At 41.8% G+C, this 288358-nt stretch overlaps 2 protein-coding genes and 1 pseudogene across 2 annotated transcripts; 1 reads left to right on the forward strand and 2 right to left on the reverse strand.

Moving 5' to 3' along the window:
* Positions 1 to 44553: 44553 nt before the first annotated feature.
* On the reverse strand, positions 44554 to 231048 carry COLEC12 (collectin subfamily member 12). The gene is made up of 10 exons (XM_088019331.1): positions 231010 to 231048; positions 214341 to 214391; positions 83870 to 83992; positions 75504 to 75602; positions 73729 to 74775; positions 62188 to 62676; positions 61037 to 61173; positions 59709 to 59818; positions 52451 to 52596; positions 44554 to 45071 (listed from the first exon to the last, which is right to left on the reverse strand). The coding sequence occupies exons 1-10, from the start codon at positions 231014 to 231016 to the stop codon at positions 45052 to 45054; spliced, it is 2229 nt and encodes a 742-aa protein (XP_087875457.1). The 5' UTR covers positions 231017 to 231048; the 3' UTR covers positions 44554 to 45051.
* Positions 161943 to 165371, reverse strand: LOC114201684 (RNA-binding protein PNO1-like; annotated as a pseudogene).
* Positions 231049 to 283650: 52602 nt separating the features above from the next.
* Positions 283651 to 284181, forward strand: CETN1 (centrin 1). Its single transcript, XM_028094505.2, has one exon. The coding sequence runs from the start codon at positions 283663 to 283665 to the stop codon at positions 284179 to 284181; it is 519 nt and encodes a 172-aa protein (XP_027950306.1). The 5' UTR covers positions 283651 to 283662.
* Positions 284182 to 288358: the final 4177 nt, after the last annotated feature.

The following is a 288358-nucleotide window of genomic DNA, read 5'->3' on the forward strand; positions in this document are numbered from 1 at the left end:
AAGGGACTTGACCAAAAAAGCTGCTAACACTAATAAATGATTTTAGTAAAGTTGCAGGATATAAAATCAATATACAAAAATCAGTGGTATTTCTATGCAGTAACACTGAACTGTCTGAAAGAGAAACGAAGAAAACAATCTCATTTATGAAAACAGAAAAAGGAATAATACTTCAGAATAAACTTAACCAAGGAGATGAAAGACTTATACATTGAAATTATGAAACATTGATGAAAGAAAATTAAAAAGATACACATAAACGAAAAGATGCCCTATGTTCATGGATTCAAAAATTAATATAATATGTGTACTACCCAAAGTGACCCACAGATTCAATATAATACCAATCAAAATTCCAATGCCTTTTTTCATGGAAATAGAAAAAAATCCTAAAATTCACATGGAGCCATAAAAGACCTGAAATAGCCAAAGCAATCTTGAGCAAGAATGAAACTGAAGGCATCACATAATGTATGTTTTCAAAATATATGGCAAAGTTACAGCAATCAAAATAATATGGCATTGGCATTATAACAGTCATATAGGCCAATTGAACAGAATAGAGAGCCCCCAAATGAATCTATGCATATATGGTCAACTGATCTTTACCACGGATGCCCAATATTTACCCTAAAGATACAAATGTAGGGATCCGAAGGGGCATAAACACCCCAATGTTTATAGCTGCAATGTCCACAATAGCCAAACTATGGAAAGAGCCTAAATGTCCATCGACAGATGAATGGATAAAGAAGATGTGATATATATATATATATATATATGCATACACACACACACACACACACACACACACACACACACACACACACAGGAATATTATGCAACCATCAAAAAACCGAAGTCTTGCCATTTGCAACAACGTGGATGGGACTAGAAGGTATTATGCTAAGCGAAGTAAGTCAATCAGAGAAAGACATGTATCATATGATCTCACTGATATGAGGAATTTGAGAAACAGGGCAGAGGAGAGAGGGAAAAATGAAATGGGATGAAGCCAGAGAGGGAGACAAACCATAAGAGACTCTTAATCTCAGGAAACAAGCTGAGGGTTGCTGGAGGGGAGGGAGGTGGGAGGGATGGGGTGACTGGGTGATAGACATTGGGGAGGGTGTATGCTATGGTGAGCACTGTGAATTGTGTAAGACTGATGAATCACAGACCTGTACCCCTGAAACAAATAATATATTATATGTTAATTAAAAAAAAACTAGAGATGCCCAAGATACACAATGGGGAAAGGATGGTCTCTTCAATAAATAACATTGGGAAAACTGGATGTCCATATGTAGAAGAATGAAATTAGACCCTTATCTCACACCATATACAAAAACTAACTCAAAATGGATTAAAGACTTAAATGCAAGACCTAAAACTAAAAAAAAAGCTAGAAGGAAGCATAAGGAAAAAGCTTCTCTTTTTTAAAAAAATATTTATATATTATTTATTTTAGAGAGAGAGAAAGAGAGCATGGGGGAGGGAAGAGCATCAGGAAGGGAGCTTCTTGATATTTGTGTGGGCAATGATTTTTTGAATATGACTCCAAATCACAGACAACGAAAGCAAAAATAGACAAGTAGGAGTGCATCAAACAAAAAAGCTTCTGGGCAGCAAAGGAAACAAAAGAGTAAAGAGACAACTTATGGAACAGTAGAAAATATTTGCAAGCCATACATCTGATAAGGTGTTAATATTCAAGGTATATAAGGAACTCAACTCATCAGCAAAAACACAAATAATCCAGTTAAAAAATGAGCAAAGAACCTAAACAGACATTTCTCCAAAGGAGACATAAACATGGTCAATAGGTATATGGAAAGGTGTTTAACGTCACTATTCATCAGGGAAGTGCTAATCAAAACCTCAATGGTGGGGTGCCTGGGAGGCTCAGTCAGTTAAGCATCCAACTCTTGATTTCAGCTCAGGTCATGACCTCAGGGTCATGAGATAGAGACTCCTATCTGGCTCCAGGCTCAGTGCAGAGTCTGCTTGAGATTCTCTCTCTCCCTTTGCCCCTCCCCCTGCTTGTGCTCTCTCTCTAACATACATACATACATACATACATACATAAAACCTTAAAAAAAAACCTCAGTGGGATATCCCCTCATACTTGTTAGAATGGCTATTATCAAAAAATCAAAAGATAACAAGTCTTGGTGAGCGAGCATGTGGAGAAACAGGAACCTTTGTACACTGTTGGGGGAATGCAAAATGGTGCAGCCACTATGGGTAATGGTATGGAAGTTCCTCAAAAAAATGAAAAATAGAACTACCATAAAATCTAGCAGTGGGTGTTATATGCAAGCAATGAATCGTTGAACACTACATCAAAAACTAATGATGTATTATATGTTGGCTAATTGAACATAATAAAAAAAAGAAAAAAATTCATCAATCCCACTTTTGGGTATATATCTAAAGAAAATGAAATCAGTATCTCAAAGAGATATCTGCACTCCCATTTTTATTACTGCAGTGTTCACAGTAGCCAGGATATGGAAACAACCTAAGTTGTCAGTGGATAAATGGATAAAGTAAATGTGTACACACATACATAATGGAATATATTTCAGCCTTAAAAAAGAAGTAAATTCTGCTATTTGTGATAGCATGGATGAACCTTAAGGGAGGATATTATGCTAAATGAAATAAGCTAGACACAGAAAAACAAATACTGTATGATCTTGTGTGTATGTGGACCCTAAAAAAGCCAAACTCATAAAAGCAGAGAGTAGAATGGTGGTTGCCAGGGGCTGGAGCACGGGGGAAAGAAAGATACTGGGCAAAGGGTGCAGACTTTCAGTTCTAAGGTGAGTAAGTCCTGGGGATCTAATGAACAGCCTGGTGACTATAGTTAATAATACTATATTATATATGGATGGTCCCCTGACTTACAGTGGTTTGACTTAAGGTTTTTTGACTTTATGATGGTGTAAAAGTGATATGCATTCAATAGAACTTCAAATATTTCAATCTTTCCCAGGCTAGTGATATGTCCTATGAGTCTTGTGATGCTGGGCGGCCGCAAGCTGAGCTTCCAGTCAGCCACATGATCGGGAGGGTAAATAACCCCCCACACTTAAAACCGTTCTGGACCCAAAGAACCATTACATTTTTCACTTTCAGTATAGTATTCAATAAATTACATGAGATATTCAATACTTTATTATAAAATAAGCTTTGTGTTAAATGATTTTGCCCAAGTGTAAGCTAACGTAAGTGTTCTGAGCACATTTAAGGTAGGCTAGGCTAAGCTGTGATGTTTGGTAAATACAGGTGTATTTTTTTTTTTTTTTGAGATTTTATTTATTTGAGAGAGAGCACAAGCAGGGAGGAGAGGGAGAAGCAGGCTCTCTGCTGAGCAGGGAGCCCGATGAGGGGCTCTGATCTCAGGACCCTGGAATCATGACCTGAGCCGAAGGCAGATGCTTAACCTACTGAGCCACCCAGGCTCCTTGGTAGTTAAGTGTATTAAATGCATTTTTGACTTACGATATTTCAAGTTATGGGTTTATCAGGATGTAACCTCATTGTAGGTTGAGGAAGATCTGTACTTAAAATGTGCTAAGAAAGTAGATCTTAAGTATTCTCATCACACACAAAAAGGGTAACTATAAGAGGTAGTAGATATGTTAATTAACTTGACTGCGGTAATCATTTCAAAATGTATATGTATATCGAAACATCATATTGTACTCAATATAAAAAAAACCCAGACAATCCAATTAAAAATTGGACAGAGGAACTGCATAGACATTTCTCTAAAGGAGACATACAGATGTTTAATGTCACTAATCATCAGGAAAATGCAAATCAAAACCACAATGAGATATAACCTCACTTGTCAGAATGGCCATTATGAATAAAACAAGAAATAACAAGTGTTGGCGAGGATGTGGAGAAAAGGGAACCTTGTGGCACTCTTGGTGGGAATGCAAAATGGTGCAGCCACTGTGGACAACAGTATGGAGATTCCCCCAAAAATTAAAAATAGAACTACCACATGATCCAACAATTCTACTTCTGGGTATTTATCTGAAGAAAACAAACATTAATTCAAAAAGATATGCACCTCTGTATTCATTGCAACATTATTTACAATAGTCAAGATATATGTTCAACAATAGATAAGTGTTCATCAATAGATGAATTATAAAAGAAGGTGTGCGTGTGAATACATACACACATACATTCAATGGAATATTACTCAGCCATTAAAAAGATTGAAATCTTTCCATTTATGACAACATGGATAGACCTAGAGGGTATTAAGCTAAGTGAAGTAAGTTAGAGAAAACAAATACCCTATGATTTCACTTATATGTGGAATCTAAAAAAAAAAAAAAAACAGTTAAGCAAAACAAAACAGAAACAGACTCATAGGTATAGAGAACAGTCTGATGGTTGCCGGAGGGGAATGGCATGGGGGGGTTGGACAAAATATGGGAAAGGATTAAAAGGTACTAACTTCCAGTTATAAAATAGAGACATGGGGATTCAATGTACAGCATCCGGAATATAGTTAATAATATGTAACAACTTTGTATGGTGACAGATGGCAACTAGATTTATCATGATGATCATTTCATAATGTATCTAAATGTTGAATCACCATGTGGTACACCTGAAAGGAATATCATATTGTATGTCAACTACACAAAAACAAAAAGTCATGTTACGTACCTTTAGTATATACAACTTTTGTCAATTATTCTCAGTAACACTGGAAAAAATTAAAAGTTGCCCTACAAGATATCGGTTTATTATAACATTAGAAATTAGATGCCATAGTAATGGTGTTGGAAAAGATAAATAGGCTAATGAAAGACTATAAGGAGCCTCCAAACAGACCCACATATATGGAGAAACTATCTGCATTTCATTGTATCACATTATAAGACACTGACTAACAGTGTGTAGGGAAATGGAAGGAGAAATCATTCTGTGAGCATTGGTTATCCACATGTAAAAAAAATGAAAATGGATCCCTTGTATTATACAAAAAAATTCCAGATGGATTAAAGACATATTATGAAATGCAAAATTAAATTATTTAGAAAATATTCTAATTATCTTGGAGTAGGGAGAGATTTTTCAAAATACAAAAAACATAAACCATACAGGAAAAGATTGATAATTTTGGCTACTTTAAAATTAATTTCAGCTCATCAAAAGACATCATAATAAAAATGGAAAGATGGAACTTAGAGTGGTAGAAGATATTTACAACTCATATGACCAGTGATTAATGGCTAGAATATATTGAAAACCTTAAAATATATTTAAAAAAAAATAACCAAGTTAAAAATGGCAAAAGATGTAAACAGGGAATTCATACAGAAGGGGAAACATGAAAAACTGCTAACCTCAGAAGGAATCAGGGAAATGCATAAAATAATGCTGAGCTATTGTTTTCTCATCTGTCAGATTGGCATGAGTTAAAAAGTCTGATGAATGTTGGTGAGGAAGTGGGGCTTGTGTTTTCAACTGATGGAAATGTAATCGGGTCCAACCATTTTGGAAAAGAATTGGACATTCTAGTAAGATTGAAGATGTAATACCCTTCCACTCTAGGTATAAATTTCACTTTATAATTCCACTCTAGGTATAAACACAAGAGAATTTCCTACGCATGTATACAGAGAGATGTGTACAAGAATGTTTCAGAGCTGTTGGTAATGCTGCAGGACTAGAAACACCAAGTGTTGATCAGTGAATTGGCCAACAAAATTTTAAATATTCTATGAGTGTGTAAGGCAGGGAAAATGAAGGAACTAGATGTACTTTTTTCGTGGGAATAAATCTCTTTCCGTAGTGGGAGTGATCATGTTTTATAATTTTCAATAGGAATATAGTAGGCAAAATGAGAAATCCTATGGAGGAGAGAAAATCCTGTGGATTGCCAAGGCAAAAGCATTTTTGCGGATGAAGGGTTTTTTTTTTTTTTTTTTTGCCATTAAAATACGATCATTTAACTTGCTTTGCCTCTTCCTGTCCATAATAACCCATTATCTTAAATTCCATTCTTTGAAGTAACTGGTTCTTACCACAAGAGGTCAGCATTTGCATGGAAATATTTCCCCCAAAGTGGTGTAGTGAAAAAACTGAGACCAAAAGAAGTAAACTTTTTATATTTAGATGTATTCCTCTCCAAAGTGGATTCTGGTCCTGATCTTCAACTGCCTTAGTCAATGCAAATTTTAAGTAAGTTATTAGAGAAAACGATGGATCTAGTGGTGCATTAGAGTACTTGATTCTTGTTTGTTCAGAGCATCTAGCAGTTCCAGGCTCATCTTCATTTTGATGGTGTTTTTTCTTTCAAGTAGTTCCTCTAGTGTCAGTTTAAAAAATAAGGATACAAACCTGTATCAGTGGCAGTTACAAAGTTATGATTATTTCATGAAGTTTTGTGACCTTCTTGCTAGCATGTATTGTATTTATGAGTACCTCTTAGAGGAAAATGAAGCACATTGCCTTCAGGGCAGGAGGAGGTCTCTGCCGCTTGGTTCTGGTTAGACTTTCCACTACAGTGTGTCTTCACCCAACTCCAGCTTCCTTCCACCCACTTTGTAAATGGAAAATAGTGACGAGTTTCCTGTTTTGAAGTTAGACCTCCACTAAATTGTCAGTGTCAATGGCAATGAATCATAGGGAATCTACGTAGCATTTTTGTTGGAACACTTTCCCCACAGTGCTTAGCACACTGCCTTGTACTTGAATGTCTGCCCTAATGAAAACAGAAACCCGATCAATCCATTCCCAGCTAAAAATCCGTCAGTGACTCCAAAGAGCTTTCAAGAACTAGTTGAATTAGCTCCACATTCAAAACTATTAATAATATGGCCCTGACTAATCTGTCAGCCTTATGCCAAGGGTACGATATTCATATATATTATAAAGAAATATATATGAATATTAATACTTAGTTATGATATGCTGAGCACATATGTCATTGTCTTTCATACTTTATATACATGACCTCATTTATTCCTTTTTGAAATATTATATGCAAATGAGGAAACCAAGACTCCAAGAACTTAAATCTTTACACAGCTAGAATTTGAACTTGAGTGTTTTTGACTCCAAAGTCATTATTATATATTACACTTCTCTTATCTTGCCTCTCCTCATAACCACATACTCTGCAGTCAGACTGAGGTATCTCAGTTCCTTTTATGTCTAATAACTTCTGCATAATCTTCTGGAATACCTTTCTTGTCTGCTCTAACTAGTCAAATCCTTCTTGGGTTTAAAACTTAGTTTTATCACCTGCTATGGGTGACCCTCCCTGATCTATTCAACTGTGTTCGTTGCACCTGCTCTGAGTTCCAGTCCTGAGTAGTTTTTCTAGAATGTGTGTGAGGGAGTGTGGCAGAGGATTGGGGATATGATTGCTGATGCTCTACTGGAAGAACCAGTGCTCTATGCAGTGCGGAACTGCATTTCTGACTTGAACTTCTGCAAGGAAGTGATTCTTCCTTCCAAAGGGAGCAAAATACGTCCAACTCCTTTGACCCCAGAATATGGTTACTAGGAGAGAGAAAGAGAGAGAGAACTGAGGGAAGCAGTAACTAAAGTTTCAACACCAAGGTCCCAAGTTAGAGGGAATAGAAGAATACAGGGCTGAGAGAATAGAAAAAGCTATTATCTGAGTTAACAAATCAAATGAGCAGCTGTATTTAAAGGCTAGACTTGAAATGAACTTTGAGCTTTTGCAAATGTAAAGACCAAAAGGGCCTTGAAAGTAAGAAACAACAACCCCTACCCAAACTACTACAGGGAGGATTTGGGTACTCAGAATGGGCAATTCCAGGGAAACAACGTTCCTTTCTTAAATTCTTCTCTTAAGGTAGCTTATTGCTGTTTGACTGACTGATTTCACTTACCATTATACTATCTAGTTCCATCCATGTTGTTGCAAATGGCAAGATTTCATTCTTTTTTATGGCTGAATAATATTCCATTGTGTATATAGGCTACCTCTTTATGCATTCATCAATTGATAGACACTTGGGCTGCTTCCATAATTTGGCTGTTGTAAATAATGCTACAATAAACAGGGGTGCATGTATCCCTTTGAATTAGTGTTTTTATATTTTTTTGGTAAATACCCAGTAGTGCAATTCCTGGGTCATAGAGTAATTCTATTTTTAATTTTTTGAGGAACCTTCATATTGTTTTCCACAGTGGCTGCACCAGTTTGCATTCCCACTTACCATGTAAGAAGGTTCCTTTTTCTCCACATCCTTGCCAACCCTTATTGTTTCTTGAGAATAAACTTTTTTTTAAGAAAAATATTTCCACAGATACTTCATGGTGGCTAAAATTATTTTATGTTTCTTGAGTGAATAAGCCTAAAACTAGAAGTAAATATTTCATGCTTATGGCATTTATATAACTACAGACCTAAAAGCAAATGTACACATTAAATAGAATAAAAAATTTAGATAATACTAATAATGAACAATTAATATAATTTTGTTGCACTAAAATTGAGGCTTGCAATATAAATGTAATATTGATTTTTACCATGCAGGTTCTTTTCAGTTTGGTATTTCTATACGCTGTGTGATGATTCTATTTTAACATTATTGTTTTCTCTTTGAACTACTGTTAAAACCCAAGATTTTTGCAGGACATTGTGATATGATTTAGCCTTTATTTGCCCTAAGTGATTATTTTGTTATGAAATTCACTTCTGTTCTTGTTTCCTTAGCTCATGACAATATAAAATAGAACTATGTTTCTGGAATGTTCACTCTTTGAGGGTAGGTCCTCTGTCTGTTTTCCCTGTTGTATTCTTGGTGTCTAGAATAGTGTCTGGCACATAGTAGGTGCTCAAGAAATGTTTATCCAATAGAGGAGTTAATAAAAAATACTTGAAGCTAATACATTATTAATTATAATGCAGGCCCTGAAATCTCATGGTAGTAATAGATAGATGGGCATCCAGATGATTCAAATGTGCTTATATTGCTGAGATAATATTTTGAGTTATTTCTTTATTGATTTCTGTGTTGTTTCCAGGCCTTCTCTTTCTTCTTACTTCAGCCACTCAAGCAGGTATACTTGGGGTTCTATTCCTGTGACCTCATGGAGAGATCTGGTGGGTCAGAGAAGCAGAGATTATTTACAAGCTTTCCTGATTTTTGTCCCTTAAGCCTTCAAATGAAAGAGCCAGTTTTGAGTATACCCTTCCAAAATGTGATGCTTACCTTTCATTCATACCTCCAGATCTACTCTCCATTTTCCTCCATCCTCATCTGTGCCCTTGGAGGCTGATCTTTACGAACTACATAACTGGGCCTTCTTGCCTTTTGGCTTCTTTGATTTGGTCATTGGGAGGCAGTGGTATGAGATTGGAGGGCACACCTCAGTGGCTCCTTATTTGGACAGATGCCCTTCCTCCCACACAGTCCCCGATGTGTTGGTGTTTGGGTTCTATGAAAGATTGCAGAGTTGGGACAAAACCCCAGAGATGTGAGGTGAGGGGAGCAAGAAGACTTGAGGTTTTCTGGCTTCCTGGTAGAATGGTGGACTCAAGTTAGAAACTAAGTTTAATTATAGAGAATTAAGTAGGAGGGGGTGCAAGATGGCAGAGTATGAGGACCCAAGCTCACCCCGGCCATGTTTACAACTAGATATCACTCACATCTGAGTCAATAAACCGGAGAGCAATTTGAAGACTGGCAGAACAAACTCCACAACTAAATGTAGAGAAGAAGCTGCATCAGAGAGGTTAGGAAGGACAGAAATGGTGATTGGGAGCTGCCCACAGGAGGGAGGGAGCTGCAGGTGCAGGCAGGGGAAAGCACCCGGAAGCCCACACAGGGAAAACGAATCTCCATAACATCTGGCCTTGAAAACCAGAAGAACTGAATTTCATGAGTTTGTATAACCAGCGGGACTTGGAGCCTGGAGCTTAAAAAGTCAGGTGAGAATAAAAGAACACTACTTCAAAGCGATTCATGCACCCTGTGTTTATTGCAGCATTATTTACAATGGCCAAGATATGGAAGCAGCCCAAGTATCCATTGATTGATGAATGGATAAGGAAGTGGTATGTGTGTATTGCACATATATATGCACACACACGGTGGAGTATAACTCAGCCATAAAAAAGAAAGAACTCTTGCCATTTGCAATGACATGGATGGAACTAGAGGGTATTATGCTAAGTGAAATAAGTCAGTGTACCATGTGATTTCACTCATATGTGGAATTTAAGAAACAAAACAAATGAGCAAAGGAAATAAAAATTAAGAGAGACAAAGCAAGAAACAGACTCTTTATTATAGAGAACAAAATCATGGTTACCAGAGGGGAGGTCAGTAGGGGGATACATAGAACTACTGAATTACTGTATTGTACATCTTCAACTAATATAACACTGAATGTTAACTAACTGGAATTAAAATAAAAACTTAAAAAAAAAGTCAGCTGACTTAACACTGGGAATGCCAGGAGGGTGATTGATAGCTGGGCCCCCACCCTTAATAGACCAAAAAAAAAAAAAAAAAAAAAAGGGAGAGAGAGGATTAAGTAATATATTTTTCCATACATAATTTGCAGACCAAGATTCGTACCCCACCATGACATGTTTCTAAAAGGTTATCATTACAATGGAAACTCAAAAATTTTACATTGTCATAGTGAACTCAGTGGACCCCGTCTAAGAATCCACTTTGAGATACACTACGTTATGTCATGCTAAACTTTGAGTTATAAAATCCTAAAAGCTGGTTTCTGTGTGTATGAATGAAAGTTGTGATTAAAAGTTATACTCGGGGAGGCAACAAAATATAGTGGATAAGAATGAGGAACCTGGATTCAGAATCCAGCTTTGCCACTTACCAGCATCTGACTTTTGGAAGGTTGCTTAATCTCTCTGTGCCTCAGTTTCCTCATCTGTAAAAGAACGCAAAACTTTGAGGATTAAATAAAATACTATGTGTAAGTAACTTAGAAACGTACACACAACACGGCTCCCAATAAATTATTATTATTATTATTATTGTTCCTAGGATTTCAGTATCACTCAAGCCTTCATTGTCTCACAGACGTTTAGTTACCACTAACCCTGTAATGCATAGCAGCAGGTACTCATGCAAAAAGGAATAAGGCATTTATCTGCTTCCAAGCAGAGGCTCACCATTAACCAAAAAATCCATTTCTTCTTTTTGTTGGATGTGTACCTAGACCTCTCTTGTGCCCTTGCAGGTTGGCATAGAATGCAACTAAGTTCTAGCCAATGGTTTGTGAGTGGAAGTTTTGCATGTCACTTTTGAGCTAGGGTTTTTAAGAGGCAGGTGTGCCCTCTTCATTCTTGTCCCCCTTAGGGTCTCGATGCCAAAGGTGACAAGGCTGTGGAGATGACACAGCCACAATACGATGACGGAGTTCCTGAGTCGCCATGTGGAAGAGAGTTGCCAAACAACTAGGAATCTCTCCCACATTGAATTATGTACAAGAAATAAACTTCTGTGTTCTTTAAGCCATTGTACCCTTTTTTGAGGGGCTGTTTGTTATAGCAGCTAGTGTTATCCAAATTAATACGCTCTTTTCATAACTATAACCACGATGGAACACACGGAAAGAGTGGATTTCTGCCATCAAATAGGTTGTCTAGTTGGATTCAGATTTTCAGAAGGGGGAAGAAGCTAGAAAAATGGAAAGCCTTTCACATCTTGTTTTCTTTCCTGAAGCAGACCCTTTCCAGGTCCTCCTGGCCTCCCCATTGTGTCTCACCCTGGGCAGTGTTTTCCCCCCACCTCTTCTCCATCGTTTTCTTTGTTCATTTTGCTCCCAGGCAGCAGCCTCCTCAGCTCAACCATGAATAGCATCCGCTGGACGTGCTGACCCCTTTTTAGATCTGGGTCATGCTTTGTGTGTCTTTCCACATTAGTGTGATAAAGAGCTCTTCCTGACCCTCTGGTTCTTTCCCCAAATGATCCATTGGCAATTTGTACATTGAAAAGTTGGTTTTCCAACAGTCCATAAGTAATCTGACTTACTAATCAAAGGAATTTCATAATACACAGGGCACTGAAATTGTTTCATTTAAATAAGTTGTAGTGTTATTTTTTTAAAACATTTTTTAAATTCCAGGTTAAATTCCACCTGTATATGTACCTCTTGAGACAGAATACTTTACTTTCAATCAACACTTTTTGCAGTGAAAGGCCGACACCTTCACTAAATGGCAAAAACAGGTGGTGTCCCATAGTATTTTATCACCATCCTCCAACCTAAATTATGGATTTGACAGGACACAAACACCCATTTAACAAATCTGTATATACCCTTAGACCAGGCCATCCAGAATGGGTGCAAGTGAAGATTGGTCCTGAGATCTAAATCTAAATCAGATCTGATTTAGGGCAGCACAGGGAGGCCTGGTTTGGGTCAATTCCAGCACGGCCCTGCTCCAGGCTCTGTCTGGAGGACTCCCCAGAGGGGAGGTGTGGGTGGTGTCCGGTTCTCTCCTTTCTCCAGGGCACTGCCAATCTGCATCTTTGGCTTGAAAGGTGTAATAACACAACTAAAAACAAATCGTAGGCACATTTTTACCTGGAGTTGCCAACTGTCCTGGATTGACCGTTCTCATCCAAAAAGTAACCTGGATCTTAGAGAAAAATAAGCACTTCAGAAGCATTTGGAATTCTCTGTCTCTCTCTTTTAAAACTCCCAAAGCCTGAAACCAAAAGAAGTTTGTACTTCTTAAGTTGCTATATGTAGATTTAAGTGCCTGCATTGATAATATTTGCTATCAGGACTTCATTTTACATTTTAAAATAATATTCCAACTCTGCAAAAAAATTACTCTTTTGGCAGGTTTTCAGGAAATAAATGTTTACCACGTGAGATTTTAGGAAAAAAAAAAAAGAAGGGAAATTAGCCACTCAATACTTTGAAGCATCCAGCAACTTCAGAATCCCTGGAAAAATCAACACAAAGTAGACCTCTTACAGATTTCTTAACTTTTCTATTCTCTTAGGAATGCCAGCCTCTCAGCTGGCTGGAACACAATTTTTGAGCCAGGATTGGCCCAAACCAAATTGTGGTTTTTCATTCTCCTATAGCAATGGCACCTGAACTGGTAATCACAGCTGCAACTTCAAGTGTGTTCCCCAAAACTGGACAGAGTGGGGTTTGGCACACACGTATTTTTGTGACCTGCTCTGTAGAGGGTGTCACGTTCTGGCCAGTGGCTGGAGGAGGAGTGACCACCCACTGGGCAGAGCACAGGCTGGGGAACACATGGTTTCTCCCATAAGTGCTCTCTGGGTTGGCAGGGTGGGTCGCCAAGGAAAAGTACAGACTTAAGTGCCAAAGAACCTCACTCATATCACGTCTCTGCCTGGAACCCACCACAGCAGAAAAGTTAACCAGCCACCTACCATCTTTTTACCAGCACAGTGGAATAGAGGGATCACAGGATCTCCGTGCTCCCGGGGAATGGACTGCTGCCCTGTGAGAACCCCTCTCAGGGTGGCCTTAACAGAAAGTGGTGATGGCAGTTGTTCCAGTGGGCAGAGATACAAGCCACATACTTGGAGGTTCACTTTATAAAGAGGGAGAAGCAGCTTGAGATACAGATGGCTGTGAGCTGGGGGACAAGGGTGAATGGCTTGACTTCTTGGTCAGGGCCCCGAAGGAACCAGATTGGGAGGTCTATGATAAGGTAATCTGGGGAAGAGGGATGAGGTTGTGGGTTCAAAGTGTGTGTTTCTTCCTATCCTACCTTAATGCCCATCAGAGAACTTCCACTGCAGAGGACGCTCTCAACAATGAGGTAGACAAGAGGTCTTATTTTGTGGCTGTGGACAACTCACGATGAGCCTGAGGACACCAGACCACCCACTGGGTGGCAGAGTGATTTCAGTTTCAATTAGTCCGTACCAGAATTGACACCTGCCTTGCCCATGTGTCTCTGTTAGAACCACCATCCAAGGGCTCACAGAATTCCTGACCTATAGACGTGGTATCCTGCATAACACTGTCACAATGGGTACATGACCAGAGATCCACTGGTCTTATCAGGTATTCGCTTAACCAGGAGTGCCTAATCCAATGGGACAGTGAAGAGATTATTGAAGGCCCAGCTAGGGTGCCATCATTAGGGCAATAACCTGTAGGGTTGGGGTGCGGCTGTCCTCAGTATGTAGTATATGCACTAAATGAGTGGCTCTGGTGCTATGTTCCCAATACCTAGAATTCACAGATACGGGAACCAAGGGGAAGAAGTAGGTGTGAAGCCTCTCATAGTCACTGCTTCTCAAGCTTGCAACTTCAGGTTCTGCCATATGAAAGTTCCCGGTTCCCACAAGGGAAACACTAGGCAGTGTGTGAACTTGGCTGGGTCATTTTAGTCTCCTCATGTCAATGGAAGAACTGACAAAGAAGAGAATTACTGCATTGGTGGGCAAATTTGACCCCAATTACCGTGAGGAGTGGGTTGCTTCTACATAATAAAAGCCTGGAGGAATTGACTAGAACCCAGAGGACTCATTTGAGTGTCTCTTGGTGCTTCCATGCCGGGGATAACAGTAAATGGGCAACTTCAATAGCTAGCTATAGCTTACTGAGGGCAAGGTAGCTCAGGGCTCAGGCTGAGGTCCTGGATCATCAGCCCATTAGGCAGGCAGCCTTGGCTGTCTGGAGCACTGGCCAAGAGTGACTGAAATTAGAATGGGTGGTAGAGGAGGGAAATGAAGCCTTTATCTTGAGATCTGCTTTCCAGGGAACTCAAGAAAGATCCCTAGCACCTGACAGAAGATCTGGAACAAAGCTGGGAGGCCCTCTGTGGTAGACTACATGAATCTTTGGTGAATATAGGATTGCACGACTGCCTTGCGCTCTGTAGTAAAGGTGGTCACGTTAATTCACATTGAGATGTGCTTAGGGAACTCAGGGCATAGTCTGTATATTAGCACGTGGCACTCCCAGCCAGTTTCAGCAAGGTTCACTGACTGTCCCTCCCGCAGAACCAGGATCTCGTGGTGAAGGCTCACCCACAGCTTTGGAAATGCCCCCAAACCACCTCTCTGCTTGCCTCCCCAAGCCACTGTGTCACCAGCAGGAACTCATTATTCCTTCAGAGTCGGAGTGACAGAGAGAAATACAATCCTTCAGGCTTAACCATTTTCCTTCCCCTAAGTAAAAAAGCCAAGTCACACATGGCTACAATTTGGATGCTATGTCACTTTCCCACTTCATTGCTGCACACATAAACCAGTTGAATGTTTTTGTAAGTGACTGAATGAATTTAGTTTTTCAATTATCCCATGTACCTTACCCTGATTATTACCAATATAAACAGCAAGCATAATATAATTACAGTGTTGACAGTGGTCTGAGGCTTAGCTAGATGAAAAATTGCTCTCCCTCCATCCCTTCATTTCTGTCTCCTGGGATCGGCTGGTGGGAGATGAATTCTCCAACATGTGAGCTATCTTCTTGAAATGCAGTCATAGGCGTGGGTGGACCCGGAAGTGTTTTGCCTAACCGTGAAAAACTCTGATTAAGTCGTCAGCCTCTTATGCTCTTCCCATCGTTTTTGCTTTCTCTTAGTTTTTGACATTTTGACAGTCTGGTTCAATGACTCTCAACTCTTTTGTTTCTAGCCCATTCTCCTATTATAGAATTTTGGTGGCATGCCTGAAGAGATTGAAATACTCAGAACAACAGGAAATAAGCCATACATTGCCACGTGATCACTGCTAGATGGAGTGCTTGCTCGTAGGGTCTATGAAAGCATCCACAACTACTACTTCATTCACCTGGCAGTTTTTCAGACCCACGTGGTTGTTTGAGATGACCTTTTCACTGTCCTGGCCTTTTGCTCACATGTTTACGTTATAAAATTTGCCTTTAGTACTGGATTGAAAAAATCTGTATTTTACTGCCTGTGTGTTTCACATAGCAACCATCTCACCTCTGTGTTTCCTCTTTTGAACAGCTCTGTGACAGGAAATATTCTAGTTGTGCCAAAATATGAAATTTACACCTTGTTCAATATTTGACTTCATATTAGCAATGGGTTTGTGAGATGTCACAGTCCTATATATGACCTATCAGTTAGAACCATGGATCTAGCTAGTAGTGGTGATTTCTGGGAAGAAAACCATATACATTACCTTTGTTAAGAGAAAATGATGCAAAACTTGGAAATAAAGTAGAAAGATGAATGTCTATGCATGTGAATGTCATCGGTCAAATTGACCAACAAACCCATGGAAGAGCCATCAGAACCTCTAGGGGAATGACACTTGGACAACCTGTGTTGAGTATGGGTCAGACCCTGGAGAGCTAGATGGTAATGAAGATGATTGACATGCTGCCAGTCTTTTTGTCAAGCAGATGGTTTCTGTCTGGCTGAAGAGGTAACTCCAAAGATTGTGGCCCTATTGCTCTGTAGTGTAGTTTTGTATCTATTTTAGCAACATTAATTTTTAAAAAATAGACTATTTTTTTAAGATTTTACTGATTGAGCCACCCAGGTGCCCTAGACTGTATTTTTTATAACAGTTTTAGACTTACAGAAAAATTGGGAAGCTAGTATGGAGGGTTCCTTTATACCCTGTACCTACTTTTCCTTGTTTTTAACATCTTATGTTAATAGGGTACATGTGTTATAAATAGTGAACCAATACTGTTACATTATTATTAGCCAAACTCCATACTTGACTTTGATTCCCTTAGTGTTGACCCAATGTCCCTTTCTGTCCCACGATCCCACCAGGATTCCACATTACATGTAGTGGTCAGGTCTCCATAGGTGCTCCGTAGGCTCCGTAGGCACTTCTTGTGGCAGTTGCTAGGTCTTTCATTCTTTTTGATGACCCTGACAATTTTGAGGAGTCTTGGTCACATATTTTACAGGATATGCCTCTATGGGAATGTGTCCAGTGTTTTCTCATGATCAGACTAGTTTTATGGGCTTTTGGGAAAAAGACCACAGCGATAAAGTGCCATTTTCATTACATCCTATCAAGGGTACATCCTACCAACATGATAGCCACATGATAGACGACTACTGATGTTGCCTCAGAGCACCAGCAGACATAGTGTTTGTCAGGTTTCTCCACTGTACACATCTCTTTTTTCCCCCTTTTCAACTCTGTCCTCCCCGGAAGGAAGCCACTGCATGTAGTTCATGCCTAAAAGGTCCAGAGTTTTGCTCTGCCTCTTTGAGGGTAGAGGATCTACATAAATTGTTTGGAATTCTTCTTCATGGGGGGTTTGTTTCTTCTCCCTCACTTACTAATTTATTGAACCATTTATTTATATCCTCTTTATATGGACTCATGGCTCCCAGGTGCCCCGTTTATTTGTTGCTAACAGGGCCTCTCAGCTGACAGCAGGGAAATATATGTATGTATGTTAACCTGTGTGTATACACATGTCTGTGGATATTTCTGTATGTAACCATATGTAGCTACATGAAACTACACATGAGTTCTTACTGATGTCTCCAACTCCAACCACATGAGTCATTCTAGCCTCCTCCCCTGGATTTCCTGTAAATTCTCACTTCAAGAGTGAAAAGCCTGATTCCCACCACCCACCATCCATTCACTTACTCGTTCAATTCTAGGGCTCACATAGTACAGTATCAGAATTGTTAATCCATGCCCCCATGGGAAACCACTTTATCTGCTGGGGTACAGTGCTTATACCCATCTCCTTCTGCCTTTAGTCTTACAGATTCTACTCATCTCCAGAGTTACTTAGGTCAGCAACCGCCCCCACCCCCACCAAGTGAGGTTGTCTCACATGTTTGTCATATGGCCAGATTCTCATATCATAGTCAGTGTTCCATCCTGGGATCCCCCAAGCCCCTAAATTATTTCTAAAAATTTTCCACATGTTAGGATGCTCTCTTTGTGCTGGGAAGCTCTATGGGCTTTGATAAATGTGTAACATCAAGTATCATACGGTTTTACTGTCCTAAAAAATCCTCTGTACTCTACCTATCCATCCTTCTCTCTCCCCTCCCTCCTGGCAGCTGCTGATCTTTTTACTGTTTCCGTAGTTCTGCCTTTTCCAGAATGCCCAGTAATTGGAAGCATACAGTATTTGGCCTTTTACTTAGCAATATGCATTTACGTTTCCTTCATTTTTTTTTTTTTTGTGGCTTGATAGCTCATTTCTTTTTGTCACTGACTAATATTCCATTGCACAATGTACCACAGTTTGTTTATCCATTCACTTACTGAAGGACATCTTGGTTGCTTCGCATATTTGGCACTATGAGTAAAGCTGCTATATTTCTGCTAGCAAACCTTTTTTTCACTGCCGAAATGTATTCATTTCTTGTGTACACCTTTGAACCAGTTTTTCTCTCTTGCCAGTTCCCTCATTAACACATGTGCCACTTTATTATTTGTATGAGAATTATGTTTTTAATCTTTTGACAATCATATGTTTACATGCTATTTTTATAAAATGTCTTTGGGATGATGTATTCCTTCTGTGGCTTGGGGCACATGCTGTATGACCTCAAGACTGGCCACCCACCTCATTTTCATAAGCATGGCCCTTGATGTGGCCTTGGGTCGGGTGAGCACTTCTAAGGCTGAGCCAAGGTGAGCATTTCTGATGAGTGGTGCTGTCGTGGTTACACAAGAGAGTTTGTTGAAGTACTACTTTGCTAACGCTCCTTAAGATGATTCTGTGTCCCTTGAGAATTTCATCAGGTCACTAGGGGCACTTGACTGGGTCAGTCAGTTGAGTGTCCAACTTGTGATTTCATGATTTCAGCTCAGGTCATAATCTCATGGGTCATGGGATCTAGCCGCTTGTTGGGCTCCTTGCTCAGCAGAATCTGCTTGTCCCTTTCTCTCTGCCTGCCCCACCCTCTCAAACAAACAAATAAATAAATAAATCTTAAAAAAAAAAAAAGACTTTTGGGTGCCTGGGTGGCTCAGTTGGTTAAGAGACTGCCTTCAGCTCAGGTCATGATCCTGGAGTCCCGGGATCGAGTCCCGCATCGGGCTCCCTGTTCAGCGGGGAGCCTGCTTCTCCCTCTAACCCTCCCCCCTTTCCTGTACTCTCTCTCTCTCTCATTCTCGCTCTCTCAAATAAATAAATAAATCTTAAAAAAAAAAGACTTTCATCAGGTCACACTAAGGATGCTTTTAGTGTAAGGAACATGGCAGGAGAGTGGGATGGAAACAGCACTGGGTTTGAGGACTCCTCTGTTACTCAGCACCAAGTCCATTAACACCTGGAGCCTCAGCTTTCTAATTTTTATAGGAAACATATAGCAACACAATGATACTATGGTGGATAAAATATCCTAATCCATTGAGATGTTTGTTTAAAATAAATGAAATTATGTGTGTGAAATACATTCTAAGCTCTATAAAAGCATGAATTGTTACTGTCTAGTACAGGGGTTGGCAAACTTCTTCTGTAAAGGAACAGATAGGAACTATTTTCAGCTTTGCAGCCTAAATGGTCTCTGGGCAACTACTCAGCTCTACTGTTACAGTTCAAAAGCAGCCGTAGACGGACAGCACATAAACCAACGAGCATAGCTGTGTTCCAATAAAACTTTGTTTATAAAAACAGACAGTGATCTGTGTTTCGCCCATGGGCTGTCTCCTTGTCTAGAATAAGTGTGGAAAGACAATAACCACTGTCTCCCCTTTTTCTTCTGAAATCTCTTCCAAATACAGTGCTGAGGAGGACATCCAATCATTTCCTGAGGGTCTTGACTCACAGACTACAAAGTCCCTAAGTGGGTTGAGTTACTTGTCAGCCCAGCTATTTAAAAAACATGGCTGCTTCCCTGCTTTCTATCCAGGGTCCCGTCTTCTCTGTGGGTGGAGCGAACCCTGCTTCTGTAGGAACCGCCACACTCATCTATCCATAAAACTGCTCACCGGCTCTCTGGGCCATAATATTAAGTGTCTGGGAGGACTGAAACCCTGTTATTTCTTGAGCTGAACCAGAGAACTGAAAGAGAGTGCCACAGGAGGGGAAGACCAAGATCTTGGCCTGTGTCTTATGAGCCAGACATTGTGTGAGGTGCTTTTTGTACTTGAACTCATTTAAAACTTGCAATAATTCTGTGAGGTAGGTTTTGGCACACTTATTTTGCATTTGACAAGTTCAGATTTTAGAGTTAGTTCATTTGACTTTTCATATATAAGCATTTCTTCTGAAGTCGTGACATCTCAGTTTCCACAGAGAGCAGAAAATTTCATGTTGTCAACTCAAGGTAATTTAGTCACTTCTGGACTTAAATGCAGTTGTACAGTTTTAAATTCAATTAGTGCAAGACTCCCCCCTCCCCTCCTTCACCCCTTGTGTGTGGGTGGGCTGAGCTAAATTTCTGGGGTGTTCGTTTATATAATATCCTGGTGGGGAGGGGTCGACACCAGCCTCTGTCTCCTGTGTTCTCCTGAGAAGTTTGTCTTTTCTGGTCCACGTGGTCCTCATGGTTTCCTATCATGTCTGTGGGGATCACACATTCCTCCCTCATCTTGTCCCAAACCCTGGCTCCTTTGGGACTGTGGCTTGTGCTCAGTCACTTTCCGGTTTGTGCAGGGGCTCACAGGAACCTTTTGCTCATGGTTCTATGAGGCTGCCCTGCAGTTCACCTGACCTGGAAATTTCCTTAGTCATTGTCAGGCTGCCCTTCTGGGGCCATTTTGGACGTGAGGCTTTTCTTCAAGACTTGAATTCTGAGCTACTCCCTGGGAAGCCAGACAATGGGCTCTTTGGCTCTGGACACCCTTTAAGGTTATCTGGGGTTTTTCTCTCCCTTCTATCCAAGGTTTTTGGTCCATGGAAGGGGCCACTGTTCTTCTTAGGGACCTAAATGTTGGCTCGTAGCCTTGCTTACTCTTCATTCCACAGTCATTGACTCTATCTTTGTTTTTTTTCAAGTAGAGACAAATGTTTTAATGTCAACCTACATTTTTTTCCTGTTCTTTAGTTCATAGTATACACTCTGCAGAATCCTCAAGGATCCTAGTTCCTTAGTTTAACATTTTCTGTCACAAACATTTTTCTTTTTCAAGCCCCCCGTCTGCTGCAGCAAAAAAGTTTTGTTTTCAAGATATTGTCTCTGCTCAAGACTCTAACAAGTCTCTTTCAGAACTCACAGTTGAGCAATTATTTCTTTGAGTTTAGCACATTTGCCTTCCCCCTAAGAACGGTATGTATGGAGAACTGCTCTCATTTTGTTTGTTCGGTTTTTCCTAGAAACAAATATTATGGTTAGCTTAAGATCAGATTTAATACAGATCAGTATAGGATTCTGTTTCTTTGTCTAAATGATGAAGGGAAGGGCACAAGGAAGGAGGAGGAGGAGAAACCTTGGGTAGCATCTCAAAATATCATCTATGCATCCTCACAAAGGAGGGAACAGAGGCCCCAAGAGGCTGGGCCACTGGCCCAGGGCACACCAGAGAGATTGGAAGATGTGGAGCTCTGAACTAGGTCAGTGGCCAGGCCTGCCTGATTCCAAAACAAACCCGAGGTAGGGAGAGAGTTATAAAAGGAAGGAGTTCTCCATTTCAGCAGGTCCAGATGCTTCAGAGAGGCCCAGAAAGGTAAGAATGAAGATGGAGGTTTTTCAAATGAGGGGCGCCTGGGTGGCTCAGTTGTTAAGCGTCTGCCTTCGGCTCAGGTCATGATCCCAGGGTCCTGGGATCGAGCCCCGCATCGGGCTCCCTGCTCTGCGGGAAGCCTGCTTCTCCCTCTCCCACTCCCGCTGCTTGTGTTCCCTCTCTCGCTGTGCCTCTGTCAAATAAATGAATAAAAAAATCTTAAAAAAAAAAAAAACAAAAGAGACAGAGGTTCAGATAACCACGGACAGGTTTGCTCTACGCTAGACTTTGTCCCCCATCACAGAACTGCAGACCCAGAAGTCTTGATCCACTTACTCCACTGAGGTATTGCTGACTGTGAAGAGCTCGCAAAGAGTGTGTGTCCTTAAAACATTTTATTCTGGGTATCCAGGAGGAGAAGATTCTAAAGACTAGAACGTCAGCAAGGATATACCATACTTGAACATTATATAAGATACATGGGTAGAGGAAGGTGCCGATTTGAAGAACACAGGAAAAAGAAGGTGTTGAAGTGAGTGGATAAAATGGTTTGAGTGAGGATGTGAGGGTGCCTCCAAATTCTGGTCGTGCCCCAGAATTCCTGTGGAAGAGAAGAGCCAAAAGGACTGCCCCTCTGCAGACAGGCTAACAATGGCCATCCATGAAGGAATTCTTTTTTAAACTTTTTGTAAACTTTTCTAAATAAGTAGTGTCAGTTTGAAAGCACTCCCTAGCTGTGTGCTAAGCAGGTGGAGTCTTTGTTATCTTACCCTGGGAGGGCTGGCTGCTACCTCTATCTTGGAGGACAGACTTTAATTCTTGTTTTCTTCCCTGCACCTGCTTCCTAAATGCCTTGTGACAGCCAAGTTTCCAAGGCAAATGGCCTCACAGAGATCTGTCCCTTCTAGGACCTCAGTGAGGTGCCTCATTCCACCTGTGCAGTTTCAATGGGCTCTTTGGTCTTGTGCTATCTAAGGAGGGGGGACGGGCTGGGGGGGAAGTGATGGTGTGTGCCTGGCAGGGAGAGACAGCCTGGGGGTGAAGGCTGGCCCCTGCGGCTGTGACAAACCACTGGCTGCTTGTTTCATTTCTCCTCGAAACAAACATTATGAAAAGCTGAGGTTCAGATTACATAAAGATCAGTTAAGAGTCTGTTCATTCTTTTTTTCTTTTTAAACCTTTCCTTTTTAAAATCTTTCTTTGTGGGAAGAACACTTAACAGATCTACCCTCTTAACATTTTTTATTGAGATGGAAAGGACACATAACATTGTGTTCGTTTTAGGTGGACAACGTGATGATTTAAGATTGTAAAATGATTACCACAGTAAGTGTAGTTAATTTCCATCCCCCCTTTTAACGCTTAAGCACACAGTATTGCTGTGCTTACAGTATTGTTGACTTTTGGCTTAAAGTTGGCCAGCAGATCTCTAGAACTTACTCCTCTTGCTTGAGTGAAACTTTATGCCTGCTTATTGGTAACTCCTCATTTCCCCTCCTCCCGTGTTCTTGTCTTAATTCAATTTGACTCCTGTGTATCGAGTGCCACCGATGTACAAGGCACTGTGGCAGGTGGCTGTAGAAATGTGAAATAGGGAAGTCCCAGCTCCTGCCTCAAGAGGTGCCTATCATCTGTGGGGTAGGGAGGTAGATAAATATTCAGGTAACTGGCAGAAAGTCAGTACCTTAAGAGAGGAAGAAAGGGGCTTGAGAGAGTTAAATTATTTCTGGTTGGGGTCTTTGTGGAGGACATAGCCTGTGAGGCAGAATTTGTACGGAGAGCCCAATTTCATTGGGTGGGTGGATATGTGGCTAAAAAGTATTCTACCTAGGGAAGTTCAGCATGGATATAGAAATTCTGGACTTTTGCTCCTCTATGGACCTCAGGCCCTCTGAAATTAGAAGCAGATCCCAGGGGTGCCTGGGTGGCTCCTGACTAAGCATCTGACTCTTGATTTTGGCTCAGGTCATGATCTCAGGGTCCTGGTATGGAGCCCCTCATTGGGCTCCCCTTTTAGCAGGGAGTCTGCTTGAGGATTTTCTCTCTCTCTCTCTCCCTTTGCCCTGCTCATGAAAGTGCTCTTTCTCTCTCTCTCTAAATAAATCTTAAAAAGAAAAAAAAGAAGCAGATCCTGGTTTTTTCCTCTGCCTTTTTTCCCAGGACTGCCTGAGATTTCAAGTATTGTATAAAGTTCCCAGCTACCTTGAATATGGAAATAAACCAAAAATGCTTTCCTGGAAAGGTGGAGAAATGGCCTTAAGAAAAGGATTAGAAATAGGTCTTGGAAGAGAAGAGAAGAGGGGGCAGAACAGATTTTGTATGTACAAGAAAGAGGTGTCTACGTAAGTGGCTAAGGACCTCTTACTGCCACAGTGGACCATAAAGAAGGCACAGACAGAGTTAGAAAAAAGAGGCTCGTGTGCTACAGATGTGCGTCAGGGGAGAGCAGATTTGAGGGACCAAAGCTGAGCTCTATCTGCAGCTATGTCCCTCTGCCTCTTGGCGTAACAACTGTCCCATCGATCAGTGGGCTTGTATGGAAAGCGCCAGTTGACACATACATTGAATCCTGAGGAGCTCAGGCTTGGATATTTGGGCTCTTTCTACAATTAGAGGTGACCCTGTCCCTGGGACCATCTGTGCCATGGAGGGAGGCACAAAGGAGAGGTCAGTATGGCAGAGGGAAGAAAGCCAGGGAGGATGGTGGATAAGTAATAACAGCCAGGAGCACTCACATGGGCCAGATTCTGGGCTCTAAAGGCCTTACCTGTATTTTCTCACTTAATCCCCACAAAAACTGAGGCAGTCACTGGTGACCTTGGAGAGCACTTTTTCCAGAGGGCAGGGGGAGTGGGAACCAGGTCTCTAAGGGGTAAAGGAGTAGGAAGGTAGAGGGGAAATGGAGGCTGCAGATCTAGGCCAGTCTAAGAAGTGTGTCTTTAACAGGAGGTGAGGGTAGCAGTTTAAGAAAGAGAGTCACTTTTTATATTTTTCCTTTCCTTAAAAAAATCGGGTGGGTGGGGGGATATGAAATAGACGGAGGGAAGGGGAAGGAACAAGTACCAGAGGAGAAGCTGAAGATACAAGAGAAGGGTTTCTTGAGTGGTGTATTCCCAGGGCAGGTGATGTGATGTGCCTCCCAGGGGTGCAGTGAGTTGGTTCTGGGAACAGGTGTGGAGGGGGACTTCTTCCTCAACAAAGAAGGAATGAAAAGGGGAAGGTACAGAGAAATATTAAAATGGGCAGGAGGAAATTGCCTGAAACCATAAAATTCCTAAAAGAAAACATAGACAATAATGTTTGACATTGGCTGTAGAAACATTTTTCTAGATATATCTCCTCAGGCAAGGGAAACAAAAGAAAAAAATAAACTATGGGGACTGCACCAAAGTAAAAAGTTTTTGCACAGCAAAGGAAACAAGCAACAAAACAAAAAGTCAACCTAGTGAATGGGAGAAAATATTTGCAAATGATATATCTGATAAGGGGTTAATATCTAAAATATGTAAGGAATTTATATACCTCAACACCCCAAAAAACCCAAATAATTTGATTAAAAATGGGCAGAGAACCTGAATAGACATTTTTCCAAAGAAGACCCACAGATAGCCAACAGACACAGGAAAAGATACTCAACATCACTAATCATCAGGGAAATGCAAGTGAAAACCACAAGATAGGGCGCCTGGGTGGCTCAGTTGGTTAAGCGACTGCCTTCGGCTCAGGTCATGATCCTGGAGTCCCGGGATCGAGTCCCACATCGGGCTCCCTGCTCAGCAGGAAGTCTGCTTCTCCCTCTGACCATTTCCCCTCTCATGCTCTCTCTCTACCTCATTCTCTCTCTCAAATAAATAAATAAAATCTTTAAAAAAAAAAAAACACAAGATATTACCTCACACCAGTCAGAATGGCTAGAATCAAAGACACAAGAAATAACAAGTGTTGGCAAGGATGTAGAGAAAAAGGAACGCTCACAATACACTGTTGATGGGAATATAAGTTGGTACAGACACTGTGGAAGACAGTATGGAGGTTCCTCAAAAAATTAAACATAGAATTACCATATGATCCATGTAATTCTACTACTGGGTGTTTACCCAAAGAAATGAAGACACTAATTCAAAAAGATACATGCAAACTTATGTTTATTGCAGCACTATTTGCAATGGTCAAATTATGGAAGCAACCCAAGTGTCCATCAATAGATGAATGGATAAAGAAGATGTGGTGCATACATACATACATACCTAGAGTGGAATATTGCTCAGTCATAAAAAAGAATGAGATCTTGCTATTTGCAACAACATGGATGGGCATAGAGGGTATAATTCTAAGTGAAATAAGTCAGAGAAAGACAAATACCATGTAACTTCACTCATATGTGGAATTTAAGAAACAAAAAAAAAGAAAAAAAGAGACAAAAAGACACTTAACTACAGAGAACAAACTCATGGTTGCCAGAGGGGTGGTGGGCAGGCGGATGGATGGGTGAAATCTATAAAGGCAATTTAAAAAATGGGGAGTGTTACAGGCTGGATTGTGTCCCCCAGAATTCATATACTGAACTCCTAACCCCTAATACCTCAGAGGGTGACTGTAATAGGAGAGGTAATTAAGGTACAATGAGGTCATTAAGGTGGACCCTAATATGACAACTGTCCTTCTAAGAAAAGGAGGTGAGGACGCAGACACACACAGGAAAGATCACATGAGCTCACCACAGGAGGATGGCCATCCACAAGCCAAGGAGAGAGGCCTCGGGAGAAACCTGTCAGCAGCTCCATCCAGCCTCGAGAATTGTGAGAAACTTCAATTTCTGCTGTTCACGCCACCCAGTGGTACTTTGTCATGGCTGCCCTAGCGGATGAGTACAGGGAGGAACTGAAGGCTGAGACACACAGGAGACATTTCTAACAGCCAATGCAGGGAGTACCATAGTGAGTGAAGACGAGTGTGGAAGGAGTGCTTGCTGAGGGGTGATTGGTGTGCAAGCGAGTTCAGACGTCACTGTGGTTAGGGATGGGATTGCTCAGCTGGGCTGTGTGTGTGTGTGTGTGTGTGTGTGTGTGTGTGTGTGTGTGTGTGTGTGTTGTATTTATAAACACACTAGTGTGTATCAGGTTTCCATTTATCCTCCATTTGCAAAGGTGTGATATGAACATGTCTGATTTAAGAAATTGTCAGGTGATCTACATACACGTAGAATAAGAGAATGATCTGAAAGCTTTGGAAAGTATTACAGCAGGGCTTGATTTTGTAGCTCAAACGCAAAAAAAAAAAAAAAAAAAAGAGGGGGCACTTACTATCTCTTCCCTCCCCAGCTTTCAACCACTCCTTCTACTCTGTTCTATTTCCACCAGCTTGGCTTCATATTCAGCCTTCCCTTGGTAAGGCAGATCCTCAAAGAAAACCACCACGTGATGATACATACTGTGAAAAATCTTTGCTTCCTGGTGATCTTTTGGCAGGTTGTCTGACCTTGGGAGAGGAGAAGTAAGCTGGTGGCTTCCTTTGCTTCTCTGCTCCCAAGAACTGTCTTGGGGCCTCTTCTCTTCCCTGCCAGCCCCTCTGAGACACACGGGATACGCTAGCTGGACCCTCCCGGGGGGTCTTTAAGTGTAAGGAGGGACCATGGAGGAACTGTGTGGGCCTGAGCTTCCCTTGAGAGTTCAGGGTTTGCGTGATGTCAGTCTCCCCAGTGAAAAGGGAATTCAAATTATCAAATGTGATTTTTGGGGGGCAGTGGGGGAATCTTTTAATGTTCTTTTTTTTTTTTCAGTATACATTCACAGATTTTAGCAAAAGTCTTTGTCAGATCTCCTGATATTTTGCTCATCAAGCTTGGTTCACTTATAGGTAAAGCACAGATTTTTAGGTCAGTGAAACTTCTGTATGATTCAGTGATGATGGACACCTGTCATTGCACATTCTATGGATTTTGACAAGTGTATAACACAAAGAATGAACCTTAATATAAACTATGGCCCTTAGTTAATAATATTGTATCCATATTGGTTCATCATCTGTAACAGAGGCACCACACCAATGCAAGATGTGGGGGGGGACAGGGAGGGAGAGGGGGCACTTGCTGTACTTTCTGATCCATTTCTCTGTAAATCTGTAACTGCTCCAAGATAGAGAAAGAAAAATCAAGGTCCATGAATAATTGTTACCCCCCACCTTTTTATTCCCTATCCCTAGATTCTTCCCCACAATAACTGAGTCCACCTTTGGAGACATGCTTCTTTAGGTGAAGTGTCCCTTTCCCAGCCTTTTTACCAAAGTTTGCCTTTTCCCTCCTTACCCCTTCCTCCCTCTCTTGTATTAATGGCTCGTGGGGGTTTACTGGGGCTTGGTTATTCTGGTGCAGACCCCTGTAGAGAGAGGTCTGCCTTTGTGTTAACAACCTGAGAGAAGTGTCCCTCAGGGTGGATGATGGGTCTGTGTAAGTAGGGGAGGGGCACTTCAGGGGGGCTGGATGCGTTCGAGGTACTCTTGGATGGGAGGTTTTAAAGGTGATGCCTGGAGGCAAGCTGGAGCTAGAAAGGGAGGAGTCCAGGGGAGATCTCTTTGCTCTGGACTCTTCTGTGGACAGTGAGCTCTGGTTGTCTAGCAACTGGCTGCTCTTTGTGGCTATTTGCCTCTTATTGTGCTCTAGCCTTTAGTGCATAGGCTTCCTCAGAGCTTCTAACCTAGAAAATGAGGGGAAGGGATTTGGTCCATACTTGGGTATGCGTGTCAAAGGGCAACACTCCCCTTCCTGCTGTGGTGATAGCAGGGACCAGTGTGGGCCCTAGGAGAACGTGAAGCTTACAGACATATCAGGCTATGGGGTTTGGGACATTATCCTACTAATCTCGAGGGACTGATTTATTTTCTTATGAGAAGTGGTCTTTTCTTACATAATCTCTAGTGCTAAATGTAAGATTATTTTTCAGAAATCGCAAAGGTGCTGGACCAGAAAGGATGAGACTCGAGAGTTCATTCATACACAGTAGAGGTGACAGCAGAAGGTCAGTCTTGCCTGCTTTTCATTGGTGCCAAGTGTCTTCCCGTGGGTCTTTTATGTGGCTGGGACCAGCCGGCCCCCACACATCTTCTCCTGGGGAGGTTCATTTTCTACCTGTATTTGGATAACATGCTGGGTTGCTGGCTTCTCCTGCTCTGGTCTCATTATGGACCTGTCATTTGAGAGTACAAGTCAGTGAGCTGAATTACAGAGGGAGGACAATTGTCCCCATAGGAGGAGGAAAGCAGCAATCCCAAATGCCAGGGCCAGTTGACCAAGGCACCAATTCTTACTGTAGACTGGAAAATGCAATGCATGTGATCTTGTTGCCTGTGAGAAAAACAGAAAAAGGCAATTTCTGGGGGGTCTGTAACTTCCAAACAATACAACTATGGAGTTGAAAAGTAAGCAAAAATGATTTGAGGCAGATGATTTTTTCATGCCCTCAGCAAGGTATGTGCAGTAGAGCCAGCTTCTCCTTATCTGTCATAATCTAAAACTCAGGCATAGGGAGCGAGTGTAGGACCTCAGTGGACTTGGAGGGCAGTGCTTTTTCCACTGAAAGGACTCTTTCAAATGGACTCAGTTAAAAACTAACAGCTTTCTCCTAGCCAACCCTCAATCTCTTCTTTTTCTCTCTCCCTTCCATTCTATGTATGTATGTATGTATGTTTGTATGTATGTACGTATGTACGTACATATGTATGATGTATGTATATATGTACGTACGCATGTATGTATGTATGTACGTATGTATGTATGTATGTAGCTAGCCATCTTCCTATCCATCAATCCATCCATCATCTAATTTTTCTAGGCTTTTTGTTTTTCCTTTTTGAGAAATGTCAGGGTCTGTATGAAGGTGCTGGTCATTATTCCTTGTGCCTGTTGATTCAGGACTCTTGTTACATTTCAACTCTGTGAAGCTGTAGATATAAGGTTGAAATAGGTGAAGTTCCAGTAGAAAATGATTATTGCTTTGCAGAGTGTCTATTAAGGGGCATCTTATAGGACCTGAAATCCAGACTATTATATGAAATGGGTCTCAAACTATACCTTTGGAGAAAAAAAACCAGCTTCTTTTCACATGGTATTGCTCAAATGGAGGCATAGCAAATAGTTCTTTAGAAATAAGTAATTGTCACCATCAAAAACAAGGTAATATGAGTGTTACAACACATATGACCATTGTATATGTTGATTAAGCAAGAGAAAAATGATTACTTTATTCATTTTACTATCTATGAACATCATGATAGAGCTGGGAAACATGGTTGGAGCTGGGAAATATTTGGGGGGCAGAGTTACAGATTTTTTTTTTTTTAAGAAAGAGAGTGAATAGCAGGGAGGGGCAGAAGGAGAGCATGAGGAGCCCAGTGTGGGGCTCAATCCCACAACCCTGAGATCATGACCTGCACTGAAATCAAGAGTTGGATGCTTAACCAACCAAGCCACCCAGGCGCCCCCAGAATTATAGATTTTTAAGGACATGTTTGCTAGTCCACTGGGGACTCTTGCTTTTCATAAGGTTGAGCAGGAGTTCCCATAGCTTCACGCTTCTGTGCCATTCCTCTTGTATCACTTTCCCCTCAGATCTCAGTCCATGCAATCTGGGGCTGCTTAGTGCCCACATCCCTTGTGACCTTCAGCTCCCCTTTAGTTGACTTTTTGGAGTTTGAAGTTTCAGGAGAGATACTTCCAGGGGGATTTGTGTAGGAGCAAAAAGACATGTTCCTATAGATCATGAGCAAGTGGGTAGAGCCTGTGAAGAAACTGCTTATGATGGGACCAGAGCCTTCTCATACATACCTCTACCCATCTATCTCTATGTCCATGGATGCATGTATCCATTCATCCATTCATCTATGTCGTTCATCTACCCATCTATGTATCTGCCTATCTATGCATCTGTCCATCCATGCATCCATCTATGCTTCCATCCTTCCATCTGTCCATCATCCATCTGCCCCTATAGCAAAGGGAGAACACAAATTCCTTGATTTTAGAGGTATTTAAATTGATTTTATTCCTTTTGGGCAGATATGACTTAATGCATAAAATATTAAAGATTAATGTTCTGCATCAAAGTTTTCAAACTTTTTTCTTAAACAATGAACCTCAGATGAAATCTCATATATGAGATAAATACATAGCCCTCTGAAAAGTGATCTGGAGCACCATTTGCTGTGCAAATACCCTCCTCCCAACTACTGTGGCACCTTCACAAGATCCCTTGGCTCCCCAGAGCACAGCTTACAGATTGCTGTGCTTTGGTATAAAGCAAAGTATTCACGATGTAGTTTGGGCAGTTGATCGTGGAGAAATAAGGGAAGGGAGAGGTCACTGGGAGCTGGAGATTTTGGAAGAAGTGTTTTGAAAGAGGGGGGTGTGCCTTGAAAGGGGAGTCATGTTTGGACCCATGAAGAGGAGGTGGGGGACACACTAGTTGGCAGGGTAGAGGCATAGAGGTGGAGATGGGGTAGAGGCAGAAAGGTTATCAGTCGGGGTCCAACAAGGAAAAGATGGCGCAGTCCAGCTGGGTAATTGAGGAGAGTGTAATAAATGGGTAATTGATAAAGCTGCAGTAGGTTTAGGGAAAACAATAAAGGATAGTGTGGAATCTTGAAGCTAGTGCATCTGCGAACCATTATGGGGGGCGAGAGGAAGTTACCACACCTGAACCCACCTAACAGGAGATGTGGCCTTCAGGAGAGAGATGCAGAAAGAAGGTCAGCGAGGAGGTCAGGGAAATAAATGGCCCACTTCGCTCTTTCTCTTCTCCCATTTCCTTGGCCAAACCAATTGGAAACCAGAAACCAAGGAAACCCGTAAAGATTTACCTCCCAGAGTCCAGAGAATGATGGAGAAGGGATCTGGAGGGACAAAGAGAAAATAGCCATATATAGAGTAACTGGGTTAGAACCTAAGGACCCGTTAACAGTTAGCTCTTGGTCCAGAAATGCTGTGTAATAAACAACCCCCAAATCTTAATGGCATATACATTTCAAGGGTCTATGTGTCGGCCGGGTGGCTTTGCTGCAGGCTCTGAAGGTTGAGGAGGCTTTGCTTCTTGCTGCAGGTATGTCTTAGTTGGGGCCGTTTTGCTCCATGTGTGTTCCTTCTACAGCTCAGGCTGCAGGGGCAGTAGCTACCCCTCACCCAGGGGAGGCCCTCCTCAAGGTGATGGCAAACAGTCACCTTAGCACTTCTCAAGCCTTTGGTCATGTCATACCCACCAGTAATGGCCAAAGCAAGTCATATGGCTGAGCCCAAAGTCAAGGGCCCCTCCTCTCAGAGAGATGGGGAAATTGCCAGGTTGCATGGCAAAGGGGTAGATACAGGGAGGTAGAAGAATTGGAGCCAGTAATTCAGCTCACCCAAGTCTCCCTAAGAGGGCAAGGTGAAAACAGATTGCATAGGAGGGGAATTAGTGGGAGCAGCTTTGGGTGGTACAACTACTATTTATAGCACCCCCCATCCTTTTTTTTTTTAACACTTTAAATTCTTTATTGTTATGTTAATCACCATACATCACATCCTTAGTTTTTGATGTAGTGTTCCATGATTCATTGTGGAATCATTCAATTCATCACACATTCATATCAATTCATAACACCCAGTGCTCCACGCAGAACGTGCCCTCTTTAATACCCATCACCAGGCTAACCCATCCCCCCAGCCCCCTCCCCTCTAGAACCCTCAGTTTGTTTTTCAGAGTCCATCGTCTCTCATGGTTCGTCTCCCCCTCTGATTTACTCCCCTTCATTCTTCCCCTCCTGCTATCTTCTTCTTCTTTTTTTTTTCTTAACATATATTGCATTATTTGTTTCAGAGGTACAGATCTGTGATTCAACAGTCTTGCACAATTCACAGCACTCACCATAGCACATACCCTCCCCAATGTCTATCACCCAGCCACCCCATCCCTCCCACCCCACACCACTCCAGCAACCCTCACTTTGTTTCCTGAGATTAAGAATTCCTTGTATCAGTGAGGTCATATGATACATGTCTTTCTCTGATTGACTTATTTCGCTCAGCATAATACCCTCCAGTTCCATCCACGTCATTGCAAATGGCAAGATCTCATTCCTTTTGATGGCTGCATAATATTCCATAGTGTGTGTGTGTGTGTGTATACCACATCTTCTTTATCCATTCATCTGTTGATGGACATCTTGGCTCTTTCCACAGTTTGGCTATTGTGGACATTGCTGCTATAAACATTGGGGTGCACGTACCCCTTCGGATCCCTACCTTTGTATCTTTGGGGTAAATACCCAGTAGTGCAATTGCTGGATCGTATGGTAGCTCTATTTTCAACTGTTTGAGGAACCTCCAGACTGTTTTCCAGAGTGGTTGCACCAGCTTGCATTCCCACCAACAGTGTAAGAGGGTTCCCCTTTCTCCGCATCTCCGCCAACATCTGTCGTTTCCTGACTTGTTAATTTTAGCCATTCTGACTGGTGTGAGGTGGTATCTCATTGAGGTTTTGATTTGGATTTCCCTGATGCCGAGCGATGTTGAGCACTTTTTCATGTGTCTGTTGGCCATTTGGATGTCTTCTTTGGAAAAATGTCTGTTCATGTCTTCTGCCCATGTCTTGATTGGATTATTAGTTCTTTGGGTGTTGAGTTTGATAAGTTCTTTATAGATTTTGGATACTAGCCCTTTATCTGATATGTCATTTGCAAATATTTTCTCCCATTCTGTCGGTTGTCTTTTGGTTTTGTGGACTATTTCTTTTGCTGTGCAAAAACTTTTTATCTTGATGAAATCCCAATAGTTCATTTTTGCCCTTGCTTCTCTTGCCTTTGGCGATGTTTCTAGGAAGAAGTTGCTGCGGCTGAGGTGGAAGAGGTTGCTGCCTGTGTTCTCCTTTAGGATTTCGATGGACTCCTGTCTCACATTGAGGTTTTTCAACCATTTGGAGTCTATTTTTGTGTGTGGTGTAAGGAAATGGTCCAGTTTCATTCTTCTGCATGTGGCTGTCCAATTTTCCCAACACCATTTGTTGAAGAGACTGTCTTTTTTCCATTGGACATTCTTTCCTGCTTTGTCGAAGATTAGTTGACCATAGAGTTGAGGGTCCATTTCTGGACTCTCTATTCTGTTCCATTGATCTATGTGTCTGTTTTTGTGCCAGTACCATACTGTCTTGATGATGACAGCTTTGTAATAGAGCTTGAAGTCCAGAATTGTGATGCCGCCAGCTTTGCTTTTCTTTTTCAACATTCCTCTGGCTATTTGGGGTCTCTTCTGGTTCCATACAAATTTTAGGATTCTTTGTTCCATTTCTTTGAAAAAAGTGGATGGTATTTTGATGGGGATTGCATTGAATGTGTAGATTGCTCTAGGTAGCATTGACATCTTCACAATGTTTGTTCTTCAATCCCATGAGCATGGAATGTTTTTCCATTTGTTTGTGTCTTCCTCAATTTCTTTCATGAGTATTTTATAGTTTTCTGAGTACAGATCCTTTGCTTCTTTGGTTAGATTTATTCCTAGGTATCTTATGGTTTTGGGTGCAATTGTAAATGGGATTGACTCCTTAATTTCTCTTTCTTCTGTCTTGTTGTTGGTGTATAGGAATGCCACTGATTTCTGTGCATTGATTTTATATCCTGCTACTTGACTGAATTCTTGTATGAGTTCTAGCAGTTTTGGGGTGGAGTCTTTTGGGTTTTCCACATACAGTATCATATCATCTGCAAAGAGTGAGAGTTTAACTTCCTCCTTGCTGATTTGGATGCCTTTGATTTCTTTTTGTTGTCTGATTGCTGTGGCTAGGACTTCTAATACTATGTTGAATAGCAGTGGTGAGAGTGGACATCCCTGCCGCGTTCCTGACCTTAGGGGGAAAGCTCTCAGGTTTTCCCCATTGAGAATGATATTCGCTGTAGGTTTTTCATAGATGGCTTTTATGATACTGAAGTATGTACCCTCTATCCCTATACTCTGAAGAGTTTTGATCAAGAAAGGATGCTGTGCTTTGTCAAATGCTTTTTCTGCATCTATTGAGAGGATCATATGGCTCTTGTTCTTTCTTTTGTTAATATATTGTATCACGTTGATTCATTTGCGGATGTTGAACAAACCTTGCAGCCCAGGGATAAATCCCACTTGGTCGTGGTGAATAATCCTTCTAATGTACTGTTGGATCCTATTGGCTAGTACTTTGGTGAGGATTTTTGCATCCATGTTCATCAAGGATATTGGTCTGTAATTCTCCTTTTTGATGGGGTCTTTGTCTGGTTTGGGGATCAAGGTAATGGTGGCCTCATAAAATGAGTTTGGAAGTTTCCCTTCCATTTCTATTTTTTAGAACAGTTTCAGGAGAATAGGTATTAATTCTTCTTTAAATGTTTGGTAGACTTTCCCTGGGAAGCCATCTGGCCTTGGGCTTTTCTTTGTTGGGAGATTTTTGATGACTGCTTCAATTTCCTTAGTGGTTATAGGTCTGTTCAGGTTTTCTATTTCTTCCCGGTTCACTTTTGGTAGTTGATACATCTCTAGGAATGCATCCATTTCTTCCAGGTTATCTAATTTGCTGGCATATAGTTGCTCATAATATATTCTTATAATTGTTTGTATTTCTTTGGTGTTGGTTGTGATCTCTCCTCTTTCATTCATGATTTTGTTGATTTGGGTCATTTCTCTTTTCTTTTTGATAAGTCTGGCCAGGGGTTTATCAATCTTGTTAACTGTTTCAAAGAACCAGCTCCTAGTTTTGTTGATCTGTTCTACTGTTCTTTTGGTTTCTATTTCATTGATTTCTGCTCTGATCTTTCTTATTTCTCTTCTCCTGCTGGGTTTAGGCTTTATTTGCTGTTTTTTCTCTAGCTCCTTTAGGTGTAGGGTTAGGTTGTGTATTTGAGACCTTCTTGTTTCTTGAGAAAGGCTTTTATTGCTATATACTTTCCTCTCAGGCCTGCCTTTGCTGCATCCCAAAGATTTTGAATAGTTGCGTTTTAATTTTCATTGGTTTCCATGAATTTTTTTAATTCTTCTTTAATTTCCCGGTTGACCCATTCATTCTTTAGTAGGATGCTCTCTAGCCTCCATGTATTTGAGTTCTTTCCGACTTTCCTCTTGTGATTGAGTTACAGTTTCAAAGCATTGTGGTCTGAAAATATGCCGGGAATAATCCCAGTCTTTTGGTACCGGTTGAGACCTGATTTGTGACCTAGGATGTGATCAATTCTGGAGAATGTTCCATGGGCACTAGAGAAGAATGTGTATTCCGTTGCTTTGGGATGGAATGTTCTGTATATGTCTGTGAAGTCCATTTGGTCCAGTGTGTCATTTAAAGTCTTTATTTCCTTGTTGATCTTTTGCTTAGATGATCTGTCCATTTCAGTGAGGGGGTGTTAAAGTCCCCCACTATTGTTGTATTGTTGTCAATGTGTTTCTTTGCTTTTGTTATTAATTGCTTATATAATTGGCTGCTCCCATGTTAGGGGCATAGATATTTACAATTGTAAGATCTTCTTGTTGGATAGACCCTTTAAGTAGGATATAGTGTCCTTCCTCATCTCTTATTACAGTCTTTGGTTTAAAATCTAATTTGTCTGATATAAGGATTGCCACCCCAGCTTTCTTTTGGTGTCCATCAGCATGGTAAATGGTTTTCCACCCTCTCACTTTCAATCTGGGGGTGTCTTTGGGTCTAAAATGAATCTCTTGCAGACAGTATATCGATGGGTCTTGTTTTTTAATCCAATCTGATAGCCTGTGTCTTTTGATTGGGGCATTTAGCCCATTTACATTCAGGGTAACTATTGAAAGATATTAATTTAGTGCCATTGTATTGCCTGCAAGGTGACTGTTACTGTATATTGTCTGTGTTCCTTTCTGGTCTATGCTGCTTTTAGGTTCTCTCTTTGCTTAGAGGATCCCTTTCAATATTTCTTGTAGGGCTGGTTTATGCAAATTCCTTTAGTTTTTGTTTGTCCTGGAACCTTTGTATCTCTCCTTCTATTTTCAATGACAGCCTAGCTGGATATAGTATTCTTGGCTGCATATTTTTCTCGTTTAGTGCTCTGAATATATCATGCCAGTCCTTTCTGGCCTGCCAGGTCTCTGTGGATAGGTCTGTTGCCAATCTAATGTTTCTACCATTGTAGGTTACATATCTCTTCTCCCGAACTGCTTTCAAGATTTTCTCTTTGTCTCTGAGACTCGTAAGTTTTACTATTAGATGTCGGGGTGTTGACCTATTTTTATTGATTTTGAGAGGGGTTCTCTGTGCCTCTTGGATTTTGATGCCTGTTTCCTTCCCCACATTAGAGAAGTTCTCTCCTATAATTTGCTCCAATATACCTTCTGCCCCCCTCTCTCTTTCTTCTTCTTCTGGGATCCTAATTATTCTAATGTTGTTTCATCTTAGGGTATCGCTTATCTCTCGAATTCTGCCCTCGTGATTGAGTAGTTGTTTATCTGTCTTTTTCTCAGTTTCTTTATTTTCCATCATTTGGTCTTCTATATCGCTAATTCTCTCTTCTGCCTCATTTATCCTAGCATTTAGTGCCCCCATTTTTATTGCACCTCATTAATAGCCTTTTTGATTTCGACTTGGTTAGATTTTAGTTTTTTATTTCTCCAGGAAGGGTTTCTCTAATAACTTCCATGCTTTTTTCAAGCCCAGCTAGTATGTTTAAAATCATGATTCTGAACTCTAGGTCCGACATTGTACTAATGTCCGTACTGAGTAGGTCCCTGGCAGACGGTACTACCTCTTGTTCTTTTTGTTGAGGTGATTTTTTTCATCTTGTCATTTTGTCCAGAGGAGAATAGATGAATGAGAGAACAAAATGCTAACAGGTTAACCACGTCCCCAGAAAATATACTCTAAACAAATCAGAAAAGACCTGAAGCCAGGGGAAAAGAAAGGGAAAAGAAAGAAAAAAGAAAGAGAAAAGAAAAAGAAAAGGAAAAAGATAAAAACAAACAAAAACAGAACAAAAAAAACCAGAATATGATCAAATATGATCGGGCTAGTGCATAGATCACTGCCACACACTAGATCTTGGGTTTATTTTGGTCTGTTAGAAGAAGGTGCCTCCTAAAATTTTAAAGAAAGAAAGACTTATATATGTACAAAATAAGGGTTGATACAATGAAGGGATGGAAGATGACTGTAAAGATGAAAATTATAAAAAATTTTAAAACAGGAATTGATAAGGTGCTTGAAAAAAGAAAGAAGAGGATTAAAGAAAAGAAAAAAAAAGGGGGAGAGAATGTGATCAGGCAGGAGACTAGAACAAAGCCATACACTAGAGATTTAGGGTATATTTTGATATGTTAGAAGAAACTGTATCTCAAAATTTTAAAGAGAGAACAACTTATATATATATGCCAAAAATAAGGGTAACTACTATGAAGGGATAGAATATGACTCTAAAAATGAAAAATAAAAATGTTTTTTTAAAAAAGGGATTGATGTTGGTTGAAAAAGGGAAAGAAAAATAAAAAAAAAACAGTTAAAAAATTAACTTTGAAAGACTAATGAATCATGGTAAAAAAGCTATGAATTCTATGTGCTTATTCCCCTAGCGCTGGAGTTCTCCCGTTCTCATTGATCAATAAACTTGGTCTTGGCTGGCTGTTCTTGCTGATCTTCTGGGGGAGGGGCCTGTTGCCGTGGTTCCCAAATGTCTTTGCCGGTCCGGGCTAAGCAAGCTGCTCAGGTTTGCTCTCGGGATCTTTTGTTCCCTGCAAGCGTTCTGTACAGCATCGGAGGACGAGAGTGAAAATGGCGGCCTCCCAATCTCCGCCTGTGAGGAGCCGAGAACTCAGGGCCCCACTCCTCAGTGCGCCCCCAGAGAAAAGCAGTCAGTCCCTCCCGCGCCCCCGGTCTCTGGCTGCACTCCGTGCTCATCCGGCCTGTGACCGAGCGTTTCCATCTCTGGCACCCGACCCTGTGTGGAGTCTCCAAACCTGGCAGATCCCTGCGGTGTGCTCCCGCACCACTCCTCCCGGGGGAGGAAGGGGAGTCTCCCCAGATCTGCCGCTTGTTGGGTCCCTGCTGGAGGAGCAGTGGCCCGACTGGGCCGCGGATCACAGTTTATGGCAACCCCGAGCTGAGAGCCCGCACCTCGGCTCCGTCTCTGCAGCCGGCTTCCCCGCTCCGATACCTGGGAGCTCTGCCGCACTCAGGCACCTCCGGTCTTTCTGTGACCCCGAGGGTCCTGAGACCACACTGTCCCATGAGGGTTCCACCCCCAGCTTAGCCACTGGAGCGACGTCCCTCAGCGGAGCCGACTTCTAAAAGTTCCGATTTTGTGTTCCGCGGCCCTATCACTTGCCAGAAGCGGCGGACGGAGGCCCCCTCCCCCGCCGTCTATCCCCCCGAATATCGCCTCGGATTCACTTCTCTGCCCGTCCTACCTTCCAGAAAGTGGTCGCTTTTCTGTTCAGAGAGTTGTTGCTATTCTTTTCTTCGATCTCCTGTTGAGTTCGTAGGTGTTCAGAATGGTTTGATCTCTATTCAGCTGAATTCCTGAGACCAGTCGAAATCCAGGTCTCCTACTCCTCCACCATCTTGCTCCGCCCCTCGCATCCCCCCATCCTTATCCATTCTCCCTTTTATCACAATAGAATTTTTAGCTTGACATGTGACTGTATTTCCCAGCTAGAGACTATATTTCCCAGCACCCTTTGCAGTTAAATGAGGCTGTTTGAGGAAGTTCTGGCTAAAGAGATGTGAGTGGGAGTGACAGATGCAGTTTCTGACCTTAAAGGGATTAACTTCTTTCCTCACCTCTCCCCCAAGCCCGCTTCCTGGAATGTGGGTATGGCACTGCGCCCTCCTGGCCCTGCTTCAGGGGGATGGCTTCAGGATGGCAGAGCAGGAAGACGACAGGAGGGTGGCTCCCTGGGCCGGTCATGTGCAGAGAGTTAGGTGAGAGGGAAAGAAGCCTCCATCTTTTTTAGGCTGCCATTATTTTGGGTCTTTATTTCAGCAGCCAGATCTTTGATTAACACAAATTCATAGGAACCGCTACTCTGATACCCAATGGAAGGGTTAAGAGAAAGAGGTATAGTTTTTTTCAGTATTACTGGTGTAAGGGAGAAGAGATCTCACAATTTTAGTTTTTTTGCCGTGTCACCCCCATCTAGTCTTTTGAGAGGATGCTTATCAGTGAGCTAATTGTCAATGCAGTTTCCCTAATGATATCAGGACAGGTAATGCCAGTTCTGAACCAGTTCTGGACCAGTGCTTGTTCTATATGTGAGCAGAGGGCCTGGTGGGCAAAGGAGGGAAATGAGGTGAGAGAGTTATTTGCCGCTTGTTTGAGTATTATGGCACAACCAGGAAGTAGAAAGCAGGATTCCAACCTGGGCCCATTTGGCTCCAAAGCCCATCTCTCTTCATTTGGCACTAACTATATCAGAAAACTCTGTGAGAGGTCCAGCTACTCTAGAATCTAGGGTGGTTTCTTAAAACTAACCTTTTTGCACATCCATGGCATTTGGTGCCAAGTTGATTTAAGCCTCTTTGCTCATCAATATTGGAGGGATTGGTGTAGTACTTTTATCTAAAGTGTACAAATCAGGATTCCTACATTATCTCTCCAGTTCTGTTAGAGGTAATCTTGGTGGCTTGAGATTTCTTTTGACAAAGAACAAAATATAATGTGAAAAGCCTAGGCTCTCAGGAAGGTCACGGTTGGGAGTATAAGAGACAGCATGGAGGGGTGGAAGCTAGGTGGCCATGGGTTCAAAGCCCAGTTCTTGGATAATTATTTAATCTGTCTGATCTTTCATTTTCTCTCATAGGTGTTGGATATAGTATACATCAATTTCCTAACCTATAGTAAGTGCTATTACAGTCACCTTATACCCAGCACTTGGTGCTTGTCAGCAAGTCTTCATGGCGTGGCTCCTGTTCCACAGCATAGGAACTGATTTTCAGGTGCTTATAACTCCCTGCAGTTTCCAGCTGTGATTTGGTGGGTCATGGCAGTGAGTGACATGTAAAGAATACAGCAAACTCTGTCACCAAAGATTAGAAGACTGGCCAAAGGACAGTTCTCCGTAACTGGCCAAGAAGACTAAATCAAGACCCTTTGGTTATGCCCATTCTTTTTAAAAAGATTTTACTTATTTATCTGAGAGAGAGTGTGCACATGAGTGGGAGGGAGGGGCAGAAAGAGAGGAAGAAGCAGGATCCCCACGGAGCAGGGAGCCTGATGTGGGGCTCGATCCCAGGACCCCAAGATCATGACCTGAGCCGAAGGTAGTTGCTTAACCGACTGAGCCACCCAGGTGCCCTAAAGTTGGTTTGCTTAAGCCTGCTTTTCTCTGGACTTTTGCCCAACTGAGGATGCTATGTACTTATTTGAACAAGAATATCTAGGAGGGGAGGAAAAAGGATGAAGCAAAATCTTTTCAACATCTGCTTTGTGATTTATAAATATGACACCATGCCATTAAGGGATTCTTCCTAGGAAAATGGAACTATTATACAGAGAAACACTTCAAAAAGACTGGAAAGTCTACCTGTACTTGTAAAATTGTTGAGTATAACAAGCTAGAAAAGAGATACTTGGTCACACTGCCATTTAAGTTTCTAAAGCTCTTCCCAGACTCAGGGCCATACTTTAGTAATAGAATGAATCTGTTTTATCATCTGATTCTTTTCAGTCTATTTTCCATTCATGCTGATGGAATAATACGTATAATATACTTACATCCAATATACTGGATGTATAATAAGCAATTATTAGTAACATGAATTCCTTCATTTCTCCTGCTTGGCTTCTCCCACTCTTCAGTGCTTTTGATTTTGTAACTGACTGGCCACATTCACTTTCCTCTCTTCTCAATTCAGTCATTTTTAGGTCTTGCAACTAATCTGTAGATCATCTAACACAGTGAAGGAGTTTTATTGTTTCATCCAGAGCACTTGTTCATAGTGTTTGGCATGGAAAGAGGAATCAGCCCTACTTTCAAGATGCATTTGTTGGGAAAGGAATCAGACAAGTGATACTTGGGCTGAATCTTAAAGAAGGCTCTTTCTAGGTATAAAAGATGAGGAAGGAGTCCAGGTAGCATATGGGGGTGAGAAAGAGCACGGGGGCAGAGTGAGTGCAGATGGCTTGAAAGGCTGTTTTGGTGCATATGGAGGGAGGGGGGGGTTGCAGCTGGAGGGAAGGCTGGAGGTGTGGGTGGGACCCTGTGATCCTCTGGAAGATGTTAGGCTGGGGATGTGGGGTAGGATGGACTTAGATTTTGAATTAAGATCAAGGAACCTGATCAGATTTGCATTTTTGAAGGCAACTGTGACAGCAATGTGGGCAACAGCAAGTCTTCCAAGTAGCCCCTGTTCCCTCATTTCTAAAGTAGGGACAAGGGGCTCCTGAGTGGCTCAGTCAGTTAAACCTCGGACTCTTGATTGCAGTTCAGGTCATGATCTTAGGGTCGTGAGATCGAGCCCTCTGTCGGGCTCCGCGTTCAGCGGGGTGCCTGCTTGAGATTCTCTCTCTCTCCCTATCCACCTCACCCCACTTGTACGTACTCTCTCTCTCAAATAAATAAAATCTTTAAAAAAATAAAGAGGGACAATAGGTTTGCATGAAGATTAGAGGAGATAATGCATGTGAAAATGCCAGACATATTTAAACTATTATTATTCTTGTGGGACTTCTTTGAGTCATGAATGAGTTAATATGCTTACTTTTTCTTTTCTTTTTTTAAAGTTTTTATTTATTGATTTGATGGAGAGAGACACAGCGAGAGAGGGAACACAAGCAGGGGGAGTGGGAGAGGGAGAAGCAGGCTTCCCGCCCAGCAGGGAGCCTGATGAGGGTCTCAATCCCAGGACCCTGGGATCATGACCTGAGCTGAAGGCAGGCGCTTAACAACTGAGCCACCCAGGCACCCCAATATGCTTACTTTTTCAAGAAGAGACCAGCTTTGTCATCTGAGGCAAAAAAGACATGCTTGGCATTGTTACCTGATTTATATAGCTTCCTACGTCCTTAAACATCTGGTTTTTAAAACGGGAGTGGCTATTACCATTTGTTGTCTGCTTTAGCTTAAATTTTAACTCCTACAAATTGGAAGGGTGGTGGGTGAGCTGATGAATATCGATGATAATAGAGGAGGAGAAGAAAGGGTTTTTTCTTCCTGGTTGTGCATTCAACCTTTCAAGAGCCATTTAGGAAGAAAAACATTTCCTTCTTCTCCCAGCATGTAGCAAATCAGATGCCTGAAGACCTCATCAAAGTTCATTAAATCTCTCCTCCCAAAAGAGCATCAGTTGTGAGTAGGTGAACAGAAGGCTGGTGTATAAATAGCTAAATGTACAGAGAAGCACATGAGGCATCTTATGATGTGCGATATTCATCTGATTTTATTCAGGGTGTTATTAAGAAGGACCCTGGTTCCTAAAGAACATTTAGAACATTTTCAGAGCTCAGGTCTGAACCCTGTCTCACTCCTTGGTGATGGTGTGACCCAGGAAATGATGTCCCCTCTTTGAGACCCTCCCCTTTTCTGTCAGTGGGGAGGGCTGCTAGGAGGATGACATGAAATTGTCTGACTCAAGCACTCCGTGTGGTGCCCGACAATGACAGCACTGTAAGTTGAAGGCTAGGAGAGGAACAACCAGCTGTGGGAGCTAGCATAGTTCTTTCTCATGGGGTGTCAGACACTTAACTTTAAGTTGCCTCTAGGCATGAATCTTAATTGACACTTAAACAGGAAAAGGATAAAAAAGCAGATTGGGTTTAGTCTCTGAAAGGTCTTAAGGGATTGGGTTTCGTCTCTGAGAGGTCTTAAGGGACTGGGTCTCGTCTCTGAAAGGTCTTGAGCCTAAATAAGTACCGGAGTCCAGCCCTTGCCTTGTGTCACAGTGCCCAGATGCTGGTGGGTCCTGCCAACCTGACCAGGCCACATGGACAGGGCAGCAGGGCATAAAGGTGCTGAGCAGATGGCCGCTTTTGGCTGCAGGGATGGGAGATGGCATGAAATGGTGACCAGGGGTAAGACAACATAGTCCACACAGCTGCAGGTGTGAAAGTCAAACTCTGTCTTTATTCTTTTATCATTTTATTTGGGATAGGTAGCAGCACTGCCTGGGGAGTTCCCTGGAAGGGGAGGAGAGGGATTCTGTTGGATGGAAATCTTACCTTTGAGCATCAATTATATCTAATGCCTATTTTCAGCACATTTCATGTTAGACTTTTCAATGGCAAGTCAAGGAGTAAAAGGAGGATGGGCTCAGAGGAAAGGTTCTTTGCAATAGTTCAGTGCAGTGGCCAAAAGTTGACTCTTGCATTTCAACATGCATGTGCCTTGGAGTTATGCTTTTTGGAACGTGAATTAAGAAAACACAAAATTTCCAGGTAGCATATAGCTTTCCCCATCTTTCTTGCATCTCTGCCCTTGGTTGATAAGATGCCATACTTTCCTGACAGTCACTAGCAGCTCTGCTACGGGTCTGATACCACGCACATTCATACTGCTGCCACAAAACAAGGCTTTCTAGGTTCTCTGTCTTTTCCAACAGATACCTTTCCGCCACCCCTGCCTCCACCAAAATGAAGGAGAAGCACGTCCTGAGTTGACCACTTCCTCTGGGCCTGGCCAGGCATGCAGCAAGAATGTTGGCTGGTGATGGGCTCAGTACACAGCCCGCAGGACTGAGCAGTGTATATGCTCAGGCTTGACCTACCCTGGCAAAATCTGCAAGGATGTTTGTAGACATTTCAAGTGATTGACTCCTCTGAGGAAATGCTACATTAAAAAAATATATATATACACACATATATTTAATCATTTTTTAAAATCCACAACTGAAAAAAATTCTTTGCCATTGGGTAGAATTAAATCTGACAAGAAACCCTAGAGTTTTATTAGTACCATTATTGTTTTCTTTGGCTCCATGTATTATATTGGTAAAATGACAAAAAAAAAAAAAAAAGGAAAGGAAAAAATTGTAAAAAAGGCAAATATTTTGTACAAAAATACAAAGTTTTAAAAAGCTCTTTAAGTATATCTCATATTATTACTAAAAGTGGGCCTATATATCTGTACGTCTGCGTATTTTTCTTACATTTGGGATTTCAGAAATGTAAGGTACTGTTTACACAGTACAGTTTAAGTTCTTCTTAGAGCTCAACAACCAATGATAGCCTTTTTTCTGATTGGAGCAATCCATACTTTGGAAGATGTGATTTGCATAATTGTGCAGTTACTGGCTGAGGGAAATCTATGTGATTCAGTCCATTTCCATACTGAAAATCAATATATCATACTGGGGGAACATTTTAGTTCTGAAGTCCTTGAGTAAAGGAGGATGGTAAAGATAACCAGCTGTCAGTTTTTTCAGGAATTGGTTTTCAGTGCTTTTTTTCCAATCTGGAGAGAAGGTGATACAATCAGAAAGAAGTATCCTTTGTCTTTGAGAACCATCCAGAAATTTGCTCATGTTTATTACATCACAGTCCATTATAATGCAGATGATAGTACTAAAAGAGAGGAAAAATAATGGACGTTAGTTTTTCTTAAAGAATACCATTAATGTACAATTCAAAAAAAGGAACATAGATTTTTATAGGAAAGATTCCAAAATACATCATTCAATTATGTTTTCAAAGAAATGCCTATAAGGTCATATTCAGATTAACTAAAAGGTAAATTTCTTTTTGAAGGTGCCTATTCTGGGCTCAACTCAAATCCCAAATGGCCAAACAAGGCAAACAAATGACAAGTCTGGGTCACTTCTCACCCTCTACTGTAATTTCTTTCTTTTTTAAAAATTGAGGTATAACTGACATACATTATATTAGTTTCTGGTGTACAATATGATTTGATATTTGTATACATTGTGAAATGATCACCACAGTAACTTAGTTAACATCTGTCATCATACATAGTTAGAAAAATAATTTTTTTTCTTACGAAAGCCTCTTAAAATTTTCATTTTAATTATAGTTAGTTAACATACAGTGTTATATTAGTTTCAGGTGTGCAGTAGAGTGATTCAGCAATTCCCGGTGCTCATCATGACAAGTGCACTCCTTAACCTCTATCTCCTGTTTCACCCATTCCCCCAACCTACCTCCTTTCTGGTAATCATCAGTTTGTTCTCTATATTTAAGAGTCCATTCCTTGGTTTGTCTTTCTTTCTAGTTGTTAATTTGTTTTGTTTCTTAAATTCCACATGAGTGTAATCATATGGTATTTGTCTTTCTCTGACTGATTTTGTCTTAGCATAATACTCTCTAGCTCCATCCATGATACTGCAAATGGCAAGATTTCATTCTTTTTATGGCTGAATAGTATTCCATTGTATACATATAACACATCTTTTTATCCATTCATCTGTCAGTGAAGGCTTGGGCTGCGTTTTCATTTTTTTGATGGTTTCCTTTGCTGTGTAGGAGCTTTTTTGTCTGATGTAGTCCCATTTATTTTTGCCTTTGTTGCCTTTGGTGTCAGATTTAAAAAATCATCATCAAGACTGATGCCAAGGAGCCTACTGCCTATGTTTTCTTCTAGGGATTTTATGGTTTCAGGTCTTAAATTAAGTCTTTAATCCACTTTGAGTTAATTTTTGTGTATGGTGTGCACTTCATTATTTTGCAAATGGCTCTAGTCTGCCTAACACTATTCATTGAAGATACTACCCTTGTGCTGTTATATATTCTTGGCTCCTTTGTCAGTTAATTGACCATATATGTATGGGCTTTTTCTATTCTGTTCCACTGACCTACATGTCTGTTTTAATGCCAATACCATACTGTTTTCATTACTATGCCTTTGTAATATAGTTTGAAATCACAGAGCAAAATGATTCTAGCTTTTTTATTTTCTCAAGATGGCTTTGGCTCTTTGGGGTCTTTTGTGGTTCCATACAAATTTTAGGATTGTTCTATTTCTGTGAAAAATCCCTATGGAATTTTGATAGGGATAGGACTGAATTGCTTTGGCTAGTATGGACATTTTAGCAATAGCCTTCCAATCCATGAGCATGGAATATTTTTCCATTTATTTATGTCATCTTCAATTTCTTTCATCAATGTCTCGTAACTTTTCAGTGTACAGGTCTTTCACCTCCTTGGTTAATTTATTCCTAGGTATTCTCTTTGATGGCATTGTAAGTGGAGATGTTAATTTTTCTTAGCATTATTAGTGAATAGAAATGTAACAGATTTTGGTATACTGGTTTTGTATCCTGCAACTTTACTGAATTCATTTACTAGTTCAAACAGGTTTGTGTGTGTGTGTGTGTGGGTGGGTGTGTGGGTGCAGTCCTTAGGATTTTCTCTATATAAAATCATGTCATTTGCAAATAGTGACACTTTTACTTTTTCGTTTCTAATTTGGATGCCTTTATTCCCACCTCCCCCACCCCCCACCCCAAGGTCTCTGGCTAGGACTTCTAATAGCACATTGAACAAAAGTGGCAAGCATGGCCACATCCTTGTCTTGTTTCTGATCTTAGACAAAAAACTTTCAGCTTTTCACCACTGAGTATGATGTTAGCTATGGGCTTGTCAACATACAACTTTTATTATGTTGAGGCCTCTATATCCACTTTGTTGAGAGTTATTTTACTATAAATGGAGGTTGAATTTCATCAAATGCTTTTCTGCATCTATTGAGATATTATTTTTATCTTTCATTTTGTTTTCCCATGTATCCCATTGATTGATATGTGGATGTTGAACCATCCCTGCCTCCATGAAATAAATCCCACTTGCTTATGGTGTATAATCCTTTTAATATATTGTTGAATTCAGTTTGCTAATATTTTGTTGAGGATTTTTACATCTATGTTCATCAGGGATGTTGGCCTGTAACTTTCTTTCAGCATACCTGTCTGGTTTTGGTATCAAGATAATGCTGGCTTTGTAAAATGAGTTTAGAAGCATTTTCTCTTCTATTTTTTGGAAAAGTTTGGGAAGGTTAGTATTAATTTTTCTTTGCATGTTTGGTAGAATTCACCAGTGAAGCCTTCTGGTCCTGGACTTCTGTTTGTTGGGAGGTTTATGATTATTGATTCAATCTCCTTGCTGGTAATCTGTCTGTTTGCATATTCTATTTTGTTATTCAGTCTTGGTAGGTTTATGTTTCTAGGAATTTATCCATTTCTTCTAGCTTGTCAAATTTGCTGTCAATAATTGTTCATAGTAGTCTCCTATGATCTTTGTGTTTCTGTGGTATCAGTTACAATATCTCTACTTTCATTTCTGATTTTACTTAATTGGGTCTGCTCTCTTTTTTTCTTGGTGAGTCTAGCTATAGTTTTGTTGATTTTGCTTATCCTTTTAAAGAACAAGCTCTTATTTTCATTGAGCTTTAATATTGTGTTCTTAGTTGGCATTGCATTCCTTTCTGCTCTCCTTTTTGTTATTTCCTACCTTCTACTAACTTTGGACTTCATTTTCTAGTTCCTTGAGATGTAAACTTAGGTTATTTATCTGAGTTTTTCTTGTTTATGGAGGTGGGCGTTTATTGCGATGCACTTTCTCTTAGAACTGCTTTCGCTGCATCCTGTAAGTTTTGGTATGTTGTATTTCCATTTTCATTTGTCTCAAGGAATTTTTTGATCTCTCTTTTGATTTCTTCTTTGATCCATTGGTTGTTTAGTAGCATGTTGTTTAATCTTCACATATTGGTGAATTTTCCAGTTTTCTTCCTGTAATTGATTTCTAGTTTTATATCACTGTGGTCAGAAAAGATGTCTGATAGAATTTCATTCTCCTTAAATTTACTGAAACTTTGTCTTGTGGCCTAATATATGATCTATCCTGGAGAGTGCTTCATGTACAGTTGAGAAGAATATGTATTGTTGATTTTTGATGGAGTGTTTTGTATATATGTCTGTTAAGTCCATCTGGTCTAATAAATTGCTTAAGGCTGACGTTTCCTCATTGATTTTCTGTCTGGATGATCCGGCCATTGATGTAAATGGGGTATAAAGTCCCCTGCTACCGTACTGCTGTCTATTAGGTCTGTTACTATTTGTTTCATATATTTAGGTGCTCCGATACTGGGTTCATAAATATTTACAAGTGTTATATCCTCTCGTTGGACTGACCCCTTTATTATTATACGATGCCCTTCTTTGTCTCTTATATAGTCTTGGTTTAAAGTCTATTTTGTCTGATATAAATACAGCTATCCCATCTTTCTTTTGGTTTCTGTTTGCTTGGTGTATCTTCTTCCATTCCTTCACTTTCAGTCTGTGTGTATCTTTGTCTAAAGTGAGTCTCTTGTTGGCAGCATACACACGGGTCTTGTTTTCTTATCCATTCAGCTACTCACTCCACGTAGCTGGTTTTGATTGGGGAATTTAATTCATTTAAAGCAACTGTTAGTAGGTGTATCCTTACTGGCATTTAAAAAAATTGCTTTTTGGTTGTTTTATGGTTCCTCTCTATTCCCTTCTTCTTCTCTTGCTCTCTTCCTTTGTGATTTGATGACCTCCTTCAGTGGTATGCTTAGATCCTTTTCTCTTTATCTTTTGTGTGTTAACTACAGGTTTTGCTTTATTATTACCATGAAGTTTACATGTAACTACTTATAACTGTCTATTTTAACTTGATAACGGCTTAAGTTTGCATTCTAAAGCTCTACATTTTGACTCCCACTTCCTACATTTTATGTTTTTGATGTCACATTTCACCTTGTGTATCCCTAATTATTGTAGTTATAGTTATTTTTACTACTTTTGTCTTTTACCCTTCTACCAGCTTTATAAGTGATTAATCCACCACCTTTACTATTACCCTTACCAGTAAGATTTATACTTTTGTATGTTTTCTTCTTACTAATTAGCACCCCCCTCTTTTTTTTAGCTTAAAATAGTCCCTTTGACATTTCTTGTAAGGCTGGTTTAGTGGTGATGAACTCCTTTAGCTTTTGATTATCTGGGGAAATCTCTCCTTCAATTCTGAATGATGAGGCTTATGGGGTTTCCCTTGTAAATACCTGTTTTCTCTTGTTGCTTTTATTTTTTTTCACGTTTTTACTTAAATTCTAGTTAGTTCACATATATGGTAAAATTGGTTTCAAGTGTAGAATTTAGTGATTCATCACTTATATATAACACCCAGTGCTCATCATGAGTGCTCTCCTTAATACCCATTACCCATTTGGCCCATAAATTCTCATTACTTTTTTTTTTTTAAGATTTTATTTATTTGAGAGAGAGAGAATGAGAGATAGAGAGCACGAGAGGGAAGAGGGTCAGAGGGAGAAGCAGACTCCCCGCTGAGCAGGGAGCCCGATGTGGGACTCGATCCAGGGACTCCAGGATCATGACCTGAGCCAAAGGCAGTTGCTTAACCAACTGAGCCACCCAGGCGCCCCTTCTCATTACTTTTTAATTGTTATGTGTCTTGTGTAGATATCCTTGGGTTCATCTTATTAGAGGCTCTTTATGCTTCTTGGACCTGGATATCTGTTTTCTTCCTCAGATTAAGGAAGTTTTCAAGTAAGTGTTCTGCCCTTTTCTCTCTTCTTCTGGGATCCCTATAATGTGCGTGTTATTATGCTTGATGATGTCACAGAGCTCCCTTTAACCTACTCTTATTTTTGCTGTTCAGGTTGACCACTTTCCATTACCCTGTCTTCCAGATTGCTGTTCTGTTCTTCTACATCCTCTAATCTGCTATTGCTTCCCTCTAATGTATTCTTTGTTACTGAATTCTTTTGGTCCAACTGGTTCTTTTTATATTTTCCATCTCTTTGTTGAAGTTCTAAGTTCATCCCCTCTTTTCTCAAGTGCAGAGAGTACCTTTATGACCATTACTTTGAATCCTTTATCAGTCATATTGCTTATGTTCATTCATTTAGCTCTTTTATTGTGACTTTATCTTGTTCTTTTATTTGGGACTTTTCCCTCTGGCTCCTCATTTTGTCAAACTGTGTTTGTTTCTATGTATTAGGTAGGTCAGCTGCATTTCCTGGTCCTATATAATAGTGGCCTTATATAGAAGAGGTCCTGTGGTGTGCTATTGTGCAATCCCGCCCCCCCCGACCCCCCCACACCCAGTCCCCAGAACCAGGTGCTCCAGGAGTGTCCCCTGTGTGGGCTGCATGTGCCCTCCTGTTGTAGCTGAGCTGAGTGCCTTCAGCACAGCCAGATACAATGACCCACTGTGCCTGCTGTGGGTGCACTGCGCAGAGTTTCCTCCCGGTGCTGTTGAGAGGCCTGTCAGCAGCTGCTATGAATTCACTAATGGGTGGGACCAGCAGTCAGGCTAGCTGCCTGCAATGAGCCTTTCTTCCACAACTGCAGGCCCACCGAAGGGCAGGCTTGTTCCCTGGGCAGCCAGCTAAGAATCCCAGCTGTAGGAACTGCAGGCACTGTGGTGTGTGGGGTTATGTCCTCACCTCCCCAGGGCAGGAGTCACTTTGGAGTAGTATTGTCCTGGCCAGGGCTGCCTGCCAGGTGTGGCAGGGTAGGAGCCACTCTGGAGGGATGCTTGCTGAGATGGGTGGGTGGGCTGGTTGTGGGGAAGGGGGTCTGCAGGAGAATGCCAAGGCAGAGCACGTAAGGTAGATGGAGAGTGTTAGCACTGGCTCCCACAAGCCTTGGCTAGCTAGGCTGGGAAAAAGAAGAGAGATGGTGCCCACCAGCACTGGTGTGGGGTGTAAAGTCTTCACTCCTCAGAGAGAAGCTCTGGGTTTTGAGTTCCTTCCTAATTGGGGGCTCACTGTGCCAGAGGGTGGGATTTACGGCAAGACTGTGTCCCAGCCTCTCCTACCCACTTTGATTTTTTCCCCCTTGTTTGCCTAATTTGTTGGAGTTGCTTAGTCAGGTTTTAAAGGTTTTTTCAGAGCAGTTGTTCCATATGTAGCTGTAGACTTGGTGTGTCCGTGGGACAGGCCATTTTGAATTGGAAGCTGTAATTTCTTGTTTAGGTATTTGTAGTTGCCCCCTGCAACTGATCAGGCTGAGAGTTCCTTATGGGTCTCAAGACCCCTAGCACGTGGGACCAGTGCCTGGTATTCAGTAAATGTCTGTTGAATGGAGGTATGGATAATTTGTGCCCCAGCTACTAGCAACAATAGTTTGAACAAAATGTAGTTGAGGTTTTTTTGTTTGCCACCACCATTTTTATAAAGGTTTTATGAGATATAATTCACATATAAAATTCACCCACCTAAAGTATACAATTCAGTGGCTTTCAGTATATTCACAAATTTGTACAATTTAGAAGTATCTAATTTTAGAACATTTCATCACCTCCAGAAGAAAGCCATACTTATTAGGATTCACTCTGCATTTCCTCCTCCTCCCACCAGAAATATTTAAATCTAGTTCTGATGAAGAAAACAAAGATGCCCCATTCTGAAAAGGGTCATGTATTAAGTGAAGCTTTAGATTAAAATCTTTTGAAATAAAAAGTAGATACATCCCAAAGTCTCTTTGGCTTCTAAGCTTTTCAGGGGTATAGACCATCTCCCTCCATTATCTAGCATAGCACCTGGCCCATACTAGATGCTCAATAAATACATGTGGAATTGAATGGTTGGCCACCTAAATTGTCTGTGTATGGAACTCTATAAAAAAGACATAACACTGGTACTGAATTTATTAACTGACAATATTACAAGATAATGACCTAGAACAGTCTAATATTTACTTCCTATATCTTAGGCACATTTATTAACTTATTTAAGCTCTCATGAGGATACTGTTACTATGTCCTATGAAGAGGATACTGTTACTATTTCCCTGAGGTTGCAACCTTCCCCCCTAATAAGTGGCAGAACCAAGACTAGAGCCCAATTGCCGAGCCTGCCTTCAGAGCCCTTATGCTCCTCACATCTCACGCTTTAACAGGATATAAGCTCTGCAGCCCACCCTTAGATCTCCTCTCCTGCTTACCTGTCTCTCTGTCCTTTTCGCAAATGAAGTTATTGACGTCTTCACACTGGAAGTCATTCCACTGTCCAGCATAAATCAGCCCGGCACAGTCTTCTCCTGGCCCGTGGCCATGACCCCAGTTATCTGGCTGTCCAGCTTTCCAATTTCTTTTAATAAAACAGAAATTGAGTGTTATTTCCAAGTCCTGCAAAAGTTTTCTTTACCCAAGAGCAGCAGAGAAATGTAAAAAACAAAACTGCAGCATGTCATTTGGCCTGGAATGAAAATGCAGCTGTTCTTTCTCTGACTGACTTCTTATTCAGAATAAAAAGCAGCTGTTTTGCAGAGTACTGTGTAATGCAGCATCTCCCTGCAGGCTTGTTATCTTTGCCACAATGAAATCAACTCACTGAGCTGCTTCATCACAATGCTGAGGGAGTAAATCCTTTTGGCAACACAGTTAGATGAGTAACTTTCCAGTGTTTACTCGAATGCCGACTTCTGGGCATGTGTGTAAATGTTTGTGTGTGAATATATATGCACTCGGAGGACACGATACACACACATACATACACTCTCTCACTCTCATGAGAACCCAGAGGTATCCTTGCGCATTTTGATACCTTGCCTGTGACAAGTCACAGCGTCAGGCAGAGAAAGTGAGGGACTGCTGATACACGTTTTCGAGAATTTACAATCACCAGCCCTGGGTTATGGTAGTCTGGCTAAGTTGTAGACAGTTGATTGCTTTAGAGAGAAATAGTAATTTAATCTTACTGAAAATGACTCCTACATTTCCCTGCCTTTTTTGGGAGGGAAATTCTCAAAAACAAGTTTTCTTCAGGATGAGTTCACTTGGGGCTTATTAACTTGGATGCCACAGCTCAAAACACCACTTTGCCAGTTTGCTATTCTTGATTCTATTTCTATGCAATAAATTAGATGTGCTTCTAGGACTCAGAACGTGAAAGCTGAATTTTTTCTAAGAAGCAGGTTTTTGCATAAAAGCTTGTGGTTACTGCCTGAAAAGACAAACTTGCCTCGTGTGGAGGGTCTGAAGAAACATGTGCAGCAGAAGGCTCTTCCCATAAATGATGACTCATTACCCCGTCAGCCATAGGGTGTCCCAGGATCACCAGAGGATACAGCCCCTATTGCCCTATATTTTTTGACAGGAGTATCAGTACGACTGAGGGCAGTGGGAAAGGACGGATGAAAGTCACAGTTAAAGGGTGAGGAGATGAGGTAGAATTGCCTCCCCCACTCTAAACATATACTGGGATTTTTAAAAAATGAAAAGTGACCTCACTTAAATAAATCTAGTGACAAACAGATAGTTTAGATGACACCATCAACCGAAGAGGGTGAAAATGGGATGATACTTAGGAGGGAGCGTTAGAAATATTCATTCACACATTCACTCAACAGATATCCACAGAGCACCTACTACATAACAGGGATGATGGCACATGATGGCAACACAGCAGTGTGGAGAGAAGACGGAATTCCAGCCCTCACGGAACTTGCATAACAGGCAAGAAACAAGTGCATTAAAAATCTCAGACTGCCACGGTGACGACAGAGAGAAATGAGGTTGGAGGGGAAAACAGTTTACTTTCACGGCTGCCCTTCTGTGTGTATTTCCATCCACCTTGTAGGACGCCTTCGGCAATGTCAGCAATGCCTGAGCAGTTGGATACTGCTGATGGACGTTTGGTTAATTTCTGCCAGCACTGCGATGGGGTTTGATTCCAATTTTGTTTACAGAATTTGAGATCTGTGATTCCTGAATGTATAATGATGGGACATTTGATAGTCTTTATCTCAGTTTACTGGGAAGTTGTATAAATAGGACTTTGGATAGAAGAGCTGCTTAGTATTTTTCCCTTGCATTTCCTTCCCTTTAAGCAGAGAAATGGAATTTAGAGAATAAACCAAAAGATAACTGACTGATAAGAAAGGAGATAACCTTTATCACCATTCTCCATTATTTTTCCAGGCCATTGGAAATCTTTGCATGTGATGCTCAAGGTTTTCCTGCGGGACAAGAACTAGGATGCAGTCCTGTGGCTGCGAGTGAGTGACTGAGGGGACAGTACTGGCATGGGTGGGCAGAGGAGGAGCCTGAAGCCAGGCTGCAGGGGGCACTTCGTATTGCAGCCTAAGTACCCAGTCTCTTTGGAAAAGCCAAAATCACATGGAGTGATTTGGAGCAAATACCCTGAGTCTGCATGCTCGCAATACAACAGAAGAGAACATATCAGATAAACAGAGTGTATATATTTTAGAGAAGAATTTCAGCTTAAATCATGCCTTAACCTTCTTTACAAGTAGGTTCTAGAAAGAACATGGCTGAAGCCTGGGCCCCAAATCCCTGAATCCCACATTGTAATAGACATACCACAGAAGTGGTTGGGTAGCAACACACATATGTACTTGGGCAGCATACTCAATCAGTACAGCAGGGGCCTGGGAAGCAGTTGGACTCACTGCTCTAGTCAGCTGGAAACATACAAGCACATCAGCCAGTGGGTGTGAACCTCCCCACTGAGGATTTTGGTTTCTCCTAATGGCAGCAGAGCACAAACTCTCAATCTTGGGAATCGCCCCTTCCAACCTCACGACTTAGTACTTTCTCATCAACCCCAAGATTGAGGCTTCATGGCCAAACAACTTCTGCTGGTAAAAGCCTGGCCTCAAAACAGGAAAATCTTTGTCGTGAGAAGTGTTACTTTGCTGTAGAATTTTCTCCCGATACCAGGGTCTGTATAGATTTCTTGCTGGTGGCTGAAGCCAGCACCACTCTGCTAGAAACATGAAGCACAGACCAGAGTGAGTTTTTAGTAAATTAGATGACTCTGAAGGTTCCCTTCTGGTGGCCATCATTCTATGGCTCTCTAGTCTAAAAAACACAACATGTAATATTATACGGAGTGGTCTGCTTGGACAGAGAGGCAACCCAGTGCAGAGATGGAAGTGTTACTCATCACTTGACAGGATACTTCCACCAAATGATGTCCTGTGCAGGCGACCAAGAAGCGGACAAGAGGAACAGAGGAGCTTCAAGCATGTTTTGGGAAACCCTCGGGAAGATGATCACATTTCTGTTGATCTAAGCTGGGCAACTGCAGGCAGGGTGGGCAGGAAAGGCCTCAAAAGGCTCCCTTACAGTTGTGCTCTGAGCTGAGCCGGTGGGCAGAATCTACGTCCCACTTGGGACTGATTCCCCCCTCCTCCTGGGCAGCCTCCATGAACAATGACGACTCTGCCAAACATACTTGCATCTATTCCATCAGGAGCAGAAGGCTCAGCTGTGATATGCTCCTGGTTTCACCAATCCTCTCTGTCTGTTTTCTATGTCATTGCTTTCAGGTCATTATTATTTCCTTCCTTCTTCCCTTGTTTTGGGATTAATTTGCTCCTCTTCTACCCATACAAGGTGGAAGCTGAGATCGTGGATTTTCAATTTAAAAACTTCCCCCCCCCACCAAACATAAGCACTTTAAAGGAGTCTAAACACTGTTTTAGCTGCATCCCACAAATTTTGATATGTTGTATTTTCCTTTTCTTTGAAACATTTGCAGATTTCCTTTCTGATTTCTTCTTTGATCCATGGGTTATTTAGATGTGTATCCATTAATTTCCACATATTTGGCAATTTTGCAGATATCTTTTTGTTATTGATTTCTAGGTCAAACAACTATATATGCTATACTCTATATAATTTCAGTTCTTTTTAAATTCATTGAGACTTGTTTGATGGCCCAGCATATAGTTTATCTTGGTGAATGTACTGAATGTATTTGAAAAGAGTGTACTCATAGCAGTTGAGTGAAACAGTCCATAAACATCAATTAAGCCAAGTGAGTTGATAGTGTTTACCATATCCCTGATTTTGCTACTTGTTTTGTCAACTACTGTGAGGAGAATGTTGAGCTCTCCCTGAAGCCCTGCCTCTCTGCCGTGTCCACATTTAGGGTTGGTATGTCTGTCTTCTTGATTGTGACATGGTCTTGGAAATCAGATCTTTTTTTTTTTTTTTTACACATGAGTAGGAGAGCAACATGTCTCACGCATATTGCTGCCCCTACACTCTAGAAAAGATCCTCCAGGCCAGCACAGAGGCTGGCTCACAGTGGGCCCTCCAGGATAATTCAGTGAATGTGGACACAGGACTGTGGGTTACTGGATCCCAATCTCTAGTCCGGGGTCTGATGCTGGCCAAGAAAGAAGTTTTCACAGATCTGTGGTGAAATGAGAAAAAATAAAGACAACTGTGTGTGTGTGCGAGTGTGCGCGAGGGTGGGTGTGTTAGAGGAAAGGGGTAAAAGGACAGCTGGGAGACTTTACTGATGCTTCTACAGCCTGGACCAGGCACAGGGAGGTGCCAGAAGCACCGAGGAGGAGGGTGAAGGTGAGTCTGGGCAGACGGAGAAGTCTTTGGGGAGACATACTGGTGAGAGACCCCCTAAGAGCCTGAAGCCCAGACCCCATCCCCAGGCCATGGTGGAGAATGTTCTTCTTCTTTACAACCCTGGTGTGGGATCTGAGTGAGATACTGTGTGTGGCATCTCATTCAGGACATGGTAAAATACCTCAATGCCAGGGAGTAGGATTCTGCAGTGACTGACTGGTGGGAAGACAGTTACGATTATGACAAGATAATGATACTAATACTGGTACGAGTGGGTGACCTTTCTTGAGCACTTCCCATGGGCCACACACTGTCCTAAACGCCTTATATACATAATCCCATTCTGTTTTCACCACACTGACATAGACCCTTCTGTAAGACTTGTTTCTAGACGAGGACATGAGATTTCGCATGCTTGAGTAGCTGGCAGCTATGAAGGCCACGTCCAAGCCTGGAACCCAGACCTCACTGCACTGGCTCCTTTTCTAGTTTGAGCAGTGTTTATTATTCTGTGTCAAGTTAAATTAGCCTTTCGCCATTGAGGCCTCATAATACGTCTGACTAATTTATTCTTGCTTTTAAAACTTGATCCTGGGGACTTGTCAAGTGTACGTGTTCCTTTGGGTGGGAAACGAGAGGCACAGTGGTGCTGTGGTTAGGGTGCAGAAGCTGAGGGTCTTGTGGGGCTCCAGGGTGGCCATGGCTGGGGATGGAGTTCCCAGGAAGGGGTCTGGTGAGCTCGTCCTTCTCCTGTCCCAGGTACTGACACGGGAGCTCTCCTCCCAAGTCACCCAGCTCTTGCTAGAGCCCAGGGAAGAGGAGAAAAGTGCCGCCTTGGGGCAGCTGGTGAAGACTGTAGTGTTCCAGCTCAGTCCCTCCTATATGGGTCAGTCCAGTTTTTTCTTGGAGGAAGGCTTCTAGCTGAATTTCTTAGTGAGTCTACGCTAGAACTTTTTTGCACTTAGGGCTGTGAGGAAAGTGGAGGCTCGCCTACCCTCAACTGCCTTAAAAAAAAAAAAGAAAGATCCTGGCAATCTTGTCTAAGACAAGCTTTATCTTTGTCCTTTAATAACTTCTGCCTTCCATCGCTACTGCCGACCCTCCCAACTGTTTTGAATCTCCTGAGGTATATCTCTGCCATGCTGGGTGATCTCCTTTGGGCTGTCAGCCAACCCCCTGAGTGCCAGAGTGTAGTATAGCTTCCTTTCCCCAAGGACAGGTGCAGAGGGAGTAGACAGGACATCTGTTGGCCCAGCAGGCAGATGGCCATTGGTCCTGGGGGCACGGTGAGGCTCACCTTCGGAGCAGACCTAAAACCTGCCAATGTTCCATCTTGATGTTTGGTCATTGTTTTGTAAAGAAATGGCCTTATTTTGGTTTCTGCCTATACCCTCTAATCTTGCTTGTCACGTGGAAGATCTGTCTACCTGTGCCCAGGCACACGCACACAGGAACATTTTTTTTTTTTAAGATTTATTTATTTTTTACAGGTGCCTGCATAGCTCAGTCAGTTAAGCGACTGCCTTCAGCTCAGCTCATGGTCCCAGGGTCTACGGATGGAGCCCCGCGGCGGGCTCCCCACTCAGCGGGGAGTGTGTTTCTCCTTCTCTCCCTACTCCACCATGCTTTCTCTCTCTCAAAGAAATTTTTAAAAAAATTATTTTTTAGAGAGAGAGTGCACGAGTCGGGGGTGGGGGTGGGCAGAGGGAGAGAGAGAATCTCAAGCAGACTCTCCGCTGAGTGCAGAGCCTGACTTGGGGCTCGATCTCATCACCCTGAGATCATGACCTGAGCTGAAATCTCAAGAGTCAGATGCTTAACTGACTGAACCAACGAGGTGCCCCCACAGAAACATTTTAAAAACTCTCACGGGCTTCTCCACCACCTCTGGCCCTTGCTTCCCCTCCTTGACTGCTACAGGGCCTGCCTCAATATCCCTGGCACTGTCTTAGCCCTGAAACACCTCACTGTCTCCTCCCCGGGTGCCATGGTCATGGCTGTCTCCATACCGTGACAGTCTCATGCCTGCTTGAGCCTCTGCAGGGTCTGCCTCTTTTCTCCAGCAAAGGAAAGTTGGTTATTCAGAGGTGAGTTTTCATAAATTCTGCTTCATGTGGTGCAGTTTGTTGCATATTTTCACATTCATTAGAAGCAAAGTAGGAGTTGGAAGAAGTGAAAATCAAATTGGTACAATTCAGCCCATCTTCTGACCCTGGGGTAGCATTAAGGAAGGAGTTGACATGACAGCCCCAGGGGTGGAATTAGGGGCCCAGAAGTCTCTATGAGCCTGGGAGCCTGAGCAGGTATTGTAAAGGGTTTCCATTCTTTGTTGCTGCCTTTATAGAACTCAGGTCACACCAGACTTACAAGGACTTTTCAAACACTTAGGGGATGATTATTCCCCACACACCGCACCTTTGTTCCTGGTGCGCCTGTTATTAACTTGTAGTTCATAATCACACCCTGGCCAGAAGCCCAGCTGGGGTCAGGGCCACTGAGGTGTTATCTTGAAGGGAGCTCCTGGCCCTTGAACAGGGGTGAGCTCTCATCGTGCCTGAAGTAGTCTTATCCTTCACAGCAGCGTTTAAAGAGAACACCTCACCTCAAGTACCATACTGTGAGATGTTATGAGTCTCTGATTTTTTTCCCATAGAAATGAAAAAAATTCACACCATGAAAAGAAAAAAAGAAAACAACCCTAGTTTATAGCATATTGACTCTCTACCACACATGGAAATACACAACTAGTAGCAGAAGCCTCAATGTGAGGGGTATCTAGGACACAGGGTGGTTAAAGAAGAGATTGCAAGGGGTCAGGCAAGGGGTGGAAAACAGAGAACAGCCTGGAAGGTTCTGAACACTCACTTATACTCTGGAGACGTCCCATCCAGCCACTTCCATTCATTTTCATGCTCTGCGTCTGTGAGGCCGATCCAGTGGCTATCTCTCCCTACTATTTGCTTCTTTATCCATTGCTGAAAGATAAATCCGTGACAGTGTGGTATTACTTGGAGGGGAACAGATATCTAGAGGAATTCCCCCTTCCCCTGAAACATATGGGAGGAAAGAAAGAACATTTAAAAGAGAATGTGTGTTAGAGTATGTACATGCTTCTGCTCTTTTACTGCACCTGTTTTGTTTTGCAGTGTTTTGGGGCTTTGACACGTTTTCCTTCTATAAGTTTGTAAGTGATATTTAAGGGATGCTCTTCCTCTTCTAGATCACCCAGACAACTTAATGAATTCCACCAGGCTCCATCCCTTTCTGTCACCCGTCAGCCCAGTGTTCTGGTAATACCAACAGCCCTGGCATTATCGAGCTCTTCCTCTGGCCAGCTCCCATGTCCAACGTGCCACAAGAAACCTGTCTGTAAGCCTTCAGCAACCACGGTAGTTAAGTGGCTGAGCTGAGACTGGACCCAAGTCTACCAATTCTAAAGCCCGGGTACCTGCACCTGGCCATCCCCAGTCAGTTACTGCAGGAAACCTGTTTCCAGGGCCACATCTGCTGAAGATACTTAGGGAAAAGGAAGGAGGTTGCTGGAACTGTGTGGCACCAAAGAGCACTAGCATTATTGCTGGAGGGACCCCCATTTCAGGTTCAGCTCTGCATTTACTTGTCATCCTATGAATAAAGCCATGAAGCCTTGTGGGGCCTCAGTTTTCATCTGTAAACGGGGGATAATAATACCCATGGGTTCTGGGGTTGCTGTGAGGGGTAAAGGAGAAAGAAGTGCCTCGTACAGTGCCTGGCCCATAGGAGGGGCCTAGGGAGTGGTCACCAGTGTGACCATGTGTGAGCTCTGCCCCGGGGCCTTCTCCACTGCTGAGGCCACCCATCTGGTCCCTGGCACCCACCCCTACAGTGCTCATGCCCCTTGGCTTCTCTCTCCACACGTGTTTGGTGCCAGCCAGCAGACTTCTCTTCCACATTACAGCTCTTTCGACAGCCACCGGCAGGAGCCACCCATCTCCAGGCTTAATAAAGCAGTATCTTCCAGCTGGAAGCAAGAGAACACAGTTCCCGTGCCGTGAATGCTTCTTGTCACTGGATAAGGCCCGAATCTCCACAATGTGGCCTTCTGTGTTTATGTGACTTACGGATTTTTGATATCTTTGAATCCCCAGTTAAGCATGCAATTTCCAGATGTAAACGATCCTTATAGTTTTTCTCCAAGCATGCCACAGACATACCTGTTCCTCTCTTGTGTTTATGAAAACGAGATGTGAAGACTTGTCTTCACAGAAGAGTTTTGCATCCTCAAAAATTTCTTTCTCAACCGAAAAATAGTAGCATTTATCCGTGAAGTTCTTCCAGTGAGGTGGGCAGCCTAGGAATGCAAACGTTTAAAATATTAATTAAGAAAACAAACACATACACAAAGCACTACGCCTTTCTTCAGTTATATTTAAGAGGCCATGGCTTTGGCCTTGCTTCTTTCCAAGGCCAGGAGCAGTTCCTGCGTCCGTGTGTGATCCCACAAGTGGCCCGAGACAGCCACGCTGGGAGCAAAGACTGGGGGGTGGGGGAGGGGGGAGCGACAGGCTGCAGAGCACACAGTAGTTAAAACTACAGAGCCTGGAAAATTATTGATGCTGGGTCTTAGTTCCTCTGCATCTGGATTAGTCTTTACAATGACAGAAATAACAGGAACAACAACAAAAGGCTGAGCAGACACAGATGTGCCACATCAGTCTGGAGTCATATGGAACCTATCAATAAATAGATGGGAGAACCCGGAACCAAAACTGGGCTTGTGGAAAAATGAAGATGACCAGAGTCGTGCTTAAGGAAATCAAGTGGAACTGGGTGTGATTCAAAGGAGAGAAAAAACAGGCTTGCTTGCTAACCAGACATTGAGGGTTTTGCCAAATTATCAAAATTTAGGAATCGAGTTTCCTAATTATAAAAAAGCTAGAAGCACCAGAACACCCTCTCAAAACTATGCAATCTGGGCTTTAGTAACAGAAAGTTCCATCTACACGGTTACTGAGGGCTTCTATCCCCAAGGTGAAGGGCATAGAATGAGAACAAGATTGGCTGGGGGCAGCCAGCCTCAGACTTGCATGAAGGAAATGTCTGGGGATGCATTTGTCCCTGAGGGCCTGACTCTGCTACATAAACACGTGTGAGGGATGGCGTTGAGAGAGAAACACATGTGCCTGAGTGACGCCTCCTGGCTCAGAGGCCTGTGAGAGCAACAGGGGCCATGTGCCTGCCCACACGGTGCCTTCAAAGCCAAGTAAAGCAGGGCGTGGGGGGCACATGGGGCTGCATGCTGTGGGCCGGCCACAAGTGCACACAGCGCCCCTGACCCCGGGTGTGAGGGAAGTCTCAGACTTACCATTGGCCTCGGGTGCTGAGGTTGGCTCGTTCTGTAGGGCTAGGGGCATCGCTGCCCCTGATGGGCCTGGGGGGCCAGGGGGGCCCTTTGGGCCTGGCATGCCTGGCACCCCAGGCAAGCCTGGCAGCCCCCGTGGTCCAGGCACCCCCGGCTCTCCCACGGTGCCCTGCAGTCCCTGGAAGCCAGGAGGGCCCTGAGGGCCAGGGAGTCCGTCCTTGCCTGGTGGGCCGGGGGGGCCTGGGTCCCCACTGGGGCCCTGAGGACCGGGCTTCCCGGGGGATCCACGGGAGCCCTTGGGGCCCTGCAAGCCTTTGGAGCCTTTGCCGCCACGCTCTCCGGGGGGGCCAATGGGCCCAATTGGGCCCCTCTCACCGGCGGGGCCAGGTGGACCAGGCTCCCCCTTCTCTCCTTTCTGTCCTTTGTTGCCAGTGGGACCAGGGGGTCCCTGTTGTCCTCTGTCACCTTTTGGACCCCTGGGGCCAGGAGGACCTAAAATATAAAAAAAAATGTAAATGGCATGAACATGAAATCCATAGTGAGTGGTAGTGAAGAATTTATCTTCTTATAAACTCTCCAACTAAAAAAAAATCTAGATGTCCAAAATATATACATTAAGGAGCGCTGCTTGCTTCACCATACTATTGTTGACGGTATTTTTTTTTTTTTTAAACAAAAGGTTTCTTTACTAAGCTCACCCTTTCTGCTCCAAGCATTTAGAATATATCTTACTGGCACACAGTGCTCTGGTATCTCGACGGATGTTTTCAGGGGAGGGACATCTTCACAGAGTGACTCACACCATTAACGTGGGCTCCCTTAGTCGTCTGGGACTGTTCTGTCACCAGCAGAAAAACCGTGCAGGCTGGGATGGTGGCTTCCCTCCTACTTGTTTCCTTTTCTTTTCATTAGTTTAACAAATATTTCTTAACAACCTGTTAGATGCCAAGCACCGTGCAAGGTGCTGGGGGATAAAAAGTTGAATGAAAAAGGCCATCAAATGTTGAGAGGCACCTTCGTGCTAATTCCCTCACCACACCAAGGCCAGTCTCGTCTCTGTCACATCACCCCCAGCTCTCCTGTCTCCTCCACCGACCGTGCTGTGGGGATGCTGCTGTCCTTGGGGCTGGGCCTACCTCACCTGCGGACCAGCTCAGAGGGTCTTGGTGGGAAAGGGCTCGATGGGCTGGGCTCAGAAGAGTGTCCTCCTCCCCAGCTGGTTAGTTCAATAATGCAAACAGGGAAGGTGGGCTAGAGAAAAAAACAGGTGACCCTCGAACAGGTGAGAAAAAAAGGACACCATTCTATTCCCAAAGGAAGAAGGCAAATATCTGTTCATCCCTTATCATCCTAGAGAAGCTCACATAACCTGGGGTGGTTTTTTTCTGTAAGTTCTCAGGGGCAAAAGGAAACTGCACGCAAATACACCACAACCAGGATTTGTAGAGTGAATGAGTTTTCGAGGTACTTTCACATACGTTATGTCACCTGACCTTCATCTATGACATTTTATTCCCGGAGCACATTTGAGGACATGTAGAGCCAGAGAGGCCAAGCTTCTTCTTCAACACTAGCTCCTCAAGACAGATACGCCCAGGAGGATGAAATGTGGACAGTCACAGTCTAGTAGTGGAGCTCGGACAGGAATTCTGGTCTTCTTACGTGGAAATGACTGTACCTAGGAAGACACTGTTCTCAAATACTCTGCTATCCAGAATTTTTGAGTTTCTGAAATCTCACTCTTCTACAGGAGTAAGTGAAAGAGATCCATACTCATTCTTTCCATAGAAGTGGAAAGCCTTTCAGGCTGGGTGGGCAGAAGTGCGAGGGAGACGAAGGGTAGGTGGGCTTCCCACCCTGTGTTTCTTTTGATGCCCTTGCCCTACTCCTCCTGTACCAGCTGGTCAGGACAGAACAGTGAAGTAGGTCTTCCTGCCTCAGGAGGGGGATCTCTCTGCCCAACTCTCCTTTCTAGGCCTTGATGGGTGTCCACTGCACCTTCACACTATCCATGGCCCCAATGAGCCCACCCATCTCTGTTCTCTCTTAGTGAGAACCTCAGCTCTGGACTCAGCTTTCCTTATTTAAGGCTACCCATGATATCGTCCTCGGATTTATCTGAGGCAGACCTTCTACTGAGCTATAAGAGAGTTTATGCTAATGGTTAGAACTAGTTTCAACATGTCCCTTTCTAGGGTTACCTGCTCCATAAGTGAGAGACTTGAGAAGACTTTGCGATGAATTTTCTCTCTGAACCCAACTCACTGACTTCTGCCCCCCAGCTCCTGTTGGCTCTTCTCTATCATCAGCTCTCCTGGTCCCTATGTCCATCTCCTAGTCCGATAGTCCACTTTCTCTGGGATGTCCTGCCAGCATCTGCAACCTGGCATGTCTCAAACTGACCTAGCCTCTCTTTACTGTTATGCCCTTCACCACATCATCACAACCATCTCCTCCTTCCGTCACTCATCATGACCCAGTGTAAGGGTTAACTTCTTAACTGCTCTTCCTACCTTCGATTCCTCTCCATTCACCCCCTCTGCATCTTTCCTACATTTGTCTTCCTTACCCATAACTCTGATCTCTACCTCCTCTAGAATATTCAGCCCCCACTACTTGGTCATCTGGTATTAAATCAAGGCTTTCATGACCTGGCCTAACATGCGTTTATTCCATCCTCCTCTGCACTTCTGCATCTCTTCTCGTAGAATTTCCTCTGCCCATATCCATCTGGAAAATTCCAGTCCACCTACCATGTAATTCTCCCAGGTGGAAGTTTTTCCTCTTTCTCTCATCTTTTAGTACTTGTTTGTTCTTTGAGGGCACTTTCCCAACTTGCAGCTAGCAGTGTCTGGTTACATAGTCATTATTCAGACAGTGTTTATCAAATCAATGTGTGTCACAGATCCAAAGACCTGGAGCACTGATACCAACATTTTAGGCCCCAGGAGAGACCAGAAGGGAGAGATTTCTGGGGAACAGTGGCCTGATTCGTATCCCTCACCTCATTCTAAGAAGTACAGCTCCACTCAATCTACGTTACCAGGATGACCCTGGCTGCTGCTATGGAATATGATCCTGGGGAGACTGGTCTTTCTCAACTCTACTCACATCTAAGAATTGACCCAGTGGTCTCTGCATCTGCAATCTGAGGACTGTTTTTTTTTTTTTTAAACCGAGGAGGCTCATTAAGTGCATTAGTAAAGATAGGGAAGGTGGATTTTCACTGCCAAATCTATCTCCTGTAAAAAGGTATCTTAGTTCATTTGTGTAGTTGAGAAACAGTGTCCTAGAGATTAACAGTGGGAAGGTGGCATATGCATTCCTCCATAATGGAGGTATCATTATGGAAGGTTCTAGTGGAACAATACTGACAACAGGCCAACACAACCACAACAAATACAATAATAGCAAAAATAAAAGTAGCTTTGTTTCTCACCTATTTCTGTTTCATGTTCTACGTTTAGCCTTATGAAATCCACATAATTAAGAAGGTCTGTTGGGAAATTCAAGTGCTTTAGAGATTCTTTGTCCTTATTCTCTTTATGGGTTTTGCCAACAATCAGTGTTTCTCATTTGCTCACAACTGGGTTTGGTACTATACTTGCAGGTGACAGGAAAGGAGTTTACCTGTGCCCATGGAATAGAGACTGTTCAGGGGTTTGTCTTCCTGATGTGACAGACCGATGTGATAGGGAGTTCTGTTTCTCCCAGAACACCTTCCTCTGGTTTCTGACAGAACTCCAAAGACACACTCTCTTCCTCTCCTGATATGAACCCAAGACCTCCCTTACCTAGGATGACAGCTTTTCATTAATCTTATTTCTTTCTGGGGCTGGGTAGTTGATGGTATTCAGCTATTTCCCTCTGAACTGCTTCTCAAATGTCCCCACTCACTCCACACAAAAGTTGTGGCTTATTTTAAGAACGGCACCAAACGTGGATTCCACAGTCAGTGCAAAATATCAGCAGATGCTAACTTCGAGATCTTGGGGAGGAAAGGAAAAGACGTCAAAAGAAGATAGACTTTTTGCCTTTGATAAAGGTAGAAAATCTTACTTGTGATGCATTTCCCAGCTGGATGAGCATAAAAACTGAATTTTTTTACACAAAACATTACATCGACCACAAATAAGTTATCTGACTCTTAATAAGTTTGAATACTCATGACTGTGGATAAACTCCCAGCAAGCACAGTGTTAATGATTTCTTCATCTACAGCTGTCCTAGCCTTGGGAAAACCGTCATGGTGCTAGACCAGGAAGCTGGCCTTCCAATGTTGGGCTAAATAAAAATGTACTCTATGGGTCACCACCCCTAGTGCCTTAAAACCAAAACAGTTAGATAAATGACACGAGAGTATTTATAAGTGTGTGTAGTAACAACTTGTCCTCCGAGCTGAGAATGTGCTGATGCTACCATGTGGAGGCACGTGTGACAGCCCGCTCAGAAGCAAATTTGAGAGTTGCTTTCAAGGCCAAGCGAGTGGCCCCCTGGCTCCAGATTCTGAAATGTCAGGATACCCACCACGGTGCTGGTAAAGCCATCACAAGTTCCCGAAACATCTGACTGTGACGTAGACCAAGCCTGGGAGCAGCCCAGGTTTCACTGCCAGCAAAGCCCCCTCCCTGTGTTCCCTACCCTCCAGACTGGGGAAACTTAAACACCCGAATCCTCCAAACAAGCAGTTTAAAGAGGACAGATGATTTTACATCACTGTGCTGTTTCTGCTTCGGACACCAGACTGCCGGCCTTGGGGAGGGCCCAGCCCTGTGTCCTACCCCTGAGATAAAGTTTCCAATTTGTTTGCCAACAAGACAGAAAGTAGAGAAACCACTTGAATTCTTACTGCCATCCAAAATTTTGGAGACTTGCTTTTAGAACCTCTAGTGTAAGGATGGAAGACAGAGAAAACTAGTAATATAATCAGAGACCTTTTTGCTTCTCATTTAAAAATCTAAATTAATCAACATTTACCAAAATACCTACGTTATGAAAGAGTCATTGTGTTTCACTGAGGTACTTTCAAAGCACTTTTTTCACTGAGGAAATTTAAAAGATATTATTTGGCAATCATTCTGAGAAATAATTCAATTCTTAACCTCATGTTTAAGACAGCCTTCTGGAATGCCACAGAGGCTCCTTCTCCACAAATATACCCTTGTCCACAGCGTATATTTAAACCACCATTTCTCACCAACTGGCCACAGTCTGCTTCTGTGCCTTACAGTGGCCGCTCTGATGGGTCCTCAACAGGCGGTCTTGTTTGAGGGAGCATGGCAAGAGTGAGTAGGGTTGGCACTGAGAGAAACTGAGGCTTCCTGCCTGATGCTTTCCACCTTCCTAGGTGTCTGTCAAGATCCAGCTCAAATGTCAATCTCTTACTGAAACCTCTACCGATTGCTCTCCTGAAAATAAACTTTCCCACATTTCAACCTCCCAAACATGCCATCTGTTCTATTTCATCGTGTCACACGGCAGCAGGGTGTCATGTGGAAGCGTGGGTTTGGGAACTAGAAAGATCCAAGGTTAGCACTGACATTTACTAGCTCCTTGGCCTGGGATAAGTTCCTTAGGCTCTCTGTGCCACGGTTCCCAGCCCTGCAAATGGGGACTGCTGGTAATTCCCGCCCTAAAGAGCTGTAACGAAAGCAGACAAGCGAACCGAGTGCTCAGCAGCATGCCTGGCATACTGCAGACACCAGACTGAAAAAGGAGTTGAAGCTAGCTGTCGGCAGCACCTGAGTCTCATTCCTCTCCAGGGCTGGGCCCCAGGACACCAGCAGTAAGGACTTTTAGACCCAAATCGATGTTGACCCTCTCCCTACGATTTCATTCCTTGGGCACACGCAGCTGTTGTTTTCCACTTGATGTAGTGGCTGAGGCTGCAGCGGGGGGACATCTTGAGGAGGCGCTGAACTTACACGTGGGTGGAAATATTAGCCAACCACCCACTAGGCACTGCACTAAGAGCTTTATTTACATTAGCTCATTAAGTTCTCATCACTCCACAAAAGGTAGACGCAGACGAGGATGAGGAACTTGGTGTCTGTGTCTGGGTCTGTCCCATTCCCGAGCTCTTGTTCTCACCCCCTAAATCTGATGCCTCTCTCAGAAGAGCAGAGGAAGAGAAACCTCCACTTGGGCTAGGAGGGGGCAACTTAACATTCTCTGCAGCTTGCAGAGAAAAGCTCAGGGTGTGATGTGAACTTCCTACCCAAGAGTGCATTATGACACATGAAGTCCTCCATATACATAATAAGCATAAAAATATGTACATTATTTGTAACAAAAAAAAGAAGGCTTTCTAAATAAGGTCGTCTTTTGGGTTTTTTTGGTTTACGGATACAGAGATAACTGTTGCTGGGATTCAACGAGGGTTTAACGTCTATTTCCACATTATCACCTTAGCTTAGTGCAAGCAGTCAACCTCAGCTTCTACTTTGCAAGAGGCCAGTGTCTCCTGTGACTGAGCCGTCCCGTAGGCGTGAGGGCTCACAAAGTGCGAGTCAAAAGGATTTCCCAGGAAGCATCAGAGCATTCTGAACCTTTCAGGGACAAGGCCAACATAATCCAAAGTGAATCCAATCCTGCTCCATCCTGCTTTATCCCATCTTTCCCTCATCCTCGTGGGAGAGATCTGCCTGGAGGGATCGAGGAAAGAGAGCAGAGAAGTGCACTGGGAAACGGAGCTCTGCCCCCAGTCTCTTGTTCCCTGGGAACGCCTCCGGGCATTCCTGCTCTGGAGGAAGTTGAACAGATGGAACAGAAAGGGGGCAGCTTGGTTGGCTTGAGACATTTCCAAGGTCAACTCACAAAAAGCACAGGTAATGAAAAGACCAAGGATAAAAGTAATACGGGAAGGCAAATGAGAATAGGAAAATATTTAGAAGCCAGGATCTCCAGTGTTTTAGAAACACTGAGTCAGAAACCTCCTCCGAATAGACAAGTTTCGCTTAATATGTTTGTTTCCCTTCCTGCACCTCCCCTGTCTGTCCATCCACCTACTTCTCAAGCTAAAAATTGAGGAGACATTCTGTTCCTCTCTTCCCTTACCCTCCACTACTGATCCATCCACCCATCAGCCTTGTCTGGCCACGTACACTGGCCCCTGACCGTGTGCTCTATTTCTGTACACACCTCTCCACCAGCACCCCTACCACACACAGTGCCTTGGCAGCGCCTCTGGGCTAAGAACATGTTGGGTAGGAAACTCCAGGGGCCTGCGCACCAAATGGGGTCAAGAACAGGCTGATGTGAGCTCTGAATACTCATAGCCCCTTGCACCCGTAGATTCCTCCCCTCGGTGGAGCATGGCCGGACGAAGCCAGTCAGGGCCCTGATGGCCAGGGAAGGACAAGGCTGCCCTTGGGTCTGCCTACAACACCACTCCTGACTGAGGAGACCCATTTCTCTCACCTCCAAGTCACCCATAACTGGCCCATAGCCCCGCAGTGGACCCCTGCCACCCTGCTTGCTCCCCCATAATCTACCCTTTTCCCACCCCACTCCCCTCCCCGCACCCAGAATGACCTTTTAAAAATATAAATCAGATCATGTCACCACCATGCCTAAAACCTCCCTGTTGCACTTAGAATGAAATCCCAGCTCCCTGCCCTCACAGACTACTTCAGGGGCACCTGAGGACCGGGAAGAGGGCCATGCACTTTCAGCGATTATAGATGGGGTTAACAGCATGGGCTTTGGCACCAGACAGCCTGGGCTCAGATCCTGTTTAGCTACTTACTATCTCTGTGAATCTGAGCAAGTTCCTTAAACACCTCTCCAAACCTTAGTTTCCTCCTCTATAAACTGCTGATGATCTTATAAGTACCATCTTACTTGGGGTGTCCCGGTGGCTCAGTTGGTTAAGCGTCCGACTCTTGATTTTTGGCTCAGGTCATGATCTTCGTGTTGTGAGATTGAGCCCCGTGGTGGCTCCATGCTGGGCGTGGAGCCTGCTTGAGATTTTCTCTCTCCCTCTGCCTCTCCCCAACCCCCTCACCACCCCTGGCTCACACACACTCTCTAAAAAAATAAAGAAAGAAAATAAATAAGTACCTGTCTTACAGAGTTTGTGTCAAACACTCTGTGTATTCACACTCAATATTAGCAGATAAAAATAATCACAGTAATGGAAAATTAACTAATTTAAAGCCAGGTCTGAATCTTCAGCTATAAGTTTTTCATACACTTCCTCAGCTGCCAAGCCACACTAAATATGTTAGAAGTTTACTTGTAGAAGGCAAGCTAGCAATTGAATGGAATAATAAAACTATAAAACTTATAACTAGAAAATATCCAGAGTACAACATGATTCTCTAAGGTTTTACAGTGCCAAGAGAAGTTTAGAGAGCTCTTATTTTATGTTGTTGCACAACTACTGAGATCTGCCCTCATTCTGAATTTAAGTTGAGAAAGAATAGGAAAAAACTAAAGCAATCACTGAAGAACTTTCTGATCATCTGAAAGCCTGCCCCTTATTCAGAGTATGACTCATACCCACAATGTCCCTGACTTGAAATTGTCCATCTCCTCTGGAGTTGGGACACCCATATTGCTCAGGGAAGCCATTATATTTACAGGCAACACCAATTTTTATAAGGAACATCATATAAGACCAAAATTCGCTTTCTATTCATGAATACCCACTAGCCCGTGTTTCACTCTCCTCAGATGTCATGTAAAATTTCTTCCACATGATAGTCTTTAAATAGCTGTAGACAACTGCCTTGTTCTCCACTAAGCAGTCTCTCCTACAGGTTAAAGTTCCTGGGTCCTTCAGTCCTTCCTCAAGCATGTCTGGACTCCACAATCCTGGGCATATTTTTCTGAGCACGCTGGTCTGTGAATGTCCCTCTTGAAAGGGCCCCCTCAAAGTACACACTGTCCTCCAGGGGTAGTCTTACCATACCGAACGGAGTAAGAAATCACCTCCTTCATTTTGGACATCGTATTTTCATTGATATAATCAAAGATCACATTCTGGACATCATATTTTCATTGATATAATCAAAGATCACCTTAGATTCACTGGCAGACATAGTGACTTACTTACAGTCAACTAAAACCACCATGCTTTTCATGCACATGTTCTTGTATCAACCTCTGTCTGTTTGGTCTTTTCCAACCACAACCAGGATTTTACATGTATTCCCTGTCTCCTTCATTTTGTTGGCATCTCTTTACTATTCTAGCCTCTCCAGGTCATTTTGGATTATGATTCTAGCATCCATGGTCTAGTATATATAGTTTCATGTCACACAAGTACTGGATTATCAGGTCATCCATATCCTCATGCTAGTCACCGACAAAGCTGTTGAATGGGGCTCTTCCATCTGCCATCCAGACCTGCTGCCGGCCCCATGGGGGCTCACTGAACTATCATTCTTTATACACATTCTGTGGAAGACACACCCTAGGGTCACCCCCAATGACTCATGCCCTTGTGTCATCCCTTCCCTGTTAGTGTGCAACCTGTGACTTGCTTCTAACCAACAGAACATGGCAAAGGTGATGGCATGTCACTCCCTTGACTTACATTAGATGAGATTACATTACTTATTACCGTCTCAGCAGACTGGAATGAGAGACTCCCTTGCCGGCTTTGAAGAAGCTGCAGTGTTGTCAGATGGTCACATGGCAAGTGTCTACAGGTGGCCTCTAGGCCAGTACCCCTCCTTCCCCCCAAAAGACCCCAGCAAGCTCAATCGCACATTTGCAAGGACATGAATTCTGTGAAGCACCTGAGGAGCATAGAAATGGAATTTCCCCAGTCAAGCCTCTGATGAAACCTCAGCCCCTCACTGACATGGTACCCTGGTAAGACCCTGAGCAGAGGCCCCAAGCCTTGCCCAGACACCTGATCCACAAATACTGTGAGATAAGAAATGGGTGTTGTTCTAAGCTGCTGAGTTTGTAATTTGTTACATAGCACAGAAAACCAATATCACCAATAAATCCACCTAACTGTGCTGTAATCCAGCACCTATTTTCTCTAACTTGTTCTTAACAGCATCAGTAACAAATGCCTTGGTAAAACCCAGATACACTATTTTCCATTCACTTAGTTTAATAATCTAATAACTCTGTTAATGTGCAGAAATAAGATTAGGTTCACCTACCTTCTTCTTAGTGAACTCATTCTGATGATTGCTGCTTTCCTGAAAGCTCACAAATTATCCAAATATATCACAAAATATTGTTAAAAACAATCTCGTTTCAGGCTTGAAGACAAATTCCCTATTCTACACAGTGTGTCTACACATCTATTTCCTCTTTTTGAAAATCAGGATTACTTTGCTTACAGGCAGTCTCCTGATACTCTAGAATTCTCTTGATTTTAAGTTACCTGAAGGCAAAGACCATCTGGGCTTCTTTGCATACCCCAGAGTGCTTAGCACAGCATCTTTCACATAGTACTTTCAACTTAAAAGCTGTAAAAATAGTTTATGACTGAAAAATACTATTAATATATGGTTGCCACAAATCTTCAGAAGGAGACTTAATTTGAGCCAAGAATTTTCAATTTACATGGATGACCTGGATGAGAGTAAAACTCAGATTTTATTTTATTTTATTTTTAAGATTTTATTTATTTATTTGACAGGGAGATAAAGGGAGAGAACAAGTAGGCAGAGAGGCATGCAGAGGAAGAGGGAGAAGCAGGCTCCCCGTTGAACAGGGAGCCCGATGCGGGGCTCGATCGCAGGACCCTGGGATCATGACCTGAGCCGAAGGCAACCGCTTAACCGACTGAGCCACCCAGGTACCCCTAAAACTCAGATTTTATATGCAAGTCCACATTCTTTCTGTCCCCTGTGGCCTTACGGATATTGTGATGGCCAACCATCCATCTGCTCATGACACTTAGAAATAGGAATCCTTGTGACCTAAGCAAATTAATCTTGCTTTCAAAGAAGCCCAATTTATAATGACGTTGAAAGAGCTAGGCACTGAAAACGTCCAAATTCAGCAAATATTTAATGGACCACCTTTGAGTGCTGTCTACAAATTCATAGTTAAAACGCTTTTCAAGATACGGAGCTTAATCTACCTTCCCCTTGAGTGTGGGTTGGACTTAATGACTTATTTTTAAAGAGCAGAATATGGTAGAAGTGATGGTATGCGACTTCTGAGGCTAGGTCATAAAAGGCATGTGGCTTTTTCTTGTGCTTTCTCTTGGATCACCGGCTCTGAAGTCAGCCAGCTGCCATACTGTGAGAACACTCAAGCAATTTCACATTGCGAGGAACCAAGGTCTCTTGCCAACTGAGGCCTCCTGCCAAGAGCCATGTGAATGAGTCATCTTGGAAGCAGATCCTCAGCCCCAGCTAAAGTTTCGAGATGACTGCAGCCCTGACCAATATCTTGACACAATTTTACAAAACATACTGAGTCAGAATCACCCAGCTAAGCCATTCTTGAATTCCCAATCCACAGAAACTGTGAGATAGCAAATGTTTACTGTTTTAAGTTGCCAACTTTTAGGGTAATTTGTTGTAATCAATAACTAATATGAATAAATTCAGAATTTTCACTTACCTTGCAGTATTGTAAAGTTCTTGATAAGCTGACCATGCTTGGAGTCTACCAGCTTCATTTCTTCCATAATCACTGATAAGTTGGCTACTTCAGTGTCTAACCTTGACCTCATCATATCTTGTTGCATCCTAAGAGAAACAGAATCCAAACGGATGTTGGCCAGTGTGTTATTCAAGGAGGTCAGATCATCTGTGTGTTTGGCCAATGTATCTGTGCACGTGGTCCTGACTTCATTCAGATTGCTGGTCAGCGTCCGCAGGTAGTGGGCAGTGTAACTGATGTTGCTAATGATGTTCACAATATCCGTCTCAAAGAGCTGGAAGCGTTCCTCCAACTGGCTGAACTTGATGGCTGTTCTATTCTCCGCATCCTTGTGTACATCCTGCAGGTCTTTCAGGTTCTGCTCATTGGCTTGTGAGGCTGTGGTGATGTTGTCCATCTGACCTGTGAATGAATTGAGCTGGCTGTTCATATCCTCCAGGGTGTCATTGTTAGCTTTGGCCAAGGCAGAGTTATTGGCAGCCAGTGTCTGTAAGCTCTGCACTTTCTCCTTCAGCCAATCAGTGTCCTTCTTGGCTTGAAGGAAAACCTGCTGCAGATTTTGGAAGTCATTCTTGATTCGCTGGATAGCTTGGCTTGTATCATCCACAGACCGCTGCAGATTAGTGATGAGGTTCCTCTGCTGCACCTGGGTCAGGTTCAGGTTGTTGAGGTTCATAATGACCACGTTATGAGAGTACATTTGGCTCTGCAGGTTGCCCTGCAGCACGCTGGTGTCTTGTTGCAGATTTGTGACGTAGCCATTATACGCCTGGAGGGTTTTGTTTACGGTGGTGATGAGGAAAGAGTTATTCTCCAAAGTTTCTTTCAGTTGACTTTGCCTGTCCACCAGTGCATCCCCACTTGCCTGTAACTTCTCCAGAGTATCTTTGTTCTTGCTGGTTTTCTCTGTAATCTCACGAAGCTGCTGACGAAGATCCAGTATGTCTGATCTGAAGGTAGAGAGTTCTGAGTTGGTGCTCATGGCTTTCTTCCCAGTTTGGTCCCCTGGAATAAGACATATTTATTACTTAGGTTGGTGGTATGGAGAAACGATCAGGTGAGGTCAAAGATCCCGAAGAGAGTTAACTGGTATGCACTGTTATTTCAGATATAAAATTTGTGGTATATGCAGAGTGCTCTGCATTAGTAAAACCAACATACCCATTAAAACTGGGTCCTGGGAAATTGGGAGGGGTGCTAACTTTGTAAGCACTTTTCTCAAAGAAGGAGGGGGATTTTACCAGATTCTAGAGCACTGGGCAGGGTGTCAAGAAGGAAATAACCTACTGTTTATTAAATTCACCAATTCTTCCCTAAAAAAACGAAAACAAAAATCAAAGGATAGAAATAATTTTTTTAATTTTTTAAATTGATTTCTATAACTCTTCTATGCAGTCTAGAATATTTCAAATAGGAATTTACTGAACATTTTATAAAAGAGCTTTTATTAAAGTGTATTTGTGGTCCTTTCTGATCAGGATTGGTCTTCAGATTTTAATTGGCACAGAGTGGTTTTTTTGGGGAAGAATTCAACTCCAAAATTGCTCCTTAACATTAAAATGTAGAAGTCTTTAAATTAAATCATGAGGAAAGACTCAACACACAACACAAAAATTTAATAACCTTCTGGGTGAATGTGAATTTATAGTAGTATCATTCTAAATAGCTGAGGTTATTTAACATAGAATTAGAGGATTTAGTTTAATGCACTGTTCATTCTTGTTGCAGATTACCTAATTTTTTCAGGTCGCTTTCCACTGCTGTAAGCTTGTCATCATAGGTTTGGCGAGATGTCTCCATGCCACCCGTAACATTGTCCATTTTTTCTACAACTAAGATTTGGGAATTAAGGATTAGTACACACACCTGCTCACATTTTATTTTTCAGTTTTGACAAAAAAACATTTCATTAGAGAATAAAGGAAACAGACTGAAACAAAAAGTATAAATGAAATCAAATATGGGGAAAAAGCCATTCTTTTAGAAAAATAACTTACTTGTCACAAAACCCAGTGGTAGTTTACTTGGTTGAGAATTGTATGTTCTTAACTGTTTTTAGGATTCTGTATTGCCTTGGATGTGTTAGATGTTGTTGGAAGCTCAGTTTTAATTTTTATGTATTATATAAGCCCTCAATCTGTATTATTTTCTGAAGTAATTTTCATAGATGGAGGTATAACACTGTGATCATTTACAAAATTTTATCACTCATCAGACTTCCTGCCATTCCTGGAAGGTGCTATGAACTTATCCGGAAGGAAAGTCCATAGTAAAGAACATCTAGTTTACTTCTATAAACAGTCTTTGTGGAAGGAAGGGAAAGAAAGTCAAGAGTGTTTGTCACCCTTTCATGAGGCCTGAAAAGCCTGCTTTTCCTTAGTGACAAACGAATCTGCACTTTATCATTTCCCAAGAAGATGCCTACATGGGTTTCCATACAATTATTCATGAAGAAGACTTTTTTTTTTAGCAGCATTTTTTTGATTGTACCTAAAAGGGAGTTAGTGATACAGTGTTAAATAAAAGCCTCTGTTCTTATTTGTTCTTGGAAGGCAGTAATTCTTTATAGTTGTGAATACAAGTTTCTTTCTAAAATACTGTGTAAGAGTGTGTTTCTCTACATTTGTATCTTTGGGGTAAATACCCAGTAGTGCAATTGCTGGGTCGAATGGTAGCTCTATTTTCAACTGTTTGAGGAACCTCCATACTGTTTTCCAGAGTGGCTGCACCAGCTTGCATTCCCACCAACAGTGTAGGACGGTTCCCCTCTCTCCGCATCCCCGCCAACATCTGTCGTTTCCTGACTTGTTAATTTTAGCCATTCTGACTGGTGTGAGGTGGTGTCTCGTTGAGGTTCTGATTTGGATTTCCCTGATGCCGAGTGATGTTGAGCACTTTTTCATGTGTCTGTTGGCCATTTGGATGTGCACCCTGATGTTTATAGCAGCAATGTCCACAATAGCCAAACTATGGAAAGAGCTAAGATGTCCACTGGCAGATGAATGGATAAAGAAGATGTGGTGTGTATATATATGTGTGTGTGTGTGTATATATATATAATGGAATATTATGCAGCCATCAAAAGGAATGAAATCTTGCCATTTGCAACGACGTGGATAGAAATGGAGGGTATTATGCTGAGTGAAATAAGTCAGTCAGAGAAAGACATGTATCATATGATCTCACTGATATGAGGAATTCTTAATCTCAGGAAACAAACTGAGGGTTGCTGGAGTGGTGGGGGGTGGGAGGCATGGGGTGGCTGGGTGATAGACATTGGCGAGGGTATGTGCTATGGTGAGTGCTGTGAAATGTTGAATCACAGACCTGTACCTCTGAAACAAAGAATACATTATATGTTAAAAAAAAAAAAGAAGATAGTAGGAAGGGAAAAATGAAGGGGGGGAATCGGAGGGGGAGACGAACCACGAGAGACTATGGACTCTGAGAAACAAACTGAGGGTTCTAGAGGGGAGGGGGGTGGGGGGGATGGGTTAGCCTGGTGATGGGTATTAAAGAGGGCACGTACTGCATGGAGCACTGGGTGTTATACGCAAACAATGAATCATGGAACACTACATCAAAAACTAATGATGTAATGTATGGTGATTAACATAATAAAATTAATTAATTAAAAAAAAAAAAAAGAAGAGTGTGTTTCTCCGGAAGTGATTCCTGTGAGATCCAACTTCTAGCAGCTTGAGATCAATTCTGTCTTGGTACCACCAATGGCTTTCTGAGAAGAATGACTTTTTTTTTTTGAAGCATGAATATATTTTGTATATTAATTGTGAGGTAATGGGGCCAGTTTATTTTTATTCATCAACTGTCCCACCCATGCATGAGTACATGAGAAGAGTCTCCTGGCTCCTACCAGGAAGCAGAAGTATGTTCCCATGCTCTCATATAGATGTATGACCCAAAGTGAACCAGCCCCATGGCTCCTAGCACCTTCCCTGGAGAAGCCTGGCATGCTCTCCCTCTCAAGCTTCTAGAGTGTGGCTATAATAAAATGTGTGCATTGCACCAAATGCTCTTTCTCACCCAAGCCCTTCCATGTGCTCTTCTTTCTACCTCAAAAAGGTAGAAAGATTCTTCCCTGGACTCTTCACCAAGTTAAGCCATACTTGCTCCTCAAGACTCGGCTCATCACTTTCTGTGGGTAATTTTTGCTGTGGTACATCTTGCAGAATTCTCTTGGCAAGCAGTCCTTTCTCTGCTATAGGACTTACTTCACTGTGTGGTCCTGGCTTGTTTACTATTAGATCCTTTAAGGCAGGAAAATTTGCATTCAGTTTTATCTGTAGCTCCTAGTGTGTGGCACTTAGTAGGTGTTCAACACATATTTGTTTATTACGCTACTTACTTACATCAGTGAGAGTCTGCCTGCTGGCTCCTGAGGCCTGTGAAAAACTGGCTGAGCTAGAGGTCATACAAACATACATACAAAGACATACAAACCACCCCCCCGGGAAGCCTCTGCACTGTCAAGGAGTACAACATCCAGGTGAATTACCACTGCTTTTTTTTTTTTTTAAGTGACTATATAGACAAGAGAGGTATGATTATAATAATCTATACCTTAAGACTGTTAGATAGGCATGCACATTTGTAAATCCCCAGAACTTCTGAAGAACAAAATGTTTCATCTGCATTTTAGCAAAGTTAAACCTTAAAAAAAAGATAAAGTATAAAATGTTGATGAGTTAAGATTCAGTTTTGATCCTCAAATCAAAACACATGCCTCAGTCTGTCCTCAAACCACACACAGGATCTTCAGTCCCGCCCTTTTTTTCCCGGAAGCTGAAGAAACTTCTAAATATGCTGACAGGCAGTCATTTTCTACCCTCTCTAATTTTCCTTCCATTTTAGTTTTAAAAAACACAGAACTGTCATGGACAGAGAATTCAGGTTTGTGCAAAGGGAATAAATACATTTGTGAAAGACAAAACAAACATCTGTTAGGTTTCTCTTGGGTGCAGTGAGGAAGCTACTTGCCCCGGCCCCCGGCCACAAGTGCTAATGAACTGGTTACATGCACCGGGGCTTGTGCGTCTGCGTTTAAAAACAGGATCTGGGTCTAAAGCTGCAAACTTCAGGGCTGCAAAGCTGGCAGCTTGCTATTGCCTACAAATACTAGGCTGAGGGGCATCCAGAACCAACACCTGCTGAAACAGCACACAGCATTTTCATTGGTTCTTACTCTTACCTTATCAGCTCAAGTTGTCAATCAGGAAAACAGTGGCAGAGCCATCCTCCCTTACCCTAGAAACTCCCAGTCTACTGATGCAGACCTCAGTCTGTAGATCTCTCTGATGTGAGGAAGATGAACATGAAACAGAAGAGTTCCTGGCAGTCTGTTTTTTCATGGGCTTCCCTTTATTAGAAACTATTTCTTGACAGAGAATTTTTCTTCAGAATATCACTGCTTTGGATATCATGCCCAAAGATTTCCCTCTTCGAGTACCTAAAGCCTAATCCTCTAAGACAATCTGACAATAATACCTTTTCTATAAAAGCCTTTTGGTACCATCCCTTGGCCTGGGCCATTAACCTCCTTCTCCCTTGTCATAATTCCACCCATCCTTCAGGGTCCACTCCAATCTTACCACCCCAACGTGCTAAGCCTTCCCTGACGATGGGATTTCATACCACACCAATAATAACAGCCTCTATTTATCCATTGCCTACTCTTTAAGAGGTGCACTGCACCATCACCACAGTTAATCCTTAAAACTGTTATTTTACAGATGAAGAAATTGTGGCTCAGAGATGTTCAGTAACTTGCCCAGAATTACACAGCTTGTAAACGACTAAGTGAGATGCAGGCCAGGAGAGCTAATTCCAAAACGAATGCTTTCTCTAGAATTCCACATTGCCTCTTATTTAGTACTTCTTTTTCCTCAATATAGTTACCTCCCACAAGAGACACAGCTCATGGTCCAGGCCCTGAGGACAAGGAACGAGAGCAGGGCCAAGAGCTCCTGCCTGGTGCTCACGGGCGTCTGTCCCAGACTGCGGTCCTGAGGGGGAAACACGCCCCTGCATGGGTACCTGGGACTTCCGGGAATACCAGCTGCACTCCCCCGGAATGCAATAAAGACATTCCTACCTTGAACACCACTTCAGTTTTCATTACAAAAATATCGAAGATCTGGTTGTCGGGTGTTACCCTGGCTTCTAACAGTAGCCACCCAGTGTGATTTGATGCCGGTCGGGAAAGCCTACCGATCTAGATGTCACTGCTACTGTAGCAGAGCTCAGCAGCAAGGTAGACATTCTATGACTAGGAATGTCGAGTTAAAGGAGATTCATCTTGAGAAAGAGTCAGATTTCTTTCTTTCTTCTTTATCTTAATTCCCCTAAGATGGATGCCTGCTGGGCAGGACAGTGGAGTACGATTTTCCTGTTCAGGGAATGTTCTGGAAGAAACACGATCCACTGAACTTAAGACATGGCTTCTGCCATGGAAGCTCCATGACAGAGAATAAAGAGCCCAAGGCAGAGAATGCCCCAAGCTGGAACAGTCCAAGAACATGGTTTCTGTAAAGCAGCTGATGAGCCTCAGGGTCGCAGCTACTGTATAGCCCTGTGTGGGTGACTCAGCAGTTCCCTGCCTTGTGCAGCAAATTCTCTAGAAGGAACTTAGGTTATATCTTAATTCATAGTTGTGTAAATGACATGAAAGGAGAAGTAAAAAACTGTTCTGAGAAAAACAGTATGGAGTTGCCTTTGCCAACTCTGATACATAAAGCAGTTTCTATTTTATTTCCTAACTTCTCCTTCAGAGAAATATCTCCTTTCACTGAATATGCTTTTTCTTCCTTTCTTTTTTGAAATGGAGATAGTTTCTCTAGACTTCAAAGGGAGATGTGGGAAAGGAGAACTAGGTCTTATCTTTCTCCCTCTTACAGTGTGGGGTCACTAGAATCTTATCAGCAAGAAAGAAGAATTGCTGTACAAGTAAAAAGAAAACACATCTGGAAAATATCCACATTTTAGTTCATTAAGACTATGTTTGGAAACCAAAACTGCATGTTGTATTATATTTGTCAGTAGACGCCTGAGGGATGGGGGCCCCTGAGGAGGGAAAAGGGGCAAGACCATCATCTCACGTCCACTTGTACTTGCTCCCTCAGTGTCTCCCTGCTTCATCCTGGACAGATTATACCCACAGAGCAGGACATGGCGATTTTTAGGATCTTAGACTTCTAGGTAGGGCTCTGAGTGGTAGCAATGCCTTAGGTGCAGAATGGCTTGGAGGTCCCTGGACATTGATTGATCATCTTTACAGAAGTTGGCCGTGATCTATAATCCAAACATCCATCCATCCATCCATCCATCTTCCCTCTCATTAATTTATCCAGTAACTTTACTTGGTGCCTAATAAGTACCATGAGGCTAGGTGCTAGTGGGAGATAGAACAAACTAAAGATAGGAGTCTCTTGTCTTCATGGAACTTAGAGTTTGGGTGGTGAGACAGACAAGCCCCCTGGCCATAATGATAGGTATGACAGGGGCTATGGACATTGGGGAAGATATGTGCTACGGTGAGCGCTGTGAATTGTGTAAGACTGTTGAATCACAGATCTGTACTTCTGAAACAAATAACGCAACATATGTTAAGAAAAAAGAAAAAGAAGAAGATAGCAGGAGAGGAAGAATGAAGGGGAGTAAGTCAGAGGGGGAGACGAACCAGGAGAGATGATGGACTCTGAAAAACAAACTGAGGTTTCTAGAGGGGAGGAGGGTAGGGGGATGGGTTAGCCTGGTGATGGGTATTAAAGAGGGCACGTTCTGCATGGAGCACTGGGTGTTATGAACAAACAATGAATCATGGAACAGTACACCAAAACAAATTATGTAATATATGGTGATTAACATAACAATAAAAAATTAAAATTAAAAAAAAAGAGTAAATCAGGGAGTGCTATGGGAACAAACAGGAGGGCCTAACTTAGCCTCCAGGGACTTCTTGCAGGTTGTGGGTCTAAGTGAGACATAAAGGGAAAGGAGCCTTTTAGGTGGAGAGCAGAGAAAAGGTGTTCCCCGCAAATGGACCAGCCCATGTACAACATGCCAGAGCTGAGAAGGGCTTTATAGTGTCATAAAAATGGAGGAAATATCTATACTTGAAAAACAAATAAACAAACAAAAACCCTCTCCTTTGGAACTTTCTGTGTAATTCTAAAGGCACAAAGATCCTAGATCTTCTTTCTTTGCAGAGGTAAAAATTACAAAATACCATATGGTGGTATGCTCCTCAAACCTCTGTCAACTCTTTCAGTAGTTAAGTGTTTGCTTTCATGATATCACACAGTACTGAGCCCTAAAGGTACTTACTAAACAGCTGTTTGATTCCAACCTTCTCCTTTGTCTGGGTTTGCTGAGAAAAGTCAAAGAGAGGAGAGTAGTGACCTAAATAACCTGGTAAAGGAGGAGAGTCGGTCTGAATTACCCAGGACATAAAAGACCCTCCTTTTCCCCACTAGGCTCGCTCCCCCACCCCTTGTCCTGCCTTGCCACAATTTAATAATCTTTCTTGACGCTTACTTTGTTAATCCTAGTTTGGATTAACTAATCACAAATGTATAAAATGACCTGGTAACCTTCCAGATTTCCATTGCTCAAATTCATCAGTCAGCACCCTACAGGATGCACACAATTTTCCATGTGTGTGGCCTCAGAGATGGGACTTTCAAGCCTCAACTATACTGAGTATTTTTAACATTTTGCCATTCTACTGGCTACAGCCGTATAAATGCAGTAATGAAGAAGCAAGAAACACAGAAATATAGCTGCTATCTACCAGGACCAACTACGGGACAGGCGGTTCAATGACATCATCTTTGCTCATCCCAATCACCTTGAAAAGTGGCATTACTAATTGCCATTGTAAGAAACAGGAAACTCAAAGAGGGTATGGAGGCTCCAGGTTACGGAGCCATGTGGAGGACTTAGCATGATGCCCAGCATGTCAGCAAACACTTAATAAACATTCACAATTGTATTACAAATGGCAGAATCAAGAGTGAGCTTGGATCATCTGGCTCCAAAGCCCATTCTCATTTCAAGACATTGGGTTTCCTCAGGAAACCTCTAGACGCTGGGAGAGAGGAGAGAGGAGTTACAGGTTGGAGGGAATTCACTTTGAATCTTTCTCTCCCCAAGGAGAGAAAGTCTATGAGCCAAGAAACAGAGAAGGGAACACGTGGGAATTCTCCACTGTTAATCTGTCAGTTCTGAGGGAAGGCAGCCGGGATGGTTGCTGAGTGAAGGTTTTGAAGATCAGCAACCCCCACGTCTGCCTCTTGCTGAAACCAGACATGTCTGTTTCATGTGTCTTTGATGGGAAGGCTTCCATGACTGTTTTTTATAAAAAGGTTTATGCAGCTCGTGATTCTGAATCATGACACCTTCTACCTGTGGTGTCTGGAACAGGTGTGGTGGGGGGGAGGGGAAGGGGAAGGGGGAAACCCACTTTGTCTGCAAGTCTGAAGATTTAGGCCAAAATCTTCCACTGACCTTAAACCAGACAAACTAGAAGGATACCTAACATCCCATAAAGTATTGTTGGGGTGGCGGTGCTCCCTCTCTGTTTAACTTCTACAGGACAATATTTTTATGGCATTATATAAACAACAGTGGTCACAGTAAATGTGCTGAAGAGGAAAAAAGGGAACTAGCTGCCCAGTCCCTGGGGTGAAGTAAGTCGTATCTCTGGAGATCTTTGTTTGGCTTACCCTCGGTCAGTATAATTTTCCTGTGTGCTGACTCCAGGGTCTCCACAGGACCTCTTAGAGATAAGATGAAAAAAGATTGAGGAAGAGGGTGGAGCTAGAAACAGGTAGGAAAACACAACAGTGAGGAAAAATCTTTATAACTCATAGAGGACCTTTATGATTGTTGAAATGCATGAAAAGGACTCAGATCCCACAGCTACAAGAAGCTCAAGACAACAAAGTTTATGATGTTGCTTACTTGTGCATTTGAATTGTATTAATGAGATACTTCATACTTGAAAACATGTTTTTTTTTTCATGTTTAAATTAATAAAGGGAAACCTGCCATTTGGAAAGAAAAAGGAAAGAGTACTTACCTTTGTATCCCAAAATGGCTACTGTGATTGTTAGCAAGGCACACAAAATGTATAATAATATGATAGAAAACTTCAGTGCCCAGTTATTTTTACATTTGGTACATTGTGTTCCTTCCTGAATACCTGTAAGAGAAGTCAAATTTTAATAATAGTAACCAGAGATATCATTTTGAAAAGTATCTTTCTGCATGTTGCTTCAAATACTATGATGAAGAGTAATTTTTACATATGCCTTCCTATAGGATGAGTAGTATTTTATAAACATACATAAGCACTTTACATATTGCCATTATGTTGTTGTAATTTAACGTTGTTGTATTTAATAATGACTTGGAAAAAGCACATAACTTTGTCTCAGAATAATTTCAAATCCATTATAATTAGATTTCACTAAAAATCTCTACATGGCAAAAGATTTTAAACACCCAAATCTACTTGTTTCAGCTCTTATTGGACCTATAGCAATTCAAACACAGCCAACCAGAAAAACTGCGAACCGTCCCTTGATGTTTGTTTCAGCGGTGTGCTTGAGCTAATTCCTACTGGCTTACAAGAGTCAACTGTTAAATTTGTAGGAATTTGGGGAGCTGGTTGTTAAACTGTTGGAAGCCTGAAATCAGCCCTGGAAGGAGTATTTACACCACGGAAATTGGTGACCACCACCAATTGTGACAGCCCCCCACCCCCACTGTTTTACCATGCCACTGGCTGTAATGCCCTATAACCTATAGCAGAAAATATAGGTAATTTTATGATTAAAATGTTCAATTATAACCATTTTTGTACATTATATGTATACAGAAAACAGACGCTGACCCTTATTTAAGTTATCACAGTGATTTGAATAACTAGGAAACTAAAAAAAAAAAAAACAGACATTTTTGTTGAGAGGAGGTAAATTTTGACTGCTCAACTGTTCAACTTTTTGAAAAACGTTCTAGTCTAAGTGGTAAACCACCATCACTTCTGCAAGTGACTCCAAAAACTAAACCTATAAAAAGGGAATTTTCCATCAGATTGATTAGAAACACAGAAGACAAAGACTGTGGGCATTTTAATGTGAAAATCACATTGTAAGGAATATTGGGAGATCCCTTGTTTTCCTATGTGCATCTTTCTAATAGCATCTCACAGGAGCAACAGTACATAAAGGACTGATCTCCTATAATTGTGCTCAATAACTTTTGATGGGTAAATCGTGAGGATTAAGCTACAGCCAAAGTTCCCCCCTTTTGGTTTGTAATTTTACGCATGGTGCCCTTCTTCAGTGAAAAGAGTTCTTCAGCTGTGTTTAATGCAAAATGATGAGAGAAACAGCATAGAACAATGACTCCAATTTAACTTTCAGGGTTTAACCAATCCCTCTGGTGTTCTGTGCTACAGACTCAAGGGGAGGGGGTTCGATCCATCTGTGCCATGACTTAAGCAGGGATTCTCAAACTCTGGGGTGCATCGGACTTGTCAGAACAAAGCCTTTCTAATTCAGGTCTGGGAAGGTGCCTGAGAATGTGGATTTCTAACAAGTTCCCAGGGGATGCAGACACTGCAGTTTGGCTGCCATGCTTTTGAACAGTCTTCTCAAACTGTAAAGCGCTTACAAAACACACTGTCAAATGCAGATTTCTGATTTAGTAGGTCTGAGGTAGGAGCTAAGATTCTGCATTTCTCACAAGGTCCAGAAGATGCTTAATTGGAGAGATACATTTTGAGGACCTAAGGATCATGCTGGATCAACCTTTGGTTAGCCAACCCTCTGAAGGTGAAGCTGTAAAATCCAACTCAAACAGACCAAGAGTAAATCAACTTCTCGGTATCAGTTTTCCCATTTCTTTTACTCTGTTTCCTTTCCATCCTCCTTTAATCAACTCCTGGATGTCTCAGCACCACCTCTCCTGTCCAGTACTGAACTCGGTACCATCCCCACCAAAACAAAACTCCAACTTCCACCAACGTCCGTGTTTCCATCCAACCTAAATACGACCACTATCCCAATACCTCACTCAAAGGCACCTTCAAGTCTTCTCATATATTCCTTAATTCACTAAGTTGCCAGGCCCTGCTAATCTTCCCATGGGACATTTTTATCACTCATCTCATCTGTAGGTTATTGCTGTTCGTTTCCTGCCCACACTGTACCAGATTCTGAGCTAGATGCTTTCCACACGGCATCTTTAGTCGTAACCACCCTTCAAGGAGGCACAGTAGTGACAGCTGAGATGGCATCCCACAGACACCACAGCCAGGATTCAAACCGGGGTCTGTCCAACTTTAGGCACCATGCTCTCTCCACTTTGCCATGGTGACTCTCTCTGGTCATCTCTTCCTCTCCACTTCACTGCCATGGTCCTGGTGTGAGACCCTTTCATCTCAGTGGGAGCTTCCTCTTCCACTCCCATTGGAATCCAGCCTCACCCAGTACTCAGATACTGCTATCCTCATGACAATGCCAAAGAGGAAAAAAACAAAAACACTTCAACAGCTCCTCCTTAAATAAAGGATGAACACACACACACACACACCCATCAGCTCTTAGACTCTCTACAATCTGGCAGCTTAAAATGAAACAAAGACCCCTTATATCAGTCAGAGTGAAGATAGTTTTGGAATTAGGAAAAGGGGGAAATGTAAGGAGACCCACAAACATGCCACACCTCATGTCCAGAACCCATAAAACTTGCTTTGGTGGCAACTGTAAGCAGAGAAGGGTGATAGACACAGCGATGTCGGACTGACCTCCCTTAGAAAGACTGGATGACGCTTTTGTGGCTGATGGGGAATTTCATTCCTTTTGGATTTTAGGACGGTGGCGGATGAGCTCTTTATGTCTCTCTAGGGCGATTTCTTGCATTCCATTAGCAGAGCCATTCCATTAGAAGATTTGGTCACAGGGGAGGTTAGGGTAGATAAGAGAATCTAGGGTGAGAAAGTTGCTTAGAGGTCATCTGGTCAAGTGTCATTGTGTTATTGATGGGGAAAGTGAGGTCAATGAGGCAAAGCAAATCCGAAGCCACGTGTGCACACTCTCAGGGTGAGGGTCCTTCCCTCCCGCTCTGCCCATGTGTGCTGCTGCTGTGTTTGCTGCCGGACCTTCTGGGCATGTGATCTTCAAGCAGATTGCTCCCAGACAGTTGTCACTGGTTCATATTCTGAAGAGCAAGGTCACTTCCTCCCAATGTGCCTTTCTTGCTGCTGATTGTATCAAGCATTTAATCAATATCAGATGGCACCGCCTGGCCTCCCTTTCCACTTGACACACGTTCTGTGTCTTGTTTTTTCTCTCCCCAGAGACTTATTTTTAATAAGAATTCTGTTTTATCCTTCCCTTTCTGCCCTCCGCTGGGAGGACATCTGGCCAAACATACAGATGCCTACTACAAAGAGACCCTGCTGACTCATGAAGCTGGGGGACCCCCTCCTCCTTGAACCAAGATGGTCACAGAAAACATCCAAGAGAGATATCCCCGTGTTACCAGCCTTTGTACTGTTTGTTTTCTCAGCATTACTTTCCAAAGACTTGGGGCTTTGTTCCTGTTGGAGGGGGTGGAGGTGGTGGGAAAGGCAAGGGAATCAACCTGCAGAGTGCTGCAGATAAGACATTCTAGCTCAGGAAGTGAAGCAGTCTTGCCCGTTACCGCCGGGAGACTTGGCGTATCGAAAATCCTGGCCCAAATAGCACATTTGCAATTCAGCACACCACAGACAGAACGCGCCTGAAGGATTCCTGTTTTTCCATTGGTTATCCCTCTTAAACGAGCTCCCGCTGAACTTGATTCTTGGCTCATGTTTTAAATGTATTTTCCAGTGTCCAAGTCTTTATTATGCAAAAAAAAAAAAAAAAAGGAAAGAAAGTTTGGGGGCCCAGTGAAATCAGAATCGCTCTGGTCAATTCCTTGGGCATTCAGGATAGGCTGACAATTTGGTCCCCAGGGCCCAAACTCAAAGTTCCCCAGGTTGCCCTGTTTCCAATAACACATGTTTAGAGTAAGAAGAGTGGGGGCCGGGTGGGGCCGCCGATCAGGGGGCGGCGGTTAGCTGGCTGGAGAGAATAATTGAAACACTGCAGGAATGACAGTGCAAAGGGCCAGAAGAATTCACCAGCAGAGAATTCCTTTCTGCTGTGGTTCTCCATAAAGAGCCCTCCCAAGTGCTGTGGTCCAGGCTCTGATCCAGTCTGTTTTTCCAATCTTTTTTGGGGAACAAAAGAGTCTCCTTCATTCACTATCATATTTTTCTGCCATCACTGAAGGATGGCTTGTCTTTTGAAATGCACTCATGCTGATCAATCCCCTTCCCTGTCAGGTGAAGCCTGGCACTGTGGGCAAGTGTGGGACACTCCTGGTCTGTCTTAATTATCACAAGTGTCTACAGAGCTCGGTGGTGTTGCCATAAAGATCATGTTACCAGAGAGAAGCTTCAAAAAGCTGGTGGGTTGCAAAATCCAGAAAACCACAGGTCTTGATCTGAGATTTGCAGTGACCTTTTCATGGGGTTTTTTTATAGTTATTAATCTACTGCCTGGTGGCATATGTTCCCATAAGCCCACGAGAATGCTTTGGCTCTAACAGTAAAACTGATGATTCAAATAAATTCCTATAATTAAAATGCCCTTAAAAGCAACAAAACAGTATGAGTTAACATCCTGGTTAGCTATTTGGATGTTATGTAATATCACTAGAACAAAAGTTAAATATATAGAACACTTTATCCCACAAATAATTAATTTTTCCTTATTTATAAAGGCCATTTACTAAATGACAGAATATGGATTTATAGTTAGCAACAAATTTTTTTTATTAATGAGTAATTTAGTTCCCCCAATATAAATCTTAGCCCTGGACACCTTATTACACCATGTTTCCTAAACGATGTGGAGAAGCATGAAAACAGAAGCAGGGTAAGACTTGGGAATGAAATAACTTTCTGCACAAAATAAAAGAAGCCTCATAGCATCCCTGTATTCATAAAAGTGTATTCAAACTAGGAAAATTATTTAGAAGAGAGTTTTAGGAGTCCAAAATCTTCGGCACTCATTGTGAGCTTATATTAATATTCTGTACAGTCAACAAGGGTATAGTTTTTCTTTTTTATTAAAACATTTATATATGGCAGTTAGCTCTGGTTTGGGTTTAATGTTAAGAGTCTGTGTGATTTGTTTAAAATTTATCATTTATACCCTGCCTACTAAAAAAGAATTGTAGGCAAAATCCAGCTATAATGAGCCACTCAGAATATATAGCGCCTGCCAGAATATATAGTGTCTCAACAGAACACAATTATTTTCTCTGTGGTTTTTATAAGAAGAAATCCTTTATTATATGAACTGTACACAAATGCTTTCAATTCTGAGGAAAGGAATCCTCGTTCATCGGAGAGCTCAAGCATCAAGTCTCCAACATTTGTCTCTCCTCGCTGGCCCCCTTCCTCTTGGCCCTATTCCTATTCATTTTATTCTAGGGACACAGCGTGAACTGTCAACAATCCTGATGATACATTTCAGCAGCCCTGACTACTTCATTATCTGGCACTACCAAACAATGTCCTTCTGTGATTAGGCACTGAGTCTTTTAATGAAAAGGACTTATGAAAATGCAGCTCCAGCTTGGGCCATCAGAGTCTGTTGTATAATTGAGCTGGACACATACATTGCACAGGTATTTGGAAGAAGGCCACTGGACATTTGTTTAGTGGGTGAGAGTTTGCCATCGCTGCTAATGCAAAGAGTAACTGTTGAGGATGGCTGCTAGTCCTGAGGCCCTCATAGGTGTCAGGCACCCTCTTCTGGTTACTTACAATGCCTTTAATGATTCTGCAAAGTAGGAATTCTGGCCCTAATTTTATAGAGTTTAGGAAAGTGCCCATCAAAGAGGTTGACTATCCAAGCCAGTAACTGGCTGAGCTATAAGATGAACTTAGGGTTATCACATGCTGCTTCTCTAAGCTTACTGACTTCCAGAAGTGGAAAGCAAAACAAAGCGAGATTAAGGATGCCTAAAAAGATAAACTGCAGAAAGCTGACAGGTTAGACTTCTAGAAGTATTCTGTCAAAATAAAGGGGTGCAGAACCATCTTTTCAAACATTGATAGAAGATGCCTTTCTCAGAAATGAGCAGTAAAATTTAGTCTCCAGTAAGTTAACTATTACAGGCCTGGGGCTTCTTACAGGCTGTAATTTCTGACTATTCTGTGGTGACATACTGAGCAGCAAGTTGATTCCACCCTAAATAAATGCTCATTATCTCTGTGAGAGGTCAGGATTGTCTTGAAGGTTGGTTGGTAAGGTCTGTTAGCCCTTCAGGGGAATCATCCCCCATTGGCGATGGAAGTTTTGGAATGGGGTGGGCTGGGAAGAGAAGGTAGCTTTATAATTTCAAGGCAAACTATGAGACATGCAGGGGACTTGCACGGTTTAAGTCTGACACCAAAACAAGTTGGTTGCTCCTACTGAGTTTTCTTCTGGGCTTCTAGTACACGACATAGTAGCCACCAAAGCCAGTGTCCAATGGCTCATTCATCTATGGATGGTCGTTAATACCTCCAGAAGTTGGGTGAGGTAAGAGAGTGGAAAGAAGGCAGTGAAAGAAGGATTTATTAAATGGTGATTAAAAAAATTAATTTATCTCTAGCCTCTTATCCCCCTCAAACAAAAAATCTGCCTGGAGTACATTGGCAAAACCCTTTTACAAATACCAGCTTGAGCCCATGTTTCAGAGATCCATGGTAATTCTCCACTGCAATAGTAAGTCCCAGGTGGCTCAAAGTAGATTCCAAGATGCACACCAGCTAGCATCTAACCAAGAGGGTTCAAAGAACCTCAGGGCTAGGAAGAGAATCAGCTGTCGTCTTGGCCAACATCCATCCTACAGTGAGGAAACTACAGTTCAGTGAACTCCATTGTCTTTGCCACTCAAACATGAGCCAGCCCTGGCTTTAGGCTTCAGGTTTCCCAATTCTCCTCCGGAATTCTAATTTAGCTCCCTAAACCCTGCCCACTTCACCATGCTTCTTTCTTGGTACATCCCATTATTCATTTATTCAAGAAATAAGTATGGAGGGGCGCCTAGTGGCTCAGTCGGCTAAGCGTTTGCCTTCGGTTCAGGTCATGGTCCCAGGGTTCTAGGATCGAGCCCTGTGTCGGGCTCCCTGCTTGGAGGGGAGCCTGCTTCTCCCTCTCCTTCTGCTGCTCCCCCTGCTTGTGCTTTCTCTCTCTGTGTCAAAATAAATATATAAAATTTAAAAAAAAAGAGAAATAAGTATGGGCCACCTACTATGTACGAGGCACTGGGTGTAAGGGTCAACAAAACAGACAACAATCTTGGCTCCTATGGAAATTATACTCCAGTAGGCGGCTACGGTAAGGTGTTAGGAGGTGATAAGCACTTTGGAGAAAAATAAAGCCAGGAATGAGCAAAGGGCATGTGGGAGAGGAGGTGGATGGCAATTTAAATAGGGGGGTGGGTCAGAGAAGGCTTCAGCGAGTACACGGAAGCAAAAGCTTGGGGAAGTATGGGAAAGAGCACCAGGGTACCCACGCGGAGCTCATGCTGCACCCCCCGAAGATCTGCTTATTTCTTCTCCAGGTCTTGAGATGTGCCCTCCTTCTCCCCACAACACATTTTCTCTCCATGAAATGACTTCTTTTGAACCTTCACTCACACATCTCCTCCTCAATGAATCCTTTCCTAATATTAGCCTCGCCCCAAGCCCTGCTGGGCTTGAACCGTTTTAGTACCTGTGTGGTTCACATTGCATAAATCTATGCACCTGTGTTTTTTTTTTTTTTTAAAGACTGTGTTTATTTATTCATGACAGACAGAGAGAGAGAGAGAGAGAAGCAGAGGGAGAAGCAGGCCCCCAAGGAGCAGGGAGCCCGATGCGGGACTCGATCCCAGGACCCCGGGATCATGACCTGAGCCGAAGGCAGACGCTTAACCATCTGAGCCACCCAGGCGCCCTGCACCTGTGTGTTTTTAAAGGCCGTGGCATGGCTACCACCTCCTGTAGGTGTGGGGATTTATTTCTCTGTACTACTGCTTTTGCATTTCTCTAAACACACCAGGTAATTCTCTAGAACTCTACACATCAAGCAGTTTAACAAGTACATGGCTGAGGCATAGATCCTGGCAGTGGGAAACAAAGGCTCTGTCACTCCCCTTAGGGAACACATCTGCCCCCCAACCCCATCTCACACAGGTTGGAAGCAGCACGCCTCCCCTAGCTCTCAGGTGCCCGGATCTCATGAACTTCCCTCCCACCTTTGTGTCCAGCTTTCTGGTGAAAGTGACATACGGATCTGTCTTGTTGGCCAGGGGGTAGCCGTCCTGGGAGAGCATTCAGCTCAAAGGCCTGACAGTCAAAATGCAGACATCCTGGGGAACCCCTGTCCTCCCAAAACAGTTGGGTACCCACAGCCAGAAAGGAAGAGTTTTCTGTTCACCACAGGAGGTAGGGAGTGCAGCGGGGTTTACCAACTGAAGGAACGCAAGGTATTCTTTAGACCCCGGCCCAGCCCGAAATGAACCCCAAGATCTAAAGCAGCAGGGCAGCATTTCTACTCTTTCTGTCCCTTAGCACTTACAAAACTAAATCCGCCAGGGCGAAGATGAGAGATATAAACCCACAATCCAACATCTGCCTTGAGTGTTGTTGTTTTAAAAAGTGTTATTTTAGGGGCAGCTGAGGAGCTACTATCAGGATGATGGGAACCCTGCTGAGCCAGTTAATGACAGTGTGTTTGCTACTTATCACTAAAACAGTGTTGGCGCACGTGGGAATTATGCTGTGGAGCTGGTGCTGGTATAAAAAAGAGATTAATCCATGCTCTCTCACATACCTACTGGATTTCTTTAAACCAACAGAACTAGTGTTTTGATGGGAAAAAAGGGGCTTCCATGTAAATGAAAATATCAATCAGCCTGACAGACATTCCTCATTCCTTTATGAATACATGTTTTTTTTTACTTTCTTCAAGTGAAGACTATAGTTGAGGACACTTAAGGGAAAACTGAGCCAAGACAGAAAATGGATTTTACTGTCTGTGTTTTAAAGTAATTATCTGCTCTGCATTGAATGTAGCCTCAGTTCCGAACTGTGATGAGAAATGAGTCAATCAACTTGAAATGACCCAAATGAGGAAACACTGGCAAATAAATAATGAGGGGAGTGGGAGAGATCTATTTTAGAGACTATGGCCCCGCCGTGAGAGGAGTGAGGTCCCTAGGTTGAAGTGAAGAGCCTCCCATTCACCAGCTTGTTATTCATACTTGCTATTAAGTGTGGACAAAGGACAGAGAGAGGAAGAAATGTTTCCATGGGGCAGAAGCTATGGTTGTAGAGGTCAAAGGAATATAAAAATGGAAACCTGATACACAAAAAAGAAGGCATGCAGGGGTGCCTGGGTGGCTCAGTCGTTAAGCATCTGCCCTCGGCTCAGGTCATGATCCCAGGGTCCTGGGATCGAGTCCCGCATTGGGCTCCCTGCTCCGCGGGAAGCCTGCTTCTCCCTCTCCCACTCACCCTGCTTGTGTTCCCTCTCTCGCTGTGTCTCTGTCAAATAAATAAATAAAATCTTAAAAAAAAATGGGCATGCAACCGAATTATAATTGAATATAAAGTAAATGGGAAAATGTATGCTTATTAAATTTTCCATGACTTTGTAAAGAATTCAGAGGACAGCGTTAAATTTAGAAAATTATCTAAAACTGAAATAACTAGATAAAAATGGATAAATGCACATATTTGTATAGACACACAGACACATACGTAAATAAAGTGATTTTCTTGACAGTAGAGATGTTTCAAAAATGGATTTCTAAGTCACAACTCAAATTCAAAATTTCCCATAGATTCCTCAGGGGTGTGCTGGGGCCAACTGATGCTGACTGATGAGAACCAAGGGTTTGTATCTCTTCACAACTCCATGTTCAGTGACTTTCCATTGGCAGCTTGGAATTGGTCACACTTTCTTTACACCAAAGAAATCAACAAATGCTACAAAATCAGGACTTCTACCTCCTGGAGGGCTGGTTGTTCAACATCTGCTGGGCTGCTACTCAACCTGATGCAACTGACCCATCACATTTAAACAAATCAAACTGCTCTGTCCATATGGGGAAGTCACTGGAGAAGTTCAGGATCATTGGACAGAGTGAAGGTTATATTGGACCTTTGTTCCTTCTCTCTCCCTCCAGGTTACAGAGATCATATGGGCACTCTTATTAGTGATATTTGTGCACACTAGATGTTTTGAATTCAAAACTTCCATGGATATTTAATACATTTCAAATTCACGATCTCTGCAGGGTACGATCATCTTAGATTCCCAGTGAAACTGACAATGTTAAGGGTTCAGTTCCCACATGTCTGTTAACTTCATACCATGAATACAGGTTTGACTTAACTCTGACCAACCACCCTGAAAGTGAATTTCCCTCTCGCCTGGGAGATGAGGTACAGAAGGAGTGGCTTGATCTGTCACCCACGTCAAGTCAGGTGGCAAAGTTATGAGGTGGAGCACAGATGAATCAGCCTAAGGACAGGCAGTGGTGGAGGACACATGTGGATTCAGATGAAGGAATCACTATAGAGGAAGGGATTCCAAATGAGAAGCCTCAGTCTGGAGGATATTCTCTTTGCCTCCTAAAATCATGCAGGGATTAAAACCCCAGCTGCCAAGCAGAAAAAATCCAAGAGTCCAAAGGAGCACAAGACCTCTGAACATTCATGAGATGCACAAATATCTAACAGCAACAACCAGACCCAAAGACAGAAACAGAAAAACATCAGAAATACACCAGCTGAGATGCCTACAGTGGAGGCAAAATACCTTTTGAACTTGACCTCTTGTAGCAAAGAACTGCACAATTTGGTCCAGGCCACATTAGCTCTTGTCAATTATTCAATGGAGATCAGACATGCAGAAAATATATACACAGTTTCACCAATATGAACTTCTTAGTTTACGCTATCACTTAATTGTATTTCATGCTCAAAGAAATGCATCTTATTGCCCAAATGGCCAACAGCTTCTAATTCGATCTGTAAGCTCGTTAAACAGACAGAAAGAAAAGCTTAGGACAAGTCCAACCCACACCTAGCTCAGGGTTTTCTCCATTACCCCAGTAAATATGGAATTTGAAATCTGTATCAGAATCACCCACTAGGGAGTCATTCATGTATTTCATTTCTAATTTGTAGCATATATTTGTTTACATTAATTCCTCCTAAGCTGTATATAGTTTAGAACATAGTATGAGTTTATTGCTTATTATTCTTTAAAATATCCTGTGGTTCCCTCCAGTTAAAAAGTATTTGTCTCTCTCGCTCGCTCTCTCTTTTTTTTTAAAGATTTTGTTTATTTGAGAGAGAGCGCACGCACACGAACAGTGGGAGCAGCAGAGGGAGAGGGAGAAGCAGGCTCCCTGCTGAACAGGGAGGCTGACATGGGAGGAGATCCCAGGACCCCGGGATCATGACCTGAGCCGAAGGCAGATGCTTAACCGACTGAGCCACCCAGGCGCCCCAAGAAGTATTTGTCTTGAGTGGCCACTACACAATGGGATGCCAGGGATGGGCTCAACTCAACAGACCAAGGACACACACGCCTTCTAGAATAGGGCCCAAAGCAGGGCTCTTCCTTCCTGGGGCAGCAAAACTTCCCCAGGAAGTCTTGGAGGTGTTGGAAAAGCTCTCCTCCTATTGCTGACAGGCCAGCAGTATGATCTTGCAATCAAAGACAGTGTTATTTCATTACTTTCACATCATGCATGCCCCTGAAGAGGAACTAAAAAAGAAGGATTCAGTGATTCACAAAGCATCCATTTCTAAATGAGGAATAAAATCAAGTCTGGACTTAATAACCCCAGCTACTATGCAATGTTCCTTCCGGCCAGAAAGCAGCTGCGTTATAGCAGCAAGTCTAGTAAAGACAACCAACCACCTGCAAATACAGTCTGCCGGTTGCCCTGAAACAATCCATCATTTTATACAGCACTTAGGGGAAACAACACCTAATAAACAACACCTAGTAAAGCACAGGAACATATACTCCAGTAAAAGGAAAAATCCCACTTACAACTGTGGTTATGACAGTGCTTATAAAATTAGAAGCACTAATTTACTAGGGTATACAGAGCCCCCAGTGACTATGTGACTGTAGATTTACTCAATTGTATCTATGAGACTACGGCCTAGAAGTAAATCTTCTTGGCTTTGAGCTTGGTGGGAAGATCTGATGGTTTCCATACTTGCTCACTTCCCAGACAGACATCACGGGTGGGCACAAATCACCTAAGAGAAATGTTCATTCAAGTGGGGCCGGGAGAGTCAGGGGCTCAGGGAGGGCTCCTTCTTTCAAAGGCTTTGGTTGTACAGGCCTCGGGGAGGATGGAAAGGCTCGCAGAGCAGGGGATAGAAATAACCCCCCAAAAAAATTTTTTTAGGAGAAGAGCTAAGACTTGTGATTATCTAGAAATAACAGAAGAAAGGGGAAAGCTGTGGCAACAGGGAAAGGAAAATAAACAACAAGAGGCCTTGGGAAAGACACTCTAAGGAAGGTTGCTATCATTGAGTCCTCTGTGTCCCAACCAGCTGGGTGGAATGTCTGCGCACTAGGACACAGAGATGACACAGATTATTGGCAATGAACAGCAGGTTCTAGAGAGTAAAGAGAAAACAAACTTGTGCACGAAACAAGTCGTGTAAAATTACTTGGACATCAAGGGCACAATGAAGCAAGTCTGTTAGGTAAAGAAACGAGTACCAATCTCTCTCCTGCTGTTACAATGTGGTGATTCTTACTTCCCAAATGGCCAATACTAAGGCTTGAGATCTAGCTGCACACCTGGTCCTCAGAGCAGGGCAAGACCTCGGCTTCCACTCAACTCCCTCCCACCCCACCCCACTGACCCCAGAGCCATGTGCCCTCATGTGGCCCGCAAATTGGGACCCAAACACAGTGGTTCAGCCCACACGCCAGGCACTGCCCATTTGGGGTGCTATGTCGAGACAACTAAAGTGTTCTCTCTTGGTAGATGCAATCCAGAGTTCTTCCTCAACCTCAATGCCTCTCCCTCCTCCCGCCCTCATGAAACAAAAATAGGTACTACATTGAAGAGACCAAACCGACTGGGCTTATCTTTACTCTGCTATCTCATTTCTAGTAAGTCAAGCACCACGGTTCTGAGTCTCTGCACCACTGCCGGGAACAGATCAGTCAAACCCTTGAATTCGTGCAGGAGTAGGTGCAAAACAGTTTCCCAGCTGTATCATTCTGTAGGGTGATGCAAGGGTGTACCTCAAACCACTTTCTGCCAAGGGGACGCATAATGCTGTGACACAGGAAGTGTACTGATGCCTCACGCACAGGGGATCCAGTTGGCCTGATCCTCCAGCAGGAAAAGGCTCTGGGCAAACAGATTAAACCTCCCATCTTTCCAGGAAACAGAGGACAGCTCTGTAGCAAAAGATAATGAATCCCTGAGAGATTGGTATTGTTATATCATCAGACAAGGAGTCCATCAGACTGAGGTGGCTGGCGTGTCCTGGCGGCCTACATAAGCAAACCAAAACCTAAGTCTGTAAATGCCTCTAGGTTACAAGATTGAAACCTAAGGACAGCCAACTAGGCCTAAGCATTAGCTAATCAATTAATTTCCTTTCCTTGCTACGGGGCACCTTCTCTACAGAAGTCTCTTCCCCTGGCTCCTGTGGGTGGAGCGCTTCTAACTACTTCTGTTTTGTCACTGCCCCCATTTGAACAGATGTTTGCTTCAACTCTCAAAATTCTTAATATGCCTCAGTTTATCTTCTAGTAGTATATTCGGGTTAGAGAGGAACAGAGACTAGGGCCAGGACAAAACTGAAATGTCACCCGTGTTGGCGGACAGAAACACAGACTGAACCTGAAGCAAGTGTCCTTGTCATGTTTTCCTTTTAAAATTTCCATCTTGAGGGGCGCCTGGGTGGCTCAGTCATTAAGCGTCTGCCTTCGGCTCAGGTCATGGTCCCAGGGTCCTGGGATCGAGCCCCCATCGGGCTCCCTGCTCATCAGAGAGCCTGCTTCTCCCTCTCCCACTCCCCCTGCTTGTGTTCCCTCTCTTGTTCTCTCTCTCTGTCAAATAAATAAATAAAATCTTTAAAAAAAAATTTCCATCTTGATCAAAAATGTGAAATTTCTCAAAATAAGCAGACTTCTACTTCATAATTTTTTTTTCTTTTTTTTTTCTACTTCATATTTTTATGGCGGATCTTCTCTACTTATCAAATATAAGCTTATCGTATTTGATGTTTCTGATGGCCCTTTTTCTCCTCCACAGTGATAAACAGGGAGGCCCGTGGACGCTTCTGAACCTGATGTGAGAGGCAGACGTCGCTTCAGTCAGTGAGACTAAACAGTGGGGGAAGGGGCAGTGTGGACATATGGAAACAGATTCAGACAGGACCAGAACTATTTCCTTAGCCACAATGATGAAGGGTTTTTACCAGTTCCTTTAGTGAGGAGGAACTGGAACCTGATATCAAAACCCACTTTATGTCCTTTATAGTTTATTGTATATAATTATGTACCATAAACTGTGCAGGGTTTGCATTCCAGAGCGTGGGATCAGTCATTCTCAACAAATCTTTTTGGTAACTTCTCTAAGTCCCAGCTAAGAACCCCTTGAGGGCTTCTCTGAACTGGGCCCAGTGGACTAATGTGCCCCGAGGGGAAGCAGCGACCCACCGAATTCCCCCTTCAGGTATGTCTGCAGACAGCAGTGACCAACAGACACTCCAGGTGCACACCCTGCGTCCGGTACCAGAACGGGTCCGCATGTGCCAGCATGACTTCAGGAACATCTCTTTCTAGCACTGACTGCTGCAAAGTCACTATGCTTCCCTGTTAAACTGTTCTTTTTGTTCCCCTCTGCAGCTGGGACCTCATCCTGTGTGTGAGCCCTGTTCCACAAAGGACCCGAGGGAATCGGGGGGGGGGGTGCTTCCAAATACCTAAGGCCTAGGTTGTTGTTTTAAACTATCTGGCTCATGTGCATGTCTGTAACGCATTGCTAAAATTGGAGGTGTTTCAAAGACAACGAGGAGCATATGAGAATAAGTGATCTAAATACAGCCGGTGAATTCCTAGCGGTTTAGTCACTGGGCAAAAGGAAGCAAAACACCTGTGTGATAGCACACCTGATGTCTCAAAAATACATTCCATGCCTTCTAAGAGACCACAATTTATCTATCTTGGAAACCCTACAAGTAATATTGGTTAAATAGAGATATTACAGATTCTTAATATCAGGAAATTAGACCCCTTTTTGAAATGTATATATTGTCAGGTTAATGCACTACCATATCCAAGGTTGCAAATATGGCCTGCAGTTGTGATGAAGCCATTCAAGGAAGAAGCAACATGAAAGTCATGACCTCTCTCCCCAAAAATGCACCCAGACATACATTTGGACTTTATTTCAGGAGATGTCTGAGCTCTAGAAGCCACCCATACCTAAGGCTCAGAATTTGCAATGCCTGGCCTCTCACAGGAATATCAGGATATCGTAATCCTTTCCAAAAGAATTTATAGGTGCTAGTGAGTTCTCGGTCACACTGAGGCAGCAAGCCCATTGACAAACATCTCCTTCTGCATCCTTGCTCTCCATTGGTTCTCTTGGTTGCCTGGCCAAAGCAGTATTTGTCTGTGAGTCCCTGGACCAATAACTAATGCAAAGTGGAACAATACAGTATGAATCATGAGTGCAGACCACAGGCATCTATGCAGCACTTTAGTAGTATCCTCAAGACAACCCAATGCAGAGAGGCAGCAAAGGATGGAATCATCCCAGAAGGGAGGAGGCTGGATGCAAATACAGGACAAGTTGGGGAAAGTTCATCTGTTGTTAAAATCAACAAGTACGATGTTGACAGTGGAGGCCCAGATGTCCTGGTAAGAAATGTCCTACTTAAACAGTCTCAAAAATTTGGCAAATGTCCTTGTGGGAACCAACAGTAGGGGCAGCAGCTGTAGTGAATGAATCAGAAGTGTCCTTTCTACACATGTGGCTTCATCTTGATCATGTCCCTCCTCTGCTCAAGCTCTTCTGGTAGCTTCTCTTCTGAGACACAGAGCTGAGGCCTGTAAAGCCCTATACAGTCTGTGCCCCAACCGTGACCTCTCTGACCTCATCTGCTCTCCCCTTTGCTTCTTCAACTCCAGCTCCACACTGGTCTCCTTGCTGTACCTTGGATACACCAGACGCACTGCTACAGGACCTTTGCACTTGCCTTTTCCTCTGCCTAGGAATCTCTCTCCTGGATATCTTCATGGCTCCCCCCCCCCCACTTTCTAAAAAAGTCTTTACTCAAATGTCATCTTGTCAGAGGGGCTTTTCCCTGATCATTCTTTTGAAAATGATGACACTACTCTCCCCCATTCCCCATTCCCGTTTTATTTCTCTCCATAGCACTAAGCACCATTTAACATGCTATTTATTTTACTTCTCTTTTGTCTTTCCTCAAAAAGAATGTAGGTTTCATGCAGTCAGAGATTTCTGTCAGTTGCAACTCACCACTGTATCCCCAGGGGCTAGAATATGGCCAGCATGGTGCCCACCCCACGGAGTTGTTGAGAAGATTAAATGAGTTAATAATACATGTAAAACACCTAACACCACACAGCATATAATAGGAATTATATAAATGTTGGCTATTATTTTGAATTTTGTTTTAAACTTCATGACAACCTAATGAGTAGTTACTACTATGCCATGTTATAGATCAGGAGACTGAAGCTGAGAATAATTCCCTTGAGGTGACATCTTAGAGGTTGGCAGGACCAGGGTTCAAACCCAGATCTGACTCTTAAGTTCTGTGCTCTCATTCCCCTCCCTCTGCATTGTCAGTCCTGGGGTAGCAGAGAGGGCAGAGATCCATTCGTTCTGGAACAAGCCCAATGCCTGAGAAGGCTCCAGCCCAAGGGAGTTGGGGGGGGGGAGGGCAGGGAATAAAGTTGCTCGGATCCAGAGACCTTTATGCTGTGAACAAATCTGAAATGGGATGTGGCATTCTGTTTACTTCCTAACTTCACCAAAAAATGTAATAGAGCCTGCCAATTAAAAAATGTTTTCATGACCCCAGAAAATCCATGTACTGGAGACATTTACGTTCAACAGTCCTTCTACCATAACAGGAAAAAGAGGTAGAGCAGAGGAGTTTATTATAACAGCTGCTTTCATACCCAAAACAAGGTTTGGCTGTTTTTGGCAGGTTGTACTGTACTCGTGTTGGCAAGAAGCTGACGGACTGCATGAGTTTCCTTTCAAAAGATCATTTTGCTTCCTCAGAGAAACCCATGACTGGACTATCTAGTGTGAACTGCAGCTGTTTGTTCCTCCTTGGCTCCTCTGTCCTCCTGGGGCCTCCAGCCTGCCCAAGCTTAAATGGGGCACGAGCCTGCTAAGCAGAAAGAGCGTGGGCTTGGGAATTGTGAAGATCTTGGTTAGAATCCAATGTTTCCTTTCTGAGTGGTGCCACCCTCCGAGACGCAGTGTCCCCAACCACGGGGCTCGATGAGGACTAAGTGAGGCCGACAGCCCTCCCAGCGTATTAGCAGGCACTGCCAGCAGTGGTAACTACGATACGGTTTTCTTTGCGACTTTAGGTGGCTAGAGGCTTGAGTCCCCATTTCCTCTGAGGGTTCTCCTAGAGATTCCATTTTACAAAACGCACACAGCAGAGAATGTACAATGCAACTCCTTTCCTGGGGGCTTTTTAAAGAGTGACTTATTTGCACCCCCCCCCACTTCAAACCTACAAGGTGGGCAAGAAATGACACAAGGATAGGTATCAGGAGCCCGCCCTCCCCCCTGCAAGTATCATTGTTCTTGAGCTCCAAGAGGGGAGGAAAAGGAAGAGACAGAAGGGGACTGGATGATGGCCTGGAGGGTAGGGCTTCACTGCGTTTTAAACTGGAAATCCTACAGGAAGCAAAAGGTTTCTGGCTCCCAGAACCGGAGCTGTGCTGGGCTGTGCCTCTTGGGACACGGAGTACACAGCGAGCGGCTGAAACCATTTCAATGCTAATGGTTTCCAGACGGCAGAAGAGCAACCAGCACACGATGCACTCGGCACAAGTGAACCCAAGGGATCTGATGCCCATCAGTCTGGCTCGTGGCCCAAACTCATAAAGAACCGATGTGAATTAGAGCGGGACCCCCAGCGAACTTGGATGCGCTCGCCGCATTGACGGCACCTGCTGCAGTATCCCCATAAGGTACAGCCTCCTGTAAGCTGCGACGTATTGGTCAGTGCAGAAGCCACCTGGCTCCGTCCCCCCGCAATGCTTGCTCCTCGGCGTGCAAGTCTGAGACCCACACACGGCACAGGTCTTGCTGCACAAAGGAAATGAGCTTCCCAAAGTGTCTGGGAGATGTGTGCTGGGCTGGGTTTTTGGACCCAGGCTGTTGTGGAGGGAATCCTTGGCCACTGCTGGCAGCTTTGAAGACCTATTTTTGACTTCAAAAGCCTTTAATCCTCTGTCTATTCAGAGCCTCAGCTTGGAGCATTTGCCTTTCAAAGAAAGACAGGGAAGCCAGTGAGCAGCACAGGGAACGTAGATTCTAGATTGCTAGATTCGAACCCTGCCCCCCTCCCGCCCAGCTGGGCACCATTAAGCCCTACTCCTGGGTTCCATCCTGGCAAGGAGTGGGGTTGGGGAAAATTAGGTGTGTGTGGGGGTTGGCTACACTCCTTCCCCACTGAGAGGGCTGGGGTTTAATTCAGATGTCAAAACATCCCGTGCCCCAAATACTAGTTCAACCAAAAGGAAAATATGTGACCATGTACAACCTCAGCCTCCACCCTAGATCCAGGGGTGACAGTCCAAATATTTAATCAATGCTCCGGTCAATCAGAAGGAATGTACCACGGTTCCCCCCCCCCCCCGCCCCTCGCTGAGCATCGGCCTTGCCTATATCCTGATAGAGACGTTTTAAAAATACCACGGCAATTACTTGCGGGTGGAATATCCCAGAGCAGCCAACACACTTTCCACTGTTGACATGGAGCTTTCACTGCCTGGAGCTTTTCCTGGAGGGCACCCTGCTCCATGGTAGTCTGGCCACACAGAGCTGATGGTACATCAGAAGATGGACTCTATGCCCCAGTTGTGAATTAAAAACAAGAACGGTTATAAAAGTAGACAGATGAATGGCAATTTTAAGTTGTTCCACTGTTTTGGGAAAGTGGCTGCAAGGACAGGTGCCAGGGCTTGGAGAATATTCTTCCATTCCTGTCAAACTGTGTAAAAACCTTCAGTGTATTGCTTTGTGAACCAAAAGACTCAGATGCTGCTGTCACAGATCCCTCAGCAGAAGACCAACATGGAGTCCCGAAGGGCATGGCTAGCGAGGGAGAAAGAATGAAGCAGACAGCACCCAGTTCCCACCTGCCAGAAACTTACAATCAAGGTCTTTGCAATTATGGTCACAGTTGTAGATAACGAGCTCCTTCCACGCAGCAGCCTGTACCACTTTCCGTGGGGAAGCTGAGTGCCACGGGACGTACTAACAGAGCCATATTTTGTCTTGTCCTTTCAAGACTCTTCCAACACGGTGTATTTCTTCCCAGTCTATTTTCCCTTGTCCTTCTCACCCCTAGATTTCTACCCTCTCAATCCTCACCTTTCTTTTCCATCTTCCCCTATAGCCAGCTCTCCGCAGATTCTTAGCAGTTCCACATCATCCTTCTGGTTCTTTCTTTCCAACAGTGCCCTCCAGAATCTTCCCTCTGGACTGCCAGGAAGAACCCCGAGTGCCCCTGGGTGAGGGTGGAGTGGGGCAAGGTGGAAATGTGCAGGATGGTTTCCAACACCGTGCCCACACCAGCCCAGGGTTCACTCTGGTAGACCAGACCTGGATGGACTAGTCACTCTTTTATCACAACACTAGATCTTCCCTGGGAGAAAAAGTTGTAACATGAAACCTAAAAATTTTGGAAAAGGAAAAAGAAAAAAGGGAAATTGGAGGGAAAAAGGAAGAAATAAAAGGAGTAAAGAGCAGAAGAGAGAGACTCAAATTCAGACTGATCACATCGAACTCAGGTCAGAGTTCAAAATACTAAAACTGTTTCTAATGTTCCACTAAGTAGCAGGCTCTCAGTGCCTCTGACAAGTGATTTAAGGGAAATGGTCTGTTCCCAAGGGGGCTCATGAATCTCCACGCATGATGGTTCGATTGAGAGAGTCTGCAGTCACACAGTTGGTAAGGTGGCAATGCAAAAGTCAGAAGTACAAGGGAGGAGCTCATTCATCAACCCCGACAGGCGGGATTGCCCGGGACGGCGCTAGGGACAAGAGCCATCTGGTAGCTTTGCTTGCAAGACCAGATTAAGAAAGCACCAGCCCAGAAACCACAAAGGAGAAGATGAAGCTGTATTTCCGGAGGAAAAAGCAAAGATTTCTACCCAAAGCTGAGGTAAGAGCTTTATTTATTTTTTTTTCCAATGATGAAGAAAGAATCCTACTTCCCTCTGATTTGAATTATTTTTAGCATACATGCCTCAGCTTTGATGCCCAACACGTCTGGCCATGTCTCTCTTCCCCAGCCTGAAATTTTTCAGTAGCTTTCCAATGACTTGAGCGTAAAACGTAACTTCCACTGCATGGCACCTAAAGGCCATTGTGAAGGGACCTCCACCCAACACTTCTCCTTGTCTTCTTCCTGTATTCTCAGCTCAGACTTCAGAGGACTTGCACCTTCCAGATTACACTGTCTCATGCTTTTCCATCTGCTTGGGACACCTCCTGTTTGCCTGCCTGCCTGTCTGCCCAAATTTTACTCATCCTCTATAACCCATCTCAAAACTCCAGCTCCTTTGGGAATCCTGACTTCTACAGGGTTCCCTCTCCTAGATGCCCATGGCACTTGAATGAGATCCCATTACGCTAATTATCTTTAACTGTAATCCAGACTAGAGCTGTATCTTTCCGTCTTTTTACAACCAGTGCCTCGCACACAGGAAGTGCCCCAAATGTATTCATACTATTCAGATATAATCTGTTTGAATTCTGTATGTATACATATTTAATTACACACACACACACACACACACACACACTATGTCATCACCTTATCACCTCCTGCATCTCTAGGGTTATGGGTTCTAGTTAGGACACTGGTTAGAAGTTTCTGACCAGGGCCCTAAGGTTGAGATGGATGTGAAGAAGAGAGTGAGTTGTATATCAGAAATCAAGTTTGAAACCTGGAAATGAGTGGCTCCACGTGCTTAGAAGTTTCCTATTCAGAGGCCTCAGCTTTCAACTCAGGCAGAATATATATATATATATCTGGTTGCAGAGAGAGGGGGCTGGAGCAAAGTGAGTGAGAACAGAGAGAGGGGTACAGGGTCTTGTGCAGAGTTTTTCTCCTGGTCCCTTTCCAGCCACCTGGGCAAAGAGCCCCCTGGCTAGTGGTTCCATACAAAGAGTCATATATTATTTCCATCCATTTCAATTTCATTTTTAATTAGCCCTTTCCCAAAGAACCACAGAATGTCAAAGGTGCTGACATAAGCAATTGAGACTTTTATAAATGTCAAAGCCAGTGGAGCCAGATTCAGAGAAAGACAGGTAAGTGCAGGAAGGGACCCCTTGCATTCCAAAGCATGTGGAGAAAAGTGCAGAAGTGGGTATTTTTGAAATAGTCCATTGTACTGAGACATAATTCTGCTCCAAAACCTCAATTTTCATTAAGTCTGGTATGAAACTGACAAGAGAAGAAGAGGGTATCTAAATCTTGAATGTTCTGCAGTTCTGAAATTTGGTATAGTTTGTGTTCCATTAAGACAGTTCACCTCTCATCAGGAAAATAATTGCTGGATTAGCAAATGTCACTCATTATCTGGACATGTTAGACAAGCATACGGTTTGTGATCTTCTAGAGATCTTAAAAAAAAAAAAAAAGCCACTGCCACCACAGGGGAGACAGGAGCTCTACTAGGAATTAGGAATACACTGCTCTAATAAGCCATAATATATTCATGATGGAGCTGGAGTAGTATTTTCAGCTATACAGGCACACAGTGGGTTAAATAGGCATTAAGAGATAGTCAGAAGATGAAATATTATTTCTAGGGCAAAATGTATCTTTAAATGATCAAACATCTACCTTACAAATCACCTTTCCTGTTCCAAGTTCGGAACTACCTGTATAAATCATTCAGACACACTGATGAAAAATAAATCCCCTTTTCTTTCTACTTTTCATGCACAGAGTCAAGAATATAGGATCAATTAGTTTCACAAGTGTATGATCTGACTTACTACTTTATACAGCACGTTGCTCAAAGGCAGGTAGAGTGTCTCCTATGTGTTCTGTATTTCATCACAGTGGAGCAGGTTTTCCTAACCTAGCAAACGTCCAATGCAATGAAATTCAGTAGGGATGAAGGGCCTCCCTTACCTTAGCAGGATGGTGTGGGGGTAAGGGCATGACACACATTTCCATCCTGACACCCCGCTTATTAGTGCTTTGCCCTTCTGAGCACCAGCTTCCTCATCTGTAACATGGCCATCATTACGTGCACATCACAGAATTATTGTACAGATTAAGTGAAATTCATGCATTTACAATGAATACGGTGAATGTGGTACGTATTGGGCCAGAGCATCCTAGTTACCTCTTCTTCTTTCCTTGTAAAATGCAATTCCCTTTTTGGGGTGTCTGCCTGCGGACAGAGGGCACACTTTCTGGTCTGTGCCTCTATGTGGTACATTTTACAACCAGTCCCCACATAAGAAGTCTGTGGTTTTCTAGGACAGACTGTGGGAAAGTGCAGCTAATTCTGGAGCCCAGGACTGGGAAATTCATCGCTGTAGTACACCTAAGCCAGATCCTCCCACCTTGCCTTTATCAGTATTAAAGGTGAATTTTTTAATAAAAAAAAAGCGATTGCCAAAATATAAGATGAGGGTAATGGCTTAGTAGTAGCAAGAGGGGAAAAAGACTAGGAGTCTTTTTTAGGTGAACAGCAAATTCATGATACGTTAGTGATCTGCTGCAGCTAATGTGAAGTAAATAGTGTGATGGAGGTGGGGAGGGGAATGATATCTAAGGAGGGAGATGTATGCACCCCCACATTCCCAACTCCCCAAATGCCTTGTCATAACATCCAGAGAGAAAAATGAAATATCTGCCAGAAACATGATAAAACATGGAACAGAAAAACATGAGCTCACCTAGCTCAGCTGTGAAACTTAAGTTATGATTATAGTGGTTTTGTATCAATGTAAAGTAATTCAAGATTAAAGCCTAAAAACCAAATAATAAGTACTAGTTTCAGCTTAAGGAGAGACCTGCCAGTTCAACAAAAGGTTGTAGCTTCTTCTCCATCCTAACCACCCTCCCCATCCCTTCTCCACACTCAACCCATGCAGCCAGCAATGCCTCTGATTGGTAAAGACCCTAGAAATTGTGCTTCTCAGCCTCCATTGCATACCCCCGAAGTCTGCACAATCCTGACTCCAGGTCAGTGTTTTGCTCTCCCTGCATGGCTACTGAAGGGTGGGAACTGGAGGGAAATGGATTTCAGCTCAATCTCAGGAAGAACTTTCTTAGAAGAAGGAGGCCTCGAGGGAACTCACAACACACAGCTGAACGTGTGCAAGCAGAGACTGGCGGAAGCCCCACTGGGCAGAGGTTTGGTAAGGGGAAATCAGGCACTGGACTGGGAATCAGACTGGACGCTTCTCAGATCGGTGCAGTTCTATGATTCCTGGGGCATGATACGAATGATGGACTAAACTGCAAACTTTGCCCGACGAAGAAAACACTTTTGTTTTAACTCAGGAAAACAAATCCCCTATAAACCTTACCAAATGGACAAACATGAGTGGGCTGGGACGGCGGAATAAACCCACGAAGACTGAAATGCTCCCGAGTTCTTTCCACAATACCATACAGTTCTTTAGAACAACTCAAAATGCAGCCAATGAAAGGCAGCTACCGCCTCGCCTCTCGGCGGCCACTCTCCGGGAGCCATCTGCTGATTTAAGAAGGCACACACTCTGGAGGAGCCCCCTGCTGTTTATATGGTTGTCCAAGTTAATTATCCCTGTATTTTCAGATGAAGTGAATGGTAATCTGTTTATCTAGGTCAAATATTTGGAGCTGCCTCTGTCCCTTGATAGTCGTACAAAAATACATAGTGTTGTCCTTTTGGGCATTATAAGAAAAGATCGGGTTAAAAAAATAGCATCTACTTCCTTATAGGTTCAACACAGTAAGCCCCTATGTGTGAAGTAGTCTAATTAGACCTAACTCGAAACAAGTAGTTTATAATGGGATTTTTTTAAAAAAAGAAATTTTGAATTCATGCCATATTTTTGTCTTGAGTTTATGAATGTCTCCCCACAGAGATAATGAAAAGCTGACCTCTGGCCTCTGCAACCATTCCTAAGAGTAGTAACTTCCATTGCATAAGGAAAAACGCAGTGTTACCATGGACAGCTAATAAAGTGCTGGTATTGGTTACCAGAACAAAGAGGGGTGTCAGAGTGGAGGAAGAAACTTTATATGTTGCAACGTATATGGGGAGGATGTGATTTAATATGCAAAATAATATCTCTGGAAGAGTAAGTGCTTCCTAATGGCATCTACCAGATATCTTTTAAGGTTGATCTTATTTTGGATCAAGTCAGAATGAGCTGGGGATAGAGTTAGGGTGGGTATGCCCGCCATGGAGAAAGTTAGGATTAACAGGAAACCTGCTGTGGGTGGGGGTGGGGAGAAGGCCAGGCTTGGTTTGGTTCCAGAGGAATGGAACCTTCAGAGGACTGCAGGATTACTAAGCTGAAGTTACAAACTCCCGTCCAACCATGTCCCTTTGAGCTACTTTTCTGTACTAACTAGATCTGATGCATCTAACATTACATGCAAGGCATCTAACCAAATGTGGGCATACAGCAATGACAGGAAGATGAAGACATGCTTGCTGCCCTCTTGGAATCCCAGTAGGATGATACTATAAGACCTCTATCCTCAAAGTGCTATTTGCACCAGCAACATCAGCATCACCTGGAAGCTTCGTAGATGCAGAACCTCAGGGCTCTCCCCAGACCTATTGAATCAGACTCTGCATCTTAACAGAAGCCTTAGGTGATTCCTTTGACTCATTAAAATTGAGGACCACTTCAGTAAGAGACCTTAGAGTTAACATTCTCTCATTTAAAAATTAAAAAAAAATTAAGACTATTTTTTTAGAGCAGTTTTAAGTTCACAGCAAAATTGAGGGGAAGCTACAGAGATTTCTCATGTACTTCCTACCCCGCCACAGTCTCCCCCATTATCCACATCCCCCACCAGAGCAGCACATTTGTTACAGGTGATATACCTACACGGACACATGGACATCATAATCACCCAAAATCCATAGTTCACATGAGAGTTCATTCCTGATGTTGTGAATTCTGTGGGTTTAGATAAATGTATAATGACGGGTATCCACCATTATGGCATCACATAGAGTAGTTTATTGCCCTAAAAACTCTGTGCTCCATGTATTCATCCCTCCCTCCCCCATAACCCCTGACAACAATGGACATTTTTTTTTAAAGATTTTTTATTTATTTATTTGACAGAGAGAGACAGCGAGAGGGGGAATACAAGCAGGGGGAGTGGGGGAGGGAGAAGCAGGCTCCCCGGCAGAGCAGGGAGCCCTATATGGGGCTCGATCCCAGGACCCTGGGATCATGACCTGAGCTGAAGGCAGATGTTTAACCTACTGAGCCACCCAGGTGCCCCAACCACGGACATTTTTACTGTCTCCACGGTTGTGCCTTTTCCGGAATGTCACATAGTTGTATTCATACAGTATGTAACCTTTTCAGACAGGCTTCCTTCACTTAATAGTATGCATTTATGTCTCCTCCATGTGTTTTCATAGCCTGATAGCTCCTTTCTTTTTAGTGCTGAATTATACTCCATAATCTGGATGCCCTATAGTGTATCCATTCGCCTACTGAAGGACATCTTGGTTGCTTATCTTTGGCAATTATGAATAAAGCTGCTATAAACATCTGTGCACAATTTTACGTGGACATAAGTTTTCAACTCCTTTGGGTAAATGCTGGATTGTACAGTAAGAGTATGTTTAGTTTTGCAAGAATGACCTTTCATTTTTTAGCTACAGAGCTGAAGCCCAGAGAAGTTAAATGACTTGTCCGAAGTCACACCATAAATTCCTGGCAGCCAGGCCTAGAACAAACATTTCGTGATGTTTCATCTGGAAACATATGTTCTTGCGGAGAAAGAATGAATATGTGAACCAGGGAAACCCGAATTTGGAAGCTCTGTGCCTCAGTTTCCTCACCTATGGACACTAACATGCTAATACTTCCCCATAATTGTGTATAATTATGAAGATTTAATGAAATAACACACCTGAAGGAGCTCAAGGTACACAAAAACTGTAACTTCCAAAACATTTTTGTTCCTACTGGCATCTTTTAGGGGCACAGAGCCTCTGGAAGGGGTCAGGTGCATACGTGACTGAGGCCTGAGGGGCTCTCCACCTGGTGAGAAGTTTTGTTGGGCAAGAATGGAGAACTACTTCATCTGCTGAAAGGTGGGGTGCACACTGCTGCCCATGTTCTTTAGACTATTGTCCAAGCTTTATATAGATCCCTGGATGTTTCCAGTCCTGTTTTCTAACACAGTGACATGCTCGTTTTTGGCAGATTAATTGGTAGAGTTGTCAGCACAGCTGCTTTTTATTGCCAATAAACTTGGGTCCCTCTGAGCTGTGGTCTTAATTATTTGTTATTTCTTTTTCCAAGGGGGATAATGTATGTCCTTCTTTAAGATGGCGTTTTCTTGCATCAGGACAAGAAACTAAAGAATGCACTGAGGAATTTGTCATATGGTAGTGACTAGCAGTGCCTTAGAAAAAGCAGTGAACTAGCAGAAACTGCAGTACCCTTATACTGGTCTTTCTCCTTGCTTTTCTTAATTCTCTCATCCCCCTTTCTCATCCACCCAACCCCCAAAACCCATGCTTAATGGTAAGAGGCAGAGAAGCATCTGCTTCTAGTCTAAGCCTCATGATAAAATTTCTACCAGTATAATACTGTGATTTCCCTCTCCCCACTTAAGAAATGTTTGCAGGGGGTGCCTGGGTGGCTCAGTCAGTTAAGCGTCTGCCTTTGGCTCAGGTCATGATTCCAGGGTCCTGGGATCGGGTTCCACACCCGGCTCCCTGCTCAGTGGGGAGCCTGCTTCTCCCTCTCCCTCTGCCTGCTGCTCCCCCTGCTTGTGTTCTCTCTCTTTCTCTATCAAATAAATAAGTAAAATCTTAAAAAAAAAAATGTTTGCAGGTTTTAATGCCATAGTGCAATCCCTCAGTGATGTTTTCCTATGCAATATTTGAGAACTGATCAATCTCTCATAGCACCACTGATTCAGATACAACCGTATATGACTATATTTCTATAGCTCTTAAAAAGGAATAATGTACTTTAAGAAAATTCAGAAACTCCGTTGACAGCACTTACAGAGATAGGCAAAAATTGTTTTGATGAGTGTAATCACTATACAAATCATGTGTAATTTTAAAAAGCTTCAGAATCTTGCTGGATATATCACTGTTTTTCCTTACATGTGACAAAATTAATGTCATATAAAGCAGAATCTTGCTGAGTTTACTTTTCACCCTACCAAGAAATAATCAGTTTGGCCAATTATTAGCTCTAACACGGGGGATCTAGGAGAATCAAAGGAAGATGTAATCCATGCGGGGACACACAGGTCTGTTTTCAACCAATAGCTTCAGTATCTTCCCTACAAAACAGTTTACCAGATTTGCTACTAGGCAGAGAGATAGAAGTGAACTTCACCTTCTTCATGTCTACCTTCTTGTCTAGGAGCTAGTGAACTACATAATGGTCTCAACGGGACAGCAGGAGGGATAATGAACAAAAAGAACTTGGTAATAAGCCATATACATAATTGGTCCATGAAAAAAAATCAAGCTAAAATGGTAACTTTTAAGGCTGTTAGTAGCACTCAGTTTCCACAATAGCAAGACACAGTAAACTACTTATTATACTATTTTATTATAGTCAAATACCACCTCATTTTAAATGGAAGCCTTGTAAAATTGAACTAGATTGATGTCTTAGCCAGAGTTATCTGTATAATCTCTAACTAAATCTGCCTAACTGGGTCATCGGCAATGGCTCTTTTGGCCATTAGTCTTAATTAGCTTGGCGCCATCAATACTGCGCATGCTCCTGTAGCTTCCAAGTAGGAGCTAGCATCAATCACCCACCTCTTTATGAAGAGATTCACTCCAAGTTTTTGTATGTATGTGGGTCTCCCCAAATGCCAAGCACACATGCGGTGATGTTTGTAAACCTCAGCTTTAATTTGCTGAAGCCATTTGATTAACTCCCTGTGACCCCCCCCCACCAAGGTCTGACAGCTGGTATGTCACACAGAGATGGAATAAATAGAGATACCACTGGAGAAGAGGGTATTCCTGGCAGTGATGGGCTACCAACTAATTAATGTGACATTAAAGCCAGCTTTTGTCACAAAATCTGATTCCCAGGGACACTTGAAGAAGAGTAGACATATCGGGAAGTTTTTTTTTAAAGATTTTATTTATTTGAGAGAGAGAGAATGAGAGAGAGAAAGAGAGCACATGAGGGACGAGAGGGTCAGAGGGAGAAGCAGACTCCCCGCTGAGCAGGGAGCCTGATGCAGGACTCGATCCTGGGACTCCAGGATCATGACCTGAGCCAAAGGCAGTCGCTTAACCAACTGAGCCACCCAGGCGCCCCAGACACTCGGTAATTGCAGTAACTGTGCTTATAAAATTCTTAACTACCATTGCTCCCTTTCTTTTAGGCCAAGGAACCGTTGGGAGAGCACACACCTTTCCTCCCAAACCAGGGTTTGCTTTGTACTTTCAACATGGGAAGCTTATCTTTGGAGTCGTCCTGCGTCCATCTCTTTGTCCTGGATGCCATCTACCTGCCCCTGGTGTGCTCATGTGCCTGTCAGTTAGTGAAATTTCCTTGCGTGCTGCTCTCCTCTCTAATCCCCTTGATTCTGAGTACCTTTTCCTTCTACAACAAACTCTCTCCTGGAGAGTGTGTAAGCCAGGTGTTAGAAGGAAATCAACCTGTCTACTTTATTTACAATTTACTGTGAAGCTAGAACAGTTCACCACAACTGTCCCAAGGACATTAACCACGGAAACGATGAGCTTATTGATAATACTGAATTTATAATTGATAGATTTCCAACCAGTGTAACTTTGAGAAGGAAGCTATTTCAGGCAGAATTAAGAGAGGATGTTTGAAAAGCAAGATACATACATCCATTTCACACACACATAGCCAGGCTGTAGGGTCCTATGCAGCAATTTTTAAAAATGAGATCGTGTTATATATGCTAAAATGGAAACTCTCCAAGTTACTGTAACAGCAAGCCCCTTTGGGGGTTCTTTAATCCAACCACAAGGTCAAAAATAAGGTCATCCCTGGTCATCTTCCACTAATTCAGAATAATCATCCCCTCAGCTCTCTCTCCTTCCTGAGAGAATCGAGCTCGCTCAAATGCCACCCACAGGCTCAAGCCTGAAGAATAGAGCCGAAAACCTGGCAAAGCACTTCCAAAAAATTGCTAATCCCTGAGCCTGGCCAAAAGATGTGGAAATGTCATCCATAGTCCAAATCACACTCACAGATCAGGCCACAAATGCAAATCCATTTTCTGCCATGGTATCCAAAGACCTCATCTATAGCTTTCTGTTGACTGGCTTTTGTTCTAATTGAAAGGCCAAAGAGAAGATCCTGATGGAATTTTTAACATTAAAAGCACAAATAAAACATGGAGTGAACACACTGCCAGTGTCTTATTTCACAGGACGCCACGTCAACCTGAGGCCTTTCCCAGGCCCCATGAGTGCTTTGCCCAGCAGGGGGGTACACCGCTCCCAGTCACGTGTGCATTTCCCAAGAGCAGGCCTCAGATGCTCCCAAAATCTGGGAAGGAAAGCCAGTCCTGCTGCGCAAACGTTGGTTTGTTACAGAAGCAGAGACGGCCTCTACGCCTGTCCTTCTAAGAGCTATTTTTGAAAAAGAGGCAAGATGAGAAACTTGAATCAGAATCTTTCAAAGCAGAAACTACCCTCCGGGACCGAGACTTTTTGGAGATGTTCCATTAACTATTTCAAGGCGCTAAGGATCACTTAGCAAATGGCACTTTTCCTGTACTTCCCAGGTGAAAAAAAAAACAAAGGCAAAGACTCCTTTGGGGCATGTGTTTTAATCCTTAAGACTTACGAAGGCCCTATGTTCCTAATACCCATGTCACGGTGTAGTAGCAGGTCACAAAGACACAGGGACAGTCTTCTCCCACCACACTGGTGGCCCAGACCTCATCTCCACAGCAGCAAATGGGTGTCTGTCAGGAAGTGACCATGCAGGGGGCCATGGGCAGTTGTGTATTGATGGGGAACTGGTTCCACTCTTCTTTCTCTCTTCCTTCCTTTCCTTTCTTTCACATGTGAATCTCCAGTTTTATTGCAAAGCCATTTCTAGAGAGTGGGTTTTTCCAAACCAGTCTCAGGTTTAGCTGCCAGAGAGGGTCTTGCTTCAACTGACTTAACAGGCACTCCATCTTTAACAACTTGGGAGGTTGGAGAGAAGAAAGCTCTCTGGGTGTGTAGCTACTTTCATCTCGTTGACTCCCATTGTTTTGAACTGGAAAAGACCTTTAGGAGATGATATATTCTCTCATTTTTAGGAGTAGGTACCCAAATGGATGCTAACTGGAAAGGGGTGAGTGGTAATGTGTGCTCAAACAGAGAAGAGAACAGGAAAAAACATTTTGGAATGTTTTACCCGGATTGATTTGGGGATGGGCTGCTTTTGGGTATCTTTGGCAAGTAACTGCATTGACATGGTCTCAATTTTTGAGTGAATACACAACATGTTATGAGTTAATGGGTCTGGCCGCCATACTGAGCTCTGGCATCTCTCCTGGCAATAAACTGGGGATATCTGGTGCTATCTTGAGATCATCTATTGGAGTGCCTGTGGCTCTCTGGTTATGAGAACTCTTGTTGATCGGGAGGAGATCCTGACCTTTGGGACACTAGTTTACAATTTAGTGCATGGTGTCAGCGGTGGCATCGATGCCTGATTTTTACTTCTTATCTTTGGATTTTCAGGGGGGACCAAGAGAAAACAGTCTATATCCACGAATTCTCTGCTGCACACCAAAGTAACTAGATACAAGTAGCTCTTAAGATGTTCAGTGAAAAAGTAGGCAGGAGGCGGCAAGAGTTTATTTTTACTTAAGTAGAGTACTCAGAAAAGCAATTATTATAATATACAGAGTTCAAAGTTCGTCTTTATAGCTACAGTGAGTATCTTCAGGAAGATTTGGTCATTTGATATCAACAGATAAGATTATTTAAAGTTTCTACAATATTTGTAGAACTAATCTTACATTATACTGAGAACATGCACATCCACACAATCATATGTGGCAACACACTATATGTTTGGTAAATAGAAGATGGAAAGAACAAATCCTTGGATTGTCTCTGGCCAGTGTGTACCTGGGACCATCCAGGAAGTACAGGAACTAGGAAGTGCTTGTCTTTCCATAAACAGATGCATCATGTGAGCATTCCTGCCTAAGGAGTTGGTATTTTTTTCTGGGTTAACCGCAGGGTGCCTTCCCTACCTACAGGGTATGGAATTTTTTCCAGTTGGCAGTACCTTAGCCTGGTGGCTGCTGAGCATGGTTATCATAACCTATAATTCGTTATTCCTTTGAGTAAGTCAGATGTGTCTTGGAAGAGAGAAAAATAACTGTACTAAAATCAAAGAGCCAAGTTATGATCCTTGTTCTCCTACCCTATGTGCATGCCAACCTGATCAAGCCTTTGGTTTTCTCATCTGTGTTATGGGATAACCATATCAGTCCTGCTCAAAGTTCTATGTAATTCAAATTAGATACTGGGTGGGAATGATTGAAGTACCTTTTATAAATTGTACAATGTTGCATAAATATGTGGAATTTGTTTTTTAGGTGTGGTGGAATTTACACTCTTTTAGTTTAGATGCTATTTGGTGGATACCACAAGCCTTCTGAGACAAAAACAAAACATACAACACACCCACAGCCTGCTGGACCTATGTTTATGTTTCACATAATTGCTTCAGCTACTGAGGAAAAGGGCCTAATGTCAAACGATGCTCAGCCCACAGCTTTCCTCGTATAATGCAAGGGCTCTTTTAGGCACCCACCTTCAACTTAGAGTTCACAGCAAGACACGTGCTGTCAGGTCAGGGAACCTATTCGGCAACCCAGCTGTAATTCCAGGTCAGCTGGAACTGAGCCACGGATTACACTATTAGTCCAGGATGACCAATTACTTTCCTTCCATGATTAAACATCTTTGGCAAAGATTTTTTTGTTACATAACCCAAGGTTCAAACTCTTTTGTTCTTGAGGTCTTTGACAATGAATAGAAGCTTAAGTTTACTGCCTGCTGTCCAATACTTTTTAAGATCCCCATTGTAAGAAATAATATTCACGGATGATTGCCTAAAAGATATGAAGAACTTCTCTTCCTTTATATACCCCAAATTGTATCTGTACATCAAGCCAAACCATCAAAAAGCAGCAGGCTTAGGCTGAACTGCTCTGGCCCTGTGTAGAGCTCCTTTTACTGAATTACACTTTGGCAGTGTGCCATTGGCTTGCACTGAGGGACATTACAAGAAACAGTTCTATAAAAATTGCTAGTGTAAGAATATGGTTGAAGATATTTCCACTGTATCCCCCCCATTGAGCCTTTGATGAGAATCAATGGAGAAATTTCCCTTGGGTCTTAGTTCCCCAAAAGCCTGTTTCTCTGGCTTTTTTCCTTAGTTCATATTTCCCTTTTTGCTGTGGCATTTAGGAAGTACAGAGTGAAAAATTTTTTTAAGATTTATTTATTTATTTGAGAGAGAGAGAGAGCACATGCACATGCAAGCTGGGGGAGGGGCAGAGAGGGAGAGAGACTCTTAAGCAGACTCCCTGCCAAGCTCCGAGCACGACTCAGGGCTTGGTCTCACCACCCTGAGATCATGACCTGAGCTGAAATCAAGAGTCAGACACTTAACCAAATGGGCCACCCAGGTGCCCCCCAGAGTCAAATTTCTGTTCTACCTCTAACAACTCATTGTACATCAACTATATATGAACAACTAACTTTCATGGTCTTTTCCATCCCCATCCCTCATACTTCCTACAATTTAATTTCTTCTTTATGTATTTATTATGTGTTTTTCTGTAAACTCTCCTAATTTTCTGGAGAACAAATGTGTATTTAACTCATGGGCCCTGCATCAGGCTCTTCCTGATCCCAACCTGCCTTTCCAGCCCTGTCTTTTGCCATTTTCCACCATGAATCTGTGATCCAATCACACCGATCTGCATCATGCCTTCACCATGCCGTGCCCTTTCGTGTTGCTGTGCATCTGCCCAAGCAGATTCCTCTGCCTGGGATACCCTTTGCTGCTTTTTAGCCAAGTAAAATCCTGGCAGAACTCAGAATTTCGGTCTCTGTTCCTATATAGCTTTTCATCCATGCCCCCAGTGTAGCATTTACATTCTATAACAATACACTATGTATATACCTGTGTCCTTTGCTAGATCACAAACTCCTTGAAGGTAATGCCATTTGCATATATCTTTGTATCTCCAGTGCCTAACCACAGTTCCAGGTATACAATAGGTGCTCAACAAATGTTCGCAAAACTAACGAGTAAATGAATACTCCTGTTCCAGCACCAGCACTGGGACCCCTGGGCGGCTTGTTACCAAGGTTGATAACAAGTTGCATTTCAATACTGACATGGGCTTGATGGTGGTGGCTGCTGGATGTACGGGTGATGGTGTGTTCCAGAGTTTGAGATACCTGGCTACATCAGTCCTCCTCAAGCCGACCCCAGTCCTCAAACTCTCTTCTGGAGATAGGAATACAGGGATGCTTTTTTTTCCCCCACAACACTTGCCTATGGATTTACTATATGGTCCAATTCCAGTCATTTGGCACTGATGAGGCTAACACCACCACAACAATCAAATGAAGCCAAAAACATAAAAAGCTACACCTGATTCTTCTTTGTGATTCCACAGGACAGAGAAATGGGGCTCAGAAAATGGAAAGCAGTCTGGTATACTGGGGGTCTGGAGGGTGTAAACATGCATATGAGTGCTGAGGAAAGTTAATGCCAGAAACAAATTATTCAATCAAGTTTCCAAACAATGGGATGGAAATGATGCTACCACAGCCTCCCTTGTTCTTCCAGGGCCAGAATCATTTCTCATTTGTTCAAGAGTCCAAAATATCCATGGGATGATGAAGTAGAACATGAAAATAGCGTCACAGTGTCTGCAGAAGAATGTTGCACCAAAACACATTCACAGGGCATTGCTGAGCAATGTTTAATATAGTAAGTAGTAACGTTCTGCCTTGAAGGTTTCCCATTTTTGCCTTTTGCTTGGTATTTGCTTTCCTGGAAACCTTACAGTAAAACCAGTAAGACAACTACTGTTTCAACAGGAAGACCACTGAGTCCAACACCTCCATTCTACAAATGGGCAAGCTGATACACTGAGTTACCCAACACTACACGATGAACTGGCAAAAGAACTAATGTTTGATATTCAGTCCCTGTCCTTCCCAGGATATTGTATCATACCAGTTGGCTCTTGGTAGTCCTCAAACAAAAATTAAGTACAAATAACTAGAAGCTCCTGGGAGAATAAACCAACCCACTTGTTTCTACATTAATACCAACCTGGTTAAAAAAAAAAAAAGTCCCGTATTAAAAGGCTAACAGACTCTGTTAAAAGGTTTGAGCAAGTGATTAATGTGTACAGGGACAGGGACAAGATTGCAAAGAAATGTTATAGCTCCAAGCTTGGCATCTGGGACTGATTCTGCAAACACTGGGGGAGAGCCTAGCATCTGCTCACCCAAGCGCTGGAAGAAGGAGAGGAGGTGAATGAAAGCCGAGCGTGGAAGAATGCAGCAGAAAACTAGGTCTTGGACCTCCTGCTCTGTTGATGAATGTGTTATGTATGTCACTTGTCAACTGGGACATGGCGTTCATCAGCAAAAAGACACTCAGGGTTTCTGCGGTTGAGCTGGGAAGACACGAGGCCCTACAGTTCACAATTCAGTTGGAAGTGCCATAAGGAAAAGAGTTTTGGTGCCTCCTGGTTTCAATGCTGGTACAACATCCCAGTTTTAGGGGGGCGCATGTGTCCACAATCCTGGGGCATGCACAGCACAAGGTAGAGGCTCATGTGAGGATGTGCCGGTTCAAGCATGGAAAAGGCACTAGACATTTTTGAGTTTCTGATGCCTTTTTTAAACAATAAAAACATGGATCATAATCCTTCCCAGAAAAATGTGAGGTTAAAAGTTTAAGCTGAGTTCACAGCACACGCATTCCAAGAGGGCACTGTACTTGGGGAAATTACTCACCTAGAGTTTATATAAGTTCCAAGGCGATTAGAGTCAGCCGACAAATTGGAGCCAGGACACGTTTACATTTAAGGCTTAAAATGTAGATTTCTCTTATGGAAAGAAAGAATGGGGGGGAATCCCCCACCACTCAATGTTTCTTGTTAAGGGACCAGACCCCATTAAGTGTCAGTCCATCATCTCGAAGAGTGTGGAAGATGCCAACACACGATCCCCCTCTGTCCCTCTTGAAAAGCAAACGTCACATCTGCTTGCTATCAGCATTTATCTCACAGCATGCGTCTGACTCATTTGGAAAACTCAAAGCACATGTTTATTCCTGCCAAGGAACCGGCCATTACTGTGCAACTTACAGGTCTTCTGCAACCCAAAGCGCACTGTGCTGAAGAGAACTGCCAGGGAGGCGCGCTGGGTGCTTGGTGTTGATTACTTTGCTCCCAGTTTTATAAGTGGAGAGGATACTCTCCTCCTCCTCCTCCAGTGAGCTCTCCTTCACTTCCCAGCCTGGGTCACAACTGACTCTCCCTCTTAGCCAGTCAGAGGGGTTGAGGATCCCAGAGCAAGTGTGTTGGGGAAAGAGTGGACGCAGGTAACTAACGAGAAACACATGGCTTGTTAGTTTCTGGAAACAAATGGCATTTGTGCAACAACTCAAAAAGTCTTGGTCACAAAATGAAATTCATGTGCCCTTACTTTTTTTCATCCCTGCTGTCTTTGGGATGGCTCCTAGTGATTGCAATACAATTCTCACACTGGGCTTCTCTCCACCAGCTAATCTGATTTCAAGTGGCTTCTCTAACAACACTGAAGATGAATGCCACTTGAACCTACCTTACCTGGGCCTACATAAAGCCACACTCTGGGATGAAGAGTGAAAATTCATTAGACTTAGTGCTTGATCTTTTTTTTTTTCTTTTTTTGCTCTATTCTGCAAAGCCATGGGAGGTCAACGTAAGTGTCTCTGTAGGAGTTAGAAAAAGGTGTCCTCCAGGCAGATCAGCCCTTTTTTTTTTTAATTTTATTTTATTATGTTACATTAGTCACCATACAACACATCATTAGTTTTTGATGTAGTGATCCACAATTCATTGTTTTCATATAACACCCAGTGCTCCATGCAGTACATGCCCTCCTTAATACCCATCACTGGGCTAATCCATCTCCCCACCCTCCTCCCCTCTAAAATGCTCAGTTTGTTTCTCGGAGTCCATAGTCTCTCATGGTTCATCTCTCCCTCCGATTTCCCCTCCTTCATTTTTCCCTTCCTTCTCCTAATGTCCTCCATGCTATTCCTTATGTTCCACAAATAAGTGAAACCATATGATAATTGACTTTCTCTGCTTCACTTATTTCACTTAGCGTAATCTCCTCCAGTCCCATCCATGTTGATGTAAAAGTTGGGTATTCATCCTTTCTGATGGCTGAGTAATACTCCATTGTATATATGGACCACATCTTCTTTATCCATTCATCTGTTGAAGGGCCTCTCGGCTCTTTCCACAGTTTGGCTATTGCAGACATTGAGCTATGAACATTGGGGTGCATATGGCCCTTCTTTTCACTACATCTGTGTCTTTGGGGTAAATACCCAGTAGTGCAATTGCTGTGTCATAGGGTAGCTCTACCAAGACAGCATGGTACTGGTGCAGAAACAGATATATAGACCAATGGAACAGAACAGAGAGACCAGATATTGACCCTCAACTCTATGGTCAAATAATCTTCGACAAAGCAGGAAAAAATATGCAATGGAAAAAAGACAGTCTCTTCAATAAATGGTGCTGGGAAAATTGGACAGCTACATACAGAAGAATGAAACTCGACCATTCTCTAACACCATACACAAAGATAAACTCAAAATGTATGAAAGACCTCAATGTGAGACAGGAATCCATCAAAATCCTAGAGGAGAACATAGGCAGTAACTTCTGTGACATCAGCCACAGCAACTTCTTTCAAGACACATCTCCAAAGGCTAGTGAAACAAAAGTAGAAATGAACTTTTGGGACTTTATCAAGATAAAAAGCTTCTGCACAGCAAAGGAAACAGTCAACAAAACAAAGAGGTAACCCACAGAATGGGAGAAGATATTTGCAAATGACACTACAGATAAAGGGCTGGTATCCAAGATCTATAAAGAACTTCTCAAACTCAACACCCAAAAAACAAATAACCAAGTCAAAAAATGGGCAGAAGACATGAACAGACACTTCTCCAAAGAAGACATAAAAATGGCTAACAGACACATGAAAAAAATGTTCATCATCATTAGCCATTAGGGAAATTCAAATCAAAATCACACTGAGATACCACCTTACACCAGTTAGAATGGCAAAAATTGACAGATCAGCCCTTCTGGAAGATTTTCTGCAGAAAAAACCTGCACAACTGAAGCAGCCCTGACAAGAGCTCCCAGGCCTTTTCTTACCAGAAACTTTGAAAAGTGATAGAAACTCTAAGGTTTGTTTGTCTTAACTGGAAAAGGCCACACTGGGATGATTAAATGCAAAAGGCCAAAGGTTCGCATCAAAACCTACCATATACCTCTATTTGTGTTCTCTGAATGCTGAGTCCCATGGGGGGCTGGATGGCGAGGCTGGCATGAGTTATCTACACCCAACGGGCCTCCATTACCAGATGAGCTGGTAATACTCAGCTTGCCAGAGAACCAGATGCTAGAGGGAACCTCTTGCTCTGGTGAGTTTGTGTCCACTTTCTTAAGCTGCTTCCTTAGTTCTGCATACCTCTGGAAAGTCAGGGAGATCTCCCATCCTCCTTATTTGTATATGTCCTCTGACTTCTCATCAGTGGCCTCTATCATCCCTCAGTTTTTGAGGAGGGTCTGTCCCCTGAGGCCACACCTACCTTTGAACAGGCCACCAACCTTAGACCATCAACCTTAGTAGGTACCATTTCCTAGAGCACGGGGTTCCAAGCATTTGAACATAGAACCCCTGACTTCCTTACTTTATTTACTCTTTGTTAACTTATAAATTATCTACACAGGCTATCATCATTATTTAATAGTTTGAGGCACAAAATACACTAAGAATGTGATCTACCATAACAATTATACATGTACATTTTCACCCATATCGTCCAGTGACATTTTAATAAATTTGAAGGTTTTCTGGCCAACTGGTTGGCAAATCTCATCAGACTGTCACTGTTTCTACCTTGTAACACTGTCACCTTGTAATGTGATTGGCAGACCATTTTCAGGAAGAACGATGGAAATGTTTCCTGTGCCATTTTTGTCTTTTTTTGGGGGGACCGTACTGTTAAAGAGTGCTATCTTTAATCCATGGTTCCTTTATAGGAGCCTTTTAAAGCCATATATCCATTTGTAGAGACTAAAGCTAGATACTACAACTATTAAATCCATTTAACTAGGTACCAGTAACCAAACATGGAGTACTCTCTGCTTTTGATTTTGAGGACTTGGAGACAGAAGGCTAAAGATTGGTTCACTCTTTCACTTAGGGTTCATACTATGTCACCCAGCCAGAAAAAAATGCAGAGGATTTTGGGGCCACCAGAAACATGAGAGTTTCACAGTTGACTCCTCATCTACATCATTTCTGGTTCAGAGCACTTTCTAGCAAGAGAAGGAAAGTTATAGATACTCTCTGTGTCCAAATGTCTTAAATGCCTCCAAAGGGAAACAGGTAAGCTATATGACCTAACTTTCTAGGCTAAAAAAACAAAGCAGGGTCTGTCTTCACTCATCTTTCCTCCACGGGCACTTCAAAAGAGCATGGGAACTATACGACAGTGGTGAGGGGCATGCTGTTCCTCCTTCCATCAGCCCACATTGCCTCTCCTTCAGCAATAATAATACCTACAGTCTTAACACCTCTGTAAATTGATTTTGTCACCCAATTCTAGGTTTGAAAAATTAGAGCTGCTATATACATTTTCAATCTCAAGGGTCACAATTTCTAGTTTTTGAGGAATGTTGCTACTTTATCCAAGAAAAGCAACCACCGACAAGATGAAAGGAAGTAGCCACAAATTCCCCTTTCCACCCACTTCTACGGTAAACACAAGATCAGCGCATTTCTTCAATGTTGCCAGGGAAGACTTTTCTCCAGTGCTTGAAAACTGGCCCTCCTGACCTAGGTCACCTCTCTGGGCGTGAGCCTCTCTCTGAGGGCAGAAGTAACTCTGTGCATTCAGTGGGCCTGATACAGGGAAGGAGGTCTGGGGGGAGGGTCGGTAGCTGACTTAGCCAGGTCAGTTGCAGGAAAATTCCACAGATGGGAAAAGCCGATTCAAACTGTGGAAGAGTCAGAGGAGCTAGTTAACTCTAAGTTAGCTTCCACACTGAACTAACTGACTCAGTGGATTCTGAAATGAAATTCAACAGAGTCAGTAATTATTTGAAGAATGAGAAGAAAACTGACATTGAAGCCAACTGAAGCTATGAATTGAGACATCTGGAATCTCCAGGCTTTTCTGGGGTAGAGGAGACATGTAAGCTTACAGCTTTGACCTCAAGTTCCACGTGCTGCCTCTTTCCGTGCCACCTGGAGGTGTTTATATACTGATTCTAAGTGCCCATGGACTTAAATAATACAAGAAGAAAGGAAGGAATTAAAAGTTGGTCTATCTGTAGTATTCAGACCGAAACCCTAACCTAAACATATCCAAATTCCTCTGATCTTTTTAAGATCAATTTAAGACAACAGAGCTGGTCCAAATAATGCCAAGCATTTGAGGGCCACCCATCTATACCAGGCTACTTTATCAGCAGCTCAAGGCACTAATTATAAAAAGCAAAACCAACCAAAAAAACCAACAAAAAACAACACAAAAAAACCTAAACCCGAAATGCCAACCCAGAGAATGCACAACAGAATCTGAGGTTGAGGACATTTTCCACGCTCAGGACTGGATTTCAGATGACTAGGGTGCGGACCACCAGTGCTAGAGGCCTGGGCTGTGTGGCAGGGAAGTGGGCCGGGAGAGCACTTCTCACTCCCAGGTGGGCAGCACTAGCCCCTGCAGTGCTGTTCCTGCTAGCTGGAGTCCTTTCTTGTCAAACTTTCCCAAATGGCAGGCCATGCTCTGCTATCCGTGTCCTGTCATTCACTAATTTATTTGTCCATTTAGCAAATATTTATTGAATTCCTCCTAAGGGTCAGGCTCTGGGGATATACACATGAATGGAACACACACAGCCTCTACCTTCATTTGAAGCTTTCTCTAAGTCTCTCTAGCAGGTTGTTTGCTTGTGTTGTAATCCTGGTTAAAATGTAGATGCTGTGGGGGCAGAGCTAGACTTGGCTGTTACCAGTTGTTAGTTAAGCAGCGGTCTGAATTTCGGACTGATGCTGAGTGCCTGGAAGGAAGCACTGGGGCAGATGTGTAGTGGGGACCGTGGCAGAGCACTTGGGAAATTAATTTCACAGTTTGCTTGGGACAAGCCCAACCAGTAACAGACCCCAGTTCTTGGCTCAGTCCTCAAACAACCCTTGTTAAAAGGGTGTACATGGGGGGCGGTGACTGGAGAGGCTGTATGTATTCAGAGCCTAAAGAAAGTCCCATGACACAGTTGTAGCTAGACTTTCAGCTTTCTCTTTGTACAAAGGTTAAGCCTTTTCATCTCCATTTGCGTCCCCAGTACAGGGCTCTTGGCAGCGCTCAGGAGGAGTAAAACTACAAAAAGACAGTGGTAAGTGGATATCTAGAAGCTAGAAATGGCCCAGATAAACTCTAATCTGGGTCATCTCTAGGTCCTGGATAACAAAGCACTGGTGTGCTCTAAAAGTGGAGCGATTCTGAGTCTAAATCATGCCAATTGAGTGTTCAACAGTTTCTAAAGTAGATCCTTTTAATCTGTCATAAGTTCATGCACTTGGAATGACCAATAATGCATGCTTAAACATGTAATAAAACTTAAGGGAAAAGAGAGTCCAGGGCATGCAGAGGAAATGAGCTATTACTCCTCTGGCATGGAAAGGCCATTGTGTTTCATGTATGATTTGACCATGCTTCAGGAAAGCAATTTTGGCTTTAAATGTCACATTTCCTTTCTTCTTTATTAGGCTTCCTGAAGGGTTATTTCACTCCAGGTACTTTCTTATACTGAGTAGTATTTCAGCTGTTTCGTGCAAACCCAGAGATCTTGCAGAGATCTCAGTAATACTTGGTATGTCACTAATGGTCAACAACTGGCAGACTGTGGTTCTGGAATCCTGAGCTGCATACTTGAATCCGTGATGGATGTTTATAACTGTCGGAATGTGTCTTCAATCATCACAGAAATGCCTGAGCACATGGCTGTCGGTTGTGCAAGGTAAGACGTGACTGACTGCATTTCTTAAGATGGGCATTTGTGCCATTGTTTATTTTTGTTCTGTTAACATTTACTATTTTTGAGGGCTTGTTGTTCTGTTTTAAGAAATAACAATTTGAGTGTTGTTGTTTTCTTTTTCCCCAAATAAGTAGCCTTAACCTTCTTTCCCCGAGTTTTGGAGCAAGGCAGCATCTGGGAACATATGGTTTCAGCTTCCTGAAAAATAAACTTTCTTTCCTTATTTTGTTAAGATGCATTCTTTATTCCTAGTGAAACCAAGACTAGATTAGTTAACAGAATTTTATTTCCTTGGGATTTATCTACATGGGAACATCAATCTCATTAGAGCCTCTGGAAGCAGGGGCTAATGGAATGTAGACTGTCTTGCACATTAATGTCTCCTGATCATGAAAGCAGCCAATTCTCACTTAGGAACTGCATATGCTTTTTTGGATACTATCTGCATCCAGGCTTGTTTCTACCTTCTTAGTATTTAGGTATCTGAAATTAGTCATTCGTGAGTGAAATAAAATATTTTTATTTGCAATATAGTTTTTCAGATCTGGAACCAGCTCATACCAGCTGACCTTTTAAATAATTCCTCTGTAAAATCTCCAGCAGTTCTGCCACTCACGGCAATGCAGTTACCTTTGGCTTCCTTACAGGGATTCAACCCCTATTCCAAGAGAAACAGACCAGGTTTTCAAAAAGCCCAACAGACCTTGGCTCCTTAGCTGCTCATGAAAGTCCAATTATTCTCAACAGAAAAGGTATTTTCTAATTGTCACCAAGGACTTGTCCTCAGTGTTCTATGATTTTCTCAGACCAAAAGTCTCCAGGTGTCATGAGCAGGGACAGTGCCAGCACCAGCTCAGATTCACTATGCATTCTCTTGGCATCTCAATGTTCTTGTTTGTGAAGCTGGGATATCTGATCCTTTAGAGATACTCTACAAAGCACCTCAAAGGAATATGCTCAAATACTTGTTTTAATATAATTCTTGGGGCATGGCACTGGCCATGTTATACTCCATGAGGCTTCATAGCAGACTTTAAACCCTCTTTCTTCAGGGTCCAGGGACAGGAAGGGTGATCCTACTAACAAAATCAATAAAAATAGGTCAACACCTCGACATATAATAGTGAAACTTGCAAATCTCAGAGACAAAGAGAAAATCCTGAAAGCAAGCTTGGGACAAGGGGTCCATAACTTAGAAGGGCAGAAACATCAGACTGGCAGCAGACCTATCCACAGAGACCTGGTAGGCCAGAAAGGACTGGCATGATATATTCAGGGTACTAAATGAGAAAAATATGCAGCCAAGAATACTTTATCCAGCAAGGATGTCATTCAAAATAGAAGGAGAGGTAAAAAGCTTCCAGGACAAACAGAAACAAAAAGAATTTATGATCACTAAACCAGCCCTGTAAGAAATATTAAAGGGGATTCTTTAAGCAAAGAGAGAGACCGAAAGTAACATAGACCAGAAAGGAAGAGAGACAATCTACAGAAACAGGGACTTTACAGGTAATACAATGGCACTAAATTCATATTTTTCAGTAGTTACTCTGAATGTAAATGGGCTAAATGCCCCAATCAAAAAACACAGGGTATCAGACTGGACAAAAAGCAAGACCCATCGATATGCTGTCTGCCAGAGACTCATTTTAGACCCAAAGATACCACCAGATTGAAAGTGAGGAGGTAGAAAACAATTTATCAAGCTAATGGACATCAAAAGAAAGCTGGGTAGCAATCCTTATATCAGAAATTGGATTTTAAACTAAAGACTGTAATAAAAGATGAGGAAGGATGCTATATCATAATTAAAGGGTCTATCCAAGAAGATCTAACAATTGTAAATATTTATGTCTCTAACATGGGACCAGCCAATTATATAAGCCAATTAATAACAAAATTAAAGAAACACATTGATAGTAATACAATAATTGTAGGGGACTTTAACACCCCACTCACTGTAATGGACAGATCATCGAAGCAGAAGATCAACAAGGAAATAAGGGCTTTGAATGATGCACTGGACCAGATGGACTTAAAGATAATATTCAGAGCATTCCATCCTCAAGCAACAGAATACACATTCTTCTTGAGTGCACATGGAACATTTTCTAGAATAGATCACATACTGGGTCATGAATCAGGTCTCAACCAGTACCAAAAGACTGGGATCATTCCCTGCATGTTCAGACCGTAATGCTTTGAAATTGGAACTCAATCACAAGAGGAAATTTGGAAAGAACTCAAATACATGGAGGCTAGAGAGCATTCTACTAATGAATTAATGGGTCAACCAGGAAATTAAAGAAGAATTTTAAAAAAATCATGGAAACAAATGAAAATGAAAACACAACTGTTCAAAACCTTTGGGATGCAGCAAAGGTGGTCCTAAGGGGGAAGTATATAGCATACAAGCCTTTCTCAAGAAACAAGAAAGGTCTCAAATACACAACCTAACCTTACACATGAAGGAGCTGGAGAAAGAACAGCAAATAAAGCCTAAACCCAAAAGAGAAATAATAAAGATTAGAGCAGAAATCAATGAAATATAAACCAAAATAACAGTAGAACCGATCAATGAAACCAGGAGCTGGTTCTTTGAAAGAATTAATAAGACTGATGAACCCCTGGCCATGCTTATCAAAAAGAGAAAGGACCCAGATAAATAAAATCATGAATGAAAGAGGAGAGATCACAACCAACAGCGAAGAAATACAATTATAAGAACATATTATGAGCAGTTATATGCCAACAAATTGGGCAATCCAGAAGAAATGGATCCATTCCTAGAGATATATAAACTACCAAAACTGAAACAGGAAGAAATAGAAAACACGAACAGACCAATAACCAGCAAGGAAATTGAAGGAGTAATCAAAAATCTCCCAACAAACAAGATCCAATGTTGGATGGGCTTCCAGGGGAATTCTACCAAACATTTAAAGAAGAATTAATACCTATTCGTCTGAAGCTGTTTCAAAAAAAAAAAAAAAAAAAAAACAGAAAAGGAAGGAAAACTTCCAAACTCTTTCTAGGGGGCCAGCATTACCTTCATTCCAAAGCCAGACAAAGACCCCACCAAAAAGAATTACAGACCAGTATCCCTGATGAACATGGATGCAAAAATTCTCACCAAGATATTAGCCAATACAGCCCAACATTAAAAGGATTATTCACCAAGGCCAAGTAGGATTTATTCCTCAGCTGAAAGGGTGGTTCAACATCCGCAAATCAATGTGATTGATACACTACATTAATAAAAGAAAGGACAAGAACCATATGATCCTTTCAATAGATTCAGAAAAAGCATTTAACAAAGTACAACATCCTTTCTTGATTAAAACTCTTCACAGTGTAGGGATAGAGGGAACACACTTCAATATCATAAAAGCCATATATGAAAAGCCGACAGTGAATATCATCCTCAATGGGGAAAAACTGAGAGCTTTCCCCTAAGGCCAGGAACACAGCAGGGATGTCCACTATCACCACTGTTGTTCAACATAGTACTAGAAGTCCTAGACTCAGCAATCAGACAACAAAAAGAAATAAAAGGCATCCCAATCAGCAAAGAAGTCAAACTCTCAGTCTTTGCCGAGGACATGATACTCTATTTGGAAAACCCAAAGACTCCATTCCAAAATTGCTAGAACTCATACAGGAATTCAGCGATGTGGCAGGATACAAAATCAATGCACAGAAATCAGCTGCATATCTATACACCAACAATGAGACAGAAGAAAGAGAAATTAAGGAGTTGATCCCATTTACCCATTTACAATTGCACGTAAGACCGTAAGATGCCTAGGAATAAACCTAACCAAAGGAGCAAAGGATCTGTACTCAGAAAACTATAGAACACTCATGAAAGAAATTGAGGAAGACAAAAAGAAATGGAAAAACATTCCATGCTCATGGATTGGAAGAACAAATATTGTGAAAATGTCTATGCTACCTAGAGCAATCTATACATTCAATGCAATCCCTATCAAAATACCATCAACTTTTATCACAGAGCTGGAACAAATAATCCTAAAATTTGTATGGAACCAGAAAAGACCCCAAATAGCCAGAGGAACGTTGAAAAAGAAAACCAAAGCCAATGGCATCACAATTCCGGACTTCAAGCTCTATTACAAAGCTGTCATCATCAAGACAGTATGGTACTGGCACAAAAACAGACACATAGATCAATGGAACAGAATAGAGCGCCCAGAAATGGACCCTCAACTCTATGGTCAACTAATCTTTGACAAAGCAGGAAAGAATGTCCAATGGAAAAAAAGAGTCTCTTCAACAAATAGTATTGGGAAAATTGGACAGCCACATGCAGAAGAATGAAACTGGACCATTTCCTTACACCATACACAAAAACAGACTCAAAATGGATGAAAGACCTGATTGTGAGACAGGACTCCGTCAAAATCCTAGAGGAGAACACAGGCAGCAACCTCTTCGACCTCGGCCGCAGCAACTTCTTGCTAGAAACATCGCCAAAGGCAAGGGAAGCAAGGGCAAAAATGACCTACTGGGACTTCATCAAGATAAAAATCTTTTGTATAGCAAAGGAGACAGTCAACAAAACCAAGAACAGTCGACAAACAGCTGAAAGAATGGGAGAAGATATTTGCAAATGTCTCATCAGATAAAGGGCTAGTATCCAAAATCTATAAAGAACTTATCAAACTCAACACCCAAAGAAGAAATAATCCAATCAAGAAATGGGCAGAAGGCATAAACAGACATTTCTCCAAAGAAGACATCCAAATGGCCAACAGACACATGAAAAAGTGCTCAACATCACTCAGCATCTGGGAAATACAAACCAAAACCACAAGGAGATACCACCTCACACCGGTCAGAATGGCTAAAATTAACACAGATGTTGGTGAAGATGCAGAGAAAGGGGAACCCTCTTACACTGTTGGTGGGAATGCAAGCTGGTGCAGCCACTCTGGAAAACAGGATGGAGGTTCCTCAAAAAGTTGAAAATAGAGCTACCCTATGACCCAGAAATTACACTACTAGGGATTTACCCCAAAGATACAAATGTAGTGATCCAAAGGGGCACCTGCACCCCAATGTTTATAGCAGCAATGTCCACAATAGCCAAATAATAGAAAGAGCCCAGGTGTCCATTGACAGATGAAAGGATAAAAAAGATGTGGTATATATATACAATGGAATAGTACTCAGCCATCAAAAGAAATGAAATCTTGCCATTTGCAACGATGTGGATAGAACTAGAGGGTATTATGCTAAGGGAAGTAAGTCAATCAGAGAAAGACAATTATATGATCTCACTCATATGTGGAATTTAAGAAACAAAACAGAGGATCATAAAGGAAGAGAGGAAAAAATAAAACAAGACAAAATCAGAGAGGGAGACAAACCATAAGAGACTCTTAATCTTAGGAAACAAACTGAGGGTTGCTGGAGGGGAGGGGGTAGGGGAGTGGGGTAACTAAGTTATAGACATTAGGGAGGGCACGTGATGTAATGAGCACTGGGTATTATATAAGACTGATGAATCACTGACCTCTACCTCTGAAACTAATAATACAGTATATGTTATTTAGTTAAATTTCAATTTAAAAATATATATTAAAAAAAGGGTTAAGTTATTCTGCCCTTCAAAAGGGCTTTTCAACTTCCCATCTGTAGCCTTAGCATTCAAAAGAATGCTAATCCTGAGAGGACTTTTAAATACTTGGTTCTTAAGAACTAGACTTTAAGAAACAAAGACTAACAGCTATGTGTAACCAGCTTATGAAAGACCACTGAAGTGTAAACCAGACCAAGTGGGACAAAATCAGGACAGAAAAGACTCAGATGGGACCAGAGCACCACTGGCTAAAGGTGACCAAATTTCTCAGTGAGACAGGACTGGCAACTGATAGCAAAACCCACTTCATTTTGTTTACAGGTTGTGGTGTCTACACAGGTTGTATAAGGTCCTTACTGATCAAAGGGTGTGTTTTTAATCATTCTCAAGAAATTCCTTTGTTGTCTTCATACAGACTCTGGGTTAAAAAACAAAAACAACAACCCTTTCAGAGGTTGTTATAAATAGACATATATCCTGGGAAGACACAGGTGCCTGTAAAAGACAAGATTCTGATGTCCAGAATGGGAAAATCCAGATTAACAGCACCCATTTGCCAAACCTTCCAATACACAGCAGACAGACAGCACTGGCTGTGCTAATACCATCACTACACACATATAAAAATGCACAAAACAAGAGTGTATTAAGCAAAGATTATTTTCTTTTACCTTCAGTGACTCTTTACTGTCCAACCTCTTAAAAAGACAGCTTTGAATGAAAACCCGTGAATCTAGTTTCTGTTGGAAATTTCAATCCAAAAGATAAACGGAGACAAAGAAATTCAAAAGTTATATTTCCATTAGCTAACCAAAGTGAAGATCTGACAAAATTATCCAGTTTGGGCAAAACTAAAAGACAAGTTATGCTTTCAAATCTATAATGTCCACACTCTCTCCAGGGGCAATTTCGCCAGGCCCCTGGGCAGACTTCTGATTCCCCTGAAGCCAAGAAAACATGGAAAAGGGATGGTTACGTTTTGTTCTCACATACCTATGGTACCAAAAAGAAAAGGGGGGTCGGAAGAGTTTTCCTTTTGCTGCTATGGAATTGGAAGAACTCTAAGACCCAACCCAGAGCATCTTCTTTTTTTTCCCCTCAAACGTATTCCTAGTTGTTTTGTTTTTTTTTTAACTTACTTTAGGTAAAATGAGAATAGCAAAACCATCTGAAAATTAAGCATGAAATGAAAACTCTGATGCTTTTATCTGCACACATGGCAGCACTGATGTGCTAATACAATACAGTCATGAAAGCACCCCTAGATGAACTTAGGTGACTTCTTCTAATCCCTTGAAATCTGTTTATTTCCTTGAACTGGAATGATTCCTGCAGCTTTGTTTGTTTATTAGCAACTGTTTTTCAAAGTTCGGAAAAATGTAGCAAAAAAAAGCAAATGATAAAACAAGAATATTGTTCCTCTGCCAGCTATTTACAAGGCACTAAAATAAATAAAAATTTACTCTAACAATACAGAATCCCATAGTGCCTTTCATATGTTTAAAGATATTATCAGTGTGATAGAAATTTATGGGGCACTGGCTTATGGTGTTGTAAACCAAGGCTTTTTTGACCAAGTCATGAACTTGTGTTACTGAATAAAACAAAATATTCAAAAGACAGGATGGAGCCACATCTTAATTTAAACTAGGACTAGGGATGGGGCTGTAAAAATTGAATGAAAAATTAGCCACTCCAACACAGGACTTTGAACCAGGTTGATCCATTCATGGTCATATGGCTGTTGATCAATACAAATGAATCACAGATATGCAACAATGGGAACTTCTAGTTTACCTTCCCATCGTCCTCTCACCCCACCCCACCCCATCCTATTCTCCTCTGGCTACATCTCCTGGGCTTTTGACTCCCTCTCTGGCTCCCTGCTTGCCCCCTGTACTGGCATGGGACACTGGCTTGGCACTCAATGCTTTCTAGGACTGGTTTGCATCCCACTTTGGTTCATTTTTCCCTTGTGTCTTTGGGTAGTCACCTCCCCACTCAGTGCTAGGCTCTAAATGCCCAGTTCAGCTTTGGCCATCTGGCCAACACCCTGAGAGAATGACCCCAGACCACCAGGAGAGACAACTAGACAATGTGAATTAACAGTGGGCACCCAATGTTAAGGTGCCTTTACTGCCCAGGTAGCTCTTCCTGTGACAAGACCACTTCAGGCAGGCTACGTTTTGACAGCAAGGTATTTTGTTCTTTGATTTCACAGCTGCTTCTCTGAATAGGCACAAGTACAAAGGCCAAGAATCAGACCAAGCTGGTTGAGAGAAGCACGGGCAGGAATATGAGCTTCTTGTGGCTGACCTGCATCCTCTGCATCAATGTTGAGGTGGAACCTTAAAGAAATGTTCATCCAAACCCCATTTTAAAAGAGCTTCCTAGGGTGCCTGGGTGGCTCAGTTGGTTGAGTGTCCAACTCTTGATTTTGGCTCAGGTCATGATCTCAGGGCCCTGGGATCGAGCCCCATGTTGGACTCCATGCTCAGTGGGGAGTCTGCTTGAGGATTCTTTCTTCCCCTCTCCCTCTGCCCTCCCCCACACTTTCTCTCTCCCTCAAATAAATAAATCTTAAAAAAAAAAAGAGCTTTCCTTGTGATATCTCAAGGGACATAAAGTATGAAAAACCTCAGAGACTGAAAAGGTATCGAGAAGTCTTAGTTAAAAAGTAAGTGTGTGGGGCACCTGGGTGACTCAGTCAGTTAAGCATCTGCCTTCTGCTCAGGTCATGATCTCAGGGTCCTGATGTCAGGCTCCCTGGTTAATGTGGAGTGTGCTTCTCCCTCTGCCCCTCCCCCTGCTCATTCTTGCTCTCTCTCTCTAATAAATAGATAAAATCTATTTTAAAAAAGTAACTGTGTTAGCCAAGGTTCTCCAGAGAAACAGAACCAATAAGATGTACATATGTATAGAAAGAAATTTATTATAAGGAATTGGCTTGTGCAATTATAGAGGCTGAGAAGTCCCAAGATTTGCAGTTGGCAAGCTATAGACCCAGGAGAGCTAATGGTGTAAGTTAAACTGCAAGCCAGTTGAGACCCAAGAAATACCACTATTTCAGTTCAATCCAAAGGCAGGAAGAGACCAAGGTTCCAGCTCAAGGCAGTCAGGCAGAAGGACCCGCTTACTCCCACGAGGGTCAGCCTCAGCCCTTTTGTTATATTCAGGTCTTTGACTAATTGTAGATGGCCACCCATATCTGGGAGAGCAATCTGCTTTACTCAGTCCACTGATTTAAATGTTAATCTCATTCGGGAACACCCTCACAAATACACCTGGAATAAATATCTGACCAAATATCTGGGCACCCCATGGCCCAGGCAGGTAGACACACAAAATTAACCATCACAGGGAGTGATGTTAGAGATTACAAGAAGCAATGAGCCTGCAAGGTGTCAATCCTGGCTGGACATCAGAGACTCCTGGGGACTTTAAAAATAGCTGCCTGGGCCCCATCCCAGGCCAATAATCAGAATCTCTGTCAGGTGGAGTCTGACATAATTTTTAAAAAACTTTCCAATGGTCTGATGTGTAGTGAGAATCTCAAAGCTCTGGACTAAAAGGAAGGAAAAAAATAAATGGCTGGACAAATGATGAACAGATGGAATCCAATTGCTGGTGCTAGCCTAGGAGATGAATTTTTAGTAGGTCTTCTTCAGAATGCAAGAGGGTAAGTCAATTTCTTTGGTTTTCAGCTTAAGAGGATATTTTAGCATGGTGTGGAAAAGTGTCTTGGAAAGAGTATGGGCTTCAGGGTCTGAAAGACTTAGGTTCAATCCCAGGTCTACCACACAACCTACCCACAACCTCTTGCAACCTCCCATTTCCTAACTTGTAAACTAGGGATGATGATACTCTTAGAAGGTCAGCACAATGTCTGGCCCTGATAGGATACCATCAAAGGTCATTCTCTTCCTCTAAACTTAGTAGGGATCAAGTATTATTAAAACCTGAGAACCAAAAACGTGACTGTCATACATGTAATCCCATCTGTGTTTTCAATAAATAAATAATACATCACATACCACATCTCCTTTAGCAATCTTTCTTTTCAATCGCTATCTTGTACCAAAAACTCCTGTGGTTCATAAACAGAAAAAAAGATGTCAGATTTTGAACTTGAAAAGGAATGAATGAGGGATTAAACTTGAATTATTCATAGCTGTCTCAAAGTTGAAACTCTCCAAGGAATTAAAGTATTGCCAAGCATTGAGAAAAAGAAAAAGAAAAAAAAAACAGGGAAAGTAAAAGGGAAGAAAAAGATTAAGATGATTTAAATCAAATTTCAGGGACAGAAAATAGGTCTAAAATCTGTAACGTGTACAGAGCTCCTAAAAAATAATTTTGCCACAACTTATTTCACTCTAAAATAGAGGCTGAAATGCCTAACTCAGAAATTACTGTGTTTGACAATTATTATCAGTTTATTAATCTTAAATAGAATCAATGATTTTTCAAAATTGAAAGAATATCATTTGTATATTCTGCCAGCAGACAAATGTTTTAAGTTCTTAAAGAAATATCTCCTTTCAGGGCGCCTGACTGATTCAGTCTATAGAGCATGCAACTCTTGATCTTGGGGTTGTTTGAACCCCACACTGGGTACAGAGATTACTTAAAAATAAAATCTTAAAAAAAAAAGGAAAAAGAAATGTCTCCTTTCCCCAGAATGCGAGCATTCCTATAAAGAGTAGCAATGGGTTATTGTACTTATGATTTTGTACATATTTATTTCCTTATAGAATCAGTCTTATATTGTGGGCACAACTTATACAGTAATACTAGAACAGTTAACATTGCAGGATCTCTCACTAATTTGATCTTATAGGTATTAATTTCCTACTGTAGGTATAGGACTCCTCTCTACATTTATACACAAAACCCACACCTATATGAACATGTTTCACCTAACTGAAAACTGATGTGGATTTGCATGGGATTTACTAGGTATGCACATGCACAAGAAGCAGGAAAGGTCATCTCTATCCTGGTTAAGCTAACAAGCTGACTGAGGCATGTGGTGGGAGAAAAATGTGGGCAAAACTGGCTTCAAATCCTAAGCTGCGTGATCTGGAACAAGTTACTTAATTTCTCTGAACTTGAGTTCTCAATCTGCAAATCAGGCTTAATAATACCCTCCCTGTAGTGTTATTTTGAGGATTAAGTGAAATTATGCATAAAGTGCCAAGCAGGTGGTAGACACTTTTCCTCTTACATAAATCCGAGAAACAAATGTTTTCCGCAGGTGGTTTGGTGTCTTTCTGTTTTGTGAAGTGGTGCTGCATGCTCATACAATATTGAACTTAAAAACCAAGCTGACTAAAAATGAGAGCTCCAGGACTTCCAACTTCCAGGAAGACAAAGTGGCACATGTTCTCCCATTTCTCCCACTAAGTAAAACTAAAACCCTACACATCAGATATTAAACAAATGTAAGACTCTGAAAGGTGAAGAGAAGAAGGCAGACTAGTTAGAGATCTCAGGACACATGGAACAACACAGTGGTGAGTTGTTCTTATTTCTTTGTATGTCAAATACCCTAACAAAAGCCTAATTTCTCAAGGAAAGGGGCAGCCTCGCAAGGTAGTAAACTTTTAAATTAATAAATGCTATGCTCCAGCTAAACACCATACAAAAACAATTGTGGCCCAGCCTCCATGTATGCCAGCAAAGCCCAGGTGGGGAGCTTAGACTTCCACCTCTGTGAGGCTATAATGAGGTGCCCAAATACCCCCACTGGGGTGGTGTCAGAGAATGCCCAGTTGAGAGTCAGGACTTTCATTATGCCCTACTGATAATGAGGCCACCCTGCCTACATGTGTCAAAGGAGAACCTCCACCCCTGCTCAGCAATAATGCTTAATAATGAGCTGTGATAATAATGAGCAATAATAATAATGAGCAATAATGACACCCTTCATGTGTCAACAGAGGTTCAATAGGGGACCTGCACATCTGCCTCTACCGAAATAGTAATGAGGCAATGCCCACCCCTTCCCTTGCCGAGGCCCTGAGAGAGCTTAAAACAGAGGGTTTCAGTAAGATCCAGAGTCTAATAATATGAAAATATCCCAATTTCAATTAAAATCACTTGTCATACCAACAAAGAGAAAAATCTCAAACTCAGTAAAAAATGACAATCGATAGATGCCAGTACTGAGATGACAAGAGATTTTAGGATTACCAGGCAAAGATTTTAAAACAGCCATGATAAATTGCCTCTATGAGCAATTACATTTCAAACATGAAAAACATGAAATTTCAAACATGAAAAAATTAAAAACTTAGAAAAGAAATACAAGTTTCAGTGAAAAAGCAGATGACCTAAAGAAGAATAAAATGGAAACTTCAACCAAAAAAAAAGTACAATAACTAAAATAAAAAGCTCATTTGAAGGGCTCCACAGCAGAATGGAGGGAACAGAGGAATGAAACAAGGAATTGGAAGACAGAAGAGTAAAAATTACCCAATCTGAATAGAGGGAAAATAGATTAAAAAGAAAATTAACCTCAGGAACCTGTTAGGAAATCTAACATTCATGTCCTCAGAGTCCTGGAAGGAAAAGGGAAAGAAGGAGGAGCTGGAAAAGTACGTGAAGAAATAATGGCTGTGGAAACTTCTCAAATTTGGCCACAGACATAAACCTACAAGTTCAGAAGCTGAGCGAATCCCAAACAGGAGAAAGCAAAGAAATCTATGCCAACACACATCATCATTAAACTTCTGAAAATAAAAGGCAAAGAAAATATTATGAAAGTGTGAAGAGAGAAACAACACTTTACCTACAGGGGAAAGAAATTCAAATGGTGGCTTTCTTGTCAGAGAATACGGTGGTGGGAATGAAATTTTTCAAGTGCTGAAAGAAAACAACTGTGAGGTACACAATCCTGTACCTTGCAAAAACATACTCCAGGAAGTAAGGGAGAAATGAAGACATTCTCAGAGGAAGGAAAAACCAAGAAAAGTTGTGACTAGCAGATCTATTCTGAAAGGATAGCTAAAGAAAATTCTCCACACAGAAAAGAAGACACGGTGGAATGTCAAGAAGGAAGAGGCGGTAAACAAAAATAGGGATAAATGCAATAGACTTTTCTCTTCCTTTGGACTTTTCTAAATTATGTTTGATGGTGAAGCAAAATGAACGAAACTACTTGATTTGGTTCCAAACGTGTGTGGATGAACTATTTAAGACAAGTGTATTATAAATGGAGGAAGGTAAAAGGAATTAAGGTTTCTACACTTCACTTGAATTGGTAAAAAGAAAACAGCAGCAGGCTGTGATAAGTTATGTAGATACATAATGTAGCACCTAGAGCAACCTCTACAGGAAAGCTATCCAAAGAGATACACTCAAAAACACTATGGATAAATCAAAATGGAATTCTAAAAAAATGTTCAGCTAACCCACAGGAAGGCAAAAGAGAGAGAGAGAGAGAGAGAGAGAAAAGAAAACAGAGATGTAAAAAATAGAACAATGACTAAAAAAAAAAAAAACAAACCAAACCAAAAACAGTGGACTTAAGCCCTAACATACCAATAAATGCTTTAAGTGCAAACAGTCTAAATAAATCGATTAAAAGAGAATGGCAAAACAGATTTAAAAATGTGACTCCAGTATATGTTGTCTACAAAAAACTCATTTCAAAACAGCAATACAGGAAGGTTGAAATTACGAGGATGGAAGAAGATATATCAGGTAAACATTAATCAAAGGAAAGCAGGAGTGGTTATATTAATATCAGACAAGGTAGACTTCAAAGGAAATAACATGACCAGAGAAGAGAGGGACACTACAAAATGATAACAAGGTCACTCCAACAAAACATAGGAATCCTAAATGTATATGCACCAAACACCAGAACTGCAGAATAGGTGAAGCAAAAAATAAAACCGAAAGGAGAAATAAACAACTTTAGAATTATAGTTGAGGAATTCAACACCATTCTTTCAAAAATTGGTTGAAATGGATTTTCAACAGCGAATCAGCAGGACGTAGAAGATCTCAATGCTATCAACAAACAACAGGATCTAATTATAATTTATAGAACACTCCACCCAACAACTGCCGGATATGCATTCTTTACAAGTGCCCACAGCACATCGACTGAAACAGACCAAAGCCTGAGCTATATAACACAAACATCATCAACTTAAAAGAGTTGAAATCATACCAAGTGTGTACTCTAATCACCATGGAATCAAACTAGAAATCAATAACAGAAAGATAACAGTAAACTCTCCAAACACTGACACTAAATAACAACCTGCTAATGAATCCATGGGTCAAAAAGGAAATCTCAGAGAAATAAATACACTGAACTGATGAAAATGAAAATACAACATATCAACATCTGGGACACAGCTAAATCAGTGCTGAGAGGGGAAATATATAGCACTAAATGCATACATTAGAAGAGAAGAAAAGTCTCAGATCAATAATCTAAGCTCCTGCTCAAGAACCTACAAAGAAACAAAATAAACCCAAATCATGCAGAAGGAAGGAAATAATAAAGATAAGAGCAGAAACCAATGAAAATTAAAGTGCAAAAACAGTAGAGAAAATAGTAAAATGGAGAGCTGGTTCTTTGCAAAGGTAATAAAATTGACAAACCTTCAGTAGGACTGACAAAGGAAAAAAATATGTGAAGTACCAGGATCAGAAAAAAAAGGGATATCACTACGGACCCTACAGACATCAAAAGGATAATAAAGGAATATTAAGAACAATTCTACATGAATTCATTTGACAACTTCTATGAAATGAACAAATTCCTCAAAAACCCCACAAACCACCACAACTCACCCAACATGAAATAATTTAAGTAGGCCTATATGTATTGAGAAAAATGAATTCATAATTTAAAAACTCCCAAAAAGGAGTAGAGGAATTGAAATAGCTAAAACAATTTTGAAAAAGAATAATCAGGTCAGAGGAATCAGTTTACCCTATTTCAAGACATGATATAACTACAGTAATCAAGACTATAGTGAATAGGCAATTAAGAATAGAGAACCCAGAAACAGATCCACACAAACATGACCAATTGATTTTTGATAAAGGTATAAAAACCATTCAACAGAGGAATGAGCATTTTCAACAAATGGTGCCGGAGTAATTAGACAACCATAGGCAATTCTCATACCTTATATAAAACCTGAATGCATCACAGACTTAAATATAAACAAAACACAGACAAAAAAAACCAACCCAACAAACAAAAAAAAACCCAGAAGAATATCTTTAGGATCTCCAGCTAGGCAAAGAGTTCTTAGACTTGACACTAAAAGCATAATAAATAAAAGAAGAAATTGATAAACTGAACCTCTCCAAAATTAAAAACTTTGCCTTTGAAAAAACTCCTGTTAAGGAGTGGAAAAAAACAAGCTACAGAGAGGGAGAAAGCATAGGCAAACCATACATTCAAACAAAGAATTAGTATAGAATATATAAAGAACTTTCAAAAACTCAAGCAAAAAAGCAAATAATTCAGTTGGAACACAGGCAAAAGAGACAAAGAGACATTCTGCCAAAAAGATAAGACAGATGGCAAGTAAGCACATGAAAAGATATCCAACATCATCAGCCATTAGAGTAATATAAATTAAAACCACAATGATATACCACTACACACCCATCAGAATAGCTAAAATAAAAAATAGTGATACTACCAAATGCTGGTGAGGATATGGAATGTAAATGAGGAATATAAAATAGTGCGGCCATTCTGAAAAAAAGTTTGGTAGTTTCTTAAACAACTACATATGCAAATACTATATGATCCAGCAAATGTATTCCTTGGCATTTATCCCAGAAAAATATGTTCATACAGAAATCTGTAAATGAATGTTTATAGCAGCTTTATTCATAATAGCCCCAAACTGGAAACAACCCACATGTCCTTCAATGAATTAATGACAATCCCATGGAATACTACTCACCAATAAAAAGGAACAAAGTACTGATACATGCAATAATCTTACGGAGGCTACAGAGAATTATGCTCAGTGGGGTGGCGGGGGAGAGCCAACCATGAAAGATTGTATATTGTATAATTCTATTCATACATTTCTTGAAATGACAAAACTACAGAAATGGACAACTGATTACTGGTTGCCAGGGGCTGAGAAGGTAGAAGGGAGGGAAGTTAGTAAAGCTATCTGTATAAGGGAAACATCCAGAACCTTGTGACAATGGACATTTTCTGTATCTTGACTCTACCAATGCCAATATCCTGGTTGTGATATTGTCCTATAGTTCTGCAAGATGGTACCATTGGGAGAAACTGGGTAAAGGATATACAGGATTACTCTGTATTATTTCTTACAACTGTGGAAGAACTTACAATGATTTCAAAGCAAAATTTAATTAAAAAATTTAATGCTCCAGAGGTGACTTGCAAACTGGTAAAGAAGGTAAGCAAAAGCAAAACACAACAAGCAAAAAAACTCTCATGCAAACGCTGACCCTTAAAGAGAGAAGAGCTTTTAATTATCAACTAGTATGACTTCTTAATCTGAAGATAAGAAATGGAGGCCCAGGGAAATGGAATAATTAGCAGAGCTTTTCTGGATAAATGTGCGGTAACATGGAGGCTTATTCAATTGTCTGTCACGGTGACATATGAACCTAATTACACTGTAATTCACATCTGTCTTTCTTCAACTACTCAATATTCTGCTGTTGAATATGTTAGGCTTAAAATAAGTTGGACTGAAGAAAAATAAATAAGAAATGATAATCAACAGCACTAGTTCCTGGTCAGGCTACTGATTTTCACTGTCCTCAAATGAGTTATCATCATACTAGTAGATGTGGGTAAAAGATTTGTAGGGTGGAGAGATGACTTTTTAAAACTCTTTCTAGATTCTCCAGTTCCTTTTTTTTTCTTAAAAAAAACAAAAGGTCCAACAGACCAAGTTTCAAAACTAACATGTTACATGTATTGACCCACAAAAAATTAGTTTGAGAATTGTTTCATTGAAAAGCAAAAGCAAACTGAAAATAACAAAGACAAGCCAGGAACATCTAGGGAAGTACTCATCATATGCTGGTTATTGTAGGTGATTCAAACATTAAACAGAACTGGGTTTCATGAGATTATCTGATGTGGAGGGAAAGAAGAAAAGAAAGACGAGTAAGGTCAGAGGTTGAAAAGAGATGTAATGAGAGAGTCACTGTCATAGTATCTTTGAGTTACAGTCTTTCTCTAACTGCTCTCCCAACATTTCACTTAAGTATCTTGTTACTATATCCTACAAGAATTTCACAAGTCATTTAAAGTGGCTTCTGTGCCTCCTCTCTGGTAGGGAATCTCTTCTGTTAGGAGCAGGGAGATAACTGCAAATTTCCATCCACATGATGAGGCTTTGAGACTCTTCCATGCCCTGCTGTGCATACTTTTCTTGAATGTGTCCTGGGGAAATACCAGTTCTAGAGAAGACTGAAGTCCTTAGTCAGAGGGTAGATCTTCTGATCTACCAGAGTAATAGGTCTCTTAAAGTTTTTTAAATAATAATAATAATAAATAATAATAATAAAACTAAAGTTAGAAAACTCATCCTGCCCTACATTCTGAACAGCACAAGATAAAGTTTGGTAAATTAACTGAGGAATTATAGAAAAAGAATGGAGGAAAAGGATTTTCCAGGTGGAGGTTCCAGCATGTGCAAAGTCATGGATGTGTAGGAAAGCATGCCCAGTTTAAAGAACTGCAGTAACTAAGAATAGTTCATTACTTTTACATATATTTGTTGAGCACCTGGGCCAGTCACTGTTTGAAGGGTTATAGTGGTGACCAACAGACAAGGACCCTTCTCCATGAACTTGCCTCTGATATGGAGATGGAGTATGGGGGTGGGGAAGAGATGCACAATAAACAAATAAAGTAACATGAAAATATCAAAGAGTACTACACAGAGACTCAAAGGGACCACTTTTAGATTGGGTCCTTCAGAAGTCAGGAGGTGAACAGGTCATCTAGACAGAAAATAAGGAAACATCATTCTTTTTTTTAAATCTTTAAATTTTTTATTGTTATGTTAATCACCATACATTACATCATTAGTTTTTGATGTAGTGTTCCATGATTCATTGTTTGTGCATAACACCCAGTGCTCCGCGCAGAACATGCCCTCTTTAATACCCATCACCAGGTTAACCCATCCCCCCCACCCCCCTCCCCTCTAGAACCCTCAGTTTGTTTTTCAGAGTCCATCGTCTCTCATGGTTCGTCTCCACCTCCGATTTACTCCCCTTCATTCTTCCCCTCCTGCTATCTTCTTCTTTTTTTTTTTTCTTAACATATATTGCATTATTTGTTTCAGAGGTACAGATCTGTGATTCAACAGTCTTGCACAATTCACAGCGCTCACCATAGCACATACCCTCCCCAATGTCTATCACCCAGCCACCCCATCCCTCCCACCCCCCCCCACCACTCCAGCAACCCTCAGTTTAAGGAAACATCATTCTTAATAACATGTTAGACCAGAAGGACTTAACAGATATACACAAAACATTCCCTCTGAAAGCAACAGAACACACGCTCTTCTCAAGTGCACATGGAACACCCACCAGGATAGATCATATCTTAGGCCATAAAGCAAGTGTTAATAAATTTAAGAAGAACTGAAATAATATTAAGCATCTTTTCTGACCACAATGGCATGAAATTAGAAATTAATTACAAAAAAATGGAAAATTCACAAATATGTGAAGATTAAACAATGTGCTACTGAACAACCAAAGGGCTGAAGAAAAAATTTAAAAAAATACCTTGAGACAAATAAAAATGGAAATACAACATACCAAAATTTATGAGATACAGTAAAAGCAGTTCTAAGAGGGATATTCATAGCAATGAATGCTACCTCAAAAAACAAGTAAAATCTCAAATAAACAACCTAGCTTTATATCTCAAGGAACTAGATAAAGAAAAACAAAGTACAAAGTTGGTAGAATAAAGGAAATAACAAAGATCAGAGCATAAATAAATAGAAATAGAGACTTAAAGATAATAGAAAAGACCAATGAAACTAAGAGCTGGTTCTTCAAGAAGATAAAATTGACAAAACTTTAGCTAGACTCACCAAGAAAAAAAGAGAGAGGACTCAAATAAGTGAAATCAGAAATGAAGAAGACATTACAACTGCTACCACAGTAATACAGAGGATTGTAAGAGACTACTATGAATGATTATATACCAACAAATCTGACAATCTAGAAGAAATGACTAAATTCCTAGAAACATACAACTTGCCATGAAGAAACAGAAAATCTGAACAGATTGAATACTAGTAAGGAAATTGAGTCAGTAATCAAAATCATCCCAATGAAAAAAGTCCAGGACCAGATAGCTTCACTATTGAATTCTACCAAACATCCAAAGAAGAATTAACATCAAGCCTTCTTCAACTCTTCCAAAAAATAGAGGAGGAGAGAATACTTCCAAATTTATTTTATAAGGCCAGCATTACCCTGATACCAAAACCAGACAAGTAGGGTACACACACACAAAAAAAATTACACATCAATATCCCTAGTGAACATAAATGTAAAAATCTTCAGTAAAATATTAGCAAACTGAATTCAACAATATATCAAAAGGATCATACACCATGATTAAGTAAGATTTATTCCAGGGATGCACGATGGATGGTTCAACATCCACAAAAATCAATCACTGTGATACACCAAATAATAAAATGAAGGATAAAAATCCCATGATCATCTCAATAGATGCAGAAAAGCATTTGACAAAATTCAACAATAAAAAACTCAACAGTAAGGATAGAGGGAACGTGCCTCAGTATAATAAAGGCCACATATGACAAGCCCACAGCTAACATTATACTCAATGGTAAAATGCTGAAAGCTTTTCCTCTAAGATCAGGAATAAGACAAGGATGTCCACTCTGACCAATTTATTCAATGTATCCAAGCCAGGGCAATTAGGCAAGAAGAGGAAATAAAAGGCACCTAAATTGGAAAGAAGAAAGCTGTCATTATTTGCAGATGACATGATATTATATATAGAAGACACTAAAAACTCCACCAAAAAAGTGTTAGAACTAATGAATAAATTCAATAAAGTTGCAGGATACAAAGTCAATATAAAAAAATCTGTTCCATTTCTGTACAGTAATAACAAACTATTAGAAAAAAATTAAGAAAATGATCCCATTTATAATGGCATCAAAATGAATAAAATATTTAGGAATAAATTTAACCAAGGAGATAAAAGAGTTGTACACCAAAAATTGTAAGACATTAATGAAAGAAATTAATGGACATAAATAGAAAAATATTCTATGTTCATGGATCCAAAGAATATTGTTAAAATGTCCATACTATAAATAAGTAAATACATACATACATACATACATCTTAGTCCATCCTACCCAAAGCAATCTACAGAGTCAGTGCAATCTCCCATCAAAATTCCAATGGTACTTTTCACAGAAATAGAACAAACAATACTAAAATTTGTGTGGATCCACAAAAGACCCAAATAGCCAAAGCAATCCTGAGAAAGAACAACAAAGCTGGAGGCATCATGCTCCCTGATTTCAAACTATATTATGAAGCCACAGTAATCAAAACAGTATGGTACTGACATAAAACAGACACAAAGATCAATACACTAGAACAGAGAGACCAGAAATAAACCTGCACATGTGGTCAGTTATGACAAAGGAACCAAGAATATACAATTGGAAATGGACAGTCTCTTCAATAAATAATTGGGATGATGATTGGGCAAACTGAACAGCCATACGCAAAAGAATGAAACTGGACCAGTATCTGACATCATACATAAAAATTAACTCAAAATAGTTTAAAAACTTGAATGTAAGGGCGCCTGGGTGGCTCAGTTGGTTAAGTGACTGCCTTCGGCTCAGGTCGTGATCCTGGAGTCCCGGGATCAAGTCCCACATCAGGCTCCCTGCTCAGCAGGGAGTCTGCTTCTCCCTCTGACCCTCTTCCCTCTCATGCTCTCTATCTCTCATTCTCTCTCTCTCAAATAAATAAATAATCTTAAAAAAAAACTTGAATGTAAGATCTGACACCATAAAATCCTAGAAGAAAACATAGGTATAAGGTCCTTGACATAGGTCATGATTTTTTTAATCTGGCACCAAAACCAAAAGTAAACAAGTAGGACTACATCAAACTAAAAGCCTTTGCACAGTGAAGGAAACCATCAATAAAATAAAAAAGCAACCTATGGAATGGGAGAAAGTATTTGTAAATCATATGTTTGATAAGGGGTTAAAATATATAAAGAACTCCTATAACTCAATGACAAAAAAGAAACCCCACAAAAAATCTGATTTAAAAATAGGCAAAGAATCTATATATTTTCCCAAAGAAGATACACAGATGGCCAGCAGATATCATGAAGAAAGTATAAATCAAAACTGCAATAAGATAAAACACCTCACACCTATTACAATGGCTATTATCAGAAAGACAAGAAATAACAAGTGTTGACGAGGGTGTGGAGAAAAGGGACCCTTATACACTGTTGTTGGGAATGTAAACTGGTGCAGCCACTATGGAAAACAGTATGGGGGTTCCTCAAAAAATTAAAAGTAGAATTACCATATGATCCAGCAATTCTATTTCTGGGTAGTGTGTGTGCATGCATACACACACACATACATTATTCTTCAGCTATAAAAAAGAATGAAACCTTGTCATTTGCAACAACATGGATGGACCTTGAGGGCATTATGCTAAGTATAATAAGTCAGAGAAAGATAAATACCATATGATCTCACTTACTTATGGAAGCTAAAAAAACAAAAAACAAAAAAAAAAATCAAGCTCACAGAATCAGAGAATAGACTGGTAATTGTCAGAGGCAGGGAGTGGAGGTGGGAGAAATGGGTCAAATGTGTCAAAAGGTACAAAATTCTAGTTATAAAATAAATACATCATGGGCATGTAATGTACAGCACAGTGACTATAGTTAACACTACTGTATCACATATTTGAAAGTTGCTAAGAGAGTAAATCTTAAAAGTTCTCATCACAAGAAAAAATGTAACTGCATAAGGTGATGGATGTAAACTACTTCATTTGTGGTGATCATTTCCCAATGTATAAAAATATCAAATCATTAAGTTGTACATCTGTAACTAATATAATGTCATATGTCAATTACACTTTTTAAAAAACCCTGAAATAATAATTTATTTTTTAAAGATTTTATTTATTTATTTGAGAGAGAGCCTGAGCAAGGGCAGAGGCAGAGGGAGAATGAGAAGCAGACTCCCTGCTGAGCAGGGAACCCTATGTGGGGCTTGATCCCAGGACTCTGGGATCATGACCTGAGCCGAAAGCAGATGCCTAACCGACTGAGCCACCCAGGTGCCCCAATAATAATAACTTAAAAAGGAGTCAGGAGGTTATTATTAAGCTGAGGTCTGAATGACAAGAAGCTAGTCATACCAAGATCACTGGGAAGAAGGAATAGCTACTGTAAAGATCCCAATGCAAGTAGAAGCTTGAGAGAAAGAGAGTCACTGTAGCAGTAGGGAAGGAATGTGGAACTAGAAAATGTGTCCTGTAGGTACAGCCAACAGTTAGAAATATTGCTTACACCTAAATGGAAAAATGGAAGTGTTAATTAATGTTGTTTCAGCTGATCAAATAATGAAATAATTTATTTCCTAGTCTCTACAACTATAGATGTAGGGACCATATTGGATCCACCCAAATATTCACCAACATATGTTTGAACCTGGGTTCCAAACTCCCCCGTGTCTTCTGCCTCCCCTACCCTAGAACATGGCCACAGCTGAACCATGTTTCCAAGGCCATTGACAACATGTCTGTCTAACTGATGTGAGCAGAGACTTGTCTTGCCCTTCCTTCTGGCCAGTAGATCATGGTGGGAAATGGACATGGTAGAGGGGCTAAGATGGTGGAGCCAAGTTCATTATTATCAGCATCAGAAGCATGATTAACAGAGAAATTTCACTCCTAAGGCCTGTTGCTGTCAGCAAATTCCAAGAAACACTGGTCATTACTATAGCAACTGATTTCACATGCATCAGGAGAAATCATAACAGTATTAGCTTTTCCTGGAAACAGTCAAAGTCGAAACTGCCTGCAATTAGAGTGTTCCCCATTTCCTTTAATGATGCTGGCGCTGCCCCCGATCTTGGTGCCTTTCTCTAACCGCTGTGGATTATTCAGTCCTCTGGGGCCTCCATTTTTGTCCCTGAAGAGGCTGGTCCTGCTCTTTACAATTAAGCCATTTGTATACTGTTCTAAGCCTCCCATGGTGTATGGGTGTGGGGGAGTGAGGATCCAAGAAGCAGAAATGACAGGATTCAGAATTTAAAGTTCTGGGCTTGAGTACCAGCTCTACCCATCAGCCATGTGACCCATAAGCAGTTTACTTAACCTCTCTGTACTTCTGTTTCCTCATCTGAAAAATGGTGCTATTAACAATACCTTTCATGAGATCAGCATATGGAATAAAGAAGACTGGAAGTGTGAAAATACTGTGTAAGTGTAAGAGCTGTGCAAACAACAAGTATTTGCCTGAAGCAAAAGATCTTTTCTTCATTTCAGGAAATTAACATCCAAAATAATGAAATTTATTAAAAGTCCTTATTATAGCCTTTGGCTTACTTCTACCTATATTAAGGAATTCAAAGAAGCCATCAGTGAAACGTATACAGCTAACCTAATTATGGTCCTTCCTCTGCCACCATGACGCCATGTGATGTCGGACACATAGCCATTCAGAGCTTCTGCTTCCTCACCTACAGAATGAAGATAATAATACCCAAGGACAGATACAGGGATCAGATTACATATCTTAAAATTCTCTGGAAAATATCCACCAAGTGCAAAGATATAATATATCCTAATACACATTGCATATATCTTCATGTATCTTAGGAGATTACCAAATCATAATTTGAGTTTGAAGTCAAAATTTTTTCCATCAAAAGGTCAACAATCCTCATAGAGAAAGAACTCTGAAATGAGCTACAGTTGAATATCTACCTTTTTAAGGCATGTACAGAGGGAGATTAAAAATAATCTCCTTTTTGTAGATATATAAAATGCCACATGGTAGACTAAAGATAACCACAGATTGCTTACTACTCCTCCAACTGACAGGTGAAGTCTCTGTCCTCTCTGCTGGAATCTGCAGGGTTGGGTGTGGGTATCCCTGTGAAAAATTAACCAACTTAACCAATATGGCAAAAAGAAGGCCGTACCATGGCAATTTCCAGGCTAAGCCTTAGACTCACACTTTCTGACTCCTGAAGACTTTTTCTTAGAGCCCTGCACTACCATGTAGGAAGGCTATCCTGAGGCTGCCGTTCTGTGAGGAAGCTCACGCTAGCCACTTGGGAGAGACCATATGAAGAGAGACAGCTGCCTGGGTGCCCCAAGTCTTGGAGTTGCCAGCCATTCCTGTCATCCCTGCTGAAATCTGAGGATGGTGCTGCAGAGGCAAGCTGTACTGAATCCTGGACCCACAGATCAGAGATATAAGAATAATAAATTGCTTTATGCCACTAGGTTTTGGAGTGGTTTGTTTCACAGCAAATTATAACTGGAAAATCATCCAAACACGAAATGATAAAATACTTGATGGTAATTTATGAGTGTGTGTGTCACTAAAATGAAATTTCAGCCCCACAGTTGCTTCAGTCCTAGGACAGGAAAACATTTTCCTATGGCTAGCTGCCAGTGAAAGTCTGAGAAATTATGGCAAACTGGAATGATTCCTCAGTATTTCCAAGTACACTGAAAAGGGAAAAGCCTCATTAAGTTTTGTAAAACAACAAAATCTATATAGGCTAAATCTCTTCTGCAGAAATCCAAAAGAAAAAAAAGAAGTCTGAAAGTCCAATAAAAGCCCTCAAAAAGTTTTTGGGTGACGGGAAGAGGGTTCTGGATTGCCCACCAAGGTCGAGGTTAAACTTTATATCGGACAGGAGGTTAGGACTGTATAATACTGTACCATTCATTCAAAATCATGTAGACCCCTACAGGCAAATCACTTTAGAACATATTTGGCAAATAATCGTGGAACTCCACAAAAGGTAACTAAGAAAGATTCAGACAAATACGCTAAACTCATTTGTATTGTATATATTTTTTATTTTTTATACATTATGATGTTTTGACATTTCAAAAACCCTTTCTAGTTGAAGAGAGACTGTCCCTCCTGGGGCCAGTCAATTCTTGGAGATAGCAAAGGGCCCAGCTGGGAGCATGCCTTTGATATGCAAACCAACCCAAATCCAGAGCCAGACCGCCTCAACCTCCCCTTCACCCAGGACACAATAACCCTCTGCCATAACCATCCCAAGGCCAGGTACCAGACAACTAGAGACCTGCCGTAACCATCCCACGGCCAGGTACCAGACAACTAGAGACCTGCCGTAACCATCCCACGGCCAGGTACCAGACAACTAGAGACCTGCCGTAACCATCCCACGGCCAGGTACCAGACAACTAGAGACCATCTCCATCATCTAAACCCCATTCCAACGAGCCAATTCTATTTATCCTGTCTTTCCTTTCCCTCAGACACCCAAATAAAGGCTGTGGCCTTATTTTCCCATGCCATAACCAACACGGACATTCTTAGAACATCATCAAAGGGTTACGTGTTCAAAGACTTGGTTGAGGTCAAGTGTACCTGGGGGGAATTTGGGACGGGTGAGGTTACCCTAGTTTAATGATCATCGAATTACAGAGAAGTTTTTCTCTGAACCAAGACCTACAACCTTCTGACCAGTCAGTGAGACCTGGTCTGGGAATGCAGATGGGTCAGCACAGCTCCCATTATAGTTCGAAAACCACCCCAGGAACCATAACAGTAAGAGACGGTACGTCATGCCACCTTCCTTACAAAGGAGAACAGCTGAGAGACAGAACAGAAACTTAGCTGCATAACTCTGAAGTTCAGTTTCTCATGTCGTCTAGCAGAAAAAAAGCTACATGGCTTTCCAAGTACCTACCTCAATTGGTTCCTATAAATGAAATATCTAAATGGTTACATAGTTTTAAAAAAGTGTACACAGGGGCACCTGGGTGGCTCAGTTGGTTGAGCATCTGATTCTTGATTTCGGGTCAGGTCATGATCTCAGGGTCATGAGGTCGAACCCAGCATGGGGCTCTGCACTCTGTGGGGAGCCTACTTGAGATTCTCTTTCTCTCTCTCTCCCTTCTGCCCACCCCCATCCCGGATCATGCTCTCTAAAATAAAATAAAATAAAATAAAATAAAATAAAATAAAATAAAATAAAATAAAATAAAATAAAAAATAAAATAAAATAAAATAAAATAAAATAAAATAAAAAGTGTATACAGCTTTGAGTTGTTCAGGGCTGCCTATCTTCTCTGAAAATGAAGCCTGTCTCTATTGCTGAGTTATGAAAACTACATATTAAGGTTATAAGGATATACTTTACTAGAAATACAAGATAAAATTGAACCTCTTGCCTGGTGATATAAGCCAAATATGTTTTATTAATAACCCACGTTAGGGCGCCTGGGTGGCTCAGTCATTAAGCGTCTGCCTTCGGCTCAGGTCATGATCCTGGGGTCCTGGGATTGAGCCCCGCATCGGGCTCCCTGCTTGGTGGGGAGCCTGCTTCTCCCTCTCCCACTCCCCCTGCTTGTGTTCCCTCTCTCGCTGTGTCTCTCTCTGTCAAAAAATAAATAAAATCTTTAAAAAAAAAAATAACCCACGTCAGTAGACAGCAAATGGCAAAAAAGCGTATAAACGTATGTCTCAGTTCTACCACGACTGTTCTACTATTTTTCTCTACTATCACCAGAAATCAGATTTCATATCTTCTAAATGTCCAAAAACAGTGCTTTCCTTTTTTTATAGTGTATACAAATTAACTGAGGTCTTCTATTCTTTTTACAGATCCTCTATGTTCGCCATTGTTCATCTTCTGCCAGTAGATTGATGAAGCAGGAGGCAAACATGGACAAACAGGAGGCAAACCCAAAGGAATGTAGGAGAAATTTGGAGGTGTAATTAAAAGAATTATATGTCTGCCTTTTCGTGCCTTTAATTTAGGAAGTCAGTGGCTTAAATCACATAGTTCACAGCATGAGTAATGCACAGAACGTCTGTGCGGTAGCCACATTTAAAAGGACTCTCTGCCACCCAGACTGAAGTTGAGTGGCTCTTTCTTCACTTGATCAAAATACTCAAGTGATTCCAACAACTGACTACTGATGGTAATCTTATCTAGACATTCCTGCCATTGGGATCTTTCCAAAGATCCAAAACCAAAACCAGCTTCTTCAAATGGAAGCCAAGCTGCCATTCAAGCATTTTTAAATATTACCAACTCACTTCCTAAGATGAGGGGGCAAGAAAGGGTTTCATTCATTTGGGTCATGCCAGCTGGATTGAGGTTAAAAGTTCTCACTCATCATGCCGGTTCTAGACATCAAGCTCCAGGACAGGCCAAATGACTGTGGCTGAGCCCCTGGATTATTGTCTCTTTTCCCCGTATGGTCTCGTTAGTTCTTTTGTTGATCCAGAAAACCAGCTGTTGTGTGGTTTGTATACTCACATGGCTGTGAGTATAAAGGCTTTTCAGACCATCAGGCCTGTCCAGCCCTTCAGGTTAGCAGGTCACCGGGGTTTTCTTGCCAGGCCATTGGCCTTTGTGCAGGCAGCAGATAAATCCATAGGAACACCTACGATTAGGTGTGATACTATGTTACTCTACAAAATACTATGATGTTTGCTAACAGCGAGTAGCTAATTTGGGGCCATTTTGTTTTTAAAATTGGAAAATATATTTATCAACGGCAACCCAAAACTATTCCTTTATTTCTGACGGCGTCCTCCTGTGATAGACCCTGGTGATGTCCTTTTTCCTAAGTCTTCAATTCAATTTATCATCATTCCACTCCCTAACTCTCTCAAAGTCAAATGTTTGAGTATAACTTTCATACCACTCGACTCGCTGATTCACTTATGTGTGTGTTTAACACTGACTTAATGTTTGCTAAGTGCCAGACCATGTGTTAAGAATGCAGATATACAAATGCATACTCATTATAAGAATCCAAAAAATGAGAAATATATACGGTAAAATGTGAAAACGCCCTTTATCTTTCTCGAATTTACTCCCTCTTTAGAGATAACTACTGTTAACTATATTTTCCATATCTTCAAAAAAATCCATAGATACATACATACATATGCATACACAGTCTATGCATCACATGCTAAGCATGTACCCATGCAAGTATTGGGGTATACGTGTGTTCATGCACAATTTTAGATATGGTATTCATGAGCTTAAAAAGTATATATTATTAAAAATGATAATAAATGTTCTTTTTAAATTCCCACTCTGATCTTTTTGTTTATACAAATTTCTCAGAGTTTGCAGAAAGAAGACACCACTGGACTCATAGCCAACAAGCCCAGAGGCTTTTGCTCTGTAAATATTCTTCTCACTCATTGATTCAAAAAATATTTATTGTGCCTAGACCATCTTCCAAACACTGTGCCAACTAGTACAAAAATGAAGATGTAGCCTTTTCCTCAAGTCCAGAACACACAGAATTAAAATGAACATATGTACTGTTTTTCCAAATAAAGTTCTTATTTTTTAAGAAAATAACCTCAAAAATCCTCCTTTTGGTTATAAATAGTTGTTATTTAATTGTACCAACTGCCAGGTATTATAATGATAGTTGTTCAAATATTAGCCTTCCCAGGTAACAAGACACGGCAACTGATTAGTAGTGCATGTCTCCCCAGAAGAGCCTTAAGAAGTAACATTTCAGGTAACTGGAGAAACTTTGGGCAGATTTCATATTATACTGGTCACACATGCATAGGGCTGGCCTGATAGTAAGGATAGTTTAGGAGTACTCCGTTTTTTCCTTGTTTATAATTGAGGTTGGCCCACTCGGAATGTGCTGATGTAGTCCTTGATTCAGGGACTGGGAAAGAAGTGACCTAGAGACCCATCTCTCCACCCCAGGAGACAATGATGCAGGTTGAGAGGGCCAAAGAGTTCATTTGATTTCTTGCTCCTCTTTCCAGTTGGGAAGGAAAAGAAAGTGATTTTGGAATGTGCTACAGATGGACTTTTATAGCTGCCACTAAACTTAAGTTTTAAGAACAACATCTTCTAGTGAGAGAAAAAATTACACAACAAATGTCCCTGATCATTTTTCTATGTAGAGTGAAAGCCCAGTTATAAATTACATCAAGTACTTAAATCATGGCATGACCTGCCAGTGACCTTTTGCCTTCTCAGTCCAGCCAGCCTGCGGACTGCCCCCCAACCACTGTAACCATGGCAGCTGTATTACAGGGGGGATGGAGGGTGCAGTGGGACTTACGTAACCCACAGGCCCGTCTCTGTCCCGGCCCTCCGCTCACATTAACACGAAGCAGTATATAATTTAGAAAGGGGGAAATGCGATCATAGCTTTTGCCCCCACACTGCTATGAAATTCCAGGCTTTTATGTGCAGGAAGCTCCGTGTTGATCTTGGCATCCCCACGGGTTAAAAATCTTGTTTAAATGTTGCAGCCTTAGAATAGTCTTTGAGGTTTTCTATGTTGTTTTATAAAAGGCTTCTGCCTGATTATTTACAGATGCCGTCTCTGAGAAAGCTGAAAATAGTCTCACTATGAATACTGAAATTTGGACTCAGGCTTCCCTTACTATTTTATGGTGAACAGTTCAATAGCACTTGAGCCCCAAGACTGGACTGCTCAACTGGCTTTTAAATGGGGTTTCTGTCAGTGTCTCTGCCATTAAGTTTTCTGCTGACTTGACCTCAGCCTGTCAAAGGAGTCATCCATCAATGCACTCATCCGACAAATATTTGCAGAGCCCTACTACGTGTCAGGTCTTGTGTCAGCGGCTGGGGACACAAGGATGAAAACCAGGGCTCTGGCTTTGAGGAGCTCAGTCTAAGGAGAGGAAGTAAGTATGAGAAATACTGTCACAAATGCTGGGGTCCCCTCACAGGGCACAGGGAAGGGCAGGTAAGCAGGGAGGCCTACTCAGTTACTCAATCTCTCTCCCATCTTCACCTGGCTCTGTTAGTCATAATAAACAAGGTAGGATCAGGTGTGGTGTCCTTCTCAGTTTTTCCCTTCTTCAGATCTGAATCAAGCCTCTGCCTCTGGGAGGACATGATCTGTAATATTTCAGACTAAGAGAGACCCATTCTTGTTCTTCAAAATCTCTAGAGAAGAACTTAGTAGAACCTTCATAAATGTGTCCACAGCATTCACGAGCTTAGGCAGACAGCTCTTCAGTCTCCATAACCCAAACCCTTGAGCTGTCACTGAAGTTACTCTCTTCTGCACCAGGCGTGGTGGAAAGCCTGGTATCTGTACATACTTAAGAGTCATGCCATGACCTGCTCCTTTCCAGGCTAAGCAATCCTGGCCCCTCCCACCCAGGTCTCACTCACCTCCTCTCAGTGCTTTCAGTGTCAGGTCCTGGACTCACTCCAAACCTTCCTTATCCCTTCTCAATTACAAAACCCAAAACTGGGCCAGGAAAGGAGTGTGCTGGGTCAAAGACTTTCCTTCCCAGTTCCTGCAAATTCCTGAGAGACTCTACAGGCTGGTTAAATGAATCTCTTTTTACAGAATAACCAGGGGAGACTCTGGGATGACAGCACTGGGGGAAGAGATTGAAGAGAGTAAAATACCATCCTTACAGGTTTAATTAGGGAAACATGGCCCCCATGGTCATCGACATTACCACTCCCGGCACCATGAACTTCTCTCTGGAGCCATCAGGACATGTGGGTGAATATTGGAGAAGTGCTTTTGGATCAACAGTAGTGCCATAAGTCACTGTTAATGAGTTAAAGACTTCATGTAATTTACAACTTGCAGTAATAATTACCTGGTGAGTTTAAGAACTCACCACTCCATCTTTTATTCTATAGTCTCTTCTTAAAAATGAACTTAAGCTGAGAGCAATGATATAATCACATCCCATCCTGACATAGCATTTTTTATTTTCCAAAGTATTTTCCCACATAGAACCTCATCTAATTCTCACAATAACCTTGTGCTGTGCGTCTTAAATGCACTAACTTACAACTAAGGATAGAGAGGCACAGAGGTGTTATGTGGCTTGCTCAAGATTACACAGGAAGTATCAGAGGTGGGACTGAAAATGCAGGTTGGTCTCACCGATCTCTTTCATATTCTAACTACTATTTGCAAAATATGCCATAGGTTATATGGCAAGTTTTCATATCCATTATCTTGCTGGTCCTCAAAATATTCCTAGGACGCAAATAAGGAACTAGCAATAATAAAAACGGTGCAGAAAATAATTGCAAAAAAGTTTGAAATGGATCTGAATGATTAATGGGTGATATCAGTGGAAAACTAGGCCTTGCCTATGCAGTCTTCCAGGTTACCTGAGCCTATGAGGTCTTTGCACGTTTTGTGGTCTTTGGGCTACTTTACAACTTGTAAGTTGTAGATGACTGAGAGGAATGTAAATCATTCTTGCCCATGCACATGAAATTTGTCCACTGGAAGTGCAGTTGATTTCCCTCTCTCTGTGAAAGAAGCCAATTTTGCATCTAACTAACCCAATCCTAATTGCCTACATATGCATCTGCCCTTTGGATTCTCCTTTGAACTGATTGTAACATTACAGATTCTCTCATTAATGAATGAGTTAAATAAATCCTTGACACATGTTCATTTGACATTTGTATGAGAGTCATGATTTTCCCTTTTAAAATAATCATCCTTTAACAACAGCTAACATTTCTTGAGCACTTACTAGAAGCCCTTACTAAGGGCTTTATATACATTTAATTCTCACAACCATCACAAGGCAGGCACTCATTATCTCTGTTTCCTAGATGAGAAGACAGAGGTTTAGAGAGATTTGATAACTTGCTCAAGGTCCCACAGTCCGTAGAGAGGGAATCCCTTCTCTCTGAGGCCATCGCTGTTGATTTTTCCTTGGGGTCTGCAATATCTGGAACTAAGTAATTAGGGCAACCAGGTCCCTGACAGAGGTGGGCACATGAGGTCCTCTGAAGAAGTTGTGGGTGGCAGTCTGCAGTTCATGCATTGCCCTCTCATTTTAGATGTTGATCAACACCCTGCTGATAGTCAATTTGGGGTGTACTCGATGTTATCTGTCTCCCACACAGCATGAGTTGAGGGAAGAGAGTATCCTGGATACAGCACTGGCCCTATAGTTAAAAGAGGTGTATTCTTGCCCTAGCTCAGTTACTGAAAAACAGTGTTATCCTAGACAAGACACTTAACTTTTCTGGTTAGTCTAAAGGGAGGAAGATCAGATGGACAGATGGGTAAGAAGGACAAATTCAGCTATGCCCACAATGCTAACAAAAACAGTGTACACAGAGCAACATATATGGGTCCCTGCCCTTTCAGTCATTAAATGTGGGCCTCAGGGGAGGCGGAAATCCTCATTTAAAAACTGATAAAGCGGTGCCTGGGTGGCTCAGTTGGTTGGGCGACTGCCTTTGGCTCAGGTCATGATCCTGGAGTCCCGGGATCGAGTCCCACATCGGGCTCCCTGCTCAATGGGGAGTCTGCTTCACCCTCTGACCGTCTCCCTTCTCATGCTCTTTCTCACTCTCTCTCTCTAAAATAAATAAATAAAAAAAATCTTAAAAAAAAAAACTGATAAAGCAGCAAGAATTGCAGGTCATCCAGTACACACAGGTGGAAGAGTTCTACATCTTGCCCCTGGGGACAGAGCTGTCCTTGGGTGATCCCCACAGTCTGAGCCCTTTAAAACCTTCTTCAGAAGATCCCTGGGGAGTGACTCAGGGATGCAGTGCTCTTGGGAGAAAAGTGAAATTCTACGTCTGGACTAAAAAGACTGAGGCTTATCTATGTAACCACTAACCTCTAGAGGAAAAAGACTTTTTCTTATTCACCTTTAATCTGCCCAGTGATTGGCACAGCTCATAACCAACCCTCAAATGTACACTGAACATAATTGACGATAAGTCCATTAATTAGTTAAATAATTAATGCAACAAACATTTATTGGGCATCTATCATATCCTTGGCATTATCCCAAATGAAGGAGAGGCCAAGCCCATCCCACCACATTCATGGGCAGGTGGGACGTCCTCCCTGGATTCCACTCTCCTCTCTGTCTTTGGGGAGGCATTCTTTACCCCCTTCAAAGCTGTCATTGGTGTTAAATTGTCATCTTTTAAAAATGCACAATTCTGGGCACCTGGGTGGCTCAGTCAGTTAAGTGTCTGCCTTCGGCTCAGGTCATGATCCCAGGGTCCTGGCATCGAGTCCCACATCGGGCTCCCTGCTCTGCGGGGAGTCTGCTTCTCCCTCGGCCTCTGCCTCCCTCTTTCTGTCTCTCATGAATAAATAAATAAAATCTTTTTTAAAAAATGGACAATTCTATACAAACTGTTATTTCCCCTCATGGAGGTCCTACTTAATGACATTTCCCCAATAAATATTGACTAAATGTCTGCCACAGGTTATGTCTTGTTCTATGTGCTGGATTAAAACAGAGAAAGTCTTTGCTCCTGTAGAGTTTATGTTCAATTTAAGATGAGACAGAGTGATGAGGAGACAGATGAAACTAAAAGAACCTTTCAAAAACACAACCAAATTGTAAAGAGAAGTAAAATTGTCTCTTTTTGCAGATGCAATGATACCATATATAGGAAACCCTAAAGACTACACCAAAAAATGGTTAGAACTAATCAACAGATTTAGAAGTTGCAGGATACAAAATCAATATAAAAAGATCACTTCATTTCTATGCATTAACAATGAACTATCAGGAAAAAAAAATTAAGAAAACAATCCCACTTAAAACTGCATCAAAAAGAATAAAACAACCTAGGAATAAATCTAACCAAGGAAGTGAAAGAGCTGAATACTGAAAATTAGAAGACATTAATGAAAAACTGAAGATAACACCAATAAATGGAAAGATATTCTGTGTTCATAGATTGAAAGAATGTTAAAATGTCCATACTACCCAAAGCAATCTACAGAGTCAATGCAATCCCCATCAAAGTTCCAATGGCATTTTCACAGAAACAGAGCAAGCAATACTAAAATCTGTATGGAACCACAAAAGACCCTGAATAGCCAAAGCAATCTTGAGAAAGAACAAAGCTGGAGGCATCATGCTCCTTGATTTCACACTATGTTATGAAGCCATAGTAATCAAAATTGTATGGTATTGGCATAAAAACAGCCACACTGATCAGTGTAACTCAATAAAGAGCCTAGAAATAGACCCACGATTATATGGTCAATTTATGATAAAGGAGCCTCTTGGCTCCTTCCATACACAAATGGAAAAGAATAGCGTCTTCAATAAATGGCATTGGGAAAACCTGGATAGCCACATGCAAAAGAATGAAACTGAACCCCTATCTTATACCATTTGCAAACATATACTCAAACTGGATTAAAGACTTCAACATAAGACCTGAAACCATAAGACCCCTAGAAGAAAACTTAGGGTGTAAACTCATTGACATTGGTCTTAGCAATGATTTTTTTGGATTTGACACCAAAAGCAAAGGCAAGAAAAGTAAAAATGAGTAAGTGGAACTACATCAAACTAAAAAGCTTCTGCACAGCAAAGGAAATCATCAACAAAATGAAAAGGAAACTATGGAATGGGAGAAAAATATTTTTAATTGCGTTGTTTTTTTGCTATTGAGTTGGATGAGTTCCTTGTGTATTTTGGATCTTAGTCCCTTACCGGATATGTGGGTTGCAAACCAGGAAACTTTAAAAAATTATTAGAAATCTTGTCTTGAATTTCAAAAATAAAATTATAAAAAACCTAAGCAATACAAATTTATACTTTTTATATCTCTCCAGATCAAGTTAAATGATGGCAAAAAAAGGTTGATTTTCATATGATTCTGTGGTATCTCTCATTTTCAGAGAATACAGAAATCAGATCTTCAAGCTACTCAGTGGGTAATTGACCAAATGGTCAGAACACATGCCATAATTGCTCAGCAATCTGTTATTATGGCTAAAAAAGTGATTGATTAGAAATTATATCCAATTGATATATAGAGACACATGTCTGTCGGAGCTCATTTAAAAGAAATTACTTTAAATAAAGTATTATTCCCCAATTGAATCAGTATTGCATTTAATTAGGTAACTAAAAACTATCTTTTTTTCAGACTTAAATTAAAAATTATAAGCCAATATAATTTGGGAGAATAGTAATTAAGACATTAAACTATATATAAATATAATGGCTTTCCATTAAGATTTCATTAACTTAATGTTTTTCTCCCTTTGGATTAAATTACATCAGGCCAAAATGAACTTGCCCCCAAGCAAATTTTCTAAGGAATGAATATAACATTTACTAGGAAACACAAACACAGTAAAGGAATTTTCTTAAAGATATTTTTTAACCAGATGGAAGGCTTTATTTTAAAAATGTAAAAGGTCATAAAAGCCCCCTTTTGGGGGACAATCATAACTTTTTTAACAGGCCAAAGTGAATATTCTTAACACACACGTGTGACTTTTAATTCTTTAAAATGCAGTGGGGAGTGATTTTTCCTTAACAGTAAGAAGGAAAATCCCTCTGAGATTGTGAAGCCATAGAATTTGAGACTAAAAATTTGCTCACATCAAGACGCTGTTAGTTAACCATCTGCTTTGTGTGTTTGTGTTTTCTTAATGAAAGCATTTAGTTTCCCCACTAGTAAGGATGCAGATTTCAAAGCAGTTAAACTATTGTTAGATCAATGTGTACCACACCAGACAACATCTATACTGGGCTGATTTGATAGTAAACAACACAAACAAAGATATTTTCTTATTCAATTCATTACCAACACAGGCTAGCAGAGAATCTGCACCAGAGTGAAAGGGAAGGTAGGGCTGTGTGGTGGCCAATGTTGATTTGAACGTCTAATTCCAGGCCTATGTGAATAATGAAATCTCAGTGAACAACCAAATCGGGAGAGGCCCTACAATCTATGGGAGATCCCCTACCACCCCATCTGTCTAATCTAGCACCCTTTACTTGCTATTTTTTTATTTTTTGGTGAGATGATTCTTTTAACTACACTCCATAGACAAGACATGCTTATAAATTTATAAAAAGTTATACATGTATAAATAAATTTATAAATTCATAAAGGTCTGTTTAAACAAGAAGTTTCACTCCGATAGGAGAATTATAAACTATGCAAATCTTTTATTTAAAATGATGTGAGGGGCGCCTGACTGGCTCAGTCGGTAGAGTATGCAACTCCTGATCTCAGGGTCGTGAGTTTAAGCCCCACACTGGGCGTAGGGCCTACTTAAAAAAAATGAAGTGATAAATTATAATTAATGTGTAAGTATAATAATGGCACTAAATTTAGATATGGAAATTCTCCTCAAAGTTGCTGAGTGTGAATACTATCAAACCTTTCCTCTCTGTTGATGCTTCTGGCTGAGAACGGAAGAAGCAATGGAGGCTTAAATTGAAAATTCTTTACATGGTTTCTGGTGACCATGTGTGGAGGGCAATGTCTTTTTCTCTAGAGTCTCAAGGTAAAACGTCTCTGATTTGAAATCAGAATTGATCTGCTGTTCTGCTAACCATGGCTCGAATACTGCCATAAAGGTTTGATGGAGGATTTCCCAGGATGAGGTTACAAATGGCAGTTCTTACCATCCTGATGTTTCACAAAGAGCCAAGATTGTGAAATTTCACATCAGTCAAAACTATCCGTGTCTGTGTCACATTCTCTCTGGTGATTCTGATTGTTCCTCCTTCTCCAGGGATTCTTCCTATTGCCCGGGACAGGTGGTCTCCCTTTATGGGCTTCACGTCTGTAATTTCAAAAGATTCTAGAAAGAGGTCCTCCAATGTAATGAGGGCAAGTGCATACTCCACTGGAAACCCAAGAAGAAAGGCTTTCCCAAAATCAGCTGCTTCTGTCAGAGCACGAACATCCGTGGTTTCTTTACAGGTCCTGATTTCTACATTCCTTGATTTTAAGGTACAGGGTACCTGAAGTCCCAAATGTTCTACAATGGGAGATGGGAGTAACTCTTTTCATCCAGTTCTCTTTTAATGGCATGTGGCTGTTAGTTGGAACAGGGATCTTCCTTATTTCTTCTTTCTGGCCCAGGAATCCACGGCCAGTGGGGGGTGGCAAAATGGGCTTTGCTGGCTGAGCCTCCACTGTGTCCATGCAGCCCACGTCCCCACATCCCCTGACCACAGACGGCTGCTCAGCCTGCCTTTGTCCCCACCCGCCGGCCGCCCCAGCTAGTGAGCTGGGTGAAGCCGTCCTAACTCTGCTTATTAATTATCCCTATTTTGAAAACTTGTATTTTTCCAGAGCTCTTTCCTAATTACCTATTTACTAATGAATGTATTATTTATAGCACATTTGAAAGATAAGGTTCCCTTTCACTTATATGTTGCATTTGAAACAGTGAATTGAAAATCTCTTAGGTTTTATTTGTAGAGGCAAAACTGCTAAGAATATGAGTATGAATGGACTAAGCTAAATTTATTAATCCAATCAAGTATATAAAAACTAGAAATTTAAATTTTTTAAATTTAAAACTTCTTTAAATTAAAAAAAATGTTTAAATAGTTGACTTTAAATTATTTTGAACCTACCTCCATATCACCATGAAAAACAATTATCAAACAGACACAAATCTAACTAAAGAATTGAATATTCTGAAAAAAAGGGAAAACTTTTACTCTATAGTCATTGTCATGTGAAAGAATGTTTTTAGGACCCAAAATGGAGAATGAGTAATAAACCTAGTGTTCCTGACAAAACAAATATGTTTTGTTAACCCAAAGGGCCAAAATTTTAAAAATATAGAATGATCCCATGATGATACCCTTCATCATCTTTGCTGTCCATTTTGTATATAAGTGGGTGGCAACACATAGGAACCATGATCAGATCATGTGGCCTCTAATAGCTGGTCAACACATTTTATCCTGACTGGCATACCCTGTAGGATTTGGATCGGGCACTTCCTACTTTGCAACTCATCTCATAACATACCGAAGATTCTTTAGGACAAGAATCATGCCTTATTCATGTTTATTTCTTGAGGCACTTTGGAGAGTGCCTGACACACAGTTGGTGTTCAATAAAATCATAATTGAATGAATGAATGACCCACGGAATGTGGAGGAGGGAGGAGAGAGCAAAGGGCCACTGAGATGTCTAGCTTGGGTAAATCGATGAAAGGGGGAACTCATGAGGAGGAGCACACGGGGAGCAAGCTAATGAGTCTGACTTTGGATGTGTTGAGTTTAACATCCTACTGCATATCTGGGTTGGAGATCGCCAGTAAGTAGTTGGGAAAACCAGGCCACAAAGTACCAGGGCTCCTTCTCTCACATTCATTGGTCCTTGGTCCTTCCAACAGAGGGGTATGCTAGAAAAGCAGCAGCAACAGCAGTAGTAGTGATGATGATGATGATGATGTTGATAATTGCTAATTGCTAACACTTACTTAACTGTTGCCATGTACTATGAGTTTATATATATGGTCTTATCTAACTATTACAGAAACCCAAGGAGGTAGACACCAGTACTGTCTAGGGAGGTTAAATAACTTACCTATGGTCGGTCACAAGCCTATACTCCTAGTCATTTTACTAAAATCCAAACCAAACCGAGAAACTTTGAAGAGTAGAAGAGTACTGCCATCCTTAACTCTAAACATGTATCTTCTTGATTTGTCCCTCTACCCTCAGGTCTGGAAATGTTTCCACAGTGAACCTGGACTTGACTATGTCCATTCACTAACCTAATTAATTTATTCATTCATTTACTAACCAATACTTATTCAGTTCCAGATATTGTGTTAAATATTACATTAAAGCCAGTACTAAAATTAAAATTAAATACTACATTGAAGCCAGTACTAAAATAATGTTATCACTGGCAATAAAAATAATAGCAAGAGTTTATAAAATACAACAAAAGAAGCAACAGAGTATGTGGACATTCCTACTACAAAGGGAGCGTGGTTTCAACTTCTCATCTGGCTACAAAATCTCATTTAGCTTGGCTGGGTCTCAGTGTCCTTAGAGGAAAGCTAAGGGGTAAAATTAGAGCCAGTTCTGCTATATTGCTACTTTGAAAGTACAAACTCTTTCCAAACCATTTGATATATTAGAAAACAATCTGAGCATTACATGAATTTCACTTTTTTGCTAATACCCAATTTCTTCTGTGACAAACACTAAGTGAATGCGGAAAACTTCATCCAGCTGAACTGAGCCATTCTGGAATACACAAAATGCGCACGTGCGTGCATACACATCACACACACACACACACACACACACACACACACACACACACACACACACTTTAAACACCTCCCAGCTACCTCAGTTCACCGTGTGTTGAGAGCCACACCCGTCCATATCTGGTGTTAGAACTTTCCATCTGATATCAGATAAATCTCCTTCCACCCCTTCACAAAACTCACAAGCTACAACCCTTCCAGTACCTATCTACTCAAGCAAATTCTTCAACAGAAAGTGCCATGTTTACTGTTGTATTTATATTTTTCTTAACATGTGTTTCTTTAACATGTATAAAACATGTGCTAACCTTTTTATAGAACCTTATCTTTTTTTAAAATATGTCAGTGGTAAGGTCTTTGAATGTTGTGACCCATGCCCCTTACCCCACTTTTCCCATTAGCCTGTGGTTTTTATGACATGATTTTGCACAGTGCAGGGGTTTTTAGAAAGGCAACATGTTGCATGATAGCAGAACTGACTGTTCTCAGATCATGCTCAGATTTAATGTCCGCTGTCATTCCTAGATTGAATGTTTACTTCTGATAGTCCTTTAAACAAATATTAACATGCTGAATCACATCAATAGGAGGCTGAAAATAAAAAGTAGCATTTCTTTAAGTCTGAACTTGCTTTTTTTTTCCTATAAGGGGAAAAAGGACCAGGTCATATCATTTAAATGACCACATACTCACTGTCCATTTCGCTACTCCCTCAGGGAAAGCACCTACTTCCTTGTACTTGAAAATTCAGCATTTTAGAAAGGCTGTCCCTTATACAAACCATAACAGGCTCTTAATCATAGGAAATAAACCATGTGTTGCTGGAGGGGAGGGGGATGGGGAGATGGGGTAACTGAATAATGGACATTAAGGAGAACACATGATGTAATGAGCAGTGGGTGTTATATAAGACTGATGAATCACAGACCTCTACCTCAGAAACCAATAATACATTATATGTTCATTAGTTGAATTTAATTTTAAAAAAATGGAGATGAAAGAAAGAAAGGAAGGAAGGAAGGAAGGAAGGAAGGCAGGAAGGCAGGCAGGCAGGCAGGCAGGCAGGCAGGCAGGCAGGCAGGCAGGCAGGCTGTCCCTTGGTTTCCTGTATCAACCAAGGATGCTTGGGGCTTCGTTGAAGGTAGGACTGGTATGGGCTCAAGAAACCTAATATAGTTTGAAGGTTATTGGCGTGCTGCTCCCAGTTTTTTCTGAGACTCCTGTGGTAACTAAACAACTGGTTTCTTACAAGATTCTGGCATCCCCAGGAGGCCCTGAAGTCAGGTTATTCCTCAGCCCAGAAGCCAATCAGCTCTAGGAGTCACTACTTACAGAAGACAACAGAAGGCTTGAGAGGCCTGCTCTGATCATTCCCTCCTGAATCCAGGTCTGCCCTGTTTATTAAAAGGCTGGAGGAGAGATTTGCCTGTGGCAGGTGGTAATCTTCTAAATACAATTATGAGAGAAAGAGAAGAAGGAAGGAAGGATAAGTACCCTGCAAAACCTACCACAAAAATCAAACTCACACCCCAAGAGGGAGTCACAAACTATATGAGGCCATCATCATTATTACTAATAATATAACACTACTAACATATTGTCCATAGATCATTAAGCCCTTCTCATTGGCTAGGAAAAAGGAATAGGAATTGTTAGAATATATGCAAAACTGTGAAAGATTATGCCAACAACTGAAAAGTGGTTCAAAGCATTATATGAAAATGCAAGAAATAAAAGAAGATACACAGTGTTTAAAATTGCAGATATTTTAAAAGATATAAACCAATAACAGCTGATAATGACCCAGAAAGATACATGGGGTACATGGTATTTTCATGACAAATCTCCATAATTGGAGCTGTCTTGCTTTCATAATCAGCTTTGCACCAGATCTAGCTTGGTGTCTATGTTTCTATATTGTCTGAGCAGCCCCATCTGGCCCATTCTTCCTCCACAAGGCCTCTCCTGGCCACTCTTCCTCAGGACAGGTCTTTGTCACTGTCCTGATCAGCTCAGGCTGCCACCACCTCCTGCCAAGTGTGATGCAATGGATTGTCAAAATCAAACTCCTGTGTCAAATACCTTCTCTCTCATCACTTCCCTACTCAAACTGCCATCAAAATTATCTTCCCAAAGCTCCTATTTGAAGCTTACTCTCTTCTGCAATCACACAATGGCTACTTTTCCCTTACGGACACCTTCAGATGGGTTTTTAATGCTAACATCACCTTCACTGCACCCAACTGATCTGGTCTCAATCATTCTTTTCCTGCTTCACCTCCCATCCTGGCCATCCCCACATCTCCCACTTGAGCCCAAACACTTGCCATTCACAGAAGTGCCCTACATGGCCCCCTGCTCCAGGCCAGTGCTCACACCATCAGCTTAGCTTAGAACGTGAGTCCCCTCTTTTTGTCTCTTATCTCACTCACTTCCCTGATCCTGACTAGCAGCTTTTGGGTGTTTATTTAGTACTTATTCCTGATATTATAATTCTCTTCACTTATACTTCCCTAGTTGAATTCTGAGTTTCTTAAAGATTTTAGCACCTAGCAAACTCTTTTGCACATAATGAACACTCTATTAACATTCACTAAATGTAATTAAGCTGAATTTCTTTTTTTTTTTTTAAGATTTTTATTTATGTATTTATTTGACAGAGAGAGACAGAGCGAGAGAAGGAACACATGCAGGGGGAGTGGGAGAGGGAGAAGCAGGTTTCCCGCCGAGCAGGGAGCCCAATGCAGGGCTCGATCCCAGGATCCTGGGACTGTGACCTGAGCCGAAGGCAGACGCTTAACGACTGAGCCACCCAGCACACCAAGCTGAATTTCTAATAAAGAAAGGATGAGAAGTTAAATTCATAGATATATACGTCTCACATATATTTGAAGTCTCTTTTTATACATAAATTTCCTGACTATCCAGAGGTAGACAAAGCATTCAGAATTTTGCCTGCTTGATAAAAAATCATTCTGGATATCTAAAATCTGAATATTGCATTATACTGAATAAGCTTCTATATATAAGTTGAAGACACTCGTTTGTTTTCCAAATGCAAAGAGTGTCAAAATATAATGGCTATTATTTTGATGGGTCAGGCTAAAGAATTTCCTAGAACTTTGCACTCTTGTTTCTGATAATACACAACAGAAATGTGGACTGAAATCTAGACTCCTCATGCTCTACTCATAGTGAATAGCCAAAAAGGACTCTGACTGCGTTTCTGGCCATCAGATATTCTTAGTAACTGTTCACCTTTCCCCTTTGGTCTTCCATGTGTCTGTGTTGTCTCTGGAGAGAATTTAAGTCAGAATCTGTGACTAATGTGCATAGGATGTCAGCCAGACTATTGCTACGAAACGAGCTCCAGCTAGCCACCAACTCTTTGTTGTAACATTGCTTCTTGGTCAATTTACTGGACTGCAGGACAGACGCCTACTTAGTGATGAAAATGTTGGTCAAACAGGCCCTGCTCTGCCAGGGGACTAGCTAGAGAAAAGGGATTTATTTTGCAGGTAACAAGGGGAAAAAGACAGGGTGGCTTTCAGGAATTTAGATTTGGGGACTTCCACTGTAAATGTAGTTTGGTACATGACACAGATCTCCTCTGTGTTCAGCTGGGATTTTCAGGCCTGACTGCCAACCTATCCAGGAGTCACCTGAATCAAGTCACAACCAGAGGTAGCTCTCGCAAGGAAGCATGCTGTTTTGCTCTGAACAGCTACAGAAGAATTTTGTACTGTTCTTTGATGTGTTCATCTTTCCTCCACAACCAGACTGCATGTTTCCTGAGGCCAAGGTCCATGCTTCGTTATTTCATCTGCAGTCCTCACATGGCTGACTGAACCACCAATGTCGAAATACCTAGTGCATGCTCATTAAATATCTTCAATTAATTGATTGCACTGTAAAACGTAGCACAGTACTGGTGTTTTTCAGAGATCTCTAGCTCATACCGAGAAACAAGCACACATTTACATGACCCGGGAGCTTCAGAGGTGAGGAGCAATTCTCTAAGAAGCATAAAATTGGAGAGGGGTGGGGGCAGTGTAGGAAGGAAGGCAGCCATCACTGAGGAGAAATTACAGAAATTATAGGAGGCTGCCTTGGTCCAAACCAGGGCCTCTCTTAGCAGGACTCTATATTTTCAGAGAACAGCTCCATTAAATATTGATGATTGGACTCTGAAAGGCCTAGAATTAAATTCCAATCCTGTTTAAATTTTATGGGCTATGCAACATAAAGACCGAGAAAGAACATCTGGGCCACTGAGCCACATGCACGTGCTCACAGCTGGAAGAGATCAGAGATGACCCAAGTTAAATTAGCTTCAGGGTGGCCACCTGCACCGCATTTTCATTTCTCTAAAATTCTTTCCCCTGCCCATTTTGACCTGTCCCATGACTCTCCACTTAAACTGATTTTTTTTTTTAAAGTCTATTTCCGTAGTCTCTTTTCTCTCATACTCTCAAGTTGGTTTTCACTGCATTGGTGTGCATGTGCACGCACATGGAATGAGGAACTCGCAGTCATTTGCTCAGTTGATAGCTGGTGGAGTTCTCTCTCTTTAGTATATTCCTATGCACAATTAGAAAGGAAAGGAAATGACTCCAGGGCTAAAAGTTTTATTCTGATTCGGGTAAGGGCTTGAGTCAACCCAGATGGTGATACTTCATGTCCACAGCATGTGAGTCAAAAGAAAAGTCTCTGGAGAAATCATAGGAATGACAAAAGCTTGCATTTACTGAGCCCCTACCAGATGCCAGGCACTTTTTAAAGCTCTTTTGCATCTATTAATTCATTTAATGGACTGTTTGAGCTACAAAAGTGGGTAAAAAACAAATCTCTAATATTTCTCTAGCAATTAATAAAATAGGCTAAGGAAAGTAGAATTTGAAACTTTGACCTGTCATCCCAGAGCACCCATACTTTTTTTGTTTTTGTTTTTGTTTTTGTTTTTTTAAAGGTTTTATTTATTTATTTGACAGAGAGAAACACAGCTAGAGAGGGAACACAAGCAGGGGGAGCGGGAGAGGGAGAAGCAGGCCTCCCGCAGAGCAGAGAGCCCGACGTGGGGCTCGATCCCAGGACCCTGGGATCATGACCCGAGCCGAAGGCAGACACTCAACGACTGAGCCACCCAGGTGCCCGAGCACACATATTTCTGAAGAAATATACTTTTTAGAGATTTATAGTCTACATACATATGTTACATGTATATAGTCGATTATAATTCAGCTTTGAACTGTGGGATGTATTCTGAGTTTAACTTTTCAAAAAAATTATAAAAGGGGTAAGATGACATGTGCTAGATTGTAATGTAAAAGCCATATTCTTAAATAAATGTAAAAAAAGAAATTAATTTGGCCATAGAGATACTGCTGGATCTAAGAAAGTAGACATGAGTGATTTCAGATGTTGTAAAGTCAGAGGGCCAGCATAAACCTCACTCTCTTACAACCCCGGCTGACAAATGAGTTAATAATTTACTTCTCCTCACTCTTTTCTTCTAAGTTGAGAGCTTAGCCTCACATATAAAGTGGTAATTTATCATGGAGCCAAAATTCATTCTGAATTCTAATATACTCAGTATTTCTGCCAACTATTTATTGCTTTTAAACATATTAAAATCTTAAGCGAACACGTGTCATTTTAACTTGCAATACTTCAAAAATTTACACATCAAGTTGAGCTGCGCTTTATTGAGAAAAAGAAAAGATACAATGGAAGGTCCAAAATTCTCATTCCAGGGCGCCTGGGTGGCTCAGATGGTTGAGCGTCTGCCTTCGGCTCAGGTCATGATCCCAGAGTCCTGGGATCGAGTCCTGCATCGGGCTCCCTGCTCCTTGGGAGTCTGCTTCTCCCTCTGCTTCTCTCTCTCTCTCTCTCCTCCTCTGTCTCTCATGAATAAATAAATAAAATCTTTAAAAAAAATTCTCATTCCATAAAATCCCAAGCATCCCTCTTCTACCAACTTTCATTGAATCTCTCTGAATAGTCACAGAAAGAATAAAAGAACAGACCCGAAGTTTGGGGGCAAGGCCATGATTATGGGAAGTTAAAACAGGAGGTGACAGGAAAGAATCACAAATAAAGGAAGCAGGAATTATAATTTTGAATAGGAACTGGCTGCCCTTAACATGCCTCATCTATCGGGGAAACTTTTTCCACACTCAACTCAAACTTCTCTACCTTCCTCTGATGGGGTCCCTGCTCTGAGAAATCAACTGCACCTCAGCATTCTTTCTATGTCCTTCCACAATGGCACATTCTTCACTGTTTTATAATTATTTGTTTCCATGTCTGCCTTTTCCCCAAAATCATAAACAACTTAAGAGATTTTTTGTTTCCTTCGTATGCACTTTCCATATGCCTATACCAACCAAAATGGTAGCTCATCTTCAGTGCTTGATGGTATTCGTTGTATAAATCAATGAATGAATAAGCAAATGAATGGAAAGAGGTAATTAGGCTAGCAAGGGAGAGAAAACCCAGAGCACAGAGAAGAATCAGACCCTAGTAGCCATAACAACTCAAATTTTCTAAACCTCATGGTCTCCAGAAGTATGAATTCTTTTTCATTTTTCCAATTTCATCGCTCTACCTACCTACCTACCAAAGTTTACTGAGATATAATACACATACTATCTATTTGGAGAATAGCACACGCAGTAATAATAATTAGGAAATGGTACTAATACCTCCCATTTAAATAGAATTTTACATAAAAGCAATTTCAATATGTTAATGCATTGGATTCTTCCAACATTTCTTTGAGTTACATGCCATAGAATTTTATCATCTCCTTCGTACGTATCAGATACCTGAATCTTGGAAAGGCTAAAGTACTCACAATTACAGATGATTCTGGGAAATACTGGGTTAGATCAAGTCAAACAGGCTCTACAGTGGGGCTGTAGAGTGTTATACATTAAAGTGCTATGCATAGTTTAACATACTTATGCACATTGTACGTCTCTGCAGAAGGCTAAGCTATGCAACTTTTCCTGCACTGATATGATTGAAGGGCATTTTTTCAAAGACCACCTTTGGAGACTATTTTGAAGGACCAGACTTTAGGAAACAATGGACTTAATCATTCAGTGTTCACGTGGAAGAATTCATCACACTATATGACAGTGGGTATATAATGGTGAACAAGAAGCAGACACGGTCCTTGTTCTCTACAGCGTATAGACTATAGTTTAAGGCATCATGAGAATGGACACAGGAAGACACTGTCCACAAGCCTACACTAACCAAAGTGGTGCTAGTCTACTTCAAGTTCATATTTTCCTTCTGCCGGTGAATGTGCACCAATAAAAACTCAACTTTGGGACAACTAAGAATATTTTTCTTTGTGTAGTTGTAGCTACACCCAACTTATCGGGAAACTAATAATGTCTCTTGATCTATATAATTGGTCAAATGTTTAAAAATCTTATCCGGGGGGCACCTGGGTGGCTCAGTCATTAAGTGTCTGCCTTCAGATGAGGAGCCCTGCAGTGGGCTCCCTACTCGGCAGGAAGCCTGCTTCTCCCTCTCCCACTCCCCCTGCTTGCGTTCCCTCTCTCGCTGTCTCTTTGTTAAATAAATAAATAAATTAATTAATTAATTAATGAAATCTTTTAAATAAATAAAAATCTTATCAGATTCAGAAGAGGAATTTCTTTCAGTCAATACATTTGAAAACTAGGGATGCTCCTTATCCAGATTTGTAAGAAGAAAATATATTAGGGGGTTGGAAGGACAGTTAATCTACAAACACTTATTGAACATATACTTTGTATCAGGTACCGGGGATAAAGATGAACAAGACAAAAATCTCTCCCCTCAAGTCCTACAGAGTCTACAGAACAGACAAGTGTAACAAACATTACTACTCAATACAATGAATGTCCTAATAAAAGAATGGAATGAGCACCAAAGATGGGACACCCAAATCTGGGGGAGGTGGGGAAGAGGCAGTAAAGGGGCAGAGAAATGTAATGCTTAAATTGAGTCTTAAACTATTGGTGGTTAAATGTCTAAAATCTCTTCCAACATTATCATTCTGATTTCTGTTACCACTTCTTTCTCTTAAAATGAAGGTCTAGAATCTAATAAGAAATATTGCTTCTGATAACCATCATTAGGAAATGGGAAGTGTTACACCCAGGGATTCTAGCTTGTGTGCCAGTGTTGGACTCCTCAGTGCTGGGGATGTATAAGGAGTCAGTCAGAGAATGATGCAGAGAGGAAGAGCTTACCGAGTGTGAAATGTAGGCTGGCCTTTCCTCTCCTCCATATTCATACTGGCTCAGTGATTTTCCATCACCACAATATTTCCTACAGAGATGGATTATACATTCAAGTCTTCTATTATGATGTCTACAGAGAGCACATCTGAATCTTAATATGCAGACCTGACTTCTCTCCTAGGCTCAGTGGATGTGGATTCAATTCTTTGTGCTCATTTCTACTTGGGAACCTTACCGTCACACCTCACCCTGCCTACCTCAGACTAGGTAATAGCAACAGATCACCTTCTAAGTGTTCCTGATTCCAATCTTTCTTTTCTTTTCATCCATTTTATACACTGCAACTGAGCTAATGCTCCTAAAACAGAGATTGCAGTATGCCTTCCACTATGTGATAGCAACCAGACTTTCTAAGCTGATCTGCAACAACCTTCCTGTCCCGCTTAGGACAGGTCACTGGCATACTGGATAGGAGCAGAGCCAGGAAGCTTGCATTTGGCACTTGGCTGCCATGACTTTGGGCAAATAACAGCCTGGCAGGACGGAGTAAAAAACCCATGCCAATGTATGGCTCCAGCATGTAGTCCCCCTCAGTAAGGAAGGCTTACTTACTAAGTTTTGTGTATTCCTACCCTTTGTTCTTTGCATATCTTGCTTCTTCGATGTGAGTTTAAGTCTCATCTTGCTTGTGAAACTTTCTCCAAGCACTCTGGTCCAGAGTGACTTATGTTTTTTCCAAACTCCTAGGACTTTTACTGCTAGCTCCTCCATAAAATCCTAGGCCATCTCTGGGAAAGCTAGAAGTCATTGCAAGAGTTCATTTGGTCCAGTCACCTGCTAGGAGGAGAGTCATCTCTTATTACTGATGAGCCAAGGCTGTCTCATATACAATCTTGAGTATTCACTAATTTTCTATATGTGTGTTAACATGGAATATATATTCAGTATATGAAAAATATGTATTCTGTATGTGCATATTCTCTTTCCAACTACTGCGTAAACCCCTCAAGAACAAATATTTCTCTAATTTTTCCTATAGTATCTAAACAAAATATGTACTTGATGAGTATTTAACTGACTATAAGTATCTTCAGATTAGAGTTAAATTATTGATCAAAATCTCCAAATCTAGAAAAATGGATGCTGCATCAATTTTTCATGGCTGAAAGAAACCACAGGTCAAACCTGGAAGAAACTCAATTAGCTTGTATCTCACCTTCAAGTCTTCTGGTTTGTAAAATAAAACCACTCCTTTTATTTAAATTTCCTCTTGGGCCTTCTATTGAAATGGTGGTTAAGAATAGTTGGCTCTGGAAGTGTGGCTATCCTCAGGTTTTCATGGGAATGTGTGTCTGTTCGTGAACCTGCAGTACTCTTGGCTCCAAATACGTGCCTGTGTTCCCTTAGCCTAATGGTGCAGGGTGAGAAGAGAAACCAATGGAAATGAAGCATGAGGCTGGAGCACAAGAACAGGGTTAGAGAAAGCAAAGAAGAAAGGAGAGTACTGTCCAAACTTTGTGCTCAAACATCCTTATTAGAAACTAAGTAATGAAAAAGTGTCCTTCAGTATATGTTTTTTACTTATAAATTATATATACCCACTATGTCCATATTAAATAATATTACAGTTTAAATGTCTTTTTCTTTTTTCAGATAAAAAGCAAGCAAACATGTTTATACTGCACTTTGGAGATCACTGGGGTAAAGTCTAGACTCCTTAGCTAATAACCGGTCCAGTACAAGGTGTGGCCGGTGAAAATGCTGACATAATTGAAACAATATGCCATGTGCACAGCTAATAAAGCCATGTTCCCACTTCAGGTTCAGCTGTCCTTTTAGAGCATCCTCTGTGCAAAGAGCCTCCGGACTGCCCTGGCCCACATCCACTTCAGCTCCAGCCATCCCACAAGGGCAGCTTCAACACAGTGTGCCCCACCGACCCCCAGCCCACACTAGCCGCAGCTCCAGCCAGCCAGCCAAATTCACCAAGTACACAATGTCTACATAAGGGATAACCATACATAAGACCATTTCTTCAAGTGTAGAAGTAGCTATTCTGCCTAAATCATACAAACACAGAAAGTCAAACAAAATGGGGAGACAGAGGAAGAATATATTCCAAAACAAAGAATAATACAAAACCTCAGAAAAAGAACTAAGTGAAACAGAGATAAGCAATATGTCTGATAAAGACTTTAAAGTTATGATCGTAAAGATGCTCACCAGGCTGGAGAGAAGAGTGGAAGAACTTAATGAGAACTTCAACAAAGAGACAGAAAATACTAAAAAAAAAAAAAAAACAAAGCCATGCAGATAGAAACCATGAGCCCATACTTACACTGCAGTATAAACATAAAGCATCAGAAATAGTCTTGATATGAAATTAATTATTTTTGAGGCATGATATTCCCAGAAGTGGCTTGCAGTCCTGACACTCTCAACTTTTTCTGGAACAATATTTTTTTGGTTGTTTCTTTGCATTGTTGTTTGGTTTGGTTTAGTTTGGTTGGGGGAAGCAGGAGATGGGATAGAGCAGAGAAAGAAAAGGCTAAAATACAAGTATAGGTATGAAAAACAAGAAAATTATCCTTCTCTAATGTGAAAACTTTTATTTGAAAAATTATGTATCTCTATATAAACAAGATAGACACATGATATTTCCACACTGCCTTTAAAGCAAGAAATTTCAAGCTGTCAGAAACAATATGCTGAAATCATCTTACTGGGTCTCATACCCATGGCAATGGCAGTTCTCCAAGCTGTACACAAGATCTGCCACAGGGGCACACACACAGTGCTTGTCTCCATCTCAGAAAATACTTCCTCCTTGATTTGTTATGTTTTGTTTTTCACTTTGCCCATTTAAGCTATTTTTACTCACTAAGATACTTTTTCTTACATATTACTTTAAAACAGAGGTCAAATCGGACTTGTTGCCCTCTTCTTACAACATTCACAGTTGGTTTTTTCCAGTTGAAAATGTTTTTCCCACATGGTGTTTGCACTTGGAGGGGAACATAGAATAAAGGAATCAAACCTGACTGGACCAATAATTTTCACAGGGAGAGCAGAACACCAGGGAACGTGTGCCAGAGAGTGCGCGAACATGCACTTGTTCTTTCAAAGTGGCACCAAGGGTGCATGAGCAGGTTCCAGGCAGTGTGGGTTTCAGAGCACCTTGGAACAAACATGATCAGTTTCTCCTCGGTTAAAGCTACCTTTTCTCAGCCTTGCTCCTTTTAACCTGCAGATGTTCTCTATATTGTAACAGAAGCTCTTATTCATTCAGATGCCAATTATTCACCTTTGTGAAAGTTCTGATAGGGATGGACTGACATTTCACTTTTTTTTTTAACATAACAGCTTGGTTGAGATATATTCACATACCATATGATTCACTCATTTCAAGTGTTCAATTCAAGGGTTTTTAGTATATTTCAGAGTTGTGCAACTATCATTATAGGCAATTTGAGAACATTTTCATCACTCCAGAAAAAAACCAAATACCCACCAGCAGTCCTCCAGCGCCTTGGCCCCCATGCTCCTAGCAACCACTTGTTGCTATAGATTTGCCTGTTCTGACATTTCATATAAATAGGGTCACTTTGTATAGGATTTCTTTTGTTGAGCATAATATGTTCAAGGTTCATCTACGGTGAAGCATGTACCACTATTTCCTTTTAATGACTGAATAATATTCCATTTTATGGATTATACATTTTATTTATCCATTTATCAGTTGATAACATTTGAGTTGTTTCTACTTTTTGGCTACTGTGAATAATGCTACCATACACATTTGTGTGCAAGTTTTATGTGGACATGTTTTCATTTCATATCTAGGAGTGGAATTGCTGGGCCATATGAAAACTTTATGTTCAATCTTTTTTTCCTTTTTTTTTTTTTAGTTTCAGGAATAGAATTTAATGATTCATCACTTACATATAACACCCAGTGTTCATCACAAGTGCCCTCCTTAATGCCCATCACCATTTAACCCATCCCCTTGCCCACTTCCCCTCCAGCAACCCTCAGTTGCTTAGAAATCTGTGGTTCTCTACAGTTAGTCTGTTTTATGGTTTGCCTCTCTCTTTTTGTTTTTTCCCCTATGCTCATCTGTTTCAAAAATATTATGCCCAATCTTTTGAGGAACTGTCAGATTATTCTGACATTTATCATTTATTTATATAAACAAGTTCTGTAAACAAACTCAAATGTGAAGTGCAAAATGAAAAAAGGAATATTCTGCTGCTTTTATAAAATAATTTCCAAACCTTTCAACACTGTAGGGTTACTTGCATGAAATATTTACGGTGTTAATTGCAAATTATGGTCTTATTAGAGCAAGTCCAGTTGATCTTAATATATATTGCAACATTTTGTCAGCCATTCATTTTTATTATTAAGCACCCCTGAAAGCAATCAAAAGCCATTTATTTAATTCACATTTTCCATTTGACTTCTCCCTAATCATTCTGAATTATTTTACCCATTTTTCTTCAGAATATAAGGGCCTGGAGTGCATAAGCACATTAATGGGCTTCTGAAAAAAAGTATGCATTTATCTTTGACAGTTTGCGTTGAATGATCAGCACCACCTTCATAGTTATTTTTTAAAGATTTATTTATTTATTTATTTTAAAGATTTTCTTTATTCATTTGACAAAGAGAGAGAAAGAGAGCACAAGCAGGGGGAGCGGCAGGCAGACGGAGAGGGAGAAGCAGGCTCCCTGCTGACCAGGGAGCCCGATGTGGGGCTCCATCCCAGGACCCTGGGATCACGACCCAAGCTGAAGGCAGACACTTAACTGAGCCACCCAGGTGCCCCTTGATTTATTTATTTAATTGAGAGAGAGAGAGAGAGAGAGAGGGAGGGAGAGAGAGAGAGAGCGTGAGTGTGCAGAGAGGGAGGGGCAGAGGGAGAGGAAAAGAGAAAATCTCAAGCAGACTCCCTGTTGAGCAGGGAGCCTGATGCAGGGCTTGATTCCAAGACTGTGAGACATAACCTGAGCCAAAATCAAGATTCGGATGCTCAACAGACCGAGCCACCCAGGCGCCCCATAGTTATTTGTGATTGTACTGGTTTATCTTCCCATGTTCAAGATGCTGACTATTTATGGGCTCCTCTAGTTCATGTGATTGGATGGAGTGACTTCCTCCTGGGAATTACATGGCCTTAAATCAGATTAAAACATGTTGAATCCCTCCTTTTGAAAGACTGTTCATGCTGTGCAGATAACACACGCATTCAGGCTTTCTCCTTGGCTTATGGCCTTTGTTAACCAACAAAAATGGTATCTTTTAGTAAATTCTCTTTTTCTATTTATAAATTGGGATCAGCCATGGTTGTACCATCTAAGAGATACTTGTAACAGAGGCACCTTCTTACATAGGGACAGACCCTGCTCCTCTGAGTAGGATCTGACTTCATCAGAGGACAATCAGATCTCCCCTCAACTCTCCGTGGGGCAGCATGAACCTTCTCCATTTCTCATGGAGGTAGAGGCAAAGCAGAGCAGCCTACCATTTCTGGAAATTTCACCCATAGTTCTTGTCTGGTGTGCTGAATGGAGGCCACCCAGTCTGTCTTCTTGAATAGAATTTGATGACTTCGCCAGACCAAGTGAAACAGATCCACCATAGAAGTACTCCAGGAAAAACAGAGCGTAACCTCGGTGTGCTGAGAGTCTGGTATACTGCTCTTTATGAGCACTGTCAAAAGTAGGAGGGGATAACCCCCAGCTTCTCTTTTTGTGAAATTCACCCCTCCACATCTACTTGATAACATTACAAAGAAGCAGGTTCTAGCGCTTGGATCCTTTACTAAATGTGTAGTAAACACACAGGTACAACTATAAATGCAGGTCCTGTCATCTCTGATTTTATTAAATATAAAGCTACTGATCACTTTTTTCCCCCTAGCAAAATATATCAATAATATAATCATATGGGGGGTGCCTGGGTGGCTCAGTTGGTTAAGCAACTGCCTTCAGCTCAGGTCATGATCCTGGAGTCCCAGGATCCAGTCCCGCATCGGGCTCCCTGCTCAGCAGGGAGTCTGCTTCTCCCTCTGACCTTCCTCCCTCTCATGCTCTCTCTCTCTACCACTCTTTCTCTCTCAATAAATAAAAATCTTTAAAAAATATATAATCATATGGGAAGAAAAACTCCAACCTTAATTTTTTATAATTATTGAATATTTTAGAACTCTTCTTAAAAATAGTCAATAATCAGGGTGTCTGGATGGTGGCTGAGTCTTAAGTGTCTGATTCTTGATTTCAGCTCAGGTCTTGATCTCAGAGTGGTGAGTTCAAGGCCCACAGTGGGTGTGGAGCCTATTTAAATAAAAAAAAATAGCCAACTGTCAAGGTAAATGGTAAAGGGGGCGGCACAGAAATTGGACTTTGGGGAACAGTACGCATGAAAATATGTATCTAAAAAGTTCAGTGGGGAATGCAGCACCACTATAACTGAAAAACAGTAATTCTGCTGCTTTCAAATACCCAAGTGGTGGCCACAAAGTCTGTCTTTCTCTAAAGCCTGTCTGGATCAGTGCCTTTTGTCTCTCTTGAAAATATTACTTTGTGTAGTAATCTTTATTTTAACCACTTTGTCATCATCATGGGATAAACACAATAGAGTTTCCCAATGAATCTGGGAGGTTGGGGTTGTCTAGATAAAACATCACTGACTGTTTGGCAAACAAGTGCTCACAAAGGGCCTGAGCCTGTAATCTTTGTGTTGGCAGAACACTGCTGTAGTATAACTCGGTTTGGCAAACCTTGTATAAAAATAGGACCCCTGACTTAAGATACAGTGTAAACAGACTGACTTCCTAAAACCCTCAATGGGTATGTGGTGAATGAATACTTAGGCACAAACTCTTCTTTGTAAAACCAAATTTACTTGAAAGGTAATGTTTCTCTTCTCTATTTTTCATGATATGTGGGCAGACCAACCCCCACCCCTGTACCAAACACTTCAGTTACTGTCCAAATTCCTGTAGAATCCAGAGGGGAGATGGTACTCAACTACTGAGGGACTTGGAATAAATGAGATGTCTGTGAGGCTAATTAGATTGTCAGTGGCTAAAAATATGCATAAATTAGAACAATTAAAGTAAATGAAAATGATTAATAGAAATTTGTGGGGAGGAATCTTTTTAACTGATTCGGTTTCCATTATACAAGTACAAACGCCCTTTCTGATGAGTTTAAAAGATTTTAAAAATTATTATACTGTACATAAATTTAATGAAAATAAAGCAGTGCCTTTTGTTATAGTATACAAAAAATAAATTCTATGGTTTCCCTTAAAAGTAATTTTCATTGAAGGACTACTGAATACTCAGTATATGTACAAACAATAAAAAGAATTGGTGGCTAAATATACAAAACAAGGTCACAGAAATGACACCTGGAGGGGGGAGGGAGGAAAATAAATACTGTTTACTTGAATTCATGTCTTTCATTGAAATCATACTGAATTTGCACAGCAAAAGAAATAGTCAACAAAACCAAAAGACAACCGACAGAATGGGAGAAGATATTTGTAAATGACATATCAAATAAAGGGCTAGTATCCAAAGTCTATAAAGAACTTATCAAACTCAACACCCAAAGAACAAATGATCCAATCAAGAAATGGGCATGGGCAAGACATGAACATTTTTCCAAAGAAGACATCCAAATGGCCAACAGACACATGAAAAAGTGCTCAACATCGCTCAGCATCAGGGAAATCCAAATCAGACACATGAAAAAGTGCTCAACATCGCTCAGCATCAGGGAAATCCAAATCAAAACCTCAATGAGATACCACCTCACACCAGTCAGAATGGCTAAAATTAACAAATCAGGAAACAACAGATGTTGGTGGGGATGTGGAGAAAGGGGAATCCTCCTACACTGTTGGTGGGAATGCAAGCTGGTGCAACCACTCTGGAAAACAGTATGGAGGTTCCTCAAACAGTTGAAAATAGAGCTACCATACGATCCAGCAATTGCACTACTGAATATTTACCCCAAAGATACAAATGTAGGGATCCAAAGGGGTATGTGCACCCCGATGTTTAGAGCAGCAATGTCCACAATAGCCAAACTGTGGAAAGAGCCAAGACGTCCATCGACAGATGAATGGATAAAGAAGATGTGGTATATATACACACACACACACACACACACACACACACACACACACACACACACACACACACAATGGAATATTATGCAGCCATCAAAAGGAATTAGATCTTGCCATTTGCAATGACATGGATAGAACTGGAGGGTGTTATGCTGAGTGAAATAAATCAATCAGAGAAAGACATGTATCATATGACCTCACTGATATGAGGAATTCTTAATCTCAGGAAACAAACGGAGGGTTGCTGGAGTGGGGGTGGGGTGGGAGGGATGAGGTGGCTGGGTGATAGACATTGGGGAGGGTATGTGCTATGGTGAGTGCTGTGAATTGTGCAAGACTGTTGAATCACAGATCTGTACCTCTGAAACAAATAATGCAATATATGTTAAGAAAAAAAAAAGAAGATAGCAGGAGGGGAAGAATGAAGGGGGGAAATCGGAGGGGGAGACAAACCATGAGAGACGATGGACTCTGAAAAACAAACTGAGGGTTCTAGAGGGGAGGGGGTGGGGGGATGGGTTAGCCTGGTGATGGGTATTAAAGAGGGCACATTCTGCGTGGAGCACTGGGTGTTATGCACAAACAATGAATCATGGAACACTACATCAAAAACTAATGATGTAATGTATGGTGATTAACATAACAATAAAAAATTTAAAGAAAAAAAAAGAAATCATACTGAAGACTATACAACCGTAAACAATGCAGAGTTAGGGTCACTGACCCACCGCACAGTAAAAAATACTGCATGTAATTTCTGACTCCACAAAAACTTAACTAACTATAGCCTACTCTTGACCAGAAGCCTTATAGATAACAGAAACAGTCGATTAACACTTATTGTGTATGTTTCATGTATTATATGCTATATTCTCACAATAAAGTAAAGAAAATGTTCAGAAAATCAATAAGGAAGAGAAAATACATTTATAGTACTGTAGTATAAAAAAACCCGTGTCAGTGGACCACGCAGCGTAAACCCAGGTTGTTCAAGGGTCAAGTGTATTAAAATTTTCTTTAAAAATATAGAACATATACCTTTTTGAAAACAATGATTATCCTTTGGGGTGGTGCGTTCTAACAGACTTCTACATTCAAAAATACACATTTCTAAACGAGTCAGAAAAAACACTGTAAGTTGAAAAATAACTCTGGTGTAAGAGATTTTCTCTGAGGCTGGGTTGAGGAAAAATATGTTCTTCTCACTATTGTTTACAGTCTAAATAGAGAAACATCACAAGTATCAGAGCTTGTCTTGAAGGCGACCTGCAGGGCCACAGAGACTCAGAAGTGCTGTTAGTTGCCTTATGAGCCAACATAATGAAGCTTCCTCAGCAAACTCACACAGGGGTTCCAGTATTGAGATGCTTTTCTAGAATGTGGGTAAAACCACTGTGCAGCCATGGAGGTGCACCCCTCCGATCTCCCTCAAGACAGAACCTGCTATGACCGCCAGCCACTGCACCTTTGGGATCTGCAACGGTGTTCCTGCTGAGGCCACCCTGTCATGGGTCTGCTCCCAGTCAATGACTGAGCATAGCAGGGACACTAGCTCTCGGTCACTTCCCAACATGGAACGCTTCTAACAGGCAACCTCTGCTCTCAGAGTTCCCATCAGGCTGGCTGAGACTGTCTCTAGCTGCACCGTAGTCTGAGGCATCTACCCAATCCTTTCTTCCTCCTCTCTTCTCGTAGGGGTCAGACCTGTATAGTCTGAAGGCTCTCTCTGGTTATTTTGGCTTCCTCACTCCATTATCCTTCACAGACATTTCCACTAATAGTTCTCTCACACTTTTCATTCTGTCTTAGTGTCAGCCTTCCAGAGGACTCAAACAAATGCAGGTATCTTGGGCCCCAACCTACATTCTTTTGGGAAAAATGGAATGCTGAGCTAGCCCTGGGATACCTGTAGCATACACACAGATCTTTAAATGAGAATATCTGGGCCACATTATCCAAACACAGTGTGTTCTGCTCAGACCTGGCCTCCCCTCTCTACTATAAAGCAGTTCATAGAACCCTGATATTAACCCTGGTTTAGGTATAGCCAGGAAATGTTCGTCTTTTTAAAAAATTGTATCCCCAGAAATTACTTAACATCTTGAAAATAATATTGTTATTGATAATATTACTAAAAAACTTTCATTGAGATATTTCTTACGATTTAAAAAAACTTTCACTTAAGTTTCATTTTATCTCCTTTTATTCTCATGTCAAATATGTACGCTAGGTAAATCATTTATTAACAGACTATTTAGGGTGCCTGGGTGGCTCGGTTGGTTAAGCATCCAACCCTTGATTTTGGCTCAGGTCATGATCTCAGGGTTGTGGGATTGAGCCCCACACTGGGCTCCATGCTAGGAGTGGAGTCTGCTTGAGATTCTCTCTCTCCCTCTGCCCTTCCTCACCTCCCTCTCTAAAATAAAGGGGGAAAAAAAGAAATATTTAATGAAAAAAATTAGGCACAGATTGCCTTCACTTGCATTAGGAAACATTTATATTACTTAAAGGGACAATGTTGACATTGAACAAAATATTAATTATATTACAAGAACTTTCCCTTTTTTCATTGTGGCAAGATACACATAAAAGTTACTATCTTAACCTTTCTTAGGTATACAGTTCCGTAGCGTTAAGTACATTCATATTGCTGTTCAACCAATTTCCAGAACTCTTTTCATCTTGCAAAATTGAAACTCTGAACCCATTAAACAACAGCTGCCCATTGCCCCCTCTCCCCAGCCCCTGGCAACCATCATTCTGCTCTTTGTCTCTGATTTTGACTACTCTAAGTAACTCTCATATAAGTGACATCATGCAGTATTCATTCTTTTGTGACTGGCTTATTTCATTTAGCATAATGTCCTCGAGGTTTACCCGTGTTGTAGCATATGAAGGACTTGTTAAAAAAATCCTTCATTGGCTTCCAGGGACACCATACTGTCTGGTTCTGTTTCTGCCTCTAAATCATCTTTTCAGCCCATTTTACTGGATCAGCTTCTTCCATCCACCTCTTTAAAGTGGACATTCTCCAGAGTTCTGTCCGTGGCCCCCTCATCCTCCCTGTAGGTGATCATATCCACTTTTCATGGTTTCACTGTCACATATGTTCTGGTCACTTCCTCTCCTGTGGACTTCAGACTCACATCTGACTGACCACTGGACACTTCCACCTCAGTACCAGAGGACTTGTGGTAGGCTGATAATGGCCTTCAAAGAGATCAACTCCAAATTCCTGGAACCTGTAAATGTTACCTTATTTGGAAAAAGAGTCTTTGCAGACATTAAGGATTCTGAGATAAGATTATCCTGGATTACCTGGGTGGGCCCTAAACACAACCACAAATGTTCTTTTAAGGGAGGGGCAGAGAGAAATTGGACAAATGCACAAAGAAGGCAATGTGACTGCAGAGGCAGATGGAAGTAATGGGGCCAAAACCCAAGGAACGCCAGCAACCACCAGAAGCCAGAAGAGTCAAGCAACAGATTCCCTCCTAGAGTCTTTAAAGGAACCAACCTGCTGACATCTTGATTTTGGACTTCCGGCCTCCCAAACTATGAGAATAAATTTCTGTTGTTTTAAGCAAAGAGGTGTATGATAATTTGTTTTGGCAACCACAGGAAATGGATAGAGTGCTGTATAAATTTCCTAGAACTACTATAACAGAGTACCACAAACTGCAGGACTTACACAACAGAAATGTATTCTCTCACATTCTAGAGGCTAGAAGTCCAAGGTCTGGGGATCAGCAGGGTTGGTTGACGCCTTCCGAGGGCTGTGATGGAGAATCTCCTCCATGCCTTTCCTAGCTTCTGGTGGTTTGCCGGCAACTGTTGGTATTCCTTGGCTTCTGATGCATCACCCTGATCTCTGCTTTCATCTTTACATGGTGTTCTCCCTCTGTGGATGCCCTCTGTGTCCACACTGCTCCTCTTTGTAAGGACACCGGTCATCTTGGAGTAGGGCCCACCCTAATGTGCCTACCATCTTAATCTGCAAAGACCCTGTTTCCAAATAAGGTCATAACCACAGGTACTGGGAGGTTAGGACTTCATCATCTTTTGGGGAACACAATTCAGCACATAACTTGTCTATTCTCTGGCTCCTCAAAATTCATGTCCCTCCCACATGCAAAATACACTGACCTCATCACTACATCCCCCAAAGTCTTCATCATTCCAGCATCCACTCAAAGTCCTAAATCTCATCATCCAAATCAGTTATGGGTAAAACTTGGGGTAAGATTCATCCTGGAGCAAAACTCCTCTCCAGTTTTGAAACTGGACAACTGGTTATCTCCTTCCAAAATACAACAGTGGAACAGGCATAGGATACACATTCCCATCCCAAAAAGGAGTTAATTGGAAGGGGAAAAGGGGGATTATGTTATTCCAAGGAAGTCAGAAAAGTAGCAGGGCAAATTCCATTTGATTTTAAGCCTTGGCAATAATCCTCTTTGGCTTGATGCTTTGTCCTCCAGGCCCACCAGGATGACAGCCCCATCCCCTTAGCCCAGGGTGGCAGCCCAGCCCTCTGGAACCAAGGAGATGGCCCTGACCCCCAGATCTGTGCTCTCAGGGACCATGGTGGTGGTATCAGCCCTGCTGAGCTCTGAATTGCCTTCAGGGTCATTCCTTCCTTTTCTTGAAGGATAACAGACATTCATGGTTCAAAGAGCTCCACTGACCCATTTCCTCCCTGTAGAATCCTACAGGTCTGACAGCCTTCCCTCATTTCACCCCATCTCTGTTCCCATTAGTCCACACTGACAGCATTTCTGCTGAGATGGTTGACACCACTGATGTTCTCTGCACAGTACACTTTCTTGTTTTTTTACAATATAGACAGGCTAAGAATTTTCCAAATCTTCAAGTCCTGTTTCTTTTATGCTTAACAATTCCTTCTTCGGGGCGCCTGGGTGGCTCAGATGGTCAGGCATCTGCCTTCAGCTCGGGTCATGATCCCAGGGTCCTGGGATCAAGCCCCACATCAGGCTCCTGGCTCAGCGGGGAGCCTGCTTCTTCCTCTCTGTCTGCCTCTCCCCCTTCTCGTGCTCTCTCTTTCTGTATCTCTGTGTCTCAAATGAATAAAATTAAAAAAACAAAAAAACAAAACAATTCCTTCTTCGACAGATCTCTGTCCTCTCACAGTTTGCTATAAGCAGCGAGGAGACACTAGGTCATGCTTTCAACACTTTCTCAGAAATCTCCTCAGCTACAAGTTCTACTTTCCATCCAAGAGAGTACCATCAGCCAAGTTCTCTCCCACTTCATTACAAGGATCGCCTTTCCTCCAGTTTCAAATAACATATTCCTCATTTCCATCTGAGAACTCACAAGAAGCACCTTTAGCATTCATATTTCTAGCAACCACCTGTTCATGATGATTTATGTATTCTCTAAGAAGATGGAGGTTCTCCTATAGAGAACTCTCCTGTTCTGAGTCCTCACCAGAATCACCTTTAACATCCACGTTTCTACCAGAGTCTCTCCAAGGCAGTCTTTCTCTAGCAAGCACCACAAAACTCCTCCAGCCTCTACCCATTACCCAACCCCAAAGCCACTTCCACATTTTTAGGGACTTGTTACCACAGCACCACATTTCCTGGTATTAAAATCTGTATTAGTTTCCTAGGGCTGCTGCCATAACAAGGTATCCAAAACTGGGTAGGTGAAGCAACAGAAACTTACTCCCTCACAGTTCTGGAGGCTAAAAGTCCAAAATCAAAGTATCTACAGGGTTCGTGCTTTCTGAGGGCTGTGATGGAGAATCTCCTCCGTGCCTGCCCTAGCTTCCAGTGGCTTTCTGGCAATCTTTGGCATTCCTCAGTTTCTGCTTCATCACCCTAATCTCTGTCTTCATTTTCACATAATGGTCTTCCTGTATGCATGTTCTTTATGTCCAGATCTCCCCTCTTTAAAAGGACACCCATCATATTAGATTAGAGCCTATCCTAATGATATCTTAGCTTGATCATCTGCAAAGACCCCATTTCCAAGTAAGGTCATAGCCACAGGTACTAGCAGTTAGGACTTCAACATCTTTTGGGGGAACATAATTCAACCCATAAGTACCTCAAATTCAGCATATACAAAACATAATTTATCCTCCTCCCAAAAAACATGTTGTTCTTCCTATACTCCATTCGTGAGATGGCCACCACCACCACTGGTCCATTCAGAAGTCTTGGAGTTATCCCTGATGCCTTGCTTTCCTCTGAACTCCATGCTAAATCCTGCTCATTTTACCACCTAAGTATGTATGTATGTATTTTAATTTCAATTATATTTTATTTAACCCAACATGTCCAAAATAATATCATTTCAATATATTAAACAATATTTTGGATGACATTGCTCCTTTTTTCCTATTTATTTCCAGTATAATGAACATATAGTGTTATGTTAGTTTCAGGTGTACAGAGTGAGCCAACAATTCTATGTATCAGTGCTCATCATCGTAAGTGTACTCTTAATTCCCATCAGCTATTTCACCCATACCTCCACCTATATTCCCTCTGGTATCTATCAGTTTGTTCTCTATAGTTAAGAGTCTGGTTTTTTGTTCTCTTTTTTCTTTGTTCATTTGTTTTGTTTCTTAAATTCCACATCTGAGTGAGACCACATGGTATCTGTCTTTCTCTGACTGCCTTATTTTGCTTAGCATTATATTCTCTAGCTCCATCCATGTTGTTGCAAATGGCAAGATTTCATTATTTTTTATGGCCGAATAATATTCCATTACACACACACATCACATCTTCTTTATCCATTCATCAATTGATGGACACCTGGGCTGCTTCCATAACTTGGCTATTATAAATAATGCTGCTATAAACATAGGGGTTCATGTATCCCTTTAGATTACTGTTTTTGTATTCTTCGCATATATACCCAAGAGTGCAACTGCGGATCATAAGGGAGTTCTATTTTTAACTTTTCAAGGAACCTCCATACTGTTGTCCACATTGGCTGCACCAGTTTGCATTCTCACCAATAGTGCATAAGGGTTCCTTTTTCTCCAAATTCTCACCAACACCTGTTGTTTCTTGCATTGTTCATTTCAGCCATTCTGACAAGTGTGAGGTAATATCTCATTGTAGTTTTGACTTGCATTTTCCTGATGATGAATGATATTGAGCATCTTTTCATGTGTCTGTTGGCCATCTGGATGTCTTCTCTGGAGAAATGTCTGTTCATGTCTTCTGCCCATTTTTAAATTGGATTCTTTGGTTTTTTTGGGTGTTGAGTTGCATAAGTTCTTTATATATTTTGGATATTAACCCCTTATTAGATATATCATTTGCAATATCTTCTCCTGTTCAGTAGCTTGTCTGTTTTGTTGATCGTTTCCTTTGCTGTGTAAAATAATTTTTTATCCACCTAAGTATTTATTGATTTTTATCAGCATCTCTCACTCTCTCCAGCTACAGCCTTTAGATTAAGAGTTTAGGTTCTTATCATCTGGGCTACTGCAACAGACTCTTAACTGATTTCCCACCTTCTAGTCTTGGACTTCTCACATTTGCCCTCCTATCTTCTGAGCTCCTTGACTACATGAGCTGTATCTCATTCATCCTGGAATCCCACTGGCTTCACACAGAGCCCGTAGAACACACTAATGTAGAAGACATTCACTCCACAAATGTTGACCAGTGAACTCATTCAAGAAACTGTATTATATACACTGAAACTATACAGCTGAAGTCTTCCTTGGGATTTAGAGATAAATGCTCCTATTGAAACAAATGTTATGATAATATTTCTGAGAGGGGGATTTTACCAACCCCTTGGTAGAGGGTACATCCTAAGTATTAGTTATGACGGTGTTTTACACACCATTAGTTGAAAAGATAGTTACATCATTGAGGAAAGATGTCACCTTGACCTTGGTCACTCACAGTGTCTTGCTCTCCCTTCAGCATCTGTGATACCTGTCCATAGCTCTGATTAGGCACTTCATTACCTACTGCCTCACACTCTTCTCTATTTTTTTTTAAGATTATGTATTCTCTGACACCTAAGTTGTTTGAGAAAAAGAACAATGTCACATATTTTTGAATGCCCACACTATGTATGGTCTAGTGTTAAACAGAATAGACATTGGCATCAATCACCACTCACAGATTGTGTTAGAAAAACACCAACATTGTGCACCACTGTTTCCAATATATATGATTTAGATTAGAGCTTGGGTTCTGAAAACAGACAGACTTGGATTTCACTTTCTCGCCTATTACATTAGGTAATTTATACAACCTCTTGAAGCCTCAGCTTCCTCATCAATAAAATGGGATCCCTCCCTCCACTATCTCTTCTATAGGACCACGGTAAGGATTTGCTCAGATTAGACATGCAAAATATAGCACAGTGCCTGGTACATGTAAGCACTCACAGAATCATGGTTATCAACATTGTTATTATTTTGCATTCCTTTAAGTTCTAGAAAATTCCTCTTTGGCAGCAATGTCCTCCTCGCCTTCACCACCACCATCAAAGAACATTTCTTAAGAATTTTGGAAATCTTGTGTTTCCAGGCGTTGGCTCTGGCAGGATTCTGGGAGAGTGCAGAGATCAGCTGACATTACCCCTGACAAAACCAAAATTTTCCCAGTAAGCCAGGATCCAAAGATTGGATCTCCAGTACTGACTTGCTGGTTTGTTTGTCTTTTAAATTACTGTGTTCTGCCAATATGGTTTTCTGCTTTATATTTCTCTTCCACTGAACTTCACACATCTGTTTCTCCTGCCATACAAGCACCCAAGGACCTTGGAACCAGACACTTCTAACAGAAGCACAGGGCTGCTTTAGAGAGGGTAAGGACACTGCCTTTGTCCCACCAAACAGAGCCACTCAGGGACCCACCGTCAGAAATCCGAACCCACAGGAATTTGAAACTAATATTCTACAAGATGAAAGAATGTATTCAAAACACATCACCCTAAAAAGCAGCAGGAAACTAGGGTTTTTTGTTTTGTTTTGTTTTTTATGTTGCATACTGCCAAATCCATCTTCTGATACACAGTGAACTTCTGAACAATAAAGAGAGGTCTCTGGGATTTGGTGGTTTAATCCCCCCACCTTCCCCAAACAGCCCAACTTCCCCTACTTAAAAGTGATGGTGAATTTAGCAAGCAAGAATTCTGAATCACTCTCATATAATCAGTGTCACCATGCTCATTCTGGAGATCAGCAAGGACACAAGTACAAGATCTACTCCTAGCCAGGTTGGAGAGCTCTAAAATTTGGGAATTAATCAAGAAAGGAAAGAAGAGGGAAAAAGAAAAGAAAAGGAAGAGAAAAGAGGAAGAGGAAAATTATCAGGCTCCTCTCCCCTGCCCCGCAACACACATTAACAGCACAGACCAAACACCTGAACATCCCTGACCTCACTCCATCCCTTACACCTACATCAGCAAGCCCAGTCAGCTCTGTCTCTAAAACACACTCCAAACCCTATCACTTCTCTAGGACTGCCATTCTAGTCAAGGACACCATTACCTTCCATCTGGTCTCCTAACACAACTCCTCATGTCTCCCTGCTTCCACACTTGCCTCCCCACCCTCCATACCCCCTAATCACTTTTCCATAAAGGAGTCAGAGTGGCTTATAATATGAGCTGCAAGTCAGACCATGACGCTTCTCTACCTGAACCCTGCATAGGCTTTCTAAGACTCCAAAATCCTCTCCATGGACAGATGCCAGGTCTTAAGATATTGTAGGCCCTCCTACTTCTTGAGCTCATCTCCTCTACCTCCCCTTCATTTTATTCTAGCAACACCTGGCTGAGTTTTGTTCCTAGAACACTCCAGGCTGTTTCCACCTCAAGGTCTTCTTACTTGCCATACCCTCAGGCTATAATGCTTCCCCCAAATCACAGCAACCATCATCATTTTATCTCTGTCGTTCCAACGACATCTCTGTCACCGCCTCCAAGAGGCCTTTCTTAGTCATCCTGTCCAAAACAACCATTCATCTTCCTAGTCCTCCATCCTGGTTTTTCTCCCTAGCACCTGTCACTATTTGAATTATTTTCTCATTAGCTTATTACCTATCCCCTCAACCTGCCTGAGGACAGGTACTTTCTGTTTTCCACTGTATTCCCAGAGCCTAAAATAGAGTCTGACATATAACAGATATTCAATAACACCTCAATAAATAAATGTAGAGCTATTGAGATTGGCCAGAAAGGGTTTCCTATATTCAGGATTTTTAGTTTTATTTTTAAATAGATGAAGGATATATGTTGGCTGGAATCTTACTTGAAGATCACTAGTGTTCCTGTTCTCCCTGATGTCCAAGCACCCCCATCACCCCCACAAGCAGGGCCACCTTTTACAATCACAGACCACACAATATCATTTAGATGGTACCTGTGAGCCAGACAGAAACAATGGGAAAAATCACTGTTTCCCCTTCCATGACTGTGTGGTAGCTAAATGGAAAGCTACACTGGAAGATAAATGGAAATGAAAGGCACCATGATCCTATAATATTATTTTAAAAAAGAAAGCACAACCTATTTTAAATGACACAATACTTAAGTGTATCAGGCAAACCCGGGCAGGGTATGAAATCAGACCATATGTCAGCCCTCAGATGGGATTACAAAGCACGTGGTTGAAGGCTGACTGGTTTAAGAGGGCCTTGCAATACATTATATGGAGCATTTTACTACTTTTCTGAATTGAACTTAGCCACGGAATTGAGAGAAACCATCTGACTTCCACATTTACCTTGTCTCATAGAGGTGGGCATGACAGCATTAAAACCCATCAGGCACACCGTAGCCATACCCCATCCAAATCCTCACTGCGGAACTACTGTTGGTGTTATGTTGTTTAAATCTTAATGAAATAAAACATCATTTATTTCCATCTTGCACACTGCTTAGTCCTACAACCTTCATACAAAACACAAACCCCTTCCTGGTCAGGTAGCACTGGGGAGTCTGGACAAACATTGTGCCGTGAGCAACTTGTACTCATAAGCCAGGCCCACACAGATGAAACACTTTGCACAAAGACAGAAAAGCTGCCTAAAAACCTCCTCTGGAGAAATACTCTGTATTGGCTGGACTCTCCATTCAGTGCCGGAAACAGCAGAATGACTTCTAAGTTACCAATGATCTGTTCTCCACATCACTGGAGCTTTCCCACACCTTTCAGCTCAAGAAGGTCACGGATCCACTTTGGGTTAAATGCTCTCACAGCTTACTGGAAACCCACTGATGGCTGATGCAGAGTTTTGAGAATAAACTATGTAATCTTCAAGATTTCCAAAAGGCACATTTTCTCCTCCAAACAAAGGGCAGATTCTGACCAAACTGTGGGCTGTGGGCAGTGGTAACCCTTTGGCTGCTCACCTTTTTGATTCTGGAGAGATCCCACATGAGGATGAAAGGCTGGTGGGAAGGCAAGATCAGCTTTCCCTCAGGAAAGTAAAATAAAATACAGGTGGTAGGTAAGCAATGCAGATATGGCCACACAATACACAATTCTGAGACTGCAGCTCCCTCTCTCTCTGCTCAAGTGGTCAGCCCTGCTGCTTCCCTGAAGATGAGCCTGGGAGCACCTTCCAGTTCTTAAAAGTTTCCTTGCTTTTTGGCAGCATTTTACGTGGGCATTTTGTTTGGTAGGTGCTTTCTCAAGTCCCTGGGAGTTTTTCCTTGGCAAGGATCAGGATAGCTAGGTGACTGCTCTCCCTTAATGAGCCTTAATTAGATTATGTTTAACAGCATGGACTGCACAGGGAGGCATGCTGATGTGCAGAAAAGGAGGGGCTTACCCTGTAAATTAATAGGCCTGACTGGGATTATGGAAGCTAGCTGTGTAAATGCAAATGGAGCCCCCTAAACCAACAGTCCTTGGCCTGCTGACACAGCTGCACCAGAGTACCCAGTCACTGGAGCGCCAAAGGATATTCAGTTACAGTGAAGAAATCATAACAAAGACAGGAAACAGATCAGCACACTCTGGATTTAACACCCTCCCTGGGGAACTCGGCTGATTTCTAGGCTGCAGATGTTTTTAACTCTGCCTTGAAGAATGTCCATGTCACATGCTCAAGCCGATGGAGTCGAGTACAGTAGTCAAGCAAGGCTTACATATTCAGAAATGGGACCAAAATTATGTTGATTAGAATTCCTCATCTCCGAAACAGAGGTTGGGCAACTGTTAAAATCCGTAAACTCTTTGGGTGGATTTGCTGAGCTGTCAGGAAATGATGCCCACAAAGCCCAGCATTTACATAAAATGAGGTGTAATGAAGCCAACTAGACTCTTCCATGGAGATCCTGCTGGTCCCGATGGTTGTGGCTGGTTGTGGCGTTTCTCAGCTGCTTCCTCCTTGTTATTCTCAGCACTCCCTACCAAGTGGAGTAGAATGAAAACAAGCCTTTTTCATTCAGCATTTCTCAACATCACTGCCAACAAAAACGGGATCCTTGACTGTTTAGAGCTTATGATTAAGGGGATGGCATATCTTACAGGCAGGATATAGGTCATTTTTCAAAAGTTACAGTAAGTTTGCAGAATTGGAAATTTATCTTTTTAAATTCTTCCGACTGAGTTACATAAATATGCCTAAGGCTGCGTAAAGATGTGGTTTGCCAGAGGTACTGCATTTTCTTTGTGGCAAAGGGGTCAGCCATACTGTGCCAGGAAAGAGTTCACGCAAGAGAAGGACTATGGATGTTAGATAAACCTCAAGCCCAAGAGTTGGAAAAAGAGGAAAATGTTCAGCACACTTGTGATATTTTTTGGTCTCATTTGCAGTTATTTTACTCTTCTAAGTTTCCTTATCTATAAAATGAGTAATTTTTAAGAATGCTCTCAGAGCACCCTGTCAAGACCAAACACTCGATCAGTAATTTCCTAACTTAGCCTTGAAATATCTTTCTGAGGACATACTTTCGTTTCTCGTGTTAAAAAAGCAATGATCATTTTAACTGCTACTGAATTGAGTTTCGTGTTTGAACAGACACAGATTTCTGGCAATTTAGAGCAATTCTCCTTTCTCCACCTGAGCTTGCAGACTTATTCCAACAACTGAGAAGAAGTGAGGTGGGGGGGGGGGGGCAAGAGAGGGGAGAGGTTGCCAAAAGTATCTGGGTTGGCCCTGTCTGCAGCCACAGGCCTCAGCAGATGGCTATTCCTGATGGCACAGACTGACATTCCAAAGGCAAGCCTTCACTTTTACGAATGGGAGGCCATTCAGGACGGAGGGGTTGATAGTGACTTATGGGGTGGCCAGGACCCCTGTTGGACAGTTCCACCTGTTGAAAAGCCCCTCCCCTTATTTTGGACTTCTCTCATCTATGTTCCTGTCTGAAGAATTTATGAGCACAGATTCTCTCCCCAGATGATCACTCCCTAAGACTTCTCTTTTCTCAAAGAAGCCATTTCTCCCAATTTCCTTTCTGTTCCACCATGGCACCTGGGAGTTCTCACTTCCAACAGTGGGAACTTGGAAAGTACTTACTTGCTATCTAAATAACTGGTGGATAGAGTTGGATCACCCAGATTCTAATGAGGAGCTTGGATGGATTAGGGACTTAGGTGTGGGCAGAGAAATTCTTAAGATGTACAGGATGCCAACCAAAGTGATTCTGCCCTGTCAATTTGCTCTAAGTCTGGAAGGTCATTTTTTGCATGTTATTCTTTGGAGTTACACAGGGCCCTATCACCAAGGTCTCCTTTTGGATGAATGACCACCTGGAAAAGTGAGCATGCACAGTGCCTGGTACATATGTGTGGGATGAATTTATAAGTGAAATCATAAATCAGACAGCTTTTCTCACTGGGAGAACCTGAAGGGATGAAGGGGCTACATGCCTGAAAGAGACAGGCCAGTACGCGGTATGTGAAACCTGAGTTAGATAAGAGGGGCAGTTGCGATAGTTCTGTCCCCTTAAAACTCTGCTAAGGCCAGGTCCATGTCAGGAGATCTGAAACCAGCTTCCTCTGCACACCTAGGGCAGCAAGTATCGCCTATGTGCTAGAACACCTTTGTTTATTCTTTTCTCCACCTTCCAGAAGCTTCACGGAAGTAGAGCCAGGGCCAAGATACAATTTCCTGACTCTCCCATGCCTCTCAGCTATGAGGTAAGAGAGTACAGGAGAGAAAATGGATGTTGAGGAGCTTCTTAAAGGGGGATCATTGCTCATAAAGTTGGCCCTAAAATCAACCAGGAAATCTAACAAAACTCATGTGTTCAACATACAAATTATTTTATTGGATCATGCTCTCTCTCTTAATTATCCTGTTTTTCAGTAAACCATAATGACCTCCCAGTACTCCCCAGGGGGACTGCCCTGAGGTTCTTCCTTTAAAGTGGACAAGTGATGAGTGATGATTGATTAACCCGCCAAACCTTCACTTAAGAACTCATCACAGAAAGAAGAAAATAGACTCAGCTATTTTGATTTGGCAGTGAGCTCAAGGAAACAACATCAGTAAAACAGTTAAGAATGTTTTTGACAAGAGACATCATTTACACACACGTGGAACCCCCTGCTGTCATCCAAGAATAAAATCCTGACTGACTCCCACCTGTTTTTATTCTTCTTTTTCCATGGTCGCTTGGGCTGGGCCACAGGAGAGATCAGGATTCTTCATTTACTATATGACCTAAGGTTTTATGGACTTTGTCTCACCTTTTGAATCCATTCCCCCAACACTGCCCCAAGTTTCATTTTACGCATCAGCGAAAGCCTCAGCCAAAGGGGAAGAAGTTTTCTTCCCATTGGAGTAGAATTCAGGAATTTATCTGTCTTAAGGTCTGGAGTCAAGCTAAATTATGTTACCTGGGGATGTTGCCAAAATATAGGTCTGTTCTCTGTTTTGAATCATGAAACCACCAGTGGTAATCTTATGTCCAGATATTTGAGATTAAAAACACCAGTACATCATATGTGTTTTACAGAAGAGGGTTGCCAAGTATGTTATGCGTTCAACATAGCTTTCCTGGTAATCTGAAAACTGACCCTCAACAAAAAAAGGCAGGTGAGAAGCACAGGGCCAACTCTGTTTATGATGAAGTGGTATCCACACACATTAGTTGAAAGACCAACCTCCCCCAACATTTCCCCAGTAGTTTGCCACAGATATATACACTGTCCTCTCTCCTTTCTTGGACTGCAGTGTCTACCAGTCCCTCTCCTGGGTTCTACAACAGAGAGGGCCAGCACATTCCTGAGAGAGTCAGTAAAGGAGTTGTATTCAATTATCACAGGACTTTGTTTTAATGTCTTTATGGTCATGTTTCTATTTGTGAAGGCTTTTTATTTTGTTGGTTAGGTGATGAATTAATTTTGAGGGAAGGTTGGTTGGTCAGGGCCCTTGTGCTGAAAGCTGACTCACTATTCTTAGTCAAGGGGCAAATGGATTCCTGATATTTCTTCAGTTATTAAAAAAAACCAAAAAACTAACTTGTTAATAATCTGAATCTACCCAAAGGATATTTAAATTTTTTTCTTTCCCAGTAGTTCAAAAAAACAAAGCCTTAAAAATAGTACATAACAGCACTGCCCAATAGAAATATAATAAAAGCCACATATGTCATTTAAAATTTTCTAGTAGCCACATTAAAAAAAATAAACAGGTAAAGTTATTTTTAACACTATATTTTATTCAATCCAACAGATCCCAAAACTATCATTTTAAGATGTAATTAATATAAAAATTGTATTTTACATTCTTTTGTTCTTATTAAGTGTTCCAAATCCGGGTGGGTTTTAGACTCACAGCATATCTCAGTTTGAAGTAGCCACATTTTCGAGGGCTCAGTAGCCACACACAGCTCCTGGCTACCACTCTGGCAAGCTCCTATAGAGCACCATCCTGCACTTCACCAACTTAGGGAAAGGAGAACAGGAACGTTAACTAGGTCTCCTTCTCCACGTGGTGCGAAACTGAAGTATACTGTGATGTATAGATACTGAGATGTAAATAAAACACCATACCTACAACCATTCTCAGGTCATTTCAGTTCTGTCCTCTTTAGTTAATATAAATCACCACTGTGCTATAGCAAATTAATTCAAGATGTTTTTTTCCTTCCCTTTTGGGGTAAAGGAAATAAGGATACTCAATAATGAAGGCGTGGTGCAGCCACTGTGGAATATAGTTTGGCAGTTCCTCAGAAGGTTAAACACAGAATTGCATAAATATGACTCAGCAACTGCGCTCCTAGGCACATACTCAAGAGTGGTGAAACATACATCCACACCAAAAACTTGCACATCTGCATTCATAGCATTATTCATAATAGCCAAAAAGTAGAAACAAGCCAATGCCCATCAAATGATGAATGAATAAATGTGGTAGGTCCATACACCAGAATATTATTTGGCAAGAAACAGGAAGGGAGTACTGACACACGCCACAACGCAGATGGACCCTGAAGACATGATGCTTAGTGAAATAAGCCAGAGAGAAAAGACCACATATTGTATGGTTCCACTTACATGAAACATCCAGGCAGGAAAATCTAGAGTCAGAAAGTAGCTGAGGGTTTAGAAGGGGTAGAGGGAGCTGGAGGAAAGTGGAGAGTGATCGCTAATAGGTACAAGGTTTCTTTCTGGGATGATGAAAATATTCTAAAATTGACTGTGGTGATCATTGCACAACTGAATACGCTAAAAACTATCCAATTGTATACCTTAAATCAGTGAGTTGTATGATATGTGAATGATATCTCAGTAAAGCTGTTATTAAAACAACGAAAGACGACTGCCACCTGATGTCTGAGGCCCCTGCACACCACACACATTTTATCAAGTGCTCGTACAAGGCTGCGCATGTGACCACACATATACAGATCAGAGGTATCCTCCCGATACAAACAATGGTTGAAATGCTGAAGTATGTTTCTTTTATTTAAAGGCAGCAAAGTAGAGCAGCTCCAGGTTAATTTGTCCCTAGCCGAAGTGCAGTAAGAGAAGCAAAGTGCAGTATCTCAGACTGAAGGCTTCCTGGGCAACAAGCAAAGAGCCAGCTCTTTCCACAGGATGGGGGGGGTGCGAGGGGGGAGTCTGAGGGTCCGGTGGCAGATTCTGCAGAAGCACAGGTTCGAGCTGCGAGGACGCTCACTCCTGCAATCCCGCTGTCCTCCTAGGCAGCTCAGCCCGGGCTCACCACCTCCTCCTCATCAGGCTGGGTTTCCCAAATGAGCTTCCGACCTTAGAGCCAGCCTTCAGCATCGGTGCTTCCAGAAAGCAATGTACTTACCCGTGGCAGATTATTATCCTCATGGATTGTTCGTTTCATACTGCTCTCACCCTGTTTTGTTTGAGGCTATGTTTGTTGGTGTTTCCAAGACCACACTGGCACACCCATGATGTAACAGCTGTTTAGTAAAATGTGCTTATTATTTGTACCTGACTATACACGGTTGCATTTAAGACATCTGGCAATAACCCACCAAACCAAAAGATCTATTCAAATCAAGAAAGTCATAAACTCCACACAAAGAAAAATAATGAGTTGCCTAATGCTTAAAAGTCTCAATGCAATGAAAGATGGCGGCCTGGGTCCTAAGCAACAAAGTGCCTGGATTCCTCTGCTGTGCAGGGCAGGGGCTGTGCTGCGCAGCCCCCTCCCTGGCTGACCTCTGAAGCTCAGTGCCAGATGCTATCAGGGACCACAGTAAGAGTCAGCAGACATCTTGGAGTCGCAGATTACAGCATCTCTCTCACTTCATCCCCATCGTCACAGGTCCATTATCAGCCTCTTCACCACTGACAGAGCTCTGAACCCTTCACTGCCCCTCTCTTCTTTTGGGTTAACACTACGAGGTAACATCCCACCAGTCACTCCCAATACTCCTCAATACCCCTTTTGCTACACAGACCGCTCTGTTAAAAACTTTCAGAGACAGGTTGTTTTTTTTTTGTTTTTTTGTTTTTTTTTTAAGATTTGTTCATTTAAGAGAGAGAGAGAGCACGAGCGAGCAAAATCGGGAGGGGCAGAGGGAGAGGGAGAGAGAATCTCAAGCCAACTCTGTGCTGAGCACAGAGCCTGACATGGGGCTCGATCCAGGACCCTGAAACCATGACCTGAGCTGAAACCAATAGTCGGATGCTTATTTACTATGCCACCTGGGCACCCCTTAGAGATGGGTTATTTTAACTGAATCAAGTCTAAATTCTTCTGCCTGGTTTTCAGCTTCCTAGCCTGGCTCCATACACACCCCCACCACACCCCAAGTGCAACCCCAGCTCTGGGCAGGAAGACTGTTCCCCTCTCTGGGTGCCTTTTCTCCCATCCCCACATGTGCCCTGACCTAGCTCCTTCCACTCCCCACCCAGAGCCCCAGACTGCTGCAATGGTTTTCCTTTTGCTTTCCTGATTTCCTTTGGACTCACCTTCACCACAGAGAGCTACTGATATACTCACTTGCATTGTTTGCTATCATTACCTGTGAGTAACTTTTGCCTTAACTTGCGTGTAACCTCCTGACCACAGGGACCAAGACTTCTTATTCTGAATCCTCCAGGGCATCTAGCACATATTAGGAGCCTAAGCAACAGCATTTAATGACTACCCCTAGATACTGGATTCCAGAGGTGGGGCAGCACCTCGGCTTGTGGGTGTATGTGTGTTTCCCTGCAGGGTACAGGCCCCAATCCATTTCCCCAACAAAGACAGGTATTTAATGCTCCTTGATTCTCTTGGGACATCTTCATTCTGTCTCTGCCTTGAGGCTCTCCCACTGACTGCCTAGGGACTTCCTCATGTTCATGCCCCTCCCCTGAAACCAATCATCCTTCTCTGTTCCTTTCCCTGATCACATGTTCCTCCCCCACCCCCTGCAGAATTAGCAACTTCAGAATCTGGGTCCTCTATCTATCCTCTATTTCCTTGCAAATTTCTTTCAAACTATACTATGACTGTATTGATTTTTTTCTCCTCCCCGTTAGACCATGAGGACCATAAATACTGATGCCATGTCTCAGCAATACAATGCCAGACTCTAGCACGGGAGTAGGATATAATAATAGGTACATAACAGATATTCTAGGATTTTATCCCATGAGCTCTCATGGAGGGCACAAGACTCATGCAAATTTCCTATTTCTAGTGAAAGTTACCTCTCTTCCCAGAACTTGGTTGAGGAATCCTTCCCAGCATGCAGAGGGGGCGCCAGCCCCAGAGCCCAGGGAAGCCAGCTCACCCGCAGGCTCTGCAAAGCAGGGCTCTGGAGACCACTGTTATTCTAGGGAGGTCCATCTAAAGGCAGCTTCTCTTCAGATGACATTCTCCCTCAAGCCCCTTTAAAGATGGCCCCCTCCCACCTGCTTTCTGGAAACAAAGGGGAGATAGGAACAGACTTCAAGAAAATTGTTAATTATGGAAAGTTTGTGTTTCACGCTCTCTGAGTTCCTGTCCCACATCCTGACATCCTTCTTTCCCAATGCTAGGTGCCTTCAATCCAAAGCTCCTTGAGCCTTCCATATCTCTGAAAGACGGATCTCTTACAAACAACAGCTTCCAGGACTTCAGTGAGATTTTAGGAAGAAAGTGATCTGATTAAACAGTGCACCTTAAAGTGCAAGGGACTATTAGGAGCCTCCATCCTTTCTGAAACTTCCTGGTGAATTTGTACTTCACAAGAGGTCTGCAATCTTCATTAAGTTTAATAGAAATAAAGTAAATTCAGATGAAGTAAAATGACCCTCCCTGGGTCTTTCTGAAGAAGCAAACAGACATCTGGTCCCACCTTAGAGATTTTCAGGTGCTTCAGGGCAGGTCCTTGCTTCACTTGGTCTTCCCCCTCTGACACTGACACTCTCTCACCTCTTCCTCCTCAGTGTCGGCTCAAATTTGTCTTCTCCCTTCTCAGACTTAGCCACTGTTGTCTTTTACTTTTCCTGGCTCTGAGTCAGTGCTGTAACTGACTCTTTGATTTGGGGTCTGGGCCTCTGCCTTCCCTGAATTTAACTTTAGAAAATGTTCTTTGTCCATACAGAGGCACCTCTGGGGAGAGGTCCACCGGATCATGAGCTTCGGGAAGATTTAAGACAACACCCGAGTATGACACACGTCCTAAGTATACAAAATACCTTACTCTTCCTTTCTCAAATATTTGTTGAGCTGAGGAACTGTCCTAGGTACAGTAACAAACAAAACAGACACTATCTCCAATCTCACTGAACTTACACCATGGCTAAATATATATATATATATATATATATATATATATTAAAAAAAGGAATTACAAGGATGCAAGGGTTTGCTCACTTCCTTCTGCCTGTAATCCCTGTCCTTCAGGACTAAACAAGATCACCACATACCCCCAATGCCAAAGCCTGCAGCACACTCTGCTACCTCCAGGTCCCCCCGACCCCCCACGCCTGCGTCTTTCCCTTCCTCGTCCTTCCTTTAGCACGATGGAACTTCAGATTCTTCAGTTCTCTCCAACTGTGGGTATACCTAAATCCACCCAAGTGCTCAGCAAAGGGAAGAAAAGAAAACAACAACAAAGACTTTCAGTTTCTCAGAATCTACCTTTTCTAGGTATTTGTAATTAAAATGGAAAAAAAAGTTCATACTTTTTTTTTTATTTTCTTCTTCCCTTCATTCTAAATGCTGACTTATTCCCAATTCTGAAAATGAGATTAACTATATACAAAGAGACAGAGAGGGAAGGAATTAATTTAAAGATGTCCCAGCTGGGAAAAGGACTAGCTCACAAGCTTTTAAAATATAAGCATTCCCACTTTATATAACCACAATCTCAGAGGAAGGAAAAAAACCCCCAAAGTAGAGAAGACCACCTGGTACTTTGTGTGTGTGTGTATGTATTCTAATACTTCTAATTCATTAACCTGAGAAGGTAAGAAAGTCAAGCTCTCAATGGGCCATCTTCTCAATAAGGAGCAAGGCCAAAGTGATTTTTTTTCCTTTGTTGATAACTAGTGGATTTATGTTTTCATACAATGTGTCTTTCATTAACATGAGAAGAAAAATATCTTAATATGATAAATATAAACAGATCACTGAATTGAGAGAAAGTCCAAGTTTTGGGGGGATTATTAATGGAAATGTTATGCTTTTTATTAAATTTGCAGACATGTGTATTTGAATAATTACTCACTGATTCTATGAAGCTGGGAGGGAAAAAATATTCCATGACTGAACATAGAAATCTAGAATACAGTGAGTTCAAAACACATAAGCCTAGAAAATGCTTCAATAGCTCTAAAGTTACACGAAAGGAACATATAACCGAATGGAAAACCAATAATCATGAGTTCACTAATATTTTGAACAAAACCAACGAGAAGAAAGTTTTCCATCTGCCAATTTTTGCCAACTAACTTTTGTATCAGAGAACTGGGAAAATATATCTAAAGTGAGGGTATAAAAATATTTATTCTGAATTGAAGTAAAAGAAAAAGTAAAAAATAATACCATGTATTTAAAATCAAATGTAGGGGCAGAACAGAGCTTTGGATGACATTACAGATACAAACCCATAACACTGCATGGCCTAAAGAAGTCCTCAGAATCACCTACTCTAACCTCTTCATTTTGCAGAAGAGCTTATTTGAGACCTAGAGAGTTTACATCATTTTGCAAAATTCACATAGTTAATATGTATGAAAAAAAGACTACAGTTCTGAAATTGTAAAGACCACATTCTTCCAATTCAGATCTTTTCAAATACCCAGTCATGCATGCACACACATGCACACACACAGGTAAGGGGGTGTGCATATGGAGACAGGAGGAGGGAGAGGGAGGATGAGAGAGACAGAGAGCTCAAAGGAAGTACTGAACTCAGTAATTTTCAAAAAAAAATCTAATTTTGTATCTTTGTCTTTCTCTTTTGATTAGTAACGAGCATGTGTGGAATACCTTCTAAGTGTCAGGCATTTTGCTAAGTACTTCACTTACATGAAATAACCCTCAGAATGCCCCTCTAACATAAGTGGTTCTGTCATCCCTCTTTCCATAAAAAGCAAATGAAGGCTTAGTGGTGTAAATTTACCAGTTTAAGGTCACTTGGGCTCCCTGAAATCCTTATTGGACAGTCTTCACTTTTATAGGAGGTACATTTTGGTCTATCAAAAGTGCAACAAAGAGTGAAGGTTTCCAAACCAAATTATTTTGTTACACGCTTTCTGAACTGCGTTTTAAGTGGACATAGCTGCTGTTAATAAGCAGAGTGGATTCACATGGCAGCAGCTGAGAAAGAGCTGTGACCAATGGTGTGTACACCATATGGAGATGGCAATTACCTTCCAACCTTCTTTCATGGGCTTATATCAGATTCCTACACCTCATCCTGAAACTTTTCTGCGGGGCAAAGGAAAAGGACTCTGTATATGCCTTCTTCTCTTGCACAGACGGCAAGGGGGGCGTATAAAGGAGAGTTCCCAACCTTATCCAGAAACCACTGAAGTTTTGCCAATACCGAACTTACAACAACACTGGAAACAAAAAGAAGAGGCGGCTCACATTCCATCTGGCATGTGGTGCCCTCTATTGTGCCTTTTGAAATTCTGCTGGTGGGTGGGGAAACAATTTGTAGGGTTGGCTGATATTTTTCTTTTATGCAAATATGCCAATGTTGGAAACCTCTGTCTGCTTCTCGTTAAATTTGAAATTCCCAAAGGCAAACCTATGTCTCCCTTCTTTACTGTGCATGATGCCCAAAACATTATGGATAGTTAATAAATGTCACATCATTTTCATATTGCATTGACTAAGAATGACATTTTCCCATGAATCTTGCTTGCTTCAATATCTCAGCAAATCTCACAAAGTGCATATATTTTGTAAGAAAAGAGTACTGCATAAGGCCCATCTTCCTTGCCTAAATCTCTTCCCCAAACTCTCATTAACGCTTCAGTCGTCTTTTCTCTGGGCCAAGGGACAACATCCCCCTCCACTCCCAACCCCCATTTCCCCTCTGTTTTACTCTTTTCTCACTCCCACTTGCAGAATTTATGCACGAATCTCTCACGCCCAGTTCATATCACTTCCATCACAAAATGGCAGCTCTCTAGTCTACCTTCACTTTATGAGTCTTTTGGGGGACCCTTTGAGGAGGCTTATGAACTAGGCCATTACTAGTACACAGATTTTTTAAAGTATTTTTTGTTTTCATAAGGATTATGATACCTCTTATTTTCTGAGAAATTGAAAAAATGGATTATAAATGTTGATGATGATTAATAGTTGGGGAAAGGACCTTTTTTTTAGTCATCTTTACACCGCAATTCATAGCACATGGAGGGCAGTGAATATTAGTCAGAATGAGAAGTATTCCCAACTCCCCTCAATTATTTCAAAAATAATTCAACAGTAAGACTTCTATGTAAAATGTGAGGTAGAGCCATCACTACATATGGCCCCAGCAAAGCACTAAAAAGGAGCTCTTGTGAGGATTTCCTCTTACAAGTGCAAAATGAAATAAAGTCCAAAGGGGAAGAGTACACTTACCTCTCACTTACACTGCTCTGAATGCCTGAGCTCAGCTGAAGACCCAATCGAAAATGTCAACAATAATTTTACGTATGCATTTTCCTGCTTCACAGAACAAGAAGAATGTGACAGAAAGGTTATTTCAAATATCAGAGAACAGAGGCATCTTTAGGCATTTGGAGTAAGAATGTAGTCTAAATTTCTGCCAGAACTTTTGCAGACTTCTAGTTCCACTCTCCTGTCTTCCTGACAAGTCTCTAGTCCTTCATCTTCTCAGTGTGTGAAAGAAATTGATCTGTGTATGGAAATATTTATACCAATAAAAAAAAAACTATGCTAGCATATGAAAAGAGAAGCTTGTTTCAATCAGGGCCAAATGTCAGCTTTCAAAAACTTATAAAAAGGATAAAAATGAAAAACATCGGAAGAAGCACAAAGTGTTTATAGTTATGACTCAGAACAGGACACCAATTTCACAATGTTTCCTGTGGCAAGAGTTGTATTCACTGAGAATACAATATGAGAATTGTATTCTTCAGAGTTCAGCATCTTGTAGCTCCATTTATAACAAAATCACTTAAAAGTAAACTGGTAATTACTCTGTGAATAAACTGAATTTTTTCATGTGTTATATAAAACGCGATAATTTTGTAAGTGGAACAAAGTATAAGTAATAACAGATCAGATTACAATTAAATTATACTATGATTTAATAATAATCATTGTCTAAATTAACACTGAATTATAAATGTAACCATACTATATATATTTATAATATGATATTAGATACTATGGATATTAAGTTACACATAATAATAGTGGTCAGAGTACTTACTTCCTCACTATACATTCTACCCCAAATGATTCTCCCGAGCCAACCAGAGCCAGCCTATTCCTTTGTCCGTAATGGATTTAGGAAAAGACTGTGACTCAACGTTGGCTAATGACATGGGACAGAAGTCTACTAAAGGCCTGGCATAGTTTCCTTGCTTCTAAAAAGACACTGAAACAAAGACTCTTTAACGCACGTGGAAGTGCTACAGCACCTTGTGACCATCCTTGTCACTTTCCACAATACATACTTTTACGTGGTTCTCTTCATATGCGTGCAAGGCACTGCTCTCCGTACTAACTCATTTAGTTCTCATGACTCCCCTACAGGTAGATACTCAAATTACTTCTATCTTTTGATGAAGACAATGAGGCGCTGAGAGGTCAACCTGCCCAAGGCTATCTCTCCACTAAGTGGCAAAGCTGGAAATGAAACCCAGAGGACATTCTCAGCCACGAGGATGATAAGGCACCCCCTCGATGAAAGCTGCTCTTAGCACCATCTCCCCCCCGCCCCAGTGTGTGTTACTTTCCTTAAAATACATTCTTTGCTGGTGGCCACCAAGTCTTTTATTATTTTTAAAAAGACCTGCAAGAAAATCAACTCCTTTGATATTCCCTAAGCAAAGTTATGGCACAGGTGCACAGAAGTGAGGGCAGTGAGGTTTTGAGGGAGGGAGGACAGAAGGTAGGAAGGATCAGAGAGCATGAGGCCTATCAGGACTTACAAAGGGAGAGCTGAGGCGATGGGATGCTGGTGCCTGGAGAAGGGGACAGGGAGGGAAGGAGAGGGGAGGGCAAGGGAGGGGAGGGGAGGGAAGGGAGAGGGCTGAGAGTTGTCAACAGTTTAATGGCAGCCACAGTTCATTGCAGACCTGCTATGTACCTGGCCCCTCTTACATATTACCTATAAATTTTATAATTCATATGTCCTGCAAGGAAGGTTTTCTTGCTATTCCCATTTCACAGATGAGCAAAGTGATGCTTAGAGAGTCTGAATGATTTGCTGGTCAGGGGCAAAGCCAGCACGTGAACCAGACTGTCAGAATCTAAAGACCAGCCAGTGTCCTGAAGAGCAAGGGCACCAGCAGAGACCGTGAGGGATGAGAAGAACCACTCTAGTTCACAACTGTGCTGAGGACCATGTCTTCCCTCAAAACCCATGACTCTCAGACATCATTCCCTTTCCCAGGGGGCCTCCAAATGAACAACTCAAGCCTTTCAAGGAAAGTTTCAGAGTTCGTCTGTTTTAAGTTACTAGGAGTTGCTACCAAAAGGAATCACTCTTTCCCACCCTACCCCTAACAACCAAGCACTGGAAACAGCCTAATGCCTTCATGCTGTCTGAACAGAAAAATGGCTGAGTAGATTTTTTTCCCCTTAGTTTTTCTAAAAATAAAAACGAACCACATTCAGCTTCAACCCAATTGTAGGAAAAACAAATTATTCTCCCTCCCCACACTCTTACCAGGATTGAGAAGTGACTACAAACCAGGAAAGGGTGGGGAGGAAGTCTACTTAAAATGGTTGAAAAATACCAGGCTCCAGTATTCAATCTATACATACTATGAATTATGAAACATAAGCCCATGTATAAACAGCTGCTGACTGAATCCACATACACCGAGGATCATTTGTTTTCCCATCAAAATCTCGAGGTGCGCTGAGAAAGGACGACTCTGTATGCTTCTCAGCCATGGATGGAGTGGAAAGATCAGTGGGGACTGAAGTCAGGTTGAACTCCAATGTCGGCCATAGCACTCAGCCCATTCAATCCTCCTCACTTACAAACTGCAGGTAATTCCCACCTCAAAGCACTTCTGAGAAAATTAAATGAACTAATGAGTGGAAAACTGCCTAGCACATAGTAGATAAGTGAGAAACGATTCTTAATGGTTTCTTTTACATGAAAGTGGGTTTAAAAAAATCAGAATCACATGGGAACACCATGTGGAACAACTTCTTTTAGGCAGGGAGGACCCGGCCTAACCAATGAGTTCTTGATGGGAGCAGAAGTGAAAACCTGGACAAACACTGTGGACAAGAGAGGTTGTGAATATTATTTCCAATGATAAGAATCAGGAAATCTGCTTAGGTTATTTAAAAGAAAGTGATGGCCACCAAACTCTCTTTCTCAAGTCTTACGAACCCCACCTGCCTGACTGGAAGCAAAGGGTAGAGGGGCCGTGGGAGCTCTACAAATCCCCCTTCATGGTGACTCTTTAAAAAAAATATATTTATTTGACAGAGAGAGAGAGAGAGAGCACAAGCAGGGGGAGCTGCAGAGGGAGAAGCAGGCTTCCTGCCGAGCAGGCAACCTGATGTGGGACTCGATCCCAGGACCATGGAATCAGGGCCTGAGCCGAAGGCAGATGCTTAACTGACTGAGCACCCAGGCTCCCCCACCTTCAAGGTGATTCTGCCTGAGAATCTCTTTTGTGTCTACTTCTCCAGAAGCCTTTAACACCAAATTCTTATAAAATCAGAAATATCAGCTTCATTAGGACTTACAAAACCACATAAATAAAACCCTGCCTAAATAAAACCTAAATAAAAAGTGATGCGAATGGCTTGAACATTTCCAAGAAATCCCACAGGGATACTCAGACTCCTGTTTCCTGCCCTAACTTGTCTCTCTGCCCAGGGTCAGTCCTTTGCCTGGTCCTACACCATTTCCATTCAGAGATGCTTGGAAGATGTGCTGCTGAAAGGCCAGCCCCATGCTGAGCTTATTTAACCATTCCCCACAGGAAATTATGGAAATTCCTGGCATTCTTATCAGGGAAAGGGGTGAGCTCCGCTGGTGTCAGTCTTGACAGGCACCAGTGAGAGGGATGTGGGGATCCCTCCTTTGCTGTTGGAGGTGGATCACTTCAAAGCAGGGCCTTCTCCAAACCCAAACATGAAGCCAGGCTTCTAGAAATATCCTGGGAGAGAAGAGACAGGCAGCCTGGTCCCTAAGCCCAAACAACGAGAAGTTGAGGCATCCAAGTGTTTACCTTGAGCAGCTCCCCAAAGACAGTTTGGCATCCTCTTGGTAAACTCTTTCAGCCCTCTGCACTGAAAGCAAAACTCACCACGTACCTCAGACAGAACTCTTCTTTCTGGCTGTTTGAGCATATATGTGTCACACTTTTTCAGAAGTCTCTGTGGTCTTTCACACTTTCAGACATTAAGTTCCTCTAAAACTCTTGGCAAGAAACAGCTCAGTGATTTGACTGTAGTCACTGAGGTTTTACATGGATGTCTTTGGAGGATGGGTCTGGAGGATGGTGTAGGTAACGAGCAGGGTGGGGGCCGTTCTGGAGCAGGGCTGGTCTCTACTCCATATAGATTTCGCAGGCTGCTTCCACATGTCCAGCACCGTCCAGATATTCTTGCTAATTTGAAATTATCATTCAAAGGAAAAATGGGAAAAGAAAAGGCACGGTGTGTTTGAAACTATGGGTACAGAGAGGCCCGTGAAGTCGCAGGTGGAAAAAAACACTCAAGGGCACACTTCTGTGAACACACTTAGGAAAAGGCCGGTGATACCCCTTTTGGGACTGTAACCCCTGTATAATTTTTCTCTGAGTAGTTCTCTCAGAATTTTCTCTCTTAGTTTTTACGAAAGACTTGAGTTCTACCTCACAGAGAATGCTTCCTTTAACTTTTTGTTAATGTTTCCCAGTTTGCAATTTTTCAGATCTTTTTCTCTCATCGCTATTAACATTCCCTGTAGCTGAGCTCCAAGGAAGCAATTTTGTCATAGTTTTGTCAAATACAAACAACGGACATTTCCAGCTGCTCCCAGTAGGTCACTTGCATCCCTTAATTCTACCCCTGGTTTTCACAGGTGGAGCCACGGAGCTCTTGCTCCTCCACCATTCCAGCTTTGGGCACCCTATTATTATAGCAGATCAGATTCTAAAGATAACTCAAGACAACCCAACGCAACCGAGGAAAAAGAGTTGGTCCCGGCGCCCTTCTGCCCCAGCACAGAAAGGAGGCAAAGCAGGCTCTAGAGGGAGGGCCCAAGACATCCAGCATGGTATTCACCATTAGACACCCACACCACCCACCAGGATGCTGGGGCACACAGCTGCTGTCCCTAGGTCTTCTCATCTCTCCTAATTTTTAGCAGTAAAGCAAGAGGTATGACAGAACAAGAATTCATGAGGCTGCTGGAAATCAGAAGGTTCCAGGGGCCTACTAAATAAATCCTAAGGCTCTATGTTTAAGCAGCAGGACCAGAAGGTCCAAGAAGGAACCCAGTGTTAGAACAATGATCAACACTTATAGGATGCTCATAGTGTGCAAGGCACTGTGCTAACGAACCCAGCATCCCATTTAATTCCACAACAACTTCATGGAACTGGCTGACCCAACCTTACAAGTGAGGAAGTAGGCTTTGCAATAATGCACCTGACGTCACACAGTTGGGGAGCTTGGGAACTCGGATCCAAACCCATACAGCTGGTTCTAGTGCCCATACACCTAATCATTGCCCCCCGCTGTCTTCAGGAAAGATAAAAAGCAGCCAACAAACAGGAAAGATAACCACCTGGCCTGCTGTCCTCATGGAGTTGTTGTGAAGGAAAAATATGTTTGTCCTTTGGAAAGATAAATGTGATACACAAATGTGAGCTGGATTTGCTATGATCATTTCTACACATGTTCTGGAACTCACTGCTCTTCCCACACTTCTCCCCTTCTCCTATAGAATTCTGATGCACTTATCCCTTGGAATGGAAATGACATTCTTCGTTACTTCTACTCTATATCATTTTAATGAAGAAAACAAAATTTATAAGTTTATATTTACCCCTTAAAATGCGAATTAATTCTCCTTCCTTTTCTGCTAACTATAATAATAAAGGATACTAGAGCTATACGTGATACTTTTAAAGAAAAGGGTAACAAATATGTAGAAAAGTACCACCGTAGTACATATTGTATTCTATCTCTAGAAAGTACAAATTAATATACAGGTGCCTCATGTTCCAGAGAATGAGCTCTGCCAAATTGTAACTATAGTTACATCCTAAATTAATTAGCTCTGCATACTGAGACCAAGAAATGCTGGCCCTGAGAGCCTGATTAAAGCTTGAATATGCTTCCTTCATTAACCTTTCAAAGCTTCCCCTCACTGAAGCTTCTGTCAGAGAAGCAAATAAGTGGCAAACCCATCAGATTTAAGTCTGTCTCTCCCCGAGACAACTGTCCGGAATTCTGGGAAAGGGGTTAACAAGCATAACATATAAATAGACTGAAGAAAAACAGAAGACCTGTTTGAGACCAAAATGCAATAATGAATCCCCAAATAAACAAGGGATGGCTGTCCTAAAATAACGCCACACTCAATTCCTAGAGAAAATCACCCATTTTGCTCTTTACTGCAATTTTGTACCAAATTTGAAAAAGTGCAGTATTCTTACGTAAACAGTCCTGACTTCACATAGCAAATGCTTCTGAATAACTATCTACAAATACCTTTGGAAACAAGCCACCAGGTAACAATTTGCTAGAACAGTACGTAGCCCCTTTGCCCTGTGAATAATGAACCCCTGGTTCACCTATAGTCTAAATTCAGTTATGGGGGGTGCCTGGGTGGCTCAGTCGGTTAAGCGTCTGCCTTCGGCTCAGGTCATGATCCCAGGGTCCTGGGATTGAGTCCCTCATCAGGCTCCCTGCTCAGTGGAGAGCCTGCTTCTCCTTCCCCTCTGCCTGCCTCTCTGCCTACTTGTGCTCTCTATCTTCAAAATCTTAAAAAAAAAACTTTAAAAAATAAATTCAGTTATGCAAATCATAAACAAGACATACCTAAAATTAGACAATAACTAAACCCTGTACGTTACTGAGTCTACTTTTGCAGAAATAAAAGCCGACAATATTACCACATTGGAAAGTAAATCATACCTTTACATCTCTTCAGGAATGAAGTTTCAGACCTGTCATGCTTTGGTATTTGGCGGTGGCTGTACCAGAATGTCCAGAGAGTGATAACAGCCCCTCACCTCGGGAGCGCAGTAGCAGCACCTTGGCTTTTATAACGCTCTACCTTCAAAGCACTTGTCCGCCTGGTATCTCTCTTAGTCTCACCACAGGCCTGTGAGGGAGACTTACCTCCTTTGGCAGGTGTCACTCTGCCCACTGGGCAGATGCAGCATCTGAGGCCCACGGAGTTTAAGTGCCTGGTTTCAAGTCACAAGAGTAAGTAGGGGCAGGTCCTACAGGGCTGTTGGGTCTTTAGATGCCTCCCACCCACACCACCTTACATCACTTTGTCTCCCTTAATGGTTAAAGTTTAACGTTTACCCATACCTGAAGGAATGGGTTCTTGGGTTCTGCTGCATTCAGTGACCAGCTCTGGCTACTTCTTAGGAACTGGAAACTCATTTACCTTCAATAAAACCAGATCCACAGTCCTAGTGCTTGCAAAAATGATGAGGCTCTGTGGTGGAGCTAGCAGCCCACTTTAGGTTTCTAGAACTGCAGGACACTTCTAGGACATGGAAGTTGAGAAATCACCTCAACCCCATTGTTGGGACCCTTCCCCAAGACTACACTTGCCTGAGGGGTAGAAGACCCAGTATCCAACCGCAGCTCCACCTAACTTGGTTGAGCAAGGACTTAATCTATCTGGGCCTCACCTTCCTTACCTATAAAATTAAAGGCTGATTTAAATCATCTCAAAGGCTCTTCCGTCTCCAAAATTCTACTCTACCGCTATGCTGGATATCCATCACCTTGCCTAAAAACTGAATCCAAGAACTCTCAACACCGGGACACCTCTCTCATAGCCTTTTCCAAGATGTCCCACGTTGATTTCATCCCCATCGTCTACTCGTACCACCTGCTCTCACTCTCGCCCTGCCTCTCTGCTCATGCTCTCCAATATTGGTAAGTTGTTATCACGTGTCCTCTAAGTCATCGGTTTGTGATTTCCACACATTATTCAACCACCACAAATGAAATCTTTCAGCAACCTATTATTTGTGTGTATTTTTTACCAAATCCCCACCCATATAGTTAGTTACATGGTCATGAAATTTTAAATAAAATTTCTCTCAAGGTCACTGTTCTTAAAGAAACCTTTTCTCATGATTCTTCCTATTTCTACTAATGTCCAAATAAATATTTGAAATCTACTGATTTCCAAAATAGATAGGCATGTAAATGTTGATTTTGTCTTCTTTTGACTAGTTTGATTTTCCTCTTTATTTCTACCTTTTCTTTTTTATTTTATTTATTTATTAAGATTTTATTTATTTATTTGCTAGAGAGAGCATGAGAGCACAAGCAGGGGGAGCTGCAGGCAGAGAAGCAGGCCCCCCGCTGAGCAAGGAGCCCGATGCAGGACTCGATCCCAGGACCCTGGGATCATGACCCGAGCCAAAGGCAGACGTTTAACTGACAGAGCCACCCAGGCGTCCCTATTTCTACCTTTTCATTTTGGTCTGTTCTGTCTTCCTTTCCTTTATAATTCCCGCGTTCATCTTTGCTCTTGCTACCAACTTCAGTGAGCCCACCTCAGCACAGCAGAACAACAGAGGGAACTAATCCCAAAATATGTAATGTGCAGGTAAAGAACAGTGGTGTGCAGGAGGGGAGAAAGTACTGAGCATCTCTGCCAGCACATCCCCACTGTAAATCCCTACTTTGTCACAGAAAGAAATGGAGAAGTTTGTAACCAGAAGGAAGGATGTTAAAGCAGTGAGGGAGCCAAGCAGCTGGGGACTGTTAACTTTAATCAAAGTCCAACCAGGAGTTGTTTTTTTGTTGTTGTTGTTGTTTGTTTTTTTAACAACAGGAAGTAGATTCATTCTCTCCTACATTCTCCCTCTCACGCTCAAACACACACACACACACACACACACACACACTCTCACTCATTCACTCATTCACTCATTCTTTTCTCCTCTATCCCTCTTCTCTTCCTCTTGCCAAGGCACAGAAACAAGCTGGACAGAAAAGCCCTGGCTCCCCTGAACTGTCTCCGGAACACTGCAGTGTTCACTGGCAGTGCGAAACCAAACTGCAGAACATGAGCAGCACGGTCAGAGAGAGACACGCACCATGTGCAGCAGCCTCGGAGACAGAGGACCGTCGCTCGGTTCCCTATGGCTGCCATAACAGATTTCCACATACGTGGTGGCTTAAAACAAACACAAATCTCTCCTCTCAGGGTTTGAGGAGCCAGAAGGCTGAAATCAACTCCAGTTGGCTGAAATCAAGATGCTGGCAGGGCTGAGCTCCCTCCAGAGGCTCTGACCAGAAAATCCATTTCCTTGCCTTTTTCAGCCTCTAGTGACCACCTGTATTCCTTGGCTCGTGGCCCCCTCCTCCACCTTCAGAGCACATCGCTCCCGTCTGCTTAAACCAGCCCACCCCCTTCTCCTCTCAGGCATTTAATATCCCTCTCCCTCCCTCTTATGAGGACACTCTGATCGAGCTTACAGCCCACCCAGATAGCCCAGGATCATCTCCCCATCTCAAGATCTTCAATTTAATCACATCTGCAAAGCACCTTTTGCCATATAAGGTAACATGCAAGTTCCAGGGATTAGGTCATGGATTCCTCTGGGGGGCCACTATCCAGCCTCCCACAGCACACCTATGTCTAGTTGGGGTCCTGGACAAAGTCTTCCTCTCACTTATCCACTACGTTATGGACATGAGACTTGAGAAAAGAGAGCAAAGATGTTTTCTAAATATCAAAATAGAGAAATCTTGTGTATTTTTGCTCCTGTCCTGTCACAGATTTACCTTTCCCATTATGTTTTGCCTATTAAACCATCTGGTTTGTATCCAGTGGACCCCATGAGTATCCCCTTACTTCCTGCACTAGGGCACAACTCCTGTTTCATTACCCTTGGTGTTATGAGAAGTCATCCACCTGTTACACAGAAACTCAATTTCCAACCAAAACTGGGCCTCAGAACCACACATATCTGTGTGTGCCAAAGGTCCAGCAATGGCCTGTTACTGCATCTCAGGTCAAGCATGGAGAAGGAAAAGAGCTTTGCTAGAACTCACCAAACCTCTTGTAACCGAAGGACTGCACCTCCTCCTCCTCTGCAAAGTCGTCTGCAGGAGAAGAAAAGACAAAGTGTTAACTCTGGGGAGGCCCAGAAGGACAGGGTCAGTGAGGGATTCAACAGCTGTGATCTCCACCTGCTCCCCCCTCCCGTCTGCCCACACTGTCCGTCTGCTCCTGGAACATACCACGCTCTCTGAGAAAGACCACAGGGTCCCTGCGCTGGCTGCTCCCTCTGGCTGGAATGCTCTTCCCCCCGTTTTGAGGCGACTCCTTCGAATTCAGGTCTCAGCTGAAGTATGACATCTCTGAGATGCCTTTCTGGACCACAACCTGGCCATCCCTGTCACACCAACCACCCTATTTTAATATTACTCTCTGACACCATCCTTATTTGTGTGTGCGTGTGTGCGCGCGCGCGTGTGTGTGTGCATGCGTGCGCTTGGTGTGATCATGCATTCTGTGAGCACACACTTTTTCTGTTCTGTTTCATGAACGAATCCCCCATGCCTAGAACAGTGCCTGCCACAAAGCAGGGGCAAAATAGATTTTGTTGAATGATGACTGGATAACCCGCTGTCCAGAGGGTGACATTATCTTCACATAACTGAGCCTACAGCCCTCCCTCTCAGATGCCAGGCTCTGGGGTCCTGTCTTCCACTAAATGTGGCATCTCAGGAGCCCAGCATGACTTCTGCAGTGACAACCAAATCCTTCCCCACTCCCTTTCCATGGGATCACTGGGACCAACAGATGGTTTCCCAGTAAATACATTTCAAAAGACAGCCTTGTTCTGGGAATTCCTAAATGTAGGCCCCTCTGGAAACAAAAGAAATAGGTCTGCAAAGCTTTCTACCAAAAGGTCTAAATCCACCCCACCCTCCCAAGACAAATGCGGTGTGATTCTTTATCACACTGATAAAGAACCTATTTTACAGTTCTGCCAAATGTGGGTCTGGTGATTTCTTGTGCAACTTCTGATGACAGGTAAAGGTGTCAAGCCTTTCCAGGGAGCCCAAATCAATCACTCTTGAGCCGGTCACCATTACCGCACCAGCGCTCAGCTCTCTCCCGGCAAAGCGGTTCAGTTCAAAAGCACTTATTTGGACCAGAGACTGCCAGGCGGTGGGGCTTCAGAAATGAGTGAGACGTGGTCCCTTCCCTCAAGAAGCTGACAGGCTTTTGGGGCGGGGGTGGGTGGGTAATAAAGCCTCTGTGATCATCTTTTTCAGACCCCAAATGGGATGCAGGACGTGGATCTATCTGAACCTTGGAATGTCATGGAAAAAACCCAAGAGGTATGACATCTATAAATACAGTGCGGTGGACCTTGGAGCACTAGTGTGTCAGGAAGTGCTATGAAAACACTAGTGAGAGAGCACTTACTTCCAGCAGAGAAAGGAGAAGTGTGATATTTCTGTATTTTATCATTGTTTCCTTACTCAGAGAACAGGGAAGAGATCTTGCTAGGAATCTAGAAGGCCTGGTCTTCATAATTAAGGCAGTCTCCTTATGTCAAAGATGAACGCCTTAGTTCTTTCTACATGTTAGAACATGCTTACAACCCAGAGAACAGCACCCTTCTCAGTCACTTGGTGACTGTTTTTTTCTACAAATACATATTAAGCTCCTCTGGGGCCAGCTTTACTAAGTAATCCTATCATATTAACGGCTGAGTAGCTTGGTCTAGTCTTAATTGAGAAACCCTGATCTGCTGCTTCTGCTTAGAAATCCATGCATTTATTTATTCATTCATTCAATAAATACATGCTTATAGCCTAGTGGCATTGATGAGACATGAACACAGGTAATGGTGCCACCCAGACGTCAACCGCCCCGCCAGCCCCAGCCCCTCCTCTGCCATGTCACGTCGGCAGAAGGATCTACTCACACACAGACGTTGTGAACCAAGGAGGCATCACTGAGGATCTCACAGTGGAAACAAAAGAGTGATTCATGCCGCACCCCTGATAGCAAACAGCTTAAAATTTCCCATTAGACATTTCTGTTCTCCCCCCAAAGCTTCTTTTCAGCAGGCCTACCATTAGTTTGTTTGTTTGTTTTCTTTTTCCTCTCTGATCTTTTTCCCATGCAGCATTTAGTCTGACTGACTCCTGTCTCCTTCCTGAAATTTCCCTGGGAACTTCAAATGTCTCATATTTTTGTTACTAAAGCAATTCAGCTCTGTCTCCAAATTAACATACTCAAACCCATTCAGGGGTTCGAAAACAAAGGCCTTCCAGGTGACCCCTAAGAAGACCCGAGGATCTCCTGGTTCTTGTCTTAAGCCTCTTCCCAAAAGGATCAGGAGTTCTTACAGCAGCTACTAAAAGAATACAAAGTTTTGTCTCATCCACCTCTGAGGGGTACAAGTGACGTACCACAGATCACATCTCACTCAGATGGTCAGGGAAGGTCTCACAGAGAGGTATGTTAAATTAATCTTCTTAATGTTTTTCCTTTGGAGCGAAAAAGAGAATTTGGGAAACACGGCATACTATATCCCTCTCTTGGCAATTCATAGCGGTTTTTGAACTATTAGAGATCTGAGAAGTGCTAATGGAAAGAGAAAAAACTTGTTTAACTTTGTTTTACTCCATGTTTTCAACAGTTGACCTTAGAATCCTCTTCTCTCCTTAAAGGTTGGGTGAAGTTGGTTAGGTAATACTGACCTACAGTTCATTTGGCCCCCAGAAGCCCACTGCCACATTTTCCCTGCTGTGCAGCCAACAAACAGACCATTCACGTTGGTGATGGAGCCAGAGAAAGAGAAAGATTCCAGAGTTGATGGCTCTGTGGCTGTATGGGCAACCCACATCAGGCTACACAAGCCGCAAGAGAGATGAGAGGTCAAGTGTTCCTATCGCTTGAACATTTTAGTGGGCAAAAGACTACAATGGGGCCCACGGTAGCGGACAGATGGGCTTGAGGACGACAAATAACCCTGACATGATGTGCAGTGTGGTCTATCCTCAAAACCTTTTCCTCACACCCTGTAGACCCAAGCTAAGTGCATCCCAGACTCTCTTTATAGTACTGAGGGCCTGTGGATGTGATAATCTCAGTGAGTTCAAGTGAAGATGCTCCAATCAATCTGAGGGCCGTGTGTGATGCCCTACGGTTAGAATTTACCTCTCCTTCCCCTGCACTCCCTTTGGGTCCATCTGACAGCACTTTCCTCCGTCTGCCCCATATTCCAGTTTCTGGTTTTCATGCCACCAGAGAGAATGTCATTTGAAAGCAGGAAACTTGCCATATTGTACCCTCAGCAGCTAGTACATTTATGGCATGTTACAGATACTCAATAGTTGCTGAAAATTAAGTAGCTGTGAGTTATACATGTCTCTATCTCTACTACCAGCTGAAGAATTCCTGAAAGAAAGAGATTAAATCTTTTTCTTTTTGAATATCCACCATGTTTGGGGAAAATAAGAGAATATTTGGTTAATACCTCCTATATGTCAGGTACTTCTTCATTATGCATCTGTTTACAGATGAGAAAACTAAGGCTCAGGGGAGGTACATAACCTGACCCCAAGTCTCACAGCTTATAAGTAGACAGACCAAGACTAAGACCCAGATCTGGAGGGCCCTTGAGTTCCACACCATAATGGTCACTGACCCCACAGACCCAAGAAACCGAACCCTGTGCTAGCAGCAGAAAAGCTAAGATGCAATGCTTTCCACCCCAGAACCCTGAAAAGGCTAAGGAATTTGGGGCACAGGTCGCTCTTGAAGGAGAATCAAGGTAAGGCTAAAATGGAAGGATGGGATGAACATATATTAAAGAAGCAGTTGACTATAACCAAAAAGATAGATAATAGATGTTGGCAAGGATGTGCAGAAATCAGAACCCTCATATGCGAGTGGTGGCAATGCAAAATGGTGTAGCCACTTTGGAAAATGGTCTGACAGTTCTTCAAAAGGGTTAAGCATAGAGACACCATATGATGCTGCCCTTCCACCCTAGGCCTACACCCAAGAGAAATGACAATACATGTCCACACAAAAACTTGCACACAAATGTTTGTAGCGGTATTAGTCATAAGAGAAAAGTGGAAACAACTTGAATGTCCACAAAACGATGAATGGATAAATTAGCATAGAGCCATACAATGGAGTATGACCCAGTTATAAAAAGGAATGAAGCACTGAGGCACACCACAAGATGGATGACCTTGAAAATATCATGCTAAGTGAAAGAAGGCAGTCCTGACAGACTCCATTTATATGAAATGAAATGTCTACATGAGACAAATTCACGGAGTTGGAAAGCAGGTCAAAGGTTGCCTAGGGATGGAGGTTTTAGGGTGAAAATGGGGAGTGACTGCTAATGGGTATGGGATTTCTTTTTGGGGTGACAAAAATGTTCTAAAATTGATTGTGATGATGGTTTAAGCAAACAAAACAAAAAACCCCACTGACTTACACACTTTAAATAGTTTATGTGGTCTGTGGGGGAAAAAAAAAAGCAGCTGGACCTCCCAAGTCCCCCCACCAAGCTAGGTAACTGGCCCCCCCTGACTACAGCAGAAGGTGTAAGGTTTATTATTCAGAGACGTTAAAAACAAAAGGTCTCTTGTCTAGAGGACACCAGGAACAGCTGAGATGAGGGCACTGCAGTGGAGTCAGGGAAAAGGTGAAAGTTTACACATGGAATGTCCAGACGCACGGTCCTCCTCTCCCACTTAATCAGCCAGCCTGGACCCTTCAGGCCAAAGACTGGAAGGCTCTTCCTGGGAAATGTGACCAGTTAAGAGAAAAGCAAACGAATGATTCTGATTCTGGGAGGTCCCCAGCGGAACAGCCCAGCCAGTTCAGCTTAGAGTGACAGTCACAGTTCACAAATCCCACCAAAACAAAGAGGTTCTAATTAACCTTTATAATATCCTATTCCTACAGACGAGACACCCGACATCTGACACAGCCTCTAACATGAAAAGACAAAGATGAAAATAAAGAAACCAGATAAAGAAATTTGGAGGGAATAAATATTACGTGACATGATAAAAATTTCAAAAAAAATTTTAGCATTAATATCCTTAGAGAGATAAGAGAATATAGCCATAAAATTAGAATAGGATGCTATAATAAAAGAACCATAGAGAAAAAGAAAAAGTTCTTGGAAGTTAAAAGTATGATCACAAAAATAAAAATTTAATAGAAGAGTTGGGGAATAGAGTTGACATATTCCAAGAGTAGGGAGAAAAAAGCAAGTAAATAGAAAAGAACAAAGGCAAAAAAAAAATTTAGAGAATCAATTCAGTGGGTCCAATATTCAAATAACGGGTGTTTTGGGTAAAAGAAGAGAGGTAGAGAACCACGAGGGGATGAAATGAACAGAATTTTTCAGTACTGAAGGATAGGAGTCTCCAGAGAGAAAGGACCCATTACTTTGAGCACAAAGGAAAGAGATCTGTTCCAAGGCACATCACTATAAAATTTCAGAACACTGAGGACGAAAAGAAAATCCTAAAAGCTTCCAGACAGGAGAAAAGAAAAAAAGAAAAAAAAAAAAGCTTACTTAAAAGGAAAAAAAAAATGACCTCACTTCTCAAGAGCAAAACTAAAAGAAAACAGATCAATGCCCTCAAAATTCTAAGGCTAAATTATTTCCTACACAGAAATCTCTCAAATGAATAAATAGGTAACATAAAGATCTCTACAGATCTACAGATCCCCCAAAAATGTACCTCTCATGCACACTTTCTTCAAGACATTATTAGAGAATGCATTCCACTAAAATAAGGAACCCAGAAAGACGTGTGTGTGTATCCATGTGCATGCACACTACACACTCTAATCTAACCCTCACCCTGAGTAGGTCAGAAGACTGGGGAAGATTTCTTCAAAAAGATGGAAATGAAAGAATGTCTACTATAGGTGAGCACATGCATAGAGATCCAGGAAAGTGGAAGAGACTCTGGGGATGAATGATGATGTGTACATACATAGGAAGCTAAGCAAACAAAATAACAAGAGGATTATTAGCTCCAGAGGAAGAGAAGTTATGCCAAGAAAGAAACAGCAGTCAGCTGTGAATAGCATTTATACCATTATAGTAATATGAACACTGAATATTGCTTTAATCAAGATTGTGATGTAACTATATTGGGATGATGGAGGGCAACAGAAGGTGTCCATGAGGGTGTTGGGTGGAGATGAGGGTAAAAGAACTGAATCCTTATCTGCTATAAAGGGAAGTCAGTATATAATGTCTAAACTCAAAATAATGGTAGTAATAAGGAGGAAGAAGAGGAAGAGGGAGTACCATAAGCACGCCACTTAAAAAAAAGGGGTTGTGGCAGATGGTCTGCATAAAGGACTACCAATAATTCTTTCCATCCCTCCACGTGCAAGTCCATTTCCACTCTCTTGAATCTGGGAGGGCCCTATGACTTGCTTTGGCTGATGCGATTTGCCAGAAGTGGCAGCGGGTGACCTCAGGAACCAGGCCTTAGATGCTTTTCAGTTTCTGTTTTCACCCTCCTAGCAGCCAGCTACCATGTGCAACATCCAACTATCATGCTGGACTGGGGAGCCCCCGGAAGGGAAGATCTCTGGAGGATGAGAGACGCTGGAGGGAAGGAAGCCATTCCAGCCATCCCGCTGATGCCCAGCCATGGCGGGGAGGCCGTCCAGCCTGGCCAACACCTCAGGAAGCAGAGGCCAGCCTGAATCGCAGAATCTTGAACAAATAAACAACTGTTGTTTTAAGCTGCAGGGTTTGGGGATGATTTGTTAAGCATTGGTGGATAACCGCAAGAAAAGTAAATGCCAAAAGAAAATGCTACAAATGTTCTGAAGAGGCTGACTCTGGGGACTGGAAAATGATGAAATGAAGGTGGGCCGGGCAGGAAACTGCCTTTTTTCATAATAAATCTCATTCATAATAAATATTATTTGACTCCTTAAACTATGTACATCTCTGATTTTGATTTAAAAAAACTAAAGCAACAAACAAGGGAATGTGGGTGGAAGATACAAATCAGACAAAAATGAGAGTGCTCAGGCCCTACAGATGCTGCCGACCAGAAAAGGTCCAGAGGTCCAAGGTCCACCCTGCTTCAAAGAGCCAGCGTGAAGAGTTCCACCTGAGGCAAGAGAATATGGACTTTCAGCCTTCAATCCTTGGCACAATGCAGGTTCTGACAAATGCCAGATTGAACAGAACAAGTTCAGACTTTTTTAGGAGCCAGGCTGAAGGACCGTGGACAGAGGCTAGGCTGAATTCAGACTTCTTTTCCAAACTGGGTCCAGTGATGCCATCCACATGGGTGTATCCATCAGCTACTCTGTGTCGTTTCTACCTCAATGCAGTCCCAGTTCTTCTAGAGCCATTGCCGTTAGAATAAAACAGTACAGTCCCATGGGTGGGGGGCGGGTGTAAAATGTTTAACTGCTTCCAAACCAGCTGGTGAAATGCTCTGCTGGGAGCATTCCTGCCAGCTGTTCCCCCGTGAGTTCCCACCACCAACAGCTATTGTTGCAGGACTGGGTGCTGAGGAGAAGAGAAAGTGCCCCTGCGATCCTGGGGCCAAACACCCTGAGTCTACCGTCACCCTCCACTGGCCAGTGCTGCATGGAGGAGCTTTCATGGAGTTAGCTGTCTGTGGAACTGTGGCCTCCACAGAGCATCACCTGGGTTGCTAAGTATTTTGGACCTGCCCTGGGACACTGCTGTACTGCTCTGGAGGACTTTTCTCCTAAAGCTAGACTGATGTACTGGTAAAGCTTGGGCTCTGGAATTGTAAGACCTGAATTTGAACACCAGTTCAACTTTGGGGCTCGATCCCACAACCCTGAGACCGTGACCCCAGCCAAAATCAAGTGTCAGATGCCCAACTGACTGAGCCACCCACGTGGCCCCAATGCTTGAGTTTCAAAAGACACGAAGCTCCAGTGTGAATTGAGCATATGGGGGAGGTTGACAGCAAGGAAGTTTGGTTAGGAAGGGTAACGTGCAGGGTGGGTTCAATGTGGGCTGTAGCTAACTGGCACTGAAGCATCTATTTGATTTGAAAAAGATGTATCTTAATGAATTTGAGCTGTAAAAACCGAAGATGGACACTCTTTAATCTTGATTTAACCCTAAGAGCAGAACTGGCACTATCTGCCCTGGCTTCATAGCTTTATAAATATAAAACCTTATGTGGCCCCTTGTATAGTTTGCTTTGCCCTATTGGCATTTCTGGGCCGCACTTGTTAAGTATTGTGCAAGTGAATGAGCTCAGTGCAGTGTAGCAAAATACCGAGGTTCCAGATAATTTTGATGGGGTAATTAGATCTGCCTTCTGGGCCTCCCCCCTTCCCACCCCAAATGGATCAAGGAATTTGTAGCAATTTAAATACTTCTAGATTATTCTAAATATTACAGAAGATTTATTTCGATTACTCAGGTGCTTTTCAAATTTTATCTTTTGCAACAATGGGATCACTGTTTGGTTCAGGGGTATAAGTTGTTTTTGTTTTTTTTAGTCAATATTACAGACACAAACTGACCCCAATTTCTGGCACAACTTACAAATCTGATGCTTGTAAAAACAGCAGATACTTGCTTTTAGGGTAAAGGGAGATACAATACCTTTTTCCTTCCTTTATAGGCCAACAAAACTGAAGTGATTTTTTTTTTTTTTTTGTAGTAGGGGCTAAACCAGATTTCCCCCAAGAGTCAACTTTGACAACTTAAAAAGTAAGAAACAAATATGACACTCAAAACCTTGATCCCCACATCTACTACTCATGGGTAGCTACAGAGGAGAGGACATGCTTCCCTTTCTTTTATGAGGGACCCCCTCATCCAATAACATTGGTCAGGTTAATAATAAGAAAGTCCAGAGGAAGATGAATCATTGCTTCAAATTTTATAAGGGCTCTGGAAGGGCCTCAAATACATGGGTCATTTGTCAAGAAAAACTAATGCTGTCCATTTCTCTGGAGGCATGCAAAAAATAACCGGTCTTTGCTAAACCTCCCCCCCCCAAACAAATAACGGATACATCTGTTTTGTTTTGAAATCACATAACTTTAGGTTATCCAAACAATTATGCCAAAGTAATATAATTAATTACAAATGAGAGACCAACATTGAGCTTAGGAGAGAAAGTCTGAGAAAACTTCGATTTTCTCTCACCTCCCACACTAAAATGTCATACTTTAAGGTTGTGGGGTGCCCAGATGCATCATTTGCCTCTTCAATTACAATTAGAATAATGCAATCTGAAATATGAACTCTAATTCAAGATAATGAATCAGGTTGCATCGTCCCTCCAAAGGAAAATACCCCTGACTTCAAGCAGGTCGCCCTCTCCTCCCATGTCCTCTGGCAACATTCATCTGAACCTCAAATAAGGCACTTTTCACATATTACCTTAGATTACAGTCGTTTATGCATAAGCCTTACACTGCCCACCAGACTGCAAGCTCCTTGAGGACAGGCTATATATGTACTAAATATTTGAATATGCCTCATTAATGTACTAAATGAATATTTGAATATATTTAATATAAAGGATATTTGAATATATTTAAACACTATATTAAATAAAGAATAAGTGAAAGCTAGTTAGGATTTGGTAGCCCAGAGAAATAATAAAATATAAATATGACAGCTTAATGGGAAATCAACACTAGCAGTGAAATAGACATGATCTCATATAGTTTTTAAAAAAATATGTATACATACCTCTGTCCTAATAGTTCCTTAGAGACAAATTTGTTTTATGTTTTGATTCTTTTATGTCATATTTGTACTGGATAAAACTGGACACTGGATTTGAGTTACAAATCTTGAAAATATTATGTCATTATCAATAGGCACCTGAACAATGGTGCTCCAGGAAAATTAGTGCTCATAGGCAAATCAAATGTATTTATAAGTATTAAATCAATATTCTACCACTATCATAAATGAGAAAATTGTATGATTTCATTAGAATTACAAACTAACTATAAACATGGTCCCTGCATTTTCAGTAGGGCTGGTTTTTTGTTTTGTTTTGTTTTACTACGTTACGATGATGACAAGAACACAAGAGTGAGCAGCTGGAGGTGGACCAACATGAACACTGTTGCTATAGACGCACAGCTCCCTCCTATCCCTGAGGTCAGTTTTAACACATTCATAATTTGAAAATTCCTTTCCTTTCAAAACTGAACTCTATTCTTCATGGTATAAACTGTATCACTTGATTAACTTAAATGGTTCATAATTGGCAATTATATTACTGCCTGGAGGAAGCAGCAGGTTACAATTACACAGTATTACAAAAACTAAAATGTCCTGGGGCACCTGGGTGGCTCAGTCGTTAAGCATCTGCCTTCGGCTCAGGTTCATAACGGGCTCCCTGCTCAGCGAGAGGCCTGCTTCTCCCTCTCCCACTCCCCCCCTTTGACAGATAAGGAAACCAGGCCCCTCAGGGGAGGTTAGGTAATTTGCATATGGCCACCAGGCCCTCTAGTTTCACAGCCCAGACTCCTTGCCACCACACTAAAATTCTCAGGTTCACAGTGCCTGGGTGCCTCAGTTGTTAAACGTCTGCCTTCAGCTCAGGTCACGATCCCAGGGTCCTGGGATCGAGCCCCACCATCGGGCTCCCTGCTCAGCGGGAAGCCTGCTTCTCCCTCTCCCACTCCCCCTGCTTGTGTTCCCTCTCTCGCTGTGTCTCTGTCAAATAAATAAAAATAAAAAAATCTTTAAAAAATAAAAATTAAAAAAAATAAAGTTCTCAGGTTCAACTCCTGAGATCACTACGTATGATTACATTTTATGAAATGTTATATTTTAAAGTATGTATTATCAGTTATAAGGGTGGACTATTTTGCCTGTGAATAGTAAGTTGTTATATAAATATCAGCTAGTTTCCTAGCATTTCTATGTCATAAGGAAGTGACTAAGGCCCAAAGCAGTGCAACTACTTTCACAAAAGCCAAGTACAAGTTAGGCAGAATGTCAAATGTCCAATTTCTCAAGCTAGTGACTACGACCTCGTGTGATACTGATTTGTAATCCCAAACCATTCAGGAAGCATAAAGGAGCCATATTTAATATATCCAAGTCCAATAAATTTACTTAATTTTAAAAATTTCTCCCATGTGGAAAAACACATTCCCTTTATATTCTAAAGAACACTGATTGAATATGCATGATAAATTCAGGGGTTAGCTCTTTGGCATCTTAACTTGGGACTACTAATTTCTGTTTACATTGGCTTTCGCTGCCATATAATTACAAAGGTCCCATAAGCATTCAGCAAGACGTTTTCAAGGTACTATATTGGTTTGGGCTCTTCAAATATCATCCACTTAAACAGAAATCAAATCACTGCTTGATTGAAAGTTACCTCCCTCAAGTTTTGTTGGTGTGGTTAGAAACTGTGTTGTCAGCACTAAAGAATGAAATACTTTCCATGAAGAATGTCTATCCTTCCCTATCCCTTGCTCAAAATGTTTATTACTGTCTTTACTACTACCGCTTTAATTTTTAAAAATTTTTTTTTAACTGATCACCTACTGGTGGTTACAGTCTATTCTCGAAAATGGCACTTCTGACAATGTTCCATTGTCTCCTGGCAAACCTGTCAGCAAGACTGTGGTGTAGAGGCTGCTTTCAGAGTTGCTGGCTTTAGTGGGCCATTCACATTCATTCAATCAGTCATAAGCAAAACCTCCTAAAGATAAACTCTACACACTGCAACGACCTTGGCATCTGCTTTATCTTTGCAAGAGCTTCTGTCTAGAGAGGATCCTCTGTGGCTGGCTGAAGAGCACATCAAATTGATGTGCTTCAGACCTTTGATGCCAGGTTATTATAAGTCTGAGTCCAGATGACAGGACCTTCTCTATGTTGCTCACTTAGTACCTAGTGGAATGCAGCATACAATAGGTACTTAACAAAGATGTGCTGATTGAGTGGAATATTAGGGTTTGGCTAGAAAGGAGTCTAAGCTAGAGGTGTAATATGTGGGTTCTGGAGCCAGACTGCCTGAGTTTGAATATCAGTTTTGTTACTGACTAGCTGGATGCCCTTACAGGTAACTACACCTCTTTGAGCCTAAATTTTCCCATCTGCAAAATGGAGAAAATAAGAACACTTGGCTTGGCAGGTGTTCAATAAATGTTAGCTATTATTAGAGAGAAAAATAATAAGTGGGCACACTAGGTGGCCATCAGTCACACCTAAGTTGTCTGTGAGCATAAATCATGGTTCAGCTCAACCTTCTCCATGGCATTTATCTTCTAACACATGACCCTGTTCCCTGCCTCCAGGCCATAGACAGGAACTCTGGAAGCTGAGAGAGAGTGAGCCCGTGCCTTCAGAATGGCAGAAGATGGAGAGGGCAGAACCAGCCTGGTAGAGCTGACCCCGTGGTGCGGGTAGACTCTCTTCAGAGACGATTACCTCCCAGACCTAGAATGCTGTCCCCCCACCTGTCTGCCTGATTCTTCCCATTCTGATTCACCTGCTGAAGTTCCAAAGCACCACAGATACACACTGCCAACAGGAAGGCTGCGCTCTGCCACTGCTCTGGGCTTCCTCTCCCAGGACCCCACCCCTCCTTCCAACCATGGGGAGACGTGTGTCAGATTTGCCCCCTGAGAGATTACTCACATGCTGTGTTCACCCCAGGTGAAATACGCTTTTCTTCTATCACAAAATTTAAATATCTGTTCTTCCCATCTGAAAACTTGTACTTCGAGGGTCATTTAACTTACTTTGGCAGCTGTATCAACTGTTTTTAAAACACTATTTTAAGGAAAATAAGTGTTAATTCAGAAAATTAGGCACCTGGTTTTGCTATAGCTTGACAGCTACCATCTGCCAGCTTCTTCCAGTCACACCATTATCAGTGCATGAGCTGCATGGTTAAGGCAGGGGGGCGGGGGGCAGGGCACAATCTTGGGAAATTATGGAGGAGACCACAGGAAAGATATATACTTTGCAATAATTAAACCTTGGATTAAGAATGTTAAGCATCCCCAAACTAATGACAAGTCAAAAGTATAATCAGATTGCAAATTTACCTTCCAAAGGAAGGGCAGCCCCAATTCCAATCAGTGAAGGAAAAAAGGCCTCAGTTTGTTTCCAGTTCCTTTCATAAAACATGATGCTTTCAATGCAGTCAGCCCTTACACACTTGTTTACAAATCCCAGTTAAGGACAAGAAATCTTAGGGGCATCTGGGTGGCTCAGTAGTTAAGCATCTGCCTTTGGCTCAGGTCACGGTCCCAGGGTCCTAGGATCGAGCCCCACATCGGGCTCCCTGCTCAGTGGGGAGGTCTGCTTCTCCCTCTCCCACTCCCCCTGCTTGTGTTCCCTCTTTCACTGTGCCTCTCTCTGTCAAATAAATAAAAAATAAAAAAAAAAAACTAAAAGAAAAGGACAAGAAATCTTAGAGACAGTGGTAAAGCAAGGAGTCCATGAGTCCAGAAAAACAACCAGCAGTAGACTGCTTACCAGAGCATTTTTAAAGTATTATTGACAACAGTATTTCAGAAATGTTTATATACAAGCACACAAAAATAAGCAACTGAATACTATGTTTTGATGGCACCAACCTCCTCCCTGTGTTAAATGAGAACAGTGGTCTGGACCTCTGTGGTCCCGTGCGCTGGTGGCTGTTCTTGGCCATCTCTTAGGCCACAACTGCTGCTTTAAAACTCACCAATATTCCCAACTTTCAGAACTAGAAATGTGATTTAATAATGACACACCTCACTCTGGAGGAGTCAGATTCCTTCAAAAAGAATGTGAATATTTATCCAAAACCGTGAGAACTATATGGTACTGTACAGCTAATTGAAAATGAAATCGGAAATTAAAACCAACTTCGTGTTTTAATCAGTTTGGAAGACTGCAAGTATTGCAGCAACAAGGCAAGTAATTTTCTGCTGGAAAATACATAATGATGTCATTATTTTGGTACTTGTGATTCCAGAGATGGAGGAAATAAAACACAGACAAATATTTGCTGAATGCAACAGATAGGTGGCGCTGTGGCTCATGGCAAATAAGGAATTACACTCCAAAAGCCAGGTTTATTACACAGGCCATGTCCGAGGTTGAAACATCAGAATTAGAAAGTCAAATAGGAACCTCATAAAGGTGTCTGACTCGTGGAGAAGCTAAATTTTTGCTTTGGCAAAAAAAAACTTCTGTAATTTCTAAGATGTCCACTAATTTTCTATTTGTCTAAAAAAATGTTTTAAGTTAATACTTTAAGCATTTGCAAGGCTTGTCTTTGGCCTCTATCATTTAGGGAAATTAAATTCTAATGAAACGTTGGCTTTCTTAAGCATAGTGAGTTAATAACTATGCAACATAATCACAAACCCAAGGAAACTTTGGGGTGGTCACCTAATGGCAAATTGTCAAGATAATTCCACTTGGTAAAGGCGGCTTTCCTCTGGGGGCTAGAAATACACTCTGTGCTTGGCTTCAGAAGGCTTGTGTCCAATTTCTTGGATACACCCCCTTCCTGGCTGCCACACCAACTGCGGATTAGTTGGCTACTTAGTTGTCTGAGATTTACTTTTCTTCTAGTCTACACCAGAAGTTACCATACCTGGTGTCCTAGCTCTTTCCAAGCAACACAGGGAAACTGGCAAAGCTTGTCTTTAGTGCCTACCACACTCCTGGTTGCCAGTTCCTATTTGTTCTAGACTCAGTTTCCACATCTATACTGTAGGGGTTAAAATACCTACCTCATAGTGTTGTTGAAAGGATTAACTGACAGTGCTTTGGAGAGGGTAGCACAGTGGTTGGCACTTAGTAGATACTATAAAATTATGACTGTCCCCTTCCTTCCCCATTTCACTAAACGGACAAATGACTGTAAATTATACGGCAATAGTTGGTAAGCAAACTTCTTACAGAGTATTTCCTTTTAAAAGAGGACTTCAAAGTGAGTAGTCTACCCTGGGATTCACCAGTCCCTTATCACCCCTCCCCCACTGGGACAGAAGGTATGTGGGGCCTTTAGGCAGTGCCTGGATCCCAGAGGGTAAGGAATGAGCCTTCTCCAGGGGGTCTGCAAGCTGGTCCAGAATGCAGAGTAAATCTCACAAAGACATGTTTAGGACTTTCCGGTGTGTCTTCCGTGGCAGATTTGAATAACACTGAAAAATACCCAAACTGCAATAATGTTCATTTACCCAGTCAAAAAGCATAAGATTTTCAGGGCTCAGGAACCCACACGGGAGCTGATGGAGTGAGCAGTTATCTTATCTTTTCCAACAGTTCAAAAACTACTGGCCTCAGGACCAGCAGTGAGAAGATTAACTTCTGGCTAAAATGATGGTTAACTGAGCCCCAAAGTAACGTGTAGCCTGTGAACTCTTTCCTTGCGGAGAGAATCCTTTAATCAGTGCTGGCCGAGGAAAGTGAGTGTTTCCCAAAATGTAAATGAGAGAAGAGAAACTGAGTGGAAAAACAACACACACCACTGCGTTTCATAACTCCCTGGCCAGAAAAGTGTATCCTATCTTTTGTTTCTCTTGCGGGTAGGCTCACTTTCAGTCCCTGCCCTTCCTAGGGTCCCCTGATGAGAAACCGACACCTTGGAAGGGTAGCTAATTGGTAGGACATTATCTCTCGGGAGAGTTTAGCGAGGACTTCCTTTCAGGGAAACCTAGAGGCGAAAGTTACTTTCCAAGCATGTGGGGCTCCCCGGGCAGCCGCCTCGGACAGCAGGGCAAGGTCTCTGGCGGCTGGAAATGCGGTCACCGCCGTCGGAAGACATTTCGCACCCAGCCCCCTCACTCAGGCCCGAGTCTTGTGTAAAGACCACGCCAGCCCATCCCCAAACGATTCCCTTTGATGCCTCTGTTGTAATTATTTATCTCACATGTAAATCAGAAGTCTGCTGGCCAATCTCTATGTTTCTCATAAAGCGAAGGCTGCCCCGCAAAGCCCTTCTCCTTGTGATTCCGTTTAAAGGTACGATAACATCTGACACTTCCCTAAACCGGCCTGCAGAGGACACCGCCCCGGAGACGACCAACGGGATGATTTGTGTCACCTCTGAACACACGTGGGCACACCAACTCCACAGGCGGGCACGTGGAAGGGACGCGGAACGGAGAGCAGTTATGTTCCAATCGGTGGGTCTGATGGAGAAAGATGCCAAACGCACTTTCCGAGCCAGCTGAACTCCGCGGGCACCTAATCATTGCCAGATGTGAGGAGGACGCACCGAGAACATCCCCGAGTCCGGGAGGAAACACCCGGCCGGCAGCACATCGACTTCTCTGATGGGGAAACGGCACCAGCCGGGAGGAGAGGACCCCGAACGGAGTGTGGAGCGCCGCAGAGCGGAAAATCGACTGGGGGGAATGAGGATGCCTCCACTCTCCTCGGCATGTTTTTTCAATTAAAAAGTTGAGAACTGGAATCCGTAAACAACGACTTAGGGCTCCAAACTACTTTGCAGCGACACGATGGGGAGGGGATTACTTGCACGCTCCAAAACCCCGAACATCTAGGTCTCCTGCCGTGCCCAACTCCGAGACCGAGGAGCGCCCCACGCGTGCACGCACGAGCCCCGCGCAGCGTCTCCCCTGGCCCTCTGCGCGGAGAAAGTTCGCGCTGGCTTGCACCTCCGCCCCCTCCCGCGCGCCCCGAACCCGCCCTGCCGGCCCGGAGCCCCGCGTAGCCCGCCGCCGCCCTACCTTTCATGGTGACCGAGGAGACGCACCGCCAGCCAGGGAGCTCCGCGCCGCCGAGGAAGTTCGCGCTGAACAGCCGGTCACTGCGCGCCCATGGCAGCCGCGCCGCGCGTCGGCCGTCTGCGCTCGAGCCCTCCCTCTTCGCCTCCGCCGCCGGCCCGCGCTCCCCGCTCCGCGCTCTGTGCCGCGGGGCTGCCGCGCGCGCCGCTCACCCCGGGCGGGAGGCGCCGCTCCCGCCAGCGCCCCTCCCCCTGGCCCGCCGGGGCGCGCGGGCCGCCGCGCCCACGCCCCCTCGCGCCCTTCCGCGCCCGCCCCGCCCTCGGGCCCGCGCTCGCCCCTGCCCAGTAGCTCTCTCGCCCAGCCTCTCCTCCACGCGGTGGCTAGCCCCGGGGCTCCCTTTGCCTCGTCGGACCCGCGGCGGAACGAAGTCGGAAGAAAGCGCCTCCCGGGCGGTCAAATGTTCACCCTTGGTGTGCGCGAAAGGTGCTGTTGCTGGGCTTGTTTCTAGACCCCAGACTATCTAGAGCGTGGGATGAGAGAGTTGGGGAGCAACAGTGTCACGGGGGTGGCGGAGTAAGCTTGTCCCTTCCCCAGACGTCTCTGGGGGCATGGAGGATTAGAAGATTAAACCAAACAGAGAAACGTTCTCGGGATTCAAAGTTTCCAGGTGCGCCCGGAGAAAAGCGGGGCGCGGGCGAGCGCGCTCACTGTCACCCGGCTAGAGCTCTTGCTAAATCCGAAATTACCATGAGATGCTCTCCCTACAGAACTCAGAGCAGGATTACAACTCTTGGACCTCCAAAAAGACAGATATCAAAAACTCCACTACACTCCCCTTGGTTGGAAGAAGTCACCCTTCTACCCACCACCCTTGAAATTGATCTGAAATTGATCATGTTGAAGGAGGCTGGACTATTGAGTAGCTTCTTAGGAAGTTCCTTTCATTGTGGCCCATCACGTCCCAGTGTGGGGTTTTGGTTTTTTTTTCCTTTTAGAAACTCCTCATCAGACCCATTTGTTGCTTTATTGCTTTAAAACATAAACTAAGTGGTGAGTGGAGCTGTGGAGAGGGAGGTGCAGAGCGACTTCCACAACGATGAAATGAAAAATTACCATGTGCTTACTAGCACCAAAAGCAATACAATTCTGCCTGGGCGGTGGTTGCAGCTTTTCAGATTTCCTGTCCTGAGGATTTGGTAGCATGGTGTAAACAACCCACTGATTCATTCTAAACAGGGAATTCTGCTCTAGAAAAAGGTAATGCCCAGAAAGGAATACATTCTAAAATATTTTAGACTCCATTCCAGAAGCTTTCTTCTTTTGAACATCAGGGAGAAACTTGTACGTGACTAGCAAAGAAAATACAAAAAACAGCACTTTTTATTTCACTTTAGGGGTTGATTAAACTACAGGGTTCTGGGGACTTGCTCCAGCTTTCACTAAGGTAATTGCCTTGTCTTGCAGGGCAGGTGAGGGTTGCTAAAGGGAGCCCAGATTATGGATTCTCAGCCCAGAATTTACCGATGCTGGGGTAGAGTAAATCCATCAGTTTCTTTGCATAGTAATTTCTCCAACTGAAAAATGGAGAGGATTTTGGCTCCAATATTTGAGTTAAAAAATCATTTTAAAAACATAAATTATAGCTATGACACCAAAAATACAGTAAAAGCAAATATAAATTGGATTTCATTAAAATTTAAAACTTGAGCATCAAAGGACATTATCAACAGTGTGAAAAGACAACCCACAGAATGGGAGAAAATATTTGTAAATCATATATCTTGTAAGGGATTAATATCCAGAACATATAAAAAAATGCCTACAACTCAACAACAAAAAACAACTCAGTTCAAAAATGGGCAAAGGACTCAGACATTCTCCGAAGATTTACAAATGGCCAATAAGCATATGGAAAGATGTTCAACATCTTTAATCACTAGGGAAATGCAAATCAAAACTGCAATGAGATTCCACTTCATACCCATTAGGAAGACTATTATAAAAAATAAAAATGTTTTTTAAAAAGCAGAAAACAACAAGTGTTGGCAAGGATGTGAAGAAATCAGAACCTTGTGCATTGATGGTAGGAATGTAAAATGATGCAACCACTATGGAAAACAACATGGTGCTTTCTCAAAAAAATGAAACATAGAATTATCATATGATCTAACAATACTACTTCTGGATATATGCCCAAAAGAACCAGAAGCAGGGATTCAAATAGATATTTGTACACACGTGTTCACAGCAACATTATTCACATTGGCCAAAAGGTAGAAGCGATCCCCATCAATGGATGAATGGATAAACAAAATGTGGTATATACTAACAATGGAGTATTATTCAGCCCTAAAAAAGGAAGGAAATTCTGCCACATGCTATAGCATGAATGAACCTGAGGGCATTATGCTAAGTGAAAAAAATCACAAAAAGACAAATACTGTATGACTCCACTTTTATGAGTTGCCTAGAGTAGTCAAATTCATAAAGACAGGAAATAGAATGGTGCTTGGCAGGGGTTGGGAGGAAGAGAGAATGGGGAGTTAGTGTTTAATTGTTAAGAGTTTTAGGTTTGCAAGGTGAAGAGTTCTAGAGATGGGTGGTGGTAATTTTTGGGTGATAATGTGAATGCACTTAATGCCACTGAACTGCACACTTAAAAATGGTTAGGATGGTAAGTTTTATGTGTATTTTACCACACATTTTCTATTTTTCTATTTTGTTAGAAAAATTTCTAACAAAAAATTATGAGGTCCTAAAGAAAATCCCACAAAACCCAAAACCTATGATGTTTGTTATAATGAACCAGATTTGCAGACCTGTGATGAAAAAGCAGGCTTGGCAATTCTTTAGAGAACAGTTTTAAGGAGGGCTCTTGGATGATCGCCTCCTTTAGCACAGAGTGGATGGAGCCCCTTGGGTACAACACATAGGCCCCCTGCCTGCCACCTCCTCTGAATGTCACTCTGGAGGGTTCACAAGATGAAGGTTGTAGACACACGCAGATCATGAGCTGACAAAGATTTCTCTGGTCAAGATCTGTGAGAGAAGTTCAGGATTGAACTGGGGCTCGAGAGGAGAAGGGAAGGGTACAGGGAGGAGGGAGGATGGTGTGGTTGGAAAGGACTGAATCATACCGGTGAAAAGGCTCTGATGGGCTACAGGGCCTCCAGGTCATGCTCAGGCCTCCCCACCTCCAGCAGCAACAAGTGTGCCCTGCATTTACATTATAAACCTGGAGAAGGCATCATACCATATTTTTTTTAATTTTTAAAGATTTTTTTTTTTATTTATTTGACAGAGAGAGACAGCAAGAGAGGGAACACAAGCAGGGGGAGTGGGAGAGGGAGAAGCAGGCTTCCCACGGAGCAGGGAGCCCGATGTGGGGCTTGATGTGGGGCTCGATCCCAGGACCCTGGGATCATGACCTGAGCCAAAGGCAGACGCTTAACGACTGAGCCACCCAGACACCCCAGGCATCGTATCATTTAATCCTCAGGCCAACCTTGTGCTAAGTATCTACTTTTTACTAATGACAAAGCCCTATCACGCTTGCCTTCTCTCTTTCCCTTAGCCCTTCTCACCAAGCTCTGCTTCCACCTTCAGAACTTATCTCACACATCTCCAGTTCTTCCCATCTCCCAGGTAAAGACCACTATACCAATCTGGAATTCAAGAACCCCCCAGGTGGCCTCCCCATGCCCCCTGTTGCTTCTTCTCCGCTCCAGGCTCCAACACGCAGCAGCCAGAGAGGCAAGGAGGACAGAAGAGAGCTGGGAAACTCTACCGTTTCCCCAGCTTAGTCCCTTTAGAGAGTTTTCAGGCCATGATATGAGAATGCGGAACCCAGGCTGAGCCCAATGGGCTCCTTGAGTGAGGGAGAAGCTGAGAGGTTAGGGAGACCAAGGCAGGACAGAACATTGGAGGGGAAGGAGTGGCAGGCAATTTGTGCTGGCATCACTCCAATACCTTGATCTCTGACCATCTCTGTTTCTTCTCTGGTGGGCAGCCAGTACCCTCCAGCAACTGTCAGTGCTACCACCACCTCCCATTTGCCCGCTCATTTCTCTTCTCTCCTTATGCAGCCCCTTTTGTTCCATTTCAGCCAAGCTATTTGGTGTCTCCCCAAGCATCAAGTGCTTATTCCACTTATGAAGCTTTGAGCCTAGCATTCCACCTCCAAAAACACCCTCCTGGGCGCCTGGGTGGCTCAGTTGGTTAAGCGACTGCCTTCGGCTCAGGTCATGATCCCGGAGTCCCGGGATCGAGTCCCACATCGGGCTCCCGGCTCGGCGGGGAGCCTGCTTCTCCCTCTGACCTTCTCCCCTCTCATGCTGTTTCTCTCTCTCTCTCTCTCAAATAAATAAATAAAATCTTTAAAAAAAAAAAAAAAAAACACCCTCCTTTCTCCATTGTATAAGCACACTTCTTTGTGTCCGCTTTAAAAACACAACTCTCCATTTAGAAATGAGCCCCTTCATCCAGGAAGGAAGACCTACATGATTACTAATAACTGGCACTGTGCTACACACTGCAGACAATGCAAATTAGGGCCAGCCAGTCCCCCAATCCGGGAAGCTGGTAGGTGGGACAAGGCATTCCAGAAAGGAGCCACAGTAAAGACAGAAAGTGGGAGATGGCCAATGTCATGAAAGATACAGATAAAAGGCCATAGAAGGAAAGAAGGTAGCATGAAAAGCTGGACGCTGAATATTAACTGAGATTCAAATGAGCATGAACATTGTTCTTTCCCTCCAGACAAGTGGGTCAAACAATGGCATCTGGGAACCACCTATATCAGAATCACTCAGGGGTGTTTTTATAAAGTGGAGATGGTTGGGCTTCACCTCATACTCCTGAATCAGAACCTTTCAGGAAGAAGCTTGGGGTAATTCCATATTCTAGCACTCCCCAGCTGATTTTTGTGCTCACTGAAGCTGGAGAATCATCATGGTAGACTATGAGCTTCTTTAGAGGAAGACCATGACTTCATCTTTGTTAACAACAGCTTCTAGCAATTAAAAATCCAGTGAAAGATTGAATAAATGGAAAAGGGATTAGTAATGGAAGAAGATGCCCCAAAAATGCAGAGCAGGGAAAGCAAAATGTATGGAACATCCCTTAGGATAGCCTTCTGTGGACGATGCATGCTCTGAAAACCAAGCCTTTGAGTATGACAGGAGAATAAGCTTATTTTTTGAGAAGAATATTGGCTTCTACAGTTTGTTCTTCTGAGTCACTTCATATTCTCTCCCATACTTGATAAAGAATAGACTTTGTTTTGCCAGACTAGCCATTGTGCTGTTGAGCAAGTCCACGAAAATGTTAGGATCCCATAAAGAAACTAATGGTGCTCTATGGACACCAGGTGCTCTGTCTCCATTCTCTGAGATGTGATTATCCTTGAGATCTGCATGAAAAGTTTTTTTTTTTTTTATAAAGAAATAGCTTTTAAAGACTTAAAAGTCTTTAAAAGCTTAGGTTTCTGTCAGTGAGTATTTCTGTTTCTTTAGTGTTTAAACAAACAGCATTTTGAAAGAGGGCTCTGATTGAGAGCTGCTTCCCCTGTTTGTCAAAAAAAACACTATTTTTATTCCATTTGATGTTTCACAGTTCAAAGTTCAGTCTGAAATTGTTCTTCTAGCCCACTACAAGCCACTGTGATTCTCAGGATGGTATTGGAGCCTCTTTTTAAGTTCAGTGAAGAGGGAAGGGCCCAAGAAAACAGAAATGTGGCCCTTGAGTCTCAGTGCAGACCAGGGTGCATCTGGAGGTAAACAGCAATTCCCTCATCATGACCTGAGAGCTTCCAGGTGGATGACCAGTAGGTCTGTTCCAACTCTGAAATGTTGGTGATTGCTCTCCTATCAGGCTTCAGACATATTACACCTGGACATTTCAGATCGGCCTATGTAAAATAAAATAGAAGTTTATTTTTGCTTTTAATGTGTGTCTTTTACAGTGACATAGATGAGAGGGATTTACTTTGGTTTCATGTTTCATTTGACTTTGTCATTCATTTGCTCTGGAGATGAAGTATGTTGATGTGAGCAAAGTCACCCTCTGGTGACCAGTGGAATTGGACTCTAAGGCCCGTTCTGTGAGAGGTGCCTGTCTGAGGGAGGGCAGGCCTCTAACTTTTCCACGTCTAAGGATTCTCACTGTAAAAGGATGGATTTTAGACTAGGTCATTTCCAATGTCCCTTTTGGCTCAAAAGCTCTAACATGAAATACATATAAACACTATTGAATACAGAATAAACACATAGAAAATGTGAAAATTGGAAATTCAGGTGCATTTTGGATACATATATTTGAAGATATATATACATATATCTTCAAAATATGTCTGAATTTCCAACTTTCACATTGATCAGTGATCAAAATGTGTGATCAGTGATAAAAATCAGTGATCACTTATGTATATGTACATATATGTACACACACACATACACATTTGTAGCTGATCACTTTTTGAAATATTGGATTACCTCAGAGGTACATCTTTGTCCATATATTCACACTGGTATTCCCAGTGCATAGTCAGCATTCAGTAAATGTCTGTTGAATCAATAAATGAATGAGTATTCAAATGCACCTGAAACAGATGCAAAAGCTAGAGGAGCTAATTTATCTTTCATCAGTTTTCACCTAACTTTAAAGTGAGCCCCTTCTGGGGCGCCTGGGTGGCTCAGTCAGTTGGGCATCTGCCTTCAGCTCAGGTCATGAGCTCAGGGTCCTTGGACCCAGCCCCGTGTAGGGCTCCCTGCTCAGTGGGGAGCCTGTTTCTCCCTCTTTCTGCCCCTCCCTACGCCCCGCTTGTGTACTCTCTCTCAAGTAAATAAACAAAATCTTTTAAAAAAATAAAGTGAACCCCTTCTTTAGAGTATTAGCAATAGCCATAGCTGACATTTATTAAGAGCTTTCTATGTTCTAGACCCTGTGTTTAGCCCTTGATACACATTACTGTATCTTATTTATCAGATTCAGAAAATACTTGACACTTAGGGAAATCACTTAATTTGAATATCAATTTCCTCCTATAAGAAGTGAGGATAGTATCTTTCTTGCAATATTTTTCAAGGAATTAGAGATAATGTTTTAAAATACTTCATGTAGGGGCGCATGGGTGGTTCAGTCAGTTAAGCATCTGACTTTTTTTTTTTAAACATTTTATTTATTTATTTAACACACACAGAGAGAGAGAGAGAGAGAGAGAGAAAGAGACAGAACAAGCAGGGGGAATGGCAGGCAGAGGGAGAGGGAGAAGCAGGCTCCCTGCTGAGCAAGGAGCCCTGGATGTGGGGCTTGATCCCAAGACCCTGAGCTCATGACCCAAGCTGAAGGCAGCCACTTAACCGCATGAGCCACCCAGGCGCCCCAAGCGTCTGATTCTTGATCTCAGCTCAGGTCATGATCTCAGGGATGTGAGATTGAGCCCCGAGTCAGGCTCTGTACTGGGTGTGGATCCTGCTTAGGATTCTCTCTCTCCCTCTCCCTTTGCCCCTCCCCACTAAAAAAAAATAAATAAAATAAAATACTTCACGTATTTTCTATCACTTAGGAGAAGCTCATCCAATTATAGTAATTTTCCTCATAATTAATTAACTTATTTGTTATCTTCTATTTTGCTTTTTAAGGTAAAGCAGAAGACTAAATTGAACAAAGGCAAAATAATCTTCAATTATTTTATATGAAATAACAATTTGGCTGGGTAGGGAAGAGCCTAGTAAAATTAATTTTAAATCTGAATGATGGATTATCTCTAAAGAGACGGTTTTATTTTTTATTTTTAAGAGCAAACAAGTACAAAAATAGTAGAAATCCTGAAGAGAACTACCTTAAGGGATAGATTAAATTGTTTATAATTCATATGTACATTGTTACTAAGTATGGTCTGCTCAAGATATTTGAACATAATTTTTTCTCTAACGTAATTTAAACATTAACTTTGTGAATATTGTTTATGCTATAATTTGATTAATAATGGTGAAAAGGTAAACTTGCGTTAAGCTTTTGTCAAAATTGTTACAAATTCCAAATAAGTATATAAGGTTTCACAGTATGGTCTTATTCCTATGTGGTATTTTCTGTTGATATTATAGTCTTTCAAGATTGGCAAAAATTTATTTTATTCCTTCTTATAAATAACTAGCCATTTCCATTGGACTTTTTGACTACACTACATTTTACACTACATTTTTTATTCAAGATTAAAATCCAATCATTCTTTCCATTTTAGTTATTTATATCTTTCATTGAAGCAATACATTATACACTGAGCTTAAATTTTTCTTTATCTTGAATGTGCTTTCTTAGCACATAAGAATAGTGCTTATCAATATTCTTTTTTAAAGATTTACTTAAAGAGAAAGCAGCAGAAGTGCAAATAATTTAATAGGATCTTTTATTTGCAAAGACTTTTTGCTGAATTGGAAAAGTGTTCTTTGTTGATTGCTCCTATGCTGTAGTGAATTCTCGGCTTGCCCATTAAATTGGATTTGTTCTGTAGATGTTAAAAGTTGTGGATTTCTAATCACATAAGATTGAAATATTTAGGGGGGCGCCTGGGTGGCTCAGTTGTTAAGCATCTGCCTTCGGCTCAGGTCATGGTCCCAGGGTCCTGGGATCGAGCCCTGCATCGGGCTCCCTGCTGGGCGGGAAGCCTGCTTCTCCCTCTCCCATTCCCCCTGTTTGTGTTCCTTCTCTCGCTCTCTCTCTCTCTGTCAAATAAATAAATAAATCTTTTTAAAAAAAGATTGAAATATTTATATCCATATAGTTGAAGCTAAAGTCCAGAAGGGCTCCACAACTTTTCTAAGTCCAAGACAATGGAGAATAAGGTTCCATTAAGATTCCTGTTGAATGTATTCAAAATAAGCATATCTCAAATTGACTATGATTTTCCAATAACTGTAGTTATTGGAAAACTTAAGACTGAAAAGAAAGAATAGGAATTTTATAATTAAACCTGCAATGCTGCAAGAAGATGGGAATGTGGATAGCTTAAAGACATTTCTTACCTTTTTTTTAAAAGATTGTATTTATTTATTTGAGAGAGAGAGAATGCATGAAAGGGGTTAGGGTCAGAGGGAGAAGCAGACTCCCCACTGAGCAGGGAGCCTGATGCAAGACTCGATCCTGGGACACCAGGATGATGACCTGAGCCGAAGGCAGTCGCTCAACCAACTGAGCCACCCAGGCGCTTGACAATTCCTACCTTTTACCTAGTATCTTCTATGGAGAAAGTATAGCTCATGAAATCTTTATAAATTTTAGTAAGATCTTAGAATCCTAGATGTTAACGTGCTGTAAGGAAAATGCCCACAAGTCAGACCCCAAGATCCTGGTCCCCGCACAGAACATAGCTAATTCTGGTGGGGCCTCATGGCTCTCTCAGTGTCCTTGTGCATGCTCCAGGCAGCCCATGTCCCCATTTTCCTAGCAGCTTCTCCTGACCTTCTCAAGGACCCTGCTTGACACCCACCTTCTTATTCTCAGCGGATGACCTCCTCTCCTTCTCTACAGAAAATCAGAGGTTATCTGGCAGGAATCCCCTCAAGTTCCTGAACTCTCCCCTGCTCCTACCCCTTTACAACTTATCTTTCCTAGCACCTGGCCTCACACTTCCCCTAAGAATTACAGGAAGAGGCATCTTATCTGGGGCACAGGGCTCCCCTCCCAGCTGTGTTCTCAAACCCCACCTCTCCCTGCTCTCAAGTCATCTATTATTGCTCTCTCTCTCTCTCTCTCCCTGTAGATTCTTCCTTTACTTCCTAAACTCTTCTTTTACCCAGAGCCAAGCTCCTGAAGTCATCTACACCTGCAGTGTCCACTTCCAGGACCTGCTCCCTCTTCAAACAGTGGCCACACGTCTGCGGCCACACAGTGGCACTAGCCCTGCTATAACAAAGGTCACTGGAGCCATTCAAATGGCCAACTCCTTAATTCATTTAAGGAGTGGGCATCCTTAATTCATTTAACTTCTCTTCTGTTGACACTTAACTTCTTGAAACTTTCTTTTCCCTCTGATAGGTGTTGACAGGTCTCTGATTCTCCTACGAAGTCTACTCTACTCTTGGTCTTCAAAATAAGGATGCTCCTAAGGATCTTGCCATCTGTTCTGTCTTCAAGACTTCAACAACTGTTTGTTTCTGATGACTCTGTTTCCTGCCTGGACTTTTCTGAGTTCCAGACACAACTGTCCAGTTGCTTATCAGATATTTCAAAACCTTTCCCTTTCATGTAGAGTTTCAAATTTACTGGCATGAAATTCATTGTAGTCGCTTGTACGATTTTCTAAAAACATCCCTGGAATAGAATTCTATGTTCACTCCTGTACTCTGGCCTCATGGTGGGTGGAGTATACTTCTCTGCCTCTTGACTTTGGACTTGTCCACTTTGGTCATATTTGAAGTAACTTGAAATATACCCATGCCCTTGGGCTTGTCCTCCCACTCTCTGGTGATCTGATATGAGAGGAATATGACCCAGATATCTGCTGTCCCTCAGCCTGGGCCCCCAAATGGGAAACGTAAAGCCAACCACATGCCCTAGCACAGAACCTGAAGAGTCAATAAGGCTTGACTCTGGACCTATGGCCTACAGGGCCTGCATGGAGCCTTCTGAAATTTATTACACAGGTGGCAATAAGCACAGAGAAGATGAAAATAAACCAAAACCCTCCCATTCAAAATAAGCCTGTAAATCAATATTCTCAAAACATGTAATAAATTGTAAGGTGTTAGCAACTAATACCACAACAGTGTTGTACAAAAAACTCAGTAGCTTAAAAACATAGCCATTTATTCTCAAGTACATGGTGTTGCTGGCAGGCTGCCACTTGGCTCGGCTTGGCTGGATTCTTGGTTCTAGGAACCAGCTTCTGGGCTCCAGGTTCCATGTTGGTTTCAGGTCTGGTCCATGTGTCTCTCATCCCTCTGGGACGAAATGCTACCTAGGGCATGTGGTTGACTTCACATTTCCCATTTGGGGGCCTAGGCTAAGGGACAGTCCGTATTTAGTTCATGTTCCTCTCATGATAGATCATCAGAGAGCAAGAGGGCAAGCCCAAGAGCACAGGTATATCTCAAGTCACTTCAAATATGGCCCAAACCAGTCATATGGACAAGCCTGTACCTGGTCCTTGAGCCAGAGGGTGGCTTGGCCCAGGTACTGGTTGTAAGCTGTATTTGCATCTTCCTATCTCTCTAGCTATAAAGCTCATATCAGGTGGGGCTCAAGTGGCAAGGTAGTTGGACCTATTCCCAGTTTCCATTCATACAGGAGTTAAAACCAGCCCCTGGTTTCTAAGGGTAAACCTGGCTCACTTTTTCTATCTTGTCTAAGTTCTTTTAGTCCTCATTACCCCACCTCCACCTGCTTCCAGACCCTGAGCCCAGCAGGCCACAGCTTCAGTCCTGCTTGTCATTTCAGATTTCTCTTCTAAATCTGGTCCAATGTTGTATTTATCTTACTTTTGAGATAGCAACATCTTTTCAAGTTTCTCTAGGTATATTCTTCCCATCACTGCTCTGTGTTTGGAGTGGGGAAAGGGGGCTTTGAAACATGAACTCCCAGGGCGCCTGGGTGGCTCATTTGGTTAAGCGGCTGCCTTTGGCTCAGGTCATGATCCCAGAGTCCTGAGATCGAGCCCCACGTCGAGCTCCCTGCTCGGCGGAGAGCCTGCTTCTCCCTCTCCCTCTGCCTGCCTCTCTGCTTGCCGCTCTGACTACTTGTGCTCTCTATCTCTCTGTCAAGTAAATAAATAAAATCTTTAAAAAAATATATTGAAACATGAACTCACAATGCTATCTTGACCAGAATTTTCCTGGACATTTCTACTTGCGCATTCACCAAGCACTTATACCTCATACACTCAAAACAGATTCCATTCACCACTTTCCCATAAAACCACCATCTTCTGCATTCCCACTTCAGATTAATATTACACCATCCAGGGTGCCTGGATGGCTCAGTCATTAAGCGTCTGCCTTCGGCTCAGGTCATGATCCCAGGGTCCTGGGATCGAGCCCCGCATTGGGCTCCCTGCTCTGTGGGAAGCCTGCTTCTCCCTCTTCCACTCCCCCTGCTTGATAAATCTTTATTTGACAGAGAGAGACACAGCGAGAGCGGGAACATAAGCGGGGGAACGAGAGAGGGAGAAGCAGGCTTCCCGCCCAGCAGGGAGCCCGATGTGGGGCTCGATCCCAGGACCCTGGGATCATGACCTGAGCCGAAGGCAGACACTTAACGACTGAGCCACCCCGGCACCTCAATAAATAAAATCTTTAAAAAAAAATACTACACCATCCATCCATTTGCTCAAGTCAGCGTCCTCGTTCATTCTTTTCTTCTCACCTTCTGTATCTGCTTCCAGTCTGACTACCAACTCCTCCACATGCCAACCCTCAATCCCATCTGTGAAGTTGGCTCACTAAAATGCACACCTCATTCTATCACTCCATAGGCTGGAAGTTCTCAGTTAGCTTGAGGATAAATTCCAGACTCCTTAGCATGGCATGATGGGAAGGACAGGCCTGACTCCCCTCTGAGCCTCAGCTCCAGCTACTAATCTCTTGACGGTTCCTTGACTTTGGCAACTGTTTCTGGCTCCACATTTCTTTTCATGCCCTTTGCAATGACAGAAATTCTTTTTCCTGGACCACCAGCCCTAGCCATGCATCCTCCACTCCCCCTTCCTTCCCTCTCCACCGCTCATCTATCGAATCTTCAAGACTCAAGAACCTCCTTTTCTGAAAACAACTTCCACAAACCCCTCACCCCCAGAGTTGACTGATCCTTTGCACCATCGAGGAATCTGATGTTACGCCCCAATTATAGAACCAATCACTAATTGCTGTGTGTTTGCATATATTTGTTTTCCCAAGTAGGTTGTAACCTTCTAGAGAACAGATATTTTATTTTTCAATATCTAACACCAAATCTGACATAGAATATGCACCCAACGAATGCTCGTTGAAGCCTTAGGATTAAACACAGGTGAGCCTTTTTTTTCACTAGGTCTTCTATTTTCTCATTAGTAGTTGAGGAAATAGACTGCATGAGCTCCAAGAGTTCTTTGAGGCTCATCTCACTGCCATCGGGATGCCTTGAATGTACATTTTAACTATAATTCACATGAAAATTACTATTTATAGGTAACATCAATAAATCTTTGATGTTTCAGTCCTCAAAAGATGATGGCAGTGAAATTGATGGTTGCTTTAATAAATGCTTCTAGTTTATCCTGGGTTTGGGGGGATTTTTTGATGTTATTGTTTTAGATTAAAAACAAAATATAAAGGAAGACTGTCAGGTAAAAGGTACCCTACTCCAAGTGGATATTGTACACAATTACTGTTGATTCTTCAATGTAGTATTTATATTTTTATTTAAAGTATTTGATTATCATTTTATTTCCATGGGAAACTCTTATTTGCAATTGTTTGGATTTTATGTTATTGTTTTAAAGATAAAACCTATTCAATGGATAGCTTAACTAATGTGGTACAACTAAACCATTTTAGAAATCAGAATTTTCATTTCAATCTCTGCCTGGCTTGGCTGCCTTTTCAGGTCCCTGTTGAAAATTTCAAGCATCTGTACATGGCATGAAGTTCACTAAATGAACTAAAAGTTTGATTCAGGTCACACCCAACCAACTAAAATTTGCCATTCATTTATTTTATTAATTCAGCAAACATTCATGCAGTGTCTATTAGGAATCAAGCACTGGGAACACAATAGTGACAAGATAGAGTGGCTTCTATCCTCAAGGATCTTAGCATTTGTTGAGGGAAAGAAGTAATTAAATAAGCAAGAAAAATATGATGGGTAGTACCGATGAGTTAAGAAGTTTTCCAGTGCAAGTAACAGAACCCAACTCCAACTGGGTTAACAACAAAGGAAATTTATTTTTAAATATTTATTTATTTATTTGAGAGAGAGAAAGAGCATGCACATGAGCACAAAGCAGAGGGAGAGAGAATCTCAAGCAGACTCCTAAGCATGGAGCCCAACTTGGGGCTCGATCTCTAGCCCCAGAGATCATGACCTGAGCTGAAATCAAGAGTTGGATGCTTAGCCAACTGAGTCACCCAGGAGCCCCAACAACAGAAGAAATTTATATATGCCTGTGCCTTCCAGAGGTAGGCTGGCTTCAGCAAAGCCTGATCCAGGCAGCTCAAAGCATCTGACCAGACCTAGCACTTCTTTCTCTTCATTTCTCAGCATTGCCTCCATGATATGGGCTCCTGGGTCATCAGAACTCTCTTATGATTCCAAGATGGCTTCAAGCAACTCCTGAAGCTGCAGGCTATGTCCTTAACTATTGTGGGGAAGAAGGAATCTGTATCCCAACATTCCCTGCATTTGAGCAAAAGTCTCAAGATTTCTTCTGACTGGACCAGCCTAGCACCTGGGCTGACACTGAACCAATCACTATGAGCAACTGGAGGGGATGTGTTGACTGGGTGAGACTGCATCATGTGTTTTATCCCGGGACCCAAGGATGGAGACTGTGTAGTTAGATTGAAACAGAAAGTTGCCATGAAGGGAAGAGGGGCTGGATGCTGGGCAGGCACTGCAAGTGCGGTGATAGAAAAGTATGGAATGCTCTTGGGAGGCAAGATAGCACAGTAGTTAGGAACAAGGGCTCGAAGTCATGTTGCCTGTGTTTGAATGCCAGTTCTGCCAACTTACTTTCCTGCCCTATACTCAGCTTTCTCAAGTACAAAATAGAGATTATAATAGTAACTCACCACTCAGGATAGTTTGAGGAATAAATCAGATAATGAATGTAAAGAGCCTAAGACAGTGCATAGCACTCTCAGCAGTTATTATTTTTGTATGAAAGACACCTAAGCCAGTCTGTAAGAGTCAGGGAAGGCTTCCAGGAGGAAGCGGCATTGACACGAACTCCTAAAGGAAAAGGAAAAGTCATCTAAGGAAAAAGGAGAATTGGTTTTTAAGAGAGAGTATACTGGCCCTTCAATTTTTGGCCCTAAATGAAGGAAGTGTTTCTCATGTCTCATTTTCTACATGAAATGTAGAATGATTTTACCAGATATCTAATTTCTATAATGAACAGAGAGGACTAGCTTTTGAGAAAGGGAGCAGTGTGAAAATGGAGCTTAATGATAGGAAATTGGGAAATAATTAGTTTGTGCAAATTATTTTGGAATTTGGCTTTTTCAAATGATATGTGTATACGAAAAAGCTCTTTAGGTTTTGATTTACCAAACATCCAAATGATTGGTAATTTATAGCAAGAGGGGGTTAGAAAAGAAACGGGGGAGTGGGGAGGGAGTTTCACAGTTAACTCTTCATAGACCTTTGAAGCTAGTGAGAGGTTGCACCCAAGACACACAAGACCCAGCTTGGAGAATCCATGATTTATTAATCAAGAGTCAGAGAAGTACCAAGTAACTACAGAGCAAATTTACAGAAAGGAAATGAGACATCTTTCAGGGGGAAAAAACCCCAAACCATTGATCATGAGGTCAGTGAGAATAGACTGGCCTTCACCAACTCCATTCCTTCCCATAGTCAGACCCCTCCTAAATTGTGTCTATAGTTACCGCCAGCAAGCTACAGAAGGCAGCCAGAATTCATAAACCCTCACTCAGTCACTTCTTTAGACAAGGCACTCTGTTAAATATGGGAAATTCAAAGATGTAGCAAACATACACCCTTCTAGGCACTTGCCTTCTGGGAATAAGGATAGCTAGCTAACATTTATTGATCACTTAACTCAGAAACAATCTGCTAACTGTTGCATGAGTACGGTTGTTACTATTATTCCCATTTTACAGATGAGGAAACTGAGTCCCTGAAGTTAAGTAGCTTGCTCCAGGTCCCACAGGGGATCAGGGCCAGAACCAGGACTCAAACTCATGGCTGTCTAACCTTGGAGGGTTTACTTTTAACCCTGTCTGTGTTATCTGTGTCACAGGACTCACTTTGCAGTCTATAAGAAGCAGGTGCAGCATGTCCATACACAGTGGTGCTCTAGGGGAAATGGCCAGGCAGGGGAAAGGGTGAGGGTGGGTGAACTCCACGTGGCTGGTGTGGGTTGCCAAATGGGTTGTTTTGACCATTTTCCCGCTGGTCTCAAAGGTGATTGAGATCTGTTTGATTCTTCACAGTGAATACCCTAATTTTCTCTTTCCAAAGAATAGTATTGAAAATTGTGCTGCTCAATAGGAGTGCTTTATTGGTCTTTATAGATGCACTGACTTTTTTCTAACAATAAAATCTAAATTCCAATTGCTTTTATCGTTGAATGAAATTTTAGTTATATGTTAGCTATAAAACTACAAGCTTAATAGAGTAAGTAATATGTTTCACTAATTAATGTGCATTATTTCCAATTTTCATTCATATCCAAAAAAACGAGAATGTTTAAAAGAGTCTGTGTGTATGGGAGCCCGGCTGGCTCAGCCAGTAGAGCATGTGACTCTTGATCTCCAGGTTATGAGTTTGAGCCCCACATTGGGTGTAGTGATTACTTAAAAATAAAATCTTAAAAAAAATTAAAAGAGTCTGTGTATGTGGGAGAGAGGGAGTGAGGGAGAAAGAGACAGATAGACATTCTCACTGGACTGTTTTTAAGTCTGAAAATTTTCTGAATATTTTGAGTACAAAAACAGTCCTTTCTCCCCCTTAATTTCCTTATTTATATTTTTATGAAGTAGTAAAATTTATTGTTGCTAAAAACCATTTGAAATATTTTTCAACCACTTCAACAGTATTTTATAATCTTCTTGATAAAGCGAAATTGCACTGGTTCGTAAGGAAACATGCCAACCCAGAACTATCTCAAGAATGTGTAAATAATCTTATTTCTTCACCTTCTTTAAAGAATAAAGATTCATTTAGTTGAAATCCCCTTTGGCAACTATTTATTCAGTTTCTGGATCTTCCATTACAGTGACTTGATCTCTTTGGTTGTTCATAGCACACAGAGGTAGGTCACAATTTTGTGTGTTTGCTGAGCACTTATAGAGTTAATGGGGTGGTGCTGTCAAAGCCATTAGAGTGCAACAACTAGTGGAGCGCCTGGGTGGCTCAGCTGAACACCTGACTCTTGACTTTGGCTCAGGTCATGATCTCAGGGGCGTGAGATCGAGCCCAGCATTGGGCTCTGTGCTCAGCAGGGAGTCTGCTTGAGATTCTCTCCCTCTCCCTCTTTCCCTCCCCCTCCTTCTCTCAAAAATAAAAAAAAATAAATCTTTTTTAAAAAGGGTAACAACTGGTATCTCATTATTCTATTGGCTATCTTTCCACAAAGTTGCTATTTGAATAAAACTATTTATTGACCTGATCTTGCCTTCCAACATGGTCAGGAAGCAAATCCTTCACATATAAACATATCTTTCTTTGGTGTTGGATTGACAGTAGAAAATGTGCGTTACTACAACAAGTTGTATCTCCAAGACATGGTATTTCTATCGTACTGTGGACCCTTAGCTGAAGAAAACAGTACATAGTAAACATGGGTGAAAAGTTGGTGGCCCATCTAAAAGGGTTTGTGGCACAACTGTGTAACAGAACAGCTGTTTAGTTTCACTAGCTGAGGCGTCAGAGCATGAGCTTTCGAGTCATGAATGCCTGAATTTAAATCTAAGTTATGACACTGGTCAGCTGAGTGACACTGGGCAGTTGTTTAACCTAAGAATCTCATATTCCTCGAGTGTAAAATCAGGGCAATAATAAGTCCCTACAGAAGTGTCATGAGGATTAAATGAGATAATACATGTAAAGTACTTAAAACATAGCAAGCTCTTAGAAAGTACCAGTTACTATTAATTATCAGTCTTTCAGATGCTTTTAAAAGTCCCTCATTTTTGTGATTAATTGAACTGCCTGTGTCTGCAATGTTGGTTAATTCATCTTTTCAACAAATGGTGGTAGGAAAACTGGACAGCTACATGCAAAAGAATGAAACTGGACCACTTTCTTACATCATACACAAAAATAAACTCAAAATGGATTAAGGACCTAAATGTGAGACCTGAAACCATAAAAATCTTAGAAGAGAACACAGGCAGTAATTTCTCTGACATTGGCCATAGCAATATTTTTCTAGATATATTTCCTGAGGCAACGGAAACAAAAGCAAAAACAAACTATTGGGACTACATCAAAATAAAAAAGTCTACACAGCAAAGAAAACAATCAACAAAACTAAAAGGGAACTTACTGAATGGGATAAGATATTTGCAAATGACATATGTGATAAAGGGTTAGTATCCAAAATATAGAAAGAACTTATACAACTCAACACACACACACAAAACCCCAAATAATCCATTTTAAAAATGGGCAGAAGACATGAACAGACATTTCTCCAAAGAAGACATACAGATGGCTAACAGACACATGAGAAGATGCTCAACATCACTCACCATCAGGGAAATACAAATCAAGATCACAATGAGATATCACCTCACACCTGTCAGAATGGCTAGTATCAACAACACAAGAAACAACAGGTGTTGGTGAGGATGTGGAGAAAAAAGAACCCTTGTGTACTGTTGGTGGGAGTACAAACTGGGGCAGCCACTCTGGAAAACAGTATGGATGTTCATCGAAAAATTAAAAATAGAATTACTATATGATCCAGTAATTCCACTACTGGGTATTTACATGAAGAATACAAAAACACTAATTCAAAAAGATACAGGCACCCCTATGTTTATTGTAACATTACTTACAATAGCCAAATTATGGAAGCAACCCAAATGTCCATCGACAGATGAATGGATAAAGAAGATGTGATATATATGTATAGACAGTGGAATACTACTCAGCTATAAAAAAAAGAATGACATCTTGCCATTTGCAATAACGTGATGGAGCTAGAGAGTATAATGCTAAGTGAAATAAGTCAGTCAAAGACAAATACCATATGATTTCACTCATGTGAAATCTAAGAAACAAAACAAATGAACAAAGAAAAAAAGAAACAAACCAAAAGGCAGACTCTTAACTATAAAGAACAAACTTTTAGTTACCAGAGGGGAGGTGGGTAGGGGGGATGGGTGAAATAGGTTAAGGGAACTAAGAGTACACTTATCTGAGCACCTGGATGGCACAAGGTTAAAGCATCCTCCTCTTGGTTTTGGCTCAGGTCATGATCTTGGGGTCCTGGGATCAAGCCCCTTGTCGAGCACCATATCAGGTTCCATGCTCAGCATGGAGTCTACTTGTCCCTCTCCCTCTGCTCCTCTCCCCACCCCACCCCCGTGCTCTCTCTCTCAAATAAATAGAATAAAATCTTTAAAAAAAAAGAGTACACTTATCATAATGAGCACTGAGCAATATATGGAACTATTGAATCACTATATTGTACACCTGAAACTAATGTAACACTGTATGTTAACTATACTGGAGTTAAAATTAAAAAAAAAAGAATATCTGCTAATTCAATTATCTTCTCTCCACTGAATACTTCTGTCTTGCCTAACATCTTGTGCTCCCTAATAATTTGTAGTCCCTGATTGTTTACGATTATCGATGGCATTGGTCTCTCCCTCAAAGTTCTCATACCTCCAACACAGAAGATGTGAGCCTCATGATTGTCCAGACTGACCAGGTCTGTTCTTTGCTGCCCACACTTATGTTTTACTCAAAAGCTACCACTTCCCTGATCCTTGAAGACCCAGGGCAAACCAAGCCCTAAGCTTAGTGTCTACTCTAGGTGAAAATTTTGAGAAGCTTCCCCTTGGAACAGTAGTTTGCTCCAAAATCCAGGTCTCTGTCTGGAGGCTCTGATTTCTGATCAGCTCTTCATTCTTTAAAGGGCCAGCCTTACCCCATAGCCTCTGAGCTCCTCTTGCTGTCAACCTACTTATCACAAGCCCTGGCTGGAGACATTGTAGAGGGGATCCATGCTTGAACAGACTTTGTGATATCTCTCAGTGCTGAGAGCCCAGACCCATCTGGTTTTATGACCCACCTCTTCTGACAGTCAGCTCATTTTGATTCTGCACCAAAACACTTAGAAATGGAAACTAACTTTCACCAAACCCCTGGCATTTTCAGGTGAGTTCCTTGACCTCACATTAAATCCCCCCACCACCTCATGACCTTGGTCCTGATATACATCCTGCCTTGTTGCTCACATGTCAGATTTGAAGCAGCCTTGGCAATACAAATCTTCACTGTTGGAGCCCCCACCTATCAAAGAGACAAAAACATGCATCCTATTGTGAAAAGCACCCAAATGTAAGATAAGAAATACTGATACCGACTTTTTGGATTCAAGAAATTTCAGGGGTGTCTGGGTGGCTCAGTCGGTTAAGTGTCCGAATTTGATTTCAGCTCAGGGTCATGAGATTGAGCCCCATGTTGGGCTCTGTCTCAGCAAAGAATCCGCTTGAATTTCTCTCCCTCTGCCCCTCCCCCTGCTTGTGCTCTTTCTTTCTCTCTCTCTAAAATAGGTAAATAAGTCTTTAAAAAAACGAAATTTCAATGCATGAATTGTAATTAGATAAAGGAGAGAGATGATGAGTGATCATGTTTATTAAATATTTGGCTTTGGTTCAACAGGATGAAATTTTGATTATCAGATAAAAGGTATGTCTAAGCATAACTTCAAATGATGTCATTATTTTATTCATTGGCCTTAGATCAAGCTAGAGATAAGACAGACTGCTAGACAAAATTCATAGTGGAGTATGTTTCCTCAGGTAATAGCCACTCATTGTCAGCAGTCAGTCATTTATTCAACACACTAACACACTTTTCTTGACTGTCCATTTTGTGACTGACAATATTCTAGATGCTGAGAGTAGCTACAAGGTACCTGGAGGATTTGACCGTCAAGTATGAAGACAGAAGGCAACAAATAGTCTCAAGGTAGTCCATGCTGTAGGGAGATTTGTAAGCAGTCCTGAGGAATGGAGGAAGGAAGGGAACGGTCTCCTTGGGGAGTCCAGAAGTCTCCCGTGAGAATCAGAAACCTATAAAGCAGTCACATTTCCACTAACAATAGCATTAATAGGAATGTGAGTACCAACTATGCAGTTTATTACAAAACTAAAATGTCAATCTTAAATATTGAAAACTGCTTAAGACAAATAATGCAGACAAGGAAAACAGTTTCCATTGACAAATTCTCACTTCAAATGAACAGCTTTCCCTTCTTTTCCTTCTCTTCCTTCTTTCTCTGCCCCTCCACCTCCCTCTCCCCTTTCCTCTCTTCTTCCTTCCCTCCCTCCCTCCCTCCCTCCCTTTTTCTTTGGTGAACACTTCTTTTTCTTGGTGTAACTTTGATGCTTAAAATGAACCAAATTACAGTTCTGTGTGGTTCACTCTTAAATCACATGGTCAATCCAAAAACAGGAACACATCACTTACAGGATACATTTTAACCTGGCAATGGCCTTTATCTACACACTTACTAAAACTATGAAACATAATTTACTGAAACTAATTTTTCAAAATGTATATTAAAAGAGCCATCAACAGGGCAGGTGGGACTCAGTGCTTACCCCAGCCTACTGTCCTTCACATTTCTCTACCACCCTCCAGCCCTGACCCCTTCCCACCATTTTCTACCCCACTCACTTCTCACCACCTTTAACTAGCTAACTGCTACTTATTCAGATCTTGCCTTCTCCAAGAAAGATATACTTCGACCCTCCTAGAACAGCCAAGTACCCCTCCTTGGGGCTCCAACTTAGCCCTTTAACTGCCTTGTGACAATCTGTTTTTATTTTTAAGGACAAACACTGTATCACAGGCACTCTTTTATCCTCTGTGCCTGGGGTAGAGAAGCTCAAAAAATATATGAAAAGTAAATGAAAGAATTCGGTCACCATATCAATCAATAACTGGAATTACCATGATAGTGAATGTCTATTAGGCCTGTGCAATATGTCAGGCACTGTGCTAAGCACTTTATGTGTATTTAATTTCATCTAATCTTCACAGCAGCCCTAAGAGGTAGAGAATATGCGTCTCCTTGTTGTATAGATGTAGACATTGAGGCTTATGGGATTAGGTAACTTGCCCAAAGGTAGGATGAGAGAGGGTCAGAACTGACTCCAAGTCTGATCTGACTCCAGAGTTCATGCTTGATGACTCAATTTTCCACTCTTCAACAGATGTCCTTACAGAGAGATGTCATAACCAGCCCATTCTTAGAGGTTCTATTGTCTTGAAACAGGTATCTTTCAGGTGATCTCTTTTTGCACTTATTTCTTCAAACTTTACAACAAAGGCTTATTTAGATGTCAGTCAAGTTGACTGATGATGTCATTCTATAACACTACTTTTGACATGTCATATTTCAGGCTCAAAATTCTTTTTAACTCAATAGGCCCTGTGATGTGGTAGAAAGAAAAGAATGGCCTGAGTCACAATGACTCTGTCTCGAGTAAGTTGAGGGCTTTAGGCAAGTCACTCAACCCCTCTGGATCTCTGAATCTTTGTTTGTAAAGTGAGAGTCATCTACAGCACTTATATTCTATGGTCCTGGAAGCTGAATCCAGGATCTCCAGCTGTCTCCATCTTCAATCTTGAAAGGACCCTTATACAGTGCCATGTTTTGGGAATTTAATTTTGGCTCTTTTTTTTTTTTTCAGAATGTGTGCCTAGAAAGGCAGGATGAAATAAAGTTACGTTCTGCATTAACCTTCCAGGATAATTCAGGCCAAAAAGAAGTGCTAATAAGCTCTTTTTTTTTTTTTTTTTTGCCTCTGCCTGGACACACTGGCTTGTCTGACCTCCCTACCCAAATTGCATTGTCTCTCATGTCCTGCTCTCCTTCACCTGGGAGGACCCCGCTAGACGCAATTGGATCTTTTGCTGTCCAGATACTAATTGTAACATGAGTTTTCTGACATCCACAAGGAGAAAATGCAACTTTTGAAGCTGAATCCCAGAAGACAGGATCTTAATTGGGAACACTAGGGGCGCCTGGGTGGCTCAGTAGTTGAGCGTCTGCCTTCGGCTCAGATTACGATCTCAGGGTCCTGGGATCGAGCCCCTCATCGGGCTCCCTGCTCAGCGGGAAGCCTACTTCTCCCTCTCCAACTCCCTCTCTTTGTGTTCCCTCTCTTGCTGTCTCTCTCTGTCAAATAAATAAATAAAACCTTAAAAAATAGTAATAATAATTGGGAAGAGTAGAAAGAAATCTATTTCAGTAGAAAACTGTCCACAGTTCAATGTGGATTTGTCTCTAATTATTCCCAAGGGGCTCTTCACTCATCAAAGCCACTGTTTCTAAAATAGATAAAAGTTTTTCTCAGAGAAACAAACTGAGAAAGCAAAAGACCCTACTAAAACCAAGTCTAGGGAACACTCGATGAGGCAGAGGCCACCCTTGGTAGAGTTGCGGGTGGAAGGAAGGAAGCCCGATGGCTTCTCCCACAGCCAGAGCAGGGCTTGTCAAGGCATCCACAGCCATCCCTTAAGTGCGGTTCCTGTTTCCTCAGAACAGGTAATCAGGAGCCTTCAATTCTGGGTGGTCTGTTTTTCCAGTTTGTGATGCCTGGTTGCATTATCTTATCATTCTTCCCCTTCCCAGTTTCCTCTCCCAGTCCTCCCAACCCTCCCTTCCTTCTCGCTCACCCTCTCCAACCTCCCTCCCCCATATCCACACTCTCTCTCACATGCAGCCCAGAAAATCAAATGCAAGACTTATTCTTTGATGATATGAGAAAAACGAAAACTGAGAGTGAAACACAAAGGTTATTTTCTAACGTAATAGAGTTTTCATGTTGGAAGTATCATGAGAAAGTACCTAGGCAAACTCTGCATTTGCCCATGAGCCTGCAGGCCGGAAGAGCTTACGGGATTGTCTCCGTACAATCTGTCGTAGCTGCTGTCTACCCAGAACCCAAGTCTCCCAACACCAAGACATTTTCACCATCATCTGATTACAGTCAAACCTTTGACAATTATAAAGTCCTGCACTTTACAAAGCACTTTCCCATATGGGTCTTAGCCTAGGAATTAGACCAGGTAGTTTTTTCTAACCCCTGTTGTTATTTACACAAACAACAAGGCTGAAAAAGCAAGTAACCTCCACCGGATCACCTATTACATGGCAGGGGCAGGGCATGAACTCTGGAGTCTTAGGCCATGTGCTTGCCATATTGTCTTCCTATGCCCTCTGACACTTATATTTTAAGGTCACTTTTTTACACAAATTTATACGTGTATTAACAGAAATGCTCTCGTTTGAGTGACAAGCTCTTAAGTGTGAGATCAGCACTATAAAACGATTCCAGAAAAGTCTATTTGCTCAGATGGTGCTTTCTGGCTCAACGTGAAAACACCATGGCCAATCTGGACACATTCACCCAAAATCTTCTCTTCGGTGTAATACTCTGGATTTAAGGCCTTCTCTGTTTTATCCTTAGTTGCATCCCAAAACTGAGGAGGGCAGGTACATTCTAAAGCAGGAACAATGGTAATTGCATGAAAAATACAAGTCAGAGCCAGCAGTTCTCGGCGTCAGGTCCAGTGAAGGCTCACCTGTGGGCCCCACCCTGGAGATCTACAATCATAGTGACATCAAGTGACACTAAGGCTGTTTGGGGGCCTATGTTTTGGTCTATTTTTTTTCCTTAGTGCTAGATCATGAATGTTTTCCATGCCCACAAATACTTTCTATAACAGGGTTTGTGATAGCTACACAGAATTCTACTTTAGATATGTACCTTATCTCCTCCAGACAATCTGGGATTGTTGAATTAAGGCTGCCTCTGACTTTTCATGTTACAGACTGAAAACATCAGTAACATCTAAACCATTTGTTAGGACTCCTTTCCTATTTGAAGACAATGTGAAAAAATTGGAGTATAGAAGGTCAGGTTGATGTAGCCTTCCATAGAGACCTACACATTTTCTCCCTGAAAGGTGTTTGTTCAATGGTTTAGTTGGTGCCATCTAAGAGGAGCTGGTATTTATGAGAAAAAGAGAGCTCATTAGTACTTCACTCATGAGTATTCATTCATTCATTCATTCATTCAGCCAGCCAGCCAGTCAGCTGTGAAATATTTCTTGCACCCTCGATGTTCTGTACGTGCTAGACAAGTACGAGGCAAAGATGACTTAAGACAGACTCACGTCTTGGCTCAAACTCACAGTCTAGTGGCACAGGAGCATCAGTGTGTTGGCAGTCCCACCTAGAGAATGAGCTCCTTGAAGGCAAGAACAAAGCCCACCCCTTCTCTGCCCACATGGCACCGACCGCAGTGATCCGTGCCAAGAGGTCCACGGTCAACATTTACCATGGGAAGGAGCACATTTGACCTAAAGTGAATGACTGAAGCCACTATGCTTTCCAAAAACAAGGAAAGAACCCAGGGTTATGTGAAAAAGCAGGAACTCAATTTCTTTCCTGCATTTGAAGAGCCTGACTTTGAGATTTATGGGGAATTGTGTAAGAGCATCTTATCTTTCATGTTGGCTTGTTTGTTTTTTTACCTGTTTTTGTTCGTTTTGGGTTTTGTCCACTCAAGACATTAATTACTAGTTACCCAGTTCCTTTCTACTAAATACTGTTAAAATTAAACCTAACTAATAAAATCTTAATAAATACTAACTGACTATTAAGATATTAACCAGATATGGTTAATAATAAAATTATCTACTTATTCTTGTTCCCAATAGCTTCAGTATATCCAATAGCTTTCTTTTATCCATGAAGTTTGCCCAAATGCTAATTCTTAGAAGAAAATTTTTATCATTGGCCAACTGAAATTTAAAGAGCTACCTGGCTTTTTTATTCTTCTTTTAGAAGAAGGTTTTAAACAATCTTATATTCTGAAGCAATTTTATAAGACATTTTTATTTTTAGTTCTGGTGAAAGAAACCTGTCTCTCAGCTTTCTGAAAGTAATTTTCAGGAGTTGCTGTAATTAACCTAGTTATGAAATTAATCAGCACCTAAGCAAGAAGAAAATGAGAATTGTAGAACCTTAGAGCTAGGAAATGCTTAGAAATAAGATTTAAGGCCACTGTATAGATTTATGTTTGCAGTAAGATTCTGAGTCCTAATAAAGCTGGGCACTGACAAGGGAGAAAATAAAGTTGTGGTCTAATGATAACCAAGACACAATTTGGTAGGCACAGATGGGAAACAAGAATGAACAGAACATAGGTTCTTCAGTCTAGCTTAGAGAAGGAACTATATATGGAATTTAGTGGTGTGAGGGAGGAGCAGTGACAGGGCTAGCTACCCGATTTATGGGGCCTGGTGCAAAATGAAATGTGAGACTCATTTTTAAAATGATTAAGCATGTCAAGACAGCAACGGGAGAGCATTAAATCAGGCACAATCTTCGTGCTCATGAAGCCAGCATAGGACAGTGGATTAACTATGGCCCTGTCCTGCCAGAAACAGGTGCTAGGACTCTTCCTTCCATACCAACACCACGTCTTGGGATGTCAAAAAAAAAAAAAAAAAGCTCACCCCCTGTTTCCCAGTATTTACAAGTATTTCCAGCTAAAAGACTATATCCACACTGGGCAGGTGTCAGGATATGGGTGATCCCAAGCAGCACGAGGGCAGTTTTGTATAGTATCACATGCCATGTGGAAGAGAAGTCTGCCTTTTATAGTTCGTTTCCCTGAGTGCTTGCTATGTTTGTGTGAATAGCAATAGTCTCAAAGGACTTTACAGCAATGGGAATAAAGCAAAACTCTTTTTGCCACATCCCTCCCAGATCTTCCATAGCAAAATGTTTGCATAGCTTAGTAATTCTGCGCCTTGCCTTACAAGCCCCACCCAGCCCACCCACCCTCACAATTTTGCCTCTACAATTCTCTCTTTGAAATTTTTAGGCTACAATCTTGTCCCCTTAAAACACCCTTGGAAGAGGGATGCCACACACCAGTGAACAGCTTTGAAGGGAGGGCTTTGGGAAGATGCCTTGGTTTAGGAGTACTTGTTGCAGAATAAGGAGTTTACATGCAGCATTCGGGCCATGAGACAATTGCACCCGGACCTCCCCTATGCCATGTGTCACCTGAAAAATGAAAATGGAACATACCCTCTGCTTTGGGCAGACACGATGTGACATCAAATCAGCAAGCAATTGGGATGGGTGTGAACCAGTGGTCGGTGGTACAGGATGGTGAGAAGGACATTGAACTAGAACCCAAGGAAGAGTCCTCTCCTCTTGATATGACTCAGCCTCTTTCTAGCTGTGTGAGTTTAGGTTAATCACATAATCTCTCTGCGTCTCAATGACCTTATCTCTTTAATGGGAAGGTTGGACTATCTCAAATTTTGGATCTCTTCCTGTGAAAGAGGAGAAGTTCCATGCACATTTTGCTGAAAAGGTGTTGAGGGAAGATAGGGCAAAGAAAGAAGAGTCTGTTTAAGGGACAGAGAATTTGTTCATTGACATAAACAATGAAATACACAGGGAGGGTGAATCATGTCCAGGAAACCAGAGAAGACAAGGGAAAGGACTAATATTTAGGGATTGAGATAATTAGCTACAGAGCATGTCAGAGTGGTGGGCCAGGGAGTTGAAGTATGTTCAAGGGCAAGTTCTTGGCTTTGTGTAATGTAAGAGGCGGGAAAAGGGCTGGATGCGATACAGATTTTAATTTCAAAGTTCCAAGAGGTTATTATAAACAACTGCAGAGAAGGTTGTTTTAAATCGTGTTTAATGTGAGTATTCACTTGTTGGCAGTGATTAGTATTTCCTATAAATACCACTTACATCTTATGGAATGAAGCTGTAACATGTAATGTGTAAGGAGAAGAGGTGAAGAAAGAGCAGTGAGGGAAACTTGGAGCCTAAGCACTTGGCATAAAAAATTGGGGAAATTGAACTCCCCTCCATTTTATTCTTTTTGGAACTGATGGTGAACAATTGCCTTTTGAATGGCTGTGTTCTTATTAATATACATTTTTGCTTTGCTTTTGGGTATTTAATGTGCTCTCCAGAGAATTGTTCAAAGCATTTAAAATAGCATTTGCCAATTTCTCCTTCTTCTAATTAATACCAAGTGGTTTCATTCAAACTGAAGTTTCAAGTTGAGTCTACATAAGCAAAACTAAATGTAGAGTCAAGCTTCAGAGCCAAAATGACCTAAATTCAGATTCCTGCCCCACAGTTTGCTAGCTTTGTGACCTTAGGAAAATGATTTATTCTAGCAGAATTTCAAATGCATCTTTTTTTATAATGAGGATTGTTTTGATTACTAAACGTAGTAGACAAAATATGTAAAACATCTGACATAGTTCTTGACACACAGTAGGAATGCCGTCAACATGCACTACTCTTCATTGCCCACCTACAACTCTCTCTCCCCAAGAGGAGAAGCATGTGATTTTGGAGGTCTGAGTTATTCATCCAGATGCTGACATGGGTCACATTACCAAGGATGACCATTTACCCTGTTCCACTTCATGCCTGCGGAGGAAGGCCTCTGAGGTAAGAGTGTCTGCTTCTAAAAATCGTAGCTTCTTACTTGACTGGCGTGAAAACCTCATGCCTGCAAGTGCCCATTCTTCCTTCCCACCCAACCCTGCTTTCAGGCTCATCCCGGGAGGTAACTCATGCAGAAACCTTCCCTGTTCCCTTCAGTTTGGGCCCTCTCAAAATGTAGATGGCCCCCAACTTATGTTTCAACTTACAATTTTTTGACCTTGCAATCATGCAAAAAGCAATATGCATTCATACTTCAAACTTCGAATTCTGACCTTTTCCGGGGCTAGTGATGTACGGTATGATACCCTCTTATGATGCTGGGCAGTGCCGGCCATAGCTTCCCATCAGCCGCTCGATCACCAGAGTCAACAACCAAGACACTGACAGCCACTCTGTACCCATACAGCCATTCTGTTTTACACTTTCAATATAGTAGTCAATAAATTACATGAGATATTCAATGCTTTATTATAAAACAAGTTTCGTGTTAGATGATTTTGCCCAACCGTAGGTTAGTGTAGGTGTTCTGAGCATGTTTAAGGTGCTAATGCGCATACTTGTTTTTGGGTCAGTGGATATTTAAATTAACATTGGAAGAGTTACCAAGAAAAAGGGGAATGGATCTTGAGAAGACATCACAATATCCAGCATACCAATGGTAGAGCTTAACTGGTATTGATTCATATTCAATGTCGTCTTGTTTTTTTAAGATTATTTATTTATTGGGCGCCTGGGTGGCTCAGATGGTTAAGCGTCTGCCTTCGGCTCAGGTCATGATCCCAGAGTCCTGGGATCGAGTCCCGCATTGGGCTCCCTGGTCCTTGGGAGCCTGCTTCTCCCTCTGCCTCTCTCTCTCATGAATAAATAAATAAAATCTTAAAAAAAAAAGATTATTTATTTATTTATTTGAGAGACACACACAGAGAGAGAGCATGAGCAGGTGGGGGTGGGGAGCAGAGAGAGGGAGAAGCGGACTCCCTGCAAAGCAGGGAGCCCGATGCGGGGCTGGATCCCAGGTCCCTGGGACCATGACCTGAGCTGAAGGCAGACGCTTAATGACTAAGCCACCCAGGTGCCCCTCAATGTTGTCTTAAAATATTGTTGTTTTCATATTTCCCTATTTGATATGGATTATTTATGTGTGATTTTAGTTGGATTCTGACCTACTGAAGCTGAAACTGGAAGAAAACAGGTATGGGCCCAAGTAATGGCTTTGGTGCCAAGATGTTAGGGGTACTTGACACCAGACTGGATTGGACAGTGTTTGTGTAGTGAAAAGTGTGAAACCAAGCACCTCCAAGAATTAAACATTACTGAATACTACCTACAAAGATGAGCATCTCCTCACGGGGGTAAAGGTCATGCTGACGGTCTTGCTCTTCTTATCGCTCTTGACAGTGTTCCTGCGACTTTCCATGGTGATGGGCAGATGAACTGAGAACAAATTTTAAAATGTACATTTAGGAAAACAGGATGGTATAATATATGATGCTTTGTCAAGATGCACTTCTTAGAGTTAAACTTGGAACGTTCTCTTGCCTCTGCCTGACTCCATGAAAGCAACATAAAGTTTTCTGAGGTTCTTCATGTCCATCTTGCTTTCCCTCTTCAACTTCAGAGGAGCCATAATACTCGGACCCTTGTCCTAGAAATAGAAGTATGTTTTCATTCCACTACTGAGAAACCTACAATGGACCCCCGCCACTCCAGGATAGCTGCATTCTGGTTCCAACAGTCCTTATCAGAGTTTTTCACACACCTAACATGCCCCGTGATTGCTCAAACCATTTCTTCATCCCTGAATGCCCTCCTTCTGCCATCCTTTCTTTCACATCCCACCTTACATGTTCCCTCCTCCCCAAAATCATTTCTTCTCCCCAAGTCTGAAACGATCTGTTCTCTAGCTCTTTACTTATATGTGTTTTGTGTCCAGTGTTGAATGTATGAATGAAAGGTAGTAGGTCTGTGCTTGTGATATCTTCTTTGCATTGGTAAAAAGTTTAGTTTTATCAGAAAAAAAATGGGGACATTATCTGTACATAGGTAATAACAGTTTTGAAAGTTCTGCCTTATTATTAAGAAAAGTTCTTGACGAGAAAGATATTTGTAACTGGTGGTTGCCAGAGGGGAAGGAGGATGGGCAAAATGGGTGAAGGAGAGTGGGAAGGAAAGGCTGCCAGTTACGGAATGAGTAAGTCATGGGGATGAATGATACAGTATAGGGAATAGTGTCAATGATATTTTGATAGCCTTGTATGGTGATAGTAAGTAGCTACATCTGTGGTGAGCATAGCATAAAGTATAGACTTGTTGAGTCACTATGCTGTGTACCTGAAACTAATGTAACATTGTATGTCAACTGTACTTCAATAAAAAAAATGCAAAACAAAATGCAAAACAAAAAATATTGTGACTCAGTGTAGTATTTAATCCATAAGAATGCATTCTTAATAGAGAGTAATAATTAAGGTCTCAATTTATTTTGCAGTTTCTTTTACACCAACTTATTTTTATTTCCTGATATAGAAAGGCTTACCTTCTCAGTTGCAGCCCCAAGGGTCAGTTTGTGGGGCACAATGCTATTTAGAGGTAAAAAATGAAGTGCTGATATGTACATCTTGATTAATTAGAAAACAGTTCTCCCCCTCCCCTTTTCATATGCCCCCCCTTCCCTCTTTTCTATTTGAATTGGCTTGTGGATGTGGTGGTTCTGCCAAATGAGTAAGCTAAAATGAGAAAATTCATTTTTTTTAGCCAGAAGAGTGTCAGCATTGACCTGGGGTGGCGTTGGGGGTGGGGAGGTGCTGATATGTGTCCTGGCAGACCCTGTCACAAGAAAAGCACCAAGAGTGTTTGAGGAAAATCCAGCATGAATAAATGGACTGTCTGACAGTTTCAATAAGTGGGCTCATGCTAAGCTATCTAAAAATGGCTGTGGGGCCGCCTGGGTGGCTCAGTCAGTTAAGCATTTGCCTTCAGCCCAGGTCATGGTCCCAGGGTCCTGGGATCAAGCCCTGCATCGGGGTCCCTGCTCCGCAGGAAGCCTGCTTCTCCCTCTCCCACTCCCCCAGCTTGTGTTCCCTCTCTCGCTGTGTCTCTGTTAAATAAATAAAATCTTAAAAAAAAAAAAACTAAAAAAATTAAAACGGCCATCTTTTCACGTCAGGTCTAGATGCATGACAATAGAATCATTCCAAGCCTATTCCAATTCTAAATTCTAGATGAACACATAGACACAGCAGTGTACATAGAAGTACTCATCATTCTGACCTTGCCACTTTCTGCATGGGCTACTGCTAATGAGCTCCATAAGAAAGCAGCGAGAATGGCTTATAACTCTTCTGTCCTATGTATAGACGGCCAAAGTTCTATATGTAGGTCCCAGCAGGAGCTTTCTTACCTGCATCAATTAATCTCAAAATCTTCTAGCAACTATTGAATGTTTATCAACACTGATCAGAGGTGCCAAGGCCAGGGGCAATTTCACTGAGCAAATTCCTACTGTAAGTCCTGACACGGGTGCCCCAGAAACTCAGAACCTTCTGCTGTGTTTGCTTATGAGAAAATTCAGAAAATGACTGAACTCTCAACAAGCTGTTTTGGGCTGAGGATCTGGGATGCCAAGGGGTTAATAGGACCTGAGTGACTAATGGGAGTAGGTGGTGGTGCCAGGTGGGAGGGCAGCAGAGCACACAGAGGAGGGAGGCCTGGGACTGGAACCCTCATTTGCCGCTGCAGTAGTGACAACTTTCCAAGGTAGAGAAGGCGGGACAGACAGACTCAGGCCATCACTCAGGCCGTCACCCAGACCCCCACTCTCTCCTGTGCCATCTAGAACAGCAGTCCATTGGTGTGTGAGAAGAAAAAAATTAAAATTTTGGACTATATTAAAATTCTGTTTTAAAAATAAGAAAAATAAAGATTTCCTAGTATTTAACATATACTGTCATTAGAACCCATATCCCAAATGCTTAACTGACTGATTTATTAGGTTCACACACACTATGTTTACTCAGAAAAGAATAATGCCCTCATCTTTGTCTTCACTTTTGGTATATACTTCAAGGTTTTCAAATATCTTTGTTGAGATTGCTTTTATAAAAATGAGATTGTAGTGCAATGGAAAATGACCAAGAAAATCTCAAAAAATTAAACATCAAATTACCGCATCATCCAGCAATTCCACTTCTGGGGATATGCTCAAAAGAAGTGGAAGCAGGAACTTGAAGAGATTTTTGTACCCTCATGTTCACAGCAGTGTTATTCACAATAGCCAAACCAGTAGAAACAACCAAGTGTCCACTGACGTTTGAATGGATAAACAAAATGTGATATATACGTACAGTGGACTATAATTCAGCCTTAGAAAGGAGGGAAATTCTGGCACCTGCTACAACACGGATAAACCTTGAGGACATTATGCTAAGTGAAACAAACCAATTACAAAAGGAGAAAATATTATATGATTCCACTTATATGAGGTACTAGAATAGTCAAATTCAGAGAGAGAAAAAGTTTAGAGTCGTGGTTGCCAGGGGCTGGATGGAGAAGGAAATGGAGTTCTTATTTAATGAGTACAGATGTTTAGGCTTACAAGATGAAATGTTCTGGAGATAGAACGTGGTGATAGTTGCACAACAATAGAATATTACCACTGAACAGTATACTTAAAATGGTTAAAATAATAACTTTTATCTTCTACCACAATAAAATATATATGTAAATAAATAATGAAAACTCTCTGTCATTTCACAATAAAGTGGATATGTTCACAGTGAATGAGAAAGTAAATACTGTCTGAATAAAATTTGTGCTACAAAAAAAAATTGAGAAACTGGATGCCTGGAAATATTTCCATGATTATGGAATTTTGTTGCTCAAAATAGTGTGTCATCTATAAAAACTCTGATATCTGCACTTTTTAAAAACTTGGAAAGAGAATTTGTAGATTTTGAATCTACTTGTGAGTGCACAATACAGAAAAGCAACACTTTTTAGTTTGTAAGAACCAACAGATTAACAACAGGGAATATTTAAGCTTACTAGATGAATTTGAACAAAAATGTTTTTATAACTGGCAGATACAACTGAAAATTATGTGTCATGTTTTAGGAAATTTAGTCAATGATGCAATTCTTTTATTTGGGTCTATTTATCTTTGTAAGAAATCTTTTTCCATGTTGTCTGTTAAAAACTAAGTACTGGACAAACATGAGTTAGTACACATCTGTGTGTGTGTGCCAAAGTTTGGTCTACCGAATGGGCCTAGAATTAATAATACTCCAACAGCAGTGAGCACACAAAGGTTTCTAAATACCATTCTCCAATTTAAGAAACCAGGACACCTAGGAGAAATGACAATTTCCAGGGCTGAGGCAGGGAAAATACAAGATGAACCTGGAGCATGAACTGGCACACAGGAGCCAACCTAAGAAAAGTCCCAATAGCCAAAGCTGGAAAAATTTGAGCAACAAAATAGGTAACATAGCACTGGATTATAACCCAAAATATAAAATAAATATCCATGAGTCAATGTTTATATAAATAAATGATTGAATGCATACATACATGAGAGGAGAAGAGACAAATCTTCCCCACAGAAAAATTCCAAACAATGTATGTAGACTCCACCCCTCCAGGAGGTAGGGCTTACTTCCCAACTCTCCCATTTCTTCCTGCTATGAACATGGACTACGTATAGTGACTTGACAGAATAGAGAAAGGGCTAAGTAGTATCTCCACAGTGGAGAACCTTGGCAAACACTGCCTTAACCAAGGGATGGCCAACATCCCCTGTGATGCCATACGGCTATTATGTACACCCATCATGATGCCATGAGAATGGCGCTTTACTTCTGGGATATTCAATCCCCAAAACCATTCCCCCGGTCTAGTCACGAGGAAAACATCAGACAAACACAGATTGAGGAGGCATCTTATGGGCTACTTGGCTGATACTTCTTGAGACTGCCAAGGTCATAAAAAACAAGGAAAGACTGAGAAGCCATCACAGATCAGAGGAGACTGGGAGACATGACGATGACAAGCAAGATGGGACCCTATACTGGATCCTGGAGCAGAAAGAGGACATACGTGGAAAAGCTAGTAAAATCCAAATACGTCTGGTGTTCAGTTAACAAAAATGTATCAGTGTCCACTCCTAAGTCCAATATGCCACAGGAAGACGTCGCAACCTAAGATGTTTACAGTGGGGGGAACCAGGTAAGGGGTATACATAACTCTCTACTATCTTTGCAACTCTTCATAAATCTAAAATGATTCCAAAATAAAAAGTGTCAAAATATATTGAAGACCACACTTGAAAATCACTATGTCACAAAATGTTAAACCAAGATTTTCATAAATACTGAAGCTTTGACCATCACATCTCCCTAAAATTAAAATGAGTAATAATTGTAGTTAGAGCAAAATTTGTTTTTGCTTGATCAATAAACAAAATGAATTATTTTTTAAAACATCCTTTTATTTCATTTCTTTATCCTTTCAAAATGTCTGGCTTTTTGAATGTTCAGTAATGTACTAACATATTAACATTGTCATACATTTTATAATTTATAGATAAGGAAGCATACAAATATTTTCGCAGGTCTATGAGGTTAAATTTGTCTATCAGTGGTTTAAGGATACAACCAACATGTCATAACAGAAATCAAACCAGAACATCGGGGTCCAGGTTGCAGCTCTGCGGCCTACTAACTGAGTAACTATGTGCAGGTCACTTCTTTCCCTGAGCCTCGTGTTTCCCATTCATGAAGTGAGAATAGTGATATCACCTACTTTTCAGAGTTGTTATGTTGGCTATATGACATCCTGAATGCAAAAGGCTTTACAAACAGTGAAGTTCCCCATAAAGATGACCAGGAGATTAATAGAAGGTGGGGTGTCCATGGTACTAAAGCCGGAAGCTGAAATCCATGGTCAGGAAAGGCACGAAGTGGAGAATTAATTGCCCACTGAAGTCATCTAGCCAACTTTAAAATACATCCCCTTTGCTCTTCCCTGGGCACTTGAGGTGGCTGGAGTCATGCTTCAGAAGACACCCCTTCAGGTCAGTTGGGGCCTTTGGGGCAGCTGAGGTCATGAGGTCACAGAGGCCTGGAGGCTGGACCTCAGATTTTATCTTTTGGTTCAAAACTTTCCTCTCATCTGTTCATTTAGGGATGTTGGAGCCTGGGGAATGAGTGTTTACACTAACCAAACTTGAGAAAATTGATTTGTGAACCAGTAACTCATCTCTCAATTACGATAGCCAATGTGTTTGCCATGGAGAGTGTCATACTTGGCCCACAGATCAGGGCCTGCCTTTCCTTGTAAGTTTGCTTGGAAGATGGAGAATTGTAATGCAAAGAGTGAGATCTTCCTCTAGCTGCAACAACCTGCCACACAAATCTCAACTTCGTGGTGTACGGACAGAAGCTTCCTTTATCCAGTTTCCCTGGTGACCATCTTTCTGTTGCCGAGACAATGCCCTTCTCCATATTATCCGGTTTTCACTGTGGGTGACAATCCAGGGACAAAACGTTACCGAGCTGGTGCCTGCTCCATCTGAGATCTACAGGGGCTTATTAACCCCATCAGCTACGTCTCAGAAACCCGCAGCAGGGCCCTTTCATTCTAAGAGGGCTTCAGACCATCTGGACCTGTCTGGGTGAATTTCAATGCCCTCGGTCTTGGAAGCTATTGCTGTTATAATGGTTGTCATTAAAAAAAAAAAAAAAGTGCTCAGAGGGTGGTATTTCCCTCATTTGAGTATCGTCATATCCTCCTCTTGATCCCCCCCTCCAGATGCATCCCGTCTTAAATCTCAGGGCCTTTCTTAAGGCTGTATTTCCTCCACAATGAGTAAGACATGATGAGTGTGTGTGTGTGTGTGTGTGTGTGTGTGTGTGTGTGCGCGCGCGCATTCAGGCACTTCTGTTTCTCTTCTCACTGATCTTCAGAGATTTAAGCCTGAAACCTACTGCTGAGATTTCCTGCCCAGTGACTTCCTGTGTAAACAATAACAGCTCTTCAAGATCCAAACAAGGAAATATAAACCTCTCCTTATGTAGTGCAGTTATACCACTCATGTCACTTGGAGGAAGACAGTAAGAACCTGGGTGCCCCAACCTATGGTTATTAAGATTTTCATCACTAAATGTTTTGAACAAAGTTTGGCCTCATTTAAAAAAAAAAAAAAAAGTCGTGAGTGCTGCACAAAACACAACCATCTCTTTCATCTAAGTGTTTTGAAAAGAAAGGCTACAGAAGTTATGGATTCCACTGTCAGAAGGAGACTCCTTTGATAGAGGAATGTTTTTAATTATTTAAATACTTTCACAGCAAGAGCTCATGGTAGGTTGGTTTCCAAAAGTATTACTAGAGTCTCACTGCAGGTAACCATGTAACTTTGTCAGAGGCATTGATTAAACATCCTGGCATGAGGTAAAGTTTCCCTGTGAGACGGTGCATCCCACATGCAAACACGCGGCGCTGGGTATCAGCAGCCATTTATTCACCATGCTTTATTGACTTACACTTCTGAGTGACTCAAAGTATTACTATACCCTATCCCACCAAGACTTCCAAGGCTGAGGTGGGAGGAGCATAATCCAATCACAAACCTATGCTAGCTTTTTATCTTTCAAAAGACAGTCAAAGAATAACATCAAAGACAAAGGAGTACTTTCCAATCCATAGGCATTTAGGAGTAGCCTTGAGATTGTATGAAAATAGAATTCACTAGTTCCTCTATTCCTTGGGAAAACATTTTCACTTATAGAGAGATAACTGCTATCCTAGGAATCTTTTTTGACTGCTCTCATTAAAAATAAGCACTGAAAAGGCTGTAAATAAGGTTAAAGTTGAACTGGCCAAACTTACTAGGCACTCCTTTTAATTGAGACATACACAATTATGTCTCATACCTCATACACAATGAGGTAAGAACATACACAATTCTTCTCTCTCTCCTTTTCTCCTTTCTTTCCTTCCTGTTTCTCCCTTCCTTTCTTTATTTAGTGCCTACTATGTGCAAGCATTATACTAGATACTCGGGATACAAAGGTAAATAAGAAGTGGTCCTGGGGCGCCTGGGTGGCTCAGTTGGTTGGGCATCTGCCTTCAGCTCAGGTTGTGATCCCAGGGTCCTGGGATCGAGCCCCACATCAGGCTCCCTGCTCCACGGGGAGCCTGCTTCTCCCTCTCTCTCTGCTGCTCCCACTGCTTGTCATCTCACTGTGTGTCAAATAAATGAAATCTTAAAAAAAAAAAAGAAGTGGTCCCCATAGATCACAGTCTATGGAGGAAGCCAAAAAATTAGGTCATTCATTCATTCATTCATTCATCCACACATTCACCCAGCCATTACCTCTTGAGTGCATACTGTGTGTGCCCTGCATTGCAATGACAACAAAATCTCAGTTATCCAGGGATGTAAGTGAATGCTAAGGCCACCTGGGTCAAAAATAAAGGGATGGGGGAAATTCATGTTCTCAATTTTTCTATCTGCCTGTTTGAAATACATAACAATAACACATAAAAATAAGTGTTTTTAAGTGATCCACTATCTAGGTTTTTGACATAAAAAATTATGATTAAGATAAAAAGTAATGAAATACCCGTAAGGCAGTAGGAGGCTTCAGTTGAAATAAAACTTAGTAAAATGTTTTGTGTCAAAGATAAAAAAAAGAGAGAGAAAAGATAGTCTGTGCAAAATATGTTTAGAAATCTTTCCATTATTATGTAACTTTCTTGCCGAAAAGAGGTTTCACCTCTTAGAACTCTTTTATCTGCCTACTTAGACTTGGAGAAAGATTAATTTTTTAACTCTTCCAAATGAAGAATATCAGTGGTTTTTAAACCATCCGTCAAATATAGAGAGAAGCAACATCCACAGATCAGTGAAGATGGAAATTTCCTAACCAAATACTAAGAAAAACCTTGCATAATTGGTGCCTGGAACTATTAAAAAAATAAAGATACCATCATTTGTAAGTATACCCAACAATGCACATCTTTCATTTTTGTATTTATATGTTATTGTGAGGTATCTTTTTCAGCTGTGATCATCATTAAAATCAAATATAGAAATAAATTGAATTTAGAACTAGACTTTCAAGTAGTTGTATCATAAGCTGTTAAACCAAAATTTTAAAACATGATGAAATGTATTTCATGTCTCAGTAAACTCACTGCAAAGACTGCTTAACATTAACAGTGCTTAAAATATCTCATATTAATAATTATTGCTAATTATTAAACATTAAGATATTCTAAAGGGGTATAGAGAAATTTTATAGCCTAAATGCTTATAATAATAAAGAATAAAGGCTGAGAATTAGCAAGCTATGCATGCTGCTTAAGAAGCAAAAAGAGGAGCAGGAAAAAAAAGAAACTAGAGGAAGAAAAATAATAAAGATAGCAAAGATACACACTTGTGGTGAGCATAGCATAACAGTTGCTGAATCACTATTATTGCACACTAAAACTAACGTAACATTGTGTCAACTATGCTTTAATAAAATAAAATAAAATAAATACCTGAATACAAAAGCAATGAGTTTAGAAAGGTAGATTTTTTTTAAAAAAGGATAGAAATATTAATGGGAGGAAATCCTATACTAAATGAGGATCAACAAATCCAAAAATTGGTTATTTGAAAAGACAAATAAAATTGCCAAATCTTCGACAAATCTGGGCAAGAAAAAAGATGAAGCATTCATCAATAATGTTAGGAATAGAAAAGGAGACATAACTGTAGTTGCAGAAGAGATTTAAAATACTATGTAATAATACTATGTACAACTTCATGCCAAAGTCATAAGTGAAACACAGAAATTACTAGAAAAATTTTCATGATCAAAATTGACTCAGGAAAAAATAGAAAATCATAATGGTTTTATATACATTAAAGAAATTGAATTCACAAAGGGAATGGAGTTGATTCAAAATATTTTCTCAGAAAAAATACTAGACCCATTATTTTACTGTTGAGTTCTAACAGACATTCAAGGATTAAACAATTCCAAATTTTACAATGTTTTCAGATTACAGAAAAAGAGAGACTAATTCCAAACTCATATCACAATGCTAGCTTAATCTTAATGTCCAAACTTGACCAGGACAATAGGAGAAAGGAAGAATATTGGCTAATCTCAGTCATGGACATAGATACAAAAACCCTAAACAAAATATTAGCAAACTTGTAGCCAGTAATGTATGAAAAATATAATATGTTATGACCGAGTTAGATTTATTCAGAATATAAGGTTGCCTCAATGTTAAAAAGTCAAGTAATATGACAGTTTAAAAGAGGAAACCATGTTTTCTTAGAATATGAAGAAAAAGAATTCAATAAAATCCAGTTACCATAGTAGCCAAAGTAAGGAACGAGCCCAAACTATCAATTATACTATCAGTGATATCCACTATCAATGATATCAACTATCAATGATAGCCCAATCTATCAATTGATGAATCAATAAAGATGTGGGATATATAGATATAGATATAGATAATGGAATATTACTCAGCCACAAAAAATGAAATCTTGCCATTTGTAAAGAGGCAGATAGAACTAGAAATTGAAATGAACATAGGGAGAAAAAAAGAGAGGCAAACCAAGAAACAGACTCTTAACCATAGAGAACAAACTGATGGTTACTGGAGGGGAGGCGGGTGGGGGTTGGGCTAAATGGGTGATGGGCATTAAGGAGGGCACTTGTGGTGGGCACTGGGTGTTTTATATATGTGATGAATCACTAAATTCTACATCTGAATCTAAACTAACTAAAAAAATAAATAAATGTATTGCTTGTTTAAGGAAAAATAAAAATCCAGTTACCATTCAGAATTATAAAACAAACACCTAAAAAACTAGCAATAGAAGAGAACATTTTTAATCTGTTTAAGGTATACATCCATGGGTGAATATAAAAAAAGAAATGTTAAAGTAGAAAAAGTCACAGAACAATATTTCAGTGACTCCATTTAAATGATTTTTACTTTTATGTGATTTTGTTTTTATATGACCATATTTATATGATTCAGTGATTCTATTTCTATGAAAAGTTCACAAGTAGGCAAAGCTAAACAATATATTGTTTAGAGGTCCAAACTTACATACGGTGAATACACACAGAGCTCTGTGTGGGGGAAATGATTAGCCTCAATTTCAGGACAGAGGGTAACTGGAGGGGAGAGAGAAGAAGCAAAGGACCTCAAAGATACTGGAAATACTCCTCTCCCTCTAGCTCAGTCATGGTTACATGTGTGTTTGCTCTAATATTATTCTACTATTTTTAGTTCTAATATTATACATTATAGAAACATTTTGCATATATAACGTATTTTTTAAGTGGCAAATGGCTTTTCACTATATTGCTAATTGAGAACAAGCACTCTGATGACAATGAACAGAAAAAATACTTTTAAATAAATAAATAATACTTTTATTTTTTATTTATTTTTTAAATTTTATTATGTTATGTTAGTCACCATACAATACATCATTAGTTTTTGATGTGGTGATCCACGATCCATTGTTTTCGTATAATACCCAGTGCTCCATGCACTACGTGCCCTCCTTAATACCCATCACCGGGCTAACCCATCCCCCCACCCCCCTCCCCTCTAAAACCCTCAGTTTGTTTCTCAGAATCCATAGTCTCTCATGGTTCGTCTCCCCCTCCGATTTCCAGCCCCTTCATTTTTCTCTTCCTTCTCCTAATGTCCTCCATGCTATTCCTTACGTTGCACAAATAAGTGAAACCGTGTGATAATTGACTTTCTCTGCTTGACTTATTTCACTTAGTATAATCTCCTCCAGTCCCATCCATGTTGATGTAAGAGTTGGGTACTCATCCTTTCTGATGGCTGAGTAATATTCCATTGTATATATTGACCACATCTTCTTTATCCATTCATCTGTTGAAGGGCCTCTTGGCTCTTTCCACAGTTTGGCTATTGCGGACATTGCTGCTATGAAAATTGGGGTGCATATGGCCCTTCTTTTCACTACATCTGTGTCTTTGGGGTAAATACCCAGGAGTGCAATTGCTGGGTCATAGGGTAACTCTAATAAATAATACTTTTAAATATGGCCAAAGTGCGAGACATCAGATTCGCATGGGAATCAAATTTTTCTTATTTCATACTGAACTATTTATAGATGAAATTCCTGGGGATAGCTTCAAAATAACCTGAGGATAGGGGTAATGGTGAAAATATTGACCATGAATTGGTGATTGTTGAAGCTGGATGATGAGTGCATGGGGGTTCATTTATACTATTCTCCCTAGGATCCTGTGATTGCGGGCATGGGGGAGGGTGAGGGTGGAAAAAGCTCACAGAAAGCAACTGAAACAAGTGAGGCTATTTACTGATTATCTGAATGTTCAGCATCTCCTGCAATAAAGAATAGAGCAGTAGATTTAAAAGGAAGAGGAACACAATAAAGGGGGACCTGCCAGTTCTTTTTTTTTTTAAGTTTTTTTTTTTTTAAGTACTCTCTACACCCAAGGTGCGGCTTGAACTCACAACCCTGAGATCAAGAGTTGCATGCTCTACGGACTGAGCCAGCGAGGCGCGCCACCTGCCAGTTCTTTACACACGGAGGAGAGTCTAGTCGGCTAGAACTCATAAAATGTGCAGGCATGAAGGCACAAAAGGTCTAGCCAGGCTGGCCGGGCAGGTGTGAGCAGAGGCGAGATGGTAAGAGCTAGCCCTGGGCAATCCTACACACTGCAAGAGGCCACTTCTTCTCTCGCTGCCGCTGAGGACCTCCATGATCTTGCCGCAGCCCTGAGTCTTTGGGCTGGTCAGGAGAAGCGCACAAACAGATCTTGACGCGCTATCCGGCCATCAGCCGCTTGATCTGGGTGGTCTACAACACAGAGACCCCTGTCTCCACCAAACTGTCACATTCCATGACTCTAAATCTCCTTTCCAGGACCTCAATAGCTTGTGCCTGCCACCCCACTGCCTTCCATGCACGAGTTTCCAGCAGACCTGGCAGGGGCTTACACCGTCCCCAAGCATACCCCCTCCTCACGTTCCCACACGCACATCCGATACTCAACCACTATTGAACCTGCTGTTCACTTTTCTTGCTTCTACTCCTTTGTATTGTAGATGTTATTCCCTTGACCGCAAAGTCTTCTGCTCTTCTGTCCTCCTGGACAATTCCTAAGCGCCCTCCCAGAATGCTGGAGTGGGACCTCCTCTAGGAGGCTCTCCCTGACCCGCCGGGAGGGGAGCCCTTCCGCCCCTGCTTTAAAGCATCATCCTTGGTGCTACGATTATTTGCAGCACTTCTGGCTCTTTCCAGCCTGCTGAACGGCCCTCCGCTGAATAGTCCACAATTGTGGAAGAACTTTTTTTCCTGTGTCTTTGGCCATCATTCTACATAAAGAAATCACCTCAAAAAAAGCACATGTTTGCTATTTAAAAGATTGTAGAAGGTATCAAAGGAAGGTTATTATGCACACAGAGGGATGTTGTAGTTTAATCCTAGCTTTGTTCTTAATTTTCTGTGATTACATGTTGCTGTGATTTAGATGGAGTTAGTGGAGAGAAGTTCCTGCTGAAATCAAGGACTGTGGCTGATGCCTTCCTCACTGAGTATTTGTCCCTACTCCACATGATATGACTGCTCTTGCCAACACCCAAAGCCAGACCAGCCCCCAAATGAGCCAGGCGTGGGAACACAGAGATGGCAGAGAAGGTATTGCGTTTTAGAAACTCACAAAATACCCTTCTTGCAGGGAAAGACGTACCTGGTTCGGTAAATATTAAACTATTTTTTTTAAAAGGCCACCTAGGGGCGCCTGGGTTGCTCAGTGGGTTGAGTGGCCGACTCCTGATTTCAGCTGAGGTCGTGATCTCAGGGGTCATGCGATCTGGCCCCATGTTGGGCTCCACGCTCAGTGCGGAGCTGGCTTGAGCTTTTCTCCCTCTGCCCCTCCCCCCACCCCAGCTCACATGTGGGCATTCTCTCTCTCAAATAAATAAATAAATCTTTTTTTTTTTAAGGCAACCTAAATAACATCATGAAATCTATGCTAAACCAAAGCAGGATGCCGTCGAACTGGGTTAGCTTTTCTGCTCCACCTTCAGAACACCCATGTTATTAATCCTGGGAGGACAGCCACTAGCTGCAGCCAAACTTGGCAGTTTAAATGTCATATCCACGGTATCTGTTTTTATTTAGTAACGTTATATATTTTTATCCAGCACTGTTCTATTTCGTATATGACATTTCAGTGCATGCACAATGTTTCGGACCACATCTAGGTACAGAGGGCAGTCACTTTAATTTATGGGTGATCCCAATTGTCACTTCCCCCAAACAGCAATGGAATTTTTCAATATTCTCAGAATAAATCCCTCCTCTGGAGCAGTAAACATAATATGACAGTGTGTCAACTACAGATTTGTTTCAAGATTATTTACTTACAATTCAACAACAGTGCTGGCCCAGGGAGTGCCCCGTCAGCAAAAGCAGCATTGTTTGAAGTAGCTCAGGGAAACAGCGAGGGTTTCAGAATCCAAAGAATGTAGTTTTCCTAAATACCTCAGGATTACGAGATGCTATAGAACTAATAAATTTGCTCCTTAAAATAGTCCAGAAGGAATCTTTAACTATTCCTACATGTCTGAAAGTTTAGGTTATTGATGGAGAGAGAGAATGCAGTTTTGTCCCTTAGGCTCACATAACAAGTGTCATGAGTAACTTCCCCCACCGCTTTTCTCCTCGTGACTATTTTTTAAAAGGATAAATTCCAAAGGTAGATAATCTTTTGGAAGAGAAGGAACTAATGATGAAATGAAAAGAGATGATCTGCAAGAGCCCACTTCAGTGCAACATTTTAAGCAGCAAATGTTTACCCAGTGCTGATCACTATTTCCCAGGTTGGTGGGCTGGGTGAGCTCACTCACCAAAGGGGTAACTTGGATCGCACTCTGTAGGCATACCTGTCGGGTAATGTAGTCACAGAATGAAAGGAGTTATTACTATCACCATTTTACAAATGAAGACAGTTAGGCCCAGAAGACTGAAGCAACCTGCTTAAGTTCACATAGAAAATGGGTCAAAAGAATGCAGTGGTCATAACCCCTGGTATCCTACCTGGGTTGTGTTTAATTGTGCAAAGTCTCATCTGTCTAACTAAAAGAAACATGCAATGAATCATGTGCAGAGACTTCCTCCACAGTAATGGACTTTAACTGGGAGCATGGCAGCCCACAATAAAGAATTCACTTTGGGGCACCTGGGTGGCGCAGTCAGTTGGGCATCCAGCTCTTGGTTTTGGCTCAGGTCTGATCTCGTGGTGGTGGGGTCGAGCCTGTATGGGGCTCCACGCTCAGCACAGAGTCTGCTTGAGACTCTTTCTCCCTCTGCCTCTGCCCCTTCCTACTGGGCTCACACACACACTCTCTCTCTTTTTCTAAAATAAATAAATAAAGCTTAAAAAAAAAAAAAGAATTCACTGCTCAGTCTGCCTGGCAGCCTACATGAGGCCAACTGAGTGTGAGCAGATGGGATGTGGGCCACTTCTGGGTCATGGAACGCTTGTGTACTCCCCTCTCTCAGCCTGGGCCCCCCTGAGAGTAGAGTCTGAAGCTAAAGCTTGACTGCAGATTTATTTGGGAAGTGATTCCAGGGAGCAGGAGTGAAGGTGACAAGAGCAAGTGTGACGAGGAAGGAGGGAAAGTCAGCGCAAGAATAAGTCACAGAGTTGGCCACTCTGACAGGTGACTAGCACTCAATCCCATAGTACCTTCTGATGGGGAGACACAAGGGGAGAGATACCCACTAGTACTCGTCCACCAGTGGTCAAGGTGTTAACTCTCACACCCCACTGGCTGGTACTTGCTAGGATGTCCGAGAAGCTCCGGAACAGAAAGTGAGAGGCTTGGGCTGAGGTGAGGCACTACCAGGTTGTACCTATGCAAATTGGCAAATCCTGTGCAGCTATGGGCACCAGAGGAGTGGTTAGGTAGAGTGGAGAGGATTTGTTTCTCAAGAGGAGCCCGACACATCTCCCTTCCTGCTGGCAAAGCGCTGGGGATGTGGAGCCCTCTTAGACCGTGTAACAAGGGCAAACCGCCTAGTAGGACCAGAGCAATAATACTGAAGGAGCTTGGTGTCCTGGGACCATCTGAGTAGCCAGGTGAGCTGGGACCAAGCAAAAGAGAGAAATAAATCTCTTTTATTTAAGCAACTGTTATTTTAGAAACTAATAAAAAGTAAGCCTGATAATCAAAAGTTATAAATATGAAATTGGAGAGGAGATCTGTTTGGACAGTGAATAAAATATTTGGGTGTTAGTAAACAGGTAACAGAGCCAAGGGCTACATGACAATCACCTTAAAAATTTCACCATCATGTGGCTCAGTCCCTGACACCAAATCACATGGATTATCTCACTTACCCACCACTGCAGTCCTGTGAGTTAACTGCTTTTCCACCCCCATTTTATGGGAATTTGGAGCTTAGCTTGCCTGAGGTCACGTACCGAGGAGTGGTCATGCTGGTATCCCGGGGCAGGCACCCAGGACTCTGAGCTCACCACACTTCTGCCCTGCGCACATGGGCCATATGGCCACCACTGACATAATTTAGACAACTTGTCTCAGACTAAAATGTAACCTATAGATGCAGTGTCTCTGGCTTCTCATTGGGGCTGCCATAGAGGCCAGGAGAGGTGGATAACCAGTCATTCAGAGGAGAGAGATCTCTCTGCTGGTGAGTTGCGTTTCACTAAAGCTAAAGAATAAAATTCTGAACATGTTCTTAATCTTCTTCCATTTATCTGGACATTAATCCTCACCTTGTAAATTTCTGGAGGTCCCCCATGCTAAATTCAAATGTATTTGCTTTGCATATTCTAAATTAATCCCTAACAAACCAGGAATTCTAAAGGGCCCTTTCCTTTGTTTTGAACAAGATGTAAGATAAAATGTCTAGTTTATGCCTTAGTGTCTAAAAGTTGACCGCTAGGAAATCGGGATGTTCACACGTTTTAAGCAGAAAGAAAGGCTAAATAATGATCACTTTCTTAGAATTCACTAAATACTCAGGATTTTGATTAAATTCACATAGACAGATCTGTGGTAAGGTATGAATCCTCCCCATCTTTTTCAGCCCCACTTGGTAGATGATATGAAGTGTAAGTTTGTATCTAAAAGCTAATGTGTGTCCTCTTTCGCCGCTTGACTGCTTCCCCTCTTTTATCCTTGCGTTGTTGTTGTTGTTTTTTAAATCCTTAAATTACTTTTCAAAGTGCCTGTTGAAACTGTTCTTAGAGGATGTGGGGAGCTTTAAAATTAACCAACTGTGGACTCACACTAAAGCGATGGGGCCTGAAATCACCCTGGCAGGCAAACACTTTGTATGAGGTGCAATTGAAAACAATACCACAAGTAAATGACCCAGTTTCCATCCTAAGCTTTATCCCACGCACAGCATTCTGAGCAAAAGGAACCCTGGCTGGTGCCAAGGGAAAAACAAAAAACAAAAAACAAAATAAAAGGACATGGATTTCAGATAAGAATGATCCAGAAACCAAAGGAATTTGGAAAGGACTTTGTAGATGCAAAGTAGCAAATGCGGAACATCACGGAAAGCAGAGGGACAGCAATTCCCGGTGGTGAACCCACTGAGTTTCAAAAGATGTTTAACCAGCATCTAAATAAAAAACCTCCATGGGGATGATCAGTTGCCAACTGGAATGGATGAGAGGACATCATCTCCTCCTGCCCTAATTTGTACCCCCTTTCCCATTTAGAGGCTTAGCAGGAGGGAGCTGTAATATGATTACTTGTTGATGAAGGGATTCCTAACATGACCTACTGGTTTTCTTTGATGCTTTGTTTGCTGACACACTGCTAAACTTTGAAATGCAGAGCAACTGTAATTGAGTTCAGAAGCTTATTTTAAAATGTATATTGCAGTCATAGAACTGATTCTTATTATCTACTACTCGAAATTTTTGAAAAATCACTTTTTCACAAAGGCATTACATTTCCTTCTACTGTCACTTTCATTTAGTTTCCCCAATTTCCAATGAGTTGGGGAGCAGACTTCTGAAAACGTGGCTGTTGTGGCCTCTATGGGAAAGGGTCCCAGTCCCAGCTATTTTGCTCCCTCGCTGTGCCTTGCACAGGACCTCAGGGCTGGCCTCTAAGAGTGGATCTGGATGGGCCTCACTGCCAAACACAGGGGCATCTGGGCCAAAGGAGTGCTGGTGTATGAGGACACAGAGACACGGCAAGCAGAGAGGGTTCCTCCTCTCCAAGCTGGTTCAGGGGAGAAAATCAACCAGATTAGCGCTCCATCTGTAGCAGGTCACGTTCCCCTACTGGGCTGGCTCATAGCATGGTCTGTCCTTCAGTAACGATCTTTATGCTGTCCTCAGGGAACTAGGCATGAATGGGTTTTGGGCTAGGATTCAATTTTCCCTCTCTCTCTGTCCTTTTCTCTGAGAAGCATCCTTAATACATGAACCCCAGCAGAAGAAGTGGCCAATACAAGGCCTGGGTGAACAATATGCAGTCCAAAGGCCAAGTTCTGCCTGACCTGTTTTCCGCAAGACCTGTTTTCTTGGGCCTGTGCAGTTAGTTCGTTTGTTCTGTTTTTAAATTTGACTTTAAATGTCTTTTAAAAGGGCACAAACTCTCCAGGTCACTGCTAATCCCTACATACACCCTGAACATGCAGCCCATTTGGCTCATCTTGCGTTATGAACACCTCTGTGGGCTTTTGACCTTCTTTCCCTGGTAAGCAGAAAATTCTCCTCGGTTAACAGCCTCAGAGCCAGTTTAGATGCTGATGTCTCAGGGGCCTTGGAGAATAAAAGAAGGTGGATCAAAGGGTAAATCAATAGCTTAGTCTAGGAGACATTTTAAAAATCCAAGCAAGCCACTTCCAGGCCTCTTGGTTCTTCACTTTCTGTCATTTGCCCGCACTTGCGGGCCCTCTTCAGACAGCTGGGTAGTATGACTGCTGGCTCATAAATCCCGTGACGTTCTGCTTTGAGTTTATATCAACATAGATTGTATCTTTTCTCAGCTTGTTTCCATCAAAGCAATGCTTAAGTTGGACTGATCTGGGCTCTGGGAAGAGAGGGCAGTCATTCTTTCATTGGATCCATTTAATTTCACTCCACCTCTCAAGTTCAAACGCTCTGGACATTCATTTATCTTCCTTCCTCTCCTCCCCACACTTTTCCTTCCTCCTCCCTTTTTTTTTTCCTCCAAATCCAAATGATGTATAAGTGGAGTGGATCTTCATTGGGAGCGGAAGGGAAACACTGTCAATCTTTATTTTTTCCATCTCAAGCTCTATATTAGATCCTCCATCCAAGTTTGCTAAACCACATAAAGTTCTCCTCACCCCTGCTCACGTCCTTGGGGTATACTTAAAGTCACAAAACAAGCACAGTACATTTTCTTCGAGGGAATCAAATTTGCTTGATGGTCAATCATTTAAAACCATAATAGAATTGGCAAATGTTCTATGAAGCAAAAAGCAAAATCCTTTCTTTTAAAGATAAAATACAGAAATATAAAGACCTTTCACGCTTGGTGTAGGCTTCTTCCAGATGTTTCCCTGGATCCCAAAGAAGTGCTTTATACCTCCTTTGCTATTAGGAGTATTTGGGTGAAAGTTTGAGAGGCAATGTGAGATTCTGGTAAATTCTTTTCTAAAATACAGTCTGATTTTGTATCTGACAGGAGTATTTCTTTATTTCTGGGGTTCATGAAATGAGCAATTATGTAGCCTTTGGCTGGACACTTAAGTCTATTCCTGGGCTTGCCAAAAAGGCTTGGGTTGAGTCACTGGACTGGACTTCATAGTCTCATTCAGAGACCACCGGGATTGTAAAACTCTTGCTGCTGAGGCCATTTCTTGTAAATGGCTCCACGTATTCAAGAATAAATAGTGTAGTTCTGTTATTGTTGGTTTGGGAATCACCCATCCACCACACTGGCACAGTTGTCCTGCTTATGCACAAGTGTCAAACATTTGCATTTTCTCTATTCTGCATTTGTTGGAAAGTAAATAGGCAGCAATAAAGAAACTTTATTATGCATGTTTTCTGCCTTGGGTGGCACCTGGAATTTGCTGAATTTGCTAAGTGCAACTTAAATTTTAAAAGACTCCTGAGCTTCACCTTTTTTCATGCCATGCAGGTCAAATGGAAAACCAAATAATTAGAATAAGCAAGCTGCATGGGTCCTTTCTCTTGGTCTTGACTGACTCCAGACCCCGTTGTGGAATTCCAGCACCTCTTTTTTTACCCCCTTCCAGCTGTTAAGCTTCCATGACCATTCCATTAAACAAGCATCTCCTCTCCCCCTCTCAGAAAATTGACAACTGATTTAGCATACTACCTAGGACATTATAGTGCAAAAGCTTTAACGGCAAAAGCAAAACAAAGCCAAACCACTCTTATCCATTGATTTTCCAGGACATCTCATTTACTTCATGTCGGTCTCATTAGAACTTAAAACATGACTTGAAGGCAATGAAGCTGATTTTCATAAGCACTATGTAGACTCTCACTAATGACAACTGAAAGCACTTTGCCCAGGCTACTTCTCACTACCTTGTACCAGGAGCTGAAAGCAAGGAATGGAATGAGGCAGAATGGAAAAATAAATGTAAATACCAGGCATATTGCTCTTTTTCTCATTGGCCTACCCCAGAATGAGACCCCATCTGAGATCCTACAAAATCTTGTTAAATCTTTCTGGGCAAGATGCTTAATTATTGATACATTTAGGGAAGAAAAGCAGGATCATATATTCCCAGCAATACTACATCTTGGTAATAATCTCAATTTTTAGAGAAGGCAGCACACTGTGGTGAACAAAGCCTCAGCATTGGACTCGGACAGGCCAAGGTTTTAAATCCCAGAGCCACCATTTATTGGCTGTGTACCACTGGATATGTTACCGACCTCTCCTGGGCCTCATTTTTCTTCATCTGCAGAGTGGGGAAATGATGGCAAGGATTTAATGAGACCAAATGCAAGGAGCAAGCGCAACGCTAAGCATACAATCCATGTACGTTTCCCTTCCCTTTTTAAATCAGATTACAGATTATGAACATAAAGTAACTCCCCACCAACAGCTGACTCTGGCTGAGGGCACTGTTTTCTATGAAGGGTGCTCTTGGTGGCCCCTAGTTGTGACTGCTGATTGCACACATCTGGAAACTATGACAACCGTTTTGCTTTGAGCTCAGCTTGGCCCAAATGTAGCTCTATATAAGGCAGCTTCTATCCTTCAGTTTTTCCCAACACATCATAGCTTGGCTTGAATTTGGGCAGAGGAGCGGATGTCAAAAGAAATGCACAATGTCTAGGAAAAATCCAGATTCAACTAACAATTACCCAGCCCTGTTTGGTCCCCACTAGGGAACAATTCCTGGAGTAGCTCACTGAACATGCACAGGAGCCCTATTAGGAAGCTATATTATTATGTCTACTCTGCAAATGTCTCAACTGAGTCTGGGAGGTTAAGTGACTTTCTCGAATCACAGAGATAACAAGGCATGGGGTTGGGATAAGATCCCAGGCTTTTTGACCTGGTTAAGAAAACAGAAGGATTTGCAGTGTTGAAAGATGGGCAATGGCAGTGTCTACTTGCCAAGTCTACTTTGGGTTGACACTGTGACAAGTGCTGGGAGGCAAGAGGTGGGAGGTGCCAGAGGTAAGTTTCCCTGACTTTTAGAAACCCTATACTCAGGCCCTCTGTCCATTATGTCACATATCAATTGGGGCAGTAGTAAGATCTAGGTATTAAACAGATCATGTAAACAATATCTGGTCACTAATTTAAAAAAACAAAACAAAACACTGAATTTGTAAAACACTCCCAGCATAATTTAATCTGGGGGGGAGGGAGGTTGTTGGTTTTATTTGGACAATTCAGAAGTATTTTAAAACCAATAGTAACTCTCATTCACTTAGTCAACAAATATTTATTAATCTACCTACTATGTGTCAAGTACTGTTCTAGATACTGGGGATACAAAAACTCTTCAATAAAAACTTTTCAAAGTGCCTTCTTTGTAACGGATCAAGTACTAATAAGTTGAGGTTTGGGGGGAAAAGAATGCTAAAATGTCAGATCTTCAAAAAATATTTAAAGAAACATACAGCAATTTTAAAAGCAATTCCTTTTATGGGCTTACTTGATGACTCTTTCCTTTCTTTTCACTTAAAAACCTCCCATTTTTCTCTTGCCTCTTTGTTCTCAGGAGGCAGTTTTTAGTCCCAACATGTACTGCATCATACGCTCCCATTTCCACTGCCAAAGCAGGGCGATGAGAGTGGGGGTTTCAGCACAGCCCCGACTAGATCATAAACAGTGAGAGTAATAATATGCTGCTAGAGTCTTTAAAAAATACCAGAAAGTAGTATTTCAACCCCTTTCCAAACGAAAAGCCTAGTGAATGAAATTAAGACTGTTATTCGAGTGTAATTACACTGAGTATGTAAAATTGAAACACTGAAAGTAAATCATACATTTCGATATTATATTTCATATTTCGGCATATGCTGAATAAGCCAGTGAAGTTTTATTATTGTTGAGTGTAATGTCAGAAGACAAACTTCTACAAATTTTATACATAACTTTTTCCATTTTATCTGTTTTCCATTTATGTCAAGTTGAACACATGCTGTGACTTAATATTCACTCTCCTTCTTCCCCACATTTAATGCCAAGGGATCAAGCTCCATCTTGATTATCCTAAATTTAGCCTTAGGTAACTTCAGACTAAGAGGGACTTTTTGTTTTGTTTTGTTTTTAACTCCAAGAGGGTTTTTATTTTTTGTTTTGTTTTTTTGCTTGATTGTTTTAATTTGCATAGAAAAGGAGAGAAGAAGGACTTCCAAATAACCCTATAAACCTGGTCGTCTGGATGCTGGCAAATGGCCTGGACAGAACAGCAAGAGGCAATGCATTATGGAAGACAACTGTGGCTACAGTCACTTCTTGCCAACCCACGTCTCAGCTCGTGGAAACTGGAATCGAGGGAACCGTGGATTATAACGTCAATAAAGCCTCGTAGACATGGCGGGCTTAGTGAGGCAGGTCTCACTGGGAGACCACGAGGGAAAGCTTTGGGAATGAACGGGGAGAGGCCGTGCGCCTGTGCTCCAGGTGAGGTCACCCTGCGCAAGCGCTGTGGCTGCGGTGGCACCGTTAAAGGTAACAACCGCCAAAGGAATATGGCTTCCAGCTTTAAGAAGTTAAATGTGGCCTCTACCAGCCAGAAAAGAAAGGTGGGCCCTAAGCCTGAACTCACTGAAGATCAGAAGCAAGAAGTTCGCGAAGCATTTGACCTCTTCGATGCCGATGGAAGTGGGACCATTGACGTGAAGGAGCTGAAGGTGGCCATGAGAGCGCTGGGCTTTGAACCCAGGAAGGAAGAGATGAAGAAGATGATCACCGAGGTGGACAAGGAAGGCACAGGGAAAATCAGCTTCAATGACTTCTTGGCCGTAATGACTCAGAAGATGGCCGAGAAAGACACCAAAGAAGAAATCCTGAAGGCTTTCAGGCTCTTTGATGATGATGAAACTGGGAAGATCTCTTTTAAAAACCTAAAGCGCGTGGCCAACGAGTTAGGGGAAAACCTCACCGACGAGGAGCTGCAGGAAATGATAGATGAAGCCGATCGAGATGGAGATGGTGAAGTGAACGAGGAAGAATTTCTTCGGATCATGAAAAAGACCAACTTGTATTAAAGTCACTTTCTTCTGCAAGCATGTGTAGACAAGTCGAGTGACTTGCTGGGTTCCCTGCTTCCATTTTGTGAAACCTTGAGTTAGAGGACAGCACTATCCTCTTACCCCCAATTTATTTAGATACTTCTATTTCCAAATCTCTGGCTCAATTATAGAATTTTAAAGATGCTTTTAATGTGAGTTTTGGTTTTTAATTCTCAAAAGCAGACCTGGAGTACTTTAGGTTGAATAAAGACCCGATGCTTCAGTCCCCTCGCTCACCTGCCCTGCTTTGGTGGACAACCATTGAACTGAAGGAAGGTAGGCTGGCTTCTTGGGACGAACAGCCATGCGATTCCCTTGTCACTTCTTTGGTGGTCTTACATTATCTTGCTTCACATATTATTCCTTAAATTCAAGTCATTATTTTAGCATGATGAGGTGGAATTGGCCTGCGGGTCATCCTAGCCATTACTTTTCATTTAACTGAATATTAGGGAGAGAATATTAGGGAGAGAAGGAGAACAGTGCAGCCACTTACTAGGCTCAGGAAAGGCGCTGTCCTAAAGTATAAGCTTGTAGTTGGGTGGTGGTAAATTTTGCAGTTTTGTCTATTCTCTGACTACATCCATACAAATGATTCTTCTTTTGTGTATAACTCATCCACTGTATATTATCCAGGGCCAGATGTATACCTGGGCTACAAAATAAAATTTAATTTAATATTGGCCCAAGCAAAGAATAATTTGCTTAGAGATTAAGCTAACTAATGATTTTGAGTAAATATCTTACAAATGTAGATCTTCGTTTAGGAAACTGTAAAAAATAGAATTCATTTTAAGCTACTTACCTGTCCTTGGAAAGATCAGCTAGCATTTTAGTTCCACTGTATTATAATAACCTTCATTTTATTATTGCTTTATTACAAGCCAGTATCTACATGCTAATTCTTAGACTATCTTAGTTCTTAATACTTGATTTTCCCCCTCTGGTGTATAGTCGATGCCAGAGCATTTGGCATGTAAGTGGTTCTCTACTTTATAATCCCAGGACACTATTTCACTGTGGCTTCTGTGTGTGTTGATATTACTTGTTCTCTGTTCTAAATTAAGCCTTTCTTATTTTGAAATAAGAAAGCTACCCTTTTGAATATCTATAAATCTGAAATTAGAGAAAATTTAAATAATATAATTGTGGGAAGATAATATAATCTATCTGCTAAGATGGAGCCTAGACTAATGTTTTGATAATAGGCAACAAAACTATTAAACAGGCAAGATATTTTGGTCACAACTAAACCTAAATTAAATCTTCATACAAAGTTCCATTAAAATAAATGCTGAAATTCTGGAAAATTTTTCACTTGCTTTGCCAGCAATTTTACCCTTCAGAGGGTGGTGGATCTAATCAGGGAAACTACTACTCTGAGCTTAATTCTCATTAACAGGGACTAATTTGTCAAAGCAGTAGTACTAGCTGAAGTGATGGGTATGTGGGCATTCGCTGTAAGAAAGAATTTTGCTGAGGTGGCTGGCACAGGGCAGGGGAATTCACCCAGGCTGCAAATGCTAACAGTTCAGGTTCAGGGTCTTAGTGTGGATACAGGTGCAGTTGTAGGGGATACAGCTGCAATTTGGGCCAGCATCAGTCTGAAGGGCCTGATCTGAGGGCAAGGGGAAGTGTATGGCATTCTGGGAAGCAAGACTTCCTGGCATCCTGTTGACCGGAATCTTGGCCCAAGGATCTACATATGGGTCAAGGTAGAAATACCAGAAACAAAAAAAGTTGGCAGAAACTAAGCAAAAGGGTCAGAGCCTCAGCCAACTGGACTAGGTTCAATCTTAGCTCCTGTCCCAACAGAGGATATAGAAGTGAAAACCAGGAACCTGGGCTGAAGCCCAGCAGTCAGGCTGCCCAAATGCCCTGGGGTCAACTGTGGAGGCTGTAGCCCAGTACTTAAAGGGTTGCCCTGAGGGCACAATCCATCCCACACAAGGGAAAGGAGCTCTAGAATATTTCTGAATCCCATTTACTGCTAAGGAAGAATTTCACAACGAACTATTAGTCTTGCTTCTCAACTGGTTCATACTTCAGAGGATGAGGGGAAAGATGGGAAAGGGGGATAAGAGCAGGCCCAGACTGATACTTGAATTTGAATTTTAAGAGCAGTTAATCATATATGTCTGGCTGGGTCTTAGTCTTTACATATGGCCTAGTGTTTACAAAAGTAAAATACAAGAAATTCAAAGAAAACTTATAGCTATCTTTTTGCATATGGGGAAGCACAGCTGTATATGTTGGGAAGAACTAAGAAAGTAATTTCCACTGGGCTATCACAAATGGCCCCAGTAAAGAAGCAGGAAGCAGACCAAAGAAACCCATGTGACCTGTTGAGAGACCTCATGGATAAGCCCTTTCTTTCTAATGACAAATGTAACATGAAAAGCAGAGCTTAGAGCCAAGGATGAAAATATGATTGTATTAAAGTTGTAATAATATCAAGAACGTGGGGCACCTGAGTGGCTCAGTTGGTTAAGCATCTGACTCTTGATTTCAGCTCAGGTTGTGATCTCTGGGTCCGGGGATCAAGTCCCACATAGGGGGTCCCTGCTCAGTGGGGAGTCTGCTTGGGGATTCTCTCCCTCTCCCTCTGCCCCTGCCCCTCCTCTAAAAAACAATAAATAAATAAATAAATCTTTAAAAAAATATATCAAGAAAGTGAATGCCCCAAATAAGCAGAGAACAGTAAAAGGCTCCCCCCACCTTAAAGACATCTTAGTTATGTTTAAGAAGATGTTGGAAGGAATCGTTCCAACTCTTTAGATTGTTGCAGGTTAGTTTTCATGGGAAGTAGCCTCGGAATCTGAGATTTACGAGCAGGAAGTTTATTCAAGTGTGTTCTCATGTATGGAGGAAGGAAGAAACCAGGACTGGGCAGAGAGAGAAGTTGGGCTGTGATGCGGTCACAACAAAGGACTCAGATGATCCCCCGAGGAGTTCTGGAGTGAGGATGACCCTGCAGAGATGCCTCAAATTGGGACAAGAAAGTTGGGCTTTTAAAACTTTTCACTAATTGACAGGCCATTTCCCCCAAAGAGTGGTATGACCCTGAGCAAGGTGGCCCTCCTCGGCCAAGGGTAACCACTGGGAGGGAGAATTTGCAAACCACTAGCTGTCCACACTCTCAGCACCTGGAGGGATGGGACGTCAGTTCCAAAGTGCAAGGCCAGAGGGGAGACGTAGGCAGTGCCCCACGGCTTCCACTGCAGTCTACCCCTTACACCACTTAGATCCACTAGCCTTCTGTAAGTTCTGGGAGAAGCAAATTCAAGAGTCACATGGATCTTTCTTCCTGAGAGAATCTTACAAAAGGAAGATTAGAGGGGCAAACTACAGCCCCGGCTGCAGAAGCTGATCTCGAGGCCACAGATAGTACTTAGCTCCCTCCTATCCAATCTAGATTCCCCTCACCCTCAACAAATGAGTGAAAGGGCACCAAGTGCAATACCTGGGTACCAAACATATTCTTTCCATGTTCTTCCTGCAGCTTGATGACCAAGATCCCTTACTTATGTATGGATGGCAATTCCTTTACTTGACTATTGCCCTCTTGGCATGAGGAACCTACCATGATTGGGTGGCACACAGAAATTTAATAGTTTTGTTGCTGTGCCCACTGGTGTTAGCTGTCCCCCTGTCGAAACCAAGATCTCTAAATACACATTATCCAAGGTTGTGGGGATGAGAAGCACAAATTAAAGAGCAAATGAATGGGGATTAAGGTGAGAACTACTTCCACTCTTGGTTTATTGGACCCATGCATTCTGCTTAAGAGATATCACAGCATATAATGGGTCATTTATTTAGAGCATATGCTGCATCCTGGAGGATGGTACCCCATCTTCATTGGTTATAATGTCCAAGCTGGTCCCTAAAAGGCATCTCCAACAGCCTTTTCCTTTGTTCTATCAGCAATAAAGCTTGTAGAAGCTTTCAACAACTCGATTCTGGACCACTAGATTCTGTGGCTATATGCCTACTTCTGCACTGCTGATCATCATCACTGGTCACTGCACCTCCTTTCCTGTGGAGTGGGTCCCTTGGTCCAATGTAATATTATGTGGGATCCCATGCCGGTAGGATAAATACCCAGATATGGTGTTGGCTGAAGCTCTGCAAGCGAAGGCAAACTCGTGAC

This window comes from Eumetopias jubatus, unplaced genomic scaffold (assembly GCF_037043125.1).
Source record: "Eumetopias jubatus isolate StellerSeaLion01/CBP00866 unplaced genomic scaffold, mEumJub1_p1.0 scaffold_16, whole genome shotgun sequence".
Classification (NCBI taxonomy): domain Eukaryota; kingdom Metazoa; phylum Chordata; class Mammalia; order Carnivora; family Otariidae; genus Eumetopias; species Eumetopias jubatus.

Bases quoted from the DNA above. Each gene is read 5' to 3' on its own strand.
- COLEC12 (XM_088019331.1), bottom strand. The intron at 74,776-75,503 runs GTAATCTGCAAC...GTCTTATTCCAG, and splicing joins AAGCGACCTGAAAAAATTAG to GGGACCAAACTGGGAAGAAA. The intron at 59,819-61,036 runs GTATGTCTGTGG...TTTATCTTTCAG, and splicing joins TAAACACAAGAGAGGAACAG to CAATGGATAAAGAAGCAAAT.
- CETN1 (XM_028094505.2), top strand. From the start codon at position 283,663: ATGGCTTCCAGCTTTAAGAAGTTAAATGTGGCCTCTACCAGCCAGAAA.